Genomic DNA, 288,358 nt, shown 5'->3' on the forward strand with positions numbered 1-288,358 from the left:
CAGCTCTACATGGACTATCATTTGACTGACTTCAGCCTCCTGATCTTTCTTTAAACAAGTGCCACTGTTTTTCCTTTTCATGGAGAGCCCTGTTACTTTTAAAGCTATGATTAACCACCATTATAGCCAGGTTTTTGTCTTTCTAGTAATATTCTCTTTGTTACACATTTATACCTTATTCAGTTCACTCTTCATTTCTGGGGGCTACACAGAGTGGACTATGGGGGTGTGAATTGCAGAGTGCACCAAAGTGTTGCACTGTAACTGCCCTGTGTGGACACTGTTGCCATGAACAAAAAGGTACCTACTTTATGTTAAAATAGCTGTGTTTGAAAGAGGACTATGTTAACACGAATTAGGTATCTTTTAGTTCAAGCCAACAGTTACAGCACGACACTTTGAGGTGCTCTTCAGTTCAAACCTCCATAGTCCGTATTGAGGTTCAGAACAGACATAGCCTTGGTGATGTTGCTCCGTATCCAGTCATCTGCCAGATTACAAGAGTTCCATATGAATGACATCTGTCTTTAGATATTGCCTTCATAATTTCATGGATGTTCAGAAAGCTATTCCTCTTTCATTTCATCATCTAACTCATAACATTTCAAATTTTGACTGTGTACATACTCATTCACTGATGGCAATGTACATACTTATTCACTGATTAGCATTGTGTGGTTTTGTAGATCTAAAGATTTATCTGACTTGTGATAAAACTTCGGGCTTGTTAATCTATAGCTGATCATTTTGATTCTATGCTTAACAGTAATAAACTTAACACTTTATGATTTTTGGTGGTGTTAGTGACATCCAAGAATGGCTACTAGTGACATATTTCAATTTCATTTGGTGCATGATCTAAATGAATGTATATATGTCACTCATGTTTGTGGTCTAATTATGTTGTTCTCATGTGAATGGAAGAGCAATAAATATCTATGTTTATTAGAAGCATAATGGGTGTGTCTTGTCCCAATGTTTTTGTAACTAGGTAAATTCCCATGTAACTACTTGCAGCACTACCTTGTCATGTTCATTACAGACTGGTCCCTGGCAGTTTCTTTTTGGAAAGGAGTTATTAGACACAGTGGTTGCCTAGCAACTAACCTAGTGTCACCTGTGACTCTTTATAGCAGGGTCATTGACATAGGTTTATCTAAAACAATAGCAAATTGTTGTTGGGGAACTTGTTTTGTTTTTTGATCTGTCATGAGTGATTCAGTCATATATCATGTTTGTATGGATATACATTTAAAAAACACTGACAGAGACACGTCACTCATTGCCTTTATTGTGCCATTACCATTTGTTAATTTCTATACCTTGTTTGCATGATGTTAACCAGCAGCTCTATCATGAAGAAATTGTTGCTCTTTTTTTCTGACTCATTGAGTAGAACCCTTTGAATATGACTATGTGTGGAGTAAGATACTACTCATCAGGATTAAGAGTGGCAGAATTAGATTAGCTATCATTGGCCAAATTTACCAAACTGATATTCCAGGTCTCGAAACCAGGGCTGGGGAGTTCCCAGAGACTCATCACACCTTGGCCTCCACCCACTGTCTGCTGAAATACGGTAGGCCGAGAAGCTAATAGCACTACAGCCTCAGCCAAGGCATCACTCAAGGAAGCCCTGATTGGAAGATTGCCTGAGCTCCATCAATTGGTCCAACCTTGCTATTTAAGCCAGAAGGAGGCACAGAAAGTTGTCTGAGCAACAAGGTGATTGCCTGTTTTGGACCCTGCTTGTTCCTGCTCTGCTCCTGGAACTGGCCTTCACTCCTGATTCCACTGTACTCCTGCTCTGTGCTTGATCCTTGCCTCTCTTCCAGTTCTTGCCCCTATCTCACTTCCACCATCAGTTACCAGTCCTGGCTCTGACTCTGATTTGATCTCTGGCTGTGTTACTTGGCAGTTGACTCTGATACCAACCCTTGGGCTTTGTTCCTCAATCTGGATACCTGTTCTGCCCACTAGATCTGACTTCTGCTCTAACTACTAGACCAGTCCATAATGCAAACTTGGGTACCTAAATCCATATTTAGTCACTTAATTACTGTAAAAGTGCCCTAAATTTCACAGGCATGGCATATCCACAGCTAACATTCCTTCATTGTAAATTGCAGATTTCATCACCTCTCAAAATTGGGACCCCATAATATTAGGTGCCTAAATATGGATTTAGGTACTGAAATTTAGCCATTCATATTTGAAAATGCTGGCTCTTAGATATACTTGCACTTAACATTATTCTCACAGGAGCAGGTTTGGTCTTATTTCACCTGATGTCTTGGCCCCAAAATGGGCACTGTAGGTCACATGGCGATAGTGTAATTCCTTGTCTTTTCTATAAACATGATACTACCCTCAACCCATTAGCTCAGCACGTCTCCAGTAAAGTCTGTATGAGAGACATTCCTCTGTCAGGTGCTAGCTCAGGGGGTCGACGTGTTTCCCACTGCAGCATGGTTTGATGTGGACACAGCAGCAAAATGAGGACAGACACATGCATGGAATTAAGCAGCAGGCTGTAATTTTTATTGAACTTTAACACTGGGGAGGAGCACTACCTGCCCATCACCCACACTTTCCTATCCCAGGCATTCAATTGGTTCCAGTGAGCAGGTTAAAGAGCTTCTTTCCATATAATCCATAACATGGGGTAGGCTTTCCTCATCCTACTCCCCAGGACTCAGCTCTTTCTGAGTCCTAGCACCTTCCACCCCCCGTGATGGGGACAGATGGTGCAGCAAGGTGAGGACCTTGGTCCGTGAGGGCTACAAGGTCTGACCTGTGCCCATGAAGGCCACAAGGTCTCACCCTATCACATGTGCCCATGACCCATCACCAAAATCCCAGGTCTTTTACCTTTGGGAATCATTCATTCTGTTCTCTTAACTGCACTGGAAACCAGCCACAACTTGCAATGAATAAACAACTCCACCCCAGTACCTCAGTTACGTACTAATTGAATTCCTACTTAATCTACAGTGGCTTGAAGGTGCTGTGAGAAAGGCAAAAGCTTCCTGGTCCTCTACCAATTGGCCCATGGGAGGAAAAAAAAATTCCTTCCTAACCCCCTAAACAGGAAATCAGCTAGACCAGCACTATCTGTCAGGTCGGGTTCCCATTCCTTGTGTCGGTGGATACGGTGGGCTGCTGGAACAGAGGTGAAAGAGGCTGTACCTAGCCCCTGGCTTGGTTAATCCTGGGAGCTGGGGAATGCTGACCAATCACTACCCCTCTCCCCCAGTTGGCCAATGGGTACCAGAGTCTTCCAGGGGGAGGACCCTTGTCCTATTGCCCCTTGTCAAGTGTCTCTCTCCCTTGCTGTTGGGACTGTCCCCCTTTCACCACCAGCCCCACCCAGTTCCCCCACCCATTGATGCAGAGAGGTGGCATTTATCAAAGCTTTCACCTTCTCCTTTGAAATCTTTCCATTTGCATTTAACTTTTCAAAGTCACTTCTTCAACCCTTCACCACATTGACAGAATGCAGGAGTTTGTCTCACATTGCATCCTGTTTGTTAACAGGATTCTCTTCAAAGTCCTGGCATAAACAAGAAAAGATAGTGATTGATGATGCATTACACCAGCCCTTGAGTTTCTTGTTCACTAAAATTAATCTTCCTATTACTTGCATGTATGAACCCGGAGTGTGATACCTCAACTTTTGACCAGTGCAGACGAGCAGCATGATGAATCATAAAGTACCTGATAATGGACTGTCTCTAGGCAAGTTTCTTGTGTAATCCCCCTTTGACTTTTTTCTTAAGGAAATAAGGCAATAGTAATTACATGGGAAAGAATAAGATATAATTCAATCCACATAAAAATATTCAGAGAGTTCAACTAGCAAAGGAAGGCCCATTTTCTGTGTGAACATTTTCGTTCTTTCTTTCGATTGGAACACTCATTCAATAAATGATTACTGGATTCATCCTCAATGCTCCTTAACTTCTTTTAGAAGCTATTTAGTAACCAAGTAATTTGCCAGCTTTGTTTAGCAGACTTTTGTATGTCAGGTGTGCAGTGTAAACACTGGCTCTTTAGGGGAAGGAAAAAGAAAAATAGGAAAATCACTGCCACAGACTTCACTCCCAATCCCTAATCCCTTGTCTAGTCAGTGCTTTAACTGATGCCCAACATTACACCTCAGTGATGCAGCATTCCTCAGATTATCTTGAGAAAGGCGTGGGTGCTATCAATAAATTTCAAATACTATCCTATTTTTGCTGCCTAATGAGGACTTAGAGATCTGCCTGCCCACACTGAAGGTGCTTTGGTAACTTTCCTTCTAGACGCCTGTTTCATGTTTGTGTGAGATTTGAGTGGATCATAGAGTCTGATATCGTTCTCTGCCTCCTTTTGTCTCTTTTCCTTTCCCTCTTACTGTGGAGGTACAGTTGAGTCAGATGGCTGCTCTCTTCCAGACTTTCCTAATTAGTAGAATTTTCTGGTTGAAAACTGCAATTTCTGCTCTGCAGAAAATTTGAAATTTTATTTTGTTCCTAATTGGAACAAAAATCCAAAATTTCCTGCAGAATAAAAATTCCAAAAAATTTAAATTTGGAACCATCAAAATGTATTGTTTAAATTTTGACAAGGTAAAAACATTTTATTTTAATAATGTTGATTTGTTTAAACTTTTATATTATATTAAAATATAGTATATCTTTATATAATATTAAATATTATATAAATTCAATAGTATAATTATTTTACTATATTATAGAAGTCTAAACAAAATTAATCAAAGTTAAAATAAAACCTTTACCTTGCTGAAATGAAACATTTCATCCGTATTGAAATGAAACAAGAAAGGGGAAACAAAACATTTCAACTTTCTCCCATCAAAAATTTCACCAAATTTACATGTTCCCGTCATACATTTTGATTTTGACTTAACTGCATTTTTTGACAGAAAATTGTTCTGTAAAAAAATTTCAACCGGTTCTACTGATTAGTTAGTTTAGCATCTGCCCCATTTTCACCAAATATAATGGAAAAATTGTCATTTAATTGCAGTATTGGACTTTTCATTGCCCTAGGGGCTAAGTTTCCCCCAATGTTTGTAGACTGTAAATCTAACCTTTCATTTTAAATTTGGATTTTGAGATAATGGGAGGTCTTATGATCCCTTCACTTAAGTTTACATGGCTTATCCCAAATCTTACTCAACCCAGATCACTTAGGAAAAAAAACCAAGCTTCCAATTCCACATCTCTTAAATCATGCTGAGTAGTATCATAGAGGTCTCCTTAAGTACTCCCATTGTCATCAAGACAGGATATACCAGGCTAACAAAATTGCCATTAAAACAGCAGAAAAAAACAGCCAGAAAATTCAGAGCTTTCATAGTCACATTATTTATGCAACATCTAGGTATCTTAATAAATATAGTCTTAAATTTTCCTTCACTTTCAATTCCCATTGATAAAAACATTTCTTAATAAAGCTATTTACATTCTGTTGCTTTAATCTTTCTTGGATCCAAAGTACTATTTAAACAAAAACCTTCCTCCTCCAGTTTTGCTCAATCAGTTGTTACCTTTTTAATCTATGAAACTTTTCACATTGTGCAGTTCAGGTTTCAACCTAGCAAGGGTCTCTAATTTCTTAGTTTTCTTTACTTCTTTCTCAGCATCCTTTAGAGTGGTAAAAATGTCTTAATATAACTTTCTAGTTAAACTAGATAGCGTTTCCTCTCCACTTCTAGCTACAGGAAGAAAGATCTTCTCCTGGATATTCTGACTCTCTTAATTACCTTCCAACATTTGAGTCAGACTTTTGCTGCTGAAACTAATTTTGCTTTCTAACAATTAGAGATAGCATGTTATCCAAGCGTTTGAAACATCGGGGGAACCTTAAGAAAATTGTACTTGTGGCGTTTAGTCAGGAATGCGTAATTGCTGTTTAATGAAGAAAAATGACAAATGCTCAGAACAGAAGATGAAGGAAGCTCAGCAGAAGCAAGATAAAGAGAGGGAAACTGCTTTCTGACTCTAGGACTGACTGATCTGCTTCATTTGCAAATATCATGGAGCTGTCAGCCATGTCTACCTATGTACAGTAAGTGTAAATATACTATGTGGCATTTAGTGAAGATGAATGCGCCCAAGCAGAGGTTCTCAGTCAAAATGCAGGGGTTATTGTCAGATATTTTTTATTTCTAATCTGACATTTATGATGAATAAAAAAGATGTTGATAATGTGATTTATGTGGTGGTAAATCTTCAGAGCTCCCTCCTTCAAAGTCCACCCTCCTTTTCTCAGTTCGTTATCTATGTGAGAAGGCACATGAGTCTTTCAGTGGCCTCTGTGGTGCATCTTTTAGTTCTGCTGCAATCCACTCAAGTGATATCACCTGAAGGAGTCCCTCTGGAGCCAGTCAAAGGCTTGTGGTTTGACAGATTAAATTTCCAACCAGGGTTGAGAGCAGTTCAGGGAGCCCACCACTAGCTGAAACTCATTAAGTGGAGCCGAGCCTATTTAGGCTCAGCACCTGAAAGAAGGGAATGCTGTTCTGAAGGCATGTGCTGCCCAGGAAAGGGAAATGTGGGGAAACAAAGCAGCTTCCCAGGATAGCTTTTACTTTTTGAATGTATCGCTTGCAAAATTGCATGGAAACTGGAGATTTTGTCAAACTATAGTCAATTTCGGTTAACCCAGAACTCCTGCCACAAAACCCTACCCACAGAGTGAGTTTGTGTTCCAGGTGAGTCTTATAAATCAGAGATTACATGTATGAGGTGTGCCATACTCTGAAGGAGACCTGTCTGGATGGAAGCAAGGAATAGATCAACCCTGTTCTGCCCCTGATAGCACGTGCAGGCTGTGCTCTGGAGAGATTGCTTGTAGTAGCTGCTGCTGCTCGTGAGCACATTTGCCTACCACAACTTGCATCTGCCTGTTTCACCTCTTTATAGGCAGAATTTTTCCAGCAACAGCTGTCCGGACAGTATGTTTTGATGACCTCCTCCAAGCTCTTCCCCAGTACAACAGTGGTTTTAGCTATTAAAATTAAAGTGATCTATCAGGCCCCTCCCAACTCCATCCTCCTTAGGCACAATCCAGATACTCAGAAATGATTTAGAAAAAATCTTTCAGTGAACCACATTCTGCCCTCAATTACCCAATTAGTTCCATTAAATCTAATATTGATGTTACTTCTGTCAACAGTTCTGCCATATTCTCTGCCAGCAAGATAAACTGTAAAACTAAATTCCTAACACATAAAATGTGCATTGTCTGATCAGCACAGGTCAAAGGCTACAACAGAATTCAGCAGTCAGGAATGATGCACAGAGGGCATTAAGCATTAGGAAGTTACATTTACTCTAGTTAATAACGCAAGTAATAAAGTTATTATGCATTATATGTAATTTGAAACATTTTTATTCCAATGAACTGTTTTCTAATCTGAGTCTGAAGACTGAGACTGACACTGGGAAGTGCTAAACCAGAAGCCAGTAGAGAGGAACTTTATTTTAAAATATTTGGTAACTTAAAATAGAAATGTAAGGAGGGGAGCAGAGGGAGGTTGGATACTGAGTTAAAAAACATAGTAAGAGGACCAAAAAAGTGCCAAACAAAAGTGGCTAAACAACAAAGTGGCCAAACAACAAAGTAAAAGAAGCAGTTAGAGGCAAAAAGGCATCCTTTAAAAAGTGGAAGTTAAATCCTGTTGAGGAAAATAGAAAGGAGCATAAACTCAAGCAAGTGAAGTGTAAAAATATAATTAGGAAGGCCAAAAAAGAATTTGAAGAACAACTAGCCAAAGACTCAAAAAGTAACAGCAAAAACATGTTTGAGTACATTAGAATCAGGAAGCCTTCTAAACCACCAGTGAGGCCATTGGACGATCAGGATGCTAAAGGAGCACTCAAGGAAGTTAAAGCTATTACAGAGAAACTAAATGAATTCTCTTCATCAGTCTTCATGGATGAGGATGTGAGGGAGATTCCCAAACCGGAGCCATTATTTTTAGACAAATCTGAGGAACAGTCCCAGATTGGGGTGCCATTAGAGGAGGTATTGGAACAAATTGATAAATTCAGCAGTAATAAGTCACCAGGACCAGATGGAATCCACCCAAGAATTCTGAAGGAACTCAAATGTGAAATTGCAGAACTACTAACTGTGGTATGTAATGAATCATTTAAATCAGCTTCAATACCAGATGACTGGAGGATACCTAATGTGACACCAATTTTTTTTTAAAAGGCTCCAGAGGCAATCCTGGCAATTACTAGCTAGTAAGCCTAACTTCAGTACCAGGCAAATTGTCTGAAACTAGTAAAAAACAGAATTATCAGACACAAGAAGACTACAGTTTGTTGGGGAAGAGTCAACATGGTTTTCATAAAGGAAAATCATGCCTCACCAATCTACTAAATTATTTGAGGGGGGTCAACAATCATGTGGCAAAGGTGATCCAGTTGATATAGCATACTTAGATTTTTAGAAAACCTTTGACAAGGTCCCTCTCCAAAGGCTCTTAAGTAAAGTCAGCAGTCATGGAATAAGAAGGAAGATCCACTCCTGGATCAGTAACTGGTTAAAAGATAAGAAACAAAGGGAGGAATAAATGGTCAGTATTCAGAATGGAGAGAGGTAAATAGTGGTGTGTCCCAAAGGGTCTGTACTGGAACCAGTACTGTTCAACATATTCATAAATGATCTGGAAAAAGGGGTAAACAATGAGGTGGCAAAATTTGCAGATGATACAAAATTCTCAAGATAGTTAAGTCCAAAGCAGACTGTGAAGAGTTACAAAGGGATCTCACAAAACTGAGTGACTGGGCAACAAAATGGCAGGTGAAATTCAATGTTGATAAATGCAAAGTCATGCACATTGGAAAACATAATCCCAACTATACATATAAAATGATGAGATCTAAATTAGCTGCTACCATTCAAGAACGAGTTCTTGGAGTCATTGTGGATGTTCTCTGAAAACATCCACTCAGTGACCAGGGCAGTCAAAAAAGCTAATAGAATGTTGGGAATCATTAGCAAAGGGATAGCTAATAAGACAGGAAATATCGTATTACCTCTTTATAAATCCATGTTATGCCCACATCTTGAATATTGCATGCAGATATGGTCATCCCATCTCAAAAAAGATAGATTGGAATTGGAAAAAATACAGAAAATGACAACTAAAATTAGGGGAATGGAAAAGCTTCCATATTATGAGAGATTAATAAAACTGGGATTTTTCAGCTTTGAAAAGAGACGACTAAAGGGAGATATCATAGAGGTCTATAAAATCATTACTGGTATAGAGAAATAAATAAGGAAGTGTTATTTACTCTCTCATAACACAAGAACTATGGATCACCAAATGAAATTACTGAGTAGCAGGTTTAAAATGAACAAAAGGAAGTATTTCTTCACACGATGCACAGTCAACCTGTGGAACGCCTTGCCAGAGGATGTTGCGAAGACCAAAATTATAATGAGGTTCAAAAAAGAACTAGATAAATTCATGGAGGATTGGTCCATCAATAACTGTTAACCAGGATGAGCGGGGAGTTGGCTAAAGGCTGGGAATGGTCAGTGGGATGGATCTCTTGATGATTATCTGTTCTATTCATTCCCTCTGAAGTACCTCGCACTGACCACTCTCGGAAGACAGGATACTGGGCTAGATGAACCATTGGTATGACCCAGTAAGGCTGTTTTTATCTTTTTTTGTTCTTGTTCTTGTTATATATTCTTGAGTTGGGATAAGGTAAAAATATTAATTAAAAAAAGAATGAATTTGTTTCATTTGATGCTCTTAGAATTATAAACTGAATGAATAATGACGAATTTGAGTAGCACCTTTAATTTAGAAGGAACACGACTCTCTTTACAAATGTAGCTAAGTCTGTTTTCAGGGAATAAAACATTTACTACTGAAATGCCTTCTCCTCTGTAATATTATACAACCAGTTAGGCCAGGAGGTTGAAGGACTAAGGCCCTGAACCTGCATTACCATCCACAAATCTGGACCCCTATACTCATGTAGACTTCCATTGACTTTACTAGAATTCTGCAGGCTATACTGGTGGCTAAGAGGTCTGCACTAGAGGGTTGTGATGCAAGATCAAAACCTAACACTGTATCCACCTGAAGTGGGATAGGAAATTTAGGACCCAGTCCTACGATATCTGTCTGGTTGGGCTGCTGTACCTGCATGGAGCCCCATTGATTTCATGGAGTTCAATGAGAGTGCAGCAATCCACCTATGCACATCACAGTTCAAGAATGGGGCCTTAGATAAACAGAATATAATTTTCCAAATTCACCTTTGATCAGGAAATTGGGGTACACACCCCTGTTTTTGTAAAAAGGAAACTTTATTGACCGCAGATGTTCCTAAACTTGGTTTCTCATATCTTTAACAGATGATGAATCTAATAACACCGAATGGCATTGGTTCCACAGTACATCAGCGAGAAGACTGCTACCTTCTAAATCATCAACACAATTTTTGCTGCACTTAGCTTTTCCAGTGTGGGCTCCCATCCAACTCCTGACCAGGTCTGAATGGACTTAGTTTATTGGTTTTGACAAGATTGCAGCCTAAGACGACATAGCTACAATAAATAGTTTAAAAGTGTGTTTATATCAAAATTATGTCATTCCTGCAGTGCACATATGAATGTTATTTTTCTTCTTTGAAATCTTAGTTGCTTAGTACTTTAGACTACTGTACTTTTCCAAAGCCACAGTTTAAGATGATATCTTTTGCCTTTGAGTAGATAATGACTTGGCTGTTTCAACAGATGATTTTTTTCTTTATTTTTAGTCAACTCTCTTTGTAGTTCTCTTTATGGGGGGGAATAATTTGCACCTAGAAATATGTCATTTAAATTATTGCTCCTTTTATAAATGGTGAGAAGAAACTTGAAAGGATTTAGGAAGATCCACTGAAAACATTTTTTCCTTCTTCTGGTCTTCTTCAATGTCTAGACACCGAAATTATTTTTTTAAAGCATTTTTATCTCCTTGCTTCATACACCCTGTTGGAAAGGGGGGAAAACACATTAGCTACATAAAAGCAATTTCATTTTAGGAATAAATCTCTCTCCCATAACCAATCTTCATCTGAGAGAGAGAGACAGTTTTGGAGATTTCTCTAAGGTAGAGTCCCATTCTCTTCTTTCTTAGTAGAAGAGTTTGACCATGCTCCTAATCCTTCTCATTGCCCATGGCCCTTCTAATTCTACTATATTTTATTTGAGAGAGGATGAAGTGAATACAGCATTCTAGGCCAGAAGGACAGATTTTATATAATGGCATAATATTTTCCATATTATTCCCCATCCCATTGCTTGTGCATCCTAACACAGTGTTTATTTTTCACTGGTGCTGTACACTGGGCAGAAGTCTTCTTTGAACGGTCTACAATGGCGCCTAGATCTTTTTCTGAGTTGATACAGTTAATTTGAGATGTGACAGTTCAAATGATTCCCTCCAATATGAAATTCTTTTAATTTGGAAGCGCTGAATTTCATCTGCCATTGTGTTGCCCATTCAGCTAGTTTGGTTAGGTTCCTCTGTAGTTCCTCATAGGGTTCCTCACACTTTGAGCTGGAGGTGTAAATTCACTTCAAAGAGACATACCTGTGCTAATCCTGATTGAGCTAGTGCAGTAAATAGAGTATAGCTGCAGCAACAGAAGCAGTGGGAAGCTAGCTGCCCCAAGTATGTACGCATCCAAGGTGCTAGGCTACATGCTATTTTTACTATGCTAGCTTAATCAGATCTAATGTGGGTATGTTCCCTGTGACAAAGCTCTTCTTCTACCTCAGTCGGTCCACCACTTCCTTCTAACAGTAGGTCAGGGAATTGTGTTTCTTCCATCTTCTAGTGGTGGGGGCGGGTAATGCAGCTGCTCTAAGATGGCTGCTCCCTGCTGGCTCCCAGTCCTGCCTCTGGTTCTCTTTGGCCCGTGCCTCTTCAGTGGGGTTCTTGCCCCTCCAATAAATAGCCAGTGGAGGATTGGTGGGGGGCCTGGTCCCCCCTCAACTCCAGGTCCCAACCAAGTGACCCTACAAGAAGCAGCCTCATGCTGTGGCTTCAGGAAAGCTGATGGCTTCCCTGGGTTACTTCCCCATGCCCCTTGACTTAATGGCCATACCCTGCTCGGACTGAGGCCCTTCCTGGCCTCCTTGCCAGAGAAGGCTCTTGACCTCTGACAGCCCCACGGGCGTGGTAGTACCCAAACCAAATGTCCAGTTCAATCTTTCCCTTCTGGCAGGGTTTCTTCCCTTAGGCCTCCAGGCATGGGAAAGGTCCTTTGTCCTCTTTGGGCAGGGTTTTTCCCTGCCCCAGTCTTGTACTTGCAGAGTCCTCTCCTGTCAGCATTCTGCTTTTTCTCCTAAATCCTCCTGACTCTTGACAGCCTCTTGCCTGCTCAAACACTCTCTGGTAGCTCGCCTCAATTCCACAACTCCAGCCACCCTCTTTTTCTGGAGGGGAGGCTTTTAACAAGTCCTGAGTGGGGCCTTGATTGGCTTCAGGTGTGTTAATTAACCTGGAGTAACCCCTGCTCAGCTACCGGGGAAAAGAGACTTGCTGAGCCTGGGGCTGATATATTGGTCTTCTAGCACTCTCCAGTAGCCATCCGGCCTGACCCTATTACACCCCTCGTGCTGGAATTTATGCCTCCATCTTGAAGTGTAGACATACCCCTAGCCTTCTCTGGTCTTGGCTGACCTAAATAATTCTGGGTGATCTGTAAATTTTGGCATCTCTCTGCTTTTCCCAATAATTGATTAAACAAATACTCTTCCTTGTACGAATCTTCGCATCACTTCAATCACCATCTTTTGCCAGGATGTAAATTGACCATTTATTCCTACTCTTGGTTTTCTGTCTCTCAGCCAGTTTCTAATCCATCACAGTAAATTGCCTCTCACCTCATGACGACTTACTTTCTTTAGCAGTCTCTTTTGGGAGAGTTTGTCAAAGGCATTTTGAAAGTCTAAATAAATTATATCAACCAGTTCCCCTTTCCCTGTGATATGTTTTATTGAAACTTTTAAAGAATTCTAATAGATTAGTGATACACTACTGCCTTTGCAAAAGTCTTGTTCGTTAAATCCTATAATATCATGATCTTCTAGTACAGTATAATTTTGCTTTTAATTATCACTTTTACCAATTCACCAGGTCCGATTCTACAGATTAGAATTATTCTAAAGAAAAGAATGGTATTTAGAGGATATTAAAAATATATTTGGAAAGGAATAAAGAATTTTTTTAAACTTGTCAATTTTGGGGGCGGGGGGTAACAAATAATTTTCATTCATTATGGAAGTTTATTGCATTTACAGGGTGACCTTTTTCTCTGTGAATAACTCAAGCAACCAAAGTAACTGGTGGCCTCCCACTCAGAGAATTACAGGTAGTTATATGGATTTCAGTGTCACTAGCCATATCAACTACATGTGTGTAGTTCTCCTGACATCCCATTTGGCTGAAAGGTCCTTTGGTTAACAGTGAAGTGACCCCTCACACTGAGCTGTAAGTCTCTATTCTTATTGCACTCTCTGCTTATTATGTATTTCTTTTAAAGTTTGTTAAAGGATTCTACCAAACAGCAAACAGTTATAAAACCATTCATTATTGTGTTAGTGTAAAAGGCTTTCATATATTTATTTCTTCAGACAAACTATTTCATTAATCAGCATAGCCATTGGTTTACTGAGCCTGGAAGTCCAGTTTGGCTGAAATGTCAAATGACTAATGGAATGGTGTGTCTGATGAAATAAATATATGCAAACCTTTTAAAATAACAACCAAAAGAATTCACTAGATCCCATATTTCCTTCCATCTCCTATTCCATAATGTTTGCCATTGAAATCTTTACTGTTTTTTCTTTGTAAGTAAATAGTGGTATTCACAGAATTCGCTAAGTTAATTGGGCTAAGCCCTTAGTTCTGCTTTTCCAGAGGTTGTTTCCAGATGTACTTTTCCAGAGGTTCTCTGTTCCCCTTTTCTCCATCTAACACTCTTTTTCCTGTTTCCAAATATTGCAATGTCCATAATATCAACAACTCTGCCATTGACTCATTCTATGACTTTGTGCAAGTCATAGTTCTCCAGACGTCATTTTCTCTTTCTCTTAAATGGGACTGGTAATTCTTGCACAAGATCTGTAAAGCCCTTTGAGGTTGTTAAATGGATGATAAGAACAGCCCTACTTGGTCAGGGTCCACTTAGCCCAGTATCCTGTCTTCTGACAAGGACCAGTTCCAGATGCTTCAGAGGGAATGAACATAACAGGGCAATTTCCAGTGATCCCTCCCATGCCATCCAGTCCCAGCTTCTGGCATTTGGAGGTTCAGGGATACCTGGAGCATGCATTGTGTCCCTGACCATCTTGGCTAAATCCCATTGATGGACCTATCCTCCAAGAACATATCATATGTTTTTTTGAACCCAGTTATGTTTTTGGCCTTCACAACATCCTCTGACAATGAGTTCCACAGGTTGACTATGCGTTATGTGAAAAAGAACTTAATTTGGTTTGTTTTAAACCTGCTGCCTATTAATTTCACTGGGTGACCACTAATTCTTGTGTTATGAGAAAGGGAAAATAACATTTCCTATTCGGCAAAAATAACAGCAAAAATAAGTTTGCAGACACAATCAAACTGGGTTTAAACAGGGACTTGGAATGGCTATCTCATTACAAGAAGTAATTCTCTCTGTTCACACATTCTCACCTCCTAACCAATGGTTGTGAATAGGCCTCAACTACTTCCCCATTGTTGTTCCTTAAACTTGGATGTATATATATATACCTGCCACTTGATTTCTATTTCTTGCATCTGATGAAGTGAGTTACAGCCCACGAAAGCTTATGTCTGCAAAAATTAAATTTGTTAGTCTTTAAAGTACCACAGGACTCTCGTTATCTTTGCTGTATACAGACTAACACGGCTACCCCTCTGGAACATTTCCTATTCGCTTTCTCCATGCCATACAAGATTTTATAGACCTCTACATATTCCCCCTTTTCTAAGATGAACAGTTCCAATCTTTTCAATCTCTCCTCATTTGGAAGCTGTTCTAAACAATGAATTGTGAATAGTCATTGTCATCATCATTATGATCATCCTCGCATTGTGGGCGGAGAGAAGCAAAGATGCTTGTCTTACAGTTGCCTGATCCTAATCTTATCCTTCACCATTGAAGCTAGGTTTACATAACACTATTACCAGATTTTCTAAGGATCCACAGTGAGGCACTATACATTTATTACTTTTAATTTATGTATAGTTTCTCAGCTGTGTCTTGAAACAAAGTATATATTTATTTTATCCAATCTGAATTCAATCAAGCTGCCAAATATTGGAGAATACTGCCTGTTATCTTTACTGAACACCGCATTGTTTGTCTTTTATTTGTAGAGAACAATGGGAATTAATTGTTGAATGCTGGCCTGATAGACAGAATATACTAGTGTAACATTTCTGCCAGACCAAGTCGGCAGCAGCAAGGGCCGGGTTCTATATCTAGGGGTCCCTGTAAATGATACAACACCAAACTGGCTCAAGCCCCCACCCAGTCACCTGGGAAATACACACTATCCCCCTGGACGCCCTCCAAAGGGCAATTCTTCCCCTCTCGCAAGCACAGAGTCTGAGTGTAGAAAGAAACCTTTTAATAGCAAAACAGAGATAACACCCGCACTGGTTTGGGAAACAGTGCAAACAGAGTTCATGAACTCAATGAGCCCAAACCCATCCCAGAGTGTCCTTCGCCTCTCCCTTCCTTCTTGCCCCTGTACTGACCGTCGTAGTTGCAATATCCACCTCTCGGGTGTGGCTCTGCCCCGTATGCTGCACCAGTCCAACACAGGCTTGTCCAGGCCCCCTCTGCTTCTGTCTCCTATCACCTGTGGGCCTCACTGAGTCCCCCCACTGCTGGCAACGACCACGCTGATCTCCTACCGACTGCTGGCACCAACCGCGCCTGGCTCCCGCTGACCGCCCTGGGCTGGCACCGACTGTGCCGGCCCCTCCACCGACCGCTGGCCGCCCTGGGCTGCCACCGACTGTGCCGGCCCCCCATTGACTGGGCTGGCGCCAACTGTGCTAGCCTCCCATCAGAGTTGCCTGTTGCCCACTCAGCTCTGTTAGTGATCAGGCAAAGTTTTCCAGATCCTCTACTGGTTCAGCTCTTAGTGATTTCAGCTCCTAGTGATTGCAGCTCATAGGTAAACCCTCTGCTGTCATACAGGAAACGTCCCTGCTTTCAAGAAACAAAAGACTCTAAGGTGAGTCATTAAGTCTACCTTTTAACAATGGGCCACAAGAGTCAGGGGGGCTTTCACTTGGCCCCTACAATCCCCATAGGAGACTCCTCCACCTTTTCCAGGCTGGAAACATCGGCCTGCCACCCTTGGGGAGCTCTGTCTAGTTTAGGGTGAAGTGTTCTATCATAACAGACTAAGCACAGTTTTGCTGACATCTGTTCATACAATTGAAGGATAACATTTCATTACCCCAGCAGTTAACACAAAAGTGGTTTGTAACCCAAACCCAGCCCTGCTAACCATTTCCCATTATGCTCCGCACCTAGGTAAATTATGCTAAGTACTTAATTGTACTCATGCAGATACAAAGCCCATGCAAATAATGTGCTCCCCTTTACTCAGACACTCAGACCTTGCTTACACTAGTACAGAGAGAACAATCCCCACAGAAATTATTCTGGTGTTACCTATAATTAGGCTGGGTACTGAAAGGGGCAAAGATGAATAGGACAAGAATAGGTTAACATTTGACAGAAAACATACACAACTATACAGGGTTAAAAGCTATACTTACTTCTTTGAATGACAAAGGCCCTGATCCTTCATACACTTTAAGCATATGTTTAAATTTACTCAAGTGAGGAGTCCCATTGACTTCATTGCAACAACTCACATGAATAAAGTTAATGTGTTAAGTATATTGATATACATAACGATGCTTTATGATCCTTCTGACAATCAAAAGATACCAAAAATGTATGGCCTAGGCAGCACAAAGACTGGATTAAAAAATACAAAAGGGGTTAAAATCTTTAAAATCCACAGACAAAACTCACAAGAGTACAAATGTGAATCTATGTGTAAGATATAGCTACCAGTTCCATACCTAGAAGCTAATGAAATCCATATGCATTTTGCTTTTGTCATTATCCAGAAATATCCACCAACTAATCTTTGGGCTACATACTATACTGCAGCTTAACGCATCTGATGAGTATTTTAAAATTCAGCAGCATCTTGTTGCACTATGCATCACTTTTAAGATATTTTTCATAACAGCAGAAACAGTTCCAGTGTGAATTTATGAATGTAGAGTGATTACAGTATATTATATATACACTTAACTTTGAATTTTCATTAATCTGAAGATTTTTTTCAACCATTGTTCTTACTGATGGCCTCTTTGTTTAATACAATTTTAGTGTATGCCCCTTTCTTGCTCATAAAATTAATTTTATGGGCATATCAATTTTAACAGAAATATTATTTACATTTAATGTAATCAAAATCATTTTTCAAGATATTTTAATGTAATTACTGTATTTGTTTGATACAGAATATTTCAGAAGGTACAAGGACTTCATCTAAAATCAAACAAACTGATGGCTCAGAATAATTCTTCTCAATAAAAGCTTTCATTCATGCTTCACAGCATTATGGCAAACCATTCTGATTTAAACGATACAAACTGTGAGCTAAAGTTCTAACAGGTTGTGGAGAAAATAACATTAGACTAAGTCTCTCAAACATTTTAAGGATTTTAACTTTGTAACTGCTAATACAGTATGTTCTTTAATATCTGAGCCTTCATCTCCATAATATTTATGCATTCTGTCCACATTAATGAATTTAACATGCAGGTAGTGTTTGAAGAAAACACAGTTTGAATGGTCTGATTCTATATACCTTTTTTTAAGAACATGTTTTTATAGGTAAAGATTTAATGTCAGACTCCTGGAGGAAGCCAAATTGCCATGGCAGCAGACCACAGAAGGAAAATCAATTAAAAAGAATTACATTACTTTTAGCAACTTACTGCTACCATTCATGAGCAAAATGGTAAATTATATTTTCAACATGGTTCACACAAACCCAGTAACATCTGTAAATGCAGTAAGAGCTGCATCCACTCTAATCTGCTCCAAGCCAGCTACAGTTTTACCCAAAAGAAGTAAACACAACAGCGTGAGTTGCTTGCTTTATTTTCTTTGTTTTTTTAAAGTATGTCAAGCTGTATACTGAGCTGATACCAGAGCATGTCTTTTGACTTTTGATTCACTATTCATGTGAATATAAATAAATATGACTAATGTTTCTAAAAAGTTGAATAGATTGCAAGTTGTATTTTCAGTTTGCATTCTCCTACATTTCTTCTTTATGTCTGTTTTATTTGTCACGTGCAGTACTGCATCTATGTTTTTTAGAGATAAGATGGGTAAGGTAATATCTTTCATTGGACCAACTTCTGTTAGTTAGAAAGACAAGCTTTCAAGACGTTGGTCCAATGAAAGATATTACCTCACCTACTTTGTAACTCTAATATCCTGGGACCAACACAGCTACAACTTTACATTTTATATCCTTTTTAGGGTTTATTTTCCTAGCCACACAATCTTTCCTCTGTAGATCTTTCCAAAAAATGGTGAAATGACCATTTCTTTGGCTTCTGTTCTGTAAGCCTATTAATTAAAAAAGACCTCTAGTAATGATACCATAGCCAAAAATATGGTCTCTGTTGATATCCCAATATGTCTTCCCCTCCTCCCACGCTGGCAGAAGGTTTGTCTATTTATAGGACAAGATTTTAATGAAGTGAAAGCTGAGTGTATTATACCTCTACTTTTATGTATGCAAATATCTTAATCATATGTGCAAATCTGCATGCAAAAAGGAACCTAAAGGCAGAATTCCTTATGTAATTGTGAGCCTTTGTTCATTGACATACCATAATTTTCAATTCAAATGGAAATTTGTATGGACAAAAACTCCATTTTATCAAGTAATTACGATCACTATACAGCTAAATCTATGCCCAGTTTGGGCCTCTGTCCTGCTGTCACTTACATGCATTCAAAAATTTATACCTATATGTTATCCCACTGAAGTACGTGTGACTACTACTTTGTGTAAAGTTAAGCATGAGCATAAGTGTTGGCAAGATCAGGTACATTTTGCATATTCTGCTTTTAAAGAATTTATCCAAATAGCCTGACAATACACAGAACAATACATCCAGATCATTATTTGGCTTCTTGATTACTACACCAAATAATGTTTCCTAATAACTTTCTTCTTCACTGTTCCTCTGCAATGTGGATTGTTAGTTCATTCTACCCTTTTTGTTTTAGTTAATCTGGTTTTACATACTCTGACACTTTTAAATCTATTGCCATAGACAAGGCATATCTTGCCTAGTTTTTGGCATTGTCTGTTTTCTGATGTGCCACATCTCACATACTATCCTGTTCTGATTTGTTTCTGAGAGCCATCTGCAAATTTTGTTGCAGCACTGATTGCTTTCATGGCCTTTATATTTCTCCAGGAGAATATTTTAGTGTTTGTTTTCCTTTCGTTCTTCTTTCTAACAGTATTTACTTTTTTTGTCTGCTCTGTCTTAAACTTTCACGTCTTGTAGGGATATTTCTTTAATTTACAGCTATGAGAAAAATTCATCACATAAATTTAGCTTTTTTCTGCTCACAGATTATCTGCAAATAAATCAAAATGTCCATGAATTTGTTCTGTATTCATCTGACAACTTGTTTTGCAAAATGTTTTGCAAAATGAGTTTTTTAACTCAATGGATTAATTGCAATTAATTAACTGAGCTGTGTTGCTTACCTGAGAGATCAGTCTGTTAAGTCATAGGGTTTTATTTCTGTTCCCTAGTTAGATGAATGTGATAGCAATTCCAGCACCAATACCCATACATATGAATGTAAACCAATTCATGGTCTACTGTTGCCATTTTGTTTCTCTGAACATTTGTGCCACTATGGACTAATAAAAACATAAGAACAGCCATACTGGGTTAAACCAATGTTCCATCTAGCCCAGTATCCTGTCTTCCGACAGTTGCCAATGCTAGGTCCTTCAGAGGGAATGAACAGAACAAGTAATCATCAAGTGATCCATCCCCTGTTGCCCATTTCCAGCTTCTGGCAAACAAAGGTTAGAGACACTTCAGAACATGTTTTTGCATCTCTGCCCATCTTGGATAATAACCATTGATGGACGTATCATCCAGGAACTTATCTAGCTCTTTTTAAACCCCGTTATAGTCTTGGCCTTCACAACAGCCTCTGCACTAATATTTCATGAAAAAGAATGCAAATGTCATGAGCATGGGTGAAGCAAATTCAGTTAAAAATTAAATTGAATTTTCACATAATATTATTTGTTTTATCCACCAAGTTTTACATATTTCTTTGCTGCCTTTAAAGCTGAGTCCAGCACTGAAATACATTTGTGGGGATTTTCCTCATATTTAATTTTTGGCCAGACATTAGGATTCTCTCTTTCATCATATTCTAAGAACTGTCAAAAGAGTCAATTGACACTAGCAACCTTAACAGAATGACTCACTCATCTACAATTTATCTTCTCCTGGCCCCTTCATAGAAGCTTTTCCTGCACGTACCTGAAAGACAACATGACAAAACAAAAATTTTCAAAATGCTCCATTAATTTTTTGGGGTCTGGTTTGTCTGCTTCAAATATCTCCTCATCTGAGTACCCACATTTTGACTCATCCTTCAACCTTTGACCAGTATATCTCAAACAGTGCATTTTCTCTGAATCTTACCATTTGGAGGCTGCTGAGTGTGCTAATATTAGCTCTTTCCATCAAGCTTAGCTTTCTGCTACATCCCCTGATTCTAAATCCTCGTCACTTTGTCAGTCTTTTCTTTTTGGTTGTCTGCAGAGCAAGCATCCTGTGAGTAATCCTTTGTCACTGCCCTAGTGCTGCTTCCATCAATGTATTCCTTGTCACTACGGAAGACTTCCAATTGGATAGTATGTATTGCTCTTCTACACTGTGAATATGATGTTACCATGGTACCAACGATGTACAAAAGTTACCTTGTAGCTCCCCTGATTTTTAAATTCAGCTAACTTTGTTTTATCTATCTATAGCTTTTAAAGAGGGAAACGCTATCGCTTCATTTAGCCTCTGGAACCATTTTACTGAGGGCTTGATCCTGTAAGCCTTTATGCAGTACACAACAGGTTGCCTGCAGGCAAGTGGAGGTTAGGCATGGGCACAAAAAAGGTTAAGCACTTGGTGTAATCTTCTGTTTTTAAAAGGCCATAACCATGGAAGCCCTTTTGGTCCAGTCTAAGTAAGCATAGCCTACTCATGGCTGCAAATAAGAGTAAGCATTAGCTGCAGTATTTTGTCCTTAAAAAAGGTAATTCTACAGGGGAAAAAAAGGATGATAGGTGACAGATGTTGCAGGTAATAGCACTCACACAGAAAGCAAAAGTGTAAGTAGGATCCTCATGATCCCAATGAGGTTCTTAGCTATTGTTACATTAGGGACTGGGTGAAACCTTTTTGAAGATAGGGGCCATAACAGCCATCCTTCCTCTGGGATAAATGTAAAAAACAATTAGGCTTCTTTATGGAATAGAAAGCTGAAACAATAGGAGCTACTGGCCAAAACACAGGCCACATGCAAGACTAGAGTTAGAGCTGAGCCTTAGGGTTGGAATCCAAATTGAGTGGGGCTGAATATTGTTTAATGGAGCTGTATGTTTATGAGACGGGGAGAAGTGGCAGAAACACTTCAGAAGACGACCGGGAAGGCAGATAGGAAGCCCCAGAGAAGCATTTGTAGCATGACCCTGAGAAAAAGATAAGAGAGGGAAGTTTTTGGGAACAGTACTGGCTGAAAGGGGCTTGAAGATGTGAGCAAAGAAACCATCTCCAATTTCATTCTTCCTGTATTTAGGAAAACAGCACTTTGTACATCCTTTGTAAATAAACAGGATTGCATCAGAGATACCTGACTCCATCACCAATTTCTCCCTCTAAACAAAACAACCCACAGGGCCCTGAATTGTGGCTAATTGCTCAGGTCAAAAGTGGTAACATGATAATTACAGCACTAGAATATAGTAGTTATGTAACTCTTATTACTTTATACTGCTTTAGTTTGCTTATTAAACTCCAGTTTTTCACTCTCTTGTGTGATGTCCATTTACCTCTCCTGTTGAGCTTGCATTGGTTGTTATAGCTACTAGTTATTGCTCCTCCCCCATCACTTGTGTCAGATTAATTCTTATTTATACTATTTATAGCCCTATGTCAAGCTTGTTGTTTATGCTTCATGACATTTGCCTAAGATGGCCAGGTACCCAGAATGTTAAGTGATAGACTTCAGAGATCTGTGTTTTGGTTGCATGTCTCATGTTAACTTTAAAGGCAATTAAAAGACTGAACCACTGCTTTGATATTCAGGGTAGATGTTTAAAGTCTATATTAATAATAATCAGCTAGGCACTGCACTTACATAATGACATACAAAATATTTTAACATCAAACCACTAGACTGACTCTTTTACTAGGCAGACCAAGTCCTGCATATACCAATCAGAGGACAAGTACAGCAATTCAGGAGAAACTGCTCCATCTTGTTTTGTTAGAATTGGGAATTTGTTGACCTGCAGGGCATGCTGCATGTCTCATCTATTTTCCTGGTTGTTTAAGCTGGGTTGAGAAACAAGGTAGTGGGGTTCTTGGGAAGAGTTCTTCTTGTATTTGATTGCCTACTGGATTGACCATGTAGTTATGTGGATTGGGGTTCTGTTAATATTAATTTGTATGGTTTATTTGTAAAGTACGTTGAAGTATCTAGAGGTCTAGAATAGATACTTTTGGTATCAAAAGCAATAAAATAGTTAATATGAACATCATTTTGTCACTACATGGTCATACTGACATAATCTCCATTGATTTTCACTGATATTTCCTTTGATTTTTTCCCTTATAAAAATGGGCCAGTTCTGCCCTGATGTAAGTAGGCACAACACCACTGAAGTCAATGGAATTGTGTGCAGTTTGAATTTGGCCTAGAAAAGCCTGATCTCCTGAGTTTGTTGTATCAGAACTAAGTATTATGGTAAACCATTGTTATGAAAATGGTCGCATTTCCCTTTCAGTTACACCCAGGCAATCCCACTGAAGTCAGCTGAGAGGAAAATTTAGCCCCTTATTGCCAAGGCAGCAATTTTTTCACTAAGCAGTCTCCACAAGTGTCTTATGAACACCAACATGACTGAATCCTATTGGAGTACAATTTCATTAATAAGCTTTCTCTTTTTTTAAGAGCTGAGGGAAAGTTGACAGGTGCAGAGGAGCACTTGATTTGGACATAGACATCCCTTAGGGCACATTGACATCCTTAGAATGGAGAATCTCTATATCCTAGTAAGGAGAAGAGGATGGAATGATAAAATGATAAAATACAGGTAGGATCTGATGAGAAACAATCAAATCAAAAGAGTCCCATTCAATTACATCACATAATGGCAGACAGCTAAAAAGTGACCATTTTTAAGCTCCTATATACAAATGCTAGAAGTCTAAATTCTAAGAAGGGTCAACTTGAGTGATTCGTATTTAATAAGAATATTGATATAATAGGCATCACAGAAACTTGGTGGATTGAGGATAATCAATGGGACTCAGTAATACCAGAGTACAAAATATATCAGAAGGACAGAATAGGTCATTCTGGTGGGGGATTGGTACTATATGTGAAAGAAAGGATAGAGTCAAATGAAGTAAAAATCTTAAATGAACCAAACTGTACCATAGAATCTTTATGGATAGTAATTCCAGGCTTGAAAATAAGAATATAGCATTGGGGTATACTGCCGACAACCTGACCAGGATGGTGATAGTGACTGTGAAATACTCAGGGAGATTAGAGAGGCTATAAAAATAAAAAATAATAATAATAAGAGATTTCAACTATCCCCATGTTGACTGGGAACATATCACCTCAGGACGGGATGTAGAAATAAAGTTTCTTGACATCTTAAATGACTGCTTCTTCAAGCAGCTAGTCCTGGAACCCACAAGAGGAGAGCAACTCTAGATTTAGCCCTAAGTGGAGCACAGGATTTCGTCCAAGAGGCGAATATAGCTGAATCACTTGGTAATAGTGATCATAACATAAAATAATTCAAATTTAAATTCAAATTTAAAAAAGAACTTGTAGTGAGGGGGTGTGGCCTCCCTCCAAGACTGACAGGGAGCAACAGGCCGGGCCTATGGAGGCGGAGCCAGAGAATGCCTGTCTGCCAGCCCGAAGTGAGGGTGCGAGACAGGAAGTATAAAGGAGAGCTGCCTCCAGCCTGGTACCCAGTTGAGCCGACCGATACCGGGTACCTGGGAAAGCGGACCAGGGCCTGCATCCGGGTGCCGGCGAAGGAGCAGTGCAAAGCCTGAGGCCCAGCGGTACCCCCGGATCCAACCACCCCGTCGGACCCAGAGATCCCGAGGGGCGAGGACCTGGAGGAGTTGCCAGATGCAGATGCAGAGGAGGTGGCCCTACCGGGGCCAGACCTGGAGGAGCTGCCCCTGGAATTGCAAGAGGATTACGGCAAGGTGCGGGCCCTGACTGGGCCGGATCTGGAGGAACTGCCCCTGCCGATGGCCCCGATGAGCTGCCCGACCTGCCGCCCCCTGATGAGATCAAGGGGTTCTACAACCTGCCCCTGGGCACCTACCCCAATGAGGGTGACTGGACAACAGGACATCAGGTACCCGAGGGACAGGGGGAAGGAAGTAGCCCAGGGAAGGGGCCACACGGCCCAGGGACTGGGGAGCCGGTCAGTGACTCAGCGTGTTGCGGTTGGGACTCTGCTGACTTCGTGGCATCCCCGGCTAGGGACCTGGTCTGGGACGCAGTGGAGTCGGGTGGGCCTGCTTCCCGCTCCCCCTTCCCTGACCACCCTGGTGGCCCTTCAACTGTTTGCTGCCCCACCTGGGGCCTTTGAACTAATTAGAGCCCGGAGACTGTTCCCCCTGCCCTGAGCAGGGCAACCCCTGCCAAAGCAGGGTAGTGAGTGCGTGTGGCCTCCCTCCAAGACTGACAGGGAGGGATGGCCAACCATTATACAAACTAGATAAGTTCATGTCTATTAGCCAGGATGGGCTGGGATGCAAAATCATGCTCTGAAGTATCCCTAGCCTCTGTTTGCCAGAAGCTGTTTGCCAGAAGCTGGGAAGCTGGGATGGATCACTTGATGATTACCTGTTCTGTTCATTCCCTCTGAAGCACCTGGCATTGGCAACTGTCAGAAGACAGGATACTGGGTTAGATGGAGCATTGGTCTGACCCAGTATGGCCGTTCTTAGGTTCAAATGTAACATCTTTCATTAAAACAATTGATTTTGGCTAGACCTTTGTAAACCAAATGAAAAAAAAGTCTAATACTGGCTCTAACTTACATCTTTTCTTCTCCTAAAAGTGCAATTTCCTATCTTTGAAAAATAACACAATGGGACTGGCATATTTTATGTTGCAAAACCTTTCAGTTAGTGTGTAGTGCCCTCTCCCCATTCTGTGCTGGCTAAGGCAGTGGTTCTCAAACTTATTTGATTGTGTTCCCCTCCTTTGTGTCTGTAGTAGTTTACGATCACTCCCCACACTACACATACCACTATATACCATATTGTCACCCTTACTTTTCCATTGCCACTGGCAGCGGTGCTGCCTTCAGAGATGGGCACCTGGCAAGTGGCCACTCCTCTCCACTCTCCACTTTGCCGTCAGAGCTGTGTGACCGGACCCTAACTGATATACCCGGAGGAATCAGCTTTGCTAGTTATTCATTGATGTGGGTAAAAGGTGTGCAGTATGTTGTTTTTTCTAAAGCTTCTCACAGCCTCCCAGAATACATTCTGCCCTCCCACACCATTTGAGAATCTCTGGTTTAAGGTACTATGTTGTTGTTGTATCTTCCGAGCTTTAAGACCATCAGATTTTTGGGACAGATGTTTAGCAAACCTCATATATTGTATTACAGCATGATATACAGTGACAGCACTATTTAAATGATAATCAGTTTGGAAGCTACAGTTAGTTTCATCAAAATGAAATATCATATAAAAAAGAAATTAAGCCTTAAAAATGGGAGTTTAAAAGAAACCATAATATACTCTTAAAATAGCACTACTATTGTTGCTGCTCTGTTGTAGTTAATAGGGTATCAGCATTTTCAGTTTTTCAACTTAGATAGATTTTTATGAGTTATAGGAATATATATATGTCAAAAGCTATAGCAGCTTTAAAACATTTTATTGAAGATCATTTTAGGCAGGTAGTGTAATGAACTCACTAATGTGCATGACTGTCTTCCATTGGAAAAAGTCATAACTGCTCAATTGTGTAATACTGACTCTAGTAGAATTTCTTCTTTACCTCAAGTGATAAGGTTGTATGCTTTCGGAGGAAGAAAATCTGAGTTCAAAACCTATTGCCATGAAATTCTAAGTGTTCATGGTGCGCAGTTTAGTGATGACAATGAAATCTCAGAAAACAACAGATTTATTATAGTAGATTGCAGGACTTGGCATTTGAAGTTACAAGGGTATAAATGAGAGCAGAATTTGGTCTTTTGTTTAGGGAATTTTCACTAAAAGAAATATACTGTGAAGTTAATGCTCTTTTTTTTTTTGAGAAAATTCTTATTACAAAAACATGAAGCTGTTTGCAAGAGGTCAAAACTAGGACTGACTAGAAAAACTTCAACAGAACCTTTTCCATTGGAATATGCAGTTCTGTCAAAATTGAAGTGCTTTGCAAAATCATCAGTTTTACAGAAGATTAATTTTGGAGAAAATGAAAAAAATGTCTGACAATGACAAAACATCTGATTCTGATGGTTTCAGAAGTAAATACTTTGATTTTTCCTTTTGAAGTTAGTTCTTGCTTTGTTTGAATTTTGTATTATATATGATAAAATAAAGTCAAAATTAAAAGAGAATGTTTCAAATTTGTTGAAATAAAAAAATCAATCTGAAATGAATTTTTTTCAGAAAATTTCATTCACAGAGAATTTCAAAATCTGGGGATTCTGTTCTAAATCAAAACAAAACAAAATTTGAAATCTCAAATTCCTTCACAAAATGGAATTTCCATTTTCCATATAGCTTTCGTCACAATACACTACTCATATATACTTGGAACTTTTCATGTCTGCTTTCCTGATTAAAGTCACCAACTGAAGTCATGAATATTTCATCAACATCCATAGAATAGAAGCCAATCTAACATTATTGCTAGATGATATCAGGACTGGGTGAGAAAACTACTCTGTAAGGATCTGTGGAACTAGAACCCAGGTTTGTGGTCTGACATTCCCACGTTGTCACCAGAAGGACAGGCAGAGCACACCCAGGGAACACTGTGGAGATTGGGTACTACAGGAAGTAGCGCCCAAAGGTTCAGAGTCACAGTATCCTGTAGCCCTCTGATTGGTCAAGCACACTATCTTAGACTGGAGGGTACCCCAGAAAGTTGTCTGGGTAATTACCCAGACTTCTGGCTTGCTATGACTCCTCACAACATCTTGTCTTCTGATCTCCAATTTCCAACCCCAGCCTGACTCTGACCCTGACTTTTGCTCATTGAGCCTGGCTCTAACAATTCCTCTGACCCCTGCTCACAGACTACCATCATGTAGCTGTCCTTGATGTGTGGACACAAGCCCAGCTGTGAGCACAGGCCGAACCATCTACGCTCCGGTGCCTTACATATTAGTCCAATGTTTTGTTCTATTTCTCTATGTGCATTCTGCAACATGTAATATGTTTTTCATTATGTGGTTTATATGCATCTATTTTAAGAACAGTACATGTCATATGCTACTGTAATTATTTTTCACAAAATGTATAAAAAACGCATTTTTAAAAAAAGGAAAGTTTGGGAAGAATAGTCCCTAGATTAGATACAGGAAGAAATTTTAACGATCGTAGGAATTGTTAACATGATCCTGGTGACTTTTCTCCCTTATCTTACTGCATTAGAAAACAATATTTTCTCATTTTAAGATTGTTTATTTTTCTTTCAGTATACACAGTCCTACCTGTTAAAATACCTTGAAAGCTCAAAGCTGGAACAGACTTTGCCTTCATCTCGTTCGGTGAAAATGCTTTTGATGTGTATAGGTCTTTATTTGCCTTTAAAATGTCAAGCAAGCTGTCAACACCTTTTGCTGCTGTCACTATGCTTTTCCTGTGCCTCTTTGTTGACCAACCTGTTATGACATCCCTCCCTTGTACCTGCTGTACATTTTGACCTATATTATCAAAACATAGTATGTGAGCTACATACATAAAAATGTTTCAGATGCTTCATTGCTGCTCATTGGTCACATGCTTCCAATTTCAAAGTCTGAAAAGTGACTATAACAGACCTGTTAGTTATACTCCAACATGTAAAATAGGTGTTCTGAAGTTCATAAGGAGGAAATGGGATCCTGTGTTACACCTATTATATCTGTGACTAAAATGTGTAGGTATGGCTATTATTATTACCATGATTATTTGTATTATCATAGCACCTAGAAGGCCTAATCATGGACCAGGACCCAGTTGTGCTAGGTGATGTACAAACACAGGACAAAAAACAGTCCCTGTCTGAAGTGCTTACAAAGTAAGTATAAGTCAAGAGATAGCAGATGGAAAAAGACAGATGGGGGAGTGCAGGAAAACAATGAGACTACATTGGTCAGCAGTAATCTCAGCACCCAAGCAGCCTAACCATTGTCCAGTTTTTTGTAAGCATGGCAAAGAGAGTTTTGAGGAGGATTTTGAAGGAAGATATTGAGGTAGGTTATATTTATGGGGAGCTTCTCCCAAGCATGAGGGGCAGCATGAGAGAAAGCATAAAGATGCGTGTTTGAAAATTTAATAAGTGGGCGATGGAGGCTGGTATTATGGGCCAATCATAGGTGAGGGTCAACATCTCAATGGTAAGTAGGGTGGGAATAAACTGAAAAGGGCCTTGAAAGTGAAGACAAGCAGCAATAGAGAAGGAACAACCAGAAAGGAGTGAAAAAGATAGACAGGGAAGGCAGATAGCTCATAGCAATCTTCCAAAGTCCATAGTAACAGCATAAGTACATAGCCACGAGCAAATACACCAGTACTCCCTTGATATCTGAACACTTAGTTACTAAAATACTATGGTGGTGTGCGGAATAAATGTATGGAAAAAGAGAATTCCATTGTAGATTTTGAACAGTGAAATATAGTCAGCAATGCCTTCCGTAATTGTTTATTCATCCCAGGAGTTATAGAAATCCTGTTTGGTGACATAGCACAATTTGTGTTTAATTAATCTAGGACATAGAGAGGCAAAGAGAACTACATTTGTGATTATATGAGATAAATACAATTAAAGAACTGTAGTAGAAAGTGAGAGCCTGAGACGAGGCCTAGTATAACAGGCCAGGTCTGAGGACTGAGCTGAGTCAAGCCCTGCTGTTATAAAGCAAAGTTAGCAAAAGTCATGCAAGTTCACAGAAACTGGCAAGAACAAAGCTGATGTTACAAAAACACACATTTCTAAAGAAGTGCTAGGCACAGAATACTCAGCAAGCACATTCCAGAAAGCTGGTACCAGAGCAGTCCGATATCGGGAATGATACAAACACCCTTATCAAAGATAATGCGGACACATTGACCCGTCTCTAAGGCCAGGATGACACCATGATGAATAAGAGATGTCTTGATAACATGATGGATAAAGATGTTTTGATCAAACCATCCGATAAAAGGTAAAGGATGATATCTTATCATGTCAGAGGGTGGTAACTACACAAATCAGAGGTGCACTATGCTACTTGTTTGTATCGGAATATAAAAGAGGTCTCAGAGGAAGCATCTCTATCCAGCTGAGGGGGAAATGGAAAGCCCCGCCGTTTATTGAGCTGATCCTTAGTAACACACATACATGTGTTCGTGGTCCTGTAGAGTCTGCGGGATATTAGGACCATGCTTTGTCTATAATAAACCTGGCCAGGCGCCTTTGTTACTGAAACAGATCTCTAGTCTTATTAGGTAATCCAATTGTGGTTTGGTGGCTTGGTTAGCTGCCCAGAGCTGGGACAGCATACACACTGGGAGAATGCACACGCAGCCAACAACTGACAACAAGAATTTATAGCACTTTTCATAGGAGTAGGGGGTGTTAACACCTTTTTTCTGGCCACAAATATAGGTAATTACATTTTTTCCTCTTTAAATTCCCATACAGTTCCAGTTAGAGATAACATTGTTCTGTTCCTTTCCTAAACTGCTCTTTTATCTTGCCATGAGTGATCGAACAGCTGCCTTAGGTATGGTGGATGAAGTGAACCTTACAAAACCCTTACCTACATCACAAGATATATTGTGACTGGCTTAATTAGATAATGCTAATAAAGTGTTGTGAGATACTTGGATTAAAAGCATTATATAAGTTCAAATTAATTATTAACAAATTATTATTAACATAACCTTGAGCTAAAGGAAAATTTGAATAAAGACTGAAACAATGAGATCTCCGTGTGAGTCATATCCAAATAGTTGTAAGCTTCCCCATAACATACATCTCCCACACTAGTTCAAATACTTCTGTGGAGCTGAAGTAATAAGGCAGAACAACTTAAAAGTGACAGTAATGTGTGCTGCCAAATGTGAGTCCTAACTGAAACTCCAACATTCAATTCTTTGTTCACCTTTTGAGGATAAGACATCTCATCCACTATCAGAGAATTGCCTGTAATTATCTTTAAATAAATATACCACAAATTTAAAGCATCAATACAATTCTGTCGTGATATAGCACATCTATTCTTGCCACTGAGTGAAATTTAGTGGAACCAGAATTTCATCCGTCCTGTGTTTTGTGACATGTTCCTCAGATGAGAAAGTGTATAAGGCCTAGACCTCATAAACCATGTAGGCCTATTCCCACAACAGCAGAATACAGACTCTGGACTTCAGAAAAGCAGACTTTGACTCTTTCAGGGAGCTGATGTGCAGGATCCCCTGGGAGGCTAATTTGAGGGGGAAAGGAGTCCAAGAGAGCTGGCTGTATTTTAAAAAAACATATTGCGGGTGCAGGAATAAACCATCCTGATGTGCAGAAAGAATAGCAAATATGGCAGGCAACCAGCTTGGCTTAACAAAGAAGTCTCCAGTGAGCTTAAACACAAAAAGGAAGCTTACAAGAAAATGAAAGCTTGGACAGATGACTAGCGAGGAGTATAAAAATGCTGCTCAAGTATGCAGGACTGAAATCAGGAAGGGCAAAACACAACTGGACTTGCCGCTAGCAAGGGATGTGAAGGATAACAAAAAGGGTTCCTAAAGGTATGTTAGCAACAAGAAGAAGGTTAGGAAAAGTGTGGGCTCCTTACTGAATGGGGGAGGCAACCTAGTGACAGATGATGTGGAATAAGCTGAAGTACTCAATGCTTTTTTTGCCTCTGTCTTCACAGACAAAGTCAGCTCCCAAACTACAGCACTGGACAGCACAGTATGCGGAGGAGGTTAGCAGCCCTCAGTGGTGAAAGAACAGGTTAAGGGCAATTTAGAAAAGCTGGACATACACAAGTCCATGCAATGCATCCAAGAGTGCTGAGGGAGTTGGCTGATGTGATTGCAGAGCCATTGGCCATTATCTTTGAAAACTTGTGGTGATTGGGGGAGGTCCCGGATGATTGGAAAAAGGCAAATATAGTGCCCATCTTCAAAAAAGAGAAGGAGGATTCAGGGAACTACAGACCAGTCAGCCTCACCTCAGTCCCGAGGAAAACCATGAAGCAGGTCCTCAAGGAATCCATTTTGAGGCACTTGGAAGAGAGGAAGGTGATCAGGAACAGTCAGCATGGATTCATCAAGGACAAGTCATGCCTGACTAATCTGATTGCTTTCTATGATGAAATGAGTGGATCTGTGGATGTGAGGCAAGCGGTGGATGTGATATATCTTCACATTAGCAAAGCTTTTAATACGGTCTTTCACAATATTCTTGCCAGCAAGTTAAAGAAGTATGGGTTGGATGAATGGACTATAAGATGGATAGAAAGCTGGCTAGATCACCAGGCTCAAGGGGTAGTGATTAATGGCTCGATGTCTAGTTGGCAGCTGGTAACAAGCAGAGTACCCCAGGGGTCGGTCCAGTTTTGTTCAACATATTTATTAATGATCTGGAGGATGGAGTGGAATGCACCCTCAGCAAGTTTCCATCACACTACATTGGGGGGGGAGTGGTAGATATGCTGGTGGGTAGGAATAGAATACTGAGTGACCTAGACAAATTGGAGGACTGGGCCAACAGAAATCTGATGAGAGTGTTGTACTTAGGATGGAAGAATCCCATGCACTAGTACAGACTGGGGACCGACTGGGTAGGCAGCAGTTCTGCAGAAAAGGACCTGGGGATTACAGTGGACTAGAAGCTGGATCTGAATCAACAATGTTGCCAAGAAGGCTAACGGTATATCGGACTGCATTAGTAGGAGCATTACCAGCAAATCGAGGGAAGTGAATATTCCCCTCTATTTGGCATTGGTGAAGCCACATTTGGTGTATTGTGTCCAGTTTTGGGTCCCCCACTGCAGGAAGGATGTGCATAAACTGAAGACAGTCCAGCGGAGGGCAACGACTTATGGGGCACATGACTTATAAGGAGAGGCTGAGGGAAGTGGGCTCATTTAGTCCACAGAAGAGAAGAAAAAGGGGCAGCCTTCAACTACCTGAAAGGGGCATTCCAAAGAGGATGGAGCTAGGCTGTTCTCAGTGGTGGCAGATAACAGAACAAGGAGCAGTGGTCTGAAGTTGCAGTGGGAGAGGTCTAGATTGGATATTAGGAAAAATGTTTTTATTAGGAGAGTGGGGAAGCACTGAATGGGTTAGAGGTTTTTAAGGTCCAGCCTGATGAAGCCCTGGCTGGGATGATTTAGTGGGGATTGGTCCTGCTATTAGCAGGGAGCTGGACTAGATGATCTTCTCAGATCCCTTCCACCCCTAATCTTCTAAGATTCTATTATTTTGGTTCTCCTTTGGATTATATTTTATACTAGTATGTATATTTGCAACTTCATTGGAACCATTCATATGAGTAAGAAGAACAGGATTTGACTACTTGCCTGTAAATGCCTTAGAGCCAGGGATCCTTTATTTAATTTGTCCCTAAAGTGCTATACATGCATATGGTGCAGTATAAGAAAGATGTATTTCACTGTTACTTTTGTCCATATGTCTAACCTCACAAGAAACTGTTGTATTAATTCTCAGTCTTCAGTGACGTTCTCATCATCTTCCAATTCCGTATTCTTGCCAACTGTGTTTATTGGGCTAGATCCACAAGGAGATTTAAGTGCCTACCTGCCACTTTGGGCGCCTCAATACAAAATTAGGTCCTCAAATTCCCATTGTAGAGGCCTAAATTTTTGCCACTGGGCACATTCACTGCTAGCTAAATTCTGCTGCCCAGGGACCTAGCTCATGCCTAAGCTCCAGTGCGATATTCAAACGAGGTGTTTTCCTACCTTATTTTGCCTGCGGGGGCCTAATCTAGTGGGCATTTTCAGAGGCTGGAAGAAGTGGTGGGTAATGGTTTTATCATTTTTAGCTCAGTGGTTAGGGCAGTCACCAAGGCTGTAGGAGACCTGGCTTCAAATCCGCCCTCTGCCTGATATGGAGCAGGGATTTGAACATGGGTCTTTACCATTGCAGGTGACTGCCCTAGCTGCAGAGCTACAAATAGCTGTTTCTCAGTTTCTTTTGTTGAAGTTGTTCCACATTGTATAAAAATATTTAAATAAAGCCATTGGGAGAGGAACTTTGGTCTATCACATCCCACATAAGTAACTAACTACTGGGCTATACAGTCATTCTTACTCTTTCTCTGCTCTGGACTTAGATGCCAAACTTCCTTTGAGGGACAGGGCTTAGAACTGCCACCTCCATTCTCAGCATTTCTTATTGACTAGCTTGGGTGGCTCCCCTTTCAGTTTGCTGGCTTTTGTGGATCCCATTCTTAGGTGCCTAATTTTCCCCATGCATTGTATAGGCAGCCTGGGCACCTAACCCCGGGTCTGTGGATTCCACTAGGCAGCAGGGCACATAAACATTAGGTTCTGCAATGCTGATTCTAAGTCCCCTTTGTGGACCTAACCTATTGTGCATTTTGACCCTTCACTCCCTTCTTAAAGACTCTGAGAGAGTTATTTTGCAGAAAATTAATCTGAAACTTAGTAAAAAACCCTATCATGTCAACAAACATAAGTTAAAGACGTTGTGAGGCAACCAATTTAAAACAGTTTAATATGCCATAGCTATAATTCAAAACAAAAATGCTTTTAGCATACTTCAGTACAATTACCATTATCTACATTGTTGGTATATTAGAGGTAAGCAGAAGCAATGATCTCTTGACTTCTGAAATGTACCCATTCTCCAATAATACCCATCTCTGAATCAATAACTTTCATAAAGCTGAAGGCAAGAGCTTCCTGAAATCTTCAATAGTGTCTCTTCTGGGAGGTTGTATGTCTAATAAACTTAAAGAATATTGCATTTCTATGTAATTTACACACTCTTATTTCACCAGATGCAAACAATAATGTATTCAGTCTGTATCCTCCTATATTTTAAATTCTACCCTTTTAATTAGCTCATTGACATAGCCACCACTACAGAATCTAATTGCCTTTGCACTTTATGCAAAGTTATCAATGGTGCTGCATTCTAAAATCAGTACAATGGGTGAAATAACTCTCTTCTACTGAGAAATCCGTGAGAGAAGGAACAGGGACAAGGAAAACTTGGTAGAATTCCTTCACAGAGTTTTCCCAGGATTGTTCCATTGATGAAGATTAAGTGCATCCCCCTGAGGGTGGTTCAGAGATGCACACAGAAATGTAATTTAATCTAGCCCCAAATCCTGCATCTTGGCAGGGGGGTAGACTAGATGACCCTTGAGGTCCCTTAAAAAACATATGATTCTATGATTCTACTACAAAGCAGAAACAGAATGATATCTCTACGAGTATGTTTCCATTGCAGCCAGAGGTGTGATTTCAGCACTTGTAGACGTTCCCAAGCTAGCTTTACATTTGCTATGGAGCTGGTGTGGCCACCCAGGTCATGGCCCGATCACTATTTGGCTCTCTTTGTATAAAGGGGTTTTAAAAATCAATCAAACATGAAAAAGAAAAAAAAAAGAGAAACTATGGATAAATATAAAGGAAAATAAGGATGGATTATGTGGGAAAGAAAATAAGTGAAGAGAATGGAGGGGAAAGTCTAAAAAATGAAAAGAAGGAAGGAGTGGAAAAGCAAAGTAAGAGTTGAAGACTGGAGGAAGAGGGAAGTGGAAAACATATGGAGGGGTCTGAAGAGATATTTGCTGTAGCTCTAATATGCGAGCTGTTCAGATCAGGAACAGCGCAAGATGTGGTGAGTGGGGATGTGGTGCTGGGCTCACTTTCCTGTCCTGAAGTTATAAGGCAGGATTGTGTGCAACATTCATTTTGCTGCTTTTTATAAAAGGAGTGGCATACACCCTTCATTAGCACTCGCTACTGATCACTGTGTACAGGATAACTAGCTAATAAAAATAATAATACCTAACTCTCATACAGTGCTTTTCATCAGTAGCTCTCGGAGCAGGTAAGGAATATCATTATCTCCTTTCTACAGGTTGGGAAACTGAGACACATGACTAAGGGGTTGGACATAACCTAGTGACCAAAGTGCACCTATTTTGAGGCCATCGTGCCTGGGCCCATTCAGGAATTGGTTTCCTTTTCTCTTGCCTGGAGCCATCCAGGCGCCTTTTTCTCTGGAGCCCTACACTGATGGGTGCATTGATGCATGCCCTTCATCATACACATAAGCCAGCACACCTATACAGCACAGGGCCAAATGTGTCCAATAAGAGAACACATCGGTTTGATCTGCTTTTGTACACTATGACATTTTTATTTTGACAAGCTCCATTTCTTAAGAATCAACTTTTATTTTTGTACTATTGGGCTCTCATTGTTGAAGGTGAAACAGTAAATAATATGTATATACATTGAAATGGGAGTTGTGATTATATATCCACAAGTAAGCAATTACATTAGATCTGATCAGATTTATTGGTGCTTTTCTTTTTTCAGTCTGGTACCATGATGTAACTGAAAAGTCTTTCTAATAACGTATTCAAGGGTTTTAACCCTTTTTCAAGGAACAAGTTACATAGGTATGTTTATTTTAAAGCACACTAGTGTTTATCTCTTCCAAGTTACTCTTTCTGTATATGCACATTTCTTTAATAGTTTTCTTTTTTTAATGGAATGTTGGGCCTGACCCTGCATTCATTGAAGTCAATGGCAAAACTCCCTTTGATTTCAGTGGGTGCAGCATCAGCCCCATAATCACAGGTTTCCTTTTCTTCTTTTCAAAATGAAAATACATTTAGAAAAGTCTGTATTGCTACATTGTGATCTACTCTACACAATGTAGATAGTAAAGAGGCATTACTGGCACGCCCACAGCATCAGGAGTCCAAAGGCAGGGCTGGAGGGATGGTATGTCTGGGCCAGCAGAGGAAAAAATCCTGTGGCTTTGTTTAAGGAGTACCTCCTTGTGGTCATCCAATTCCTCCTGGTCTTGAGGAGGTGGGTCCTGGGCTGATTGGTGGGACACAAGGGGTAGCAAAGCCCATTCACTTAAAGGGAAGGTTTATAAGCCTTCCCCCTGGCCCTCGGGTCCATTCTGTATGGGAAGAAAAGCTGCAAGAAGCCAGCAGAGGAGCCTGCCATGATTACACACAGCCATACCCCCCAGTGTGGAGCTGGGGGTCTCTAGGCTGCTATGGACACATGTGGCTCCTGGTCCTGCTCCCATGTCGTGTTGGTGGGTCCCCAAGGGCAGCCAGCAGGGTTGCAGTGAGGACTAGCTGGAAATCACCACATAGTAATAACAGAGGAAGCCAGAACAGCAGTGAAGAGTGCATACAGCAGCAAGTAGCCCAGGACAGCAGTGTCAGTGAGTCTGGGTATTTTCCTCACTTGAGGTTTCTCTTTGGCTGGGGTGGGTGAGTAGGCCTCTAGGGGTCCAGAGCTGCTGATACTGTGGCCAAACTTTTCCCCACTGCCCCTCAGAGCAAAAGCAATGCAGCCAGGTGGCAGCAGCAAGAGTCAGAGGAGGAAGGTGTTTGGAATCACTGCTCTGTGACTTCCCCCTTTCTTCCCCAAAGAGCTAGGCTCAGGCCCAGGGAGTCAAACTGGAACCATAGAACCAGTTTGAACCAGTATTTTTACCCAACCCTGATCCATAATTTTGTCCTACCTACCGAACCTGAACAGGAACTGAACTGGAAAAAAAATTGGGTTATTTGTTAATGGTTCAGCACTTTTAAGCTCAATATTTAAAAAAACCCAAACATGAACTTATTTTTCATTATAAAACAAGACAACAAAATAACAAATAGGCATGTGATTGCTACCAAAAAGACCTGCTTCAGTATGATGAGAAGAGACTGAGGATAGAAGAAGGCCAGCCCACAAAAGTAGGAAGGGAGAGGGGAAGCTTAGGAGTTGCCTGCACACCATAGGAGGCAACTGGGTACCCCAGAGATAGATGAACCATCTCTGCGACATCCTGCTGGTCCCAGAAGTTAGGAATAACTCTTCAAGCCCAAGGAAAATGGTAATGGCTCCCCAACCCTTCTCCCCATTAGACAGGCCTCCTCCATCCTCAACCCCAAGGGCAGTTCCTCCCTCTAGTGGTCCCACTTGAGGAAGGGCTCAAAGCCCAAACTCAAATTTATCCTCTATAGCCACCAAGGTCCCAGATGACAGAGCAAATATTAGACTGTTATTTTAGTTTACTCAAACAAATTGTTCATAAAAAATAAGTTGTTTATTTGAAAACACAGTAACACTAGGAAAATTCATGGACAGTTAATAAATATATGGTCAAAATCCAAATAGTTTCAATTTTGTTTCAACTCTCTTTTTTTAATTTACTTCCACTGAGACTGAAATTGGATTTGAACTGGTTCAAACTGGTAACTGAACTGTAATTTTTTTTTTTTAGTTTTTTTGGTGGCTTGAACCAGAACTGAACCTGAACACACGTTAAATGTAACTGAACCAAAATAAATACCAGTTTGACTCCCTGCTCAGGATAGGAAGCAGGTGGAGTAGGGAGGGACAGAACATTGCTCTGCAGGAACTTGTGGAGGGGTGACCCCAAAGCAATAGAGCCCAGAAATATGTAGGCGCAATCAGCGACTGGTAGTGAAAGAAGTGATTTTGGATGCTGGATGTTAAGGGGTAAGCAAGTAACCCCATTACCCACCACGTGCACACGCATGCATGCACACATTGCAGGCCATGCATGGGTGCAGGATAGCAGTAGTGGCAGCAGCTAGCAGAGCATGGTTCTACCCAGAAGTCAGATCAGATGTCTTTAATACAACTCAGAGAGAGAATGTAGGGATAGGAGCCAGCCCATTAAGAGAGCTCCCCCTGGGTGGAGAGGGTGCCCCCACAGGTAACAGTCCCAATATCCTCATATACACACAGCTCAGGGGTAGAATCAGCCCCTCCCCCCCAAAAAAAGGACATGCCAAAGTTCACAGGAGTTACTGCTTGGTTAAGATGAGCTTTGCGGGGGGCCAGGCCTATCCTGATCACCTGAACTAGCAGAGAAGTTTTTCCTATATCACGCCAGGAGGAAGACCACCTTCATGTGAGGAAGTGAGTGAATGATGGAGAAGACCTAGACTAATGATGTAGACTAATGATATATCTCTTCTTCCTTTGCTTTGCTACAAACATGGCAGGGCTTGCTGATTATGAGCAAGGTTCACATAAAGCAGCTCTCTGGCTACTTCCAGTACCCTTCAGCCTTTAGTTTTCTGGTTTTTATTATGAGGGCCACGTTATTTGCACAAGCTATGCCCATGGATGCTCATAATTGTGCTGGCTTCTAAAGGTTCAGTACAGTGTCAATGGATGGCAGAAGTCAGATCTACTCTGTGGCTTACAGGGAGTGAGCCATCTGGCTAAACTTTTATTTGCAGTAGTAGCAGAATTAAGAGAGGATAAAAGTCTGCTGACTGCATTGCAGATTCCAGGGTACTGCCTGCAAAAGAAATACAGAGAGCCCTTCCCCACGTCTCACTAAGCTGACTTGTCTGGAGGCTGAGGCAGGTAGCTCTATTCACTGTTAGTGAACTGTCAGGTTTGGGATAATTGGCTAGGAGGTCTGGGGCATCCAAGAAGATTATGTTGCCTGAACTATAAGCTTAGCCAATTTTGATTTCACACTCTGGGTGATGCCCTTGAGATGGGTATTCTGCTGTTGGCAGCCTCCTCTGTCATGGTCAGATCCAATTTATTATTAAGGGCAAGTCAAGAAATGAACGGTCCATTGAGTGTTGGAGAACCCCTGAATCAGTACAATAGAGATTCCTTGAAGGGAGGACTGAATTACAGAGTCAGACCTTAAAGTTGGTTCTGGTACATTGGGGGCATCAGGTTTCCACCAGGGCAAAGTGGGAGGAGCAAGAGGGGTGATTCTGAAATAAACGGCAGGCAGTGATCCATCTTGGTAACTGCCAGTTCAACAAGTCACTCAATGTATGAGATGGGCAGAATTTGATTTGGTGCTGGGAGTCAGCGAGGAGCCAATTTGGGTGCAGCTAGATCTCAGGAACCTTCGTTCTTGAAAAGATTTTGTCTTAGTGCAAAGCAACTAGCATCATCTACATTCAGGTGTATGTTGGAGGTGTGGAGGAGTTTACTCTATTCCACTTTGAGTTCTCTCAGAATCTGACATTACAATCCATGATGACGTGGTTATTGGAGGAGCTGTCTCTATTAAGGCTAATATGGGATTCATCAGAGATGGAGTCAGACAGGGCTTTGGAATTTAGGGATTTGCAGTTGGGAGGATGGGGGGAGATCGGACACTCTGACTCTCAGTGTCAAAAAAATAACCTCATTAAGGGATGGTCTGGTGAGTGAGAGTACTAGCAGAGTGTGGGAATCAGAGATTTGACCAGTCAACACAGTGCAGACTGGCCTTGTATTGAGGCTGCTGGTGCCAGGCCTCTCTTTCTTCATGGGAAAGGCATTACCTCAGAAAAGGAAATTTCAGTTCATGGTGATGTTAAAGAGCGCATATTGCTGTGTTGCCCCTGCTGAACAAGGATCCTATTTGTTCAGAATTGCAATGATTACATCCACAGCACAGCTTGGAATAGGAGTCCAGTGGATTATGCCTACCAGTGGTGGCATCTAAATGTACACAAAAGTTTAGAGACCCCTGTCAGGGATAGAAATGTGCTAAACTGTTTCTGTTGATCTTTTCCTGCAGGTTTAAGTGCACAGGTCACAGAAATTGGTGACTGGATATGTGGTCACAGTATTGTGCATTTGTCCCACAGGCAGATGGCAAGTTTATTGCTGGGCCTCAGCAGTTAGGCAACTCTGAGTTGACATAGGTGGAGGAGCATGCAATGAGGTCAGAGGATGCCATCTAACATTCACTGGCCAGGGAGAGTCCACATGAATGGATCAGTGGATACCTGAGCGAAAAATAATTTGGGGATTTAGTAAGGTATAAGACATGCTAAGGGGTGGAGCTGGGCCTTTATTCTGCAGGTAATTGGAACCCAGCCTGAGATGCTGCATTAGAGGATCTGGCAGGGCATTTGTGGATGGACAAGGCCAGAACAGAGGAAATCAAGTGGTGGCTACATTATGGGAGCAGAGAAAGTGAGTGGTTGCACATCATAGTGATTTCATATCCAATACCTGAGCTATTCTATTCATGGAAGGGGTGGTACACCTCTCCAGCTGGGGAGTAGATATGATTCTTGCTGCTATTAGGGAAGGGTTAGTGTTAAAAATCTGGGAATCTAGTGTGGGTGGGGCTGAGAAGCAGCCACACACATTACTGGTGCCTCCTGGTAGCAGGTGCCCAGTGCAGGTAATCATTTAGTAGGATGTCAGGTTACCTGATAAATTGGAATTGGAAGCAGAGTGGGAGAAATCATCTCCCAAAGAAGGTGGGGAACAGCATTGGGGCTCTTAATATCTGGTAGGAGATGGATTGCTCTTGCCCACCCCCTTAACCTCAGATGAAGGGAGGGCACTGGGTTCTCAGCAATGGTGCTGCAACCAAGTTAATAGGTTGGGGAGGGAAAGGGGTGGTAGTGATGGCAGCCCTCCACCAGGTGGAACAGATTACAATAGAAAGGATGGCCTGCACTGGATGAGTTATTGTCAGAGATGTGTTAATAAAGCTGCAGCTTAGCTAAACTACATTCTTGACATCTTTTCTTGTCTTCCTGTGGTGCCTGGGACACCTAGGAAATGCTTCCTAGGGTCTCAGTTAATGTTATTCTAACTTTGAAAATATTATTCTGGAATGCACACATCTCAGTTTCCACGAGTGAGTTTCATTAGCTCTCAAGATGCGTATGTCCCTCTATGTATGCTATCCAGACCTTGTTGAGAGTTTCAGTAGTCACTATTTTATTTTCTTCTTCCCAGTATTATGATGAGGTTTGAATAAATAGAGGTCCATGTCAAACATTTCCATATTCTGTGCCTTTGCCTTTTCATGTGGTTAGTCATTATGGTCTCCAAGATAATAGTAAAATCAATACGTACATCTATGGATTCAGAGAGATCATCACTGTAGAAAAAAATGATCATCTGGCAAAAAATTCATTATATACATTATCATTTAGGATAACAGCCAAATCTTTGTTGGCAAGAATATACTCATTAAGAGTTTTATTCTGCAAAGTGCTGAATGCTCTGACCTTGATCCAGACAAGCTGTTATGCACATGCTTGATTTTAAGCCGATGAATAGGCACATGGAAATTGAATCTGCTTAAACACTTTGCGGGTGTTAGACTGAGTTTGTTCAGATCATTTATCAACAAGAAATAAAGTGGTCAAGCTTAATTGGTTTATTAATTAAAGATTAGACATCTAAAATTAATCAATACAATACAGAAAGACAAACTCACCAATCAGGGGTCCAGCACCTATAACCCACACTAATCTGAATTGCCTCACAGTTTTATGGGTTTTATAGACTGCTTATTTACTTCTTTCTACACTTTGTGGTTAATTATGTAACTAACATTGACCTATCAACAGCAAAATGTTGGTTGTTGGGTTTAGTGTGCAGGTGCTGGGTGGTGTTACTGGCCTATGTTATACAGCAGGTCAGACTAGATAGTCAGAAAGTACCTTCTGGCCTTAAATTCTATGACATTATGACTTTTTCCCCCATTGAATTGATCTGGATGTGCCATACACTAATCAGAAGTTTATGATTGGTAGAAGTCAAAAGTGGCTTTGTTTTATTAAGTCAGTTAGCTGGTAACTAAACTAGCATAACCAATGGAAGTCACAGTGTTTTCTCATTTCATACAAGTCATACAAGACTATTCATTTCATACAAGTTTCCTTAGCAAAACCATAAATAGCTGCCATGTGACCTTTTGTATGTGAAATCTTATGTTCTCATTTTATTTCCTTCTGATCATTAAAATAAATGGAATTTTATTTTCTCAAGTACAGTGAGCTAAGAAAACACAAACACAAACACAAACACTCTAGAACAGTCTAGATATTGGCATAAAACAGGATATGACATAGAGAATAACCACAAATGACATGAATTATTAATCAAATAATTTAAAATAATACTTTAACTAGTTTGTTATAATACCTTGGGGAAAATCCAAGAAAATGTTTTATGATTCATACTACATTAGTAGTTGTCGGGTAAGTTCAGTGGTTTATAGCTTTGCTTTTTTTTCCTGTCTGTTTTGTGGTAATTGGCTTATTGTTACTGCCATCAGTTATAGTTTTAATGATTTCCATTTTTCTACCTTCCTTAACAAGACTTGTGTTCACTGAAGACAACACAGATATGAACAAATTAATCTTATCCTATTTAAAAATTAGTGGCAATACAAATAAAACTTTAAATACATGAGAAGTACTCTGATACTACAGTGAGAGGGGGCAGATAAGTACCTTGATTAGAGACGGAGAGAGGGAGATAATTAATTTATAATTTAAATTACAATCCCAGTATTTTCTAAATTTTCCATATTTTTCTACTTAGAATATGCATCTACTCAATTGAATGATTGCATAAGTAACCCTTGAACATATCCTGATTTGACAGTTCTGCTGATTTTGTAAACACTGTAACCTCTGCATCAACCCATCACATCACATCAGAGAAACAGAAAGGGAAGAAAAGGTGATTAGACTTGTCCACTTAGCAACACTCCAAAGTATCTATACTGAGCTTATCCTGAAGATGAATTGAAATTTGTTAGCTTACAAATGTTATTAAAACATACACATATTCCAGAATAGCATCCAGCTAGCTAGATTAAAATACCTTAACAGAAGTCAAACACTGAAAAAAATCACAACTGATTTAATAATCCTTTAGCACCAACAGCTTCTAGGTGCTTTCAATGAAAATGTATGACCAGCCAAATGCTATTACTGTACTCTCCTGTTTTAAGTAAGTGAATCTACAGGACTTTCAAAACTTTTCATATATATTTCTTTGACATTTTATTTTTTAATAAAAATACTTTGCAGGCATTGAGAGAATTTTTCTAGAGTGAATTAGAAAAATTATTAGAACATGGGACACAAAAATGGATACGCTAACAAAAAATAATGCAATAAACATTTTCATCCCACTAGCTGTAGATGATTTGCTGCTCTTGTGTGACAAGGTGTACAGACAAGGGGCTCAATTCACTTCTATATTACAATGTTTTATTCTGGTGAAACATTACCGAGGGTGTTGGATTCCTGTGGCAGAAAATTTACCAGGAGGTGGGTTGCAGCTGTTCAATCCACTTATAAATCCTGCTCTGCTAGGTGCCCAGAGCTTATCATTGTTACCTCAAAAAAAGCACAGCAAGGATGTGACCAGCACAGTGCATTTCTGAGCAGCTTCTAATAGCTGGGTTTTTCTGCAACTCTGGTTCAAGTTTAAAGATGCTTTTCAGTGGCAGAATCCCTTAGACAATGGAAGTGCCAATGAAGTCTGCTCTCTCTGGGGTACCCACTGATTACAAAGGGTGCAATTCAAATCACCATGTGCTAGCAGTGAAGATTGTATCTATGGAGTGTTTAAATCCCAGTTGTTGAGCAGAGGGGTTAATAGGAGTCTGTCAGGAGTTCTTCAGACATTGAAGAACCTTATCATTAAAGAATGGGGCTTGGCATAGCTAGTGATCTAAGGAATTGTATACAAAGAGAGAAGTCTCTTTTGTATTTAAAGATCTTGATTGCAAGAAGTCTTATTTCTTGGTTTAGCTGGAATTCCTGCTGCAGAGAGCCATATGCTTTGCATTATTCTGTTGACATGTGAATCATTTTCAGCGCTGGTCAGTGATCACTTTAACTGTAGCCAATGGAGTCAATTGATAAAGATGCCTGTAGTATAAATGTGGTATTAACCTTCTGAACCCTGACACAGCTTATGTGACTGGTGACAGGAAAGAGATTTCCAGTTTCCTGCCAGCAATCATAGTCTAGCCATTCTCACCTCTGCTTGCCTATGAGTAGGCCACAGTGAAGTCAGTAGAAGTTGCTGGGTGCTCAGCACTTTTGAAAATCAGGCCACTCCTTCGGAACCTAAATATGGATTTGGGAAACTAATTTTAGGCAACCATTTCTGACAATCTTGGCCAAAGTATGTTGACACCAACACTGCAAAAACAACCTTTTCTTATGGCTAACAGCAGTGGCATTTGTGGAGTAAATAATAACTGAGCAGGGCATGTAGCTGTGTAAGTTGGTGGAACAGAAAATTATTGCAAAATGTAATATGTCTGCTCTGAAGAAATATGAACACATAGGCACAAAGGGAATGCAAGACAAGGAGAGAGGTATGTAGTATTTTTAGGGTTTTTCTACACATGAAAGTTAATCAGGAATAATGTAGGGTGTGAATTTAACAGATTTTCTATTCCCAATTCACTCCATACGTGGATGCTTTTATTCTGGAATAAGAGTGTCTTAATTACAGAAGAGTTTAATCCAAGTGAAAGGAAGATTTTGTATAGAGAGACTTTGATACCCCAGAAGGGTAGGACTATAGTAACCTGGCTGGAGGGCTGAATCGTGAAGGAGCACCTTGAGTCCCAAAGGAAAAGAGAGATCACAGGGAGATGAATCGAAGGGGGCATGGGACCTGTGAAGAGCTAATCCCCAGAGAAACCAGGAGTAGGTGCCCTAGTAGTGAGTGGACCCCGTGACACAACCTAAAATCAAGACAGCAAAAGTTCAAAGAAACAAAGAGGAAAAATCCAGAAAAGATCTGTCTTGACAGAAGGCCCCCTTGGAATTGTAGACATTTAGCTAATTACAGAACCACTTACCTGATTATCTTAAACTATTTACATTTAACTCATCTGTTTTCTAATTCAAAGACTTCAGTAAAAAGAAGTTAATGATACATGAAGTTATGAGAACAATGCATCAAAACAAGCCTGCTTTATCTGATTAAGTACACTGAAAGGGGAGTACCACAGTCTTCCAAAAATCAAAAGAGATTGAGTTTTTTTTCATTTTCTCGCCTCTGGCAACATGCAACACGGGGAAAAGAAAAACGTTGTCAGTTAACAAAACTTCTAACTGTGATAAGACTAGGAAAGAGACAGAATATAGAAACATTTTGAAAATTAACACGTTAAGAATACGGTAATAAAGGCAGCCTTAGATTTCATGTTACTATTTCTTCATTTTGGTTATTGGTCTGTAATATTAACAAATATTGGAATCTTGAACTACAAAGTAAACCTCAGCCTAATCAGTCTTACTTAAGATATCAACATTTAGGAAAAGGGGACAAGTATAGGTGTTTGAACATTTCAAAGTCAATGGAACTGTGTGTGGGGAAAAGGAGGCGGGGACGGTTTTTAGATTTACTGTGAAACAATCATGCTCCTGCAAATTCTAAATTCCCTTTTTACTGAGGATTAAAGGCATAAGTAACTTCTATCTGTATGCACAGCAGTTGACAGTTCAAATTCTTGGATGCTAATCTCTCTGTGTGTTTACTTTACATTCATTGTGGGGAAAGCCAGCCATATGTGGAACCTATCTGGAGAGCAAAAAGGGCTCTATTTAGCAATCTAGAGACCATTCCCAAAATAAAACCACTTTGCATGTCCTCTCCTTCCCTTCCAGCCAGGAGGGGACTGGGAGGCATCCAACCAAAGAGATCAAGTGGAGTCCACACAGGCATAGTTTACTAGCTATTCCAGTCTACCTGTGCAGTCTTCAAACTCTGGAGGAATTCCTAACACTGAACAATCCTAAATCTTTTTCTGAGAGGCAATCCCTAGACAAACAACAGTCATTAAACGGGAGTTAAGGTTGTAAACAATTATCAGTTATTTTGGTTGGGCAGGGGACCTTCAGCAGATCTTGATGTATCAAATCCTAAAATCTTTGTTCTTTTCTTATTTGGGCAAAATTCTAACAAAAGCCAATAGTCCTGTATTTTTGAGTGCACTCTGTTTTTTCAAAATCCCCCCACCCCATTTTCAAAAAATATTATAAATATCTACCTTAACTCCAGTTTAATGAGTATTTACTTGGAAATTCAGGATATACTTTCCACTGAGACATTATATATTATTATTGAATGAATTGTATTATGGTAGCACCAAGAGCGTCAGTCATGGTCCAGGACCTCATTGTGCTGGGCGCTGTACAAACAGAACAAAAGGCAGCTCAGCCCCAAAGAGCGTACAGTCTAAGATGCACTGCTGTGCTCAGTGGTAAGATTGAGGGAGTGCAGCTCTGAGATGCAAGTCAGAGCCCAAAGGAAAATATTTGTGTCATGATAGTTGTTTCTACATTTCCTAGAAAAAGAAAATGGTAATGTCTTGCACTATTAGCCTGCCACCATTGACCTCTAGCTTAGTTCTCATTCCAGACACTGCCCCCAAATCTGAAAATATAAAATTGATCTTAAAAAAATTCAGTGAGGAACTAAGATATGTGTGTAATAATCGTTTTCAAAATCCCATTGGGTACCTACATACCTCTTTAGGCACCGAAATACCTTTAGAAATTTGGTCTGAAGGGCCTGGTATCCTTACATACTAATCTTTCTGCACTGTGGAAAAATAATTTTCAGTGAACCACTGAAAATGGAAGGCTTTTATTAAAAGAAAGCTGGCATGACCTGAACCTATACCTACATATTTTTTCTGAACTTCACTGAAATACTTAACTGAGAAATAAAAACAGCTTGTTTGGCCCCCAGGCCCTAAAAATATTTAGTTTGCAAAAGTTACAATATTGTTTTCTTGTCCTTCATATTTAAGGCATCTAGAGAGAGAAATACACACACAATTACTGACAGAATCTAGGTAACAATAGCAGCCTAGAGGGGGTGATAGCTGCATTTTGTAAACATTTAAAAATAAACAGAGCTGTATTAATATACAGGGGAAAAATAATGAGTGGAAAAATTGTTCCTATCTTGAGCCATATTTTTAAACAAACTCTAGTTAATTATTGGAAATTGTATATAGAAAGATTTACAAACTGTCCCCACCTTCTGAGGAGTGGGTTTTTTGTTTTGTTTTTTGCAATCACCCAATAGCCCTACCCAGTACAGACGTACATTTTCTTGCAGTGAGCTCCATACAAACAAAACTCTGCACCTGTGCAGAGCCCTAATGTAGTGAGTTGAACTCCCAAGTAGGGGGAGAGACCAGATGTCCCAATTTTATAGGGACAGTCCCGATATTCGGAGCTAATAATAAGCGCCTATTACCTCTCCCCTCACCACCTCCTGTCCCGATCTGGTCAGCTCCTGTCCCCATCTGGTCAGCCTACTGCCAAGTAGTAGAAGGGCCTGTTTGCTCAGGGCCCAATGTGCAATTAGGGCCTAATCTTCATTTTATGTTCCCTTTCTTTTCCAATTCATGCTGTTCTGCAAGGAATTTTGTGTTCTGTCAGGCAAATGCCAATGTAAAAATCATTCCCTTCCTGCAGTGCAGAAGGAGTCTTAAAGGGCCAGGACCTGAAGGATGGGATTTTTAGAAGTGCAGTATTAGCCTAATTCTGCTCCTGTGAGAATAAATGAGAGTTTTATCACTGCCCTTAGTATGAATGTTGCTAGGCCAACATTTAGCACTTCTTAAAATCCCACCTAAAGTGATTTTTTTTCAGTTTGTGATTTTGCTTCCTATTTTTATTACTCACATCACTCTTTTGCTAATTAAAATGATCAGTGGTTAAAAATAAAGTGAAAATAATTATTTTTAAAGCCATATTTGCCTCTAATTCCATTTTACTACTTGTTGCAGCCACATTTGCTCTTCTCATCTTTCCAGTAGGAAACTATTTTGCCCTGGCATCTTTCAGAATCCTTCCATTCCCAGCTAAATGTCCTCGCTTCTATCTGTCTTTTCTTAAGGTCTCTCATTACTGTGATAACTGACTGCTTACTACTTAATCTACAAGTCAAAAACTCAAGCAGGACAAATAGAGGCTCTAGAAAAAAAACCTAGGTTCTAATAAAATTAAAATATTAATTTTGGTGAGGTAACTATTCTAAGAAACAATATGGCAGCAAAGGTATTAATATTCTAATAGTTGAATATAAGCTGTAAGTCCAACATACAGAAAAAAATGGATTTGTGATTTTTTTAGAGAATCCAGTGAATGTAAAGAAATGTACAATAGATATTCCTGCCTCTAAAGCTTGTCAGTTTATAAGTAAAGTTACTTTTAGTAAATGGAAATGTTACTTTTAATAAACATTATTATAGTATCACTATCAGAAAGCCATGAGTGACAAATCTGGATGTGCTAAATGTGGCTCTGATCTTGCACTGGATCTCTTTAGACTAGCCCTTTGTTTTAGTGGGTGTCTGTGGAAGTACAAAGGTCTGCCCACATGATTCCAGTTGCCAGATTAGAGGCTTCTCTTTGGAGGTGTTAGCTGGACTTCGTTTAAACACACATTCACCTGAAATTCTATTTTAACAGAAGCTGTTGTTTGCAAATATTATACATCTTAAATTTTCCTGGTAACCCACTGATTAATGTAAACTTCATTTTTACATTTTGCATTAATGCACTTCTCAACAAGAACAACAAAACAATATGAAGTTTAGAAGCCAAACCATTTGACAAGCCATTAGCAATAGTTTCAAAAAGTCAATAGCAAGTACATGTTTTAAAAACACTGTCATTCAAAGTTGTGTTCTGATTTTTCCCCCAAAGTTCACAGAAAATTTCAACCTTGGATATGGTGTATCATGTGGAATTTCAGGAGGATTAGTTTGATTTAGAAGAATTATGGGGATCAATTTAGTAAATGTGGCTTGTAATGGGTAGTTATCTTTGCCTTTAGCTATGGAGTGGTTACTGTAACTCCATAATATTACTTTAATGCTTTCCAATTGTGACGGGGTGCCTGTCCCTCACTGGCCAGGAAAGGGTTAAAAGGGCCATTGGTGAGGCTGTGCGAAAGGCAGCCAATAGGAAGGAGCTACTTGGCAGCCAGTCAGGGCCCAGGAGGCCAGTATATAAGGGAGCTGCAGAGCAGAGCAAAGGGAGTGCCTCCCAGGACTCAAAAAGGAAGGACTGTCAGCACCCTGGGCAGAGCAGTGGGTGGCTGCTGGGACTCAGCAGAGTGAAAGGTCCTGAAGCAAGGGCAGAGAAGGTACTGGGGCTACGGGGAAGTGTCCAGGGAAATCAATGGAGGAGTTGTGCAGGAGACGCAGCGGAAGGCTGCCACTGAAGGTCGTCAAACACATAGGGTCCCTGGGCCAGGACCTAGAGTAGTGGGCAGGTCTGTCTCCCCTCTGCACCCCTGATTGCCATAGGACTGGTGGCAGGATGGCAGTGGCCACAGCGGGAAGTGGCTAGAACAGACTGCAGAATCCCCTGGAAGGGAGGGAGAACATGGATTGGGACTCGACTGGAAGGCCGAGTCATGAGAAGGAGGGTCCAGTGGAGACAGGACTGAGTGTGAGACACCACAGAGAGGAGTCATCTGCTTGGCCGAGAGCTGATTCCCCAAATAACCAGCAGGAGGCGGTGAGGCGGACCCTGTTACACCAATGTACAGAGACTTGAGGAATGACCCAGTGCCCATTTGAGCCAATGGGAGTCTTTCCATTTATTTCAATAGGAAGTTGACAAGGCTTCTAATCTCTGCTCCAAAGAACTTTTTTCTAAAAGAAGAAATATGTGAAAGGCGGGTAACTGGATATAACATAGAAGCAATCTTTTTTATACAACTTGTGAAAAAGATACTATGGAAAATAAAGTTGTATATGCCTAATAGTTTATACTAACACACCAAATACTACCTGCAGTAATTCTAATTCTTAGATCTCCATATCATTTACTATAGGCTCCTACTAGACAATATTTACATACCTTAGTTATCTGGCATGATGGTGTGGCCAAATGACAGAAATAATGAGTTCACTAGTATTCTATACCACTTGTGCCACTTCAGGACACTATCCTGCCCTCAGTAAAGCTGAAGGCAGATTTGTGCCCTGTAAGACAATATCACCTAGATGATATTCCATGGTGAAGCTGATTTACTTCATTTTTATTTAGTGCCTCAGCTGACTGTGGGTCATCTATGTAGAAGATGAAACTAAAATAACTAATAACATTGTGATTCAGGCCTTTAGCTTGTTTGGTGCAAATATCTGTGTAGACATTCTTTTTTTTGGAATAATAGTGCTCTGTTCTGATAAAATTTAAGTCAGTAAACAGCTGATTTAAGCTATACTGAAACAGGGCACTCTTATTCTGAAACATATCCACATAGAGACTTGAACCAGAATAACAAAAATATGAATCAGAGCTGATTTAGTTTTCTCAGTTACATTTCCCATGAAGAAAAGCCCTGAGTTTCAGAAAATGTCATTATGACCTTTCAGTATTTTTTTTAGGTTAGATACTAGGAAGCAGGTAACTTGAGTGAAAAGCTAAAACACTGGACACTGTAAAAGGAAAGCGTTATTGAATATCTTTAACATTTTTTGATCTTTTGAATCAAAAGATTTCCTTGTCTATTGTTTTTGTAACATTAACAGTTTTATAGTATTTATAGTTTATTTAACATAGCTAAATATTAAAAAACCCAAGCAGCGTACCACTTTCCTTTCCCCCCCTCTTTTTGAAATTAAGGGGTCTTTTTAGAGTGCATTTCACTAAAAAAAGCACTTTCAGATCACCATCAAAGCAAACTGAATTTCTAAGAAATGATCATAGAAATTAGAAATGGGCCAAACCTATGAGCTATTACCAATCTACATGGAAAAAAATAATTCAGTGAACAGCTTGTGCCTTTATGTATTTTGATTTTATAGAGCACTGGATTTCAAAACTATTTAGAGGCCTGTTTATTTTAATGCTTTATCTGTCTTTCATCACTTTGCTTTTTAAGCTTCAACTGTTTAGAGTCACTTTCAGGAAAAAATGCTTTTCTAATACTAATACCTCAAATCCCTTTCAAGGATCTACTTTCAACACTCATTGTCTAAGCCCTTATAAAAGTATTATTTGAATTACAGAATGCCTCTACAGTTTTGGTATTTCCATTATAAAGTTCTATTTTCAAGGACTTTTACAGCATTGTTGGATCTATGCAGAGCTGTTTGAATAATCCTTTTGGGATTTCCTATATTTGACAGGATTTTGAATGGTTTCTATGGAGCTATGAAGATATTGTGCAAGGGACTTATTTAACAAGTGTATTGTGGTGATTGTATATAATTAGTGTAACTTAAGGATATCTCTTTTAGTTACAGATGGTGTAAAACTTTTATTCTCTTTAAAAATTTGTAAATACTATAGCTTGGAAATGTGCAGATGACATTTAGGGTTGAATATGGATTAATGATTCTGATGTGTAAGAATACACATTTAATTTATAAACAATTTAATTTGCTTATGCACCCAGCTTTTAGTGAAAAAAATCACAAGCACCTTTACCACATGGACATCTTTGGAGGATATAAATGGTGATGTCACATGTGGCTACAACCTGAACTAAAGAAGTCACCCTCTCCAAGTGTGGAGGAAAAGTTGCTAGTGTTTGTTGTCAGACTCTAGTTTAAAAATCAGCATTGCCTCAGCCCTCATTCATATCCTCAAAAGCTTCCCGGTCCTCAAGCAGAGAGAGTGAAGTGAGGATCTGAAATATAGTGAAACACTGACATGTCAGAGTACTTAGTGCAGGGGATGAGGTGTTTGTAGGACATCTAATTATTAGAAAGAGAGACAAGAAAATGGAAACCAACTCCCTCCTCTGGCTTACCATCTCCAAATTCTCCACAGCTCTCTACTCTCTCACCTCACAACCTTCTGTATCTCATAATGTTCTGATGTTATAGCTCCCAACCTGGGCTGCTCACAAACAACCTATCCAGCATGAAGGTCACACCCTAAGTATCTGTGTATAGCTGCAGCCCGGGTCCAGTGGCTCTGACCTTATCAACCTATCAGCAACACTCCAGTCACACTCTGGCTTTCCCCAGCCTTGATTATTACTTACAGAGTGATCCCACACACTCAGTCTCGAATTTTCCCAAAAATGGGTGTTCTGCACTGTCCAGCTTTCTCCTGGACAGTTCAGATATTAAAGGTCTATTGTCCCTGTAAAGGGTCAATATTTAACAGTCTGCTACTTTAACTTTTACTTTGGAATTACTAAACAGTTCAGTTTAAACCCAACACTGCATTAGTTTAAGGGCTGATATATACATAAAATACTGCAGCAGCACCACTGCAGTGATGCAGTGGTGCTGCACTAGCGCTTCAAAAAGATGCTACCTATGCTGATAGGAGGGCTTCTCTCATCCATCTACATACTCCACCTCCCCAAGAGGTGGTAGCTTTGCTGACTGGAGAAGCTCTCCCGTCAACATAGCACTGTCTACACCAGAAGTTAGGCCAGTATAATTGTGTCACTCAGAGGTGTGTATTTTCCACTTAGCTACTTGACAGATTATTACCAATCAACTTTGACACCTGGCAAAACCAGTTTACCTACTTCCCAGACTTGTCTGGTAAACACAGCTTATGTTCATAACTCTTAATGTACATTATGTACCTACATTACACAAGAATATTAATGATCAGTGTGTTTTTAAATGATAGCTCAAAAGGCATGTTTTGCACAAAGATTATGATGATGTGTAGTGTGTGAATACAGGGGTGCTTTTAGTCACACAGGGCAAAATACTGTTTTCTTTAAAACTGACAGAAACAAGCTCTGAAAACAGGGGCAGGAGTGAGTACTTTTGGGTGGGAAAGAAACACATGTTCAGCAAAATATTTCTCAGATCTGGCAAAAATACTAGATCCAGCCCAGATTCCCCTCAACATTGGCTATGTCTTTAAATGCTTCGGACAACAGAGGGCTTTTAAGTATTGCCCATGGAAGGTATTTAATAGCAAGAGATACTGTTCTGAGGGCTGTCTAAGTAAATCTATTTGAAATCTATTGAAATTAAGAGAATGTGAAGCAAAGTAGATTTTGTAGCTCATAGCATCTCTTTTGCAGTGGCTACAATTATGACTGAGGAGGCAGTTCTATTATAAAATCCTATTTCATGGTACTTAGAACTTTTAAAAATACGACACTTTGCGCTAACGTTTTTCATGTTTGTTCACCATACAAATGTGAATTATTTTGGAAAATGTGGTGAAGTTCAACCTGGCTGGTTGTGAGTTACGGGAATATAAAAAAATAGTGTTTTTCATTTTTCATCAGCTGAAAAATGTCTCAAGTGCCTTTTTACTCTCTAATTCCAGTAACTTCAAATTATTATGGGGCTCACTATGGGCTAATGTGGGGCTTGCTAGTCCACTGCCTTTAGTATGTTTAGAGAAATCTGGTTTGGAAATAGTCACACATTTTAAAATTGCAAAACCCAATCATAACTCTGCCACATCACACATATATATTTTCCCCTGATGTATGTGTTTGTCTTCTAATGAAGTGACAGGGAATTGACCATGCACATCTATATGCAGAATTTGGCCATAAAACATTAACATTATATACAAAATACTGGAGCTGAACAAGAAATGAAAGTTATATCTTTAGGAAAAATAACTGCTTTCCAAATCTAACCTTACTCGACATACAAAAAGATTATCTCCACAAATATTTTACATGTACAATTTCACCCTAGGTAACCAAAGATCAGTGCAGAGATAAACTGATTAAATTTGTTTAACTCCTTACAAACCTTAAGTTAGTTCTATGTAGTTCATATATCAAGATACTTCATAGAACTCCGCTTCCTTCATATACTCATGCTAATTACCCAAATCAACCAAGTTAGCAGTTGCCCCTTCTAAACTGCAGTTTTCTCCTTCTTTTTCCCCACAAAACCCAAAGAATTAAATACATGTTCAACAAAATGTGTTACTTACCTGTTAAGTGTATAATAAAATCTAGTAGTCGTACAGTTTAAACGAAATGTTACAGTTGAAATCAATAACCAAACAGTTATTTTACAAATCATAATATGAAAATGAAATAATGGTCTTAAACTAAACTGTAACATAAAAGAAGCACTACAATTAATATAACACTTTTTGTTATGAACTATGCATGTAAAATAAGTTTCATGGATTTACAATGAAATGTCCCACAGAGGGATTTTAGTGATGACATAAATCAAGGCAGCTCAATTTAACTGTAAAAGTATGCATACTGTAAAATCTAGTATCACTTTAATTGCATTCTCTTTCCATCTGAAAAGTTGTTTGTAAAATAAACTGCTATGCTACCTCAATATTTCTTTTTGGAAGCAGAGTTGACAACCTTGTTAAACTTTTATATTTTCTTGTGAAGTTATAGTCAAGTAGTTTTTCTTCTTTGAGCACAAATTAAAGGCAGTATAGGTGACTGTCCATTCCATGGGAGAATTTAAGATGCAGGCAGGGAGCCTGACTGGTATATTTCCACAGTGTTGAAGGGATCAGTTCTCCCTGCTGATACAGCTTTCAGTAAAGCAGTGGAGTCCAACCTGAGGTCCCACTTGCGGACCTTGACGCTCTAAACAGTGTTCTTCATGGACAACTGTATTAGGAAGAAAACTTGTATTTAGTTATGATTGGGAAATATTTCCTAAACCATACCCAGCGATTTTTAAATTGATATGTTTGTATCAGCCCCATCACTAAGGCTATGTCTACACTGATGGCGGCAAAGTCGCTACTGTCAGATCAATTTATCTTGATCGACTGAGATCAGTGACCCGCTCAGTCAATCCAAAAGTCGACGTACTAAAACCATCTCCTCAAGTGGCATAGCGCTGCGTCAACGGGAACGTGGTTCCTGTTGGCGCAGTACAGTGAAGATGGCGCGCAGAAGAGAAGCACAGAAGTTGATGGGAGTTATGCAAGTTCTTTGTGTAACTCCGGTCGACTGCCACTGAATCACCGAGGTAAGTGTAGACCAAGCCTAAGTGTAGGAGGTGGTATTATTTTATTCATTATTATTTGTATTGTAGTAGTGCCACCACTTCTCCTGCAATCTCAAGAACCACACTGGTGTGATCTGGGGATGCTATGAGCAGCTGTTCTCCCTTCTCTGCTGCTTCTGCTCAGCTGGTCAACTTCTGGGAGACAGGAGAAAGAAGTTCTGGCTGCTGTGCTGCCTGTTTCTCTAGTGGGCTGCGGGAGCCCCAGGGAGTGCAGGATAAGAGCTTGACTGGCTCTGCCTGAGCCTAGGGAAAGAGAGAAATTATAGATTGTGACTCCTTGACCTGTGTGAAATAATATGATCAGTCCTCAGCCTGAAAAGGTTGGACACCACTGAATTAGACAACAAAAATGACTTCTAATTCCATTGCTTTTTTATGGCCAGCTGCTCCACTTTCTATTTTAGAAATGTTACCTAATCTGTTTAGATTAAATATTACACTGAGAACACTAGCAGTATCTTATTAGTCTTGCTAGTACTCAGTGAGCATTTTGGAATTGTTACTTCCTTCTCTATGTGTGCTGGACACAGAGAAAACCTTTCCTTCTCTGGGCTTTCAGATGCTAAATTTTTGGACATCTAATTCAAGAACCATGTTTGATACCAGGAAAAATGAACTGATTATCTTAAGCTTGATAAATGTACTGAGTTCAATAGAGATGACAATTTACACAAGCTGAAAGTCTGCCCCACTATTTATAGGGCAAAGTAACAAAGTTTATGCAAGCCAGTTCAATTTTTCATAGTATCAACCTTGACAATTAAACTGGATCAAATGCTCATTCCACAGAAGCAGGACTATGTAGCATCCAACTACATATGTGGCGTAAAGAATGTGAAAAAAGCCCCAAAGTGAGATCAATTTATCTAGATTTACTATAAACTAGGTGTAAAATCTTTCACCAGATATGATTGTATAACATGGACCTTTTATATCCTGGGTTAATTATTTCATAGCTCCTGTTTCTGCCTTTCTGATTCTGAAATTTTTGTATAACTTTTGTAGATTATAAAAAGAAACAAAGAATAATGGCAGATATTTTTATAAGCCTATCTATTTTAATTTTATTTTTTTGCCAGAAGTCAGTTGTTTTGTATGGAGAGAATAAAATAATCCCCACAAGTGTTGATATCCTAAGATTAGTGGTGAAATGTAAATGCAAAGAATTGTGCCATATTGTCCCATCCATTTTTAAGTCGTCACAGAAGTCTGCCTGTTATCCTGACCACTTACTGATATGTTTTATCCTCTTCTTTCACCTTTATTAGTGTCTTCCAGATTGTAAACGTTTAGGGCAGGTACCCTCTTTCTAGTATTAGTACAATACCTAATATAATGGGACCTTTTGGAATTACCAAATATAAACAATAACCATTTTATTGGCATAACAAGGGATACAGAAGGTGCTAAAATAAAGTACAATTAAGTATCTGCCCAGAACACAGCTTCACAATGACTAGTTTCAAGATGTCACATATTATGAGTCACATTTGTTTCTTTCACTTCTCCCAAAATTATGCTTACTTTTCCTGCCTTGCTTCTGGATGGGTGATTTTTTTTATTGTATCAGAAGTTGTAGTGCTATATTTCTTTCCCATTCGGTTTTAAAATTGCAGATTAAGATGGTCTAGATAATACTTAGTCCTGCCATGAGTTCAGGGGACTGGACTAGAAGACATGTTGAGGTCCCTTCCAGTGCTACACTTCTATGACTGTGATATAATCCCTATAATATCTACTGGTGAATAACAATATCTTCCATGTAAAAGATAATTTATGTAAAGAATATTATTTCTGATAAAAGTAATCTTACCTTGAGTAAGAAGCTACCATAGGTGACAGTTGGGGGGGGGGGTCACATGCCTCCCCCCAAATTCCTGCCAGGGTGGGAGTGGGGCTGAGGGAGTGTGGCTGGGAAAGCGACCAGCAGCTAGTGCTCCCGTTGAGCCTCACTAGATGGCGCCCAGAGCAGGGAAGTGAGACTGACAACTCTCTGCCAGAGGGGGTGGGGGGAAGCCTGCTGAGTCCCTTTCCTTCCTAGTCGCAGTAGCAGGGAGTAGCTTGCCTGGGTGCACAGAAAGGAACTAGGGGAGTGTGGGCAATGGGGGAAAGCAGGGGGCCTGGGAGCACTGGAGGTGAGATGGGGAGCCCAGCAAGGGCCAGGGGGGCAAGGAGGTGTCGCTGGAGGGTGCCTTGGCAGTCACCAGGAAGTTGACCATGACTGTGGTGGCCTGCCGTTGTACTCCCCCCCATCACTCCACTATCGGCAGTTATCAGTTACCTGTGCCAGTTAGGGACATACTGGCTGAATGTCTTTAAGATGGTAACCTGTGATAATGGTTCTTAAAACAAAACATATATTTCTTATGCAGAAGTACATAAATGTTTTGAAGTTTAAAAACAAAGCTGTTCTTGTGTTATCCAAACAGAAGTGACTGAAAAATTATTTAAGTGAAAAATGCTTTTAAAAAGCCCTGTGTCTGTAATTAATAAATGGCTTATGAATTTTTATGCAACTTGTAAAGAAAATAAGTTGGAATGAGGCCAAGTGTGAAACAGCTTACAAGATAAGATTTGGGGTAAACTTTAGGTTGCTAAAAACAGAGGTGTGGAATGAGGGTATCACCTTAATCATAATGTGAAAAGCCACAACTACACAGCTGCCACTAGTTTATAATTGTGCCCGGATGTGGAACCACTAGTTCATCTCCCTCGTTCCAGTCACATCCTGCTCCTTAGCATTATCTTTACCCTTTCACCTGTGTATCATGTCTTGCCATCTACATTTCCCTGACTGTCCAATTGGTTCAAACAGCTGGACACTTAAGTTAGGAGAGCTCTGTAGAGGTTGAAGGGTCTATAACACTGAGCTACATATAGGAGCGGTGCCATGTCTAGAATCTTCCCCTGCCTTTCTGGAGAATTTGGGCCTGATTTTTGCCCCCTGATATCGCAAAATCAGTTGAAGGGAAAAAAGCCATTTGGGGAAGAGAATGGATACCACTACCATGGCCAGCTCTGGAACGCTAGAGGTATTAGTCATGCTGTAGACTCTGGCTTCAGTAGCAAAGAAACAAAGTTGAATAATATGAAAAATATATTTCTTTTTCAACAGAGGGTGGCCCAAACCTAAAATCTGAGAGGTTCTTTCTCCTCGAAGCAAGTGACTCCTGGGTCTGTGTCCTTCAAACCCTAGCAATAGTGAGTTCACTACACACTATAGTATTTGTACTACATACCATCTAAAGTCCCTAGTCATGGACCAGGACCCCAGTGTGCTAGGCACTGTTCAGACAACAAAATGACAATCCCTGCTACAAAGAGCTTTCAATCTAAATATAAGAGAAGGGACAAGACTGATAGGGGGAATAGGTACAGCTCAAGTTTAAATACCTCATTGCTTGCAGAAGTGGGGTACTCTGGTGTTAGATGCCCATTATAACACCTGTGTCAGCACCTAAATATTATAAGTAGGGACATTTAGGTGAAAAATAGGTATCTTGACTCCAGTGACATAAACCTGATGAGTGGAAATCTGGTATCTTTTCCCCTTCAGAAATAGGTCTAGCTTAGGCCCACCCACTACGTTGAGTTGGCCTATGTGAAACTGTAAGAGGCTGTTGGGAGGTGAACGAGGAGGGTCTGGATAAGAGACAAACCACAGCACTGGCCATCTGGTATAAGTGACTGGTGGGGCAGGCCCCTACCAGAGCTGACCCATGGCCAGGGGTGTAGCACAGCAGCTGCAGGGGGTGCTGCAGGTTTGTTGGATGAGGTTTTGAGGGGGAGGGGAACAGGGGGAGACGCTGATGTACTGGGACCAGTTGCCAATTCCCAAGGAATTAAGGGAGGCTTCACTGTTAAACGCAGAGCACAGTGAGCAGAGCTGCACGGTGCCTACCTATTCAGGGGGGTAACAGCGGGTCTGCAGGGAGAGGGAACCCCCACTAAGTCTCCAGTCTGAGTGTCCCCTGCAGGGAACCTACACCGCGGGCAGCGCTCGGGCGCCCTTCGCCTCCTGCCCCGCTCCCGCGTGGGGGCTGCTGGCCCGGCCCGGCCCGGCGGTGCCCTGTAGGGGGCGGGGTGCTCTGCGCGTCGGGGCCGAGTCAGTGCGAGGCCGGGGAGCGTGAGGGAGGCTCCTGTCCCAGCCCGGATGGAGCGGACCGGCTGCGCGGGCGGCTCGGGCTCCTCTGCAGGTGGGTGTCCGCTGTGAGGGGTGCGGCCCGGCGGGCGGAAGGCTCAGACTCGACAGCCGGGCCCCGAGCGGAGCTGGGCGGGCCGCGGGCGGGCCTTGCAGACCGGCTGCCTGCTCTACTGCAGCCGCAGGCCCCGTGCGCCCCCGCCGGGGGCAGCCCGCGGCGCCGCTTCTGGGCTGGCTTGCATCGGCGGCGCCCAGGCTCTGCCCCGGGCGGGCTCCCGCCTGCGGTCCTCCGGCGTGGCTCTGACAGGGGTGGCGAGCTGCGCACATGGTCGGGCTGGGCCCTTCCTCGGAGGGAGGCCGAGCCAGCGACTGCAGGTGGCCCCGGCTGGGGATTCATTGGGCTGTTGGAGGCTCTTGCAGAGGGGACCCAGCTATGGTCTGTAAAGAAGCCCATGACATTTGTTCCTAAGATTAGGGCCGGTATCCTGGGCTGTGCAAATCCCAGGCCTTCCACTTGCAGAAATTCCCCCTCCCCTTTCAGTTTTTACAGAGTTCGTGGCTATGTGCACTAACTTCTTGCTATGGGCTGTTAGCTGCCTCTTTTTGATCCCAGCAATTGCATAGAAGTTGCTTAAATACCACACAAGGATGTTGGGAGTCGTAATTAATCTCTGGCTTGGTCTACACTTACTTCTGCCGAATGCGGCAGTCAATGGGAGTTATGCAAAGTACGCAAAGAACTTGTGTAACTCCTGTCCACTGCTGTGCTTCTCTTCTGCGCGCCGTCTTCACTGCACCAACGGAAACCCGTCGACGCAGCGCTACACCAGTTGCGGGGGTGGATTAATAACGTTGACTTCTGGATCAACTGCGCGGGTCTTCACTGACTGCTCAGTCGAGTCAGATACGTCGATCTGATGGCAGCGGCTTTGCCGCCGTCAGTGTAGACATAGCCTCTGTAAATGAAATTCTTGAATGAAAGGTCTTACGGCAGTGCACAGATAATAGAGATTCAGACAATTTTAGTTCCAGTTTCTAAAAATTTTGTGTGTTCTTGGCCTATCTGCATACTTTAAGTAAAGCTGCCGCCAAGGTCTCATTCTCCATCCCCTTGCACCAGTTTTAAACCTGAGCAATCTGCATCTGCTCCCATGACATCTATATCCCATCTGCTGCAACATGAACATTCCAAAAAAATCTCCAGTACACCCTCCAGTTGCCTGTTTTGCCATTGCCATGTGACATTTTTAGGACTGATTTTAGCTGCTGTACATTAGTCACTATAACATCATGTTTAAAGTTTGAAATGGGAGTTAAAACAATAAAGTTCTGTTCTCTAACTTCATTAAAACAACATTTCTCGACTGAAAATTACTATGTGTGCTTTATACATGGGAGTTAATATCTTCCTTTTCCTGTGTAAAAAGGTAAGTCAACCTGTTTGTTAAAAATCAGACAACTATAAAAAAAAGTTGGGATGGCATTTTTATTCAGCTTTTTAGTTTTAAACTACAAACAGTTTTTCTAGAAATGAGACAATCTTTGAAAATAATCGGAGTAACATAGATTAAATGTACTAAATAATTATATTTTAATATGGTCAAACAATCTGTCACACATCACAGTCCAGTAACATTTATGTTAAAGATAAATCAGTATATTGACGCTGAGTGGGTTTCACTGTTCTGTTCAAGGCTGGCACAGGGAGGAACACTAACCATTTCTTAAGATGAAGAGCAAGGCACATGATAAATTATCTCTTGGGAGGGAAAATGGAAAGTGAAGAGACATCTTCTAAAATATTCAAACAGGGATTTATTGTATTTCAGGAAATAAATCTAGGCATCGATTTGACACCTTTGCTGTTAGGATAAAAGGACAAAGTAGTATTTGGAATATTTACTGTTTTATGTATTTGTATTTCTGTTGTGTCTACAATACATTAGGTGCTCTCCAAACATATAGTGAGGCACATCACTGCCCCAAAGACCTCACATCGTAAGAAAACGGGTAGGGAAGAGAAGAGCGCACATACCATCAATGTTTTTTATTATTAAAAAGAGTCAATTATCCCCAATTGCTGCTCTAGCTTGTTTCTTGTAGGTGTCATGGTGGAAGTGTAGTAGGGAGGGATTGAAGGAGATGAGGTTAGGGGCTTGCCTTGCAGACCAGTTCAGGGAGGGCATTCGGTGTGGAACTGTGGCTTGGAAGTAACGGATGAAGGACCAAGGCTGTCATAATTGGTGGGGCAGAAAGTTGGAGACAATGAGAAAAGACACAAAATCAGGTAGGAAAGAAAGTGCATACTGTCAGTCGTTTGAAGGTGACGATGAGAAATTTGAACATGATTTGCTACAAAATGGGTATTCGATGGAAAGATTCAAATAGGGAGGTGCCATAGTGAAAATGATAGGTAAGGAAGAGGATAATGGGGTTTTGGTCAGTGTATTGATTTTATATTGGAGAAAGTCACTCTGCATTTCTCTATCAGTTACAAGTAAAGTGTATAATCCTGTGTGTGTCATCCTGAAGGCTGATCAAAGCATAAGAAAGAGGTTAAGGAGGAATAATGAAGATCTGCTATAAGTGAAGTATTTTCTTAAGCATGTGGAGCTTAGTATGTACCACAATGTTCTCTTTTTAATGTGGCTGTATTCAAACTGCAAATAGGACATAATTTCCCACCGTCCCAAATAAGTTTACAAAAACAAGTCTTTCTCTTTTTTTTAAGTTCCATAGTGGCAGTTTTTGGTTGTACTTTATTCTCTTCTCTATTTTACCTTCTCCAGTGTTGACTTTCTCTGTTTCTGTGTATTTTCCCCCTTTCCCTAGATCTTGACTTTTAGTCATAGTGACTTCTGCTCATTTCTTATTTATCTATCAACAGAAACCTTCTTTTACTAATATTTGTAAGTCTGAATAAACTTGCAGAGCCCTGGACAAGAGCCGCTTCCGGCCCCAAGCAACGTCACGTGGTGACCGCTCCCCCCTCCCAGCACTGCCCCTTTCCCCCCCTCCCCCCCACACACACGTGATGAGAGCCCAGCGTGAGTGTGAGTGCCACTCAAAATCACCTCTCGTGCCACAATTGGCACACATGCCGTAGATTGCCGACCCCTGTCTTAGGGTCAATAATGTCTGCTACAGTCTTATATTTTCGTAGGGTGTAGTTATAGTTTTCAAAAGGAAAATTACTAGCAGGCATGAAACTAGGTAAATGACCCGGGGTCTGTGTTATATGAACTGACTGGCAAACGCTATGGTAAGAAATGTAATACCATGTTTCCAAACAGAAGGAATTTTAGACTCTTTCAGTAAAAATTGCCATTTTGCTTTTAGAGAGAGAAATTCTAGTGGGATGTAGACAGGATAGATTAGAAACCTGCACCACTGAGTCATTCTTTAGTTTCTGAATAGTCAACTTTATGGGACAACATTCCTGTGTGAGTGCACATGGCTGGGCGAAATCTGTGGAAATGGTGCTGCATGCCAGATTCAGTAGATATCATTCCAGAGGACACAGCAAAGAGAGCTTGTCGGGGAAGATAAAAGGATAACAAAAGGAAGAACAGCTTGTAGGGAGAATATAAACATAATTTAAAATTGATCAGAAAATTCAAGCTTACACTGGAATTTTGATATTTGGCCTATTCTAATGGGAATAAAATAGGGAAAAAAATCCTTTAATCTCTATAAGGCTCCAGTTGTGCACATGCTCTCCCTTACCTCAACATTTTAAAGTCTTTTCAATTATTGAGGGACTTCAACTCTTGAGTGATTCCATATTCTTATATGTAAAATTTGGTACGACGTTTCTCTAGTGGGCATGTCACTAAACACAATACACCAGAGATACGATAGCTAGAAAATCTGTCAGCTGAATCTCATCAAAAAGCACTGGGCCAAACTTGGCCAAACATATGGAGTTTATTCAGGAGTTGCAGTAGCAGCTAGAGCTATCACATGATTAAAAAAAATAATTGCTATTAATTGCAAGGTTTAAAAAAAAGTCACGATTAATCACAGATTTAATCACTGTTAAACAATAATAGAATACCAGTTTAAATTTAATATAAATATTTTTGGATTTTTTGTACATTTTCAAATATATTGATTTCAATTACAACATAAAATACAAAGTGTATAGTGATCATTATATATTATTTTTATTATAAATATTTGCACTGTAAAAAAGATAAACAAAAATCATATTTTTCAGTTCACCTCGTACAAGTACTGTAGTGCAATCTCTACTGTAAAAGTGTAACTTACAAATGTAGAATTATTGTTTTACATAACTGCACTCAAAAACAACAATGTAAAACTTTAGGGCCTATGAGTTGAAGCATGAAGGGGCATACATATGTTTAGTATATGTGGCTTGTAAATATTTTGCAATGCTGGCTACAACAGTGCCAGGCGAATGCCTGTTCTCACTTTCAAGTGACATTGTAAATAAGAAGCGGGCAGCATTATTACCCATAAATGTTAACAAACTTGTTTGTTTTAGCAATTGCCTGAACAAGAAGTAGGACTAAGTGGACTTGTATGAGGTGAATTGAAAAATACTATTTCTTTTGTTTTTTACAGTGTAAATATTTGTAATAAAAATAATAGCTGGTTTTTTCACACCCTGAAAGACGTAGGTATATTGAAGTAAAATCCTGTTGTAGACCACAGCTGAGTTGATGTTATGGGGCTTAAAATAGCTGTGTGGATGTTTTGGTTCAGACTGGAGCCTGGGCTCTGAGATTTGTCAAGGAGTGAGGGTCTCAGGCCTTTTGAAAATTTTAGCTTTGGTGAAAGTAGGAAAACTGTTATTCTTGAATAACTGAAATGGCTTATTTTTAAAACCTGAAATTACTTTAGAGTTGAGCTGTGTGAAGATATAAATCCAGTTCACCTTTTGATCAAGATTTGACCTAATACTTTAATCTATATAATTTGCAAAATAATTTAATACATTCATCATATGAAAAGATTAATATGTCAGAGCTTTCATTTTGGGCTTAAGGTAGTAAAATTGATTTAGTTTCTCTTAGCAACTATATCCACAATGTATGTCTTTAAGTGTTATTTGTAAAGGACACTATCAAGTAGCTCTAGTTTCAATTCACATTTATACACTAGAAGTTGCTTAATTGGAACATAAGGTGGATTTGAGTTTGTCCTGATTTATGCAGCTGTCTCATTATTATTATTTATTTTTGTATATAAAAAAACCACCAGCATCATGCTAGGTGCACCAATTTTATTTAAACATTATTTAATTATTTAATATAATCAAACAGACAGCCTCAAAAACAGAAAACCTGGTAATAATGGGGGATTTCAGCTATCCCCATATTGAGTGGGTACATGCCCCCTTAGGATGGGGTGCAGAGATAAAATTGTAGATACCATTAATGACTGCTCCTTGAAGCAGCTAGTCCTTGAACCATAAAAAGGGAGGCAATTCTACTAACTGTGGAATATATCTATCTCTTAAATAGGCCTTTGCACTACATAACTGGACGGTAGCTAATGTAACACCAATTTTTAAAAAAGGCTCCAGACATGATTCTGGCAGTTACAGGCTGGTAAACCTAGCTTCAGTACCAGGCAAATTAGTTGAAACTATGCCGAGGAACAGAATTATCAGACATATAGATTAACATGATATATTGGGGAAGAATCAACACAACTTTTGTAAAAGGAAATCTCGCTTCATCAGTCTATTAGATTTCTTTGAGGGTGTCAACAAATGTGTGGATGAGGGTGATTCAGTGGATATAATGTACTTGATCTTTCAGAAATCCTTAGATGGAGTCCTTCACCAAAGGCTTTTAAATAAAGTAAACGATCCTGGTATAAGAGCAAAGATGTTCTGATGGAGCAGTAAATGGTTAAATGATAAGAAACAAAGGGTAGGAATAAATGGTTTGTTTTCAGAATGGAAATGGTAAATAGTGGGGTCTCCCAATGATCTGTACTGGGACCAGAGCTGTCTAACATATTCATAAATGATCTGGAAAAGAGGGTAAACAAGAGGGTGGAAAAGTCTGCAGATGATACAAAATTGTTCAAGATAGTTAAGTCCAAAGCAAAATATATTCACACACATGCACACTCCAAGATCTTTCTTGAGTGGTGTTGTGGCTAATTCTCTGAAAACATCTGCTCAGTGTGCAGCGGCAGCCAAAAAAGATTAACAAAATGTTAGGAACCATTAGGAAAGAGAGAGCTAATAAGTCAGAAAATATCATAATGCCACTACAGAAATCTGTTGTACACCCAGATCTTGAATACTGTGTCCAATTCTGGTTGCACCATCTCCAAAAAAGATATATTAGAATTGGAAAAGTTACAGGGAAGTGCAACAAATATGAGTAGGTTATGTAACAGCTTCCATCCAAGGAGTGATTGAAAAGACTAAGGCTTCAGCTTAAAAAAGAGACAACTATGGGGGAGGGTTATGATAGAGGTCTATAAAAACATAAAAGGTATGGTGAAAGTAAATAGGGAAGTGTTATTTATTCCTTCACATAATGCAAAAATCAGGAATCACACCATGTGATTAATATGTGGCAGGTTTAGAACAAAAAAGAAGTACTTTACACAACACACAGTTAACCTGTGGAATTTGTTGCCAGTGAATGTTGTGAAGGCCAAAACTATAATGGGGTCCAAAAAAGAATTAGATAAGTTCGTGGAGGATTGATCCACCAATGTTTATTAGCCAAGATAGTCAAGGATGCAATCCCATGCTCTGGAAGTCCCTAAATATCTGATTGCCAGGTGCTGGGACTGGATAACGGGATGGATCACATAATAATTGCCCTGTTCTGATCATTCCCTCTGAAGTATTTGGCACTGGCCACTGTTGGAAGACAGGACACTTTGCTAGAGGGACCATTTGTCCGACTCAGTATGGTGGTTCTTATGTGCCAACCACATGTGGAAAGTTTTCCCCTCATTTCTAGTCAAAAGGGACTTAGGGCAGGCCAAGGGAGGGGAGGATGTCATGGTTAAAGACTTTGCTCCTTGTTACCAGTAGCTTGGTTGGGAGGGGCAAGGAAGAGAATTTCTTCTCATTCCTTGCAAGCAGGGCATGATTTGGGGGGTGTCATCAGGTTTCAGGCTTCTATCACCCAAGGCCAGTATGAATGTTGGGGGCTATTAGCAAGGTCCAAATGTTTGCATTATTCCAGATGCTTAGTGCCTGTCTACCAAGCACCTGGTTAATGGAGATAGGGATACTGGACTTTCAGTGAACCTGGAGGTATTTTTCCTGAATTTCCTTGCTTACCAAAATATCCCAATCTTACCAAACCATGCATTTTATATTAAGGACTTTATATTTTGCCAAGTTTTATGTTTTAAAAGTTAAACTGCTTTAAACTATTCATGTGCAGAGAAAATCTGACCAATTTTTTGTAATCAAATACTTTTTTTCTTGCTCTTAACCTTGATTAAAGGCTTGAATGGTGATTGATCACACCTTCCAAAATCATTCGATTTTGGGCTTATGACAAACAAATGATGTTTCAAAGTGAACGGAAAAAGAACTGAAAGGTTGTGATCACCTGAAAACAGTTTATGCTATACTGATAAAGAGGTTGATGTTCTCTAACGCTAAAAAATGTCATAGGCAAACTTAAACTTTGTTGGGCCTGACATGGATGTGAGTTTACTCTCTCAGCCTCATTGACATGTAACTATTCCTAATTTAGTGGACTACAGCAGTATTTATGATTCAGAGATTTCAAAAAACATTAAGCATACCACCCTTATTGTCCCACACATGCGGGAAGAAAAATGTATTAACTTAATTCATCTGGGAACTATCCAACAGAAACTCAAACAGTGCAGGTCATGATTTCTTCCTTAATAATTTCCACCAGGCTGCCATTAGCCTCCCACTTCTGTGCAGCTGGTGCACAGTCTGCTGCTGTTACTCCTCTGCCCATGCTTTGAAGGGGCTGAAAAAAGGGGTTTGACTTCTTGCTGTGCCAGACATGGACTTCTAACTCCATTCCCCAGCTTCTTAAGGAGATGCCTTCCCCTAAATTCACTTCCGATTCTAGTTCACTAGGTATCTAGACCCTCTGTAGAATGAGTACCTACATTGAAAATGCCATCAGTCAGAGCAGCTGGGCTCCCTCCTTCCCCAGTGGAATTCCCAGATAGTGAACAAAATATATCCTCTCCTTAGTTGGAAAGGTGTACCCGTATTCTCCGAATAATCCAGGTATCAACACTTTTGGTTGGTAATTACTGATCCTCCCTATTCCTTACTCATGTAACTTCTGGCTGTGTTAACCTGTGAAGGCTTGATGGCTCCCTGTCAGTCCCTCGGCTGCTGCATTTCAGACCAGGAAAAAGGTCCCTGATCTGCCCTAAATTTCTGTTTGATCTGGTGACTAAGGCACTTTTATAGTAGAAAGTTTTATTGGTAGCATTTGTGTAGGCAAATAGTGGTTGCCATAGCTATTTTGCCAAAGTGTATTCCAATTTTGCTGGTGCTGTACATCCTCTGAGTGACAGGTTGTATCAGCAAAAGATGGGCGGCACTGTGGGTAAGCATATCACTGCCCTGCATCACCAACTGGTTGACTTCAGGGGAATTTTTGTAGTGAAACAATTCTTCTCTCATGGAGTCACGGGAATTTGGGGACAAGTTCCTACAGTTCCCTCAGTCCCATCCCACAGTGTTTTTCTCATGCTTAAAACAAAAATTCCCATATTCTCTCTGTTACATCACATATGATCTTCCTCATACTAATTTTCCATCTAGCTGCCATTTCACTATCAGAAGCACAGATGCTGAACAGGTCAGTGGAGTTCTGTCCATGTTAGATAGACGGTGTCTGATTCTTCTTCTTTGTGGAACTTGAACTACCAACACAGTGGCTGGTCATGCAGCAGTGAAAATGAGAAAACCAAGGAAGAGTGGATGCTGAAGACAGTGAGTGAATGTCAGGTAGTACAAGCATTCACTCATCAGCTGCACACGGTGGAGCAGTGCTTTGGTCCTTTGAAACAACGAACCAAGTGGTGAGATCAGATCACAGTGCAAATCTATGATGACCAGCAGCGGGTACAGAACTTTTGGATGCAGAAGGCCACAATCTTGGAGTTGTGTGCTGAGCTTGCCCCAGCCCACCAGTATAGAGAAACAAATATGAGAGGTGCTTTGACATTGGAGAAGTGAATGGTGATCATGCTGTTGAAGATTTCAACACCAGATTGCTATTGGTGGTAGGCAGTCCATTTGATGTTGGATAGTCTGAGCAGTTGTCATCTAGATATGCAAGGTCATTAAGACTGTCCTGCTGCACAGGATTATGACTTTGGGCAATGTGCAGGAAATACTAGATGGATTCGATGCAGTGGACTTCTCTAACTGTGTTGGTGGGGGCATTGCTTCTGAGTACATAAACTGAAAGGGGTACTTTTCCATGGTTATGCAAGCTTTGGTGTATCACTGAGGGCATCTCACGGGCATTAACATTGGTTAGTCAGGGAAGATGTACGATATGTGCATCTTTTGGAGTACAGGACTTTTTGAAAAGCTGCAGGGACATTGCCATTCACATTGATGGAGTTGCAATGCCAGTTGTGATTCTTGGGGACCCAGCCTACCCTTTGCTTCTTTGAATCATGAGGGCATACACCTGGACAAGAGCAAGGGAAGATTTAACGTGAGCAGGTGCAGTATGACCATGGAGATTAAAGGCAGATTAAAGGGCCATTGGAGATGTTTTAGCACTAGGCTGGATCTCTGTGAACCAAATGTTCCTGTTATTGCTGCATGTTGTATTTTATATAATGTTTGCGAGGCCAAAGGGGAAATGTGACCAGAAGGGTAGAGGGAGGAATTGGAAAGACTGATTTTGAGAAGCCTGGCATAAGGGCAGTTACCAGAGCATGTTGAAGCACATTACAGCTAAGCCAGGCCTTAAGAGCTCATTTTTGACAGTGTGCCATAGCAAGCCAGCATGCTGCTTTTTGTGTTTTGTATTACTTTGAATAAGCAAATACATTGACAGATTATGAATGATTATAAACTTTTATCAATCTGAGGGACTATTGCTTTGGAGGGTTACAGCTCTATTGTAAGAGGTGTAGCTGCTCTGTAGAACCCCCTCTTATTAGAGTGTGCTGTTGGAGGCGCTCCCTGCCTCAATTTCCCCTCACCGGGCTTTTCAGTCTCAGGAATTCATATAGCTCAGCCCTCTGGCTGGGCCCCTCTCACAGTTCAGACCCCTTCCATGGTAAGAGAAGTCCAAACTACCAAAAGTTCTCTTTCTCACTTGTGCTCCTCTTTAGCTTGCTCTCTGTGCTCAGTTCCCAGTTTATTAGGCTATCACCTGACCCCAATTAGTTCTTCTCTGCTTAGCCTGGGAGACAGCAAATTGGGGTAATTGAACAGGGCTGACGGGCTTTTAAGGGCCAGGCCACCCTGTTACAAAGACAAAATAAATCCTACTTTTCACCAGACAGAGTTATTGTAAAGTAATAAACAGACTATTAGAGATTAAAAAACAAAATGCAAGGTGAATGTTGCTTTGAGATGCATCTCAGGTCAGTGTAAGTGTAAGTCATAGTGGTTCTCCTTTTTTTCCCACAGGGGTTGAGTGGAGTCAGTAATAATTTAGAGCATCTGACTTTGTTGTTTGAGGAGCTCGATGATGTATTGGTGCATTTCCTGATACACCCTTGGTCCTTCAGCCTTTCCTTCAGCATGTGCCCCCTCCATTCCCTGGCCCTGTGGGCTCAGAACGCTTGAGTAGGTCTCAAAACATGTCCTCCCTTATCCATTTCTTTTCCTCCTTATCAAGGTCATTCTTACAGCTGATGGGGTGAGGATACCCTTCAAGGATGCCTCGTCTGAGGCCACTGATAATCAACCAGACGGTCCTCATTAGACTTAAGGTGCTCGCAGACATCTAATGATAGTGTCACACATATCTACTCTTTTTGACATGTATGAACAGGGTCACATTCACTGCTCGCTTTCAGGGCTGTTCAACAGCGTGGTGAGTCTAACCATGAGGGATGGGGGGCCTGAGTGTAGAGAGTCTCAGGTATGTGTAGGGATAGTGCAGTATACACCGCTAGGTTTATTACAGATAATGGTGATACTTGTGGATGTATTGCTTATGAGGGTGCTAAAGGCCCAGAGAAGGCATTTCCTTGAGATGACTTGAAATAAATGTAAATGTAAATGTTAAAAAGACAAAGGGCTTTCATATTTTCCCAAGTATGGGAACATATGTTATCAACCCAAAAGATAAATGGGGATTAGGTGATGAATTAATTGATTATATTCAACCTGGTGAGTCTGAAAGATATCTAGGTGCAAGAATAGATCCATGGGTGGGAGTGGCTAATAATTCCCCTAAGGAAAAATTAGATGATTGGTGTGAAAGTTTATGTAAGGCTCCATTAAAACCTGCGCAGAAATTGAAATTGATAATTTTGAAAGTTTATATTTTAATGAGAGTTTTTTATGAATTACTTTTAATCGAGCTGCCACTTTATATGTTAAATGAATTAGATGTTTTAGTTAGGAACACTCTTACAAAGATTTTACATCTCCCCCAGTGTACAACTGATGGGCTATTCTATGCTAGAACTAGAGATGGGGGTCTAGCAGTTACAAAATTCAGTACCCAAATTCCAAACATGTTAATTCGTAAATGGAGGAGACATATTGTCTCCAAAGATGACTGGATAGATTTCTCGTTTTTATATGCTGGGGAAAATTTAGTGGAGAAAATTTTAATATATAGCGCTAAAACGGTTAATCCTAAAACGTAGAGAGATGAAGAGTTTTTAAAATGGAGTAATTTAAAATGTCAGGGAATTGGTATTAAATATTTTAAAAATGATTGTATTAGTAATTCGTTTTTAATACATCCTTGGTTGGCCAGGTCCTCCTCTCTGATTGCGGCATTGCAAACGAGAGCGAATGTTTTTCCCACCAGGGAAAGTCTAGCAAGAGGACGGAAGATGGAGGAAGGGTTATGTAGATGGTGTGGTAAGGTCAAAGAGACAATTCCTCACATCTCTAGTCAGTGCATAAAAACGAAAGAAGCAAGAATTAAAAGACATAATAGAATAGTTAAAGCACTAATTGATAAAGTAGGAAATAAAGGATGTAAAATTTGGATTGAACCTTACCTTTGTAATAAAGAAGGGAAGCTGAGAAAACCCGATCTCATTATTGAAGAGGAAGGAGTGGTAGCCGTTGTGGATGTCACAGTTAGATGGGAAGACAACGCTGACAGTGTGGAGGCAGCCCACATTGAGAAGGAGGCATACTACTCTGAGTTGGAGGAGGAGGTGCTGCAGCTCACTGGTGGGAAGATCATCCACTTCCTTGGATTTGTGGTTGGGGCGACAGATAAATGGAGCGAAAGAAATGATGAAATTTTAAAAATTTTAGGTATTGATAAATTTAGAAGTTTTAAAGAGAGTGTGTGCAGACTTGCTATGTATGCTACGACGGACATGTTGGCTCTTTTTAGTGATAAACAGTGAACCCGAACATTCATTTCGTGTATCCTGTGGATTTTAGATATATTTTAGGTATAGATATATTTATTCTCCATATTCTAAATTTTATCAATGGGCTTTAGTTTTCATACTATTGACCTGTTGGCTATGTTTAACTGTCCTTCCATGTAATTTAATTTAATTTTAAAATTAATTGAATAATAAATATTACTTATAGGTTAGATCTTGATTTTAGATTATTTTAGCTACTGAATACTAGATTGGACGGCGGACTGGCCGCACAGTAACCAGGAAAGGGCAGGTATTTATGCCTGTACAAATAAAATATCATTGGGGCCATGTGCTGCTGGCCTCTTCACAGCAATGGTGCTGCTAGAGATAGTGGTAGAATAGTGTGGAGAAACAAGACCCTTAATCTATTCAGTGTGGTTGTAGTTGCTGGCACCTAGGACTACAGTAAAATTAATCAACAAAGTAAACCCTCTAATTTCCTTAACTGGTCTCCTCAGTTTAACATTCATGTATTTTGCGTACACAGTAACGATGAGATTATCTATTGTTGTGTGTCTGTGTTAATGATTCAAGAGTGTTGAAATAACAGGCTCTATTGGAATTATTTAGTTTAAGATTATCAATCGGAGATTAGTACAGCATTATACAGAAATAAATAGATACTTTACCATCCTTGATTATCAGACTAAGAGCTGGATATGTCTTTCCTGCATCTGGAAGGGATGCTCAGTTTACATTCGCCTGCTGAGTTTTCATATCAGTATCATTATATAGGGTTTCCAACAAAAGAAACCTTGTTGCCAAGAATATTCTCCCACAACATATGTTGTAATGTCAATTCTATACATTCTCAGTTTACCTGATTTATGTGTGAAGGCATGATTATTTATAACTTGGAGGGCTAACTGTTCTTCAAGTTAACGTCTCTCAGTGGGTCTTTCTCATCCCACAATCATTCTTCCATGTTGACTTCCCCCAACAGAAAACATCTGCTATAACAATCCTCAAATCTATATATTCTTATGTCAACATTTTGTGTGTGTGTATATTAAAATATGCATGTTAAGGGGATGATTTTTATAAAACATCTTGAGTTGTATAGACATGAAGGTACTCAAGAGTTATTAAATTCAGCATAATGAATAAATTCCTGAATAGGGTTACTTATTGATCAAGGACCAATGTTCTGGGCCTTAGAATTCAGACATGCTCTTTGTTGAAGATAAAGATTCTAAAGAATAATTAATATATAAATTAATCAAATATACAGAGAGAAAACTAAAAGGATTAATATTTACTAACAGGGACTAACACTATAAAGATGTTGACTCTTTTTTTACCATATCCATGTCTAAATATCACCAAAGTATGCTTTGAGATCATCAAGTTAATGAAAAGGTACACCCATTTTTACTAGCTCCAGAAAAAGAGAGAGAAATTACAGGCACCAAGGCAACCATACTTTTATCTCTGCAAATTTGGAACTAAAGGGCTCGTTAACATGAGACGAACAGGACACACAGGACATCAATCAAAGAGCAAGATGTATTTAAACTTTAATTAGAAGAAAACAAGAAACTTCAGATGCATCAGAATTAAATGTATTCCAAGCTCAGTCAAAGAAGCAAAATGCTCTATCAGTACAACAAAACGGGCACTAACAACCTCCTCCAAAAGGCAACTCTCTGCCTTCAGGTATATTCTGCTCTGCAAAGTAACTTTGTAAAAATAGATTTTGTGGGATTCCATGCTTCTTATTTCAGAAAAAACCCTAAAATATGTCTTCTAGAATGAATACATTTTATATGAAAATTCCTATCTGCCAGCCTTGCAAATTGAGCTTTGGATCTGAAGGTCAAGAGTTGTCCCTTCTTTGTGTGTCACTCTAATGATACAGATCCTTACCCTGCAAGGTGCTCTGCACAGACAGGCCCCTGTGTTGGTTCCCAGTGACTTCTAGAGTCCTATGGAAATCCACACAGAGCGGCTTTCAAGATCACTTTAAAAGATAATGCAAGTGTAATTGTTGCCATCTGTTACACCTGTACAGTCCTATTGTTTCGGTGGGGATACAGTGTAATTTAGGTCATAATTTTGAAGGCACTGGCGTTGCACACATGGCCTTGCAGTTGGAAAATAAAAACTTCTGTTGATGTATGAATCAGAAAAGAATCCAGTTTGCTATCCCAGAGCTGTGTTTCATTTTGCAGAACTGACAATAGTAAAATGTAGTAAAATTTTTTCCACCTGAAGTTGTCAGATATAACTGAAAAATTGCAGGGAGCAGACTGGTAAATAAGTGATGCAAAAATGGCACCTTCTTCTTCGAGTAGTGCCCCTATGGGTGCTTCACTGTAGGAGTGTTTGTTTCCTTACGCTGCTGATCGGAGAATTTTGGTGGCAGTATCTGTCTAGCCTACACATGCACTGTCCCCCTGCCATGCTCTGCCATGAAGCTAACCAGCGTTGTGCAGGTGAACTCTCCTCAGTTCCTTCTCAACTGCCCCTGGCTAAAGACACAGCTTTAGCTATCCATTAGCAGATCATTGCATTCTATAGACTTGCTAATTTTATCTCCCTTTTAGAGCTCCAATTTCTTTTCACTCCTTTATCTTTTATTGATATAAGCAAGGTCAAGGTCTGAGGCCCTCCTCTTCCTCAGTGAGCTGAAAGGAGGGGCACTTTATTTGCATGGGCCCTGTAGCTGCATAAGCCACCTAGGTGCTGAGCAGCCTGATGGAAAATGGTCGGTTTTGGCTGGTATTGGGTTACATGTTAACCGCAGAGTAATAAAATGTTGTCTCCCTATTGTATAAACAAATAGTGACAGAACTGTGCTTAGTCTGTTTTGGTGAAAAATTCACTCTCATCTGAACAGAACTCAGCAAAGGAGGCGTTTGGATGCCAGAAAATGAAGCAGGGAGGGGTTGAGGGGTCTCCTGCTAGGGCTGCATTAGCCCTAACAAAGGGCTGTCCTCAGGCATGGATTGACTATCTCCTCCCACTGTTAAAAGGTAGAACTAATGATTCTTTTTGGAATCTCTTGTTTTGTTAAAAAGCAGGGACATTGCTCCTGTGTCAGTCCAAGGTTTTCCCATGAATGAGAGCTGACATGCTGAATGCTGACATGAAGCTGACATGCTGAATGCACTGAACTTTGGGACCAGAGAAGCAGGGAAGCACTGCATGATGGGGGATCTCTGCTCCCAATGTTAATGAACCTGCACACCCCAACTCAACAGTTATCATGGTATACTCCCTTGAGTCATCATTTACCCATAAACAAATCTAGTGTTCTCCCTTGAATCATTGTTTCCCTGCAAAAACCCCTACCCAAGCTCAAGTTACTGTTCTGATGCCTGGATCCAAAAAACAGCATCATTTCCACCAGGACTTCACCTTTCCCTGACTGATTGTGTTGGGGGCTCTGCCTGTTTCCAGCACTCCGGACCCTCAGGTACAACAACCACCTGGAAACCTCAACTAGTTCAAGCTTCACGGAGTGGCAAGACCCCCAGCTCTTGTTTGTTTTTTTTTTCTCCAGGCATAGCTTTCTAAACCTGACTTTTGTAATAAAATTTGAGCTACGTTTCCCCAGTGCCCCAATTGAAACTTAGATCTAGATGTTTGTTTTTCTCTGTTTTGGGTAAGTTAATCTTTTGTTGGATTGCTAGTGCAGAATGCATTTTATACAAGTCACTTGTCTGTTGCACCTTCCTGGTTTATTGCTCAGTCCTGTGAAGTGCTGAGCATTGACCCCAATCCAGTACTATAAGAATATGAATAAATTGCACCAACTTCAGCGAGACTACTCAGATGTTTAAAGCTAAGCATGTTCTTAAGTGCTTTTGCTATATGGAGGTCTGAACACTCGATACCTCTCAGGATCAAGCTCTTATATCGTTGCTTGGTGCTAAATGTGACTGGAATATCTGAATTGAGGTTGTAAATGAAGGAAATTGCCTGTCTAAGCCCTTACTTTTTCTAAATTCCTCTTCAAGATCTTCACTTGGTGAAGTGTTCCCCCAAAGTACATTTTGGGTGCTATTACCCCTTGTTAGCATTTAATTATTTAAGTCTTAGATTTTAATCATGATTTAAATCAGCAATCAGGAAACCTTGATTTAAATCATCAATATTATCATGTTTTTGCATTTGTACATTTTAGTTACTTTCCTAAGGAGTGGTTGATTCTCATTGGTAGGTAACCATTAAAACACGTTGATTTGGAACTAAATATAGCCTTTATACTAAATTTGAAGCTTCTGCTAATCAGGATGATATACTATTATCTATACACATATATTTAAATAAATATATAGCTTAATTTACATTGTCATTGTCTTGATTTCTACATTTTGTGTTATGTTAGAAATGGTGAATTATGAATTTCTCATTTACTGGATGATTCATTTTTTACATGTGATCTGTATCAAGCTTTATATGGATGAAAATTCAAATTTAATTAAAAATGCACAAAACCAACATTTTAAGTTTTATTTAATTTTAAAAATTAAAAAAATGTTAAATGTGCTGGATATATAAGAAAAAACATTTGCCAAAAACTTATCAAAACAAGTTTTCCATTTGAAATGAACATTTGTTAAACAAAGGAATTGTCTCTAGTTGGTGAATTGAACTAATTGTTTTGGTAACAATGTCTTTCAAGATTTTAGAACTAGCAGATCTCATCCTCTCACACCTAGCTTTTATTCATAGATTGGAAGAGGAGAACAAGCTTTCCTAATTTTTTCAACTCCCAAATGGTTTCTTAACTTTGAATGAACTAGTTATTGAATTGAACCAGTTGAATAAATTGAAATGAAGAAACTATTCTCTCTGCCCCTGCAGAAGAGGCTGCTGCTGTCAAAAGCTGGTTTAGCATTTCAGCAAACTCTGCTTCCAGGTGTTTAGCCAGTGACTTCTACCAGTTGAGTGGTTTGACTTTTAAACTCTGCAGCAAACATGTACTGCTTAATGTTATTTTCTGTATTTAATTTAAATGATTTTAACAAACTATAAGTAGTTAGGCCTTAACATAGATTATCAATTTCAAAATGAATTTTAATAGGTATAATTTTAAAAAATAAACCTGTATTTAATATACATTTTAAAGTAAATTTATTTAAATAATTTATTTAAATAAGAAAAATCTATTTTTATCCACTGCAAAGTTTAGATTTAATGTTCCCTCTTTTGACATTCACATCTTCTCATCAGTTGTTGTGAATGGCCTCATCCACCCTGATTGTATTAACCTCGTTAACACTTGCCTTCCTCACTGTGATGTAACTCACCCATCCTTGCGTCTGTATGTATACCTACCAAACTGAAGTTTCTACTTCATGTATCCGACGAAGTGGGTCTCTGCCCATAAAAGCTTATGCTCAAATAGATTTGTTAGTCTTTAAGGTGCCACAGAACTCTCGCTGTGTTAATAATTATTGTGACAGTACACCAATTTTCAGTTTTCTCAGTTAACCAAAAAAAGGAGGGGGGAATTAGTTTTGTTGAGACTAGTGCCAAATCTTAGCGAGCACTTGTTCAATATTCTGGAAGTAATAAGTAAAAACTACAGTGAAGTACTGAATGAAAATTGCTTTGAAAGAATTTTTAATTTAACTTATTGGAACAGATCTGCCTGTCTTTCTTGTTAATTTTTTCCCAACCTTCTTTCTTAACTCTCTATTCCCTCCCCCAGAAACTTTGTCCATGCCGTAGTCATTTTGACTCCTCACTAGAGCCATCTTCTCTCTGACCCACTGCCTCCATCCTGGCTACTGAAAGTACTGCTGCCAAAACTATCTTTCTCTCTTGCCACAAAGATTCCATGTTCCTCAACTTGAAACTCTCCGCTTGCTCTTTGTCTCCTCTTGTATCGCATCCCCATTCTTTGTCATTACCTTGAAGGCTGTTCCCAAGCGTGTCATCAACAGTATCTCTATTCTCATCGTTTACAAAGGGAGAAAAGCTTTTGGGGAAAGCTTTTCCCTTGTTGGCAACATTAATTGTTTTGTTACCTGTATAGATTATATTGTAAGCTCCGTAATAGCAGTGGCTTATTTGATGTCTTTATAGAGCAATAAGCACGTATGGGGCAATATAAGAAATTAGATCAATTTGAGACATTTCAGATTCAAAGGATGTGTTTTGAGGATGTTGGAGGCAGATATGTAAAAATTAGGTTGTAACTAACTTTTTGGGTTCAGTCTAAAACCCATATCCTGCAAGATTCTTTTACAGGGTCTGGGCCTAAATTATGGAGTCAGAATGGTTAGAATTTGTTTTAATGGGATGAAACGTGCATTTAAAAATTCACTAGAGTATTTTTTCTTCCTAAAATGAGCCTGTTTGAGATACATACTATTCACACTATTACTTTCAAACTACCAAACTGAATTTGATTGACATTGCTTGCATGCTACTTTTGCATGTTTCATGCTTATACTGTATGTGATTATTTAGATTTTTGTTTCTGTTGATTGATCTAAGTCCACATGAAAAATAAAATAATTAGCCTCACTGTGGAATATAGCCCATCAGTAAATGAGATATATAACGCACTAAACAAACAAACAAAACTTACTGTGACTTTTTCATTATCTGGTAGGAATAAAAGACAGAAAAGAAGATCAAATATGGTACTTGAAAATATCAAAGCTGGCACTGGCTTTAGCAATTATCCACTCAAAGCCTCCAGAAAAAAGCTGCAAAGAACACACACAGCATCTTGCCAAAATTATTTCTGGACAGGACTTTAAATGGAGATCAAAGGTTGAAGCTTTAGAAGCTGAAGTCCTTAGATTACGTCAGGAACTTCTTTTGAACAAGATCTGTCCAAGATTCTGCTTGGAAAATAGTAAGTCTCTGAAGTAATTTTTAAATAACATCCATACGCACTGCACTAACATTTGAAAGAAAAAATATCAGAACCTTTTTGCTTAGCAATAACATTTTTTATGCATGGGTAAAGGTGTCTTAAATGCTGGAATCTTTGTTTTTTTCCAAAAAATTTACAGTGGTGATACATTAATTTCAGTTATAACAGGAAGTAATGTGAAAACTTTGAGATTTACTCAGAGTTAATAAAAAAAAGTAGAACTTTATTCATAGTAGGAAAAAATATCACAGGATTTGGCTGTCAGTCTTCACAGTCTGTGTTATTGCTGTCTACAGCACATTGGATAATTCAGAAGATCTTATGACAAGACCTTTTACATTTTCACAGCGTAGCCTACTTATGTTAGTTTAAAGAACATCAGTGTACCATATTTAAATTTGGAACTCTATCTTATGAACTTAGTTTTCTATCTCTAACCGCATTAAATAGCTTTAAAAATCTGGTTTTGGACCTAATGTTTAATATATTGATCTATTTGAAAAAATTGTAGAGGATAATAATCTAATCATTTTCTAATTTGTGTCTTAAGTCTAAGAAGTTTTCAGACCATAAGTTGTGACCTGTTGGTGGGGAGGAAGACTGAGTTGCAAGATGCTGCAGTCTTTCGTGAAATATGTTGATAGTTCCCTGTGCATCTGTGATTTAGCTTACAGGGTCTGTGATTTAGCTTACAGGGTAGTCTTTTTTTAAAAAAACGAAATGTAGTCAAGTTTTATTTAGTGGCATGTTTTTTTCACACCAGTGTTTTAGCTTAATTTTTGTCTATGGGAGGGGCTTCCTGCCCATAATTTTTTAAATGGAGAGGAGGGGATGAATTTCATTTTCTTTCAACTACCAGTCTTAATGGTGAATAGTTATTTGGACTGATAGTTGTACAGATATAACCTCCACCATAAAAGTAGGCAGTTTTATCTCTGATTGCTTTAGTGTTCATCCCTCTTCTCTCTCTTCTCCATTCAGTGTTAATTTTGGGTCTCCATTCTGGCAGTTTTTGGACTTCGTCTCCTTTTTTGTATATCAGTGCTTCCCTTCCTGGTGTATTCCTTGCCTCCTTTCCCCTTTCTCCATATGCCCATCCCATACAAACTACACTACTTTAAGCAGTATTTGAGTAAGAGGAACTTTTAAGCTCTCCTTGTCACAGGTGGCCAGCGATTGACATAGTATTCTGAAGCACTGAAAGATATGAATGTGGGAAGCTTATGATCAGGATAGACTGCTCCACTGTATTGGCTACAAAGGACACTGTAATTGAGGACGTGGGGTCTGCAGAATGTATCGGCCAACTGGAAATGAAACCAGTTCACTTGGAACATCTGCATTTCAAGTTTTGTATTGTACAGTCTCATCCTTGACTCTTAGGTCAGCACTGGGGAGGTGTCTTACCTCCTCAGTCAACCAGTGGTTAAGTGTGAAGCTTTGCTCAGAGAGGCTTTATTAATACTGTGGTTGGCAGAGAAGAGTAGGTATGTCCTGGGGAATGCAGTCTCTATCAACAGATCTCACCACCCTAGTTTAGTCAAAGCCAAGGTGGTTCACATATCGGACCCTGATGACTGTAGTCAAGCTAGCCTTGTTTTTTCCCTAACATGGATAACCTTGTGTCTAAGGGATTACTCTTCTATAACAATTTCAGCACACCAGACATACAACTGCAGACATCCAGCTCGGATATCAACACACTTGATCAAATTGGACTGACTAGTACAGCAGAGTCTGGAGCAGTGGTTCTCAACTTGTGCCCCAATCAGCACACAGCTGCAGCCCATGTGACATCTTCAGGGCCATACAGGTAGTGTTGGATGCAGCACACATAACACATTGTTGTGCATATGCGGCCCATATGGTAAATGGTTGAGAACCACTGGTTTGAAGTATCCCATCATTGTGCTGTGCAAATGGGGAGGTGTTTCCCTTTTTCATATGCTAGCTATGAATTGCCTAATTTTCTCCAGTTTCGCCAGAGAAGAAAATTTAAGTCACAATTCCAAAAGAATCAATTTCTAGCACTTACTACTACCAGAGGATCTATGCATGGCTTCTCTGTGGGGTTTCATGCCTCATTAAAGTGTTTCTAAAAGCCATCAAGCCCTGTATACATTCCTTGAAATTGTTTCACCTTAGAAATTCAGTCTAATATTCAAAACATTGTACCACTGTTCAATGAGCACTATTTCTTTAGAATTGCTTTAATTCAAAGTGGCACTCTTAGTTGTGATTGCCTCAGCCAGGCAAGAAATAAACTAGCTGCCTCTTGTAATTTTCATATCGTTACCTTTTATCCTAACAGTGTTGTCCTGAGAACTGTGCCAAGCTTCATTTCATGGAAGAATTCAGCTTTCTTTTTTAATCAAGAGGTTTTTTGCCTTTCTTCTGTTCAAACCTGAAATATGACAAAGAGAGGATTTCTGGCAATTTTCCAGGAAAAAGGACACAAAACATTCAGGTCAACTGATGGTCTCTCTTTGGTTTGAAGGAGCACGAAAAGACAAAGTAGATTACAAAACTGTTATATCTATGGATTAATTTAGCTATCCTCTGAGTCAGGGTTCCTTATCCATCATTAATAAAAGCTCATCAGATCAAGAATCCTGTTGCTTCCTGGCAAGAAAGTGAGTCAGTTTCTATAGAAGAGATTTGAAAAGCTTGCACCTGATATTCCAGCTCAGGAAGGCATTGCTAGTATTGAAATGGACAGAAAATTACAGATTGGCTCCAGTCGTTCCAGCATACATCTGGTAAATGGAGCATGAAAGGGCAGATATTGTTGCCTTGGCTGATTCCGCTTTAGGCTGATGCATTTGAAGGGTTATAATTCAATTAACCAACATATATTTTAGAAAAAGCTATCAAGGGGTACATTCCCCCTTCTTCTCTTCTCCCCTGCCTCTTCTAATTTGAATCATCTTACTATTCAGAGTCAATTGATATGAATTACTGGAGATACTTGCTGTAGCACAAGGAATTTTTCCATACTTGTAAAACTAGTTTTGTTCTTGCTAAGGCCCACACGTTCATTACAATAGGTACTCCAATCTGTTTGCAGCTTGGGGGCAGAACCAGACCTGTCAGTCACTAGCAACAGAGCAATACCCTGCCTCTTGAAGTTTTCTCTGCCTCCCCATTGATGGGCGGCTCAGCCAGACCTCTGTGCTGCAGCACTTTTCTGAGGAAAATTCCCAACTTTATTTCAAAATTTTAAACCAACACTTTGGCTCAATTATGAATGTATCTGATTCCCAGTCGCGTCCCAGGGCTGCATTTGATTTGAGTGGAGATTGTTGCTTCAGCTCCACTTCCCGTTCTGAGGTGTTTGCACCAACTGGTACGTCTGCAGGCTTTTGGCAGAAGATTGGGTAAGAAAAGCTAGAGGCAAAAGGACAGGTCCATGTCTCCTGCTTTTCCATCTTACCAAGCGTCTCATTTGGGAACTCGGCCAGTTCTGTGGACAGAGGGCATTTTCCCCTCAGCCCAGGCTGTATGGGATTGCCTTGGCCCTGCTTCTCTGGGCAAGAAAAGAGCCAGTCAGGATAAAGGAAAAAACTGGCTTCAGGGCAACCAGCCTCTGTTCCCCCACTTTGATGGGGTGAGTGAAGCCAGAAGGGACAGTGCATCAGATGGAAAGCTCTTTGCTAACTCTCATGTTTTCTTTCTTGCTTTTTTTTTTTTGTGAGTGATGGGATTTGAGAGGGGACTGGCACTCATTTTGTGGTGATGGAGTTTTGGAAGCTCCAGCCCCCTCTTGAAGTTCAGCCCTGCAGGAAGAGTCTGTCCCTTCACTTGCAGCTCTCTCAGGAGGCGAGAGCAGGCGGAGCTGCTCCCCCTCCCCTCTCCTTCCCTTTTGTGGGCAAACAGGATGGTTCCTCTGCTCTTCCCATCCCCTCGCTGCAACACCCACCTTGGGAAGGGGGGGTTGGGACAAGCCCCACTGCAGCTTCCCCAGGCTGATGGTGGTGTGTGAAGAAACCCAGGAGCTGCAGAAGAAGTAGAAGTGATTGGGGTGCAAAACTGATGGTGGGTTGGGGGGCCTGGCTAAGTGTGGCATTGATATGGGCAGTGGGCAGATGTGGGGGCCAGGGGACAGACAATTGGTGTGGTAGGCAAATGTGGGGATGGAATTGATGTGGGAACTAGGAGGACAGAATTGATTTGGGTGTTTGGGGGCAGAATTAATTGCTGGGCAAGAGCTGGGTAGATGTGGAAGTGAGAGGTTCTGCGTGGGGGGAACAACATTCAATAAATCTGGGAGAGTGGGCAACACTGTCACACACACACACACACACAGTAGGGATGGGCATGGGGAATTCAAAAATCAAAAGACAGAGCAAAAGCCACAATATAATATACTTTTTTTAAAAAACCAAGATTTTGGGGCCAAATCTCATGATTTTTGGAGTCTGATTCTTGATCTCTTGAGGTTGGCAATACTGTGAATATTATTAGAACTCCTTTTATCTCAGAAGAATGTTAACAGAAGGCGAAGGTGGCCATAATGGAAAACAAGTGGTGTCACAGAAACACAAACCCAGTTCTTATTGGATCCCCTGGGAGGCTAATATGAGGGGAAAAGGAGTCCAAGAGAGCGGGCTGTATTTTAAAGAAACCTTATTGAGGGCCCAGGAACAAACCATCCCAATGTGCAGAAAGAATAGCAAATATGGCAGGCAACCAGCTTAGCTTAAGAAAGAAATCTTTGGTGAGTTTAAACACAGAAAGAAAGCTTACAAGAAGTGAAAGCTTAGTCAGCTATCTTGGGAGGAGTATAAAAATACTGCTTGAGCATGCAGGAGTGAAATCAGGAAGGTCAAAACACAATTGGAGTTGCAATTAGCAAGGGATATAAAGGGTAACGAAGGGTTTCTATAGGTATGTTCACAACAAGAAGAAGGTCAAGGAAAGTGTAGGCCCCTTACTGAAAGGGGGAGGCAACCTAATGACAGATGATATGGAAAAAACTGAAGTACTCAATGCTTTTTTGCCTGCATCTTCACAGACAAGTTCAGCTCCCAGACTACTGAACTGGGTAGCATGGTATGGGGAGGAGGTGATCAGCCTTCAGTGGTGAAAGAATAGGTTCAGGAATGTTTAGAAAGGCTGGACATACACAAGTCCATGGGGCTGGATACAATGCATCCGTTGATGCTGAGGGAGTTGGCTGATGTGATTGCAGAGCCATTGGCCATTATCTTTGAAAACTCGTGGTGATTGGGGGAGGTCCTGGACAATTGGAAAAAGGCAAATATAGTGCCCATCTTCCAAAAAGGGAAGAAGGAGTATGCAGGAACTATAGACCAGTCAACCTCACCTCAGTCCCTGGAAAAATTATGGAGTAGGTCCTCAAGGAATCCATTTGAGGCACTTGGAAGAGAGGAAGCTTATCGGGAACAGTCAGCATGGATTCACTAAGGGCAAATCATGCCTGACCAACCTGATTGCCTTCTCTGATGAGATGATTGGCTCTGTGGATATGGGGAAAGTGGTGAACATGATATATATTGACTTTAGCAAAGCTTTTGATATGGTCTCCCACGGTATTCTTACCAGCAATTTAAAGAAGTATGGGTTGGATGAATGGACTATAAAATGGAGAGAGAGCTGGCTAGATCATCGAGCTCAATGGGTAGTGATCAATGACTCGATGTCTAGTTGACAGCTGGAAACAAGTGGAGTGCCCCAGGGATTGGTCCTGGGCCTGGTTTTGTTCAACATCTTCATTAATGATGTGGAGGATGGAGTGGATCGCACCCTCAGCAAGTTTGCAGATGACACTAAGCTGTGGGGAGTGGTAGATATGCATGCTGGTGGGTAGGGACAGGATACAGAATGATCTAAACAAATTGGAGGATTGGGACAAAAGAAATCTGGTGAGGTTCCAGAAGGACAAGTTCAGAGTCCTGCACTTAGGATGGAAGATCCCAAGCACTGCTACAGATTGGGGACTGACTGGCTAGGCAGCAGTTCTGCAGAAAAAGACCTGGGGGTTACAGTGAACAAGAAGCTGGATATGAGTCAGCAGTGTGCCCTTATTGCTAAGAAGGCTAACAGCATATTTGGCTGTATCAGTAGGAGCATTGCCAGCAGATCGAGGAAGTGATTATTCCTCTCTATTCGGCACTGGTGAGGCCACATTTGCAGTACTGTGTACAGTTTTGGGCCCCCTACTACATGTTTGGTTGCATGCCTCACCCACAGTTCAAGTTATCTATTTCTTCCCAAATGGCAGCGTCCACGTCGTACGAGTGCATTCCATTGTCCCTAGAAAACTGGATATCCTATGTATGAACACTGAGTGCCTGCATTTCAAAATACTCTGGCAAATTCTTGGTTCACATTCTTCTGGACGTTGTCCATGCAGGTTGGCTTGATGGCTCCCTACCACACTCACCTTGTGAGTATTTCGGACCAAACTAATGTTGTGCTAGAAAGGCCAGAGGCTTGAGCAGTATAGGGAAAGATTTACATTGTTTTTGTGATGGAGTTCATGAGAGTCAGATAACCACCTTCCTTCTCTGGTCGATCAACAGGATTCAGCAAACCTGTGGAGAGGTGGCTTACGGTATGAATCCTTCTTATTCCCCCTTTCTCCTGGGACCAGTGCATCCCTTTTCTGTTCCCAACCAACCTTCAACATTTCCTGGACCCTATGAGGAAGTGGGGAGGCTTTTTCTGGGCAGTCTGCTACCCGCCCCCAATTCCAGGGACAATACATTTTGCCTTCAGTCTGACCAAATGTCCATGCCACTGAGACAGGAGCAGGGGTATTTCCCACAAATGAGCTCCATTATTCTCCTTTCTGGAAAATTTGCTTGTCTCTCTAAGGATAAAGTGTTTTGAATATACTGAATATAATTTTATATATGGAATTCTTAATAATTGGTCATTGGTGATTCTTTAAAAGTACAGTGTTATGATTGTTTAGTTTTTTATCTAGGTCAGGAATCTCGCAAATAACTTAATTCTTAAAATTATTTATATAAGGTAAATTGTCTCCAAAATGACAAAAGAGGCTTCTTAAAACTGGTCTTTTTACCAGTACAATAATCTAGTTCTTCATGTTGAAATAATGTGGGCTTCTGCACCTTCAAATCAGTTTTAGCTTTGCTGCTGTTAATTAGATATTCAGTTGAATGGTTTGTGGGTAGTGTGCATATATAAGCTCTGCACAAGGCAGTGGGTATTGTTTTCATTTTCTGTTCTATATAGGTTTATATACTGTGATCATCACTATAATGTCTGAGTGACTTACAGTAGTGCATTAAGCAGTGTGACTACACATCTGACTCATATTGTTTGTTCTCTCATCCTCTCCCTGGAGGGAAAAGTGTGTGCAGAGGAATGTCTCATGTCTTGTTTGGGTTGTGTTTGTGTTTAATAAATATACCTATTGCTATTGCTATGTGTTTGTTAGAGAAGGCATGGTCAAAAAATGTTCCTGGCACCTGCTGTGGAAAATAGCGAGATTTATGATGATCCTTAGTTCCTGGGAAAGTTCATTCCACAGACTTGAACTGCCCCTCAAGAAAGTTATAATGCCCACATAGACGAGTTTTGCTCTTATGTTGAGAATTCCATCGTGCCAGAGGAGCAGAGTTGTCAAACATAGTCTTCATCCTGGATCTTTAAACAAATTTTTAGATGTCCTGGGCTCAGGTCATGGAGTATTTTGAAGATAGAGACTTAAACCTTGAACTTGATTCAAAGTTTTTTGGGAAGCCAGTATAGAGAGCAGAGTACAGGTTGATGTGTTCGCTTTAGGCTGTTGCTGAGGAGATATACTGCAGACTGCATGGTGGCTGCAAACCCCCTCAGCATATTTTCCTTTGCCCACTGGCATCACCTCTGTCTTGCTCGGATTCAGCTTCAGCCAACTGAGCTCATCCAAGCATTGGGGCCATCTTGGTGGTGATGGTGTGGTCGTAGGTGGTGAAGGATAGCTAGAGCTGTGTATCGATTGCATATTACTGGTGCATGAGTCCATGTCATCTGACCAGTTCCCGTATTGGTTCCATGTAGATATTGAAAAGGACCAGAAAAAGAACTGATCTTTGTGGAACTTCACAAGTGAGGTCTAGTGGCGGAGGTGCGCTTTCCCGTCACTGCTTTTTTGGTGCATCCCTCCAGAAAGGACTTAACCAATTTTAGCGCATTACCCTGGACCCCTTATCCTCTCTCTCAGGTGAGACAGCATAATATCATGGTCAGCAAGTCAGCAGGTCCAGTATTTCAGAGTGGTCCAGGGGGATGAGAATGGATGACTGTCTTGTGTTCATTGACAGGAGATCATCCATCAATGCCACTAAGGTGGTTTTGGTTCAGTGTCCTGGCCTGAAAACAGATTAAGATGAATGTAAAATGTTCTATTCAATTAGATGAGCTTGAGTTGGTGGTTTGCTAGCTTCTCTACAATGTTGCTCAGGAATGGGAGGTTTGAGATTGGGCAATAGTTGGCTAGAACTGAAGTATCCAGGGCATTTTTCTTCAGTGTTTATCGGTCTATTGCGTATTTGAAGGAAGAAAGGAAGACTCCTTTTCTGAATGTGGTCGTTGGCTATTTGAGGCCTGGTCTGCACCTTAAGAGTTAGATAGACATAGCTTTGTTTGTTGGGGTATGAAAAATTCATACCCATGACTGATGTAGCTCTGCGGACCGAACCCCCAGGGTAGATACAGCTATGTTGATGGAAGAATGTTTCCTTCAGCAAAGTTACTGTTGCTTGAGAAGTGGTGTTCCTACACTGGTGGGAAAAATTATTATGTCAGTGTAGGCTGTATCTGCTTTGAGATTATGCCAGCATAGCTATGGCAATTTAGCTATGCCGATATAGTCTCTGTAGTGAAGACATACCCTCAGTCAGGAGTGGAACCAGTTGTTCATGACTGTAGTGCTTGTGCAAGAGATAGGAAGATCAGTGACACAAGTACTGTAGGGCATTTTTTAAATGCATACAGTAAACAGAAAAAAACCTGAGGAAACGTTCTTTAATCTTTTTTCCTTTATAGTATTTAGGTGTTACTTATAACAACTGTAGATAACATATTTCAGTCCAAAAATGTTCTTTGATTTTTTTTCCAAGTTGGATGTTTCTCTTTAAGGGTTAGCCCTGATCTGTTAGAACCTAATGTAGACACAACTGGTTAAAAATGTGTTAAGTTGTTTAAGAACATATTATTTAAAACATGTTAACATATTCAAGAATGGTACAGTGATGCAGTTAAAAAGTAATAATATTCCATTTCCAGGCATAGATAAAACCCAAGAATTTGTTTGTTTCTGACAGCACCTGTAATGTGGTACTTGCATAGACTCATACCCATGAGCAGTCCTCCAGAAGGAAGTAGATAAACATGCATGTATTTTCCCATGCAGGGCATAATTTGATTTGCTTGAATAAGAAAGTAAAGAGGTCACTTTCAGGGATATTTTACAATGAAAAAAATTAGAAAGATTACTTAGTAGATACAATTATGTTAATTAACTTTAAAATTTAGAAAAATACTATCCTTTAAGGGGAAAAAGAGTAGTGAAAAAGGCAGAGGAAGATGGGGAATGGCATACAGTTCTTTCCTTTGAAACTGATAGAAGTGCAAGTCCTATTGTGCAACCGATTAAAGTTACCATATGAAGACTTTAAACCATCAAAATATTTAAAATCAAATTAAAACTGCTACTCCTAAAGTGCTTAGAGGGTTTTATCAGCAATACTTACAGGACTCCCTATTTAAGGGAAAACCTCAATAAGCATTGTTCTCATAGTTTAACTTTATTAAAATAGGTTTTAAATTCATATTAAAATTGATTACTGGAAAACAACCTAAAGTGTATTATTAATTTTTTGCACAGAAGACTTGCATTAAAAACATTGAGACTTTGTGAAAGTGTCTCAGAAATATAACTATTACTTTCATGTTTGTATTTCAGGGAACCCAGATGCCTTTACTGAAATTCTGCTGGATCAGGAACATATAAGCTCTGTAAATTACTCAAGCCAGCTAGAAGATTCTGGGTGTGATGTATCTAGTGACTGTGCATTTGATACTGTAAACACATCGCATAACTTTGGGCCCTCTGAGCATAGTTGTAACACTTCATCTTCTACATTTAATTCTGAAATACTTCCCATATTGAATACCCATTGTACCAGCAAGGAAAAAGCTCTGGCTGCTCACATGCAGTTCTTGCAACATCTGCTTGAACTAAAAAATCTGACAGAAGTTGGAGATCTGAAAACAGCCTTTACAAAACTTGAAAGTGACTGCTCCACAATAGCAGATTCTGTCTCTCAATTGCTTGATGGCTTGCTTATTTTTTACAAGAATCCTAAATTTCCGTTTTCAAATTTTCTGACAGAAGCAGTTTCTGTTTTGATCAATTTAATAACTGATACTAATTTATCTAATCACGTTCTGAAAAAGTGTTTCAAGAAGCTAGAAGAATTTAAGAAAAACCTAGTTCAGATCATTTTAAGCAACAGCAACATCAATAGGGTAAGTGAAATTACTTCTAAGCTCACTATCCACTTCAGTACAAAATCCAAATATTCAGTTTACAATAAGAGCATTGTTAGTTAGAAATAAAATGTTATGGCTACATGTAACTTTCAATGGAGAATAAGAAAAAGTAAACATGTAAAAAGGAGATCATGTTGCAGCACTCATCTCTTGTAGTTGTTGCTTAAGAACAGGATTTCAGTGAATAATCAACAGCATTTGAAAACCTTCTTTTTTTTCCCCATGTATGCAAAATTCTCCTACTCCAGTCCCAAATTTGGAGCTTCTTCTCCAACTAGCAGGTTGTATGCATATCAAAGCAAATTTGTGGAAGCCAAAATAAATACTGTTTGTTTTTGTTGTATGGGGTGCTTGTGTAGGTTGGCATAAGCTACTAAGTATATCCAATAATTTTTGTCTTTTGCCTATATTAAAAATGTGGCATCAAATCCTCAGCTGGTGTAAATCTGCATACCTGCATTGAAGTTTGTGGAACTGTACTGACTCACACCATCTGAGGAGCCGGGCTCCTGAAGCTTGAAAATAATATTTAAAAATAAAACATAGAAATTAAGAAAGGAACATAGGAATTGAATGTCCCCTATTGCGAGAGTAAATAGGAGGTCAAACTTTACCTTATTTATACCATACATCATTTTATATTCTTCTATCATACTGTTTCTAATTAGTATCTCCTCCAAATTAAATAGTCCCTGTCTTTCTCCATGTAGAAGTTTTTCCTTTGCCTGCCCTTGAACTTTCCATTTCTGCTCTGTTCTCTTGAGTAACAAGAACTGAACAAAGTATGTAGAATTTATTAAGTATTTTAAGTACATACGAAAACCAACTCAAATGTTAAAGAAATGGGAAGGGTCTAACTATTATAAAGTATGCTTTACTGGGGGAGAGGGGAGGGAAGAATTCAGCAGGACTACTCATGTACAAGAAGCCTTTTCATGATGAGAGCCTTAAATGTCTAATTTCAAGATGTTTTCATAATTGGATTTTCTGATGTGTTTGTGACGATCTGTGCACAATCTGAACTAGTGCAATCTGAACAGGTGAATCGCTGTGTCACTCCAATCCCTCACGCCTGGAGCCTGTCTTACTCTGCTTTGCTGTGTGAACTCCCACTCTGGGCAGTTCATGCACAGCCACCAGCAAGCAAGTTGCCCCCCAACTCAGTGAGTGAGTGCCTCTAGCCAGCCACTCATGGAATTATGCAATGATATGATCCCAGTCATACCTCCAGTCCCAGATGCAACCCTGGGAATCTCCATCTTACAATGTTCAGTGCTGCCCACTGGACATTGCAAGTTCGTGTGTTCGTCGGTTTAACAAAGAAATTGATGTGCACCAGCCTTGTCACTTTAAATGGAGTCTCTAACACACCTTAAACCAAGTGCACTGCTTCAGGTAAAATAAACAAACAAATGTATTAAACTACAGAAGGATCTTAAGTGATTATAAGTCAGAGGAAAGCTAGTCAGCTTTAGTAAAAATAAACAAAAGCCAAACATATTCTAAACTAAGCTTGACACTTTCATCAGTCTTACAAACTCAGATGATTCTCACCACAGGCCTGCTGGATTCCTTTCCAGCCAGGCTCTCCCCCTGAGTCAGCACTTCAGTTGCTTGGTGGTCTTTGTAGATGGAGGCGCAGGAGAGAGAGAGCAGCCATATGTGTTCCCTTTTTAAAACGTTCCTTCTGCCCTCTGAGGCTTCACCCCCTCTTCAGGATCAGGTGACAAACAATGTTTGTGTATGGCTCCCTCCCTGCCCTGAGTCCAGGAGCATCACCTTTGTTGATTCCTTTGTTGGCGTCTAAGCCAGTCCTTTGTTACTGGAATGCAGAGCTGGGTTTGTTCTATACAAGCCTCAATGAGATGTGAACTTACCCCTCTGCTCAGAGAGTCTTGCTTGGATATGTTTTAAACCATGAGACACATCTTTGGGCATATCACATAGCAAAGCCTCATAACCATACACATGACATTGCAACAAACATATTACTATAAGAACAATGTTCAGTATGTCCTGAATATTCCAAAAACATCTTTCATGACATACTTTGCATTAAACAATACACAATTACATTATAAGGGTGATCATGGGGGGTGCAGTGTTATCACAGTATTCTCTTTAGCAAGTAAATAGATGGGATGCTGGTCAGTCGTTTGGAAGGGCTTGAGCATTCCAACTATTCTATAGTTGCGGCAGAAGGAATAGAGCAGCATTGACCTGACCACACTGAAACTCTCTTAAAGCAGCTGATTCCTCTTTTCTCTGCTCCCGGTCCCTATACTTTTGGCTCTTGGTGTAGAGTAAAGTACTCAGAACACTGAACACTATACCTCTGAGCCAACAGCAAAGATAATGAGGGTAGTTTACAGAGATGGGAGATGAACAGACCCACGAGCCATTTTCAAGAGCTTCTTGAGGATTGATTGCATCCAGAGTTTTCCTACTTGGAGGTGGGTGGGTGATGAGAACAAGTGGGCTTTTACTAAAAAAAACCCCAAAAATCTGTGGAAAATAGGTGGAGTTTACGAATAGAATCAGGAAGATATGGGAGGGAATCCAGGAAGAGGGATTCATTGTTGGTGGGATGGGAAGGAAGATGAGAGAAGGAACCATGGCTTGGGTGAGAGGTAGGGACAGAATATCTTACATAAGAAGAAAGCTGGGGATGGGATTGGAAGCTGTGTTTCCAGTTGGGAAAACCAGACAGGAGTCTCATGATTTGCAAGTCGACTTCATCTCTACTATTAACTACTGTGACCCTTCCGTGCCTAGGGCAGCCACTGAGAATGCCAAGGTCAGGGCAGGCTGTAAAAAGGGAGCAGATTCTCCCAGCACTGGTGGGTGGCACTGAAGCCAGACTTCCCAACCAGCCACAAACTGTGCTTTTGATTCCCCACACAGGTTATCAAGAAGCCAGTACACGAATATACACAGCCCCCTTTACTACATTCCAGTCTTTGGCTCCCAATCAGCCACTAGGTCCAGTAAAGAAACCAGTTATTTAAACTCTATGCTCTTTACTTAAAAGGTTCTCCTGACCCCCAAAGGGTCAGCCACAGTACCAGATCAATATAAGTTTGGATCTTACCCAAAATACCACGTTGCCAGCCAATCCTTTAGTAACTAAACTAAAGGTTTATTATAAAAAGAAAGAAACAAACTATAAGAGAAATGTTTAAAGCAATCAGATACATACAAATGATTTGAAAGTCCATATACATCAGGTTTCTAGAAGAATTGTGGAGTTTGGAGGCTTGTATAGTTCCTCTGGTTTATATCTAGTACTGGGATGGGTTTCAGTCCTTTGTTTCACAGCTTCAGTTGCCGATGACTTGATCCAGAGGTAGGTTGGTAGCTGAAGCTGAATCCCGACTGAAAGACAAAATGGATTCCCAAGGCTTCTGCCTTATATACCCTCTGTCCTTGCCGTGCTGCTTGTGGAATTTTACAGGAACAAAATGGAGTTCAGGGTTACATGAACAAGTCCTGATGACTCATCAGGTATGTCTCTGGTTTTCCCCCCTGGATCCCTTGCATCTGTGGATGTCTCAATGGGCCATTAAGCAGGCTATTCTTCTGCTGCCACCCTGTCTAGGGTGTGTCTCATACAGCACAATTTGAAATACAACTATATCAAATATATCCATAACTTCCATTACACATATAACATATGAACATAAGTATTATTATCTTACTTAGCATATTATAACCTTTCTAACAGTATGTGACATGGCATATCTTACATGAATTATTATGATTTTGCCATACTAATGTCACGTAATATACTAAATGCCGCCTCCTCCTCCCGCCCAATCCAGTCAGCGTGACATCCCCAACGCGAGACTGGTGTAGAAGGGAGTAATCAGAATTCCTGAATACATCTCAAGGGCCCCCCTGATCCAGCCAGTGCGACAACTACGATTCACCTCAATGCCTTGCACCTCTCAGGGGTCAGGAACATGTTGGCAGATCACCTCAGCAGGTCCTTCTCTTCTTGCTAAAAGTCGTCCCTGTACCCAGAGGTAGTCAAGGTTATCTTGCAGAGGTGGGGAACTCCCCTCGTGGACCTATTCACAATCAACTAGAACAGGAAATGTCACCGTTTCTATTCCCTGCAAGGACCCAACAGTGGCTCGCTTCCACATTCCTCCAGCAGTAGTCAGGAGGCCTGATATAGACTTTTCCACCCATCCCTCTCATCCACAAAGTCCTCATAAGGATCAAGATGGACAAAGCACAGGTCATAATGATCATTCCGGCATGGCCCTATCAAAACTGATTCGGCATATTTGGACAGTCCTGGACCATCTGGACTTGATTTCACAGGGTCACGATCGGCTGTTAACATCTGGACCTTGCCTCCTTACATCTGACGTGCATGTTACGTGGTTAAGCCCTGAGGAGCAGAGGCTTTGGTCCACTCAGGTTCAGAAAGTCTTGATGGAAAATAGAAAACCTTCTACCAGAGCGATTTACCTGGTGAACTCTTCTCCTACTGGGTGGCAAAAAGAAACCTCTCCCTGACCCAGGTACCATTACACTCCATTCAGTATTACTTACTTCATTTGAAACATCAAGGTCTGGCGTTATCGTCAGCGTACACCTGGCGGCCATCTGGGGCTTATGGCCGCATATTCAGGGCACATCAGTCTTCTCCCATGAGATGATGGCCAGATTCCTAAAAGGTTTGGAAAGGATGTTTCTGCAGGTCAGAGATCAGATCCTCCCCATGGGACCTCAACCTAGTTTTGTCCAGATTCATTGGGCCTACCTTTGAGCCCATGACGTCCTGTTTGCTTCTTCTCTTGTTGTGGAAAGTTGCCTTTCTGGTGGCAATTGCATCAGTGAGGAGAGTCTCTGAAACCCAGGCTCTAAAATTGGAATCTGTCTATACTGTGTTGTACAAAGATAAAGTTCAGCTGCACCCTCATCCTGCATTTCTACTAAAGGTGGTATCACAGTTTCATGTCAACCAGGACATCTTCCTGCCAGTCCAAGGCCAAGGTCTAACTTCCTGCCACTCTCACAGCCCATTAGACAAAAGCACAGGCTTCATTGGTGGCTTTCTTAGCCCAGTTTCCAATTTTAGGAACAGGACATTTTAGGGCTGCAATTTAATCTTCTGTTCACATCTTTACGTCCCACTATGCCATCATGCAACAGGCCCGGGACAAGATGTAGGCTTTGGTAGAGCAGTATCACAGTCAGCATGTCTGTGAGCTCCCGGCCTACCTCCAGAGGTACTGCTTGTGAGTTACCTGATATGAAATGGACATGCGCAAGAACTCGAAGAAGAAAAAACTATTAACCTTCTGTAACTGTTGTTCTTTGAGATGTGTTGCTCATGTCTACTCCATGATTCACCCTCCTTCCCCTCTGGTGGAATTCCAGCAAGAAGGAACTGAGGGAGGGGGACTGGCAGCGCCTTTATACTAGTGCATACTCATGCCACGACAGAGTGCGCTAAAGCTGGCCTACGGTTACCATTGAGGGAAAAATCTCCAGCACCAGTGCATGTGGCACGCACACACACACCTGACATGGAATGGACATGAGCAACACATCTCGAAGAACAACAGTTACAGAAGATTAGTAACCTGTTTTTACTATAAAATTGGTAATCTGCAGGGTTACTTTGTCTGTTTTTCCACCTAAGGTATTTACAAGTTCCTTTAAATCTGTTTTAGATTGGCATTAATCTCCTCTAGGAAAACTTCTTAAATCTTTGTATTCTCCCTGACCTCCTCAGTGATTACAGCCTATGGTGAGTTGTGCTTCAAGGGCTTTCCTGGCCTTCTGGTTTGAAGGCTGTCATATTGTTTTGTTTTTTGTTTGTTGCTGTTTTAAGACAAGAGACAGTATCCCACATAACTGTAGGAAGCTTTCAAAACTGAAAACAAATTGCATGGAACAGAATTATTCAGGATTATATACAGTAGTTCTGTAGTGAAATATATATATATTTTTTTAGGCTGTGCCTTTTATCTGGCTGTTGCCAAAACCTATCCCTAAGGACATTTTTTACTTGAACATAACATAGTTACTGTATGTAACTTGCAATTATCTGTTTTTAATAAGGTTTATGAAGTTGGACTTATATATAAGTATAGTTAATTCACATACAATGAAACTAGTTAGTAAATCTCAGATTGTCTGTCTATATAAACTTATATTTTAATGAAGTTTCTCTTTGGAGGTAGAGAACTACTTCACAGCAGAACCATTTTACAGTATTTATTTTCAAGATTTTGATATCTGGAAAGCAAGGATAGCACAAATTTGTGACAATTTCAGTATACTCAAGTACGGTAGGTTAGCAGTATTTCACTGTCATAACATGGTAAAAGGGGTGGCCAAACTTACTTGATCCCCTGAGACTCTTCCCCCCTCCCCCCCGGGCAGAATCATTTAACCCCACCATGCTGCTGCAGGGCAGAAGCTCCAAGCTCCCCACCCAAGTCTGGTAAGTGGAGAATGGGGAGAGTGGGGGGCCAAAGGGGGTATAGAGGGCTCTGCAAGCTTCACTTTAAATGTAAAAGAGCTATATGTGGCTCACAAGCCATAGTTTGACCACTCTTAGTATATATAGTCAGATCCATCTCGTAGAAGTCAGTGGGCAGTGTAGGCTGTTACCAGTTACATCCACTACTACGTTTGGGTAGAAATCGATTATAGAATAATACATAATTACAAAAGGGGCTCTGTATCTACTTTCCTTTTATTTCTCCTCATAATTAAAATGGAAAATAGCAGATGTCATTCAAAAACAAAAAGGGAAGTCCAACACAGCAAAATATACAGGAGAAATAAACGGAGGATTTTACCATTTAACTGTAGGGTGCAATTATAGGCTAAAATACACTTGCTGTAAATGTCTCCATGCTGCCTTCGACAGTTCTGTACCTTGAAAATCATTGACCAATCAGTTAGCTTACAATGAAACTTGCTGTTTCCAAATTAGTGCTGGAGCAAGAAACTCATTAACATGCCACAAGTCTGTCACACATCAGTTACTTCAGTGATGGCATAAATCACTAAGAATTATGTTAATTCACTTATGCTTGGAATCTGACTTTCTCACCTGTGTAAGTCTGTTGTCCATAATAGATGTTTTATGTATTGGCAACATCATCTTTTTAAATAACCATAATTGATAGGACACTTAAAGTAGTATTAAATAAATCTAACTGAAAAATCCATTGAGGAGTAACAGAAGACATTTGGCGAGGTGTGTCACCAGGCTGTGCTGGATGAATGAGTTTTTTATTTTGGAGGCTGGTGGTAGGTGCAAGATTGTGGGTGCGGGAGACAGTCCAAAGAAGTACCAGAAGGCCACTCATTTCCTTCATTGTCTCTGTGAATAGGACTTGCAATATTTATTTTTTCCTCCTTGGAGTCCATGAGTAAGATCCAAATAGCCTGGGTGTGTTGATCTGCAGGACCTGCTGTAAAGTGTATTTATTTATTATGTACATTGGCAAGGGAAAATATTTGACTATGCCTGAGGTTTTTATGAAAGCAGAGTTTTGTGGAAGTCTTGGGGTGGAGCTATATAAATTGTATAGTTACATATTTATTTATCTTGTTTCTATAATTTGTCAGGTGCTTTCTTAAACCTGCTATAAATTCTCTGCAAATGGCAAAATAATTGGCCTTTTCTCTACACTTCTAGAGGATTTATTTTTTCATCTGGATGTTCAGAAATTTTGGAAAGATGAATTGTCATAGAGCCCTGCTGTCCTTAGGATTTTAGATTAGGCCATCTTCTATATTAATGCGTGGCTTGGTTTGTAGGTCTAGAGTCTGGAAAGAATGTCTATAAAATCCAGCATACAGTTTTTCATTTTCTGGGATGCTTTAAATCCTATTTTGGTTTCTACATGACTTATCTTTTAGCTTGCTACATTTTTGTTAGAGTTCTTCCTCCTTTCACAGAAGAAATATAAGAAAAGTTTTTCTTTATAAACCTGTTGTTGTCCTTAACAGTGCTTTGTTCCACATCTCTTTGTTTGGTTTGAAGAGCGATGACAATCTCTTTAAGATCACACAGTGATATTCATCTCTTAACCCCCTGTTATTTGAAGAGGAGAATTTTTGGTCTCAAGAGCTTTACCTCTTTGTGAGGGGCTCATAAACACACACACAGTTGCAAGGGAAGAGTGAACCAACATGCTGTTTATTGGTTTGAGTAATAGGGTTTTGGGAAAAATTGAGAACTTTTCAAATTGGGGAGAAATTTGATCCCCAGCTGCAGAACGGGTTACCTAGTTACCTTATCCAACTGTCTAGCAAAAATTTAAAGTATTGTTTCTAAATATGTAGTATTTCATGAGATAATAGTAGTTCCGAAGAGATGCCTTTTATATAAGAATTTGGAATGTAGGTTGTGTTGCAGGTGTGCAAGTCATATTCAGAAAGCCCAACACTTACATTTTACCAATAGATTATGGGGAAATATCTCATACATAGACTATATGTCACAGCAGCAGAATAATTTCAGGATAAGGTCAAGACCGTTACAGATTTTACAGTGAGCCAATTGGTAGAATCTCTTCCCTAAAATTGCAAAATGCTTGCTAGAGTGCTATAAAAGAAGGTTAAAAACTATGTGTGGTTTTGTCAGAAAGCTCCAAAAAAGATTTGTTATACTCTATAAAAGCATGAATCAATATTTCAAAATAAGAATAGGGGTAAATATTATCAAGAAAACACCTGATACTGAAATGTGAACAAGGAACACAAGTGGAACTCGAAAGTCAATTCTGTATTAATCATCACATATTAATTCTAGATGATGTACATTAACAGCATAGGGGAATTTAATGAAATTATTGTCTTAACTATCTTTTCTGTTCTGCTTTAGGCTGTATGCAAGATTTTAATACAAGCTAGAGTGTGATTGATGATCAAAAATGGAGAATTGCAAGCATGGAATTAATGTCTATATCACTAAGGGACTTGACAACAGGGTAGCCTTAATACTTGGGAAACATCATTAGGTTGAAATATAGCATAATGAAAAACACAAAACAGAATTTTGGGTAACTCAAGAACAAGCAACTAAATTATGAATTGTATGTATATTTTTATATATAAATATACACATTAAAGAAGTCAAAACACAGTGCCTGAAAGATCATGAATCTGTGTCATATTCAGGTATAATTATATGCTTCACCAAGGATTAAGCTTTTCAAGTAAAGAGAAACCATAATCTTACATTGATAGCTTTATTATGTACCACAGTAACTAACCTAGCTATAGGTGACACTAAATTATTCTATACAATTTTAACCTGCTGTCTGTGTTGTCAGCAGTCACATTGACATTACCTGACTCATCCATGTACAAAAGCCTCTCTATTCAGGGACAGATAATGTTTAAAAATAGGTTAAGGTTAACATGTCTCTCCAGTTTCTTTTAAGTATACAGCTAGTGGGCTTCAGTTCTTCTTCAGATGATGGTCTCTATTGTATTCCACTGTGGGGTTATACTTGCATCTGGAGCTGGAGAATTTGAGTGTAGTGTCTGTTGGTCTGTGCATATGCCCTGGCTCACCTCTTGCCTCTGACCGAGTGGATAAAGGGCGGGGCAGACCGACCACTTCTCCAGTTTCTTTTCACTGCCACGTGGTCTGGGTCGGAACCTCTCTGTGTCAGTAGCTTCAGCTTCAGGCCCTTAAGATAAAATTCAGCTTTGTAAATAGTTTTAGCATTTTGTACAGTTTATAGTTTTAATATTTTCATAGTTTTAGTGTTAGATTAATCTTTGGGGGACTACGCCTCAATGCCCCATGCAGGTATTGGACTATGCCCTGGACTTTGGGCTTCAAACTGCATTTCATGCCTGCAATCCTTCTCAGTCACTGATGACCACCAATGCTGTCTGTACTGCCTCGAGGAAGCTCACATCGCAACGAAAAACAGTATCTACTGCTCATTCTGCAGCTGTACTCGAAAAGGGCAAACCTCCATCTCCAAAAACACCTCATGGACAAAGCCACGAGACTTCAATCAGACCCAGGCCGAAGAACACCCGCATACATCGGCCTGACTTAGCAAGCAATGAGCCTCCTGCTGCTAAGTCTGATACCAGTGCCAGAGAATCGACCCCAATAGGCCCCCCTTAGTGGGATCTTCTCAGGAACCCAGGAAGCACTCATACACATGGGACTCAGTCTTCCTTGAAATACACTTTAAAGAAGTTGGATTCAGCTCTGAGCAGACCCAGCACATCAGCCCAAGAGGACTTAGGATGTACTAAGTCCCAGAGGCATGATAAGAAAGCTCATCAGGCTCCATTGGTACCAGAACACAATCCATCGGTACTGTCATACTAGGCACCTCCTAAGCCTTGGGATCCTTTCGTGTTGACAAAGACTGCCCCTCACCTATCTGCGGCACTATCTTCGACAACACCTTCTCTGGCTCTGCTGGTCCAGGCACAATCCCTCTCACTAAATAGAAGGATAAACAAAAATAGATCTGTGACTAGGGTCTTTGACTTCAAAAGGGCTAGCTTAAAAAAATAAGGGAATTAGTTGGGGAATTGGACTGGACTGAAAAACTCATGGATCTAAAGATGGAGGAGGCTTGGAATTATTTCTAGTCAAAGTTGAAGGAACTATCTGAAACCTGCATCCCAAGGAAGGGGAAAAAATACATAGGCAAGAGTTGTAGACCAAGCTGAATGAGTAAGCATCTCAGACAGGTGATGAAGAGAAACCAGAAAGCCTACAAGGAGTGGAAGATAGGAGGGATCAGCAAGGAAAGCTACCTCTTGGAGGTCAGAACATGTAGAGATAAAGTGAGAAAGGCCAAAAGCCAAGTAGAGTTGGATCTTGCAAAGGGAATTAAAACCAATAGTAAAAGGTTTTATAGCCATATAAATAGGAAGAAAGCCAAGAAAGAAGTGGGACTGCTAAGCATTCAGGGTGGGTGAAGGTTAAGGATAATCTAGGCATGGCCGAATATCTAAACAAATACTTTGCCTCCATTTTTAATGAGGCTAATGATGATCTTGGGGATTGTGGTAGGGTGGCTAATGGGAATGAGAATATGGAGGTAGAAATTAGCACATCCGAGGTAGAAGCCAAACTCGAACAGTTTAATGAGACTAAATTGGGAGGGGGTTGGGTAATCTCCATCCAAGAATATTAAAGGAACTAGGACATGAAATTGCAAGCCTATTAGCAAGGATTTATAATCTGTAAACTCGGTATGTACTGTATGACTGGAGAATTGCTAACATAGTTCCTATTTTTAAGAAAGGGAAAAAATTGATCCGGGTAACTACAGGCTTGTTAGTTTGACCTCAGTAGTATGCAAGGTCTTGGAAAAATTTTTGAAAGAGAAAGTAGTTAAGAACATTGAGGTTAATGGTAATTAGGATAAAATACAACATGGCTTTACAAAAGGTAGATTGTGCCAGACCAACCTGATTTCCTTTTTTGAGAAGATAACAGAATTTTTAGACAAAGGGAATGCAGTGGATCTTATTTACCTAGATTTCAGTAAGGCATTTGATACAGTTCCACATGGGGAATTATTCGTTAAATTGGAAAAGATGGGGATTAATATGAAAATTGAAAGGTGGATAAAGAACTGGTTAAAGGGGAGACAACAACAGGTCATACTGAAAGGTGAGCTGTCAGGCTGGAGAGAGGTTACTAGTGGAGTTCCTCAGGGATCGGTCTTGGACCAATCTTATTTAACCTTTTTATTACTGACCTTGGCAGAAAAAGTGGGAATGTGCTTATAAAGTTTGCGGATGACACAAAGTTGGGAGTTATTGCCAATACAGAGAAGGATCAGGATATCCTACAGGAAGATCTGGATGACCTTGTAAACTGGAGTAATAGAAATAGGATGAAATTTAATAATGCATTTAGGGACAAATAACAAGAATTTCTGTTATAAGCTGGGGATGCATCAGTTGGAAGTGACAGAGGAGGAGAAGAACCTGGGCATATTGGTTGGTCATAGGATGACTATGCGCTCCAATGTGATGTGGCCATGAAAAAAGCTAATGTGGTCCTTGGATGCATCAGACTAGGAATTTCTAGTAGAAATAGGGAGGTGTTAGTACTGTTATACAAGGCGCTGGTGATACCTCATATGGAATACTGTGTGCAGTTCTGGTCTCCCATGTTTAAGAAAGATGAAACTGGAACAGGTGCAGAGAAGGGCTACTAGGGTGATCCGCCAAATGGAAAACCTGCCTTATGAGAGGAGACTCAAAGAGCTTGGCTTGTTTAGCCTGACCAAAAGAAGGTTGAGGGGAGATATGATTGCTCTCTATAAATACATCAGAGGGATAAATACCAAGGAGGGAAAGAAAATACTTAAGTTGAGTGCCAATGAGGACGCAAAAACTAAAGGATATAAACTGGCCATCAGGAAATTTAGACTTGAAATTAGATGCAGGTTTCTAACCATCAGAGGAGTGAAATTCTAGAATAGCCTTCCAAGAGGAGCAGCGGGGGGCAAAAAACCTAGCTGGCTTCAATACTGAGCTTGATAAATTTATGGAGGGGATGGTATGATGGGACAGCCTAATTTGACAATTGACTGATCTTTGATCTTCGATTACTAGTGGTAAATATGCCCAATGGCCTGTGAATGGATGTTAGATAGGATGGGTTCTGAGTTATTTCAGATAATTCTTTCTTGGGTGTCTGAGTCTTGCCCACATGCTCAGGGTTTAACTGATCACCATATTTGGGGTTGGGAAGGAATTTTCCCCTACTGTAGATTTGCAAAGACTCAGAGTTTTTTTTGCCTTCTGTAGAATGGGGCATGGCTCACTTGCTGGTGGCTTCTTTGTACCTTAAAGTCTTTAAACCCTGATTTGTGGACTTTAATAACTCAGTCATAGGTTAGAGGTTTATTACAGGGTTGGGTGGGTGAGGTTCTGTGGCCTGCATTGTTCAGGAAGTCAGACGAGATGATCATATTTGTCCCTTCTGACCTTAGAATCTATAAGTCTATGAGAACTGGGTCCATGCCCCTCCACAGATTATCTCCTTGCTCTTGGATCCAGAATCCGCCTCATGAAGTCTGTTCCTTTCCAGAGATGTCTTAAAACAGCCTCTGGAATCGACCTCTTGTAGAAGTTTATCATGTGTTCCTTCCACGAAATGCAACTTCCATCCAATGGCACTGGTGATACTGCCTCTAGAACAGGAGTCAGCTTTGTCCTCATTGAGAGACTCCAATCCAGAAGAGCCTTGGTTTCTTTACCCTAGGTTTATTCTTTGCCACCCAAAAGACTTACACCAGTTTGGAACCAATCTCCACATTTAGCTCAAAGTTGCTGGCATCTTATGCTATGTGGGCCTCTGCATGCTCCTTTTGACCATTCCTATGAGCCATATTTGGGGCCCTGGAACCAGTACCCCCCCTGCAGAGTTGGTCAGATCTGCTGGAGAGTCACACCTCGCCTCCCATTTAGGGAGGTACTCAGATTCCTCACCCTCTGGATCTTTCCAGAGAGGAAGAGCAAGATGCATCAGATCCAGCGGTTCTGCCAGAACCAGCAAAACTTCCATCTTCATCTCCAGATGAAGTGGTAACCCCTCTGTCTCCCTTCCCTATCCCATCAGCTCAGGCAGTTCCAGGATCATCTTTGTAGGGTTACTGGTGAACTTCAGATTCCTCTTGAAGAGGCTCAGGAATTCCAGAACAAACTCTTAGACATCGTCCACTCTTTGGTTGCCCAAGCAGCTCCCGAAAGAGCTAGACAGCAACACCCCTGGTCTTCCTCTGCGCATAAAGATGTAAGTGTCTAGATCTATTGTGGAGAAAGGTATTGTTCGGTAGCCTCCAGCTCAGGGTAACCAAGTATCAGTTGGTGGAGTTCACTGACAGCCTTCCACTACAGAACAGAACTCGTTTCCAGCTGTTAATAGATGAAGGTAAACTGGTAGCAAATACTGCTCTCCAGTCTGCAGTTGATGCCATGAACACCACCTCTGGAGCCATGGCTACAGTCGTTGTTATGTGCAGAGAGTCATGGCTCCATGCATCAGGGTTCCCTAGAGAGGTCCAGAAAGCTGTGGAGAACTTCCCCTTCAATGAATCACAGTTATTCAATTAGGAAGATGGATGAATCTCCCCATACCTTAAAGGACTGTAGGGCTACCATCTGTTCTCTGGGGTTATATACACCTGCCCCCAAGAGGAAGTTCCAATGTCAATCATCTAGACCTAGTCCCATGGCTCAACAGTTTTTTTCATCAGAGGCCCTATGAACCACCACACAAAAAAGGCAAGGGGTTCAAAGGACCTGCTTCCCTGCACCTTCAGCAACATTGCAAATGATGATGGCAAATCCTCCTTATGCTGTATTCTCCTTGTACTGTATACTCCTTACACTGTATTCCGTAAAGGTAAGGTTTCATTATGTTTACACCCCAAATTCAGCCCTAAGGTTGTTTCAGAATTTCACTTGAGCTAATTGATCCACTTACTTGTGTTCTTCCCTGAACTGCACGCTTCTTTAGAGGAACAGAGACCCCACGCCCTCAATGTCCAGCGAGCCTTCGCCTTTTATCTAAACAGAACAATACCAATCAGCAAGTCCCCAAGACTGTTTGTCGCTATAACAGAAAGAATCAGGACAAGCGCTCTCCACCCAAAGATCTCCAAATGGATCTCTGGCTGCTTTCTACTCTTATCAACTATCAAACCTCCCACCCGGTACCACCATGGGGTAAGAGCTCATTCTGTAAGAGCACAAGCAGGGACTATGGCATTGCTTCAGGAGGTATCCCTCTTCGATATCTGTAAATCAGCCACGTTTGGCTCCATTCACATGTTTAAGATGCTATGCCCTAGTCCAGGTCTCCTCTGCTGATACCTCCTTTTGAATAACTGTCCTGCATTCAGTCATACCGTCTACTTCCTTGCACCCTTCTTCTGCTTAGGTAGTGCTTGTCAATCACCCACACTGGAATATAATAGGAACCATTACTCGCATAATAAGAGGTAACTTACCTATACCTGGAGGTTCTTTGAAATGCATGATCCCTGTCTGTACTCCACTGCCCAACATCCTTCCCCTCTCCTTCAGATTGTCTCTAATTCACAATGGAAAAGGAAATGGAGAGGCAGTTGGTCCGCCCTTCCTTTTATCCCCTCTGTCAGAGGCACAAGGTGAGCCAGGGCGCATGTATAGACCAGCAGACACAACTTTCAAATTCTCTGGCTCTGGATGCATATTGCTCATGAATAACCCCACAGGGGAATACAGAAAGGAGCCACATACCTGAAACTGGAGGTTCGTTGAGATAAGTAACCTTCTCTTTCATTGATTTAATTGAGACCCAAAGGGATTTATGACTGAGAAGCAGCACATTTTGTCTGGTTCTAGAACATCACTTACATGACAAAACAAGAGTTCATTCATAGGAATATTAAGAGGTCTTGCTAGACTTGTGGTCTAGTAAGAGAAAGGTAATGTCTGAGTCTGCTAATTGTTAAATTCAGTTACATTTTCTAAGTGATCTGCTTTCCTTTCAACCCATTCCAGCATAGTCTCCCAGTTTGAACTCCTCTTTTTTAGGGCAAGCAAGCTGCTTGAAGGAGTAACCACAAAGTTCTCCCCACTCCAGGGGACTCTTAGTCAGAGATTTCTTTCTCCATCAGACGAAGAGGAGGAGGATCAAGAGAGGCAAAAGAGGTGTCTCATACATTCAGACCGCTCTAGAGCCACAAAATAGCACTATGAGAGGACAAAGAGACCTCCAATCCATTCATCTTCTGAAGAGTCTGATTCAGGGGATTTTTCTAGGAAATGCTCTAAGATGAAATCCATTTCCCTTAAGCTGCAAAAATCTGCAGAGTATAGCAGATGCTCCTAAGTATATGCTTCCCTAGCTCATTTTCACAGAGGGCAGCCTAGCAGATTAGTGCAAAGAAGACTAGCCTGCAGACGTTGTTTCCTCTAGGCATGCATGCACTCATGCCCACAAAAGGAAATCTCTCTGCTTTCTGGCTAGAGGTCAGCATGCTCCAAATCAGAGAGCGAGAGACTCAAATAGTGAAATTAAAAAACAAACAGAAAGCCCATAAATACAACACCACACAGAAGAAGACTTTTGGGCAAGAGTGTATTGTGTTTTATGATATTATAAACTACGATGAGATCTGCAGATGCCCTGGACAAGCTATAACTATATATCCTTTTTCATGCACCTTAGGAGGGTATAATAGTGGGATAGGGATTTCCTGCTACACCTAAAATGCTTTGAAAGCATTGGACTGTCATCCTTAGCTGTCGCTGTGGGTCACCAAATCCTAAATATTGGGATGTCATCCCCAGCGGATGCTGGGCATCACCATGCCCTAGTCGCCTGGTTATTGTTCTCAGCTTCTTTTTCAGGATGCCTTTCCGTGCCTCATCTCTACCTCCACATCTCCCCTTTCTCCTCCCCTCCCCCCAGGAGATGGCTGTGGAGTGATGAGAGGGACAACTGCTCAGATGTGGCAGTGCTGGCAGACAGTAAGGGGCATCTTAGCTCACAGCTTATTTCTTTCTCTCCACCCTCCCTCTGAGCTCCGTTCTAAAAGTCCAGAACGATCCTCAGTGTGCACCAGTCAAAATCTATCCTCGTATCACTACCAAAGATAAATGTGGTTGTTTCCCTGGTGGTCAGGGACTTGCTATTTCTAAATGGAAGAAATGTTTACCTGGAAGAGCAGCCTTCTTACTATATATATATGGGCCTTTCAAAGGCAGCCCAAGCGCAGGCATCATCTCAGCTCCCTCCTTTGAGCATGCAAACTATTACGGGGAATCAAGCCAACAAGAATAAGTAAACAAAGAAAGAAGAACTGTGATCTGACAACCAAGTGCCCCAGTATGCTTTCACAAGCGGTGCTAACATTGGTGGACAGTATTGTGAGTATGGTCCCTCTCGACCTACTGGAAAAAAAATTGAATGGCTTGAGGGCTTCTCTCCAGGGAAGAAGAGGAGTCAGGGGATGCATCCATCTTAGACCTCCTACAAATACAAGCAATAGAACTGATTTCTCCTCTACAGAGAAATCTACACTGCAAGTGCTTATGGAAGTTCTGGTAGTATTAATCGCAGCTCTCAAAGAGGAAAAGGTCTATTTCTGCCTCTTCACGGGTGACCACCTTATCCAAGCCTCATCCAAAATCACTAGTTCCAGACTGTGCCACCTGCTAGGCAGCAGAATCATGGTTTTGTGAAAGAGTCAATTAACACCATCTCATTGGATTCCCAATGTTGTAGTGGAAATACAGCATTCTCTACAAAGTTTCTTATTTCAGGAAAGACATGAGAAGGTGAAAAACAATCATCCTCTCAAAGTTCCCATTCATGCCCTTCTGTTTCTTCTGGAGCTGATTTTCTCCTATGTGGACATTCTTAGTGGGCTAGTACTTATATGAGGCTGCTACAGAGCTTCCTCTTATCGCTCCTTCAAAAATCTCTTATCCATTCCCTTAGTGAACATATCTCTCCCCAGAAGGATTATCAGGTCATTCAGCTGGTGGATGATCTGAGCAGATTCAAGTCAGGCTTTCCAACAGACAAACCAGTCAGGACAGTTATCTCCACAGATACAAGCCTGGAGAGAAGGGATGCTCACCTAGGACTATCCAATGAATATTACTCAAAAAAGGGAACAAGCACAGTATAAACTGTCAAGATCTCAGGGCAATACAATATGATCAGAAGGCTCTGCTCCTATATCTGGTCTCCCTTTATGTGATGAACGTGACAGACAACACCTCAACCATGCCGTATGTCAACAAAGGAGAATAAGGGCTATGGTCCTGCAAAGAGAAACTCATTTCCTGATGACTTTGGCATAGGAGAACCACCAAGCAGTTCACTCTCTTCACATCCAAGGAAAAGTGAACGTTATGGCCAACTGGTTCAGTAGGCAAAAGTTAGATCATCCAGAATGGGAACTGTACCCAAAGGTACTACTGGTAAAGAAATTTTGCCTCCCACTTGAATTACAATATTTCAATATACTTCTATTGCCCACGGCATCAGAAATTTCTCATCACAAAGATGGCCAAAACTGACTCTTATGTGTTTCCTCCCTTTCTTCTTCTTACCAGAATACTACAATAATTCTGATAGCCCATTATGACCAAGGAGGCTTTGATTCTCTGGTCTCCTTGAATAATACAAAGACTTCCATCTACTTTCTATCCAGATGGGATCTGATATTACAAGGGCCAATCATGCATCAGAATATAGATAGCCTGAGCTTAGGTGCCTGGCTCTTGAACGGAGCCTCTTAAACCAAAGAGATTATTCAGAAGAGGTAACATCCACACTTTAGCTTTTATAAATAAATCCATTAACTTACTGAATTCAAAAGCTTGGTTGAGGCTTACATATTGGTACAAGGGCAGCAAGGGTCTCATGCCTACATTTGTATCAATACAACTGATTCTCAAACTTTTTCAGGATGAACTCAGGCTAGGCCTAGCCGTTCAGACACTCAGGAAATGTCTGCACTGCACACTAAGCCCAGTCTCTGACTCAGGTTTGAGCCCAAGCCCCCTTCCATCCACACACAAATCAATCGGACTTGGGTTAGCAAGCACTCAGAAATTGTTCCTAGGACCCTACTAGGAGAGTGGGCCAGAGCCCAAATCCCACTGAGACTCTGGTCCAAGCCCTGTCATTTGCAGTGTGGACACACCTCAAGCTGCAGACCCAAAGAAGAAGGTCTGCATAGTGTGGTATTGATACATTAGTACAACTGTGAGATGTGGATCCAGCAGTTTTAAGTCCAGGTTTACAATGCAGCATGGCTGTTGAAGGTCAAGCTTGGAAACGCCAACTCCACAAGTCTGGCTCCCACAGATTCGGGTTTACAATGCAGTGTAGATATCCCCTTAAAGGTCTAGTGGCTGCTTTGTTTAGCATTCATAGTGCAGCAAACAAGTAGAAGATCTCCTTTTACCCAGATGTCCACTGTGTTGTGCATGAGTGGTTATCTGAGAGCAGCACCTCTTCTATATCCTCAGGCAGTGCACAGAGTTCTTTTATGGGATCTTGCCTGCTTATTAATGTCATTATAGTCCTCCATTTGAACAACTCATAAAGGTGTCTCTTTACTTTCTATCCACTAAAGTGGGTTTTTTTTCATAGCAATTATGGTAGTTTGCATTGTGTCTGAGTTGGCAGCTCTTTTCCTGGAACCTCTGTGCTGCACCTTCCATAAAGATAAAGTGGTACTCAAAATCGACCCCGTCTTCATATCAAAGATTAACTCCTGGCTATATAAAGCATAGGAAATTGTCCTTCTATTCTTCTGTCAGCTCTGTTGCACCACAAAGAGAAATTGTGGCATGTTTGAGTTGTCTGCAGAGTGTGTGTATATATTCACCACACATCGCAATTTAGAAAGACACATGCTTTGCTTGTGCTTTATTATCTGGTGTCAAAGGGAAAGAAGGCTTCAAAATCTTACATTTCCAGGTGGCTAAGATATTGTATCTCAAAAGCAAACAAGTAAAAAATCATAATTTCATCTTCTGTTATCAGAACTCACTCCCTACAAGCTGTGGCAGCTTCATAGGTAGAAGGACCAAGTGTCTCATTACGAGGAAAGCCATCTGGTCATCTATTCACACGTTATCCAAATTCTACAAGCTGGACATCCAATCATTGTCTGATGCTGCCTCTGATAGATGGGTACTCCTCACTATAATATTTCAGTAACTATTAGGAAAATGTTACCCTTTTCATATTTTTACATAACAGTATATGTCCCTGTGACAGAGTGAGAGTAGCCTAAGGCTGTCTCACTGCTCTGTGCACATAGGAAGCATCCTCCCATGGGATAAATTGATGGGTAATAGTGTAAGTACTAAGTGATTAACTAATTAGTTGTGTGATTCAGCTTGTTGGTTGGGAATGGTTAAAAGAGAGCCAGGAAGAATCATAGGAGGGGGACAGCTGGAAGGAAGGACCAGAGAAGCCCAAGAGAGGTGAGATCTCCTGCCCTGTGCCTTGATAATAGGTAAAGACTTGGTGAAAAGCCTTATGTTGTGGGGAGCAAACATTTGTGAAGCAAATTGTAAATAAAGCAGTTGGTGTTGAAATTGCAACTGGTGTGTGTGTGTGACAGAGTGCAGGGCACAAACAGGTGAGCCTGCACTCTGATCACTCTAATAATAATTAGTTTCCCAGTAGGAAATTGACAGGGATAATTACTCAATTAGGCTGCCTGGCTAAGCCAATTACCCCATCAGCCTTGGGCTAATGGCACAGGATGGAAGTGTAGGAGGGGGGAAGAGAGAGAGAGGGAGGAACAGGGCTAGCTGAGCCTAGCTGGACAGAGTTTTAGAATCAAGAGTCTTCTGTTATCCTCAGGCCTTGGTGAGAGGGAGAAAAGCTAGTTGAATATCGTAAATAGGCTGTTGCACAGGGACTGTTGTGACATTAGTGGTGGGAACATGAAATAATAAGACACAGTGAAGGTGCAACTACGGGAGTCTGTGCATTTTAGGGAGAAGGCAGGAGAGGGACCACGGCCCGTGACATGTGAAGGACTTGTGCGGGATCTTGACACTCTCAGTTGTGGCAATTGAGAGACAGAAGAGGGGGAGGCTTCTGCGAGTAGTTGGCACCTGGACAGCGGAGCAGATTCTGTTGGTGGAGCAGCAGAAAGAGCTGCAAGCAGATCATGCACTCTTTTCAACAGCCCCACTAGCTGGAGAGATAATCCCTGCTGACCTGGCAAGCAGAGCAACAGAGGAGCTTGCAGGAGTTCATCGGAGAGTGAGCCCAAGTGCAGTTTTTGCAGGGAGAAGACTGGAGTGGAGCCACACCCCATGACAGTGTGTGAGGCCTGTTTGGAGTAAGAATCTAGGATGGGGGAACCCTGCCCTGTGAGTGAGCGTTTCCTTCCCTGATTGGACATTGATATAAAAATCCCAATGGTATGTATCTGTGGATTCACTACAAATAAAAATAGGAAAGTTTATTCATGCCTTACCTGAAATCTTTCTTTCTTAGAGTAATGAGGTCCCCAGATTCAACATACCCTGAATGGGCTGTTAATTGAGGAAAGATATGGATTTATTAATTGACATTCAAAGTTTGTTCATTGAATTTCTTGCTGTGCAGGAAGATTGTTATGCTTGGGCTATGTCTACACTTGTGATATACTCCATGGTTGTGCAGATTTGTGAGGCAATTAACATTGTGATCTACCTAGGGATGGTTGCTATAAGAAAAGTTCCAGAAATATTAGCTGGATTTCAGAGATGGTGTTTCTGAAGTATGCAGGGGCCGTAGATGGCACCCATATCCCAATATTTTGTCCACCAAAAGCGGTAAGTGAGTATGTGAACTGAAAAGATTACTATTCATTCCATCTACAAGGCTTAGTGGTCCACAGAAGCAGATTCATGAATAAATATGTGGGAAACACTGCAAAGATTCATGATGCCAGGGTGTTGAGGAGGTCAGGATTGTACTTCAAGGAGTAAGGAGGGACTTTGTCCCCTAAAAATGATATCGTTTTGTATGTTGCATCTGTGCCAACTGTTATTTTGGGGAACTCTGCATACCTGCTCCTAGCTCGGCACATTAAACTGTTCCCCAATATCAGTGGTAAAAGGAAATTCAATTAAAAGCTCAATAGCTGCAGAATGGTTGTGGAGTGCATATTTGATAGACTGAAATCTGGTTGGGGGCTACCTATGCACCCATCTGGATGCCAGTATGGCAAACACCATTCATATAATTGTTGCCTGCTGTGGACCCCATAACCGGTGTGATAGTAAAGGAGAGTGCTTCTGTCCTGAATGAGGTCAGGACAAATCTGGTTTACAAATTGTGTATAGGCAGCTGGATCCCACACATGTACACACTGATCTTGGTTCCCAGCAGTCAAAGGAAATCAGGGGTGCCAATATGTGCACATATCTTGGCACAAAGGGAGACAGAGGATATATCTGCCTGTGCCAAGGGACTCCTTCAGACCCTTTACAGCTGCTGGAAATGCACGAAGGAAAACTGGCACAAATGTGTGGGGCTTACATAGCTTTGTAAGGGGTTTATTCCCCTATAACTGTTGGCCATTAGCCATTTGTTCCTGTGACTATTCACCTATTACAGGCAATTTTATAACAGGGCACAGCTGCTGAGTTATCACCTTTGGGGTTTTGGTTTGTGCTGTGGAAGGTGGAGGCTAAGTTGTAATGCAGTCATTGTACAATGCTTTTGTTTTCACTACGTACACTAGTTTACAATGCTTTCTTATATGGAGCACTCAGTCTTTCTTAACCTTATCAACATTTTCTTTGGGCTGTTCATTTTCAGCAGCGCTAGCTGTGCTTAGCAGCTGTTATGGAGCACTAATCCCTACTATGGTTGAAATTGATCAAGGTTTTGTGGAAGAAGAAGTGCCGTTTAATAACTGGGTAGTGGCAGATGCTGTCTTTGCTTGTATGGCTACTGGAATTGTTTCAATTTTCTGCATGTGAACTCAGCCATCAAGACATTTATCTACTCATTTTCTGTGTTGTAGAGTTCTACTGCATCGTGAACTAGTAGTGCTTTCTGCAAGCATATAACACAAACTGCACTTTCCTCATCCCTTCCCGGTCTCCTTGTGACTTTGGATATTTCTGACACTGCAGAGTGGTGCGGGACAGACAGCAGTTTGCAGTATGATGACGCCAGACAGTTATACCATTCCAGTTCATGTGCTGTGAATTATGGGGCCCAATCCTGAACCTGAAAACCTCTTCCTTTCATTAGGAAGGAGGTTTCACACACAAGTCAAGGGAAATATAACATTTATTAAAAGTACTATATGGAACATTTGATTAAAATATTTTAAAAGCAATGTAAACCAACCATATTTAAAATATAACTGGGCTGAATCTGTGTACAATGGACAGATGTTAGTATCCCTGCATCTGTCTCCTTGCCTTCCACCAACAAAGGGGGGGGGGGACAAATGGGGATGTTCTTTGCACTGGGTTTGTGGGGCAGAAAGTTAGTGGGGTTCTAGGACTTTTCCTCATGGTCACTTGGGGGGTGTTTGTGTCCTCCATTTAGGCAGCAACCTGGGCAGCAGCCAGAGGAAGAAGAGGAGGAGGTGGTCATTCACGGATGGGTGCAGTGGCCAAAGCAACAAACAGACCCCAAACTTGTTCGGCCACCAGTTCTGTGAGCCTCTCCATTAGAGAATTGGTCCCGTTCCCTATAGGATGCCTCCTGTTCCATGAACTAGTTCATCAGTGTCTTTTCCTGCGAGAAAGTCCAATTCTCTTGAAATTCAAACTTTCCTGGTTCCTCTTGTCCATCCCTATAAGCAACTCTTCTAGGGTCCTTCTCCATCTGCCTCTGCTGTCCCTGTGGAGCTGCTCTTGCCTTTCTGGTGGAATAGTTTCCCTCTTCAAAACTGAAGATCCTGCTAATTCAAAGACAACGGTATCATTTTATTTATATTTGTGTGTGTGTGTGTGTGTGTGTGTGTGTGTGTGTGTGTATATATATATATATATATATTTTTATTTGGAGGAAGTCTAGAAATCCTCCTATATAACATAGCTTGTTGTAGAAGGCCACAATTTTGATAGTTTTCAGCATTCCAGTAATGCGACTGTTAGACTGTTCTTGCTTCTCAGACGACTTTTGCAGCCTACTAATGGTAAGAGTAAATATACAAATTTTTTCAAACATTTAAAATTTTCATAGTGTCTCAAGGGCATGCAAGAACCTTCCATGTGCTATGTTACCAGTTTGCAATTTCTTCTTTAAAGGCTGGCCAACTTTTGGAAAACATAGCAGTTTTCAAAGTACCGGAATGGAAAAGAGAAGTGGCTTTCCAGTCCTGTGCAGATCTAGCAATCCGTGCCAGAGAGATGTTTCTGCTAATGGTCACCCCCTACGTATAGCTAATTGGAATGATTTAGTCAGCTACACCCTCCCCACTCCCCCACACGCACACACATCAGTCATCAGAAATTTCTGTGCCTGCCTAACAATGGTGAAATGGACAGGGAAAGAAAGACACAGCACAACTTTATTTTGTTCCTTGAAGTTTCATATCAGCACCACAAACCCCACGCCTCATCTCTTCATTGCAAAAGGACACTGCACTGTGTTAGATAAACCACCAGATCTGAATCTTCTTCCATCCCTATTTACCCCAGGTTGTGCAGCATGGCACGGGGAGGGGAGTGGGGGGAGAGGCCGGTCAGCAGGGAGAGAGATGATAAAAATGTTGTAATCTTCCAAGGAAGAAAGGACTGCTGTGACTAACTTTCCTTAGACAACCAAAGTAGTTTACAACTGTGTTCCATTCTCTTCCCCACCACCTCCATTCCATACAATTACCATTTCTAAAGGGATGGTAAGGTTGGAGAGAGTAGAAAAAGCATTGAAACTGTGAAATTTTCACAGAGACAAAAGATAACTGTTATTAACTTTAGACAGACTACTGTATGTTCTCTGCAAGTCTCCCATCCCCAACTGGGACCTTTGTTACCCGCCCCCTGCCTTCCCCCGGTCTCTGAGGTCCCCAGACCATCACTGCTTGACTGCTGGCTGGGAAATGCACAGATACAGGAACACAATGATTCGTCTTTAATAATCTAGTTTATGCTTTTGGCTAAAGCTGTCTTAAATAGCGATTCATCAAGTATCAATGAAATCATTGATTTATAACTGTGTTTTGCTTGGTGACCATTTTTGGGTGGAGTTGGGGGCTGGGCTTAAAATCAGGAATGTAGCACCAGAGCAAGAGGGGATATTGACAGCGAAGGTGAGGGTCCATTTTAACTTGCCGTCCTGGTTCCTGCTGTGGTTCGGGGTCCTCCTTGGGTTCATGAAGGGGGATGTCCTCAACCAGCTCCTCTGGGGAGAGATGCAAAATCACATGCTCTTCCTCCTCTGGCTCTTCTGGGCATTCTCCATAGTTCTTTCTGCTTCCTTTCTCTGGCCTTCATCCGCATCCCATTGGACAATGAGATTTGGGAATGGGAGTGGAAGATTATTGAAACTTGAGACCTGGTATGCTCCTTTTGCATCCATTCACACTGCAAACTTTCAGATGTGTTAGGGCCATGTCACCTGTACTCCTCAGGCATTCTAGCATGCTTGCTTCAGACACATGGTTCCGGGATTTAGATGTGGATACGTCTACAGTCGGTATTGTAAACATATCCCTAGACTTGATACTTAATTTTCCTTGCCAATATAAAGAGGCTAGTTTCCTTAGTTTATGGAAGTGTCTCAACTTGGCGGTTCCTCAGAGGTGGAGCCACGCTTCCCCTGTCACTGATTGACAGGAATAGTCTCCCTCCAAAGCTGCATAGAGACTCATTGTCATGGGTATGTGGACCTTATTACTACAATGAAGGAAACAGATAAGGAAATGATACATTTTTCTAATCTAGAAAAATCAGACCAATCGAGCAGTGATTCTTTGTTTTGTATATAAAACGGAGGAGAAAACTGTGGTATTGAAGAGAACTAGTTTACTGGCTTTCCCTCACAATATAAAGCACAATGATAACTGAAGGCAAAAATCACTTCAAAAGTACATCCTGCAGCTACACACCCAAATCTCAATGGAAATATTATATTAATGAATTAGTTGCTGATATTGCCAGATATAATGCCAGCAAGTGTTTCATCTTTCTTTTAGATAAATGTTATACCTAACAGTGAATAATTAGTTGTTTTAAACTTTAACATTGGTCTGTAGAATGAACAATTATCTAAGTCAAATTTGGGGCTAATATTAACGTGTTCAAATCACAGTTACACTTAATTAAAATCAGCAAACATAAAATGTTCATATAGTTCTTTTTCAGTTATTTAACTGCTTCATTGCCAAGTGTAGCTGCAGTTTCCTGTATTTAAAGGTAATTTGACTGTCCTTTCTAAAATTCTATTAATATTTCTTGTAAATGAGTCTCTTTGAAGTACCTTTGGCAATATTCAATATTCCCCACGCACAGTGCCTTGCTAACCTGTATACATTTTAATGGTACTAAAGTTCTTTGAGTAGATTCTGCTGTGTATTTCATGTGGGCAGGGGCATGGGGGGCGGTGGTTGGGGGGAGAAGCCAACATTTATGTGTGTCCCTGCAGCAAAGGGAGGAGGAAGTGGCAGGGCAACTGGCTTCCGACTGAGCTCTGCCTCCTCCCACCCCAACATCTGCAGCCTGTTGCTGGAGTCCCATGTGTTGGCTCTGCCTCCACCCCCTGACTCATTTCAGCGGGCGGTCTGAAAAGCAGGCAACAGTCCTGGGATTCCAGCAGCAGGGAAGTAGAAGAAGCAGCTAAGGGGGGAAGGGGGTTGGAGGAGATCAGCTGGGCTGCAGGGACATAGAGAATGCTGCTGCCAGGGGGAGCCGCTGGCTCCTCACTGCTGGATGTCCCTGCCAGAGGCGTCCTGAGAAATCTAGGGGATGGATGGGTGAACCTTTCTTTTGTGTGTGTTTAACATGCCCCTCCGAAAATGTTCAAATATAAATTCCTGGGCACACACCAACATGTGGGTGAGCACTCCCATACAGCGGGGCTGGAGAACTTTGCCTAGCAGTACTTCTAAGGGTGGTGCTCATGCCCTCTAACCATGACCCCCTGCCAGCCACATAGGAGTAGCACCGTCCTGACCCTCCAAATTCATTCTCTCCAGTAGAATGGAAGCTGTGTGTGGTGTCTTCATCTCCCACTTCTGCTCTTAGTTTTCTGAGAACTATTCTTGTATATAGTAGTAGTAGTACCTTAGATTTAGACTTTGTTAATTGGGCGGCCATGTCTAAGTTCACAGACAAGTTGCCAGAAGCCTACAGGGAAGAGTTTAAGATATTCAGTGGCCAAAACTTCATTGTAGGCAACTCTGGACATGGCATGTCTCATCCAGGATTATGGCATGAACTGTAACCATGAAGGGGCTCTCATGGCTACTGAATTTGGGCATTGTGCCTGACGTGCAGCAGACCATTCCAGACTTTACCATTTGATGGTTGAGATTTGTTTTCAGTAAAAGACCAATGAAAACTTGCCCTCTTTTAAAGAATCCTGAGCTATTTTCCATGATTTTGGAGTATATACTGCTAACGTGAAGAGTCATCACTGTTGCAGTTGGCACAATTTTTCTGAACAATCTTTCTGTGCAGCAGCGGGACTACTCCAGAAAGAGTCACAGATCCCAAAGAAGGTCCTCTAGTTCTGCGTTTAACCAGCCACTCCCACACCCCAATGTACAGCAGGAGCCCATTTTGACTCATGTTCTGGACAGAGATCCAGTGACAACTTTTCTTTCTCTGTCCCCCCCTGCTTGGGGACAGGCTGGCCTGCCATTACAGTACTTGGGACTTGATTACAACAGACAGCTAAGCTAAGCTCTGTCAAATCAGGTTATGTCATATAGTTCCTTTGCACCCCACCTCCCTATACTGTCCCTTTTCAGAGACATGAACCATTGCTGCCCGAGCAGGTTCAGTCTTTACTGGCTTTGGGGGCCACAGAGGAGGTCCCCCTGCCACATCGGGGGCAGAGGTTCTGCTCGCAGTATTTTTTGTTTCCTAAGCCCAAGGGACAGATGAGACCTATCCTTGAGCTCTGCAATCTCAACAAATAGATCCAATACATGAGATTCCATATGGTCACTCTAGCAACTGCCATGAATCACAATTACTGATTTGCTGCCCTGAACCTGCTGGATCCTTATTTCCACATAGCAGTCCTCCCGAGACACACAGGTTCCACAGATTTGTCATGACTGGCCAGCACTACAGTATACTGTGCTGCCTTTTGGCCTGTCTTCTGCTCCATGGGTTTTTACCAAATGTATGATTGTGGCAATAGCATACCTCAGGAAGATGAGAATTCATATCTTCTCGTACCTGGATGATTGGTTACTGAGGGGCAAGTCCAGGGAGGAAGTCCTCTCTCATGTTCACTTCACACTATGTCTACTCGATTGTCTAGGTGTTATTCTGAACAATGAGAATTCAGCAATTGTTCCAGTTCAAACAATCAAGTTAATTGGGGCCTTGATAGAGTTTCTGAATTTGAGAGCATTTCTGCTGACAGATCGATTCCATGCTATCCACTACCTATGTCTGGAGCTGCAGTCTCAACCACAGTCTGAGTATGTGTTTTTTCAGGAGGCAGTCAGGCTTTCCCAATTCTGTATTGGGAAAAGCTTTATCCCCACGACCAGTCATTTATCTGGGATCCACAATCATCTAGCGGATCACCTCAGTGGGAATTTCTCTCTGAATCATGAGAGATCTCTGAAGCCCAGCTTGCTGCAGTCTGTCTTTGCAGTTTGGAGTATCTCAACTATCGGCCTGTTCACCATGAGAGAAAACAAGAAATGCCAACTGTTTTGCTCCCTTAAATGGCTCAGTCTGAACTTCTTGACCAATGCTTTTCACCTGAGCTGGGAATCAGTGCTCCTGTATGCCTTTCCTCTGGATGCGATCATCCCACACCTCATTCTCAAGATGCAGTTGGACTATGCCACGCTCATTCTTGTTGCTTCAGCATGGCCAAGACAATGTTGGTTCTCCAACCTTCTCACATTATTAGTTTGGCTTCCCATATTCTTTCCTTTTCATCATGACCTCCTGACTCAGCATCATAGTCAGGTTTTGCATCCAGCATTTAGCTCCCTACATCTCACAGCATGCATGCTGCATGGTTAGATAAGGAAGAGGAATGATGTTCAGAGGTGGCCCAGCAGGTCTTGTTTAAAAATAGGAAGCCCTCCACCACAGTGGCCTAATCAGCCACATGGAAGCAGTTCTTGGTATGGTCATTAGCCCGGGAATTCAACTATTCTAGCTTGTATCCAGGACATCTTGAAGTACCTGTTACAACTTCATTATTCAGGTCTTGCATTTAGTTCATTGAGAGTCCACCTGGCAGTGATTTCAACATTTCATTCACCTATCTATGGGAGATTGGTGTTTTTAAACTCCATGTCACAAAAGTTCCTACTGGTCTGAACCAACTGGTTGAAGACCTGGTTCCTTTGTGGGACCTTTTTACTGTTTTAGCAGTTCTTATTGGACCTCCATTCTAGCCTCTGGTAACTTCTTTCTCCCTTTGTCAGAAAATGCCTTCTTTGTGGCAGAGTCTCCTTACACACAATTTTCCAAAGACTCTGTGGCCACACCCTAAATTCTTATCAAAGGTGGTTTCCCAGTTTCACTTGAACCTAGTTAGATATCTACCAATGTTCTTCTGTAAGCTGCACTGAACCCCAGATGAGCAGAGTCTTCACATGTTGGATGTCAGGGCATGTCTAACTTTTTATCTGGATAGAACTAAACCTTTCCATTTCTCACTTTGTCAGTTTGTTTCATATGAGGACCAAATGAAGGATCAAGTTATCTCTTCACAGACCTTCTCAAAGTGGAACTTCCTGTATCGTGACAGCATATAAAATAGCCCAGGCTACGTCTCCTCAAGGGGTATGAGCTCAATCCATGATCTCTCAGGGAATGTTAACGGCATTTCTAAATAACATTCCTGTATTGGACACTTGTAGAGCAGCCACTTTGTCTTCTGTGTATACTTTTGCATACCACTATGCCATTTAAGCTGCATCCAGATCAGATGCAAACTTCATGACGGTAATCCTGAAGTCCTGTAAATACACTCTGAGCCCCACCACCTGTGATTACTGCTTGTGAGTCACCCCTGTGGAATACATGGCTGCATCCACTCAAAGATCCATCTGTGACTATTGTTCTTCGAGATGTGATGCGGACATTTATTCCACGACCCACTTCCTGTCCCCTGTGCATTGAAATCCGTACTTCTGCTGTTTGATGTGAAGGAACTAAAGGGGTTGGGGTGGTGCCACCCTTACACAGTTAGGCGATGGTCTTCCCCTACAGGTACTGCTAAGCAAAGTTTTCTGGTTCCTCTGCACTGGGTATGCACACACCCACATGGAATATATGTCTGCATGATATCTTGAAGAACAGCAGTTACAAGTAAGTAACTGGTTTTTTTTTTTTTTTTTTTTTTGTTAATATCTGACTACATGATTGGAAAGTTTATTCAGAAGTTTCTCAAATGCAATATTTTAATATTTGCTTACTCTGTTGCTTCAACCTAAAAAAAACTAGGTAGGGAAAATAGTTATGCATTGCTGAAATCTTATTTAAGAACCAGCCATTCCCCAATCCCATCATCTCTGGACCTATCAGAGTTGCACCCTGGATAATGAGGTGAGCATTTCTGTCACTCCCGCAAATGGTACCATCTGTCAATCCTTCCCTTCCTAAACCCCTGCAGGATGAGAGCTCCAGCTGAGGAAACATCTGATGGAGAAAGCCATGAGATCCCAGTCAGATCCAGACTGGGAGGACACCCCTGTACATTGGCCTCAGGCTGCAAGCTCTGCCCCTCCAAACACGAGCTGCAGAGCAGACCAGAGTTGTTAAGCCCAACATATATGTGTCAGGCCTGTCCTGAGAATAAGGACAATGTTCATAGCCATGAAGACAGATCCCTTTCCAGATCTATCCCTAAAAGAAAGGTTCCCTCCACAACTCTCTCTAAGTCGGATGAGTTCTCTCATGTGGGTCCTAAAGACTTAGGTCCACATAAACCATCCTACCAAGAAGGTAAGGCGTGAAGGAGAGAGGATCCATCATTACTGGCACTGGCTCCAACTTACAGATTGAAGGATTGGCACCTGTAAGCAACAACTGGGAGCTCCATGTTGGACTTCTCTTCGATGGTACCAGCATGCTCCAAGAAGGTCTGCTGACAACCATACCCTTGGATACACAAATCTGTTGATACCCACCTCTGGAACCCCTTTCAGTTGGGGATGGGCTGAAGTCTTTACCTCTCCAGAGGTTACTTTTGCCATTCCCTATCCTCCATCTCCTTTTCTTTCAGGTCAGTTCTCCTTAGGGATAACTCGACACTAGAAGAAGAAACAAAATCAAGGAGAAGGAAATTCTCCCTTATTCACAGGATGAAGCAGTCATCCACCAGTGTTGCTGGTAGAACCTGAACCTACCTTTTCATTGGATTAGTTCAATGGTCTAGGCGAACCATCACTTCATAGGGAGGCCAACCTTGACAGAGACTCTAGGAGGTCTTGGAGCCATCCTCATCACAGATATAACTACCCAAGCGACTAATAGCACCCAGTGTCATGGAGCACTCCCTATCCAGTCAACTGTTCATACCAGCCATACTCAGATCCATGGGATCCCGATACTAGGCACTCTAGATATATGCACAATTTATATGGACCCTCATCCTAGTCAACATTAACTGGCTCTATGCAGAGGCAGAAATTGAGCCAGATACACCGGTACTGACGGTTCTAATGGGCATGTCATTTGATGAAGCAATTCCATCATCGCCATCCCCACCTGATGACCACAAGGAGCTGTTGCAAAGGGTGGTGAATGGGCTACAGGTTCCACAAGAAGATGTCCATGACATGCAGTGTTGGCTTCTGGACATCTTTCAACCCTCTGGCCCTAGTCAGGTGGCCTTCCCAGTCAAGGATATCATTTTGGAACCAGTCAGGGCAGTATGGCGTACCTATTCCTTCTGTCCCCACTCTGAAAAGGGCTGAGACACAATATTTTATACCAGCTAAAGGGGGCAGAGTTTCTATTTATTCACTTAGCACCCAAGCTGTTTAGTGGTGCAGGCAACCGTAGAGAGATACAGGCAGCAACACTGAAGTCCATCTCTGCAGACAAAGATGCCAAACGCTTTGACCTTTTTGAGATGAAGGTATTTTCATCAACCAGCCTCTAATTCAGAATTATTAACTGTGAGGCCCTGTTAGTAAAATATTATTTCACTAATTATGCAAAACTTTGTGAAGTTCAAGGACAAACTTCTCCAAGAGGACAGGACCTAAGTCCAAGCCCTTATCGATGAGTCAAGCTGGTAGCTAACACCTTGCTTCAAGCAACAGTGGATGCAGCCAGTACTCCATCTAGAGCTATAGCTACAGTCATAATCATTAGGCATGAATCATAGCTCTGTTCTTCAGAGTTCCCCAGGAAAGTCCAGAATACCATTGAGGACTTGCCCTTTGAGTCTAATCATTTCAGTGAAAAGTCTGATGAGTTGCTACACTCAAGGAAGGGCTCCAGGACAGCCCTATGCTCCTGGGGCGTTTATACCGCAGCCCCAAAGAAAAAACACTACAAGCAGGTGTATGAGCCGAGCATTTTTACCACCAATGCTCATACATACCATTTTGCAAATGCCAGAGGATACAAAGTCCTAGGTATCTGGCTGCCTCCACTTCAGCTGCCGCTGCTCAACTCTGCCTGTCAGTCAAAGGTTTCTTTTGATGGGACTCTTGAGAACCATATACCCTTATTGATGCCATTTCTTACAGTCCCCCCCAAACCATTTTTAGCTGCCTAACTCTTTTTGCCAACAACTGGAGGACAATAACATTGGACAAGTGGATACTACAGATCATCCATTTCAGTTACGTGATTGCGTTTCTCTCCTCTTCCTGCCCCTCTTCACGGATCACTCTCATGAGGAAATCCTCCATCAGAACGTAGAGTCTCTCCTCCAAGGGGCTATAGAATAAGTGCCACTTCAGCATCAAGGCAAATGGTTCTTATCCCCATATGTCACAGTTTCAAGAAAAACAGAGGTCTATTCTCTGTCTACCCCAGCTAAAAGGTTTTTATTTGAAAATCAGAATGTTGCATGGTTACATTGGCTTTCCTAATTCTTTCTCTTGAGGAGGACATATGGTTTGCACCTCTCAGTGTGAAAGATGTTTACTTTCATGTGGAATTTATCCATCCCATAGAAGGTTTTTCAGATTCCTGGTAAGAAAAGAGCACTACCAGGTGAGAGTAATTCCATTTGGGCTAGCTGTAGCACCCAGAATCTTCACAAAAGTCTTTTTTCAGTGGTGGTAGACCAGATGAGACAAAATGGCTACATTGTCTTCCCATTTCTGGATGATTGGCTACTAGCTGGCAAATCCAGCCAGTAGGTCCAATTGGTGACCATATTCTTACTCCATTTTCTGACATCCTTGGGAATCTGTGTAAACAAAGAAAAGTCCAATCTGACTCCCATGAAAACCATGGCCTTTATAGGACCAACTCTAGATTCGACCTCAGCGAAGGTCTACCTCCAGGACGTGAACAGCCTGTTAAGACAAATCACCCACAGACTTCAAACCACAGTCATGGCCATGTGTATCTACATAACACTGTTTGCCAGACTTCACCTCCGTTGTGAACAGGCATGGCTGTGATCAGTTTACTCACAAGACAGAGACAACATGAATACTAAGGTAATCCCTACAAAGGTTACGGCTTCTTTCATATGGATGGTAGATGAACTTGGAACAATTGCTTGTGGGAGTCCCTTTCCTCCCACCCACACTCTGTGACCATAATCACAGATGTATCCTTTATAGAATGGGAAACCTATGTGGACAGTAACACTATGCAAGGCACCTGGTTTCCTTGGGAGACTAGGATGCATATAAATCTCCTGGAGCTGAGAGCAGTTCTAGCCTGCTTAAGCCTTCTACTTATGTGGTACCATCATATCTAGATAATGTCAGACAACATGATTACTGTTGTGACATTCCCAAGGATGCAACCTGAACGGCTGTGTCCCCTTAGCTCTCCAGTCTGGGATGCCTTTTAAACTGCTTTGCTAGGGAACAGCAAACCTCTCCAGGCTCTGATCACTCACAGCCACCAGCATGCAAAGTCACTCCCAGCTGAGTACATGAATGCTATGTCCAGCCATTCATGAATAGGTATAGGGCTACACTCGCATATCCCTCAGTCCCAGCCTTGCCCCACAGAAATCTCTCTTGTACTGTTCAGTAGCCCATGGGACTGTACAAGCTCATAATTAATTCATCATTCCAACAAAGGGTAACGAATATTCACCAGCCCTGTTGACCTGAGTAGAGATTTCCCAAACACCTCAATCAAACACACTGGTTTAGATAAAACAGTAAAACAAGTTTATTAACTAGAGAATGATAGATTTAAGTGATTTACTAGTGATAATGCATAAAAGTTAGTTAGTTACAAAAGAAATAAAAAGATAAACAAGCAAGCTCATTCCTAAACTTTACCAAGGCGAATAAGTTTAAAAGCAAAAAATTTTCTCTCACCATAAGTTTTGAGTTTTATTGGCTGGAAAAACCTCCAGGCTAGGACTGCTACCCGTAATTCAATGATGCACCTTTGTCATTCAAGCAATCTTGCTGCCATGAGTAGAGAGAGGCGTCTAGAGGCATTATTTCACCCTCCTTATACTCTGACCCTTGTTACTGGAAAAGTCTTTGCTGGGTCATGGAGTCAGGTAGTTCCATAGCGTACATGAGCTGGCAGCTGTCCTTCAGGTGAATTATAAACTTCTTGTTTACAACTCCCCTGCTGATTTAGCACCTAGCTGGCACCTAGCTGGCATGCCAGTGTGCCCTTGTCTATGAGAAAATGGTCTAAGGGTGTTACCCTGAACAACAACATATTTCAGTAACAATCATATAGTAAACTCTAATAGCTCCTTATACACATTTTAATGGGTGTTCAGTAGATTATGCATTTTCAAATGACACCTGACATGGCACACTTTATACAAAATGTATCATAACCATATAAAAGTGGTGAATATGGGGTACAGGGTGTCAGAACCGTACTCTACATAAACATAGAAGGTGGACAAGAATCTTTTCCTCTCTAAATGAAAGCAGTCAGTCTATGGAAGTGGTGCATCAGGAACCACATCGCACTTTTGGCAAGTTTTACACAGAACTTTGACAATCTCAGCAGGCATTTCTCTACAGACCACGAGTGAGGGATATGCAGTTCTGTCCTGGGTGACATCTTTGCTTGATGGGTAATGCCATCTTGGGACCTGTTCACCTCCCAGACAAACAAGAAGTTTCATCTATATTGTTCCAAAGTATCTCTAGGCTGGAACTTGGGAAGTGGGGTTGCCCTTCTGTTATCCTGAACAGGTCAACTAAGGTATGCCTTTCCTCCAATTTTATTGCTGCCACAGGTTCTGCCAAGATTAATCTCAACAAAACTGGAGTCGTTATCATACCCAACTGGCCCAGACATTTCTGGTTTCTAGACTTCTTATCAGTGTCAACCCATCCTCCCATCATCGATATCCATCTCTTCCCAGACTTGTTAACTCAGGAGAACAGCAAGATCAAACATCCTAATCTGAACTCTCTTCACCTCAAGGCCTGGTATTTTGATGGGCATAGAGTGATTATGTTGGGAGGCCATTCAATCTCTTCTCAGTCCAAGCAGAAAACTCTCCACCAGAAAATATATCTAGCTAAATGGATGTGTTTCTTTTCCTAGATGCAACAGGACCAGTTGTCCCAGAATCAGCAGACGTCCCTGCTAGTTTAAGCTATCTCCTATCCCTAAAGATGTCAGAATTTTCCATTAGTTCGTTGTGGGTCCTCCTAGGAGCAGTCAGTGCCTTCCACCTTCTGATAGAAATTCACTCTATTTTTATTCACCCAACAACAGTTAGATTCCTGAAAGGTGAAACCAGCACCGTAATGGGATCTCAAACTTAAACTCTCAGAACTTACCAGACCACCCTTGGAATCGTTGAACACATGTTCAATGTCCCATCTCTCCGTGAAAGTCGCTTTCCTAGTTTCCATGACATCAACCAGAAGGGTGAGTCAAGTAGGAGCACTCCTGGCTAACCTGCCGTACATCATATTTCATAAGGCAAATCTTTCCCTTCACTTCCACCCAAAATTCATTGAGTTTCACATGAACCATCCTAGTCACTTGCTGGTAATCTTTCCAGAGCCTCTAGTTTTCAGTGAGCAGAGGAGACTTCACTCTCTCAACATCAGACAGGCTTTGGCATTCTATGTCCAAAGAAAGAAACTGACTAGAAAATACCGAGGTTATTTGTTGCTATAGCAGAGCGATGATGAGGACAAGCATTATATGCTTAGACTCTCTAAGTGGATGTCTGGTGGCATCATTCTTTCTTTCTTAGCATTTCGTGCATATTTCTTCCCAGAACAGGGTAAGGACCCATTCTACTAAAGCACTCAACAGCATCTCTTTGAGAAGTACCTTTACTGGACATTTGTAAGGTGGCTATTTGGAGCTCCAGCTATATCTTCATGAAGCATTATGCCCTAGTCCATGCCTCTTCTGCAGATGCAGCTGTTGGGCCAGCAATATTACAGACATCAATAGCAGCTGCATCCTTGCACCGCCTTTCAGTTTAAATACTGCTTACCAATCACCCATGTGTGTAATAAACCAGCACTTGAAGAAATGAATGTTACCTGTAACTGGAGATTCTTTGAAATGTGTTGTCCCTCTCCGCATTCCACTACCCACCCTCCTCCTCCTCTCTTTTGGATCTTATCTGATTTTTAGTAGGAAAAAGAACTGGAGAAGCATCAGTCTGCACCGCTCCGTATACACTCAGTTCATAGCATGAGGGAAGCAAATGTGCAGGTGTGGCTCAACAGATACCACTGGATAGAAAGCTTCTGTCTTTGGCACATGGAGCAAACAGGACCTATGTGTGGAATATTATAGGGACCACACATCTCAAAGAACCTCCAGTTACAAGTAAGTAACCTTCATTTTTCAGAATACTTATTGACTGACTGAAGCCTACTTATATTCACTTACTGCTTTACATACTCACTCTGGTCTAGGCATGAGTGTTTCTCTATTTTTCACCCTGAAACTATACGATCATTTTTTCACTTTTACACGGTTGATTTTCCTCTCCTCTTTCTAAGTGTTTCCCTTTAATAATAATAATAAAAACTTGCCTTTAAAGCCTTCCTGGTCCATTTTAATTTGATTTTGTAAATGTTTGGGATGCACAGAATGAAGGATATTATAAATAGATTGTATTGAATTCTATTTATGCTGCATTTTAGCATGTTTTATTCAAAGCACTGCAAAATGGTAGCAAAAGACTACACCAATAAAGCAAAAAGTGATAACAAAACCCCTCAATAACTGGTAGTCCTGAGGAAGAATAAAATATCGTGTTTAGGAAAAGAGGAAGAGAAGAGACCTCAAACATTACAAGAAGCAGCTTTATAAAGAAGGAGGGGGAAGAGAGACCTTGAGATGAGGGTTACAGTGATGAAGAATATGAGCAAAATGGAAGAGTAAACAATGCCAAGAAGTTGAAGCTTAGAAGATAAATAGTGCAATATTAAAAATGACAATAGAAGAATGAGTTACAGTAAGAAGATAATGGGAACATTAATAAAGGAAGCAGGCAGGAAGGAGGAGGGTAATAAGAGAATAAAGATAGGAAAGTACAATTACCGTGAATAAAATCCATGTAAGAGTAAGAATTTTAAAATGACAACACAAATGGATCAGAAGTGAGTGAAGTGGTGAAAACAAAAAAGAGAACTCAATAGGAAAGCAAGTGTTAAAATTAGCATTTAGGAATATCAACATAGCTAGTCATCTAGGTGCTGCATCTCTAGGGATACTGGTCCCTTTTGAAATAAGTGTATCATCAAGGCATTAAAGGTATATATCAGTCAAACAGAAACTAAGGGACTGTGTGCATACTTGTATGATGAAGTTTTTGGATAACTGTAGAACTGAAACATGAATTGTGCTGGCATTCAGAGTATTTGCCTTCATGAGACTTGCTACTCGTTAATATTTCTGAGTTTCAGATAACCCCTTTTAAGTAAAAAGTGTCTTAATACAGCCTGATAAAACTAATACTAAAATGAATAATTCATATCTTCAGATTTTTCCAGTGGTAAAGATATGTCAAGAAGCCCAAAGTCCAATAACATTTTTGCTAGTACATTTTTTAAAAAAACTGATAGATTCTTGGTTTTATTGGATCCAAACCATTAATCCAGCCCAAGAATGTAATCAATTCTTGTTTCTTTTTTTAATTTTACTACGTTTTTGTAAACTCAATATATTTTATATTTTTATTCCTAATAAAAGACATGTAATATTTTGAACTTTTACAATATATCAATTTGAATATTTAAGGATGAATTCATTTTGCAATTATTTCCCTACAGAACTAAAAGATGATCCATGAATAGGCCACCGAGAAATAAAATTGTATTTATGTTCACTGTAGATAAATGTATTACTTAGAGAATGGTGTTTGCAGTGTCTCAGGGTATTAGAGAGACAAAATGGGTGAAATAGTATCTTTTTCTGGACCAACTTCTGTTGGTGAAAACTCGAAAGCATGTCTCTTTCAGCAACAGAACTTGAGCCAAAAAATGATAATACTTCACTCTCCTGTCTTTCTTACATAGACCATTTAAATCTAGCCTGTATGCAATTAAAGATGAAGTTGGCTATGCAGAATATTACATATATACTCAAACATCCTCCTGTACAATTCAGGCAAGTGGGTTTACTGCATCTCCATCAGCTGGTGGAGACATTAGTAACTATGTAAAAGGCTTTTTATTTACAATTTGCATTTTATTAGTAAAACAATTTGCATCATGCACTTATTATGATTCTTTTAATTGGAACCCTGGGATACAAATTATTATTCTTTTGAGTCTCTTTCAAAGAGGGAAGGATTCATTGGCACATTGGTATTATCCAGTATAGAAATATCCATTGAGTTCAAAAGTGTGTCCAACAGTGAATGATACTCCGGAGGATCATGCAATAAAAACCTCCTCCATAACAAACAGGCAGAATGATCTACCTAAAAGGCAAGTTTTCTCCCAACCTCAAGCAGTTAATGGGTGCATTGTTCCTTAAAGTGATTTCCATAGGTTAATTGTGGTGGTAAAAATAAAATTTTAAAAATTTCCTTTTCAGTTTTAAATTTGTTTCTTTTTACGTTTGTTGGATGTCTCCTAATTATAGTATTGTAAGGGGTGAAAAGAAGTATCTGATTGACTTTTTCTGGTCCTATACCTCTATCATGTCATCTTTCTTGTCTTTCTAATTTCTGTTGTTCAAACCTTTATATATTTTTCACATATGAAAATTTTTCCAAACATATATTTTTGTTGTCCTTCTCTAAACCTTCCTATTTGTACTGTATGTTTTTTGAGATGTGGTGACCAAAATTGAATATAGTGTTACTACAGTGTACATATAATTACAGTACCATGAATTTATATAATATTTCCAGTCTTTTTCTATCCCTTTTTTAATACAGTTTGTTTGCTCTCTGATTATTCTGCTGTGTACTGAGCAGATGTTTTCAATGAGCTGTCAACAAGAGCTCAGATCTTTTTCCTCAGTGGTTCCACTTAATTTAAAACCCATTTATAGGTTTTACTTACTGTGTCTTATGAGGGACCTGAACTGGTAAAGCCTTAGTTAATCTTAGGCTTTTTGCTGGCAGAAGCTCAAAGAACTGAACTCTAGTTTGAAATATTCTCAATATTCTCAGAGAAGTTTAGTTTCTTGTTTTGTTGCTCTGTAATAGGAGCCATGTTCTTTCCCACTCTTCCGCTGATAAAGCAGAGCCTGAGGTGTTCCAAAGAGACTTTATGGGGAGATCAGAGAATGTGTGGTTCAAAAGCTTCCTGTACAGTAACAATTGAGAAGTGGATGATGGAGAGGACTTCATATGGTAATCTCTCTCTTTTGCCCTCTGTTGGAAAGTCCAGGCTAATTAGGTCAGCCAGCTCCATAAGTTCATTGTGAACTATACTAAGATCCAGAGCAGCTCTTGTGGACATTAAAAAGTCTGCAGTCAGGAAAATCTAGGACTGGGTGCAGGAATCAAGATATGGAACTGGGAGAGTGGGGAAGAATGAAATCACTATTTCAAGGAAGCCAGCTGAGAGTCATGGACCTAAGAGGGTTACAGGATTTGATAGCTCTGTAGTGTTCACCTGGCCCTTAGGAGCAGGCATGCTGAGCTGTGGGTAGAAGGGAATCTCTGAGATGCTTGGATAGCCGATTACAGGAGTCCCTGGGATCAGGGGAGATCAGTCAGTCTGCCTCTTAGGCTCAGCTAATGTGCTGCTTCTAGTGGCTGCCTTCTCACAATCAATCTGTGTGAATAGTTCTACAGTGTAATAGTACTTGTACAATTCACAATGGTTCATGGTTCTGTCTTTTTCTTTAGCTCCACTGTTTTCCCTTTCACCACTTTTGGAGCACAAGTTTTTACTATGTGAGGAAAATGCCACCATATTTTCCTAGTGTGGGTGCGGTAATTCTGCAACCCCATCATGGTTGGGTGTGTGCATGGAGATGGAGCTGCCTACAACAATGCGCTGCCTGTCTCCCTCCACCATCTAAATATTATACCAGCCATACCCTATTTGATGAGGCGTTGCAGACTGCCACTAGAGAAGGACAGCAGTATTTGCATTCTGTTGTTTTTTAGGGGACTCTGTATTGAAAAAGAATGGAGGTGGGATGAGGCTTGGTGCTTCAGAGCCAGAGACATAGAGTCAACTGGTACTTTTTCTGATTTTCTCTCATTTAAAATTTTCTTCACTTCATCCAATGTGATATCCTGTTCTGAATTTTCATTCTTCTTCCAATAATTTTGTCATTGTAAAGACATTTATCATTACATTTCCACATTGAAAAATTATATTTGTCAATGTGGAAGGTAGTCTCAAACTTTTATTTTTTAGGAGCAACATATTTATACGGGCATTTAGTCTTAGAATGCTGGTTTTGTTGATGTAAGATGTGAAGTAAATACTCCAGGGCTTATTTCTAAGTCAGAAATTCCAGTTGAATTTTCATGTAATTATCCCACTGTTAACTTGATAGCTGCTTTGTCAAATTCATAATGTTGCAGTTTTGCTTTGTTTTCTGCATCCTGGGCTATATGGTCTGTTTACATTTTTTAAAGTTTTCAGTTTCAGTACTTTCAATTTCTTTCTCACACATCTGCTTCCTTGATTATATCCTCTCTAATGTAATTTATGTTAGCTTCCCAGCATTTTGTAGGATCTAACTATACCAGTATTTAAATCTGAAAAGGGCTCCAGTTTACTTCCTATCACGTGTTGAAAATGTTTGTTCTTTAATAGAGGAATTTATTCTCTACTCATATGATTCTATTTGACCGATAACTACATTTATTATTAATTCCCCAGATCTATAGTCCCTAAACACTATAATGTCTTTTTATCATAAAACAGTTCCTTGCTGTAATAAATGGGACATTATGAAAAATTGTTCCTGAGAAAATATTGTGTAGAGCTGAGTGGAAAATAAATCCTTTATTTGTTTATAGATCTTCTAAACAAATGAATAGATACAAAGATACCAGTGAAGATGGTAATGTGAGTTTTATTGTCTTAAGCCAGGTAATATTTTTATAGATCTACCTAAAAGTGGACCTATAACTATATTTGAATATGCATCTTTGATAGTGGCAACTCATGTCATACAGTTAGGAATTGATGGAGTTAATAAAGCACAGTCATCTAGATGATTCCTTCAGATGATTATTAACCATTATCATCAGGGACTCTTGAAGAACCCAGAGGTCTGGAAAAGGGTAAACGTAGTACCTATCTTTAAAAAGGGAACAATGAGACCCCGGGGTACTGTAGACCAGTTAGCCTAACTTTGTGACCTGGAAAGATACAGAAACAGATTATAAAACAATCCATTTGTAAGCCACTGGAGGATAACAGGGTGATAATCAATAGTCCATATGAATATGTTAAGTTGGACTAGCATGATTTGTTCTTAAGTTCCTTCTTTCACAGGGTTACCGGCCTAGTGGATGCAGGAAGCAGAAGACCTATCTTTTTTTATTAAGGCTTTTGACACAGTCTCACATGATGTTTTCATGAACAAACTAGGGAAATGTGGTCTACGTAAAATTACACTAAGATGGGTACACAACTTGTTGAAAAATCATACCCACAGAGAGTCCTGTAGCACTTTAAAGACTAACAAATTTAATTTCTGCAGGCATAAGCTTTTGTGGACTTTCGTGGGCTGTAACCCATTTCATCAGAAGTGGGTTGCAGCCCACCAAAGCTTATGCCTGCAGAAATTAAATTTGTTAGTCTTTAAAGTGCTACAAGACTCTCGTTGTTTTTGCTGTATACAGACTAATATGGCTACTCCTCTGGAGCATACTCGCAGAGTGATTATCAATGGCTCGCTTTCAAAATGGGAGGACGTAGTTAGTCTGGTGCTTCAGGGGTCTATCCTGGGTCTGTTACCATTCAGTATTTTCATTAATGATTTGGATAATGGCGTGGAGAGTGTGCTTATAAAATTTGTGAATGACACCTCACTGGGAGGGGTTGCAAGCATTTCAGGGGACAGTATTAGAATTCAAAATGACCTTGACAAATTGGAGAATTGGTCTGATATCAGCAAGATGATGTTCAATAAAGGTAACTGTAAAGTACTGCACTCAGTGAGGAAAAAATCAAATGGACAAATACAAAATGGAGAATAACTGGCTAGGATGTAGTACTGCAGAAAATAATCTGAGGGTTATGGTTAACAAATTGAACATGTCAATATTGATGCAGTTGTGAAAAAGGTTAATATCATTCTGGGGTATGTTAACAGGAGTGTTGTGTGTAAGACCCAGAAAGTAATTGTCTTGCTCTGCTTGGCATTGGTGATGCCTCAGCAGGAGTACTGTGTCCTTTTCTGGATGCCACACTCTAGGAAAGCTGTAGAAAAATTGGAGAGAGACCAAAGGAAAACTACTATAAAAGACTGAGAAAACCTGAGCTATGAGGAAATGTTCAAAGGTATATTTTTATCTTGAGAAAAGAAGACTGAGGGTGTACCTGATAAGTCTTCACATTTTCTTAAGGGATGTTACAAAGAGGATGGTGATCAATTCTTCATAGCCACTAATGGTAGAACAGGCAGTAATTGGTTTAATCTGCAGCAAGGGAGATTTAGGTTAGATATGAGGAAAAATTTTCGAACTATAAGGATAGTTAATTCCGGCAACAAGGTACCAAGGGAAGTTGTGGAATTCCTGTCATTGGTGGTTCTTAAGAACCATGGGTTAGATAAACGTGCTTGGAGTGGTCTAGCACTTGCCTTAGTTCTAGCCGATGGGCTAGATGATCTCTCAAAGTCCCTTCTGGCCCTACATTTCTATGATTCTTTGATTTGAAGACTAATCCTGTAGCAATTGAAGTAAATGGGAATTAAGCAACAGTGGTAGCAGGATTCATTGAAGTCTGTGGGAGCTGTGGGTGTCTAGTGCCTCTGGAAATCAAGCCAAGAATTATTCAAAACATTTGTATAGATTTAATATTTTAATGCATTAGCTTTTATATACTATGGAAAATCATCTGTAAGGTAAAAATTAGAAGGGAAAAAAAGTGAGGAAGCAGAAGGAAAAAAGATACCATTAAACTGTTAATTGTAAAAAATGTTCTCAGTATGCCTATATATTCTTTGGAGAAAGACAACGTCAAAGGTCTAGTCCTATGCACCCTAATGTAAATCAAACTGCCATTGAAATCCTGTTCCTCAACTTTCCTTGATTCAGTGAGCATTTGCTATAGTATGTGTTAAGTCTAAGATAGAATTTCATTGATGTATAGAATTATTTTGAAGAGTGTGGAATCTGTTCTGTTAGACCACTTTTAATTAGTGTTGTAAACTTTGCTTGTGCTGTTCAGATAGTAGAGCTCAATATATAAGAGAGTTGGCTGTATTTTAAAGAAACCTTATTGAGGGCACAGTAACAAACCATCCTGATGTGCAGAAAGAATAGCCAATATGGTAGGCGTCCAGCTAAGCTTGACAAAGAAGTCTTTGGTGACCTTAAAAACAAAAAAGAAGCTTACAAGAAGTGGAAGCTTGGTCAGATGACTAGGGAGGATTATAAAAATACTGCTCAAACATGCAGGAATGAAATCAGGAAGGCCAAAGCACAACTGGAGTTGCAGCTAGCAAGGGACGTGAAGGGGAACAAGAAGGGTTTCTATAGGTATGTTACCAACAAGAGGATGATAAGGGAAAGTGTGGGCCCCTTACAGAATGGGGGAGGCAACCTAGTGACAGAGGATGTGGAGAAAGCTGAGGTACTCAATGCCTTTTTTGCCTCTGTCTTCACAGTCAAGGTCAGCTCCTAGACTGCTGCACTGGGTGGCACAGAATGGGAAGGAGGTGAACATCCCGCAGTGCTGAAGGAACAGGTCCAAGACTATTTAGAAAGATTGAACATACACAAGTCCATGGGGCCAGATGCAATGCACCCGAGGGTGCTGAGGGAGTTGACTGATGTGATTTCAGAGCCATTGGCTATTATCTTTGAAAGCTCGTGGCAGTTGGAGGTGGTCCCTGATGACTGGCAAAAACAAATATAGTGCCCATCTTCAAGAAAGGGAAGAAAGAGGATCCAAGGAACTACAGACCGGTCAGCCTCACCTCAATCCCTGGAAAAATCATGGAGCAGGTCCTCAAGGAATCCATTTTAAGGCACTTGGAAGAGAGGAAGGTGATCAGGAACAGTCAACATGGATTCACCAAGGGAAAGTCATGCCTGACCAACCTGATTTCTTTCTATGAAGAGGTGACGGGCTCTGTGGATATGGGGAAAGCGGTGGACATGATATACCTTGACTTTGGCAAAGCTTTTGATACGGTCTCACAGTATTCTTATCAGCAAGTTAAAGAAGTGTGGGTTGGATAAATGGACTATAAAATTGATCGAGAACTGGCTAGAGCATAGGGCTCAACGAGTAGTGATCAATGGCTCCATGTCTAGCTGGCAGCCAGCTGGTCACAAGCGGAGTGCTCCAGGGGTCGGTCCTGGGGCCGGTTTTGTTCAACATCTTCATTAATAATCTGGAGGATGGGGTAGATTGCATCCTCAGCAAGTTTGCAGATGACACTAAACTAGGGGGAGTGGTAGAAACCCTGGAAGGTAGGGATAGGATACAGAAGGATCTAAAAAAACTGGAGGATTGGGCCAAAAGAAGTCTGATGAGGTTCAACAAGGACAAGTGCAGAGTCCTGCATTTAGGACGGAAGAATCCCATGCACAGCTACAGACTGGGGACCGACAAGCTAGGCAGCAGTTCTGCAGAAAAGGAACCGGAGGTAACAGTGGATAAGAGGCTGGATATGAGCCAGCAGTGTGCCCTCGTTGTCAAGAAGGCTAATAGCATATTGGGCTGCATTAGTAGGAGCATTGCCAGCAGATCGCAGGAAGTGATTATTCCCCTCTATTTGGCATTGGTGAGGCCGCATTTGGAGTATTGTGTCCAGTTTTGGGCCTCCCCTTACAAAAAGGATGTGGAGAAGTTGGAGAGAGTCCAGCGGAGGGCAACAAAAATGATTAGGGGGCTGGAGCACAAGACGTATGAGGAAAGGATGAGGAAACTAGGCTTGTTTAGTCTGCAGAAGAGAAGAATGAGGGGGGATTTGATAGCAGCCTTTAACTACCTGAAAAGGTGTTCGAGGGAGGATGGAGCTAGGCTGTTCTCAGTGGTGGCAGATTGCAGAACAAGGAGCAATGGTCTCAAGTTGCAGTGGGGGAGGTCTAAGTTGGACATTAGGAAAAAGTTTTTCACTAGGAGGATGGTGAAGCACTGGAATGGGTTACCTAGGGAGGTGATGGAATCTCCATCTTTAGAGGTTTTTAAGCTGTGGCTTAAACTGGGATTATTTAACTGAGGTAGTCCTGCTTTGAGCAGTGGGTTGGACTAGATGATCTCCTGAGGTCCCTTCCAACTCTATGATTCTATGATATTGTAGAATTATTTGGGACAAAGGGTAGCAAAATCTGCTTTATTCTACGCATAGTCCCTTTTTAACTTTCCAAGGATTTTAAATGAGAACAAGGAGGAGTGAATTAAGCTTTATTTAACATAATCAGAGCAGAGGTTTTGTGTAGAATTATCAATGACCATTGGCAGTGCCAGGAAAAAACTAAGCAAGTAGGTGATGGTTTTCACTGGTTAATTTAGAAAGAGAGTGATTCAGAAACTAGCAGCAGTCATCAACTTATTGAGAGGAAAGCTAGATCTCTTAAAACTTTATTTCATTTCATGACAGTCAGTTTGCTTATTTTTTCTTTCTATACCAGTGTCAGGGATCTTTTAATTTTTAGTTTTTAGCAGTAATTATAAATTTTTCTCATAGAACATTTGCCACTACTTACTGAATGCAACAGTTGTGTGAACTGCAACAATATAAAAAGCTATTAGTTGTGAATTAACGAAATAGCTACATAGTTGTATGCAATTAGACCTGAATTCTGTATAATGTTTACATTACCTGTGCTTTGACTAATCATATCGAGTAGTATATAAGGAAATTATTATACAGCATCATATATAATTTTTCATTCTAACTACGGGTCATGCATTAGTGTGCTGCTCTAAACTCCACAAGCTGCCAATGGTCCCAGAGATCACAGGGGCTCACCAACTATGCACTCCTTTCCCCAGCTGTGAGAACCACACTCGGGACTGGGAGAGGAGTGGCACAGGCGTCACTATTGTGACTCCTCCTTTGGCCGCTCACTCTGGTTTAAGTCTGTTTTGTACTGGAACACTAGCACAAAGCCAATTTAATAAATCAGAGGATCTTGGCCAAATTTTAGTTGAAGCTTCACTTTGAAGGTGACCATGTCAGTGAGACATCTGAATACAGAAATGGGAAATGACTTATTATTTTAAACAAAGTGGCTAGGAATCCTGTATTCAGGCTATAAATAAAATACGGGTTAGTATCTGAGGTGGCTATAGTTGTAGGTAGTATAATTTTTTTTTAAATCTTTTATATTTTTTTCATACCAGGAAATATTTGTTAGGCTGATAGAACATGTTGTGTAAATAATATAGAAAGTGACTTTTATAGCCAGAAATAAATGACATTGGAAATCATGGTGGTTTGGTATTTCTGACTGCCAACAGCAAGTTAGCTCATTAACATGCTCAAGGTTATACTCAAAAGATGTAGAATTTGTAAAATATGTATCTAGCCTTAATACATAAAATGAGGAATGAAGTCAATACAAATGACTTGCACACTAAAAATATGAAGTATGTTTGTTTGTGTCATTCTCTAAACCTCTATATAAAAATTTGTAACTTACTTAACCTCATCTAGAGCTACAGGGACTATGCAGGCTATCTAGAAGGCAGAATGATCCACTTATTGTAAGTGCTACTCCAGTTATATATTTTTAGTGGATACCAGAAAATCTTTCAAAATTGTAATTGTCTAAATTACTCCTGCAAAGTGCAACCATAGCATTGTGAATGAAGTCTTGTACAAATGCCCATATGATTGTGTCGTTTAAGGCCGTATAAGGCATATGACCTCAAATTACAATTATATAGACTTTATTGTTAATGGAAATTGAATCATTTGTCTTGCATGAAGTAGACACATATTAGATTTCTGGTTTACTCACACCCTGTCTCAGTATAGAGGCACTCTGTGCTGTTCAACTAGTGATAGCATTGTTTATAGTTAGTGTCCTACCAAATTCACAGTCCAATTTCGTAAATTTCATGGTCATAGCATTTTAAAAATTTTGAATTTCATGGTGTTGTACCAAAATATGAGTATGTATTTTTAAAAATGGAAAATATAAACATATAAAACTCTTAAGACTGAGCATTTCTCAAACTAGGGGTCCCGACTCAAAAGGGGATAACAAGGCTATTGTATGGGGGGTTGCGGTATTGCCACCCTTACTTCTGTGCTGTTTTCAGAGCTGGGTGGCCAGAGAGCAGCTGCTGCTGGTCGGGTGCCCAGCTCTGAAGGCAGCGCAAAAGTACAGGTGGCAACACATGCAGTGGCAAAATATGAGTTATATAAAAGCTAGAATTGTGCAGGAGAGCCCTCACTCCCATTTTCTGGAATAGCCATGTAGCCCTTTGCCTCTCTCTGTAGCCATGAGGATTCAGGGAAGAGCAACTCCTGGGTGAAGCCAGGCAGAAAGTCAGTAGTCATGAGCAATAGTAGCAGCAGTTTCACCAGGCTTTGAAGCACTGCTGTCATCGTCATGCTATACTTTCTACTGTTTTTACTCTGGACACACTTTCTCCTCTGCTGACTGGCTGGAGCTGCTATCTCTCTCTGCCCCTCTTTGTTTCTTCTCTCACCTGTGGCTTTCCATTTTTCCTTCTTTCCTCCCCACCACTCTTGCCTCCCCCTCTTCACTGTCCTCTCTCCATTCCTGTGTTGTTCCTTTTTGTTAATCCCCCTCCGCAACCACCTTTGGCTACAATAGGTTGAACATCATAAAATGAAAAATAAACAACCACCCAAAATGATATATAAACCAACTAAACAATTATGTCACTAATATGGTTGTGAACCATCACTCTGTTTGTATGTGTATGTTCCTTTCCCCTGGCTTTGTCTGTCATGTCTATTTAGACTGAGAGTTTTTTCTCTTTAAGATAAGGATTGTCATGTACTGCTTTGCACAGTGCCTAGCACAATGGAACCCCAATCTTGGTTAGCTGCTCTAGATGCTATTGTTCCTTCTCTGATTTCTGTTAATCTTTTTTCCAAAATATGCTGAGGTGAACACAATATATGTTCTTGAATGTATATTCTATTCTCTTCTACTTACATAAATTTTCTCTTCTGTTAAGTAGTGATTCATTGTTTCCTTCATGATCATCCATTTCTGAAGGATTTAGTAGACAAAATGTTCCTATCTTATGCAGTCTGGCATAAAGCAGTAAGATTAATGTGATTTATGTATGGTTTTGATACGTGCAGAGGACATATTGCCATTTTGGGTTTGGTGAGGATATGTCGTACTTGGCTTTGTGTTTAAGGTACAAGGGGCAATTGGGAGGGCTGCGTTTTCTTCTTTGCTCTGCCACACTTGCTGGTAGGATCTTAATCTCTGTTTCTTGTTTCCTCTTCTGTAACATGTTAACTAGCTAACTCATGGGGAAGTAAAGTCTAATTTCATTAATGTTTGTAATGCTGTTTGAGAGCCTCAGATGGAAACTACGATTAGAAATGCAAGTTACTATTTTGTACCCAGAGTGAAATAATTTGTACAACCTCTTCCTGCCACCACCCAATGTTTTTTATACTGAATTGTCAGCAACCTGTTCTGAACATTCTGCAATTGTTTAGCATTTGTGACAGTGTGCTTAGCATTATACAAGATACTGAAGACATGACTCTGCTCCAAGGAGCTTATAGTTTCTTAGCAGACAGCACACAAACCTGCTGAGACAATCAGTGTAAGGTACTACATGTGAGGAACTTGGGTGTATTTTTGTAATGGTTCGGTGCTTGTTTGTGTGTTTGGGCATGTGCACACTAGTGCCCATTTGTTTCCAAAAAACCCGAGGTCCTCAGACATTTAAAACCTTAATCTGTGTGTGTGTGTGTGTGTGTGTGTGTGTGTGTGTTTTAATTGATGTAGTATTTCGCTGTCAGAAATAAGTTTTGAATTTGTATTAATTTTTCCATGACTTCCTTACATATTTACAGATACTTATATTTAGTTTCAGGTGCAGTATTCCGTGTCCCACACACTTGTTTCGCTGGGAAGGTGCAACATGTTAAGAAAGTCTCTAATATCTCTGCTGTTTTCTGAAGTAAATCAATTTGCTGAAGAGTTGCAGAAAGTCCACCAGGTACTGTTTTGTTGAAAATGTTATATTGTCATGAAGCAAAGTAAACCATTATGCTTATTTAAATGGTACAACTTTTTTTAATACTGGAGCTCTCTTTCAATCTCTTACTTTAAAATAACAAAAAGACCTACACTATTCGTTGTCTTTCAGATTTAAATGTATGTCTTCTGCCAAGTTTCCAGATATTTTTGAAAATACAGATTTTCATTCCACAAAAATAGTATGTGATTTTTTTTTAAGTGAATGATCAACGAATTGAAATAATTTCCAAACTAGGATCAGGTCTCAAAATATCTTAAGAAATGCAAATACACACACAACGGACCTCTTCTGATCTGTTTGACCCCTTTTTTGGTCTGGTTATGCTGTAGTCCTAGCAGTGTAGTTTCTGTGGTTGTTCCTTTCTTAGTGATTCAAGAAGTTCAGACATTTGTTTTTAGATCTATCAGATATCTTTGATACTATTGAGCACAAGATATTACGTGTTTACTGACCCTCACTGGAGCTGACTGGGTTGTTCTTGGGTGGCTTTCTTTCTGGGAGATCCCAAAGGGCAATTTGTTTATCTATGGCTGTGGTTCTTGTATATTGTCCCACAGATTCCATCTTTTTACCCTTTCTGTGAAATTTATGCATGGGGCTCATAGGGGGTTACTGAGGAAGAATGACTTGAGGAGCCTTCAGAATGTTATCACTGAATTTTCTCTCTCTTTTCTGTCCCTGCTGGTGCAGTGGAGCAGTTCTATCATAGGCTAACAGAAATGATAGCCATGGACTGTGAGGAAATTTGCCTAGCTGTAGAGCAAGCAGTTAATACGAGACTGAGGTGATGCTGAGATTATGTTTACTGGATTTGGGAAGCAACTGAAAGAGATGGTAAAAATTTTATCTGCATCCCTGAATGTTGGGGTATTGAGATTTGCAACCTGGGAAGCTTGTTGGATACCCAGGTAGCTATGGTTATCAGATGTGCTTACCATGATCTGGTACTGACAGGAAGGCTATATTATTTCCTTTAAAAGATGGCTTTTGCCTTAGTTATTTATCTATATAAACATTTATACCTGGCAAATTGCCCTTATTTCTCTCCTTGTTACAAGATTAGATTATTGTAATGAATGAGGTATGGAGAGCAGAATGGAATGGAGGTTGTGGCTTGGGCAGTGCTCATTATTTAGGAGATTATTTTAAGATTTCTTGTGTTGTTTATATTTTGAAATAGAATGATTGTATATTTGGGATAAGCATAATTTTTCAAATCCAAACCAAGTGTTTAAGAAATTACCTCCAGGGGAAAATATATATTCCACTAGTATCTGATGAACAAATTTTATGAGATTAGCAGGGAAATCCAGTAGATCCCAAGGCATTCTTTTAATTGCATGCAGAAAAACAGACCCTCCACTGTACTCCTAGCAATTCCTAAAATCTTCTTAGAGTATGGCTCCCTCATACACTGCTCTGGAATGTTCTACAGACAAAACACACATAACAAGAACAACATAGTTGAAGAAAAAGGAAAATCCCAGATATTGACAAGAATGGAAATGATTTATTAAAGTCACGAAGATAAATATTCTAATTGAGTTCCACATAATTTATTTCTATTATAAAAGTATAATCACCTCCCCCTCCAATATTAAATATTCCAAAAAGCAACCTTAATTGTGGATTTTTCTCTTATGCTCAGTTTGAGTGATGCTTTTGTTGAACTACTTGTGTAGTAATTATGATATGATATGAAACGTAAGTTATGGCTACTCAAAAGAAGGTATGTAATTACTAGCATGAGTTTACAAAGAAATAGTGTTTCCAGACTAAACTCCTGAAATTCTTCATAAGAATCAGCAAAAATTGAATGAAAGTAAAAAGGGATGGGATTTACTTGCATTATAGTAAGGCACTGGTGACATACTGCCCTTCTTGATAGTATCTAAGAAACTAAAAAAAAATCTGCCCATTTCATTTAAAAGAGAGGAATATTTTAATTTAAAAAATTCTAAAATTTAAAAATTAAATAACATTCAGATATCCTGGCATGATTAAATCACACCTGTGTAAATTTCACAAGATTCGGCACCCATAATTTCAGCACATTGCTGTTGCCAGTGGAGACAAAGCACATACCAAGTGTGTTGCCTCGTCCATTATGCTCTATATTGATGTAAGGACTGTTGGGTTATTGGGAAGACTGTGCTGAGCTGAAGAGTTATGATAGTTCCTTTTCATTTTGCCATACAGAAATTGTTTATAATGTGTTGCTATTTTGTGTTGTATGTAAGACTTATTTGGAAAAAATCTTATATTTGATTCGACATGAGAGTTTATAAATTGTGAATCTTGCAGATGAGAAACCTAGGGCTATCTTAATATGCCATGGTTTTTAACCTTAAATTATACCCTTTAATTGTGTAACATGGGGATGCATTTTCCAATGGCAAGTACAGTTAATGGTGGTCCGTAAAGCCATGATGTGGTTTGAGAATATTGCACTACTGACTTAATTTGTAAATATAGAAGAGTTGATACTTCAATCCATAAACAATTTTCTGTTTGGCCAGTATACTAAATTAGATGAGATAATTCCTCTGCTTGTCTTGTTAAACAGGAATTCTAAATGAAAAATGACATCAGCCTTTTTCTTTGATCTTGTCACATTGAACTAACATTTCATTTATTTGCTTAGATATGAAATTTGTTTTCAAAAACGAATTTATTAATTTGTGTAGTTTAATTTTTCTGTATAATTGCTGATTCTGAAAATTGATTACAAAAATAGCTTCAAATGCTCACAATTAGCAATGTTTCAATAAAATGTCACTATGTTCACCTACAAATACAACTATGCATTTTTTCCTACATGCAATAAAATAATTGGGAAAATACAAACATAAGTAACATAACAACAAAAGTATCATAGTTCAGAAAAGGATTAAAATAGTTAATATAAATCCTGCATGCTATTCCGCACAAAGTAAAAATATAAAATAATTTCAAAATGTACAGCATTCATGATAAAAAGCTTCCTCTATCAACATTTAAATTAAAGTTTGCAGAAGGATGATACTCTGTACCAAATGTCACTAACTGACAAATGACTGGATCCTGCTTCATTTGTCAAAACTGTCGACTTCAGAGGACATTTTGCTTACTTGCAGGATCAGGCTCCATTAGGCATTTCAGATATCCTGTGTAAACGGAACAAAACAGGAAGTGTGAATCTTAGTTATGATCCATCTAGTTTTATAAAGTGTGACAGGTTTTGAATTGAGAATTCCAAAAGATCTAAAAAGTATGGAGCTGTGTCATTAGGTCTAGACCTATGTCTCTACAGCTCAGATCTTTTCAAGGCTGTATGTAAAACTTGAATTTTACAGACTAAAAAAATAGATTCTGTATAGGAGAATGGATCAAATCAAATGAAACAAGAAAGTAGAAGTATTGTTATACTGATCTTTTAGAAACCCCCTGAATAGTTAAATCCTATGTCTTAGAGAGTCAAACATGATGTAAGCTACTGAAAAAGCTGTTTTGGCTCTTGTTGTTTAATTATTGCTAATATGTAGTTAGCTTAGTAACAGTTTTGCACAGTATATAAATTGCATAATTTGTTTTTCCAAATAGACGTAGTTGCTGTCCATTTCTTCTCATGTAAAATATTTATTTTAGGCATTTTTAGTGACATTTTGAAATAGTCATTTTCATGTTAAATTCTTTTGTACACACACAATTCTGAAAATGATCAGTTCAGCGTTACTTTGGAAGACTGCCAAAAATATACAATGAATAACATTACATGTAAGCACATAGTTCTTTGTCAGTAAGGGCCTGATTCTGCAAATCTTCTGTAGGGAAAGCTATCATAGACTTAAGTCAAGGTTAAGTGTATAAAAGCATTGTACAATGTCTTAACCTATGGAAAGCTACATATTAAATTCCTATTACATATCTCATTGATTTCTGTGGGAAAGACAGAATTATAATATACCTTTAAGTTCCACTCAGAGTGACTCATTTGTTAACTTACACCCCTGCAATTATTTAAGCACCTGTTAAGTCTATCTTTAGAAAGCTCGGAAGCACATCTCTCTCATTAACAGAAGTTGGTCCAATAACAGATATTACCTCCCCCACCTTATCTCGCTCATATTCAGCAAAGCACATAAGCACGTACTTTGTTGAGTACAGATGGACTGCTGAATCAGGACCAGGGCAAACAGAAAGGATAAAAGTGTTGCAGAGATTCATGTTTCAGATCAGTGGCTCTGAACCTTTCCAGACTACTGTACCCTTTTCAGGAATCTGATTTATCTTGCGTACTCCCAAGTTTACACCCGTTTAAAAAGTACTTGCTTACAAAATCCGACATAAAAATACAAAAGTGTCACAAGAGTCTACTTTCTCATTTTACCATATAAGTATAAAATAAATCAATTGGAATATAAATATTATATTTACATTTCAGTCTATAGTATATAAAGCAGTATAAGCAAGTCATTGTCTGTAAGAAATTTTAGTTTGTACTGACTTCACCAGTGCTTTTTATGTAGCCTGTTGTAAAACTAGGTAAATATCTAGGTGAGTTGTTGTACCCCCAGGGGAAGACCTCTGCATACCCCTAGTTGAGAACCACTGTTCTAAATCACATGCAGAAGTTGTTGCATCAAATACATTCTATCAGACTGAGAGCTCGTTTGGAACAACAATCTGTGCAGGAACAAGGAAAATTTGGAAAAAGAATAAGCAGCATGTGTTCAGTGGAACATAGAGCATTTCATATTCTTCTGCTTGCTCTTCAACACAATCTAATAGGCCGTCTTGTCAGAGTAATATCACACAGACGACAATAATTTCTGACTGAAATAAAACAAGGAGATGAATTATTTCAATGGGCAGGGAATCACACTTTGAGATCTGTGCATATCTGACAGATACTAAATGTGAGGGTAGACTGGTGGTGGTGTAGCTGGTCCCAGGATATTAGAGAGAGAAGGTGGATGAGGTAATATTTTTTATTGGACCAACTTCTGTTGGTGAGAGAGATGTGCTTTTGAGCTTACATGGAGTTTGTAAACTGGAAAGTGCGTCTCTCTCATCAACTGAAGTTGGTCCAGTAAAAGATATTACTTCACCATCTTGTCTCTCTAAAGTGGGCAGGCTCAGCTGGCAATCAAACATGGAGTTTGCCTAAGGTGTGTGTATGTGGATAACAGGAATGTTTAGAGCTCTGAAAATTGTATTTAACTTCAGAATTTGTGGGGGGACATTCTGTAGTATTCAATGAATATTCCTGTTCAAGTGCGAAACCCAACACCTGCTTTACTCCAATATGTCTGATGTGAAAAGATTTTAAAAGGTGAAAAGGTAAAATACAAAACATTGTAATACTTTATCTGTCCAAGAAGTCTTTATTTGTAGATATATCAGTTTTTCCACCATTTTGCCTTGCAAATATGTCCAATTTCCTTAGTCAGGGGATTATGTATGTTGTAACAACATTCTTGCATGTGGTATGAAAGTGATAGAGGGATTCATGTTCTTTTTATTCATCACCAATGAAGGCAGAACAAAAGTTAAAGGATTAGGTTGCAGCAGTGATTGACAAGATCAATTGGGTCAGCAGATATTGCAGAAAAAATATATATAAAAATAGGCATTTTTTAAAAATCCTGATAAATTTTGCAGAATACAATTGTTGGAGATAGCGTTTGACTAGATGTCCATTTAATAAGATTTTCAAATAAGTAATCCTGTTGTAGTGCAGAGGAGATGGCTGGGATTTCCTTGTTAGCAGTGGTTTTCAACCTTTTTCTTTGTCACAGACATAAATGTGAAGTAGTGTTTTTTGAAATACAGTATTTTTGTTAAAATGTTAATAGAACACATGAAGGCAATTCTTCCTTCAAATCCTGACTCAAAATCCATTTCTTTATAACCTTTACATTTTTCCTGTTAGCCTTTCTACAATCTCAAACAATCACCAACACTTCCATCTCAGCCTATAAAACCCAACCAATCAAAAACAAAAGGAATTAATATAATGTATGATGAATTGTGAAAACAAACTAACATACATCTATTTTGTGCAGATTTCTCTTCTTTCCCCTTTTCTGATGTCATGTTTTCCTTTATGTTTGTAAACATTGATTTTAGCACATTTCACATTGTGTAAATGCCTCAGGCAGTGAGAGTGTCTTTATTTTCTCTGTATAGCACCATATACACCAGTGGTGCTGGATATGAACATTAAACAATAACATGTCTGTAAAAATGGTATTGTAGCTAAATTTGGAATGAGTTTTACTGTATGTGACCCTTGGTGCAATTTATAGTGAGGGAACTAGAAGCAAAGTAGGATAATCTGTGGACCTTTGTTTAAGTTGACTGTTTTGGCTCTGAAGGGGTTCATGCAATCAAAGTTTCATGTTGAGTTTGAGTTTCAACCAAAACATAAATTCTTCTGTTCAGGATCCAAGAAGCAGGAGGCCAAAATCAAACTAACAACAAAAAAGTGTCCCTCTAACAGGGTAGCTGGCCCCTTAAATGAAATTGGGCCCAGCTCTCCTGTTCCAGTCCAGATGAGGCCTAGTTTGATATAATGAGGAGGGTTGGGCTGCCTGGGGAGTTACAAAATGGAAGAGAGTCCAAAGATCAGAGAGAGTTCAGAACCCAGAGTGCAGAGATATCAGAAGAAGAGCAGAATGGGGTTAAGAGGTTCAGAGAGGAGATGCCCCTGCAGGAGGAGTTCCCTAGTGAGCAGTGGCGGTGGATCAAGCTGCTGAAAGCAGAACGTGGGAAGGCAGTCGGGGGGGGGGGGGGGGTCACCTATACATTTCTCCAGGCCAGAAAGCCATGCCGGAGGAGGCTGAAGGCTGGGAAATGATTGGAGCAGGGAGCCCACTGATGTCTCTGGGCAAGAACTGCAGATATACCTCAGAAGGAAATGGAGGAGGAGCACCCTAGCTGGAGGGGCTGCGGTGAGGCATGGTGAGAGATGCTGGAGCTGTACCTGGAGTATTGATGGACTGTTGGGCCTTGAAAGACTGAATATACTGTTTGGGCTGTGCTGAGGAATTCTGGATTGTGGTTGAGGAGCTTTTATAATAAATTAATGTGGGCCATTCATATGTAGAGAGCTTGCATTGAGTTACTGGGGATTCTGGAAGATGAGGGAAATTGAGGCAGGAGCACCTGTTGTGCCACAGCCTGTTACAGGAGAGCACCTCAGGCAGGGCTGCCTTTTCAAATATATCCTAGTAAGGAGGACAGGATGAAAGATGATAAAATATAGGTAGGATCTGATGAAAAACAGTCAAATGAAAACGAGTCGCATTCAGTTACATCACATAATGGCAGACAGCTAAAAAGTGACAATTTTCTTAAGTGCTTATATAAAAATGCTAGAAGTCTACTATGATAGGTGAACTGGAGTGTCTCGTATTAAATGAGGATATTGATGTAATAGGCATCATAGAAATATGGTGGAATGAGGATAAGCAATGGGACACAGTAATACCAGGGTACAAAATATATCAGGAGGACAGAATAGATCGTACTGGTGCGGGAGTGAAACTATAATGTGAAAGACAGCATAGAGTCAAATGAAGTAAAAATCTTAAACCAAGCTGAACCATAGAATCTTTATGGATAGTAATTCCATGCTTGAATAATAAGAATATAGCAGTAGGGATATACTACCAACCACCTGACCAGGATGGTGATATTAACTGTGAGATTAAATTTTCTCAGGCCAGAAAACCTGAAATAGTAACTCAGGTAGATGAGAGAGGCTATAAAATTTTTAAAAACTCAGTTGAAATCCCCTTTTATTATTATCCCCATATTGACTGGATATATGTCACCTCAGGACGGGATGCAGAAATAAAGTTCCTTGACACCTTAAATGACTGCTTCTTGGAGCAGCTAGTCCTGGAACCCAGAAGAGGAGAGGCCATTCTTGATTTAGTCCTCCGTGGAGCACAGGATCTGGTCCAAGAGGTGAATACAGCTGAACTGCTTGGTAATAGTGACCATAACATAATACAATTTAACATCCCTGTGGGGGGGAACACCAAAGCAGCCCACTACAGTAGCATTTGATTTCTGAAAGGGGAACAACACAAAAATGAGAGAGTTAGTTAAACAGAAATTAAAAGGTACAGTGCCAAAAGTGAAATCCCTGCAAGCTTCATGGAAACTTTTTAAAGACACCATAAGAGCAGGGCCGTTTTAAGACCTTCGTAAGCTCTAGGCACACTTGCCTTCGTAGGCCCCCGGACTGAAATAACTAATTTGATTTTAAGCTATTAATAAATAGTTTTTTAAAATAAAAATAAAAAATTATATATAGAAAACTTTTTCGTAGGCCCTGAAAGTTTCGTAGAACCTAGGCACTGTGTCTATTGTGCATAATAGATAATACAGCCCTGCATAAGAGAGGCTCAATTTAAATGTATTCCCCAAATTAAAAAACATAGTAAGAGGACCAAAAAAGTGCCACTGTGGCTAAACAACAAAGTAAAAGAAGTAATTAGAGGCAAAAAGTCATCCTTTAAAAAGTGGAAGTTAAATCCTTTTGAGGAAAATAGAAAGGAGCATAAACTCTGGCAAGTGACGTGTAAAAATATAATTAGGAAGGCCAAAAAAGAATTTGGAGAACAGTTAGCCAAAGACTCTAAAATCTTTTTTGCTATTACTACTTTAGCACCTCAGAAGCAGGAAGCTGGCTAAACAGCCAGTGGGGCCACTGGATGATCAAGGTATTAAAGGAGCACTCCAGGAGGATAAGGCCATTGCGGAGAAACTAAATGCATTGTTTGCGTTGGTCTTCATGCTGAGGATCTGAGGGAGATTCCCAAACGTAAGCCTTTCTTTTGAGGTGACAGATCTGTGGAACTGTCCCAGATTGAGGTGTCATTAGAGGAGGTTTTGGAACAGATTGATAAATTAAACAAAAATAAATCACCAGGACCAGATGGTATCCACCCAAGAGTTCTAAAGGAACTCAAATGTGAAATTGCAGAACTACTAACTGTGATATGTAACCTATCATTTAAATCAGCTTCTGTATCAGATATCTATAGGATATCTAATGTGACAACAATTTTTTAAAAAGGCTCCAGAGGCGATCCTGGCAATTACAGGCCGGTAAGCCTAAATGCAAGGCAAATTGGTTGAAACTATTGTAAAGAACAGAATTATCAGACACATAGATGAACACAGTTTGTTGAAGGAAGAGTTTTTTGTACAGGGAAATAATGCCTCATTGGAAGTATATGGACAAAAGTGATGCAGTGAATGTAGTGTACTTAGATTTTCAGAAAGCCTTTGATAAGGTCCCTCACCAAAGGCTTTTAAGTGAAGTAAGCTGTCATGGGATACGAGGGAAGGTCCTCTCCTGGATCAGTAACTGGTTAAAAGATAGGAAACAAAGGGTAGGAATAAATAGTCAGTTTTCTGAATGGAGAAAGGTAAATAGTGTTGTCCCCCAGGGGTCTGTACTGGGACCAGTACTGTTCAACAAACTAATAAAAGATCTGGAAAAGGGGATAAACAGTGAGATGGCAAAATTTTCAGATGTTACAAAACTACTCAAGATAAGTCCAAAGCAGACTGCGAAGGATTACAAAGGGATCATGCACATTGGAAAACATAATGCCAACTATACATATAAAATGATGGGGTCTAAATTAGCTGTTATCACTCAAGAAAGAGATCTTGGTGTCATTGTGAATAGTTCTCTGAAAACATCCACTCAATTTGCAGCGGCAGTCAAAAAAAGCTAACAATGTTGGGAATCATTACAAAAGGGATAGCTAATAAGATAGAAAATATCATATTGCCTCTTTATAAATCCATGGTATGCCCATATCTTGAATACTGCATGCAGATCTGGTCACTCCATCTCAAAAAGATACAGTGGAATTGGAAAAGGTACAGAAAAGGGCAAGAAAAATTATTAGGGTTATGGAACAGCTTCCATATGAGGAGAGATTAATAAGACTGGAATTTTTCAGATTGGAAAAGGGTGGATATGACAGAGGTTTATAAAATCATGACTGATGTAGAGAAAGTAAATAAGGGAGTGTTATTTATTCCTCAGAACACAAGAACTAGGGTCATCAAATGAAATTAATAGGCAGCAGGTTTAAAATAAACAAACACAACACATACAACACAGTCAACCTGTGGAAATCTGCCAGAGGATGTTGTGAAGGCCAAGACTTATAACGGTTCAGAAAAGAACTAGATAAGTTTATGGAGGATAGGTCAATCAATGGCTATTAACCAGGATGGGCAGGGATGCAAAATGGTGGTCTGAAGTGTCCCTTACCTCTCTTTGCCAGAAGCTGGAAAAGGGTGACAGGATGGTTGATGATTACCTGTTCTGTTCATTCCCTCTGAAGCACCTGGCATTGGCCACTGTTAGAAGACAGGATACTGGGCTAGATGGAGCATGGTCTGACCTGGTATGGCCGTTCTTATGTTCTTAGTGGAGAATGCAGGCACTTCGATTAGACCTTGGCCGCAGAGGCACAGTGCAACTGAAATTTCAAGGGATGTAAGGCAGGGTATACCAGCATACAAGGGAAATCGAGGCAAGGCCTGCTTGCATGGCCACTCTGAGGCCACAAGAGAGCATGCTGGATATGAGCATCCTATCACAATCCCCTTTAGGAAAACCTCCAAACAGACCTCAACCATCAGAGATCCTAATTCTCATTTTTCTGGGTGTCAGGAAGGTTCTCTTTCTTTTAGATGTCTGATTGGAGAAGGAGCATCTTAACCAAATTCATAAGGCCTTTATGACATACCCTTCAGTCACAGCAACCAAACTTACAGTCAGAAAACCGATTCAAAGGTGCAGGGTAGGCTAGTGTCCTGTGTCCTGGAACCCCTTAGCAACCAGCATGGCTTTTGTTCCCTTCTCTTTCTTGCTCAGCTTCCTTTTCCTGGTTAGATATAACCCCCAGCCTCAGGTTTATCTCCTTGATTGTGCTCAGGCTGTTTTGTTTGGAGGCTTCAGACTGTACTTAAAGGGATAGTATACCCCACTATGCCTTCCCATCACCCACAGGAAGGGTAGGGTTCTTATCTGAAACTCTGCCCCTCTTTAATCAAAACTTGATACAGGTCACAAGTGCCATAAACCTTCCAGACAGGGGATTTAGTTTTGCTGCTGATGTCTTCTGCAATTACAGATTAGATTTCATGGTATATACAAAACAATGTGGCATGCCAGACAAATAGGGAGGTGATAAATGGAGCATACAACCACTCAGTTCACCCTGACACTATCATAGAATCTAGTAAGGAAAGAGAAATATAAGTATTCTTAAGTAGCTGAGACGTAACATTGCTTTAGCTATACTTAAGTTTAGGGCAAAATTGAAGATGACACATAATCAGAGAACTCAGGTGCTTTTGAGAAAAGGAGAAGCAGAGGCATCAATTTCATGAAGAGAGAAGGGATCTCTTTATTACTGTTGACTGGAGAATTATTAGCTGGAAGAGTTTAATGTTGGTGAGTCATCTCATTCACTAGAAAATAAGTGATGGAGGGGGAGGAAAGCCATCTCTGTAAAAATCAATGTACTGTATGTTAACAGATAAATGTGTTTGTGTTATTGAAAACCTTTGTGCCTATATTTTATATATGATTTGAAAAACCTGGAAAAATTCTGGCTAGAAGACAAGCCATACCATGATTATAAATTACTATAAATAATTTTAATTCTCACAACAGGGAAAAGGAATGAGATTAACATCTAGGTGGATGCTGCTTTCTGGCTTTATTTTCATACTATTCATGTTAATTATTTCCTTTTTTTCTGACTACTGCTTGCTCAGTAATTCTTCTATGTGAGGGATAGCTGAATGAAAATAGGACAGAATTCTATCTCCTATACATTGATCTTTGCATAGTATATATTGTACATCCACCAGACTAGGTGATCATTCACGTGTTGCTTACTATGTCTTATGGATAGCTATACTATCCCTTTTAACTTGCTTTGTTCACTGGATATTCCTGCTTATTTACAAAAAGAAATGTAATAGAGAAAAATAAGCACTGCTTCCTTCATGATGGATATCACTGTAATTTAAGGAATATCCTGTGTAAGTTATGAAAATATTCATTTATTGGAAAGATAATTTTTTCCTATTAGCATAGTATTTAAGCAGCGAAACAACATGGAAACCATACCGTTACTGGTAGGGTTAGTTTTTGAAACCCTTACTTGTATTGAGTAGCGTTCAAGGAGTCAGTGCAAGTAAGGGAATCACAAAGGGAAATATTGAACATTTGTGGTAGTTAAAATATTTAAAAACCAACAGATAGAGGGTTTTTTAAAATATAGGTATCTCTAGATTTGTTTAATGTTACGTGTGGAATAAAAAATTGGGAAAAATTTGATATTTGGTTATTTTAACTTTATTTTTGAAAGCTTGCTAAAAATCTTTGTTGTTGTTTATTTTAAGACAGCCCTCACTGAAGTATTTTACAGAAATCAATAGCAGTGCACAGTCCCTACCTCAAAGACGTTGTAATTGAAATGTACATATGAGACATGAGAGCAAATAGTATGCAGGGGCTGAGGTGAGGAAAGACAATGAGTGCATCACATAGTTTTATTAGAAGGGTTTATCTTAGTTTTTATAGCCAAACGAATCTGTGGTTACAAATGCTTACACAACATATTTACAATATGAGGTTGTACGATTTTAAACAGGGTATTTGTTACTCTTTTGATTTTTTAAAAATGTATTTCATTAATATAGTGAACAAACTATTTAAATGTTTCCACTTCTATGAGAAAAGGTTGCAGATTTTAATACATGTAATAAAATATGTATCTCTAACATTAATTATGATTGTTTTGCATGTCTAATTATTAAATTGCCTATAAATAACAATTTTGTTAAGTATGCTACAATACAAAATATAAAACTGGAAAGATGGTGGATTGCCAGTCAGATCATAATTTCATTTTTCATTTTAAAAGCTTTTTGTTGCTTTTACGGTATATGATTTCTTATTCTCTCTCTCTCTCACACACTCACGCTTCTCTAAACATGTGGAAAAATACTGCATATAATAAATAGTGCTTGTACCTGCTAAATGTCCCACAGTGCGGACATGATTCCTGCTAAAATTCTGCTGAAGAGAGAACTTCTAAACACACTGCATTATGTTTATACACTTATAGAATTTATGTATAACCATCACTACTTAGAACCTCACCAGGGTGTTATGAGGAGTAAATGATGATTGTGCAGTGTTTGGAACAATGTGAATCGTATTAACTAAAGCTTGATATTAAACATAAACTAGTGCAAAATGTGATAACTAAGCACCGTAAAGGTATTACCACCATCACAGGGCAGAGTGAGCTGTATACACAATATGACACAATACACAGTATGACACACACACTTATTTATTTACAACCACACTGTGTGCTTACATTACTCTTCTGAAAATGCTGCTATTTATGTGCTTTAAATGTGCACTCAGAAGTGCACTGTTGACTTGAAATACAGTTAGTACAAAAATAAAGAAATAAAATAGAGTTAAACTAGTTTCAGGGAGTACCTTTACATCTGAATTCCTACCAGATGTTCCAGTCACATATTCCTGTCATTTATAATGGGGTTTCTCTCCCTGATGCAGTATAGAAAATCTAGACAAATAGAAGAAATTGACCACATATAGAGCACTGTCAAAGGCACAAAGTAAACAAACTGGAGAAAAATAAAGAATAATATTTGTCTCTAATTTCTTTCATGTATAGTAACCTTAGATGCTACTGTATAAAATGGTATATAAATTATACTCAGCCAGTTTTTCTTTTAAAGATAATTATGTCCCTGGTTCTTGGTTAAAGTGAAGTCTTTGAAAATTTAACTTCTATATTTTGTAATTGCTGGCATCGGCTATCCCTTGAACTAAGCTGGTCAAAAATCCTATTATATCTCTAAAAATCTTGGTTTGAAACAAGATTCATTTGGCTCAGAACCTTCTTCAAAATTAATTCCCTTAATGAAGTTACTTTTAGTTTATCTGGGTTTTCAGAGTAGGGTTTTTAGCTCAACTTCCAATTGTAAAGAATTCTTTCTGATTATCAGTTCCTTTATTTATTTACAATTTTGAATTGTATATGTCTCCAGTAATTTATCTCAAAGTAACACAAGGAGATTAATTGCAGAACATTAGATAAAGCTATTTTAGATTTCCTAAAGCGACTTCCAAAATTAACGGGAAATAAACCCATAGCAAATCTATATAGATCATTAAAATCTGAGCCGAGGGAGAGTTTAAGCTCATACTGTTTTATAATATTCTAAGAAGTCTTTTGTCTTTAGTTCATCCTTCACAATTAACCTTCAAAGTCGTGTCAGGCCAAAAAATCTATTTTTATTCAATTTGGGAGAATGAAATCCAAGATGTATATTTGCAATATAATTTGCTTTATGTACAAATAAAACGTGTAACAAAAATAAATTCTCCCTGTGTTTATGAAGTACCTCTGTGTATGTGCTTGCATTAGCAGCTTTCCTTTATATTATAGTACATTCAAGTGTGCAGAGAAGACAAGGGAGAACAATACACTGAAGAGAGTATAATGGATGATGTTTGGTTATGTTTTGGCTTTAGCATCCTATACTAATTCAGGGATTATTCCTCCAAGCAAAAGAAAAATGGGTATCATTTAAGACAAGCGGATTCTTTAGTGCCAGAATCCTCAGTTCTATTTCCTCCTTTAGCTGGGGACCAGATTGATCAATTTGCCTGGTGCAAGGATAGTACTTAATTCAGTTTACAATTACTATTTCATCTGTAAGTCTTACTTTCTTCTGCAGCCAGTACTTGCTGCTATCAGTTAAATGATTTTGAAGAAGTCATGTGGGTAAAATGCACACAGAATAGGGAAGTAGAATTCACACACCCCATTCATAAGCAGCTCCTGTAGTCACTAACCCATCCAGGTCAACTGCAACATTTTGGAGCCAACAAAAAATTCTCCACTGCAACATATGGTGAGGCCCCAACTTGTGTGGACATGTCATCCAAGTCCACATTACACAGCTCAATCATAGGGGGGCTTTAAGTGATATCGAGTGGCTTGAACAGATTTGAGTGAATTTCACCCGTACTGAAAAGACATCAGTCTTTTAATTTGTTTTGAGATTTACTTTTCTGATCGCTGTGTGTGTGTGACATTAAGCACTGAAACAGTGCTATTAATTTCACACTTTTCATTGATCTAGCAATGCAGCAAAACGCTCAGTGGGAAGTATTATATATACCAGCAGTGGGGCAATCATGTACTGGATTTACAGACGTAAATGCAACTACTGCCAGGCTTAATTTTCAAGACCAATATTGCTTGTAATTTGCAGCTTTCTCTACTTTTACTCCAACTTTTCAGATTTATGTACATTTTTTAACAAATTGGCCTCAGAATTCTCATTTTAGGGTAAATTCACACGAGTATCACCAGCAGACACGATTCCTTTCTGTTCTTCACTGATTTGCCCTTATGTTCTTCCAAGTACCAGGAAGCACTTTGGGAGCAGGTCAGACTCCTTCCACAGGACAAGATTCTCCTTGTCAGCAAGATTGAAGTCGCCCTTTAGAACATGTTTAACTCAGCATTTGGATTTTCTTAGGAACAGTTACATACTTGATTTCAGTTCTGAGTAACAGCTTTCAGCTAAAGAGAGGTCCAAAAGTAACTGTGTATGGTAGAGACTTTTTCATATTGTAGGTAAAGAGTGGTTCCAAATGTGTAAATCAAAAGGAAATGATTAAAGACTCTCACTCCCTGGGGATACTGTACAGTTGGGAAGTGATGACACGCAAGATTTTTTTTTCTAACCTTGCAATACAACAGTTATGGCAAAAACCACATGTGTATGTTACACTGGTACTGGGAGAACTGTCAGTTATTCTTATAGAAGGAGACCTCAGATCTAAAGTGACTTTGAGCTTCTGGAATGGAATTTACCATAAGGAAATCTCCCAAAAATCATCCATGCATATTGTTCTTTATTCTTTCTGGAGAAAGTTATAGTTAAAGTGCAGTATGGGATGAGCCACAGGAGATCCTCTATACATCTCAAACATTAAGAAGTTGAAATGAACTTAGATGTCCCTGGAACTTCTAATATTTTTTTTCTTTCAGGTGCTCTATCTGGGGGGGTCAAGAAATGTAAATGTCTCATAAATAGTATGAGTTATCTGAGTCACTTGATATGAGACAACACTTTCATCATATACCTATGCATTTAACTTGCAAAGTTGATTGGAGAAAGTTCTGGCCTCAGAAATGTTTTGAAAAAGCAGTAAATCCAAACCTCTCTCACTTTGCAACAGTGCAGAATGGAGGTGCCTGGTCTGAAGCCAACTTGAGCAGCAGCAGTCCACTTCCAGATTGTGAATGCTCCTGCTAGAAAATTGTTCTTTCAGCAGTGACTGTCTCTGAAATTATTCCTGTAGGACATGCAAAAGAATATCCCACTGCAAAGTTAAACCTTTGAAATACATAAAGAAAGCACAAGTAGTAGAAATATGCAGTTAGGTATTGCACAGTGGTGATGTTTTTCAGTTGCTACACAAGAGCTATGGGAAAGCTTGAAAGCTAGAGAAACTCTTGCTTTCTTGCTCCTTCCAAAGAACTAGCGCCATTCACCAAGTTTTCTATCAGAATTCCTTGACACATGATTCTGTGTGGTATTTCCATAAGCACTTTTAACAAAGTCTGGATAGTGTATTGAATTTGTTTCAGATAAATGCTTTATGGTCGAGAGGCTAATTGTGTGCTGACTGCTAAAAATAGAACAAGGTCACAGGTATACTGTGTATGAAGGATGCTTCTCCCACTTCATTCACCTAGCTGCTAAGGAAAGAGAAATGGCTCTGGGGTTGTGAAATTCAGCTAGACTGTCACCTAACTATCTTGTTAAGGTTGTCCAACTTTTCTCATTATAAGACCCTATTTTCAGGTGTTTATAACATTGCTAAATTTTAACCATTTTGACTGAAGTTTTCCATGCCAGGTGACTTTCTCGGACTTCTTTTTTTAGGGGGAGAGGGGATAATAAAGGTGATTTTCAAATGTTGAGCATTCACAGCTGCAGCTGAAGTCCATGGGAGCTGCACTTTGAACATATAAAGTTCTATATAATGTTAAGTACTCTGAAAATCAGATCTTAGGCATCTCAAATTGGGCACTCAAAATTAGTGAACATTTTTGTCCTTAATCTCTCTGTAGTTCAGGTCCCCATCTGTAAAATGGGTGTAACACCCACTCACTTTACAGGGATGTTGTGAGGATAAATTAATTAATGTTTGTGAAGCTCTTAGATACTGTAGTAATGAGTGTCATAGAAAAGGCAATGTGGAAATTAAGAATTCTTTATTCAGATCATAGTTTGACTGGCATGCAGTACATAAGACATTATTTAACAACATAGATAAATGAGAATATTGAATAGCTGTTCATCAGTTGAGCGCCATTTATCTTGTGTACTGAATGAGGCAGGGGTTCTATGGAAAAAAATCATATGTGATCATTTAATTAAGACTGTATTATACTACACACACACACACACAAAGTAGGCTGAATTAAGGCAAAAGACTCATTTGCCTTTAGATCTTGCTATTCACGATTAAAACCAGGTAGTTACCAGTATATAGAGAACCTGTATTAAAGCGAGAGAATTAATTTGAAATATTGGAGATAATGGTCTGACTAGTGCGTCTACAAGAAATAGAGAGTTATGTAGTTAACTTGACAGCATTCCACTAAGAAAATGATCATTCTTTGACCACTTTTCAGGATAAATCCTGTTAGGCTACATCTACAGTAGGAAAGTGGCGTATTTTAACAGTGGGATAACTATCACGTGATAGATAACTCACTGTAAAAGCATGCCTGTTTTTTTTTTCCTAGTATAGATACCATTGTGAAGAAAGTTAAATGCAACTTTCAATGGAAGTAAAATGCCTCAGAAACTTCTTCAAGAATACTTGATTTAAAGTTAAAGAAAAGGAACAGGATCTTAGTTGCTGTAATGGTTTTGGAAGACCGAATATGGAAATTAAACAACATAATTATTTTCTAGAACATTTTGTCACTTGCCATTAGGTCATCACTTAGTGTCTGTGTAGTGTGCTTACTACATAAGTAATATGCCTCATTATTATTATTTTTCTAAGCTCATCTATTTTCCATAAAGAAAATGTTAGTGAATATGCAAAACCGTGTGAGGTGGTTTAATGATGTGGAGTGTTGTCTATCAGTCATTACAACACATTTTAGTTTAGCTCAAACCTAGTCCAGTTATATAGACTCCACCGATCTAAATTTCAAAACCAATTTACCAAAAATAGTGAAATGTAATTTACATGCTTTTATTTCTTCACTTTTATGGTCACTCTTTATCCATTTGTTATGGGGGAAAAAACTGTACATACAGGAAATAGTGCACTCTCCATCATTGAGAGGACATGATTTTCCATATATTCAACTTCTGTCAATATGCTGTATTTCTAAGGGGGAACAAAGGAACAAATCCTAGATGTTTAGACCGTGTTATAATGTTGACTCGCCAAACTACAGTTTTTTTTATTGTTTTGTAGTATTGTTCTGGGTATACCTAGGAGCTGCACTTGGATGATGGTTGCTGTTTTGTGTATTTCACTCATTATTAGAGATATTGGGCAAGCTTCTGGTCCAAGGATCTGATCCAAAGCCTATTGAATTCAAGGGAAAGGCTGCTTTGGTATAAACTACGGCCCTTAGTGGAGTTATACCACTGTAACTGATTTCAATAGAGTTTCAGGGATGTAACTAGGAGTGGAATTGGTTTGGTTTATCTCTGAAGTTAACAGAGTACAACAATCCACAGTTGGAAATCTTTAATATTTTAAAATTAAGGATTTTATCACTATTGTTAGTCACAGTAATGATTTGAACCAAGTTATAAAAATTAAAAACTTATTCATTTGCAAATCTATACTGCTTTAAACTTTATGTGGAGCCTAGAGTATTAGCTTGGTAAAACCCAATTTCAGGGATTTTTTTTGTGGTGGCTTGCTTTATTTTTTGCATGGTGCTGAGCTCTCTGACATAAGGTAAGAACATTATTTTAATATTGCCATGATAATGGAGAAGGGCATAGCAAAAATGGAGGAATTCTCACATGTGAGTTAGAAAAGGATTGGCAGGCCTAGAAATCAGGATTTGTGTAACACAGGAGACTCAGACTCTCCCCTCTCATTTAATCAGTTGCACAGTTCAGCTCTGGAATAAATTGGTTGGAAGGGAACATCATAGCTGGGTAATCTTGCTTCTGAATGTCAGTTCTGTTGCAGAGCAAGCATCTCTCAGCTTTCAGGATTTCTGTGATTTGGAGTCCTGTGAATACTGTGTTCAGAAGCAGCTTCTTGCAGCTGATTCAGTCTATATTCAGAGTTCTCTATAAGTAGGGTTGACAGGTTTCCGGTTTTCAATGGGAAAGTCCAGACAAAAAGGGGACCTGGCGTTGTTCCATCAGCAGTGCTGATCGGACACTAAATGTCTGGTTACAGCAGTAACTGGTCTCAGCTACTGAGGTGCGGGAAGAGTAGCAGCTGCTGCTGGAGCCTGGAGGAGCTGCTCTCTGCTCAGCTGCTGATGGAGAGAACTGGCTGGCTCTCCACCCAGCTCCAGCCTCTCTGGGAGAGAGAGGTAGATACTGGTGCCAGCCACCAGAGGGGCGGGGAATCCTGTCTGCCTCTCCCCCTCTCCCCCCATCTGCCCTGCTGTGCCGGGATTTCCTCAGGCCCCTTGCTCTGGGGACGAACCCCGCCCTCCATCCCACCGTACCCTGATTGGGCAGGCAGGCTGGCTCCACGACAGCTCCTCCAAACTTGGCTCTGCAGCTAGCAGGTGAGTCCCAGGACGGGGGGAAGGAGGATGAGCGGATGGGGAGGAGGAGCAATCAGGGGCTGAGGTCAGGGGGAAGAGGCAAGGGCGGGGCCAGAGTGAGGGTAAGGGGCAGGAAGTGTCTGGTTTTCAGATTAGAAAGTTGGCATCCCTATCTGTAAGACTTGCCTGTCATATAATTACTGATTTCTGTAACTTTGTAGATGAAAATATAATAAATAAATATATACCTACAATGGTGTTATATTTTAAAGTATCCCCTTGAAAGATTGGTAGAAGCATTAGCTGAAAACTAGTGGAGTTTTAATTGTAACGTGAAGCTTAGATACAATGGTGATGGCTGTCAATATAAGAAACTTTATAAATATCAATTAATAATTAGCAACTAAGTGTAATTGAGTGGTATTTTAAATTATATGTGCTGTACTGTGATTTTTTGCTAATCACAAAATTAATCGTTCTTCTTTTTTGCTCTTTATAGTATACTGTTCATCTTAACGTCAAATATTTTGCTATATCATAACAATGTATTCTAAATATACATTAATGACACCATTATTTTCAATGTTTTCTTTGCTTGAAATGTATGTTAGTGTACAGCAAAATGTCAGAACATATGTCTTAATGTGTTTGCATACAGTTTTAAACATATTTGAAAGACACAATAAATTAGGCATCTAATTTATTGATTCTCTCCATTGTTTGTAATGATTATTTTCCTTTCAGCTTAGGAGCAGCTCACGTCTGACTTCCTAATCCTGAAATGTATTTGTTTTATTTTTTTTAATTTAGGTAATAGTGAAAAAGACGCTTATACAAAAGCTCTAGGGTGCCCTAGGAGTGACTTAAATATTACAGTAGCATAAGACACCAAGCAACGTTGTGTTTTTTAAACGTAAACAGGTGCCTATTAATTCTACCAGCCAGGGAATTGGCTGCAAAAAAGCTGCTTTTTACTCCCGCATCATCTCCAGGAATATACCATTACCCTTCTCTAAAAACCCTATCAAATTACACACCATTTGCTCTTTTGTGGCAAGAATGTGATTTAGCATTCTGCCTATGCATCATTTACAGATTAAAGTCTTAAATTTAACCCATGGATTTATTGCCTTGGCAATCATTGTTTAGTTGAAATGTTAGAAAATGCTCTGATTCTGAGGTTAAAAAGGGAGAAAAAAATCAATTAAAATGAATAAAGGTTATGAAGCAGCTTACCTAGCAGCTAAAACTTTTATAGAGGAACTTGAGTCAATAACATTAACCCAAGCATAGGGGTTTTTTGTTCAAAGAGAGCCTTTAGTTTAGAAAAGTTAACTAGTGGTAACAGAAATTTTAGTATAACCGGTTCATGAGATGTGTGTTCTCACATATTTTATGATATTTGCAAAGACACACAATCTAGCCAAAATATGTTAATTTGCATTTCTGCCAAGTTTTATACACATTTGATATGCTGCTAAATTTGTGCAAACTCAGAGGTTAAATTTTTGGGGACCTGAATCAAAACCAGCTGTTAATGGAAGGTTTCCTTCTGATTTTAGTGGGAATTGGATAGAGACTTTGATCTGATAGTTTGGTATTCTTAACATGTTTGTGTGTGGGAGCTACATGTAAAATAATAGGGTTGGTAAGTATTTAAAATGATAGACTTAGGGTTTGGTTACAGAAGGATGAATCAGTTTCCTTTTATTAATTTGAGTGTTCATCATATTCACTTTTGAGTTCCCATTTTCTTCCCCATTATTACTCATGATTCTTAGCAGCAGTGTGTGCTGTGACTCTTGTGGAGACTAGGAAACTTCGTATTTATTTTTATGAAAAAATGTGTGACTCAGTTTTCCCTCTCACATTGAATTACCACCAGCTAGGTGTGAAGAAGTTAATTTCTTTCTTGAAACAGGACACGCAATGCAGTGACTGGGGGGGAAGTCATGTAAGCATGAATGAGCTATCGGGAACTATGAACGTGGGAAGTGAGCTATAGACTCATAGTATATTCAAAGGCCATTGTATCAACGTTAGACATATCATATCATAGAATCATAGAACTGGAAGGGACCTCAAGAAGTCTTCTGTTCCAGTCCTCTGCACTCAAGACAACACTAAGTGTTATCTAGACCATCGCTGACAGGTGTTTGTCTAACATGGTCTTAAAAATCTCCAGTGATGGAGATTCCACACACTCCCTAGACAATTTATTCCCGTGCTTAACCACCTTGACAGTTAGGAAAGTTTTCTTAATGTCCAGCTAAACTGCCCTTGCTGCAGTTTAAGCCCATTGCTTCTTGTCCTATCCTCAGAGGTTGAAGAGAGCAAGTTTTTTGTCTAATATACAATATAGCCCATACATATACATGTAGGAGCTAGGGGGAATTGCCAGAGTTTCCTGCAGATGCTAAAGTAAGTGTGTGTGGTGTGTGTGTGGGGGGGAAATTAATACAAATGTCTGGGCCGATAATCAATTCTGGAGGCACCTCACCCCTCTGAGGGAAATTGCATAGACCTGTTATATTTGGTTGGAGAAGCCTAGCAAACAAAGGACTGAAAAATTGTTAGTGACCAGCAAGGTATAGGAGGAAGGGTCACTCTCACTCAATCAAAGAACTGATATGCAAAAGATGGTAAGCTAAGATCCTTATGTAAGTCGTTTATTGTTTCAAGATATCTTTTCTCTGCAATACGTTTGTTCTTAAAAAAAACTTTTGCTTTATGAAGACAGGTTGGTCACCGTTTAACTCTGTTATTGTCCCTGAGAGAACAGGACTACAGATACTGAACTAAACTCAGACTTGGTAAGGTGATCAGAGTGAACTGCAGGAGGTTGCAGCCTAAATCCCCAGCCTAGAGGGAAAGAGTCATGGGACTCTGCCCTGAGAAAGGTGATGGCTAGAGACCTGAAACCTAAGGGGGTGACCTCAAGGAGGCCTGCAAAGAGGTCAGAGGTGCAATTACCTTGGGAATTGTGACATCCCTATCAAGTGCTTACTGTCTGCTCAGTTTTATAGCATTTATTTTAGTTCAGAAAATCAAATCTTCAAAAACACCTTCCTAAGAACTCTTAGCAATGGAATACTTGTATTCAGCAGGAATTGTCAAGCATTAGGTAACAATTGCTCTTGAGAATAACATACATTTTTCCAACCTGTAGTGAAATTTCTGCTCTGCATCTCAATGAAAGACTGTGACATTTATTAAAGGTGACAGTTATTCTAATATTTATTTTCAGAGTGCATCTAAGAACATCATTTATTGTGTGCCCAGAACTGTCTCTTCAGTAAACTTGTCTAGAGAATCTCTCTTCTCTCTTCCATGTACATATATAAATATTATTGACTACACTCCAAAAATCATTCAAGGATATGACTTGAATTATTGTGGGTTTAAAATAAAAGTTTAGCAAACATTTTTCAAAAGTCTCAAGTATTCTTGACTCGTACAGTATCGCCTCTGCTCCATCAATGATGCCAGCCTTGGATGTCCATCTATCTGCTTCGCTGGTTAACATCTCCATGCTTTCTTCCATGTGTCCTCTCATTCATGGAATGTCCTCCTTGAACTAATGTGCAAGGCCTTCTTTACCTTCAAGCCATGCCTTAACATCCAATGCTGTTGCAATTCCTGTAAGAAATTGACTAGCTAATAATGTCTATGCTGAATGAAAGGTGGGCATAGTTGATATTTTTTTTCTTTTGGGTATAAAAATGGAATGATTTGTGTATGCATAGATAACCTATATAACCTTGTGATCATGTTACCATTATCCTTGTACTCTCTCCTTCCTTCTCTATTGTTTGTTACACCTACTGGGTTTTGTTTAGAATGTAAGCCCTGCAGAGTGGGGACAGTCTCTGATTAAAACTTTTTTCTTTTATACAGTGGGTACCTAATCCTAATTGGAATCCTTGGGTACTCCTACAATACAAATAGTAAAGGTAGCTCAGGTTGCTGTGTCAGTTTAGTCTTTGCCCTTCTTTTTAAAGGGTCCTGGGGTGGGGCAGATTTGTTTACAGTTTTTTAGCTCAAGCCCTAAATGATATGACCCTCTGTTTGGTTTAATAGAAGCAGGGAACCAATCAGGACCCCAGGGTTCCTACAATCAGATTCCAGGGCAGGAATATTCTCTCGGTGTTGAGCTTGCAGTTCTGGAGACTGTTAACAAGTCACTGGGGCTATGTCTACACTGCACTAAAAGACTTGTGGCACAGTCGCGGTTGGCCTGGGTTAGCTAGAGTGAGCTTGCTGGTCTTGTGCTGCAGGGCTAAAAATTGCAGTGTAGACGTTCAGGCTCGGATTGGAGTCCAGGCTCTGAACCTGCTCACGGGGGTTGGGTCTCAGAGCTGGGCGCAGCCCAAGCCTGAACATCTACACTGCAAGTTTTAGCCTCACAGCCTAAGCCATGCAAGCCCGTCAATTGACTCAGGCTCTGAGATTTGGTGCTTCAGGTGTTATATTGCAGTGTAGACATACCGTAGGTGGCAGGTTGGAATTTACTGGCTCCTAGGAGCCCGAAGGAGCCAAAGTTCACTGACATCAGCACAATCAGTGGATGTTTTCTTGCTCCCATCAGGATATTTTTCAGCCTCACATCCACATCTTATCCTTGTCCCTGGCAGACCTTTATTCTCTGGATCTGGTGTGATGAGAGGCCTGTCGATTTTTCTGAGTACAGAGTCTGTGATTACATAGACTTTTCTCTTCCTGGTGTTGGTATGAATCTGTTTATTTTATTTTCTGCCTTATAGTCTCTTGTATATCATCCTCATTTTTCCATGTGCCCCAGGTCCTGGCTATTTCCATCGTCTCTTCCTCTCTTCTTCAGGGACTGTCTTCTCTTCTTTTCTTCCTTGCTACCAAATCTTCTGCCTGTTTTTTCTCCTCATTCTCCAGTGCAGCAAATCTGTTACTCAAATCGATTTCACCACTCCTATCTGATATCTTCCTCTGCCTGGTCCTCATGGTCACATTCTTCCGTGGCTCATCGTTCTTCTCTGGCAGTCTGCCCTCCCAGTCCTTTTGTTCAACAGGTGCCGGCAAATCTGGAGTTGTCTGTACCATCTCCTTTCCTGAATTATACCTTCAGATCCCTGTATGAATTCCATCATTGTCTCCAGGTGCCTCTCTTGAATTTTCTCTGCCATGGGCTCTATTGGGAGACATTTTATACATAAGTAGCTTCCATTATATACCCACTTGAGGATGATGTACATTATGCAGCTTGTGCATCTGACCATCTTCCTTGTCTCCTTTCTTCCTTTGGTTACTTTTAGTGCTGCCTCAGTTTTCATCATTGTCTTCTTTTCCTAGACCCTATTTGTAGGAAAAAAGGAAAGGGAAGGAAAAACAAAACAAAAAACCCAACCACTTCCAAGCTCCCACAGAAACTCTATTGTTTCTTGCAGCTCACTGTTTATTGCTCCAGTGTTCATTAGTCACTGGCTTTTCAACATAGTCAAACCAGGTCAACGCCACCCCCTTGCTAAGGGATATCGGCAAGCACTGAATCAAGCCACACACCTGGAACAAATCACTCAAATATGAAGACTGCATCTTCAGAACAGAACACCAAATCAATACTCTCCTCTCAGGCCAAACTCCCACAGAAATGCCGCTGCTAGCTGACAGGGGTTAGCTGTACTCTAGGGGGGTGTAAGAAAGCAAGTCCCTTTATAACTTTGCTTTTCTTATTACATCCTCTTTTGCCCCCTGAATGTGCACCATAAGTTACCTTAGTTGACTAGCTGAGTGAGAGAGAAAATAAATCTCAGCTGGCTCTGTAGGAGGGAGCAACAGAGCTCCTCTGGGGAGTGGATGTAAATGAAATTCTTATCCCTCCATCCCTCTCTCAGCAATTCTATCCTGGGCAACAATCTGGGGATTTTCCCCTCTTGTTCACCAGGCTAAGCAGAATAAGTGTTGTTTTGAGGTTTATCCAGAAAGCTGTGGAAATTTTTTTTTGTGGAGGAATATAGATCAGTTGTAGCAGATCCAGGTGGACAACCCAATTGAAAGAACATTAAAAGTAGGCCATGTATGAAACAGTTATCTGTTGCTGAATTTTTAGATGGGTGATGCTTATCTAGAACATAACCAAGAACATCATAAATATTTACACTTAAATATTACTACTGCATTGCTTGCATGAGTGCTGCTTTCATCTACAAACTTCATTCAAAATGTTTGTTCTGAAAAATACATAGGGGTTTGATGTACTTCTGTTTAGATTATTTTTCCACACTTATTTACAGCTGTATCTCCCTTCAAGGATGATTAAGGTAGCTACCATTAAACAAATAGCAATTTGTGATCCTCTACAAATGGAAATAATGTACAAATTAGAAAAGGTAAAGTAACTATTTATCTCACAAGAAGTACAAGAATTTTCCAAATGGATTTAGGACTAAGCAGAAAAGCTGCAAGTGAAGATGTTGTTTTTCTGTTATATATTACATGGAATTATATCCTTAGTTATAATACATTGCATGATGAAAATATATTGCATTCTAATGTGAATGCACAATGGAATGGATAGCATCTATTCCATCACCAACTTAAAAAGATACCATTTATAAGCACTGTGCAGTAGACATTCTTCAGTATATTTTTACTAGATTTCTAAATTCAAAAATAACTGTGTTTATAGAGCCATATCATGCCTGTGATTGCCTCTCATCCTATGCTCCTGTCTGATAGCTACCATCTAAGGCTGAGACATAGATAGGATTTTCTAAGTAGGATGAAATCTTGCATGGATGGGGTTAATCTGAGTCCCTTATCACTGCCTCTATACCATGTGCAAGAATCTTTAATATTTGGCTTTTTTTGCTCTCTTCTCTACTAATTTTTTGTATCCCTCTCTTCTGGGAGTTATTAACTGTGTCAATTGAGAGTGGGGCTTGCCTAAAGACTGTTAAGTTGCCTCATATTAGATCCTTTTGTTTAGTTTGGTTGTATATTTGGGCTGATTTGTTCTTCATCTTGATTTTAAATATTTTGTAATGTTCTTTATGGTTCTTAGATGCCCCATAATTATATATAACATAATAAACAACAAGAATTTTTTATAGAAGAAGACTACAAACCGCTTCTGGTAGTTAGTTCTGAAAGTGGGGGTGGAGTTGAAAGTAAAAGGAGGAATTTCAGTTCAGTGAATGTAGTCATCTTGGTGTTTGTGTAAATTCCAGCTTTTTCAAGGGTTTGGGAGAGAACTATCACTACTTTTACCTAATTATATTGTACTTGTACAATTTAATTTTTTGCAAAAAATATGTCACTTACATTTGTGTGGGGTTAAAATAAACATAAACCAAGAAAAGCTTTTTTGCTGCAGAATGATCCCTGTTATTCAGTGACTGTTTTTCAAAGGAGTGTAATAGAGAGATTCAGGGTGAGCATTCAGAAAGACTAGATAATTGACTAATATTTAAAACTGCTTACAAACAAAAATATACAGCCAACATAACAGCAATTACACTATGTGTAGAATCTTAATATGCTACTTTACATGAAATATGTCTTTGTTATAAGCTCATTTTTGGATAAACCATTGTAATTTGTTTTCAGTATGAATCATGACATAAATTTGCATTAATAAAACTTTTCACATATTGTCTTCTCTTGATATGCTGTTAAGTACATTTCTGAAATAGCTAAAATAAATTGTACTGCAGTGCAATTGTTAAATTAAAACCCACTGTAAGCATAGTACAATTTTGTGTCATTAAAATTGCTGCACTAATTGATGAAAGACTGTGTAAATTCTTGTAAATTTAAATCTGAAGAGGTTATCAATTATTGTAATTTTATCTGTAATTGTGGTATATGATTATTTTGTTTCATATCAGAGAGCACATTGAACTTGTTCCTGAAGATAAACTTAATTTGATGTAATTTAACAAGTACAGAAAACAGATCTTGAGCTACTTTATTTAAATGCAAAGCAACTGTATTAAAATAGCATTAAGGTTATAAGATATACCCATAGAATAAGAAATTCTGAGATAGGGAGATTTGTTCTATTGTGATTATCTCAGAAAAAAAATGTTGTAGAAATAGAAGGGGGTTCAGATATGGGCAACAAAAATAATTCGAGGTATTAAAAGGCTTCCTTGTTAGCTATGTTTGAAAAGACTGGGACTGTTCATTTAAAGAGGAGACAGATAAGAAGGAGATTGATGGAAATATACAAACAGTGAATGGTATAGAGAAAATAAATTGGGCACTCCTATAAACTCTTTTCCATGATAGAAGAGCAAGGTAATATTAATTGAAATGCAGAGGCAGCAGATTTAATCTGATAAAAGGATATTTTTCTCTGAAGATAACCACCTGGCAAATTCTCAGTTTCAGTTTGTTCACATGAGACTAGTAGAATTTCCCAAGCTCCTTAATCACTAAGGGCAATGCTAGCAGGGTGGAGCATTTGCCAGTTCCCCTACTGATGATAGTGCACCAGCTGCTGGATTTAAAAATTGCCTCTGAAACTTCCCAATTAATCTCTCCTTAATGGCTCTCAGTGAAGATGTTCTGTAAAGGAGCTAATCCTCTTCAGTTGCTGCTCCTCTTTTCTGCTTCATCTTTACTCCCTGGATTGTTCAAATCATATCAGATATCTTTTCCTTTAAAAATCTCTTCCCTCCAGTTGGCTCTAGGTATGTTTTACATTATTTTGGTGAGATCTTTTGCCATGGGCACATTGGCTGGTTCTCAGATGCAGCACTTACATGCCTATTTTTCTCCGTGGTCCCCTTGTTCAGGTTTTTGTTAACACTTCAGTGCCTTACCTCAGTGATTCAGGTCCCACTTCATTGCTGTTTGTTAGTTGAAGAGCCTGTTTTGGAACTTCATTGCATCTGTTTGCAATACTTCTGTCACTGCCTCAGTGCCTGTATTTCTTGGTGCTTTGATGCCTGCATTAGTGCCAGGTGTTTTTGGAGCATGTCTCAACATTCCAGCACCAGTGCTGGCAGCACTGTTGCTTTGTGTTCTGTGACAGTCCGGCAGCTTTGGAGCCTTGTCTTCATTGAAGCTTGAGCATTTGCCCTAAAACTTCATCACCAGTGTCTGAGGCACTCACGCACTTTGCCTCCGTTCTTCAGTGCACCATCATTGACTCAAAGCTATGCTTTTTTTTCCCCATTTAGTTTTCTGTTACTGGATGACAACCTCATCAACATCTAAGCAGGAGGGAAGGCTACTTAGCAGCTTCATATAATGTCATTGCAGTAGGACTGTCTGTGATGGACAACCACCCATCCTTAACTTTGGAGACAGCCACGAAGTCAAGAAATGCTGAATTGGCTTGCACATTTTGCCCTTCTAAGAAAAATGAGGACTATCTCCAAGTCCTCCTCAAGACCCCCCAAGAACACTTCTATAAATGTATCATGAGGCTGCCTGAACAAGCTTCAAAGGGTAGACTGCAGCAGTGGAATCCATTGCTTACTTGTGTGCTGTCTGCATCCTGCTATGCCATGCCAGAGTTTTTCCATCTGACATGGTGCACACTTGAACTGCGCTGGTTCTGCTGTCAGGGGGACCTTAAAAAGCCACAGATGCAGGGGCACGATTTTCCCCTAGTAAAATAGCTTATAGACCAAGGAACAAATGATCTCTCTAGACTTTTTATGTTGCTTCTGATGCCACCCACTTCATTTTATTTGTATTTGTTCTGATTATTATTCCTCGTAGGTGTTTAACCTCCTTACAACCAGTAATTTATTAGGTGTCATCTGGAGTAAAGCAAGGCAGCTTTGTGTTTCTTAATTTTGATGGGGTTTGACTTTGTTTAATTCCTATCTGTTTAATGATTCATTTATGGTGACTTCCTGTCACATTTTTCTTAACATTCAGCTCAAATCATTCTGAAGACATAGATGGTTTGTATTTTTAGCTTGATTTGTTAATATGAACTTTTCATTATTGCAGTTTTAGAATACTAATGTATTGAGAACAGAGTGGTTTTAGTCGTGCTTAACAAAGTAAGAAATGGTAAATGACATTAAATGTATTGCATTTCATAATTCTACAATATGTGTCTAAAGTAAAAAAGCATAATGCATGAACAGCGAAGACTGTTCATGTGCAGTTAAAAGCATTGTAAAGGAAGCCTAGTTATTTACAAGCTTTATGTATTTGCTATCTGTAACTTCACTGTTAATTATTGGATAGAATTACCTACTCACAAGCAATGAGTGTGGTCAGAATTGAGTAGCAGATTTTTCTAATTTAGCACATCTTTAATATCTTGTCTCTTTTGTTTCTGTATGGAAAGATGCAAAGATTTCTTTTAGTTAAGAATGCACTTTAGCAAAAATAAACTACCTCTCCTTTCCTGAAGTTCATATATGATTTTGGAAGATTAGTCATTCTCTGCAGTTCTTAAAGTGTTTTTCTAACCTTAACAGTGCAAAATAATCACAATTTCTGTATGCTAAACATAACTAACTCTTCCCCTTTTGTCATCACACAGTCAATCCATTACAAGCTATTATGTTTTAGCCTGTGTGCCCATCTAATATAGTTTGGAAGGGAGTTGCACTATGGCTTATGCAAAAAGAAACAAGTCTTTTGAAATAAACCATTCTACATACCAAACACCTGTAACTCCTCTACTCTCATGTTATGACATTTTATTTATTTTACATAAAATGTTATATGATGTTTTAATATTTAACATTTTTGGTAGGGATGAACAAAGGAGCTCTAAAGCCAAATATCAGTAGTTTTTCTAATCTAATTTCCATGAAGCTCTCTTTAGGACTGAAACTGTTTAGATAAGCATTTTCAAAATCTATTTTTCACTGCAGCAGCAAGTATCTGTTTAGATTCTTAATTGGCACTAATTGTGGTATCTCAGCTCCTCCCAGAGTTATAAAGTATACACATAACGATAATTCTCTCTTTCTCTTCAGTCAGCAGACTTGTTGATCTTTATAGTTTGAGGCATATTATTATGGTATTATAAAAAGACTAGATTTTAAAAAAAGAACTTTTGCATTTTGTTGAGGTTCAGGATTCATACATCTTAAGGTCAGTAATGGACCATGATGATCATCTAAGTCCGATCTCCTGCACAACCCAGATCTTACAGCTTTACCCAGTAATTCCCTCATTGAGCCCAGTAATTTGCAGTTGAACAGAAATATATCTTTTAGTAACACCTTATATCTCGATATCAAGATGTTAGATGATAGATGTTTTTACCACACTCTTGGGAAGTTTTTCCAATGGTATTATCCTCATTGATTATGTGTTTTAAATCACTTTATTTCCAGTTTGGTTAATAGATTCCAAGGCCAGAAGGGACCTTTGTGATTGTCTAGTATGATCACCTGTATGAAACAGACCATAAAACTTCCCCAAAATAATTCCTAGAGCATATCTTTTAAAAAAAATCCAATCTTGGTTTTAAAATTGTCAGTGATGGAGAATCCACCACAACCCTTGGTAAATGGTTATAATTGGTTAATTAACCTCACTGTTAAAGCTTACACCTTATTTTCAGTCTGAATTTATCTAGCTTCAATTCCCACGTGTTGGATCATGTTATACCTTTCTCTGCTAGATTAAAGAATCCATTATCAAATATTTGTTACCCATGTAGGTACAGCACTGTAATCAAGTAATCCCTTCATCTTCTCTTTGTTAAGCTAAATAGCCTCAAAGATCTCAATCTGTCACTGTAAGGCATGTTTTCTAAACTTTCAATTATTCTCATGGCTCTTCTGTGCACCCTCTGCAATTTATCAGCATCCTTCTTGAATTTGTGGACATCAGGACTGGACACAGTACTCTAGCAGTATTTGCCCCAGTGCCAAATACAGAGGTAAAATAAGCTCTCTGCTCCTCCTTGTTTATGCATCCAAGGATTGTATTAAGCCCTTTTGGCCACAGTGTCACACTGAGAGTTCATATTCAGCTGATTATCCATGACAATTCCCAATTTTTTTTCAGATTTGGGCGGCCATGGTGGATTTGAATTTTTCTGTCTTCAGTTTCCAGCCATTGGATCTTGTATGTGTGTGTCTGCTAGATTATAGGCATCTTGTATCAGACATCTTCTTCCTGTGTATAAGTTCTTATAGACTCTAGTCAAGTTGTTTCTTAACCATGTCTTAGTTCTATTTACTTTATCAATTTCTCTAAGTCTCTCATTTTAAGGGATGTTTTCAGACCTTGAATCATTCTTGTAGTTCTTTTCTGAATCCTTTCCATTTTTCCTATCATTTTGTTATAGTTGTACCTAGAGGTCCTCGTATACTAGGCACTGTACAAACATATAGAAAAAGAGACAGTCCATGCACCAAAGATAACAGACCAAAGAGTTCGAGGAGAAACAGAGGTACAGAGAGGTGAATTGATGTACCCTAAGTCGCAGAGTCAGGAAGTAGTACCCAGATCTCCTGAGTCCCTCTTGAATATCCTGTCTACTGGACCACATTGTCTCTAGAATGTGTGCTTCAGAACTACACAGAGTATTCCAGTAGTGGTCATACTAATGCAGCATTCACTCCCTGCTCATACTTGGTATGCCACTACTTACACATCCAGTTTACCATCCTGATCTCTTATGGGAGTAACTTCCAGATTTGTGGGTCAGCTGCCAAGAAAACTATATCTCTTGCAGATATGAGTTTCACTTTTGAAGTTGACAAATGGCACATACCTGTCATGTGAATTAGTTTATGATAATGTAGGATGAGACAATCCTTCATGTAACATGGGTTTAGCCCATGGAAGGCTTTGAAGATAAGTACCAAAACCTTAAGCTTGATCTTCATATTCAGAAGAGAAAGGAGCCTGGGGGTGTTAGCTCTCTATAGTCTATGTTGTTGAGTAGAGGGACTGCTGTGTTCTGAACCAGTTGTACCTGTCTTGTATAACTGGCAATTGATATAGAACTGGGTGTTGGTTTGAATGAGGACTTTCTTTTAAAATACCAGGTCTCTGAAGTTCATTACTGCATTCAGTATCTCCCGTCTCACCAAAATAATTGTGCAGTTATTACTGGACAGACAACATTCCCTGGTTTTGGTGCTCTTCTGTATGGGCTTACTGTCCAAGGTTGGATGCAACAGTCCATTGCTACTTCCTAAGTTCCAGGGAGGCAGTGGGAAGGGGTGGGTAAAGAATGGCAGCCAACAGATATAAAACAGTCAACACACATCTTATCTTCATCTGTTGTTAGAAAGAGATCACTAACTAATGCTAGCATGTGCTATACACGAACCTATCTGAGCAATGCCAAAGAAATCAGAGGACCTCAAATTCTACTGGAGTTGCTTCATCACAACCGTCTCAATTAATTTGCCCCAGAGCTGGAGATTTGTCAGAAGTTGATGGCCATTTGCCTAAGCTAAGACTGTGGAAGGCTTGCAAAACATGGCTCTTCATTTTTTTTAAGCTATTAATTAATAATTTTAATTCTTTACTCTGTTACACACAATATTTAACTTACTAAAAGTGGAGGAATTCTAAATATCTAATTTCTTGCTACATAATGCTGTTTAGTTTTTGCATTTCTCTCAGCTTGGATAATGAAGAAAGATACTAGTTTTAATCCCCATTCAAGTTAATTTTGCTTTCTTTGTCACTAGCATGATGCTGCAGTGTTTCACACATCACTGCAGAAAGATGGTTTTAATAGTAACCAGCCCTGGCAGAGGTTTGCACATTGCTCACCCCTAAGGAGTGGCAAGGGAGTTGTGCTCCCCAGGAGCTGTGAAATGCCTCATGGAATTGCAAGAGAGGGGCAGCGTGTGGTTGTGCACCACTGCCTCTCTGTCTCAATGCCATAATGTCACATTGTTGTTCAAAAATACCATGAAGCTCAGTTTACCCTATTTTTCTACACCAGTATGTTGATATGAAAAACTGAAAACACCTAAAAGTTTCTCTTTGATATGTAGAAGATCTACAATGAAACAATTAATGTCAAAGTAAAGTTGCAGAAGAAACCCTACTCTGTCACAGTCAGACCAATTTAGTTTATAGAAGCCCAGAAAAGACATTAGAAACAAATCTATTTACTTTTCCATCAATGTCATGTTGTAGTAAAAGGAATAATTGCGTGCAAAATTAAGCTTTACAGCATGTTTTAATCTTTCAGATGCATTTTGTGTACTATTTTATGGTATTCCATGCCTCATATGATTTGCAATCAAATATTCTGTTCTTATAACTTTTCATTTTTCACAGACTTGAGCTAAACTGCTAAGTCATTTTAACTCTGTTGAATCCTAATACCCTATTCAAAATCTGATTTTTCACACATTCAGGCTTTTATTCTTCAGAGACATAACACCCTGCATAACTTATGCATAAACTAAACAAGAAAAGCAGTACAGCTTGATTTTCTTCTTTAATTTACATCGCATTATATCCACTGAAATTAAGTATTTGGTTTTAGTGTCAGAAAATTGTTAGAAACTAATGGCTATTTGGTAGACTATTTGAAATAAGTTTTATGGACTTAGTCCGGTGGACAGATTTCCACATCAGAAAAACCGCCACATTTTACACTCTTAATTGCATTCTTAGTGGAGAGACCAAGAACTGAACTGACTTGGAAAATGAACTTCTTTTTCTATCCTGAATGTGTTTCCTCCAGGTCAGGTCTGAAGCATATTGGCTGGGTAGTTGGGGAAGCTTGTATTTACACTTCCCATAGTTTATCTCTTCTGTGGATAAATAGAGGACTGCACTCTCCAGAGAGTCAATCCTGCACCTTACTGGAATGTTAAATTCATATTAAAAATATAGTCATATTTTTTCTTAAGGATTTTTTGCTGTGTAATGGGATGTTTGGCCAAAATAGGAAAGAATACATGCAAGTGGATAAGGTATGAATAATATATCCTTCCTAAACTAAGGGGAAAAAATGAAAGCAGAGGTAGTGGCTTGGTTGAGTATGTTGCCCCTTGGTCTGAGCACTTAGTCAATATTTGGGGCCTTGCTGGGTTGTTTCCTTTAGGAGGAGAAATTGATTGAGAGTCAGGTATTTCTTTTGTGCAGTTCTGTTTGTTTACAAAGAAGATACACAGAGGTCTGTTTCCCTGAACACAGCAGGAACAAACAGCAGGCAGTTTCATTGCTCAGAAATACAAGCTTGTCTTTTCAGACAGTCCTGTGCCAAGGAGCTTTGTCTCTGTTGCATCTCAGAAGTCATGACTGCTTCTCTTGCTAATTGTTGGCTGAGTCTCTTGGCTTTCTGGTTGCTTTTTGCTTGTCACTTGCACACTGCCACAGACACAGCTCCAATCAATCAATGCCCCAGCCCCTCCATTTGCAATCAGTCCCTCAGAAACCTGGCTTATTCTCTGTGTTAATTCTTGCTCAGGTCTTCCCCTGTGGCCCAGTGCCTTGCCTTGGGCAATGACTTGCTTGTATTATTTCAGCCTGAATAAAAGGTGGCTAGCACTCCTATCAGCTTTAAGGAGGTCTATGATTTATTCTAGGTGAAAGACAGTTATTAATATCTTCCAGCATAACAAGCAATCTAGGAGTTTATTAAGTGGAAAATATTCAAAAGAAAGTGGGGACACAAATACATTACAATTAAAGAGCATTATCTTATATGAAATACGCTACCAGTGCTTGGCCTATAAATGGTTCTATCCATTTGTAAAAAGATACTGGAAAAAATAAAGTCCTATGTTCCAAATTATGCTATAAATCGTACTGGTGCAACTGTTTCATTTTGGTGAAGTTTCATTAGTTTGATTGAAAGGAGAATTTGATTCAGATTAACCTCTGGAGGGAGTGGAAGACTATTTCAAGAAAGATCCCTGAAGAAAAACTGGAGGAATCTCAGCATATGAATGGGAAGATAGAAGTCTGGTGGGAAACACTAAGGCAGAAGACTGGGGTGCTTGCAGGTTCCTTGGAAAAAGAACAAGGAACCTTTTGTTTTGCCTCCATAAAAGTGGGAAAAACACAACATCTAGGCCTAGACATCCATTCAGGGCAGATTACATTACATTCCCAGACATCCACCAGTCCAAAGAACAATAAGGAGTGTGGCCCATCTTTGTTGCGTATTCAATAGTCTTTTATTGCTGATACTTCTCCAGGCAGAAAATGGGTTAAATCCCTACCATAGTTTATTTCCTCCATTTTATGCCTGCTGTTGGCTTTTCTTAATGTCTCTTACAGGGAGTCTTTGAATGTAACTCTGTTACAATAGCTTTGTCTACACTACAGAGTTAAGTCAACAAAAGTTACACCAGCGATCATTAACTATAATAATTACATCGCTTGTGCATATTCACACAATGTTCCTACTGTCAGTGGAGCACGTCCACAGTTGGTGCTTTAGTATTGACAAAGAGCAGTGCAATGTGCAACTCACCACCTTGGCAGCTAGGAGTTGTGGGAAGCTGGAGGAGATGACACTGTATCATGGGTGCAAACTCAGTGTCCCATGATGTTGTTTTTTCTGTCCCATCATTCCATGGGCTTCCTACTGTTTTGTGCCACTTTTCAATAGCCCTTGTTTACTGTACACCCACCATCTCTGCCCAAAAGGATGGATCCTGCACTGCTTCAGTGTTGTGAACACTACACGACTGATCATGCAGTATATCATGGACTCTGAATCAGAACAAGAACCTGCAATACCGGCCCTGGTGTGTGCCTTGGAAACAAACAACACCAGATTACTTTTGACATTCACAGAGAAGTTGCATATGGTGGACTGTCGCTATTGGGCTTAGGAAACAAGCACAAAGTGGTGGGATCACATCGTTCTGCTGGTCTGAGATGACAAGCAGTGGCTTCAGAACTTCTGGATGCACATAACCACCTTCTTGGAATTGTGTGCTGATTTAGCCCATGCCTTGCAATGCAAGGACACCAGAATGAGAACTGCCTTCTCGGTGGAGAAGAGCGTGACGATTGCTTTGTGGAAGCTGGCAACTCCAGACTGCTTCCAGTCTGTCGTTAATCAGTTTGGAGTCAGGAAGTCCACCGTTGGGGTTGCAGTCACGCAAGTGTGCAGGGCCGTTAATCTCATTCTGCTATGAAGGACTGTGACTCTTGGAAATATGTGTGAAATAGTGGATGGCTTTGCAGCAATGGGATTCCCTAACTGCTGGGAGGGTGAGAGATGGCACGCATAGATGGCAGTTTTGGCCCCAGAACAAATTACAACTGAGTACATCAATAGAAAGGGGTACTTTTCTATGATATTGCAGGCTCTTGTGGCTCACCGGGGTCGTTTCACTGATAGCAATGTGGGGTGGTCAGGGAACGTTCATGATGCACACATTTTCAGGAACACTAGCCTGTACAGAAAGCTGCAAGCAGGGACCTTTCTTTCCAGACCGGAAGATTCCAATGGGGGATGTTGAAATGCCCATAGTGATCCGGGGAGATCCAGTGTACTCCTTACTCCCATGGTTCATGAAGTCTTACATGGGAAACCTTGACAGCAGCAAGGAGCGCTTTAACAATAGGCTGAGCTGGTGAAGAATGATTGTTGAATGTGTGTTTGGCAGATTAAAAGCTCACTGGCACTGCCTTTATGGCAGGTTAGATCTAGATGAGGAAAATATTCCCATGGCCATACAGCCTGCTGTGTGCTGAATAACATTTGTGAGGCTAAGGGCAAAATGTTTCCCTGGGGTAGAATGTTGAGGCGGATTGCCTGGCAGCTGATTTTGAGCAGTCAGATACCAGGGCTATTAGTGGGGGCTATTCAAATCAGGGAGGCTTTGTGGTGCCATTTTTAGAATGAGCACCAAATGTGTCTTTCTACAAAGCATTCTGCCATATTTTATTAACTTGCTGCGCTGTGTGAAATTTTTCCTGACCATGAAGCGTAGTGTGCAAATGCACCATTTGCATCTGTATGAACTGAAGCAGCAACCACCGTGCATATGAGACAAATAAAGACTGACTATGTTTCAGAACTTTTTTTTTATTAAATAGCAATAAACAACGCACAGAAAACGCTTGGTTGAAAGGAAGATGGCTCTCATAACTGTTTGTGGCTCCAGCTATCCTTTTGGAAACTGTCCAAGGGGGTGGAGTGAATGGAGTACTGAGATAGGCTGGGAAGATGCCAGTAGTGTGTGGGAAGAGTTTGCATGGCAAAAAGTCTGTATGGGGGGGGGGGGGGGGGCTGGGGAGCACATATGTTCTGCCTGCAGTGCAATTAGGGATTTCAGCATCTCTGTTTGCTTCTCCATCACTTTTATTATCTGCTCCTGACCCTTAAAATTCACTCTTGCCTCTGCTTCCTCTCCTGCCTATCCATTTGAAAATCTTCAGTAACTCTCTCTTTCTCCATACCTTGCGTTCTTGTTGTGCTTCATAAGAGGATTGGAACACCTCCCGAAACATGTCCTCTTTGCTCCTCCTTGGTTGCTTCCTTATCTGGTGGAGATGCCCTGCCAGTGTGTAGGGGGGTTCCCTTGAAGGCCACATTTGCAGAAGCACAAGAAACAATAAACAGAGGCATGATTGTTAGTGCATTCACAGTATCAAATCATAATAGTGAAATGCACCTCTTTCTCACTGTCCCTTGACAGGCACACAGCTCAGCAAATGCCCTAAGCATGGTGAATTCAGCCTGGGAGTGGTGGGCATTCAAGATGGGGCAGAGGATTTTGGTGGTTTTTTACGGGGATCACTGATAGCGACTAAGGGCAGAATTGTAAAATCTACCAAAGTTTTCCATAGACATGGGTCATGGAAGCTTATATCTCACTTCTGAGGGTAAGTAAGGGTGCATCTCTGGCATGTGTGTGACTTCAGACTGGGACCCTAGGCTGCTTGTCTGTGTGCTGCTTTGGTTCCTGCATAAGTGATTGCCGATTAGCGCAGGAAAGTTTTTCCTACAATGCGGGAAAACAAAGCAGCTCTCCAAGGAAACCTTCATCAGAGGATTGGCAAGTACCTACAGAAAGGTTTCCTAGAGATATCTCTGGAGGATTCCCATGAAATCTTGGTGTACATTAATCCACTGTTCCACCCCATTGCATAGCTGCAAAGGGGAATGTGAAGCTGACTCAAACACAGTTAGTCGTGTACATGTCTGTCTCTTAACTCACTTCTAGCATATAGCAAAGCAAAGTAACCGAGCAGTATCAACTCAAAACAATCACTTATCAGGGCTCTCCTCTCCTGCATCATGTGCACCAGAGATGGAGTGCTGGGATTAGCTCGACCGCTGTGGGGTCAAGAAGAGGTCCTTGCTCCCCAAGGTACCGGACAACCCTGTCGCCTTTCCCATCTCATCCTCCAACTCCACTTCCTCATCCATCACTTCATCCTCAGGGTTGAATATCCTGGGGCTCTTGGCGGTGGGGTTGCTGCCGAGGGTGGCATCCAGGTCCTTATAGAAGCAACAGGTTTTTGGGGCAGCACCAGAGCAATGGTTTGACTCCCTTGCCTTCTGGTACGCCTGCCTAAGTCCTTTATCTTCCCATAGCACTGATGCATGTCCCATTTGTAGCCCTTATCCAGTTTGCCACAAGAAATATGATCATAGATATCAAAGTTCCTATGGCTGGAGTGGAGCTGGGACTGCACAGCCTCCTTTCCCCACAGAGCTAGCAGATCCAACAGCTCTGTCGTGCTCCAAGCAGGAGAGTGTTTGCTGCGTGAAACCGCCATGGTCAGCTGGGAAGATGTGATGTGAGCTCTCCACGCCAAGCAAACAGGAAGTGGAATTTCCGGTCCTTTAAGGGGGGAGGAGCAGATGCGTGTGTATCTGGGTGCAAGACAGCAGAGTTTGACCTGCTGACCAGAGTAGTCAGGATGGGCATTGTGGGACACCTCCTGGAGGCCATTTCTGGTGATAGCACAGTGTCTACACTGACACTTTGTCAATCTAAATTTGCCGCAAAAGGCTCTATGCCTCTTATCGAGGTTGTTTTATTTTGTCTGCAAAGCAGAAAAATTTTGTCAGTGGGAGAAGCATTGAGTGTGTACACTTCCTCTGTTTTGTCGATGAAAGCTGACTTTTGTTGATAAAATTCTGTAGTGTAGGCAAGGCCTTTCTTTACCTTTCCTAAAAGAGAGAGAAAAGTATCTGAACTAAAATAACTTATATTGATAGTGGCTGGGGTATAGAGGCAGTTATTATTTCTATGAGACCATAAATGGTATTTTTGAGACTGAATCCCTGCTGTTGGGATTAGAGTTAAAAATATTACAATATATTTAACATCTAAACATTAAGTATGTATTTACTAGGAATCAGCTATCCTAGATAAGCAAGCACAACACTCAGAATGGTACATTTGTTAGATGACATTCCATTAGTGGCAGCTTCACACAAGCCAAAAGTTGGGCCTCAAAAGGGTTAATTCCCTAGGGAAATACTGTTCCCCTACAGTCTGCTAGTGAGGATGGAGCAGAACCTGTTCATGATCTTAAAAGCCTCTTTATGTCAACTGGCAAAGGGTAAACATGGCATATTGTTGTCAGAATATTTAGTCAAACAGTGTCTTGTAAGGTATCGTACAACAACCAGTGACACACTAGTCTAATATCCTCATGTGATGTATATGCAGTTGTCTATAAAGAGTTATGTATGTGTGCTGGAAATATATTCTTAAATACGTTTTGGAGTGAATAAGTTAAGCTTGCCTTAGATAAAGAAATGTGGATTTACATGTCTGCCTGGCTCAATTACAAGCAGAGGACAATGAAAGTATGCTTACATACAAGATAAACAAAACCATCAAGCTAACAAGTGATGGAAGAAATAGCCTGTTGAGCACACTGGGAGGCACACTGGAGTCTGAACCCTCAGGAGGAATTTTTGGCTCTTGAGGCAAAGATGGAAATGTAAGGGGACCAAAAAGGCATTCTCCTTATACATCACTAAGGGGACAGCACCCTCTGATTCTGCGAATGATGCCCCTCTTGTCTGGAGGGCTGGAGACGCTGGTAGCTTGATGTAAGTGAAAAACTGTTTTAGGCAAAGACACAGCTTGCTAGAATTAAGTTTTAGGCTCTAGAAATGTGTTTTTTGTTTTTGTTTTGTTTGTAACCATTTTCTGTTTCTGTTCTCTTCTTAGGATCACTTAAATCTTTATAAACTTATTCTTGGTTTTATTACAAAACCATTTCAATACTGTATATTAAAGTATGGGACCTCAGCTAACCTAACAGACTCTTTGAGACAGCGAATTTAATAATTTCTTTGAATGCCCAGTGAGGACTGGACAATATGGAGAGATGTACCTGAAGAACTTGGGAACTGGGGTTCACTGATTTTTACTTGCATGGCAAGGTTAACGGTGGCAGAGTCTTGAGGAGTTTGCTGGTGATGTGGACACACTGGTGTGACAGGGAGCTGACACGCTGTCTAAGCTACAGCAAAGCTCCCTCTTGCTAAGACAGAGAGGTAACACACTGGTTTATGGTTCTGGGTGCCCTGAAGAGAGTGTCACCCTGTTAAGTTACAGGTCAAGGATTTGCAGATGGAATCAGTGATGATCTACAACTCCTGATAATTGGAAGCTTATTATCTTCACCTAGCAATTGGTCACCAGATATGCTGAACCAACTAATAAGATAGAAGGGAAAAACAATGGTGGGGTGGGAGGTTCTATTCAGAAGGTGTTAGAAGTGTGGCTTAATTATGATGTACTATTAATGAGAACCTTCGTTGCTTAAGGTTGGGGTTTTTTTGTTTTTGTTTTTTTACTTAATCAAGGAACTTTATTTGTGAGAATCACAGAAGCAAATTGGTTGTGGTTTATTTTTAATACTTCATGCATTTTCTAAAGGTGAATAACTTGCCTGACAAGACCTTTTGAAAATATTGCTGTGGTCTTTATCTCAGCCATCTGATGTTGTTTAAGATGACCTATTTTAATAAGCGGAGGATTTTCACTGATGATTTTAGTTAAGGCTTAATTTATATTTTGTTCCAGCACTCACTGCTTACCTAGAAAAGTAAAGCATATATAATGTCGTTTTCAAGTTGTGCTGCTTTCATTGTGTGTAAATTATAACTAAAATATGTAAGGGTATTTCTACACTTAAAATGCCGCAGTGGCACAGCTGCTCTGCTGTAGGTGCTTCAGTGTAGACACTACCTTTGCAGATGGGAGGGATTCTCACGTCAGGGTAAGTATTCCACCTTCCTCGAGTGTCAGGTACTGCCTCCTGGTAGTCAGTCCTAGTGGTTGGAGCGGAGGCTGACGGCAGACCTAGGGTCGGGACTGGACAGATGGCAGTGCTGGAGCCAGGGTGCAGGGACAGGACAGGGTCAGAACTGAGACCAGGGTGTGTAGATAAGCCAAAATCAATACCGTAGCCAGAGTCCAGATATAGGCCAAAGACCAAAGCTGGATGGTCAGAGTCCAAGGGGTCAGGAGATGGAGGTAAGGCTGGAGCAGGTCAGTTACAGGGCTGGAGCAATGTCCGAGTAGGGTAAAGACAAGGCTAGAGCAGACTGGAAACAGTCTGAGGCAAGGTGGGGACAGGAACAGGAACTGGATGAAGAGCAGGCTGGGAGTCTAGAGAGTCTGTTGCACTGCAAGGCAGCAGGAGCATTCCTGGCAGGGTTTTATGCTGTTGCACAGACTGATTTGCAGTTCTGATGGAGTTGGGGAAACACCTGATCCTGGGGATCATCTGATGTGGGCTCTGTTCAAGGATAGGCCGCTGCTGCCTGAACAATAAGTCACTGCAGGAAGGGTAGGTTAGTGCAGCTGAGTTGTTGCTGCATGCCTGAGTGCTGACTCACTGAGTCTCTGTTGGAGGTACATATGAGGAGCATCCGTGGTTTAGCTGAGGATTTGCCTCGTTTTGAGAGGCAGTAGCTAGGTCAATGGAAGAATTCTTCCATCAACCTAGCAATGTCTACACTGGGACTTAGGTCGGCTTAAGTACTCCTTTCAGCAGAGTGGATTTTTCACATCCTTGAGTGATGTATTTATGCCAGCCTAATTTTCTGGTGTAGAACAGGCCTAAGAAAGAAGATACCAAATATTTAACAATTGTTTACAAACAATAGAGATCACTGTTATAATCTTTACAGTTGCCATTTGTAAGTAACTAACAGCACAGTTTTTGAGGTATTCCCTATAATATGGAAATACCATGAAGAAAACAAATAAGCAAAAAACATAGATGTGAAATTGTAAAGTTGACCACTGTTCCACTTGAAGTACTGCTGCTTGTGTGATAGGTAAATAGATTAAACACACTTCAGACTGCAAAGTGATGCTCTGAATGCACGGTTACTCACATTTTCCCAGTGAAAATTCAGTTTGTTCCACTTACAGCTCATCCCAAGAGGTTTGTGCTCCTTGGAGCCCAGCTAAAACTCTGTCAGCCTACCAATGTCCACACCTGAAGAGCACTAAATACAATTCTCGGTGGGGAAGTTCATCCCAGGTATGTATCTATAGATTCCAACGCCAGAAGGGACCACTGTGATCAACTAGTCTAACCTCCTGATATAATGCACACCAAGGTATTTCCCCGAAATAATTCCTAGGGCATATCTATTAGAAAAACATCCAGTCTTGGGTTAAAAATGGTCAGTGATGAAGAGTTCACCACAACCTTTAATAAATTGTTTCAAGGGTTAATTATCCTCAGTGTCAAAGTTTATGCCTTATTTCCAGTCTGAATTTGTCTAGCTTCAACTTCTAGCCATTGGATTATGTTATACCTTTCTCTGCTAGATTGAAGAGCCCATTATTAAATATTTGTTCCCCATGTAGATATTTGTAGACTGTAATCAAGTTATCCCATAACCTTCTATTTAAGATAAATAGATTAAGCTCTTTGAGTCTCTCACTATAAGGCATGTTTTCTATTCCTTTAATCATTCTTGTGGCTCTTCTCTGACTCTTTCCAATTTATCAACATCCTTCTTGAATTGTAGACACCAGCACTGGATACAGTATTTCAGCAGCGGTCACCCCAGTGCCAAATAGAGAGATAAAATTACGTGTTTACTGCTACTCAAGATTCCCAGGATCACATTAGCTTTTTTGGCCACAGAGTCACACTGGGAACTCATGTTCAGCTATTTATCCATCAAAAACCCCAAATCTTTTTCAGAATCACTGCTTCCCAGGATATAATCTCCTCATCTTGTAAGTATGGTCTAAATTTTTGGTTCCTAGATGTATACATTTACATTCAACCTTACTAAAATGCATATTAATTTGCTAGCATCCAGTTTACCCAGCAGTCTGGGTCACTCTGAATCAGTGACTTGCCCTCTTCATTATTTATCACTCTCAGTTTTTGTTTCACTTGCAGACTTTATTAGTTGTGACTCTGTTTTCTTCCAGATCATTCCTAAAAATGATAACTAGCATAGGCCGAAAAGCTGCTCCATGCAAAACACCACTGTAAAAGCACCCACTTGATGACAATTCCCTGTTTACAGTTACTTTTGGAGATTAGTTAGCCAGTTTTTAATCCATTTAATGTGTTCCATGTTAATTTTATATCATTCTAGTTTTTTAATCAAAATGTCATACAGTACGAAGTCCAACACCTTAGAAAAGTCTAAGTATATTACTTCAATACTTTTACCTGTGTAGCCTGATTTTATGGTTATTAATTTATTGAATAGGGTAATAGGTTTGCCAATTAATCTAATTAAAGGATTATGAGGTTCGTATCCTTAATCAGGCTTCAGGTGAATTTTATAAGGACCCCGGGTGCAACACAGGAAAAATTCCAGTGATAACCAATATTTGTATAATTTATAAATTTATTCAGATAACATAAAATAATAAACAAATGACTGATATAGAGAAAATAAAATGAATAATCAAATGGATAATGGATTAATACAATCTCAAAATTTAAAGATTTATTTGATATATATATCTATAATATGCTTTAAACTAATATACTCACACCCTTCCTGGACTTGATTGAAAGAGATGTCTAATTTCTCAAGTTGGAGTTGAGTGGAATAAGCTTGTTGCCCCAGATTCTTGTGTATCCAGTGGTGCTTTTGAAATAGCATTAATACACTGCAGAGGGAACTGTGCTGCTGGAGGAACCAACAGAACTGTCTTGAAGGTCCAGCCTTGTGTAAACTCCCTTTCTATCTCTCTCTGCAGCATTACAGTTTCAGTTCTCTGTGGGCTTCCACGAATGGGGAGTTGTACTCCCCTCCACCCCACCTCAAAAGCCTGCTCTCCAATCTGATGGCATCATAACTGAGAACTTCCATTAAATCAATCTTAGAGTCCCTTTGCTTCTTCCATTGGATGGAAAAAACCAGCCCTAAATAAATTAAACACTTTTCAACTAGGAATATTCCTCAGTGGTTCCCTCTTCTTTGGAGGTAAAGTATTTTAGCAGCCAGTTTTACACTATTTCAACTTTTCTGTTATAAAATGTATTTCAGGCATTAGCTGTGAAAAATTATATTGATTTTCTAGGCGTACATCATACAAATAACATAATGGAATGTCAGATCTGACACTTGAGGTTTCTGCATCGTAAAGTGGAGGGAGATTCATTTATGAATTCTTACTCTTGTTACTCCAAGAACATAAAAGTGGGCTCATACATTCACTTTCAGTATGCTTTCTAAATGAGATTTCTTCGTGACTCATATTTTAGCTAACTTTTAAAAGGATAATGCGGATTTAAATTTGTATTGTTAATCTTTTAGTTTCCTGATCATGTTGCTTCCAAGGTGATTACTATTCCAAAGTGAAAGTCTTAATGTATTATTGTTGGGATATTTAATGTCCCACAATATATCCTGGAAATTATATTAGAAATAAGAGTAATACTGCTTAAGAAGGTTTAAGAATTTCTTGTAATTCACCACATTGTTTTATATACTGGATATTAGTAATAGATGTCCCTGCTTAATGACACATGGGGAATACATCTATGGATATATCCTTCTTCTGTGTCTCTATACACAGTGTCTTTGGTTTTGGGGGGATAGGATTTTAAAAGTGCCTGTTCCTTTGCTATCACAAATAGTTGTGAGACTATCACAAATATTAATTTAGAGCATGATTCCACCACCCTTTGCTAGATGAGTTTTACTTTACCCTCCAAATCGTCCCTGTGAGAAGAAGGTGCTACTCATTGTGGGTAAGGATAGCAGAATCAGGCCCTTAGTTCCCTTTGAGTCAGATGAAAGTGTTTCACAGGATTTCTGTACATTTTAAAAAATGAATGCTTGGGGATGTGACATTTGTCTAGATTCTGAATGTAGAGTTGATCACTTCAAATTTTCCTGGCAGGTAAAGATTAGTATTGTTAATTAGGATTAGTACCAAAGATATCAGACCAGACCAGATAGAGAAATCTGAATTGAAAAAAAAACCATAAAACAATAAATGCTTTCAATGAGTTTTGCTCTTAAGAGAAATTCTAATTAGTAAAGTAATGAATCCTGAGGCATGATAATTTGTAGGGTAATTACCTTTTCACTGAAGACAATGGCTTTACAGTCAGAACAAATAGACATCCAGTATATTCTTTCATGACTGCCTGTCTTTGCTATTTCTGAGGTGCTTATCACCATGGTATCTAAGCCCCAGACAACAATTAAAGATAGCTGTGAGCATGCCTAAAAGGTTACATTATATTCTCAGTCTCTCCACTGTCCCCCAATTTCAAGTATTTGTTTGTTTTTGTAAGTTTTAATTATAATATTCACATACCCTTGAAACATCCAATTAGAAAACATTCCCTGTTGCTTTAAAAACAGATATAACTTACCTGAACTTCTCTACAGCGCTGTGAAAAGTCAATTTGTAATGTCTTTATAAACACATATCAATGAGGAGGTTTGAAATAATTTCTGAAAGAAAAAAACAAAGATATTGGGGTTAAAATCTCTCTGGGAAGACAAAATATACTTTGGCCATATTAATGGTAGAGAAAATATCACTATCTGAAGAAACTAATTGATCATTCTCAGATCATTTCCAGTATCCTCTGAGTTAGGTTTGGAGGAAGAGTGGAGAATCTAATATGTCTATCTAGACGTGCATTACTGTAGAAAGGAGGAGAAGAATAACTTTCTGACCACTATGGCAATCAATTTACACCCTGAAAGATGAGATTTGCTTACCCTTAGTATGTATGACTTCGTAACTGCTGTTCATTATGCCTGGTAGTTTCCAAACAGTCACTTCTGTAGGTAACAGTGGAAAATGACACTTCTTCTTCAAGTGCTTGCTTATGTCCATTCCAATGTAGGTGTGTGCTTGCCCTGAGTACCATCAGCAGAACGTTTTTCCCTCTGTGGAATCGTCAGGTCAGCTTCAGTGCCTCCTGGAGTTGTGCACTCCTAGAGCCAGTAGAAAGGGTGCTGCTGCCCCATCAGTTCCTTCTTATCGCCCAGGATGGCCTCTGGAACTTCTGCTTGTCCTTTCGTTTCCCACAAGTATCTCTCTCAGTGGATTCTGTTTCTATTGTACATAGTAATTTGTAGGGGTAAGTTTCAGTTTTACAGCAAGTCTTTACGGGAAGCCCACGTGTGGGAGCACTGTTGACTCTGTAACGGTTTCAGGCCCTGTACTAAGAAAGACAGGGACACCAGGCTTAAGTTTCTCCTCGTGGAGACAGCACTTCATTCCACCCAAGGGGTTTGAATTCTTCTACACCTATCTGCAATGATCCCCTCTGCAATCTGAATTGATCTATTGCTGTGTCACCTCAATCCCTCATTCTTGGGACCGGTCTCATTCTGCTCTGCTGTGTGAACTCCCACTCCCAGGTAGTTCACACACAGCCTCCTGCAAGCAAGCTGCTCTCCACTTAGTGAGTGAGTGCTTCTGGCCAGCCACTCATGGGATTCTGCAATAATTACCATGACAAGAAACCGCATAAAGCTCCTGGGGCACATGGCATCATAAAATCATAGAGTTGGAAGGGACCTCAGGAGGTCATCTAGTCCAACCCCCTGCTCAGAGCAGGACTAACCTCAGCTAAATAATCCCAGTCAGGGCTTTATCAAGCCGCAGCTTAAAAACCTCTAAAGATGGAGATTCCACAACCTCCCTAGGTAACCCATTCCAGTGCTTCACCACCCTCCTAGTGAAAAACTTTTTCCTAATGTCCAACTTAGACCTCCCTCCCCCTGCAACTTGAGACCATTGCTTCTTGTTCTATCATCTGCCACCACTGAGAACAGCCTAGCTCCATCCTCCCTGGAACCCCCTTTCAGGTAGTTAAAGGCTGCTTTCAAATCCCTCCTCATTCTTCTCTTCTGTAGACTAAAGAAGCCTAGTTCCTTCAGCCTCTCCTCATAAGTCTTGTGTTCCAGCCCCCTAATCATTTTTGTTGCCCTCCGCTGGACTCTCTCTAACTTCTCCACATCCTTGTTGTAGTGGGGGGCCCAAAACTGGACACAGTACTCCAAATGTGGCCTCACCAATGCCGAATAGAAGGGAATGATCACTTCCCGGGATCTGCTGGCAATGCTCCTACTAATGCAGCCCAATATGCTATTAGCCTTCTTGGCAACCAGGGCACATTGCTGACTCATATCCAGCTTTTTATCCACTGTTCCCCCAGGTTCTTTTCTGCAGAACTGCTGCCTAACTCCGTCGGTCCCCAGTCTGTAGCTCTGCATGGGATTCTTCTGTCCTAGGTGCAGGACTCTGCACTTGTCCTTGTTGAACCTCATCAGATTTCTTTTGGGCCAATCCTCCAGTTTGTTTAGGTCCTTCTGTATCCTATCCCTACCTTCCATGGTGCAACATGCGAGACTGTGATTCTTCAGTCCTCTTCAGACTTGTCTGGGATTGGTATACGTGCCAGGCTGACACTACTTGGAGATGGTTGTCACACTTCCCCCTCAGTGACCACCACCCTCCTTTGGTGGTGGACCTGCAGACAATATGCGCAGGAGTCCTTTTCCTGAGGCCCCAACTATCAATGTGTCTCATTACAGATGCCTCAGCGATGGGATGGGGGGCTCACTTGGGGACCCTCAGAACTCCAGGTGTCTGATCTCCAGAAGAGCTCTCACTACACATCAACGTCAGGGAACTCAGAGCAGTGCACCTAGCCTACCAAGCATTCCAACCCCACTTGGAGGGCAAGTGCATGTCGATTCTTGCATACAACATGACAGCAATATTTTATATAAAGAGGCATGGTGGAATGCACTCCTCTCACCTGTGCCAGAAAGCTCTTCACCTGTGGGAATTCTTCATAGCCTACTCGATCTTCCTTGAAGCCTCCTATCTCCCGGGTTCTCAGAAAGAGCTAGCGGATCATCTCAGCCTATCCATCTCCAACCACCACTAGTGGTCCATCCATCCAGATGTCATGAAACAAATTTTCCAGAAATGTGGGACTCCCCAGATAGATGGGTTCACGACGAAGCAAAACAGAAAGTATCTTCAATTCTGCTCTTTCTGAGTCACAGCCTAGGGGTTGCTCACAGATTTTCTCTGCCCTTGGATGAACCATCTCTTCTACGTGTTCCTTCCCATCCGTCTTATACACAAGGTCCTGCTGATGGTCGGAAGGGATGGAACATGACTTATCCTGATAGCCCCAGCCTGGCCTCATCAGCACTGGTTCACCATTCTCCTGGACCTCTCAGTGGCAATACCAATCTGCCTGCCTCCATGTCCAGATCTGATCTCCCAGGACCATGACCGTCTACCTTATCTGAACCTTGAGTCCCTTCATCTCATGGCCTGGAAGCTCCAGAGCTGAACCCCACAGAACTAGTATGCTCCAGACCTGTTTGTGAGGTGCTTTTAGAAAGCAGAAAACAGTCCACTAGAGTCACTTACTTGGCAAAGTGGAAAAGATTCTCAATCTGATCCACGCAGAAGGGGATTTCATCTACATAGTCAATACTACCTTTCATTCTAGATTACTTACTTCACCTGAAACAGCAAGGCCTATCAATATCATGTATTAAGGTCCATCTAGCTGCAGTCTCATCTTTTCACCCATGGGTGAGCCGCCAATCTGTGTTCTCAAACTCTATTTGTAGCCATTTTATCAAGGGCCTGGAGCAGATAAGGCTGCCTCTCCCTCCCTGGCACCTCAGCTTAGTGCTAGCAAAGCTAACCGGACCTCCATTTGAACCACTGACAGCATGTTCTTTGCTCCACCTATCATAGAAGGTGACCTTCCTGGAGGCCATTAGTTCTGCTAGATGCATCTCAGAGATCCAAGCCCTTACTTCAGAACCACCTTATACGATATTCTTCAAGGACAAGGTTCAATTACAGACTCACCTGGCCTTCCTTCCAAAGGTGGTCTCTCAATTTCATAGTAAACAGGATATCTTCCTACCAGTCTTCTATCCAAAGCCATATGCTAACAGAGATTTAACTCGCTGGAAGCGTGCACTAGCCTTTCACATAGAAAGGACTAAATCTTTTAGAAAATCTACACAGCTTTTTGTAGCCATTGCATACAGAATGAAAGGCCTTCCAGTCTCGGCCCAGAGAATTTTATCGAAGATAACTTCCTGTATTCACGCATACTACAAGCTGGCAAAGATTCCCACTCCTCCTGTCCTGACAGCACATTCTACAAGGATTTAAGCATCTTTGGTGGTATTTGTAGCTCAAGTTCCTATCCGGGATATCTGTAGAGTGGCAACAGGGTTGTCTGTCCACACCTTTGCATCACATTCATAGAATCATAGAAGATTAGGATTGGAAGGACCTCAGGAGGTCATCTAGTCCAGCCCCCTGTTCAAAGCAGGACCAACCTCAACTAAATCATCCTAGCCAGGGCTTTGTCAAGCTGGGCCTTAAAAACTATTACGTCATCACCCACCAGGCTAGAGGCAACACGGGTTTCAGCTAAGCGGTATTACAGTCAGCATGCCAATGAACTCTGAATTCTGCACCTGCGCAACTGCTTGGGAGTCTCCTACACGGGAATAGATATTAGTAAGCACTTGAAGAAGAAAAAATGGTTACTAACATCTTCGAGATGTGTTGCTCATCTCCATTCCAACCCCTCGACCCCCTGCCTGCTCTTCTGTTGGAGTTAGCTAGCAAGAAGGAACTGAAGGTGTGGTAGGACAGCAGAGCCCTTTATATCTGTGCTATGAGTGTGTGACTCTAGGGGGCATCGGAGCCAACCCGATGGATACCACTGAGGGAAAAATTTATCAAGCACACGCCTACATTGGAATGGACATGAGCGATATATCTTGAAGAACAGTTACGGAAAGTTAGTAACTGGTTTTTTTTGTTCACTGGGGTTAAAGCTCATTCCATAAAATGATGCATAGTAGTTTCGGTTTTATCAAATTGATTTTTATATAGTGCTAGAAGTGTAGTGCCAGCTATTTGAATAATTTTAGCAAGGTAACAATGGAAACCCAATTAAAAGGAGTGTGCTGATATTCAGGTAATCTGAGTACAAAATTCCTCAAATATAGTTTTGTTACCGTGGAAGTTGATGGATGCATTACTATTTTGGGCCCCTATAGCTTTATTCCCAGAATTGCACTTTCATTAGTTCCAGGTGGAGCATTTGAAATCATAGATACTAAATTGTGGGGCACAATGCATTTGCAGTAGATAAAGGGTTCAAGGAAAACAAAGCAGTGACTCAAGTAGTGTGGAAGACATTTAGAAAGTCTTGTGGTTTTTATAATACGGAATTGTTAGAATGAAAATGTCATCACCTACTTCAGTTTTTAACTTAATGTTAGCTATTACATAGTCTTTGTCATTTTATCACTCAGTCCCCTCTCTTCACAAAACAACTGCTTATAGTAAAGTTTTCTGTGAACCATAATAAGTTTAGTTAAGTCAAATTTTGTATCTCATAAATCTTTCTTGGTTACTTTCAATTCAGTAGTTTCCTTCAAGGTATTCCCAGATTTAAAAAATCTCACAAAATTCTTTTCAATATTTTCCTCAAAACCAAAGAATGCAAATCTATTCCTACTTGCCTGCTGCTGTTATGTTTTTTTTGAATAATGGCATTATTTCTACTTTCCTGTGTTCATTCACAAATATAAACTATCACCACTGCAATTTAAGGAAGATTTTTGGTAACAAACTACTAAAGCTCCAGTGCTTTGTCACGAGAGCCACAGGGAGAATTTGTTTGAGTTATTTATGTATATTTGTTTATTACGTGCTTTTGAGGTTAGAATAGTTTTATTTGAAATATTTTGTTTCACATTTCAAAAAAGGCATACCTGTGCTATATGATATAATATATAATATTACTATAATGTGATGGAATTATTATATAATATTTTCTGCTTATGAACATTTTCAAAAATCATCTATATAAGTAAATTAAAAAATATATTAAAATATATTTAAAAAACATTATGGCTGCAAAGTCAAGCATTCAAAAGTTGAGAAGTACCAGAATTAAGATTGCCTGAGAAACCTTAGTTCAGCGCACTTGTATACCCTATACCAGTGTTTCTCAATTATTTTTCGCCGTAGCACCTTTGCGCAGCCATGCCATACCCTCCGCCGACAAGTCCAGGAAATCTTCCCCTTTTCAGTGGCGTGGTGTAGGCTGGTTTCTGCGGCGCGGTCTCTAAGCTATTTTCGGCGGCGCGCTCGCGGCTGTTCGGTGGCGCGCGATTTCTGTTAATTTCGGCGGCGCGGTTCCGCTTTTTCATGGAACCCTTCAACTCAGCCCACGGAACCCCAGGGTTCCGCGGAACACTATTTGAGAAACACTGCCCAATACAGTCTTTAATTACCTCCTCACGTGTTTTTTTTTCCAGAGGGCCCCTGCCTCATTCAGTGCACAGGATGGACAGTGCTCACTGAATGGATGGTATTGGATTTCTTTTATCCTTATGCAATATGTGCCCCTTTGCCTTATTTTACTGTACACTATTCATATCCTGTATTAAATACAGAATTATTTATTTCTTCATGGGCCTTTTTTATAGCACTTATCATTATAATATTGGAGTGCTTCACAACATTAAAGAATTACCTTTACAACATCTCTGTGATGGGAGATGGTGGGTTTATCCTCATTTTACAGATGGAAAGCTGACACATATAGGATATGTCTACACTGCAATATATCTGCACTGCAGTTAGACATCCGTGACTGGCCTGTACCAGCTGACTCAGGCTCTTGGGGTTCAGGCTGCAGGTTGTTTAATTGCTAGAGCTCCCACCTCACAGGGTCCTACAGCTCAGGGTCCTAGAGCCCAGGCTGCAGCCCAAGCCCAGGTAGCTACAGTGCAGGGTTGATAATCAATTAATTATCCGAAGAAATAACATTCACTTAATTCTCTTGCTTAAAATCCAATTTATTTCTTAAGTCGGTAACAAAAAGAAATTGGCACTGATAAGAGGTTTTGAATCAAAGTTCTAAATAAAGAAAAACAGATAAGAACTTTCAGTTCTAGCAGAGGTCCTTTGGCCTTTTATACAGCGTACATTATACTTCAAACGTGATCAAGTTTAAGTATATAACCAACAGCTAATGCTTGAATGTCTTACCCAACACTCTCTAGTAGCAGATTTGATACCAGGTTTCTCTTCATTCACAAGTTGGAGCCCAGCTTGTGTAGAGAATCCTGGTCAAAGAGTGGACATTCCATTTGCTCCATTATTATACTTTGTCTGATGGCAGCTGTTGCAGATGCATGTATGATCCCTTCCTTATGCTCTGTCTGGACTTTCCAGATGGCCTGAACTGTAGGAGTAAGACGTGTTTGTTTCTTGACAGAAGATCATTTCTTCAACGTCTTTGGCAGTAAAATTCAGAATTTCAAACTGTAGTTCTAAATTGCCATATTATGAAATTGAATGGGTAGGAGCCATTTGTCAGAAACTGTAGTCTAAAGAGAAGAAGTTACCCGGCAGTGAAACTTGCAGATCACAAATAAAATAAAGATGAAAAAGGGACTGAGGATGAATATGGAAATGGGTGGAAAATGTAATTTATTAAAACATTCCTTTTTTTTAATAGTATGTCATTTCTGACCATTATATATCCCTAGCACCAGCCACTGCAGTCGTGATGATTTTGACCTTGGACTATCATGTAATCATCAACACTTTCTTCAAAGTGTGACATTTCTTTACCCTCGTAAAATTTATTTTGAGTTTCTTCCCTTTGTAGCACCAACACCGCACAACAATTTCTCAGAAGTCTTCAGCACTTACGTTCGTTTTGGCTTGTCTCAAATGAGTTTAGCTTAAAGTGTTGTAATATGTCAGAGCTTCTTAAGCACATTTTTTAACAAAATGAATTAATTTATCCCAATGATAGTTTCCAAAGAAAATAAACTCATCATTGCAATTTTTTATCAGAAAAGAAAAAAGCCAAAGTTGGACAGACTAATTTATTTAGGATGTAAAATTGCTTATTAAGTCACCAGTGAAGGACAGGCATATTGATTATTATTAAAGTGGATTTATGATCCTGAATTTAGTCAACTATCTAAACACATGGAAATGTCATGCTGCTTTCATTGACTCCTGGTGGTCTTTGAATCTGCTGTTTGTACAGACTGCATTTCATGTTGCTTTTGGCAAATGTATTTAAGCCTTCACTGAGTACCCTTTAATATTGCTGTGGGCAATTTTTATTTAGCCTCTGGCTTTTTGTGTGTCTAGGCAGTCACTGAGGTTGCTCCAGGAAATTTTTATCTAGTCTTTGGCTTCTGCCTGGTTGGGAACATTTTGATGCTGTCTTGGGTAATCTTTGAACAGAAGTCTTATGAGAGCAGCTCTTGCTGATTTCACTTCACTGAATACTTGGAAATATATTTCCTATCATTAACAATCCTCTTGTAGATTTTTGTATTTTGAATCTAACATTTTCAATGATTTTTCAACTTGCTTTTATTTCTTTCTCCAATTAGTGATTCAGGCTTGAAAAATTTGTCATTAAACCGTTTAATTATTTACACTTCTGAAATAAGATTGAACCACCTTTACTTGGGAAAAAATAATCTAGTGATCATTAGCTACTCCTAATTTGCATTTTCTATTAGCAGGTCCAAATTTTTGATTGTGCATCAAAGTTTTAGTCTTAAATAAGAAAATTATGATTATTTATTATTTTATTTGTACTACGATAGCATCTAGGGCCTCCTGTCATAGACTAGGACTTCATTGTATTATTCACTGTGCAAACAAAAAGATGGTCCCTGCCCCAAAAGGCTTACAGTCCAATTATAAGACAAGAGACAACAGATAGATATAGACAGAGACGTATAAATAAACAATATTCATCAGCATCAGTCCTTTCTTCTCCCATATTACAAAGGATGCATCTAGAACAGTAAGCTGTGTTGTTCAATTATTTGAAAGCAAAATAGAAATTAATTAGCTGTATTAGTTTGTATATAAATCCTTCCTGCTTCCCTCTTAGCTAAGTCTGCTATTTTACCTGCATCTTCTGAAAAAAAATACAATTTGCAGTCATATCTTTCCTCTTCCCATTATTGTTTTTAGAGGAAAATAATGTTATGCCAAAAGAAACAGTTAAAGATTCCAGACAGAAACTGCACTCAGAGTCAATAATTGTGTGGGTTAAAGCAGCCTATTTTTCCAAGCCCTTGGATATTTCTGAGGTTCTTTTGTATGCAAAGCAATGCACAGAAAGTGGGTAGATGCTCAGGTACAACTTTCCAGGATAAGCGGTCTTAGTGAGGAGCCTTGCCTTTGGTGTTTCCCAGGTGAAAAGTGCAATGGCTGAAGGAGGAAAAGAGGCATGAGGTAAGCAGAGAGTAACCGAGTTTCCAGACAGCTGCTTCTGGGACAGGACAGAGATGCCTTATCTGAAGTTTCCACAAGAGAGAGTCTCCTGTGTGCCATTTGTTATCACACTTTTTTCAAGGAAACAGGACATGTGAACGTTTTGTAAATAAACAAATGACACTATTCATACCTGACTCAGTGTCACCGATTTCTACTCCACATGAGAATCTTACGTACAAGGTCCCGAATTCTGCTGCCTATCATTAAAGGGGCAACAATAGGAAAATGAGGCACAAGGACGAGAGACAGACAAAAGGGGACCTACTTACAGAAAGACAGTTCTGCAATAATATAAGGAACATTTGGTATGCTGTTGCTAGATGTTCCCTGAAAGTAACTGGCACTATTGGCAAGCTTTGTCTCACACAGTTCTTCTTTCAGACTATCAGAATTCCTTTCTATGATGGTCTGGTTCTGCACTGATTTCTGCTCTCTTGCAGCTGAAATAATTTCCACTTCAGGAGTCTGTGAATATGATGTGAGAGGCCATAAAAACCTTAAAGTAACCTTAAATAGCATTCTATATATAAAAATGTCAAGACTATCTCAGATCCTTACAGAGCTAGAAGTCAGTACCATAAGTTACTGGGAATATCCCTTTTCCTATTAAAAAGGTCATGTTTCTAGCCCTTTAAGAGCCCAAGATAACACTTTTTGTAGTCATGATATTTTAATGTATGGAAAAAGCTAGCCCAGAACTCAGGCTTGAACATTCTGGTTTCTACTGCAGTAAATTTTTCGGGGGGTGAGGAGGGAATTCCACATTTGGAAGAAAAATGAAGAAATATTTATCTGACAGATAAACATAAACATTTCAAAACATTTCTTTGTTCGAAGTTGTTCAGTGAGTCAAAGTATTGAAATGAGTCCCAGGGAAATGGTTCAATGACTGAGATGGTCAAAAGTGCATCAGTTTATTGCATTAATCTGCACTGTTTCACATGAATAACACTTCTACCTCTGTGTGTGTGTATGTATGTGTATATTACATATGTATTCTGCATTTATGTGTATAATGTTACCCCTTTTAACCCAAGCGGCTAGTTATGCAAAGCCCTGTGAGATGTTTCCATTAGGAGGATAAATTGATAATAGAGCCAGGTATTTTGCTGCAGTCTCGTTTATTGACAAAGATTATACATCAAGTCCTCTTTCCCTGAACACAATAAGAATCAAACAGCAGTTCCTTTGCTTGCTCTAACAAATGCGCCTTTGCAGCCAACTCTCTCTGCCTCAAAAGCTTTCTCTTGGGGCCACATTACAAGCACTTCTGTTACTCTCTGCTCAGCTTTCTGACCACTTCTCTCTCTGTTCCATCGCATCAAAACAGTTCCAGCAATCAAAACACCTATCCAGCAATCAAAGACCTATCCCTCTGAAACCCTTTGGGCTGTATGGTTAAGCTTCTACTCAATCTTTTCCATGTGCCTGTGTTTTGAGAGCTACTGCATTAGTTTCAGCCACCATCACACCCAACCCATAACAACAAGGTTGGACTCAATCCACAACAACATATATATAAACAAAAAATATTACAGGGATGTTGTAATTACCCCCATACGAAGAATTACATGTGGTAATAACATGAATTATGACACAGGCATTTTAGTGTTTGTGGTCTCAGGTTAGATGAAACTGAGGGTATGTTTATACTGACGGCGGCAAAGTCGCTGCCACCAGATCGATCTTTCTGGATCGAGTGAGCAGTCGGTGTAGACCCACTCAATCGATCAGGAAGTTGACTGAGTAAAACCACTGTACTCCGCCGAGATGGAGGGTTTGTGTTTCAAGATCTCAGTGGCAAGAAAGGAGTGGTTGGACGAGCCAGTGTCTACAAAATCTTATTAAATTATTTAAGCTGCTAGCAATGCAATTCAGCCGCTTACCAGGATGAGGGAGGGAAGCCCCATTCTCCCCCTAAAATGGACCTGCCATGGGGCACCCTCGCAAACAGAGGGTCCATGGAGAGCTTCACGCAGTGTGTCATTCCTTACCCTGATATAACCTTTTCCCTCATCCTGACAATCTGCCTATTGGTTACTTCCTAATTCGGTGAGGGATTGGTTGCTGGCACTTCTTCTTCTTCTTACTATTGGTGTCCTTCCAGTGCCCAGTCTGCTATAAGCTGTGTGTAATTGTTTACTTCTTTAGCTGCTTCAAACCAGTTTTGCGGTTAGCATACTTCTGCTTTATCTCAAGTTCACACCTAGGTCATCGGGCCTAGTCTTGCCACTATGCTATATTCACATTACAATCTCTTCTGCACGGTACAACCACCCCCTCAAGTAGTATAATGCTGCGTTGACAGGAATACAGTTCCCGTCAGTGCAGTGCAGTGAAGTCGGCACGCAGAAGGGAAGCACAGCAGTCGATGGGAGTTACGCTAGCTACTCTGCGTAGTTTGCGTTAACTCCTGTCGACTGCCACCGAATCTCCAGGTAAATGTAGACCAGGGCTGAGATTAGTTTTTTTCCATTTTTCCCCCTTATAGGATCACTACAGGACAGAGTTAAGGTTGTTTGAGTGTCTTAACTGTGTATTTCCTTAGCTTAATATGTGTGAACTTTGTTTAAGTAGAAGTATATTAGTTTCAGTTTAGAAAAAGCTAAGCAATCAAAGACACAAGGATTCAGAGACACAAAGTATGGTCAGGAATGAAAAAGTGGTTGGAAGACAGGAAACAGAGGTCAATTTTCATCATGATTAAAGGTTAACAGCAAGATGGTATCTACTATTTAACGTGTTTATTAAAGACCAAGAAAAGGAGGTGAGCAGTGAGGTAGCAAAATTTGCAGATGATACAAAGTTATTTAGGATAGTCAAGTCCAGAAAGGACTGTGAGTTCAGTTTTGATAAATGCAAAGAAATACATAGTGTAGAGAAAAAAAATCATCTCTTTATGCACCTTTCAATTTTCTAAATTAGCCATGTGAATTCACTAAAGGGATCTGAGCAACACTGTGTAAAGCTCAGTGAAGACCTCTGCTCAATATGCAGCTGCAGTAAATGAGATGTTAGGCTGCATAAGGAATGGAATGGAGAATAATACCAAAAAATACCATTATACAAATCATGGTGCAGGTTCATGTGGTGTGAAAAACAGAGGTAAAACAGTTTGCAACAGGAACAAATGAACCAAAAAAAGGCCAGATTCTCCCAAAGGAGGCAAACATTGCTTTCTGTGGATATGCCTCCTTATTCTTCCCCTTCCCCTTGCTCTAAGAAGGGAGGTACACCCACAGAATATTGTACAGGGTGATAAATGGGGGCATCTTCTTCACGTTCCCACTGCCTATGCCATCACTTCATTTGCAGGAATGTCTCTTTCTGTCTAAGACCCAGATTCTCCATTGCCCTAAGGAAGTCCAACTTGCCTCCTGTCTGTGCCAACAAGCAGTCCTCCAGAGACCTCCTCCATCTGCCTCTGCTATCTCTTTAGTGCTGCTCCTGCCCTCCCAGTGGAATGGGTTCACTCTCAGCATTGGAATGGTCCTGCCAAGTCAAACACAAGGCTAGCCTTATATTTAATTTTTCCTTGGAAGGTACCTAAGCCCCCCCTCCCCACCACCATAAGGCAACTCTGCTGCTGAAGGCCACAATATTGATATCTAAGGAATTGCAGCTGTTATGGCATCTGTAGCCTGTTTTTGGGTGTCTTAGTAATTTGAATGGGTTATAGGCTTGCCAATTGCTCTGGTTAGAAGATAGAGGTTCTTGTCCCGGAACCAGGCTCCAGAAGAGTTTTATAGGGACCCTGGGGTGCACAACAGGAAGATTCACAGTGATAACCAAATTTGTATAATTTTTATAAGCTTTTATTAAGGTAACATAAAATGATAGTCAAATGATTGATATAAAGAAAACGAATAATCAAATGGATAATGGATAATACAATCTTAATTTAGAGACTCATATGATATATATATTTCTACTATATGCTTTGGATTAATATATTCACACGCTTCCTTGACCTAGTTGAGAGAGATGTGATTCCTTAACTCTTGAGTAGAGGGGCGGAGTAGGCAATGCTCGAGGGCTAAGAACTATAAGACTAAGACTAACACTACAAATAATACTAAGTATAAATAAAGACCAAAATCTTAACACTAACTAAAAGAAGCTTCAAGCAGGAGTAGCTGACGATCGATCACCCCAATTAACACGATTTACCCCTTCTTATACCCTGAGCACTATGTGTCCTCCCTCTAAGTCCAAACTTGGATTCTTCACCCCCCAAATTATTAGGGTACACTTATTCTATAGACTGGCAGGTTTGTGCATATTAATGACATATCCACATCCTTTCCAGATGGTTCCAGACAGTTCGTTTATCTCACTTTTGTTATTTCTGGCCCTTTTTGTGGGTTCTGTGGTGTATCTGTGAAGTTTACTCAGGGCATAAACTGAAACAGCTCCCCCCTCCCCCCCCTGTTTTGATGCCTCCTGACTTATCTAAGGTAAAGGTTATAACCATATATGTCTTATCCTTTAACTCATCATTACTTATCTGGGCTAAAGGTCCCAAACTTATGTATACTAACTGCTTAGCTTTCATACAGATATGGCCTGTAGGGTACCTTGCATTACAGCTAAAATACTTTAATATTAATCTCTGACTCTATTATAATAAAACAACCATACTTAAATCTATAAGAACAGATATACATATATGTGCAAGGAAGCAGGCTAGATATACAGATATCCAGAGCCACTGAGGTTCAGAGCCAGAGATCAAAACCATTTTTCAGCCCTTACAAGTGTGACACTGGCTGGATTAGGGGGACCCTTGAGGTGTATTCAGGAGCTCTGATTACTCCTGTGACCCATCCTTGCCCAGGGCAGCCACCTGAAAATGCCAAGGTCAGGACAGGCTGCAAACGGAGAGCAGATTCTCCCAGCACTGGTGGATGGCAGTGAAGCCAGACTTCCCAACCAGCCACAAACTGCACTTCTGAATCCCCACAGAAGCCAGTATACAAATGCACACAGCCCCCTTTACTGCATTTCAGTTCCAGGCTCCCAAATCAGCACTAGGTCCAGTAAAGAGACCAGTTATTTAAACTCTATGCTCTTTACTAAAAAGGTCCCCTCTGACCCCAAGGGGTCAACCACAGTACCAATTCGATATAAGTTTGGATCTTACCTAAAATACCATGCTGCCAGCCAATCCTTTAGTAACTAAAACTAAAGGTTTATTGTAAAAGGAAAAAAATAAACCATAAGAGAAATGTTAAAGGGTCAAAGCAAAGCAAATACATACAAATGAATGAAAGTCCATATACATCAGGTTTCTAGAAGAAATGTGGAGTTGCAAGCTTGTACAGTTCCTCAGGTATACATCCAACACCTGGATGGGTCTTAGTCCTTCAGTTCTGTTGCAACTGAATTGATCCAAAGGCAGATATATGTCAGTGACTGAACAGGAACAAAGGCAAAATGGTTTCTCTGCTTTGATCTTACATACCCTCTGTCCCTGGCCATGCGGCCTTATGGAATGTTACAAGAACTAAAATGGAGTCCAGAGTCACATAAGCAGGTTCTGGTGACTCATTGGTGATGCTGTCTTCTCCCCCTGGGCCCCTTGCACCTGGGAATGTCTTAATGGGCCATTAAGCAGGCTATTGTTCTGCAGCCCTTCTGTCTGAGTCCTTACTCAGACAGCACCATTTGAAATACGGATAGATCAAATATATCTATAACTTCCATTTCACATATCACACATGAACATAAACATTATCATCTTACTTAGCATACTATAACCTTCCTAACAGTACCTGACATGGCATATCTCACATGAATTAATATGATTTTGACATACTGATGTCAAACAATATAACAAATGCTCTCTCCCAATCTACCCAGCATGACACCCCCAATGTGAGACTGGTGTAGAAAGGAGTAATCGGAGCTCCTGAATACACCTCAAGGCCCCCCCTTATTCAGACAGCGTGACAACTACTCTCTACACCAATCTTGCATTGTGATCACAGTAGTTCCTTCTGGACTTAAACTCTACAAATCTATAAAGAATTCTCATTTTGTAGTTGTTAGATGTTTTAATTGGGTAGGTTTGGGCAGATTTCTGATTATGTGCCATTAATCGTAATCGTTTACTAAACAAATTTGTAGTGTTTCTCTTGAGAGTCCGTAGAGTGCTAGAGGAGGAGACTACCCAACTGCCTCTCTGGTTGGGTGGGCCAAATCTGGTATGATCTCCAGGTTGGTGGCTAACTCTTTTATGCAAAACCACAAATTACAAGTAAGAAAAGTTTTCTCTGTCACTCTTTTAGGGTATAATTTTTCAATGACTAGTCAATGGCAGTCTTGCAACTGACTACAATAGGAGCAGGATCGGAGTCATAATCCTTACAGAACCAAAATTCAAGTATATGATGAAAAAAATTCAAGAAACTGAGGGAATTTGAACTTAAAGTTCCAACACAAACTTTGACTGTAACTCAATATACCCTCTTACCCTTCGTGCCTCAGGTTTGTCTCGTATAGTTTCAAATTCTGTGATGCTTCAATCCTTTTATTTTCCCCTTTTTTCCTTGGGTTTTTAAAAATCCTGCTGGGTCTGAGGAAACAGGCGTTGAGCTTCATAGATTCCAAGGCCAGAAAGTATTATAGAGATGTCTAGTATGACCTCCTGCATAACGCCAGCCATAGAATTGTCCCAAAATAATTTCTAGAGCATATCTCTTAGAAAAACATCAAATCTTAATTTAAAAATCATCAGAGATGGCGAATTCACCACAAACCTCGGTAAGTTGTTCCAATGGTTAATTACGCTTCCTGTTAAAAATGTATGCCTTATTTCCAATTTGAATGGGTCTATTTTCAACTTCCAGCCAATGGATCATGTTTTACTTTTCTCTGCTAGGTTGAAGAATCCATTATTAAATATTTTTCCCCATATAGGTACTTACAGATTGTAACCAAGTCACCTTTTAGCCTTTCCTTTGTTAAGTTTTTTAAGTAAAGATGACATTACTACTGCATACTCCATGCAAAGTGTGTATGTAGATGTTGAATAATATGTGGGAGAAAGTCACAGGCTTTTGGAGGTGGATGGACAGTTGTCTATAACAAATTTCAAGGTTTGGTCTGAGAGGAACCATTCCATTTCATGCTATTTCTCTCCCCCTCATCCCCTCTGGCACTCCCCACAACTTGATTTTGAATAGTTTGGTGGTCAGCGGTATGAGATGCCACCTAGCAGTCCAGTGGAATAAGTGTTAATGTCTCAATGGACAGCAAGAAATCATCCATCATAACAACTGATGATGTCTTTCCATGGCAAAGCTTGAAGCCTAACAGAGAGAGAATAGCCTTCAAGACTGGTTGGTTCATGGAAAATGTAATTGTGCATTATTATGGCACTTACAGATCTGTCTAATTTCTTGGTGCTAAGTTACCTCATTTTTCCTGTAAAAGTGAGTGCTTAACACTATGCTATTTGATATCTGAGGACTTAAGCAAAGATTTATTCAGTTTATAATATCATTGTAATTAAAAGCTGATCTAAAGATACCGCTGCATTAATTTAGATTGGTCCATCCATGTATCATTATAGTATGTCATAGTCGTTCTATGGCCAAGTTATAAAAATAAGCTTTCTTAAACTGTTTACAGTGGAAGCTAGTAAGCTTTGGATTTTAAAATGTATTTAATTGATGCATAACTGCTTGGAGGGTGTCTTGTATAATTAAAAGATTATTTTTGTGGAGAAATGTAACTAATTGTACAGTCATCCTCAGTGATATCAAAATAAACATTGCTAAAAATTTTAACAATATTCTCTGGAGTGTCTTCTGAGTTGATGGACTGTAAAAAAGCATTTTCAGTTTAGGCTTATTCACTGCTTTTTTATTTCCAGATCGAGCCCAAGTATAATGTTACCCAATATGAGAATATTTTCTTTCTCTGTATGATTTTGGAACTGCTTCTTCAGAATGAAACAGGAGAAGGTAACATTTCAAGCTCTGACTATGAGGGAGAAGAAAAAAACAAATTTCTGCAGAACCTTGATCAAATTATTCTCCATCTTGGAGATGAATTTCCATTGTTTTCTGTATATATGTGGAGACTGGGTGCCCTTTTGAACTCATCTCAAATGCAAATTGTTTAGAACATCCAGGTTGCTTTTTAGCAATATATTCATTATAGCTCTGGAAAACCAGACCATAAAAATGGTCACTATTGAGTACTGAAAGACATTTACTTTCAATGATTATACTACACAACGGTGTCTGAGATAGTGTTTATTTTTCCATTCTATATGTAGAAAAGAATGATATCTTGAATGCCACTGTGTGTTGTAACTGTGGGTAAATGTTGGCTTTTATTATGGAAACTGCTGTGTATTACGTTGTCAACATGAATGGAATTTGAACAGCAAAGCCATTTTACATGATATTTAGAATAAGTAAGTAAAAGGAATTTTTAGATTAAGTCCAAGTTTTCAAACAAAACAAAAAAATTAGTGCCTCCAGTTAAGCTTATGAGTCCATGTTTAGTCCACTTAAATAAGTGGCATGACTTTCAAAAGTGCTGCTCATCCAGCAGCTCCGATATGCTTCAGTGGGAGCTGCTGAATACTCAGCACTTTGGACAATCTGACCCCTTATTTAGGTGCCTAAATATGGATGCAGTAGCCTACTGTAGGCATCCATGTTTACTATTTTTAAATCTTGGCCAATATGTGAAGGTTAAATTGTGTATAGCGAACATTTCTGTGCTGTGGTGGAAATTCAAATATATATTCATACTCAGAAACTTTGTTACTTTCAGAAAAAACTATTTTAACTAAGAACAGCTATATTGTACATGATGCCTACTATCATTCTTGTCACCTCGGCCAGTTATATTCTCCGACTTAACCACAATATTTATTTTATGTCTGATTTAACCAATGTTTGATTTATGTCTATTTTTGTCCTTTTCTCATTTTCCCCAAACATTGCATACACACTAATTGTACATGCTTAAACACTGAACCAAATTCACTCTGAAGTAACTCAACTAGGTTAATGGACTTACACCTGTATTAATTTAGCTCATTTTATAATTGATTGAACCTACAAATCCTAAGATAGGCAGATAAATGTCCATACATATGTCTAATTTTTGGATTTTCATTTCTTTATAGAGAGTTTATAAAAATATTTACATATTTTCATAGGAATCTTCTTAAATATGAAGGGACTTTAAATATGAGCTCAACAGTTGTTTCAGTGATCCAGAGTTTTTTATATAGTTGAAGGGTAATTACTACAATGTATTACAGTTTTCTCAAGTAGGTCAAATAATACCATTATGCATTCTATTAGTGCAGCTTCACCTATACATTAAATATTTTAATATTTTTACAGTTTCTTTCCATCACAAAGTTTGCTTCATATCAATTTTAATCTGTTTTTATCTGTTACTAAAATTCAGTGAAACACATCTTCTGTAACACTAGAAAGATACTTGTATTAAATGTGAATACATATTCTAATGGTCAAACTGTATTTTTCATATTGCTAAAATACATCAGTATTATGTTGCAACGGAACAAATCTGCTGCTATACAGGCATAACTGGGTCACTAAGGAAATTGTCTTGTAATTTCTGTTTTTCCATTGTTTAGCATTATCTTCTAGTTATTAAACTTGGGTTTTGGTTATACCATGGGGTATAATTTTTCTCATGTTTTGTATTAACAAATTTCAGCAAAAATCCATTTGATGTATACCATAGATGGACTGCTATTCCTGAATATCCATATCAGAAAATGAGATAATTCTATCCAAAGTGACAAATTACAGATATAAAATTTAGCAGATACCTGCTTAAGCTTGTCAACCACCCATTCACTAGCAGGTTACTTTTTTGTTGCATTTGCTTTTAGGGTTGGTTTTTTTTTTTTCTGTTTTTTGGTCAACTGTTCTACTCCCTGTGTGGAAAGTGAAAGGTAAAAGTGATATTAACACACAGGGTTGTGGAAAAAGAGGAGAGATACTGAAAGTGAATAAAAATCACAAAGCAAAAGGGAGCTGATATAAACATATTTAAAATCTCCTCCCAGGGGCAGAAAAAGAAAATAAATTGGGTGTAATTTTTTTAGCAATAGTTGATAAGTTTTCTAAAGAAATCCTGTTTTCCCCAAAGTACTTTTGAGTCAGTGAAAAAGGGGAGAAATGGAAGAAAATTAGAGTTTGAAAAATGGCAAAATACAAATCATTTCAATACTTCAAGCAGTTATTGAGAGAGAAAGCAGGTTCAGTAATTGGTCAACTATCAGTTCAAGATGGTAGTTCAATTTTCGCTCCACTTACTGAGTGTTTTTAAAAAATGCTAGTAGTTGCATCTTGTCTCACAAAGGACAGAATTTATATTTTCTCCTATACAGATCAAAGCTTTGTCTTGCCAGTAAGAGATATATTGGAATTCTGTATGCGGCTTTGATAAACTTAGAAAAAAGCTCACACCAACGTGACGCATGAGTCATCTCAGAGTTTTCATAGAAGGATCTGGGGGAGAGCCGTTCTGGCCAGGGAGAGGATTAATTCTGTTACCCAGGTTCCATGAGAAGAGAATATCCATCAAGTCATTGTTATGTAGCTTTGAGAGTTTTGGGTATGGTTTCCTGGTAAAGCTCCTTGTTGTGGGTTTATCTTCATGTGGGAACCTTTCAGAAAATAATTGTTGACTACTAATGCAATGACTTCCCATTGTAAAAGAGACTTATAGTCCCCCTGCAGTCACAGATTCTGTGGTGGGGAAAGCAAATTAAGACAGATGTGTTTTTACAGCATCCAGAGGGCGGGGTTAGAGATCCTCACAATGGATGTGAGCCTGCTATGTTAGGTTACAAACAAGAATTCTCTTGTCACAGTTTCTGGTCGATAGAGTTCAGTTATCAGATCCATCTGGAAAGGAGTCAAGTTTCCTTAAAAGGACTGAGAGAGCTCACTTCAGGAGAGAGGAGAATGAGAGTTTGTAACTGCTAAGAACAGCCTGATGGAAAAGGGTAGTTAGCTTCTGTGGTAGGTCGCAAAAGAAGAATAAGATTCCAGGGAGGCAGTCCTGAGATGTTGGTATTCAGCTGAGGAGCAGAGTATTAGGGAAGACTTGTGGAGTACTAAGTTCAAGTTTGGGATAGATCGATGTGGTTATGTTTGTACTTTTGATTTGGGATTTCTTTGAGAACTCCAGTGGGGAATTCTGTGAGCCACTGCCCTGAAGGAAGCGTAAAGCCTGAGGAATTCCAGTATGCAGTGAGCCCAGGAAGAGGCTGGTGGGAAAGGCTTGAGGACAAGCTGAGGTAGGAAAAAGCCCTGAAAGAAAGCAGGGGACCTGAATATACAGACATTGCCTGTTTTTTACAAGGTCCCTGGCCACTGGACCCAAAGAAGGGGGAGAATCTGGGTTCTTTTACTGGCCATTGGAAAAGGTAGTCATGGAAGGGCTACTGAGTTGGGCCAAAGACTCTGACTGAGACCACAGAACTATTGATTGTTGGACTTTGTTGCCTCAGAAAGGTGAGAATTTAAAGTGAGCTGTTGGGAGGGCTGACATGAGAAGAAGCAGACCACAGCAGGGCTGGAGCAGCTGACGACAGAAGTGGTAGATGAGGAGAGCCTTCCATGCCACATCCATACATGGAAGGGTGTGCGAGGGGTGAGTGTACTCTTCTACAATGCCAGACTGCCTTTCCTTAGTTATGGCAAGATTTTATTATAAATAATTTTCAGCTTGTTTATTTTTCTAACAATTCAATAAATTCAAGGTTTTTTAATATCATGGAAGTTAGCAGTGGCAGCATAAAATAGTGTAATATATAGCTGTTTACAGGTTTGGAAATTGTGGTTCTACAGAATTTATGGACACTGTGATCCATCCAATAGCCACCTAGTTACCAGACAGTTTTGTGTATCTCTCCATCTGTCAGGGAACCAGAGACTCCAATATTGGAATTAATGGCTGTATCCTTTTTTAAAGGAGATAAATTATTTGTTAGGAAAAATTTCCCTCTTCACTTTTGCTGAAATGGAATCTGCTACTTCTCCAAAAACTATTTCATTCACCAGAAAGTTTTACATACAATGCCAATTATGGTGATGGGTATTATTTGTCATTAACAATCTTGTCATTGTAGATTGCTATATTTTCATGTTTTTCACATGATCTACAAGACTTGTTTTTCTTAATCTGCAGTTATGGCTAACACTGCAATCTAATGTATGCCCTGACAACAATTATGGGAAATTCTACCTTACCAATTAATTGCTTAGTGAACTTTCTCTCTTTCAGTAGCCAAGTTACTACTTGTTATCAAAATGAAAATAATGCCTTATTATTATTATAGTACAGTACCAGAAGCTAGAAGTGGAAGAGAGGGATGGCTCACTTCATAATTGTCCTGTTCAGTACACTCCCCCTAAACCTCTGATACAGGCCACTGTCTGAGACAGAATACTGGGCAAGACTGACCATGGTCTGACCCAGTATGGCAGCTATTGTCATGTTCTTATGATGAGACTAGATCCTTAAAATACCACTGCTTAAAAGACATCAGTGAAAGATCATGATCTAGGCTATTTAGAAGTTACCAGTAATAAACTGGTTCAGGTTTTTTTTTACTGTTCCAGAGTAACTAGTTTTGCAAATTCAATATTAATATCAGATATCTGTAAAAACATTATTTAATCCAAAATCCAATTTACTTTTTCTAGTTTTAAAAAGCCACAGTATCTGAAGTGGCTAATTCATTTTTTGTATCTTATTGATTTAGACAGGAAGGAATGAAATAAGGCTTTTAAATTATTTTATCTGGTATAGGAACAGTGGAGTCATGAATGATTTTACTTCTGCTTAATAAGGAAACAATATTAATTGCTGGGATTCTCATTTACTTATCTTATTTATCTTATCAGTTCACAGAATCATAGAATATTGGAGTTGGAAGGGACCTCAGGAGGATATGTAGTCCAACCCCCTGCTCAAAGCAAGACTAACTTCAGCTAAATCATCCCAGCCAGGGCTTTGTCAAGCTGCAGCTTAAAAACCTCTAAAGATGGAGATTCCACAACCTCCCTAGGTAACCCATTCCAGTGTTTTACCACCCTCCTGGTTAAAAACGTTTTCCTAATATCCAACCTAGACCTCCCCCACTGCAACTTGAGATCATTTCTCGTTGTTCTGTCATCTACTACCCTTAAGAACAGCCTAGCTCCATCCTCCCTGGAACCCCCTTTCAGGTAGTTAAAGGCTGCTATCAAATCCCCCTTATTCTTCTTTTTTGTAGACTACACAAGCCTAGTTCCCACAACCTCTCCTCATAAGTCTTGTGCTCCAACCCCCTAATCATTTTTGGCGCCTTCCACTGGACTCTCTCCAACTTGTCCACATCCTTTTTGTAATGGGGGGCCCAAAACTGGACACAATACTCCAAATGCGGCCTCACCAATGCCGAATAGAGGGGAGTGATCACTTTCCGTGATCTGCTGGCAATGCTCCTACTAATGCAGCCCAATATGCTATTAGCCTTCTTGACAACCAGGGCACACTGCTGACTCATATCCAGCTTCTTATCCACTGTAACCCCCATGACCTTTTTTGCAGAACTGCTGCCTAGCCCCGTCGGTCCCCAGTCTGTAGCTGGGCATGGGATTCTTCCATCCTAAGTGCAGGACTCTGCACTTGTCCTTGTTGAACCTCATCAGATTTCTTTTGGCCCAATCCCCCAATATGTCTAGGTCACTCTGTATCCTATCTCTACCTTCCAGGGTATCTACCACTCCCCCTAGCTTAGTGTCATCTGCAAACTTGCTGAGGGTGCAATCCACTCCATCCTCCAGATCATTAATGAAGATGTTGAACAAAGCCGGCCCCAGGACCGACCACTGGGGCACTCCACTTGTGACCGACTGCCAGCTAGACATGGAGCCATTGATCACTACTCGTTGAGCCCTATGCTCTAGCCAGTTCTCTATCCATTTTATAGTCCATTCATCCAACCCATACTTCTTTAACTTGCTGATAAGAATACTGTGAGAGACCGTATCAAAAGCTTTGCTAAAGTCAAGGCATATCACATCCACTGCTTTCCCCACATCCACAGATCCAGTCACCTCTTCATAGAAGACAATCAGGTTGGTCAGGCATGACTTTCCCTTGGTGAATCCATGTTGACTGTTCCTGATCACCTTCCTCTCTTCCAAGTGCCTTAAAATGGATTCCTTGAGGACCTGCTCCATGATTGGCAAGAGCCAATGGGAAGATGGTATTTTCCCGCCTCTGGAGGCTTTGCACACCACCCTCTCAGACGATGCACACAGCACCTAGCCTTTGCACTCAGCACTCCACTAGGATGCACACGGCACGCTAGTGTCATTCTAGGGTCCTGATTGGTTAGCAGCTGTTACCAGGCAGATCTGACTTCAACTGACCGCTCCTGCCTTAGCTGACCTTTTGACCCTGTCAGTACTGCTGAGGCAGACTCCATCTTAAACTAATATGGACTCCATAAACTATATACAAATAGGCCTACAAAAGGGGGGAGAGCCACAGGTCTACAGTTCCCCTCCTTGATGGGGTTCAAGCCATAAAGATTGATCCCCATCACGCCTATATACAACACTTGTGGCTCGAGTCCATGTGAGTCCTCTTAACTTTCTTACACTTACATACAATTTAAACAGAAAGATCATCACTATAATTTGAACCAATGACAAAATTACAACTGGATTAAAAATCATTTGCCATATCGACATACTTGAAGGATCAGGAGCAATAAATTTAGTCCACCAACCAGAGGTCTTGATGTTTTTACCTGAACTAATACTCGTTCTCTCTGTTTGGTGGAATGGTGAACAGCTATGTCCACATCCCTGCCTTCTTCTTTTAACTTATTTACATGTCTCTCTAGATCCGGATGAGTAACTAGTTGCTTTAGTAGGGATATGTTAACTCCCAACTGAACTGGCTCTACCTTTTTATACAAATTATAATGTGCATACACATCAGAAATGGATACTTGTTGTTGCACATAATCGATATCACATCCGGTCACACTATATATATTACACATGCAGATGTTATGGCCTCCTTTAAAAGTGATGTTATACATAATATTTGCAATGAGTGATTTACAGGCAGTTCTAATACATATACAAGAGGTGTTTACAGATAAAAGCAATGATTTTTCAGGAGCTTTCATAATTTTGTGATGACATTTTCCAATTGTTTGAAAACACAGGTAGTCTGGATCACGATACTCTCCCTCGCATGTGTATCCCAGACCGTTTTCTCCTGTACACGCCTGTAGGTTTATAGCCTGCCACTGATTCTGATATTGCACTACCCATTTGGGCAAGTCCTCTGGCCACAGGATGGTATCATTGACCAAGATTCCCATTGGTATGACTGGGTATATCCAATTCCCTATGGCCTTTTTGACTGTCAGTACATAAGCTTCCAACTGTTCCCCATTCATTGCAAAGTGAACTAACTTCCACCATGCTTGATCGTCCGTTTCGAACTCTCCCATTCCATATTCTACCAAGATCTTTCTAATTTCGGGGGAGATGATGCCCTCTAGTCCATCCCTAATGATATTCTGGGTGGTAGTCTGTGCCCACACCTGCGCCTGGGAGCATGCAATTGCTAGGGACAAGTTCCCTTGCATGGTGCCTAATGCTTTTATTAAGGCCAATACATCTCTATGATTACTATGAAACCATTCAGGTAACAGGTCCATCACTTTATGTTGTATAGTGGACAATTCATTGAGAGATGTACCCAGGGGATGCTTTAATTGACTAAGCTCTGATCCTACTGTGCCTAGTTTTGAAGCCAAAATTTCTAGGTCAATGGTGTTCATGGTACCTAGGCCAGCGCCTACACCTCCCATAACAGTACCTAACACATCCCTTTTTCCCCTCCTGGGTGCCTCATCAATGCTGTTCAGCCATGCTTTCCACCCATTTCTCAATGTCTGCGTGTATGGGTGGTATTTACATCTTTGGCTGTTACATTAACCTTTGGGGTTTCTCCTGCCTTTTGACTCCAGTAGATATAACATTTATTATCTTCCTTATATACCCATATATCAATCACCCTTTGTGGTGTCAGTAACAGTTTCTTATTTGCAGCTACTAGGGCTTCTTCCCTAGCATTGGTTTTGTTACACATACATCTATAGGCCTTATTCACAGTAATTTCTAGACCATATACCTTCCTAATCCATATATACATTAACATCAGCATTACTATTTCTTTCAGAATCTTGATCGCCATACTACGATTAACAGTAATATAATACATACTGTAATACAGAACACTACTTGTCCCTGAATCATTTCTAAATTATAGTAATTGTCAATGAGTTTCCAACCCCTGGGCCCTTGATTGGAGGTGCTGTTAGTCATGTATATTCCCCTCCTAGAAACAGAGATATACATGTTATATTGATGTTTCTTGATCATTTTTGCCTACACCTTTCCACTTCTTTAACTGGGACGAATGAAACCACTTTGGCCACACAGTACCTTTATGGTCTCTAATTGCTACCTGGTACACGGTATGACTTTCTTTGTTGATAATGGGAAACAGTCCCACCCATCTGGGGTTCAAAACGTGTCCTGTCTCCAAAAACCATTTATATAGAACTCTGTCTCCTACGTTCCACTCTACTGTTTTAAGTTTTGTGTCCAACCTTTTATTCATGTTCTGAATGTTTGAACCTAATTGGTGGGCCACCTTATTTTGCACCTCTGTGATATGACATAACATTTTATTGACCCAATAGGACATTTTCATTGAATACTGAAAATTATCTGGGGGCACACCCCCTTCGACCCACCATATTTCCAGGGTTTTCATTTTCTTCCCTGTCGTTACTTCATGTGGGGTAAACCCATGAGAACCTATAGTCGATCTAATAGCCATAAGTATCAAAAGTAACTGGACGTCCCAGTTTTTACCTGAGCTGCATACCATTTTGTGCATCATGGCCTTAAGAGTCCTATTAGCACGTTCTACCAACCCCGATGACTGAGGGTGGCCTGCAATATGCAGCCTCCAATCTATTCCCAAGGCTACACTGAGGTGCTTGATGGTCTCGCCAATGAAATGGGGACCTTGATAGGAGTCAATACAGTCTGGCATTCCAAACCTCGCGATGGCTTCGTTAAGGAGTTTTCGTGCTGTGGTCAGCGCAGTGTTATTTCTTGTAGGGTAAGCTTCAATCCACTTACTGAAGCTGTCTATGATGACAAGAACATACTTCATTCCACGTCCAGTGGTAGGGAGCGGTCCGATGTAATCCATTTGGATTCGGCTCCATGGCCATACTATTCTTTGGTGCCTCAATTGTCCTTTTATTATCTTCGGGTCTGGATTATTTGCTGCGCATTGTAAACAACAATGGACCACTTCTTCCACCTGTTTTCGTATACCTGGCCACCATGCTATTTCTTGTATTTGTGCTTGCACTTTCTCCGAACCAAAATGCCCTTGATTGTGAGCTAGGTGGATTAGCTCTTTCCTTAGACATGTAGGCATAATTATAACCGGCAAGTTGCTATCTTTATTAGTAGCCATGATTATATTGTTTTCTGCTTTAAATATTTTCCACCTTTTATGACTTCCTTTTTCTACTAGGGCTTTGATTTCTGAATCTTGCTGCTGTAACTGGATGATATCAGGTATGCATGATTGTTCTTCTTCCTTTTTAGTTTTGCTCCTCATTTTTACTGGCTTCATTGAAATATACCTTTTTTTCCAGAGGTGCTCTTCTCCCATTGTGGCGGCTTGTTTGGCTAACGAATCAGCTCGTTGATTAAGTTGGTGCAACTTAGTTTTCTGTTTACTCTGAGCCTTAATTTTTCATAATTTAATTCCTACCTTTCTTTTTAGGGCCATGTCCCAGATATATTTTAGATGCTGGTGGTGAGCTACTGGTTTGTTATCCCCAGTCTTCATGTCACGTTGTATCCAAACAGGCATCCAGTCTAATAAGGCTCTTAATACCCACTCTGAGTCTGTTAGAATGACTGCCTTAGTGTCATCTTCAATATGTTCCATGGCTGCTGCTATACCTATAATTTCTGCTACCTGTGCCAATGCAGGTTTGACTGTTCCCTGTAGTATTTTTTCTGGTTTGAAGAGAAATGCAGCATATCCGGCTAAGGGTTTACTCTCTTGGTAGAAGCTGCTTCTATCAGTTGCCCAGATGGCCATGTTTTCCATATCCACATCTTTTTCCTTGATGAATTTGAACGGTGATTTTACATTACAGATCTTTTCCTCAGGGATGGGACACTCATGATCAGTTCCTGTTGCAATAAGGGCATACGGTGCTAGCCCATCTTGGTTTGGCACTGCGGTATCTATTTCCCTGTTTACCAGTGCCAGTGTCCATCCGGCAAGTCTGGGATTTGACACCCGACCTTGATTCATTTTTCCACTGAGTACATATTTTGTCAGTGTGTGTTTTGTTTTTAACAATATAGGGGATAATCCCACTAAATATTCCCAATATTCGGTCTCATTTTGTATCTGAGATAAAATAGCAGTGATTTCTACTTCTGTTGATCCTAATTGCAAATTGAATGGCTTATCTGTTTGTGGATATGCCAAGGCCAGTGCCTTCATTAATGCTTCCTTAAGTCCTTCAAAAGCCTTCTGCTGTTCTGGCCTCCATACCCATTCTTCTTTCTTTCGTAATAACAAATATAGGGGTTTTGCAAGTGCCGCATAATGTTCAATAAAATCCCACGAGAACCCTGTTAACCCGAGGAAAGATCTTAGACTGTTTAAGTCTTTTGGGATAGGTAATTTGGAGATTAATTCTATCCGCTGTCTATCTGGACTTCTGCCTTGGATTCCTACGGTTACACTTAGGTAAGTTATCTTTTGGGTGCACAACTGTGCTTTAGCTGGGTTTACAATGAAACCAGTGTCCTTCATGATTTGCAGCACCTTATCCAATAACTTCAAGTTTTGTTCTTTTGTCTGCGTCGCAGTAAGGATGTCGTCCACATAGGAAATTACATGGGCACGATCTTTAAATTCCTTCCACATTCGAGATACGTACTGATGACAGATAGTCGGGCTGTTGTGAAATCCTTGTAGAAGACGAGTAAATGTGTACTGTTGGCTGTCAAATGTGAAGGCTAGCTTGTGCCAACAGCTCTTCTTCAGAGGGATGCTGAAGAATGCATTGCTTAGGTCGAGTACAGAGTACCACTGTGCTCCTCCTGTTAAAATTGACATCACATCGGGGTACTTTGCTACTACTGATGCCATGCGTGGTGTTATCTTATTTAGGGCTCTATAATCAATTGTTAATCTCCATGACGTTCCATCTATCTTCTTTACCGGCCAAATCGGTGCATTGCATGGGCTTTTCGTTTCGATGATCACTTGCTGTTGCATCAGCGCTGCTATGGTGTTGTGCAGGCTGTGCTCTGCCTGTATAGGATATTTATACTGCTTCTGTGGTGCAGGGTCTGGTTTTTCAATGTCAACTCAGCTTCAATTTTTCCACATTGTGACTTATTTCTTGCAAAGGCATCCTTGTGTTTTTCTACAATTAAGTTGACCTCTGGTTCTCAGTTTGGCATTGGGATATCGTCAGGTGATTTGATTGCGGCCACTCTGTGTGATGCTGGCACCACAAACGGTGTGAGCTCCCCTCCTTGACTCCACAATTGCCCGTTGGGTAAATCAATAATTGCCCCGAGCTTCGTGAGCACATCTGTACCCAAGATGCCAATGCCTTCCAGCATTTGTAGGCCAAACGAGGCACGGCAGTGCATAGTTTCTGTAGTACAATTCAGTAACTGAGTAAATGGTGTGAGAGATGTTTTTCCATTAAATCCTTCTAAATTTCTCCAGCATTTAATGTCCCATGATTGCTTCTTTGATTGATCATCATCGCAAATAATAGAGGCAGCCGCCCCTGTGTCGACCAGCATTGGACAACTAATTTTACCAAATTTCCCCTGTATAATAGTCTTTACTATTGGATGCCCCCACTGGTCGTCTTCTATTTCGGCAATTTCTTTGATGGGCACCAGGGGAACTCGGCCCCGTCATTGATAGTTGGGTTGGTTGTAGAAGTCTCTTCCCATACAACTCCATCCTTCATGTTTAGTCAAAAGTCTTACCAGCTCTTCCACTGGAAGGCCATCAATATCCTCTCTCTTCTCGAATTTACACAGCCGGTTCCATACGGCATTCCGAAATATCTTGGCTTCTTCATTTGTATCGTCGCCTGGTTTAGGGGGTTGCCTTCTTCCCCACGAATAATCTCTCCTTCTGTTCCAGGACGGTGGTCTGTCTCTGCTGCCTGATGACTCTCTCTGTCTGTTGGGTGCAGCTTGTCTGCTGTCTCTATCTTTTCCAATTACTGCTATTCTTACAGTCTTTTTTGCTCGGTAAGGGTCACCAAAGCGATCGTTACAGTACTGTCCTGTATCTTGCGCCCTCCAATTTTCCTTAACCCTGGGTTTCTCGTTAGGGTGATTACGGTCTGCTGGTCCTTTACTGTAAGCTTCTGAGTGGAGCTCGAATGCGTGTCGCACCTTCTCCTCTATCTCTTGAAGCATGTAATCTAGAAGATCAATGGAGCTTAGTGCCAACTTAATTGCTGGAGACAATCCCCTCACAAGTTCCTCCCGATATCCCGGGGTGTCTATAATATTGGCTCCTGATAGCCTGTATAATATCTTTTTACGCAGCATATACTGCTCTGGTCTTTCACTCTGATCTTGCCTTTTGCTGTAGTAGAGCCCCATTATACTCTGTCCCGGCTTGAAGAATTGTAAAAGTCTTTTTAACAATTCTTCCATGATTCTACCCCATCTGCAAATCGCTAGGTAAGCTGCTGAACTCCTCTGATGTCATGCACTCATGCATCAAGGCCACCATGTCATCCAGCTGCAGGTACAGCGTTTCGCCCACCCTGGCAATCCAATTAATAACTGTACCCCGACTCAATGGGCCAATGGTCTTTCCCATGGCTCAGGCCTGCTCAGATGTGTAACTCTTTATCTCCTGTCTAGTGATATTATCTGCACCAGGACGTCTGACTATTGTTGTTGTTACCGGGTTTATCGGTAATACCTCAGGCTCATTATTTACAATATTTACAGCACCCGAGAACTCTGGTTCCATCGGGGCTGACGGATTCTTAACCGTTCTCTGCCAAAGGTCTGGCATATCATATTCAGATTCCTCTGAACTCGTTTCGGCTTTACTAAATGACACTCGCCTCGGTTTGCGGGTGGTCTTTCTACCCTGCAGAAGCCCCTTTTCTTCTCTCAGTTCCCTCATTACCTTTTCCAACTCCCTTTTACAGTTGGAATGGTCAACCTGCCTTGCCCATTCCTTCATTTCCTGAAGGAGCTTTCTAACCGCTGCAGTAGAGTTCTGCAGTTCTATGGTTAGCCTTTGGACCTCTCTGTCCTTTTCCCTCATTTCTTTTCTGTTTTCGGCTGCTTTGGCCTCTAACCTCTCAATATGTTTCATTTGCGTAAGATCTTTAACCGCAGCACACTCCTCTGTGCACCTTCACTCCACACTATCATATTCCTTTCCCAGCTCCATTTCCCGCAATCGGGCCTCGCATGCTTTTAGGGCATCAGCTCCCGTGCTCAAGCGGTTCTTTAGCTGCTCATTGGCAACTTCCAACTCTTTTGCCACCATTAGTAGGCCGTAGAATAAGGCTCTTTTCCTTGACTTTTTATTTGGCCTGGGCTTTGAGGTAACATATTCCTCCCACTTTTTCATTAAACTCTCGAGGGGTTTGTCTCCCCCAAGCTGCATATTTTCCCACACATTTTCGATTTTCGCGAACTCAATAAAATCTACTTCAAAAGTATTTTTATTTTTCTGCTGCCTCCTGCACTGCGATGTAAATTGCTGCTGCTGCTGGTTGGATCCAGCCATTATGGAAGCGGTAGGTGGGTCCACACACCCCGCTCCAAACTCAGAAATCCGGTAGGCTAGATGAGCCGTACCTCCCACTCACAGTGGCCCGTATAGGTGGTCACTGTGTGCGCTTCGGTGGCCGCTCCTGGGCTACACTGGTATAGTGACCGTTAACGGCTGCACTGTCTGCCTAACGGCAACCTCCTCTGGGCTGCGCCGCGGCCTACCCACTCGTGGCCCGTATAGGCGCTCACGGTAAGTCTTCGGCGACCTTCAAGGCTGCGCTGGTATCGTATTGTTGTGACCTTTACTAGGCTGCACAGAGCAATACTATGGTGACCTCGCTAAGGGCTGCACCTCTCAACAGTGGCCATGCTACAAGGTCGCGCTGCTATAATCTGGACAGTGGCCCTAAATAGGCGCTCACTTCCCTTCACGGTTCAAACCGAACCCTTCGCGGGTGCACTCCGCGGAAACTCTGGCCCTAGTTGGCTTTCTTCCCACCAACTAGGCCTGACTCTACCTAGCTCCTTGCTCAGGTAGGTCCAAAGCGCAATGCCTTCTCTCATGGTGAGAGGTTGGGAGCCTCGTCCACCAACTTGACCCTGCCTCCCGGGCGTCGGATCCCGTATGGACCTTACGGGAGTCACCCAAACGTGAGTCCCGGTGCTGAGTGCCTTGCTGGGCACGCCAACTGAGGTAACCTAAGTTACGCCAACCCCAGTCACTTAGGGGAGCGGACTGTCCTTCCACGGACGGTGGTTCGGAGTAGTGAAACCTGGGCGTCCCCCGGTTCACTGTCCAAGGTGGTGCGGGTACTAGCGAGGGTAGCAGCGTAAGGTGTTATGCCGCGGCAAGGGATTGTATAGTTTCCCGTTGGGGCGATCAATCCCTTCGGTAAACCAGGGACCCTCCCGCGCAGCGATGGCTGCTTCTGACCAGACTGTGTAACACAATAAAATCCCAACGGAAGGAACCACTGGTTGCCCAAATGTACAACCAGGGTCCCTTCATGGTCGCCAAATCTGTAAGGAACGTAACACAGCTTACAGGTAGGGAAGGGGTCTTGGCCCTGCGCATCTATCAATGGCACATAAGAGCAAGACAGGGTTCCTTCCAAAACACTTGTGACAATTTATTGGGTGACAAATCAAACATAAACACAGGGGTCAGAACATACACAGGGAATGAACCCCAGGACCCCAAACTAATAAACGTAACCCTTGGTCAACCCCCACAGTTTCTGAGCTTAAGTGACTCGCTCACTGTTAGACTTCGCTTCCAGGCGTTGATCTCCGATAGTCAGGTGTTACACGACTGCTTCTCATCCACGTCCGCTGTCGTCTGCTTCTCATCCTCAACAGCGTCTGCTTCTCATCCTCGTCTCAGTCGAGCCTACCCACACTACAACCAGATTGAACTAGATTGAATGAACCACCCACCACTCTGTCTCTGAAATGGACAGCCTCGGCTGTCGGGTACGTGGAACCTGTATAGGCTCGGCTGGTGTGGCAAGAGCCAATGGGAAGATGGTATTTTCCCGCCTCTGGAGGCTTTGCACACCACCCTCTCAGATGATGCACACAGCACCTAGCCTTTGCACTCAACACTCCACTAGGATGCACACGGCACTCTAGTGTCATTCTAGGGTCCTGATTGGTTAGCAGCTGTTACCAGGCAGATCTGACTTCAACTGACCGCTCCTGCCTTAGCTGACCTTTTGACCCTGTCAGTACTGCTGAGGCAGACTCCATCTTAAACTAATATTGACTCCATAAACTATATACAAATAGGCCTACAAAAGGGGGGAGAGCCACAGGTCTACATCTACTCCCCCTACCAAATCTTCCTTGTTTGTGAGCAGCAGGTCAAGAGGAGCACGGCCCCTAGTTGATTGCTCCAGCACTTGCACCAATAATTGTCAGCAACACTGTCCAAGAACTTCCTGGATTGTCTGTGCTCTGCTGTATTGCTCTTCCAGCAGATAGGGTGATTGATGTCCCCCATGAGAACCAGTTCATTCAAGACCTTATTCAATGATTCTGAAGTGAATAAGTGTCCAGCTTGGGACATAAATATCTAAAAAAAGAAGTACAGTAGAGTAAATAATTAAAGGACTGATTTAATATCAGAAATCTTGTCTTGGTTGAAACTATTTTAATAATGAAAAAACTTTAAGAGTTTGACAATATTTTCAATTCATATTTTTTAAAAAAAGAGGCTTGTGATAAGTTATTTTTTTTAAAAAGAAAAGATTCTACAATATTTGTATCTGTTATTTAAAATTACTCTGATCTTAGTTTGAATTCTAAGAGGTTTGTTCTCCTCCCATACATGCACAGGGGACTTGCTGAACATAACCTTGGTTAGCACTAATGGTTAATTCTACTGTAAATCCTTTATTAAAATAATGAGAAAAAATCACCCTTAATAAGGTATAGAGTAAATACCTATAAAAGTTTATAGTCTAGGGTAAAGCTGAGCAAGCTGTTATGAAAAATGTAGTTGAACTTGTTAACTTTAAAGAACATCATCTGAAAATGCTGCTCTTGAGATTAAAATCTACTGCAATTACCTATTTAAAAAACGGATTATACAGCTACATTACCTAGCCATACTGGAGACAGTGCAAAGCTTTCCATATCTCAGGATCTCTCTTAACATTTCAAGGGTTACCTTCACAACTTAAGAACTCAGAAAAAATTAAAGAATGCTTTCATCCTGCAGAATCTGCATCTCTGGCCCCTAGCATAGTGACTGAGCACTTTAACAATAAAAATAACCTGAATCTGAATGTTGGGTGCCAAGGAAAAACATCAAGTGGTCAGACCCAGTGTGCACACTGAAAGTTTGACACCCTCATCTAAAGATTTCTAGTGTGACTATCAATGCAGTATCTATCTGCCTTGTGCACAAATTTAGGAACATTAATTCTGTCACAATTCTACTCCCTTTACTCAGAGTAGCAGATGTCTGAATAAATCCCCGAAGATGGTCATACAAGCAGTCAAGTTATACAAGTTACAGTGCTAATTTTTGTCTTAAATACCTATCTCTATATGCTGATGCTATACTCACAGAGCTTCATATGCCTTGTAGTCCTGGAGTAATGTTTTTACCATGAAGGACGTACATTTTCCAAAGCTATGGCACCAACAATTTTTACTTCAGCTCTGCAAAACTATTTGCTCACGCACCCCAGCAAAGTAATTATATTTATTGTTAATGAGTTAAATAACTTAGCTTTTTATCATCAGTCATAACAAAGAAGAGTTGCATAGATTTTGTGCACAGTCTGGTAAATGTTCATGGCAGTATTGCAAAGTTTCCTTATTTTTTCAATTATTAGTATTTTAGAGCATCGCAAAAGGTGGGGGCTCTGTATAGAACAAATGGAAAATCATGGACCCTGCCTCAAAGAGCTAATGATCTAATTTTAAATTTGACTCTGCAAGTGAAATTAACACTGAGTGTGCAGTTACAGGTGTGATTGCAGCTGAGTAGGCATACACCCACAGTAGTTTTAATCTAGCTAGCATAATTAAACCCTGCTGCGAGCTGCAACTGGGCAAGCGGGGGGCGGGGGGAGGGGGGGGGAAGTTGCAGCCGGCTCCCACTTGGGAGCTGGGAAGTCCCTGCACCATGGCTGGGATCGATAGTGCTGGGGGGGGGGGGGCAGCAGAGCTGAGCTGAGACTCCCCCCACATTGCCCCTTAGGTCGATGGAAGTGGTCCTGATGAGGACACACTCCATCGACCTAAGGAGAGGAGTGTGGACATCAGCCACTAATAGCGGTGGCTGAAAGTCGACATAACATGTCGACAAATTTCTGTAGTAGTCTAAACAAATACGTCAAACGACTCAAGTTTCACATGGTTTCCCTACCCTCCATAATCCCTTCCCTGGATCCAGGAGACTGGTATGCCGCCTTCAATCTCAAGGACGCATACCTTCATGTGTCCATCCTCCCCAGCCACAGGCGCTTCCTCCATTTCACGGTGGCTGGCTCCCACTACAAATGTACAACCCTACCCTTTAGCCTATCTTCGGCTCCAAGGGTGTTCACCAAATGCATAGCGGTAGTGGCGACCCACCTGAGGCGAAAGGGTGTGGAAATCTTCCTTATCTGGATGATTGGCTGATCAGGGGCAGGTCCAGGTCCCAAGTACAGGAGAGCGTGACCCTCACTTCCTCCACATGGGACTGCTCATAAACGCGCAGAAGTCCACAGTAACCCCAGTGCAACGTATAGAATTCATTGGGGCCATCCTGGACGCCTCCCAGACAAGAGTCTTCCTGCCTCAGCCACAGTTCGAGTCAGTGGTCTCTATCATCTCCCAGCTTCACCGATGCCCCACGACAACAGCCAGGCACTGCCTACAGCTGTTAGGCCACATGGAGGCCTGCACGTACGTAGTGAGACTAGCTCGCCTCCGACTCAGACCGCTTCAGGCGTGGTTAGCCTCTGTATATGTGCCGAACAGACACCCACTGAATTGGGTGGTCACAGTTCCCCCACCCATCCTAGCCTTCCTAGGCTGGTGGAGGTCTCCCAGGGCAGTGTTGAAGGGTGTTCCATTCAGGGAACTGGTCCCATCGGTAACCCTAATCTCCGATGCCTCGGATGTCGGATGGGGAGAGCCAACCTTAGTACTCAGGGGCTCTGGTCAGGGGAGGAGAGGCACCTGCACATCAACCTGAAGGGGTAGAGGGCTGTTTGCCTAGCATGCAGCGTGTTCCTCCAATTCCTGACAGAAAGAGTGGTGCAGGTGCTGACGGACAACACCGCAACTATGTTTTATATAAACAGGCAGGGGAGAGCGCGCTCCTTGACTCTCTGCGAGGAAGCTACCCATCTGTGGGACTTCACCGTGAGGTACGACTTCCACTTGACTGCCTCTCACCTCCCTGGAGTGAGGAACAACGAGGCGGAGCGCCTCAGCTGTTCGTTTCTACCCCACCACGACTGGTCGTTGCATCCAGAGGTTGTGACTATGATCTTCCAGAAGTGGGGTGTTCCCTCACTGGACCTATTCACATCGGCCTGGAACACCAAGTGTCCAAGGTTGTTCTCGCTCCTGGGTCGTGAGACTGGGTCGATTTCTGACGTGTTCCTCATCGACTGGACGAGGACCCTCATGTATGCGTTTCTGCCCATTCTGCTCCTGCCCAAGGTCCTGCTGAAAATAAAGAGGGACAGGGCGGATATTATACTCATTGCTCTGGCCTAGCCGAGACAGCATTGGTTCAGCATGCTGCTGGACCTTTTGATCGCCCCACCCCTGGAGCTCCCGAGGCGGCACAACCTTTTCTCCCAGGACCATGGTCGCCTGTTGCACCCGGTCCTGGACTTCCTGCACCTCACGGGCTGGAGGCTCTGAGAGAGAGAGAGCCTGCTTGGTGCAGATCCAACAAGTCCTGCTGGGCAGCAGGAAACCTTCTACACAGGTCGTGTGTTGGGCTAAATGGAGACGGTTTACCTGTTGGGCAGAGTCCCGGGGTATTCCGCCCAGCCTCTTGCCTATACAGGCGATCCTGGAGTACCTGCTCCAGCTAAAGCTCCAGGGTCTGGAGCTGGCCCCAATGAGGGTTCTCCTGGTGGCCATTTTGGCCTTCCATCAGCCGCTAGAGGGGAGATCCCTGTTCTCCCATCCCATGTCGGTCAGGTTCCTCAAGAGGGTGGAGAGGCTTTATCCGCAGATCCGTGACCCGGTGCCTCCCTGGGATCTCAACTGGTCCTCTCGAGATTCACGGGGCCCCCCTTTGAACCTATGGCTTCATGCCCCCTGCTCATGCTTTCATGGAAGGTAGCCTTCCTGGTGGCCATTACCTCAGCTAGGAGAGTCTCCAAAATTTCGGCCATGACCTCGGAACCCCTTTATACAGTATTTTATAAGAATAAGGTGCAGTTAAGGTGCATCCACCCTTCCTGCCCAAGGTGATTTCCCCATTTCATTGTAACCAAGATATTTTTCTCCCCGTGTTTTTTCCCAAACCGCATGGTTCGGAAGAGGAGAGGAGATGGCATTTGCTGAACGTGAGACGAGCCCTGGCCTTCTACATTGAGTGTACAAAGCCGTTCCGGAAATCGACACAGCTCTTCCTCCCAGTGGCAGACCAGATGAAAAGCTCACCTGTCTCCACCCAGCGCATCTCCTCGTGGATTACATCGTGCATCAAGTTCTGCTACAAGCAGTCGAGGGTGTGCCTCTTCCAGGAACCATCACAGCACACTCAACCAGAGTTCAGGCCTCATCTTCAGCCTTCCTAGAGAGAGTGCCCCTGAAGGACATCTGCAAAGCCGCCACCTGGTCATTGGTGCATACCTTCATGCCCCACTACGCCATCGTCCAGCAGGCGAGAGAGGATGCGGGATTCAGCAGAGGGCTGAGGGCAGCTCACTGGTAACTCCTACCACCTCCAAGGTATTGCTTGTTAGTCACCTATAGTGGAATGGACATGAGCAATTAATTGAAGAAGAAAACAAGGTTACTTACCAGTAATTGTTATTCTTTGAGATGTGTTGCTCATGTCCATTCCACAATCCACCCCCCATCCCTGCCGCTGGAGTTGGCAGAAAGAAGGGACTGAGGGGGCATAGGGCCGGCAGTGCCTCATATACCATGGCATGTGCGCGGGACTCCAGGGGGCACCAGAGCTGGCCCTACGGGATCTGCTAAGGGGAAAATAGTTCCAGGAACCATGCATGGTGGCGTGCACTCACCTATAGTGGAATGGACATAAGCAGCACATCTCAAAGAACATCAGTTACTGGTAAGTAACCTTGTTTTATTAGTAGCTAAATGCATGACCTTGTACATTCCACTGTTAAATTTCATCCTATTTCTATTACTCCAGTTTACAAGGTCATCCAGATCTTCCTGTAGGATATCCCGATCATTCTCTGTATTGACAATACCTCCCAACTTGGTGTCATCCGCAAACTTTATTAGCACATTCACACTTTTTGTGCCAAGGTCAGTAATAAAAAGTTTAATAAGATCGGTCCCAAGACCAGTCCCTGAGGAACTCCACTAGTAACCTCCCTCCAGCCTGACAGTTCACCTTTCAGTATGACCCATTGTAATCTCCCCTTTAACCAGTTCTTTATCCACCTTTCAGTTTTCATATTAATCCCCATCTTTTCCAATTTAACTAATAATTCCCCATGTGGAACCGTATCAAATGCCTTACAGAAATCTAGGTAAAGTAGATCCACTGCATTCCCTTTGTCTACAAAATCTGTTATCTTCTTGTCATGCTGGTTAGATTTGGGGGGGAGGGTTAACATCAATATGTCAAAATCATAATAATTCATGTGAGATATGCCATGTCAGGTTCTGTTAGAAAGGTTATAATATGCTAAGTCAGATGATAATACTTATATTTATGTGTAATATGTGAAATGGAAGTTATAGATATATTTGAGATATCTGTATTTCAAATTGTGCTGCCTGGGCAACACCCCAGATAGGATGACAGCAGGACAATCGCCTGCTTAATGGCCCATTAAGACACAGATGCAAGGGGCCCAGGAAGAAACTAAAGGCATACCTGAAGAGTTACAGAATTGGCCCATGTGACTGTGGACTCTGGACTTACGAACTTTAGTTCTTGTAATATTCCACAAGACCACATGGCCAGGGCCAGAGGGTGTATAAGGCCAAGCCACAGAATCCATTTTGTCGTTGTTCCTGTTCAGCTACAAACACATACCTGCCTCTAGATCCAATTCATTTTGCAACTGAACCAAAGAACTTAGACCCATCCAGGTACTGTATGTGTACCAGAGGAACTGTACAAACCTGCAACTCCACAATTCTCCCAGAGACTTGATGTATATGGACTTACAATCATCTGTATGTATTTGATTTGCTTTGACCCTTTAACATTTCTCTTATGGTTTATTTCTTTCTGTTTACAATAAATCTTTAGTTTTAGTTTCTAAAGGATTGGCTGGCAGCGTGATATTTTGGGTAAGATCCAAACTTATATTGATCTGGTGCTGCAGCTGACCCTTTGGGGTCAGAGAGAATCTTTTTAGTAAAGAGTATAGAGTTTAAAGAACTGATATCTTTACTGGACCTAGTGGCTGATATGGGAGCCAGGAACTGGAATGAAGTAAAGGGGGCTGTGTGTTTTTGTGAACTGGCTTCTTGATAACCAGTGTGGGGAAATCAGAAGTGGTTTGTGGCTGTTTGGGAAGCCTGACTTTAGTGTCACCCATCAGCGCTGGGAGAGTCTGCTCTTCATTTACAGCCTGCCCTGATCTTGGCATTTTCAGGTGGCTGCCCTGGGCACGGATGAGTCACACTTCTCAAAAAAGGAGATCAGGGTGGTAAAACCATGTTGTATTTTATCCGAATTTTATCCAAAATAACCTCAATGTCCTTAACGACTTTCTCTTTCAAAAAATGTTCCAAGACCATGCATACTACTAAGGTCAAACTAACAGGCCTGTAGTTACCTGGATCACTTTTTTTCCCTTTCTTAAAAATAGGAGCTATGTTAGCAATTCTCCAGTCATACGGGACAGCCCCTGAGTTTACAGATTCATTTAAAATCCTTGCTAATGGGTTTGCAATTTCATGTGCTAGTTCCTTTAATATTCTTGGATGGAGATTATGTGGCCCACCCAGTTTAGTCCCATTAAGCTATTCGAGATTGGTTTCTACCTCGGATGTGGTAATTTCTACCTCCATATCCTCATTTCCATTAGCCATCCTACCACTATCCCCAACATCATCATTAGCCTCATTGAAAATGAAGTCAAAGTATTTGTTTAGATATTCAGCCATGCTTAAATTATCCTTAACCTCAACCCCATCCTCGGTGCTTAGTGGTCCCACTTCTTCTTTCTTGGTTTTCTTCCTATTTATATGGCTATAGAACCTTTTACTATTGGTTTTAATTCACTTTGCAAGGTCCAACTCTACTTGGCTTTTGGCCTTTGTCACTTTATCTCTACATGTTCTGACCTCCAGAAGGTAGCTTTCCTTGCTGATCCCTCCCATCTTCCACTCCTTGTAGGCTTTCTGGTTTCTCTTAATCATCTGTCTGAGATGCTTACTCATCCATCTTGGTCTACAACTCTTGCATATGAATTTTTTCCCCTTCCTTGGGATGCAGGTTTCAGATAGTTCCTTCAACTTTGACTTGAAGTAATTCCGAGCCTCCTCCACCTTTAGATCCATGAGTTCTTCAGTCCAGTCCACTTCCCCAATTAATTCCCTTAATTGTTTAAAGTTAGCTCTTTTGAAGTCCGAGACCCTAATCACAGATCTATTTTTGTTTAACCTTCCATTTAGTTTGAACTGAATTAGTTCATGATCATGTGAACCAAGGTTGTCCCCTTCAACCAGTTCTTCTATGAGGTCCTCACTACTCACCAATACCAAATCTAAAATGGCATTCCCTCTTGTCGGTTCAGTAACTATTTGGTGAAGGAATTTGTCAGCTATCACATCCAGGAAAGTCTGGGCCCTGTTATTACTACAAGCACTTGTCCTCCAGTCTATATCTGGAAAGTTAAAGTCTCCCATAATAACACAGTTCCCAGTAGTATTTACTTCATTAAAAGCCTTAAAGAGGTCTCTATCCATGTCAAAATCAGATCCCAATGGTCTGTGGCAAACTCCAAGACATTAGCTTACATTTTTCATGCAGTTTATGTGAAGTTAAGGGCTATAACATAAAAGACAGAAATTTGGCCAGGTGATTACATTTTGTTTTGCAAGAGGGATTGCAATGAGTGATACTCATGCCTTAAAAAGTATACCCAGGTATTAGCTAATAGAAGCGGGAAAAAATGTCTGCACCATATGAATACTATCTGATTCCAAATTCTTATGTAGTTTAAACTAAGGTACAGTTATAAGCATTTTCACATATATTGTTGTATATTTTTGTGTATTTTATATTTTCTCCTAAGTAACTGTATAAAATAAAATTGACATCTTAAGCTGCAAGAAGTAAACTGACTCCAGTATAAACCTGAGGATTGTGTTTGACATTTCCAATTCTTACCTCAAAATGAGAAGGAAAATCTGTTTAAGCAAACTTATACCAGAGTATGAGAATCACTTAAGACAATAATTCAAGCAAGCAGTGTAAAGAAATACACATCAGTCATGTATATCACTGGAGATGTTTTTGACATTTCTTTTTACTCATTTATTAGTTTCCAATAATGCTGGAAAGGATAGCAAGGGTCACTAAAACTCGAACATTTTACTACTAAGCTAATGATCCTGTTTCACTCAAAGTGTCCTGATGGTCATATTGGAATAAATGAAGAATTGCTGTTTTTAACAGGAAAGAAAGTTAGCACTTTTGGGGTTTTGGTGAGCTCTACGACTAGACCAAATACAAATGCCGCATCCAACATTTACCCTCACCATTAACTTCTTCTGCTACTTGTGCAGCTTTATTCATATAGGTGATTAAATGAATTTGATTGTACCTATTTAACATGTAAGCACTCACCTTTACATTGGCTGGCAATCGCAGAACTAGGGAGAAAGGCTGAAAATGCATGATCATCTTAAAGTGAACCATTCAAGAGTCCAATCTTATCTGCTTCAGTTTTCAGGAGCGTTCACCTTTATACTGGCTGCCATTTTGTGTGCCCCCCCCCCCTCCTTGATTAAGAGAGAAATCCTGCACTCCTTTTGCAGGCTAACTTAATGAGAGTTTTGTCTCAGTAGGCAACGCGAGATCCAAGGGGAGGATGGATATTGAGGGCCCCACAGGAGTAAATATGACAAAAGCCAAGAGAAGAGCATCTGCAAGAACTCCACTGAGGAGTTGAACTCTGGTGAACAAGCCCATATAAGCGCTTTCACCTCTTTATTTTGCTTCTGAGTTTACTTACCTTCAGTTGACCTGGTTGTGTTGATTATTGACAGTTGGAAGGAACATAGAGGCAGCAAGGAGAACTACTACCTTTCTCAACTATGTGTCTGAAATGTAACCTTTAGTCTCAGCTACTCATGAAATTGTTGCCAAAACTTACTGTCTTTTGAAGGACAATTTTTCAAAAAACAACATTTGGAAGCACATCTGTGGCTAAAGCTACCATTAGGCTCAATGACAAAAAATCAGGAGACAATTGGAAGCACTTTAATGAAGATTAGAACTTAGAAATGCTATGTTAATCATTTTGCAATTAACTAATAGCACATCATTATTACATACTTTCAAGATGTACAGGTGATATACTAATCTGTTCCAAAGCCCTGATAAATAGGTGTACGTGCCCATTATTTTATGTTCCTACTCACATCTTAATTTTTTTACTTTATTTTATTAGCTGTTTGAATTTTTCTGTGAAAGTCAGCCACCCATTTATTTTTGCTGCTTTGCTACGCCCTAATTTGTTAATATACTTCTGGTAAAGTGGTGCTTCAGAATTGAATACAACATTTCAACTCTGGGAACACCTTAATTGCACTGTATTTAATGACTGTTGCCTTCCACATCATGATGATTTGCACATGCAGTCCAAAATTGTGCTAAAAACAGCCCTATTACATTGTAAACTGAAGTCTGATTTGCTGTCCACTCTCATCAGTAGGTCTCTTTCTGCATTACAGCTTCCAAGGGTTCTCTCTCCCATTGATTATGTTTGAGATTGTCCCTCCTCCCTGATGTATTTATGAAGAACGTGGGAGATGTCTGGTTTTTTAATGAATATTTTGTCTCTATTTGGTTACTATCCAGATGTCTGCTACATGGGCTCAAGGAGTTAACTTGGTCCTGCAGGGTTTACACATTTGCAGGAAGGCAGACAATGGTTGTAGGTAGCCCAATCACTATATTTAACCAAAGGGTACAAGTGTCAAAAGCTGTTGTTGTTTTGTCCAAGTCCAAGAAGGGCACAACCACATTCAGCTTAGGATGGATCCAGGGCCCTAGTTGGTATTGGAGACTACTGCCCCAAAACTATTGACTTGCTAATTACTCTTGCCACTGTAAAAAAATAGAGGATTGGAGAAGGGTAAAACCCATGGGGAAGGACAGGAAGAGACAAAGATGTTAGAATCTTTTGTTAAAAGGCAAGGTCCCTCTAGCAAGAAGAAAATGGACTAGAACAAGAAGACAAGACTGGGCAGGAGGACAGGGTAGTGCAGAAAGATCCTGGAGGACACTGACTAAGACCCAAAGAGCTCTTCCGAGGGGTGAGGAAACTGAAGCAGTGTCTTGTGTGCAGATGTTTGTTGTTTTTCTATAAATCTGTATATCTCTTGTGCTTTGTCTGAGGAAAGTGTGTCTGGTTTAGAAATTTCTTTGCAAAGTCTGTGTGTCCCTTGCTTTAACTGTCACATAGTTCTCTAATAATTAAATGGTAAATGAGGGCTCCTCTGAGGGTGGAGCTCTGAAGGGGGCATGCATGACTGACTGGGAAGTCTTGGGGGGTCATCACTAATCTTGGGGTGTAGGCCAGCTGGACTCCATGTGCCAAGAAGAGGTACCAGCACAGGTGTGTAGCATTCCTGAAAGACCAAATATAGAGTCAGTATCTGAAATTGCTCAGACCCAGTAAGCTTAAAAAGCACTTCGGATCCAAAGGCTGGGTTCCATCTGGCATCCTGGTGACCATCCACATGGGAAGCTCAGCCAGAGCTGTAACAGTGACTATGTTTGAGATTATATTCCTCCCAGATGATTACATTTAATTTGTTCAGTGATTGAATATCTTTATGTTCTGCTTATGGCTCTAATCACTCAGTCCCCCTTGGTATAGCTGTGCACTTACTTGTGTTTGTCACTTCTCCCAAGTTACTATCATATGTGTCACTAATATGCTCTTTATTCCCTCTAAATAAGGCCAGCCCTAACAGCTTGTTGCAGACCTCAAGATAGCTGCCCATTGCCATTTGTCACTACCCTTTGTTTATGCTCCTTTAAATGATTTTCAATCCACATGGAGTATTGCATGTATTAGGCAGTGGAAGCCTTCAGAGCCCATGCAGTTTGAATGGAGAAGTCAGCCTGAGGCCTGGAGGAGAATGCGCCAGACCCCTGCAATGGGATCATCAAAGGTAGAGTGCCTGTTACGTGTGTATATATACATGAATATATATATTCATTCAAGTTCCATCTTTAAATCTTTGATAAGCACCACTGATCTGATCTTTATATCAACCCATGATGCTTATCATCTGTCCTAAAGGAAATAGTAATTGTAAGTGGGAACAACTGAAAGTAAAATAGTTAAATCCTTGGGAAAGTGTAATAGCTCTGAAAAATAAGACTCCTGTAACTTTGCCCTTTTTAAAGGACACTTTTTAGTTGAAACTAGACCTCAAAGCAGATTTTGTAAAAGCAGGCTATTATAAAACCTGAGGTGGTTTTAAGTTGTGGTGGAAACAGCTGTTTTTAAATAGTCATTCTCCTGAAGTGTCTCCAACTGCAATATTGCAGCATAAAGAGCCATGAAGCAAAGTGGAGTTCATTGATTTGCTTAGATCAGTCTGAGAGGGAAACAAACATAATAAATAGTGACAAGTAAAATCAATTTTTATTTTTCCTAGCCTTAAAATATGGGAAGGTGTTATTAGTGGTATTGGTAAAGAATGTGTTTGTTTGCAACCAGTGACTATGTTGACATTGCAACTAATGTTATTACTATAAGTTATTACATTTCACGGTTTACAATACTTTAAGGCTATGTAATTTTTTATAGGAAATGGTTCCTCATTAACAGAGTTTGAACAGGGAATAGAGTATTTTTATTTCTGATGCTTAAATAGTGGTTAATAACACAAGTATTGTGCTGCTGTGTAATTTTTTTTAAATGACACCTTTTCTTTTTCTGTCAAATTCCATCATCTCTCAGTAAGAAAGCTGCATCATAATGACCTGTGTTGGGGTATTCACCCCACACCAACCCTGAAAGAGGTAAAGAAGCTCAGAAAGGGCCAATTAGTGTGCTAGGCCCCACATGAGGGGTCTAGACTGGAGGCACATCCCCTGAGGGGAAGATGAAGTTCACCTGAGTAGGTGTGGGCTGGGCTAGTGTAAAGACAAGAAGCTGGCAACAGAAAGAGAGTCAGTGAGGGAATCTGCAGCCACCTTCTGTGCATTAAAGAGGAAAAGAAGGAACCCAGGAAAAGAGTAGGACCCTGGGAGCCTGGCCCGGAGAGAAGGGCATACTCCAGAAGGGGAAACCACACAATGACCTGGCCAGAGGGCCAAGAGGATAACAGGGGAAGACCATAAGGGGAGGCATTGGTCCTGGAAGAGAGCTAATCCCCAGGAGTAGGCCGACCTGTGGTGAGTGACCCACCTGTGACATGACCATTTAAATTTTCCATTCTATGAACTATTTTTAAAAGGAATCATTTGCCTTGGTATACAGAAGACCTATAATATTATCCAAGAGACAAGAGTCTTCATAACTTCAAACTTCATAACTAGGTTTTTAGCACCTAGAAATTCAGTTGTGTTCAAGTTTGGGTGTGGGGCAGCCCATTGTAAAAATGAGACATATTTGTATGCAGGGTCAGCTTTCCTATAGCCAAGGTTTGGGGTTGTTCAGATCCAAGATTTCGGGTCAGGCCCATTTCTTGCATATACAATATATGTATGTTGAATTACAAATTGTAATTATGTAAAAAATTACAAAATGTATTGAAATATCTGAGAGTCGTTCCAAGTAGGATAGCTGCACAACAAAACCAATTTCTTTTAGTTATGAGAGAATTTCTAAAGACTAAAAGATTCTTTGTGGTTCAGAAAATAACGGGAATAGCATTTTACTCAAATGGCTGTAATCTGAAAAGTAGTAACATAAAAATGGCAATTTTTAAAAACACAGACCTGGGCTATTCATTGTGTGGATGAGAATCATTTATATAGTAAGAAAAAGGGTGTGGGGTGTTTTTTTTAATCGCCTTCTCTGCCTGGGATCACTGCAGAGTCACCACAGACATGGGACAATATACTGAATTCTGTCCTTTCGGCACAGTGCACACTGTAGTAGCTTATACATCTCTGGCACTCTGTTGAGGAGAAGGTGGGCATCGCTCTTGTCTCAGAGTCTGGAGGACTGTGCTGTTCTGGTTGTCTGCTCCCCTTATGGGGCGGGGGGGCGGGGGGAGAGCTACAACAGTCCAAATGAAAGAATCATAGAATCATAGAATATTAGAGTTGGAAGGGACCTCAGGAGGTCATCTAGTCCAACCCCCTGCTCAAAGCAGGACTAACCTCAGCTATATCATCCCAACCAGGGCTTTGTCAAGCCTCAGCTTAAAAACCTCTAAGGATGGAGATTCCACCACCTCCCTAGGTAACCCATCCCAGTGCTTCACCACCCTCCTAGTAAAAAACTTTTTCCTAATGTCCAACCTAGAGCTCCCGCCCTGCAACTTGAGACCGTTGCTCCTTGTTCTGTCATCTGCCATCACCGAGAACAGCCTAGCCCCATCCTCCCTGGAACCCCCTTTCAGGTAGTTAAAGGCCGCTATCAAATCCCCCTCAATCTTCTCTTTTGCAGACTAAACAAGCCCAGTTCCCTCAGCCTCTCCTCATAAGTCCTGTGCTCCAGCCCCCTAATCATTTTGGTTGCCCTCCGCTGCACTCTCTCTAACTTGTCCACATCCTTTTTGTAGTGGGGGGCCCAAAACTGGACACAGTATTCTAAATGCGGCCTCACCAATGCCGAATAGAGGGGAATAATCACTTCCCGTGACCTGCTGGCAATGCCCCTCCTAATGCAGCCCAATATGCCATTAGCCTTCTTGACAACCAGGGCACACTGCTGACTCATATCCAGCTTTTTATCCACTGTTACCCCCAGGTCCTTTTCTGCAGAGCTGCTGCCCAGCTCGTCGGTCCCCAGTCTATAGCTGTGCATGGGATTCTTCCTTCCTAAGTGGAGGACTCTGCACTTGTCCTTGTTGAACCTCATTAGATTTCTTTTGGCCCAATCCTCCAGTTTGTTTAGGTCACTCTGTATCCTATCCCTACCCTCCAGGGTATCTACCACTCCCCCCAGCTTAGTGTCGTCGGCAAACTTGCTGAGGGTACAATCTACCCCATCCTCCAGATCATTAATAAAGATGTTGAACAAAACCGGCCCCAGGACCGACCCCTGGGGAACTCCGCTTGTGACCGGTTGCCAGCTAGACATGGAGCCATTGATCACTACTCGTTGAGCCCTATGCCCTAGCCAGTTCTCTATCCATTTTATAGTCCATTCATCCAACCCATACTTCTTTAACTTGCTGATAAGAATACTGTGTGAGACAGTATCAAAAGCTTTGCTAAAGTCAAGGTATATCACATCCACCGCCTTCCCTACATCCACAGAGCCAGTCACCTCATCATAGAAAGCAATCAGGTTGGTCAGGCATGACTTTCCATTAGTGAATCCGTGTTGACTGTTCCTGATCACCTTCCTCTCCTCCAAGTGCCTTAAAATGGATTCCTTAAGGACCTGCTCCATGATTTTTCCAGCGATTGAGGTGAGGCTGACCGGTCTGTAGTTCCCTGGATCCTCTTTCCTCCCTTTTTTGAAGATGGGCACTATATTTGCTTTTTTCCAGTCCTCAGGGACCTCCCCCTGTTCCCACGAGCTTTCAAAGATAATAGCCAATGGCTCTGAAATCACCTCAGCCAACTCCCTCAGCACCCTCGGGTGCATTGCATCCGGCCCCATGGACTTGTGAATGTCCAATCCTTCTAAATAGTCTTGGACCCGTTCCTTCAGCACTGCGGGATGTTCGCCTCCTTCCCATTCTGTGCCACCCAGTGCAGCAGTCTGAGAGATGATCTTGTCTGTGAAGACAGAGGCAAAAAAGGCATTGAGTACCTCAGCTTTCTCCACATCCTCCGTCACTAGGTCGCCTCCCTCATTTTCTAAGGGGCCCACACTTTCTCTAATCTTCCTCTTGTTGGCAACATGCCTGTAGAAACCCTTCTTGTTCCCCTTCACGTCCCTTGCTAGCTGCAACTCCAATTGTGCTTTGGCCTTCCTGATTTCATTCCTGCACGTTCGAGCAGTGTTTATATAATCCTCCCTAGTCATCTGACCAAGCTTCCACTTCTTGTAAGCTTTTTTTTGCGTTTAAGTTCGCCAAGGACATCTTTGTTAAGCCAAGCTGGACGCCTACCATATTTGCTATTCTTTCTGCACATCGGGATGGTTTGCTCTTGTGCCCTCAATAAGGTCTCTTTAAAATACAGCCAGCTCTCTTGGGTTCCTTTCCCCCTCATATTAGCCTCCCAGGGAATCCTGCCCATCAGTTCCCTGAGGGAGTCAAAGTCTGCTTTTCTGAAGTCCATGGTCCGTATCCTGCTGCTCTCCTTTCTTCCTTTCGTCAGGATCCTGAACTCGACCATCTCATGGTCACTGCTGCCTAGGTTGCCACCCACTTGTACTTCCCCTACCAAATCTTCCCTGTTTGTGAGCAGCAGGTCAAGAAAAGCACGGCCCCTAGTTGGTTGCTCCAGCACTTGCACCAGGAAATTGTCTGCAACACTCTCCAAAAACTTCCTGGATTGTTTGTGCTCTGCTGTATTGCTCTTCCAGCAGATGTCAGGGTGATTGAAGTCTCCCATGAGAATCAGGCCCTGTGAACTGGAAACTTTCCCTAGTTGAGTAAAGAAAGCCTCATCCACCTCGTCCTCCTGGTCTGGTGGTCTGTAACAGACACCCACCAGGACATCACTCTTATTGTTCTTGCTTCTAAGCTTAACCCAGAGACTCTCAACTGGCTTATCTCCAGTTTCATACTGGAGCTCAGAGCAGTCATAGTGCTCTCTTACATACAGTGCAACTCCTCCCCCTTTCGCCCCTGCCTGTCCTTCCTGAACAGTTTATACCCATCCATGACAGCGCTCCAATCATGAGAGTTATTCCACCAAGTCTCAGTTATTCCAATCATGTCGTAGTTTCTTGACTGTGCCAGGACTTCCAGTTCTTCCTGCTTGTTTCCCAGGCTTCTTGCATTTGTGTACAGGCACTTGAGATAAGTCGCCGAGTGGCCTACTTTCACAGTATGAATCGGGAGGCCTCCCCTGCTGCACCCTCCTACTTCTGCTTCCTTGTGGTATCCCTCTTCCCCACTTACTTTTGGGCTTAGGTCCCCGTCCCCCGTCGAAACTAGTTTAAAGCCCTCCTCACTAGGTTAGCCAGCCTATCTGCGAAGATACTCTTCCCTGTCTTCGTTAGATGAATCCCGTCCCTTCCTAGTAATCCTTCTTCCTGGAACAGCATTCCATGATCAAAGAATCCAAAGCCCTCCCTTCGACACCACCTGCGTAACCACGCATTTACTTCCCCAATGCGACTGTCCCTACCTGGGCCTTTTCCCTGAACAGGGAGGATGGACAAGAACACCACTTGCGCTTCAAACTCCTTAATCTCTTTTCCCAGAGCCACATAGTCCGCAGTGATCTGCTCAAGATCATTCTTGGCAGTGTCATTGGTGCCCACATGGAGGAGCAGGAAGGGGTAGCGGTCTGAGGACTTGATAAGTTTTGGCAGTCTCTCCGTCACATCCCTAATCCTAGCTCCAGGCAAGCAGCACACTTCTCTAGTTTCCTGGTCCGGACGGCAGATGGATGACTCCGTCCCCCTTAGGAGGGAGTCCCCGACCACCATCACCCTTCTCTTCCTCTTTGGAATGGTGGTCGTGGAACCCCCATCCCTAGGAGAATGCATCTCTTGCCTTCTGATCAAACGGGTCTCCTTCTGATCCATTCCCTCTGAAGGGTCCTCCAAATCATTCTCTGCCGTAGTACTTGTGCAGAGAGGATGAAAACGATTCCTTACTTCTATCTGCATGGTGGGCACATGGGTTCTCTTTCTTCGGGAGGTCACATGCTGCCAATTTTCTTCCCCGTTCTTCATTTTCGCCTGCCCGGCCTTCTCTGAATCTTCCTTACGCTCTGCCTGTGCCTGATGGAGAAAGACATTGTTTTCTGTAATGCACCGCAGGGTTGACATTTGGGTCTCTAGTCCTTTAACCTTCTCTTCCAATAAGGCAACCAGCCTGCACTTGGTACAGATGAAGTCATCTCTATCCTGTGGGAGGAAGACAAACATAGCGCACCCAGTGCAGGTGACAACAACGGATCGCTCCATCTCCATCTCTCTGCTCTGAGAGCCTCCTCAGATGCTCAATTTCCTGCTCAGCAACGTCTGTAAGGCAAAAACCTGCAGTGGGCTCTCTCCGCGGCGAACTCCCAGGCAAACTCCCTCCTTCTCCTTCTGTTAGCCGCCCCTCTGTTCGCTGCTCAGCTGGTTCGCAGCTGGCTGCCTTTTAGAAGGCTGGGGCAGTTGCCCCGCCCCTGCACTTACCCCTCAAATGCTTCTGTGACGCCCGAAAGGTCTTTGGAAAGCCAAGGAGAAAATAAAAAAAAAAAGAAAAGAAATAGATCCTCTCCTTTTGTGAGGCACCTGGGTGGCCAAAGCTCTCAAGAGTTTCACCAGTTAGAAATCCCAGCTTTCTGGAGCTGGGGAACTCTGAGTTCCAGCTTTTCTCCTTCCAAGTGCCATCCCACACTCAGCAAGGATCCGCTCTCTAAGGACCTGTCCATCTCCAGGTTTGACAAGTCTCACCGGATGCTGGTTAGGGGCTGATTGTCCCCAAAGGAGATCTTTGATCTGTTCCTGGCTGGTGTGGGATTCACCACAAGCACCTACAAAATTGTGAACTTCAGTTCCAGTTCTGCAATTTACAGGATGCGTATGGACCCTTGCACAGAGCACCAGTGGTGTCACTGGGGCTCTGTGTGGTCCAGAGGACCATCTGAACATAGCAGATTGCAAGATTTCAGAGCCTAAATTATTTTAAAGTCAATCAATTAAAACTTTGCCATTTTTTTTTAAAACAAAGAGGTGTCCTAGGTGCAATCAAAGGCAGAATCTTCTCCTACAGAATGTTTATTACTGGTAGTGATGTGAAGAAAAGATATCAACTTGATTTTCAGATCCCAAGGGGAGTTTGCAAGACTGGCAGTCTTTTTTAAAAAAAAATCTGTTACTCAAACTGAGCAAGAGTGGGGGGAACTACTCTTTAAGGGCTGGTTTACACAAAAGCTTGCACCAAAGTAACTAACTCAGATTTAATTCAGACTCTTGGTTATTCAGGTGAAAGTTTGCATGTGGACACGTACTTTGTAACAAGTCTTCTACTTCAGTTTTGCTTATGTAGCCTCCTACTGGGTCACTCCCTCCCCAAGAAGGGAGGAATAAGGAGTTGTACCATCCTGGAAGATCAAATGTGCACCAGGAGGGGGAGCTTTTGGTTGGCCTGTTTGTCAGTTGGACTCTTGGTTTTTGCTCCCACAGAGGGACTAGACAGGCAGACTCTGATTCAATTCCCCCAGTCTCAGTGTCATCGTCTCTGGGAACTGCTAAGAACAGCTCTTCTCACACCCTCAAACAAACAAACAAGCGGGGGGAGGGCTACACTAAATGGATAAAAATTTCTTTATGGCCGTAAATATTTGAGATAACATTTTTTCTTCGGATATCTGATACCAATTTCTAGTTTGGGAATACACAGGAAAAGTTACTCTTGCGGTTATTTTGATAGTATTTCTGGTCGTTGCTGAAAGCAGAGAAGCTTTCAAAATGAGATGAGGAATTACTAACAGACATTTTTCTCTTATTTTTCAAGTTTGGTTTCAGTTTGGACTGAAGGGTCTTGTTTATATGAACCAGTTCTCATCCATAGTACTCCTCCAGTTGTTTCAAAAAGCCATAGGGAGCAAATTCAAAAGATACAAATGGCAGTGAGGCACCTAACTTCTTGACTCAGTGGATGTTAGATACCTGTCATGCGTACTTTGAAAAACTCCTTATTTTCCTCATAGGATTTGTCATGTTAGATCAGGTTGTCTGTTCTTGATACAGACCCTGATTCAGCAAGTCCTTTCAATGGAACTAGTCATTTCCTTAAATTTCGGCCTGTGCTTACTATCTTGCAGAATTAGGGCCATCCTATCTCCAGAAGGGGACAATATCTCTTCAGAGAGATAATAACCCTTCAGAGAGTTAAAAATTAAAAAAGGAAGAAAAAATGAAAACAATTTGCATCTAATAATACCCAGCTCTTCATCAGTAGGTCTCAAATTGCTTTACAAAGGAGGAGAGCTTCATTATCCCCGTTTTACAAATAGAGAAACTGAGTCACAGAAAGGCAGTGACTTGTCAGAAATCAACTAGCAGGCCAGTGGTAGAGCTGGGAATTGAATGCAGGTCGCTCAAGACCCAGTCCAGTATTCTGTCCACTAAGCCCCACTGGGTCCTTTATCAACTATCTTTTATTATTTCCACACAAAAAACGTTGCCAAGTAAGAATGAAGGTAGTTGTAGGAAGAGCTGAATAATCATGAGGCAAGAACCCAAGAAGCAACTGTTCACAGGCACACTCTGATTTCTTTGTACCAGAATTTCCCCTCTTATGTTCCAGAGGAAAGCCTGATACAAAACCATCATTTCATTTCTCTGTTGTTTCATCATTCTTTCCTGTTGCCATCTTCCCCATGGTGGGAAGAAGCCATGCATGCAGCATTCTTGTTTTGATAGGTTTAAAGATATTATTATTTACCTTGATTGCCAAGGATACCTATATTTATTGTCTCTCACATACTTCTATTTCCATTTTGAATCTTAGTTGTGTGATATAACAAGAGGTGGAACAGGGGCTGTAGCCTGGCGCACTCCAGGTAAACGTGCGCCAGCGTCTCCCTCAAGCTACAGAAGGGGCAGGTATCGGGGAGAGGGGTGAACCACGCCAAGTACACGCCCATGCTCACAGCTCCATGAAGGAGCCGCCAACTGATGTTCCCAGTGGGCCGTTGGGTCAAGGTGGAATAGAGACTGGCCCACCGGGGGTCCTTGCCCTCCACAGGTGGTAGCAGGTCCTGCCATTTGGTGTTAGGGCGGAACATGAGGGCGAGGAAATGGAAGGTGTGCAGCATGAGCATGTACAGATGGTCCATTGCTGCGGTTCGGAAAAGGACCAGCTGCAAGTTGTGCAGCTGACTCAGTGCATGAGGAGAGGGCAACCAGGGGGGTTTGTGGGGCTGTGGCCTGATGGAAAGCGCCAGAGGGCTGGGACTGAGGGGTGGGTGGGGAGCGCCTCCTCGCAGGACCTGCTCAAGGTAGACCTGAGCAGTGGGGGGCAAGGCTGGAGTACACGCCAGGGGGTTCGAAGGGTGGAGAGCCCCATGTGTCGAGCTAGCGCCTGGAGATCCACCAAGTCCCCCCAGTCGTAGTCCAGGAGATCTCCGATCCTGGTGACTCCTGCCAGGACAAACCTCCATTGCACTGAGCGGGTCGCTGCCACCTGCACACAAAGTTGGGGGTTATGTAGCAGAGGCTCCACGAGGAGATCCTCCCCCTTCGTGGCTGCAAGGGGCCTGGAGGCCGAGACCAACCTCCCAGGCCGGGAGGAGGTCCTGATAGAAGACAGGCAGCTTGGAGAGGTCGCGCGGAAGACTTCTCGGATGGAGATAAAAGAGAAGCCAGTCGTATTGGAGCCCTCGGAGGCGGTGGAGGATGGTGTGCGCCAGGTAGCTTCACTCCGGACTACCTGCACTGTAAAGGAGTCTCTGCAGGGTCTGGAGGTGGAAGGTGTGGACCTAGCTGTGGAGGCAGCACAGGCCCTGCCCTCCTTCCTCCAGGGGGAGACTCAGGATCTCTGCAGAGACCCAGTGCAGTCCTGTCCAAAAGAACTCCAGAATTGTCCACTGAAGGTGGACCAGGAGTCTCGGGGGGTGGGATCAGGGTTTTGAGCCAGTGCCAGAGCATGGACAGGACTAGCTGGCTGAGCACCAGTGCCCTCCCCCAAAGGGAAAGGCACCTGTCCATCTCTGTAGCCGCTTAGACACCCTGCCCTCGAAACCTTGCCAGTTCTCCGGTGGAGAAGGATGGGTGGTGGAAAGTTAGACGCCCAGATAGAGCAGCGGACCTGCACTCCACCAGATGGCATGAAGTGCAGATGGGAGGGAGCTCACCCGCCACCCGGCCCCTACTATCAGGTCAGAGCTCTTGACCCAGTTGACCTGGGAGGAGGAGGCTGCTGAGTAGACAGCCAGGCAAGCCTCCAACCACACCAGGTCACTCGGGTCCTGGATCACGAGGAGTATGTCATCGGAAGATGCTGACAGAAACATCCTCAGCTCTGGCTCATGGAGCACCCCCCCCCCGTCAGCTTCTGGCAGAGGAGACAGAGGAAGGGCTCGATGGCCAGAGCATAAAGCTGGCCCAACAGCAGGCAGACTTGAGGCATTCCTTACCCGAAGTTAACCGGTTTGGTTAGGGCCCAGTTGAGCTTGATCAGGCACTCTGTGGAGGCATACAACACCTGGAGAAAGCCCATGAAATGGAACCCGAAGCCGAGCGCCCACAGGGTGCCCAGGAGATACCTGTGGTCCATCCTGTGCAACGCCTTCTCCTGGTCCAGGAACAGGAGGGCGAACGACAGACCATCCCTACACCCAAGCTCCAGGAGGTCCCGGATCAGATAAAGATTATCGAAGATGGTGCAGCCCGGGACGGTATAGGTCTTGTCAGGATGGACCATGTCCTGCAGCATGGACCCCAGCCTTAGCAAGATGGCCTTTGCCACGATTTATAGTCCGTGCCGAGGAGCGAGACGGGACGCCAGTTCCAAAGGTCGTGGAGATCCCCCTTCTTGGGCAGCAGGGCAAGCACAGCCCACCTATACGAGAGGGGGAGCACTCCACTGCCCTCAGACTTGGCCCAGACAGCGGCCAGGTCTGGGCCGAGGACATCCCAGAACGCACAGTAGAACACCATGCCTGGGGATTTGTTCATGGGCATGAGGCGGAGGGCTTCTAAGAACACAGCCAAAGTGAGAGGTAGCTCCAGCTGGTCCCGGTCATCCCCGCTGACCGTGGGAAATTCATTCCAGATCACCCTGCAGGTGGCAGCTTCAGTTGAATCTGGGGAGAAGTGGCTAGTGTAGAAGAACCTGGCCCTTCCACGCATCTCCGCCAGATCCGTGAGAGGGGTGTCGTCCTCTGCCAGAAGGCAGGTGATGTGCTTCTGGGCTTCCCTCCTTTTCTCCATGGCATAGAAGAAGCGGGAGCCATGAGCCATCTCCTGAAGAAGACGGATGTGGGATCAGATGAAGGCGCACGAGCCCGAAGGTCTTTGAGGGCCCAGAGCTCCTCCCGCTTCTCCCAGCACGCTCTGCAGAGGTATGGATCCTCAGGGATAGTGGCCAGTTGCCTCTCCATCTCTAAAACTTCCCGCTCCAGCTGCCCTATTCCTGCATCCCTTCGTTGGCTGGCCCCCTGAGCGTAGTCGCGGCAGAAGAGCTGGACGTGCACCTTCCCCACATCCCACCAGCGCCGCACCGAGGGAAAGGCATGCCTCTGCCCCCACCAGGTGAGCCAGAACTCCCACAAGGATGCCACAAAGCCCACATCCTCCAGCAAGCTGTTGTTAAAGTGGTAGTAGGCCGGCCCTGGCCTCTCCGCAGTGAGAGAGGCTGTCGTGGTCACCAAGTGGTGATCTAAGAAAGGGGCCAGCCATATATTGGAGGAGTAGGCGCACGAAAGATGGTGACAGGAAAAATAGATGCTGTCCAACCAGGAGTGGCACAACCAGTCTTCCCCCCACCTGGACAAAGGTGAAGGTGACGACATCGTCCGGGTGGTGGTCGTGTCAGACGTCCACCCGGAAGTGATGGTCTATAATCTCCTGGAGGAAGTCCATTGTGGCCCGGCACTGCTCGGTCCCCATGCAGTCCCATTCCTCGAGGGTGGTGTTGAAATCCCCGCCCAGGACCAGACACTTGTGAGGATCCAGGGTGCCAAGGAAGGCGTACACCTACTTGAAGAAACACTCCTGCTTCAGGCCCAATGTTGGGGTGTAGACGTTGACAAGGTTCAGCGCTAGCTCCTCCGTGTGGACCCGGAGGTACAGCAGGTAATCCGGCATGACCTCGGTGACCCCCAGCACCTCGGGCTGTAGGTCGGGGGAGAACAGGGTGGGCACTCTGCATGCGTGGGCCGAGAGGTGACTACAAACCCTGTCCTCCCACTCCAGCCACCAGTTGGCCTCGGTGGCTGGATCAGTTTGGGTATCCTGCAGGAACACCGCACAATACCCTCCTTCCTAAAGGAAGGAGATCACTTGGCTCCTGGGGAGACCAATTCTACAGCCCCGGGCATTCAAGGTTGCAAAGGTGACAGGCATTATGAGGAGAGCTGAGGGGGATCCTCAACAGGCAGGAGTGCTAGTGACTCCCGTCGGGCTCCACAGCAACCCATGGCCAGTCCCAAAGGCCACCAGGGTGTTACGGAAGCTGGGGACCCACTGATAGGCTACAGCATCCTGCCTCCTGGTCCCTTTTTCCCTCCTTCATTGTGGCCCTCATGTCCCAGAGGATGCGGTGGAAGTCTCCCCCAGCACTACAGGGCGAGCTGCACCTGGTTTCAGGCACCATGTGGGGCTGGGCTTGGGCACCACGGTGGCCTGCACCAGAAGCCACTGGGAGGGCAGGACCCCCAAGCAGTAGCAGCAGCAGGAGCTCCTCCATTGCAACAGCAATTCCTATGGCAGCAGTAGGAGAATGGGCAAAGGGAGGCCCAGAATGCTCTGGGCTCTGTTCCCTGCGGACTAGCCAGAGTCATTAGAGGGCAATTAGGAGCATCTGAGGCCAATTAAGGCCCAGCTAGGTGCCTGATAAAAACCCTCTGCTCCAGACAGACAGGGCACAAGCTGGAGGTGGAGGAGTGCACTGTTGTGCGGAGGAGCAAGAGGAGTGCAGTGTTGTGCGGTGGAACAGAGGGGACTTTGGAGAAAGGTACCGAGCTCAGGAGGGGGAACCTTGCTCAAGCAGAACTAAGTTACTCCCCAGGCACAGGGACCTGAATAAGGAAGCCAAGCCCAGCCCAGGCAGCGAGGAGGCAGGGCACGAGGAGCCGAAAGGACAGAGGGGGGAAATTAGCCCAGGAGAAAATATTGCAGCCATGAATACGGCACCAGAAGCACATAGCTGTTATTCATAAGGCCTCTGAGCTGGGACCTGGAGGAGCGGGCGGGCCTGGGTCCCTACTTCCCACCCTTTCCCACGGAGCCATACCGGAGGAACTGTTCCCCCCGCCCCGGGGAGATGGGGTAACTGGTGACGCCCTAGCCCACTGCGAGGCAAAAGTGCAAGATCCCCTAGGGTGAAACTGACCATTTGCCACAGTTGGAATTGTTTGCATTCCAGTCTGCTAATGTCATTCAGAACCTAGCTACACATACTGCATATCTCACAAACATCCAATCTAGTATAAAGCAAGACTGTTTCAATATTTTGTATTCAAGAAAGGGCTAGCCTGAGAATGACTCAGTGGAATAATAGCATTAAATATTTCATTCAGCATATCAGATTCCATTAACTGCAGCTCATAGTTGTTTAGACAAATGTCAACAATGAGCTCTGTTGAAACAAATGCTGTTCAGTAATGAACTGGAACCCATTAATATACAAATCTTTGTAGAAATAAACAGTCATCATAATGGAAGCATAATCCTAATGCCTCACTGGTTTCCATTTTCCACTCAGTAAATTATGATCCAGTGCATTTCACAATGACCCAAGTGCTTGATTAAGCAGGAGTAGTTACCACACTTTTAAAAAATGTTAATATACTTTTTTGTTGCACATTTCTATTTGCCTTTAAGAGAGTCTATAATGCCATTGTAAATAGAAGTTGCCACTCCATTTAGTGTTGTGCAATGCAGAAGTGATGAGGGGCAAGGAAATTGCTATAATTATGTATCTACATAAGCATTTACTGATTGCCTCTTGCAGCTGCCCAAAGATTGTTTAAGGATAGGGCTGGACGGAAAACAAGTATTCCATGTCATGAAAAATTTTGAGGTTTTGAAATTTGTTACCATTCTGATGTGGAACAAGAGTGAGAATGAGCATGTCCCAGAACAGCCAATAGTCCAGTGGCTAAAGCACATACCTATGTGGTGAGAGACCCAGATTCAAATTCCTTTTCTGCCAGAGTCCAAGCAGGTAGCCGAATCTTGGTCTCCCACCTCCTAGCTGCCTGGTCTGACCATCACGCTACTAGCTATTCAGAGGGGAAGGTTCTCTCTGGTATGACTAGAAATTGCACCGGGCTCTGAGAAATGTTCCCGACAAAAGTTTTCTCACAGTCTAGGTGGGAGCCCTTACCAATGGGTTCTATAGTCAGTCTCTGAGGTCTAATTAATATTTAATTATTTATCCAAAGGTGAAAAGATCCAATAGGTGGGGGAAAGTGAAAGAGAAAGAAAGACTATAATCACATGGTTAGGGCACTTATCTGGGATGTCAGTCTTATCAGGATTGAGTCCCTGCTCGAATAAGGCAGAGTATGCCCTGTTTTTTTTTTACAATACTTTTGTCTGGATGGGTTCTCTGGTGCAGGATTGGAATTTCTGGTCAAAACCAGAGAAAGACCTACTTCAGAATAGCCAATAGCCTGTTTGTTGGGGGACTCACCTGGGATACAGGAGATCCTCGTTCAAGTACCAGGTCTGAATCAAGCAGAATAAAGATTGAATCTTATCTCCAGCAACCCAGATGTGTGCTCTAATTACAGGGTAATTACAGGGCAAATTACAGGTTTTCTGGGGGGGGATCTCACTCTGCACCAGAAATTCCATCCTGGAGCTGAGAAAAGTTTCTTGACATATTTCATCTAAGTCAACCCTTTCCTGCAAAAACTTCACCATTTTCCAACAGGAGGAACTTCCATCAAAAAGTTCCTAACCAGATTTATGTTATGACCTTACAGACACTAGAGGTGCAAAGTCGGAAGGTCACTTCCAAAGGGGACAGACAAATCCGTTTGCTACCACATGTTGTGTTGCATTCAAAGATCGGCACAATTAAAATTGTTGTGTATTTTGTGTCTTGCCTAATTGCCTAGGTTGCCATAGCAACAGAGCTTAATGTGTTGCCATAGCCATAGTTAGACTATTAGGGGATAGCTCAGCCAGTCCTCACTGTTTTTAGTGTTAGTTCAATAAAGACGCTCCCTGTGTTGCATCTCTCTGTGATCCTGTGCTGATTTCACTCTCTGAATACAAGCAATTAAATGGAATTCAACATAACAAAAAGGAAAAGCATAAAAAAATGGTGATGGAGGATGGGATCAACCTGTGCTGCAATGGCAAAAAAGTAAAAGTCAGTCAGTGTAAGAAAAAAATGTTTTGCTGTTTTGGGGGCTGGGCTGTTTACGCTGATGGTTCAAACTGAAACTAAAATAGGTTCTGCTTTGTTCTGACTGAAGTGAAGCAGACAGAAACAAAGCAGCGCTAGTGAATGGAAATCACCAGCAATTGTGTGTGAACGACACCAACACACATCAATAAAAAACACTAAAAGATGATAAAGAAAGGGGGGAGAAAAAAAGGGGCAGCGATGGCTACATTTATGGAGCCCCGGGACCTTTTGATGAGACTCTAGAGAACTGGAACTCATATACTGAGCGTTTTCAGCTTTTTGTTATTGCAAATGAAATTACAGATGCAAAGAAGGTGCCCATTTTCTTAAGTATTGTAGGAGCAAAAACCTATACTTTATTGTGCAGCTTAATGCACCCTGATAAACCGGAGAGAAAATCTTACAGTGACTGTGAAAATCTTGGAGGCACATTTTTCTCCAAAACTGCTGGTAATTGCAGAGAAACTTAGGTTCCACAAAAGGAATCAAGAGGAAGGTGAAACAGTTGTGCAATTTGTAGCAGCTCTGAAGAAGCTTGCTGAGCACTGTGAATTTAATGATGTGTTAAATGACGCCCTACGTGATACGTTTGTGTGTGGTCTGCACAATGAAGCAATACAGGAGCGCCTATTGACAGAGGCCCAGCTCATCTGGCAGAAGGCCATTGAAGTTGCAATTTCTATGGAGCAGGCTGCAAAGGAAGCCCAAGAGTTCAGTGCATCAACCAGATGTGTCACGAGAACCTATCCACAAGTGTGGAGCCGGGAATATTACCACTGTGGGAAGCCAGGTCATCATGCATCGGAATGCTGCTGTAAAGACCTAGTGTGTCAACAATGTGGCAAAAAGGGACACGTTGAGCATGCCTGCAAACAAAAGAAAAAAGAGTCAGACAGAACAGGCAAACCAGAGAAAAAGAAGCCTTTTGTCTGGTAGACCAAAAAGGAAAATTTGCACTCAGTAGAGCAGATTCAGGATGATCAAAGTGACACCCAGTCAGAAGAAGAAGTGCCACTCCATGTCTTGTCCATGGCAGTTCGCTCACATGAATGCTGGGTAAGCCCGCTGTTGGAAGATAAACCTGTACGCATGGAACTGGACACCAGTGCAACAGTTTCACTGGTCTTAGACACTGTGTATAAGGAGAAGCTAAAGCATCTCCCCTTTAAAACGACAAAAATTGTTCTGAAGAGGTACACTGGAGAAGCTGTAGCCATGTTGGGCACTACTGATATTAAGGTGGAGCTCAATGGACAGACTGCTAAATTGCCACTGTTTGTGGTGGAAGGCAATTACCCAACCTTAATGGGAAGGTCATGGGTTAGGAAACTCCATCTGAACTGGGCAGGATGGCTAAAGAGGAAACAGGTCTGACAGCTGTATTAAAGAAACATGCTGCTGTTTTTGGAGAGTACCTAGGAAGCATGAAGGGAATCATTGTGAAATTGAATGTTAAGCCTGACAGCCAACCAAAATGTCTGAAAGACAGAACTGTGCCATATGCCATCAGGCCAAAGGTTGAAGCAGATCTGGAGCGCCTGGTCAAAAATGGAGTCTTAGTACCAGTTATCCACATCCAATGGGCAACCCCAGTGGTTCCAATATTGAAGAAAGATGAATTCGGATTTATGGAGTTTTTAAGGTCACTTTTAACCCAGTGTTGTGTGCAGAGCAATACCCTCTTCCCCACATCGATGACCTATTCGCTGGCTTGGCTGGACAAACGTTCATCAAGATTTATCTGAGACAGGCATATTTACAGATGCATGTTGATGAGAAGTCCCAAGAGCTGTTGACTATCATGACACATAAAAGGTTGTATCAATGCTGTCACTTGCCCTTCGGAATAACGTCTGGGCTCCAGCTTTGTTTCAGAGAGCTATGGACCAGATTTTGAGTTGCTTCCCAGGAGTCAAGTGCTATCTTGACGACATACTGGTCACGGGCAAGAATGAGGAGGATCACCTTAAGAACTTGGAGTCTGCCCTACAAAGACTGGAAGAATATGGCCTACGAGTCCGCAAAGACAAATGTGAATTCTTCCAGCCCTCTGCTGAATATTTGGGACATATCATAGATGCTACTGGCCTTCGTAAAGCTCTTGCAAAAGTCAAGGCTATTGTGGAAGTTCCACCTCCTCAAAACATAAGCCAACTTTGCTCTTTTCTAGGACTATTGAACTATTATGGAAAGTTTATTCTACAGTTAGCAACGCTGCTAAAACCACTACATGAAGTCCTTGGCCAGAAAAAAGTCTGGAAGTCGACTGAAGCCTGTGATGTTGCTTTTAACAAGGCTAAACACGCATTGCTAATTTCAGAAGTTCTGACGCATTTTGATCTGTCCTTACCTCTACAGTTGGCCTGTGATGCCTCCCCTTATGGAGTGGGAGCGGTCGTGTCGCACATTATCCCTTCAGGAGAGGAGAGACCCATTCCTTTTGCCTCATGCACCTTAAGCAAAGCAGAAACTAACTATGCCCAAATCGAATGTGAAGCACTGGGAATCGTTTTCAGAATTCGGAAATTTCACCGGTACCTTTTTGGATGGAAGTTCACACTTCTAACCGACATCAACCTTTAACATCAATTTTTGAACCACGCACAGGCATTCCACCATTGGCTGCTAATCATATGCAACAATGGGCATTGTTGCTTTCTGCACACACATATGAGATCAAATATTGGAAATCCATTCTACGCTGCAACGCAGATGGTCTCTCAAGGCTGCCTTTACCAGTTAAACATGAAGATACTGGCCAGAAAGAAATCTTCTACTTTGAACAGGTAGAGAACACACCCATCACTGCTATGCAAGTAAGGAAGGCAACTCACGTTGACCCAGTACTATCCCAAGTTATGGACCTAGTGATGCATGGAACACCTCTATGGGACTCTCATGTCTCACTCAACCTTCTTCACTACATGTCCAGGAGGATGGAGTTATCAGTCCATTCTGGTTGCTTGTTGTGTGGGGATGCGCATCATTATTCCACCACTACTGTCACAGATGTTAGAACAGCTACATTCAGCATACATTCTTAGTATTTTTGTTATGTTGAATTCCTTTTAATTGCTTGTATTCAGAGAGAGAAATCAGCACAGGATCACAAAGAGATGCAACACAGGGAGTGTCTTAGCCGGGAAATGAGGCTGTCTACCCTCATTCCCTAGTTTAGAGATTGTTCTGTTAAAAGGGCGTTTTCATTAAGGGGGGGAGGAATATGTTGTGTATTTCGTGTCTTGCCTAATTGCCTAGGTTGCCATAGCAACACAGCTTAGCTTGTTGCCATAGCACTAGAGTTAGACTATTAGGGGATAGCTCAGCCAGTCCTGGCTAGTTTTGGTGTTAGTTCAATAAAGACACTCCCTGTGTTGCATCTCTCTGTGATCCTGTGCTGATTTCTCTCTCTGAATACAAGCAATTAAAAGGAATTCAACATAACAAAAATACTAAGAGTTTATGTTTTGTAATTACATTTCTTCTTTCAGAACATCATTAGAAGGAAACACATTGAACATAAAGCTTGATTATATTTGAAGGGGTCAGTAAAATGTAGCATGCAAGAGTTAAGGAAAAGATGAAACGCACAAACAATTCTTTATTAATGCCCTCTTTGTGCTCATCTTGAGTTTCTCTAGCCTTCTACAGAATCAGAATACAAAGTCCCACAGACCTAATGAAAATTATATTTCTGCCTATTACAAATCTAATTCTTTAATTAGTAATTACAGAAGTAGCACTCTTCATTTAAATTATAAAGGAAACATTATGGTTTAAGTATTTTATTGTATTTAATGTGTGACGTTCACTTGTTTCTTTACATTTTCAACCAAAATGTGTCCATATGCCCCACTTGTATATGCAACTAATTTATAGTAGATTCCTGTCCATTTTCTGTGTGTGAACATTCAAGTCTTTGCAAATGTTTCTGGGCTCTGATTCAGCAACATACTAAGCACATAGCTAACTTTAAGCATATGAGTAGTTACATTGACTTCCAAGGGACTCCTGATGTACTTAAAGTCAGACTCATGCTTCAGTGCTTTGCTGAATCAGGATTATTAGGAGAATGGCGGAACATTTTGGAACTAGTTCTGCTACCCTTACTAATATGAATAATCTTCTGAAGTCAGTGGGGCTGTTCACTTCAATAAGGCCTACTTGCATGAGTCAGCATTACAGAAATGTGCTGTTGAACTCATCATCTTCAAGCTGAGCCACCCCTCAAACATCCTTTTCCTCCTCATCTCCAGACAAGGCATTTATGCTTCCACCACCTTTCCTGGCTTACAATTTCCAGCAACTTCAAGAGCTTATAAAGGGGGTAGGTGACACTCTTCAGCTTCCACTTTAAAGAGCTCAGTGATTCACAACACAAGCTGTTGGATATTCTATAGTCAGCAACGCCCTCCAGGGTGGCATTACCCATCAACAAGGCACCCCTGGATCCAGCTAAGACTGTGTGAAAAACACCTGCTACTATTCCACCAACGTGTAAAAGGGCAGATAAAAAGTATTACATTCCCCCTAAGGACTCTGATTTCTTGTTCTCCCACCGTCCACCTAACTCCCTAGTAGTGGATGAGGTAAGTGAGTCAGACAGACAATGCTTCTCCATGTCTGCTCCATATGACAAGGACCAAAAGAGACTGGATCTGTTTGGACTGAAGTCCTGTGTGCCAGCAGCACTGCAGTTCAAGATCACGAACTATTAGGTGGTCATGGCCAAATACAATTTCACAAACTATAATAGGTTGACAGCCTTTACTAGACACCTGCCACAGGAAAATAGGGAGAAATTCCAGTCCATCATTTCAGAGGGCCAATTATTAGCCAGGGCTGCTCTTCAAGCATCCTTGGATGTTGCAGACACTGCTGCCAGGTCCATCTCCACAGTGGTAGTCATGCACAGGTCATCATGCCTCCAGCTCTTCGTCTGTGAAGATGGCCTTTTTAGTAACCCTCACATCAGCCCATAAAGTTGTGGAGACTGGTGCCTTGATGGTGGATCACCCTTTACAGTATTATTCAAGAATAAGGTTTTTTTATGCCTACATCCCAAATTTTTACCTAAGATTCTCTTGGAGTTCCACCTTAACCAATCTATTCACCTACCAGTGTTTTTCCTGAAGCCACATAACTCTCTGCAGGAGTTCATACCCTGGATGATAGAAGGGCTCTGGCCTTCTACTTAGATAGGAACAAGCAATTTCAAAAGTGACTGAAGTTGTTCATCTCCTTTGTGGACTGATCCAAGGGACCATGATCTCTGCTCAGAGACTGTCAAGATGGATATCTAGAAGTATTGCCACTTCCTATGACACTGCTGGCATTCATCTTCCTCAAAGAGTGCAGGCACATTCTACCACGTCACAAGTAACATGCACAACATTACTTAGGAATATATCGGTGTCTGATACATGTAGGGCCACTACATGGGCTTTGACACATACATTTTCGAAGCACCACGCTTTAGTCCATGCCATCAGATCTAATGCAGCTCTGGGTACTTCAGTACGATCTTCAGTTCTGAACTCAATTCTGAAGCACCCTCTTCCCTCTAGAGAAACTGCGTGGAAGTCACCTGAAGTAAAGCGCTCCTAGGGACACTACTCAAAGAAGAGGTTACTCACCATGAGCAGTAGTTGCAGTTCTTGGAGATGTGTGTCCCTTTGAGTGCTCTCCTATCTGCACTTCCTTCTCCTCTGCTTCAGTGTGTTCTCTGTGGAGATGTTCGGGTGGTGAAGGAACTGATGATGGTTCACCCATTCATTCCTATATAGCCTCAATGTCCAGAATGAGAAGGCATAGGGCACATGCCTAGGCCGAACGGGCACAGCTAGTGGAAAAATCACCAATCAAGGGCTCGAGAGGTGCATCATCTGAAATGCAGCACCATATGGACACACATCTTGAACTGCAGTTACTGTACAGAGTGAGTAAACTGTTCTTTTTTTAAAAGGAAATAAACCACATTTATTTTGAGTTACTGCAGGAACAAACTTGAGGCTAAATCTGGGTAATTGACTGGACATGGTATCAAGCATTGAAACAAAATAATTTTGTGGTGTTCTTTAGCCATACTATTCTTAACATCACATACAATATAGCTGAAGGTCCAAAAATGCAGTGAAATTAAATTGGATTTTCATTAAATTATCCATGCAAGGAAATCTTGGTATGAATGAGAGCACAATTTGAATTTTATCTTTAACACATACTTTGATCCTTGACTGTACACTGAATAAAAAATAATTTTCAATAGTTTCATGTTCGGTATTTTAGTCATGCTCAGTTGTTTTGATACAAATATATAGGAGCCTTATGGTGTCTAAAATATAGCAATTTTTTTTAGCTATTTGGCTCAGCTAGGGCCCAATGTTGTAGTAAATGGGACATTCTGGTTTCAGTAGGAGCAAGGGGGAAAGTATTTGTTTCAAGCTTATCACAGAAATGAGACATAGAGAAGACCTTTTCTTATTTTGTGTATTCAGGATTTGAACAGGGACTGTTTTCTGCTGCTGCTGCTGCTGCTGCTAAGATATAGTCACGCAGAATGATATAAGGAAGAGGGTACATGACTGTGCCTTCTCTCCCCATCAGTCAGTGGAGCTCTACCCACAAGAAGGGAATACATATTGCGATTCTGGGGGAGTTATGAAACAGCTGGGCTCCCAGAAGATCCATGAGGCATTGTGCACCAGTTACAATGGGAATCTGTGCCATAGAGGCACTGTCTAGCCCCAAGCTTTCATATTTAAAACAATTTATATGTCATTTTCTATTGAAAAGATAAATAGTAATAATAAAAATTGCGGCTATATGTGCCTACATTGTGTATGTTGCTTTATACAACAAAGGCCAGCGCAGTCCCAGGTCCAAGTAACTTACAGATTAAACACTAAGATATCAGAAAACATGCACTGGAAAACAGAGGACAGTGCTAATATAGGCCCATCTCTGTCATAATTTCAGCCATTTTGAGCAAACCAGCTGCATACATGAAAAGTTCCAGAGGGGTAGCCGTGTTAGTCTGTATACAGCAAAAACAACAAGAGTCCTGTAGCACTTTAAAGACTAACAAATTTAATTTCTGCAGGCATAAGCTTTCGTGGGCTGTAACCCACTTCGTCAGACATCTCATTGTTTTTGCTGTACACAGTTCTTTGCTGTAACGGAGATATGACTAAAACTAAATTATGTCTGTGAAGGGACATTCCGGCACTGTGGTATGAAGGAGACTAATGAGCTCCCCTGGGCCTGTTCCATGCTAACAAGGCACACCTGCAAGGCTTGCTCAGCCTGGAGATGAAGAATTCAAAGCCCTTTTTCTGACACCACATGTGTAACCAGGTATTCACTTCCACATTTGATGGTCCCTACCTGGACCTTTTCCTTCAACAGGGAGGATGGATGAGAACACCACTTGTGCTTCACATTCCTTTATCCTTCTTCCCAGAGCCACATAGTCTGCAGTGATCCGCTCAAGGTCATTCTTGGCAGTATCATTGGTGCCCACGTGGAGAAGGAGGAAGGGGTAGTGGTCCATGGGCTTGATGAGTCTTGGCAGACTCTCCGTCATATTCTGAATTCTAACTCCAGGATGTCATCCCCTTGTTAATGAACAAACCAATGTGTTGCTATGTCTACCAAAAGCTATGGGGTTTTTTTTTCAATTAAATGATGTGGTGTACTAAGCAAAACAAAGTCATCCAATTGTGTGCTTTATCATTTGTCCATAAAATTCCTCAGTTGCCTTCTGTGGTTACTTTGCTCGTGACATAGTCAATGACCAGTGCAAATAATAATGGAAACATAAGACACCCTCGCCCTACTGGTTCTTCAAAGTATTGGCTGATGTTGTCAACCAGTTCTGACTACACATTTGGCATTTTCATATTGATGTTTCTAATTATTTTTGTTGGTATTCCATAGTATGCCATAATTTTCTAATGACTATCTCTGTGTACACTGTCAAAAACCTTCTGAAAATCTATAAAATTAATCATGAGGTGTGTAGTACGGGCTCCGGCTCGGCCTGGTCATTGTGGCCCTTCCTCGGGCCCAGGCTCTGAGGAAGGCCACTGCACCGTCCAAAAAGGGGAAGGTTAGCGTCTGTATAAGTCGCAGTCCAGGCCCTCAGGCAGGGCATACTGCCAGGTAGTCTTTCGCCCCGGCCCTTGGCAGGGTGGGCGAGCAAGCGGTGTCCTCCTGTCAGGAGAGTATGGTACCATAATTCACTCCTTGGATGGTGAGGACAAGGGGGAGGGAAGGGGGATGCAGGCCCACCCAACTCCACTGCGTCCCAGCCCAGGGTCCTAGCAGTGGCAAAAAGCGTTGCCACTGAGTCGGCAGGGCTCCCGCCACAACACGCCTACGGGGCTTGCCCCTGTCTCAGCCACGGCTATGGCTGTCCCTGGGCCACTTCCTCCCTGTATCCCCAGGTACCTGTGTCTGCCGGGTCCTCAGGGTTGCTGGGGTACATGCCCCAGGGTAGACCCGCCATTTCCTCCTTGTCCACAGGCGGCAAGGCCGGGAGCTCCTCGGCGAGGGGCAGCTCCTCCAGGTCACAGGGCTCGGCTTCAGGCAGCTCCTCCAGGTCCTGTCCCGTCTCTGGGGTCTTGGCATCAGGCAGCTCTTCCAGGTCGTGTCCGGCTTCAGGGGGGATCTCCCAGTCCCCAGGCTCAGGGGACTCGCTCCAGTCACTGGGGCTCAGGGGCCTGGCCCAGTCCTGGGGGTACATAGGCCCAGGCCAGTCTAAGGGGCCAGGAGGCCCTATCCAACCCTTAGGGTTGGGTCATTTTGGCTGTCCCTGGGTCCTAGGCTTCGGGAGGTGCTCACTTGGGGCAGCGGCCCAGCTGGGTTCAGGCCTTGGCTGCAGCTGGCGAAACAGCACGTCTGCCTCCGGCAGCAGCCTGTCCCTAACGGAGCTGTGGGGCCCACTCTTTATACTCCTAGCCCCAGCTGAGGTTCCGCTCCTCTGTCGCCAGATTGATCGGCCGGCAGGGCCTATCACTAGTCGGCTGCCCGGTTGCCAGGCAGACTGGGCTGCTGGCCCTTTCAGTGTCTGCTCTTGTCATTGTGGCCCTTCCTCGGGCCCAGGCTCTGAGGAAGGCCACTGCACCTTCCTGTAAGGTGCTTGCTGCTCCACTGTTTGTTCTTTAATATGTCTGAGAACCACAATATAGTCTGTACATGATCTCAGTGGTCTAAAACCTGCTTGTTTCTTTCTATATTGGAAATCTATGTGTTTCTTAATACGTTCCAAGATGATATTATACAAGATTTTCCCAGGCACTGAGAGTAATGTGGATTCCTCTCCAGTTTACTGTAGGTGGTAAGAGGTTTTGTTTTGTTTTTCATATTTACTATAAGGCCTCTGTTCCACTGGGTTGTATTCTTTTCTATCCAAATTCAATCAGATTGTATCCAAAACCGCCAGGAAAGTCAGGAGGGTTATTTCATCACTTGCCTTAAGCATCTGTCCAGTAATATTGTTCTCTCTGGCTGCTTTCCAAATTTTAAGTTTACTGATGGCTTTATAACTTCTTCCATTATAATATATCCTAAATCAGTATCAAACTCTGTTGGTAGATTTTCATCACATATTTCTAGAAGTTCACTTGGCTTTGTCTATTTGAAGAAGCCTGAAAATGTTCTGCCCATCCTTTTCTTTGTTCTTCCTCTGTACTAAGATTCTTTCCATTTGCTTCTTTAATAGTTTCCAGTACTGCTATTAACTGTTTGATTGTCTTATACAAAGTTGTAAGGTCACCTCTTTGGCTAGCATCTTCAGTCTGTCGACATTTTTTGTCAATATATGTCTTTACATCTCTTCTAGCACTCCTTTTTATCTCTGTCTAGTGCTCTGTATTCTTTTTTGCCACTTGTTTGTCCCTTCATGTCTTAGCATTCATAAGATTTTGCTTTACACTTCACTTTTCCACTTCTACACAAATAGCATCACTAATCATTCTTCTCTTTTAAGTTTTGTTGCTATTAGGACTAACTTTCTAGATAGCAGTCTCTGATATTTTACCAGAGTATCATTATCTTGGTTTTCTTCAGCTGACTTTATTAAAACGCTGAACTTGTTCTTCAGTTTCAAGCTGAAAAGCACTTTTTGTGTCTGGGCCTTTTAATTATGCACTGTTGATTCATGGTCTTTTAACCTTCTTCATCTTCTTTAACATGATCTTCAGTTTGGTGATACAAAGGTCATTGCCCATGTCTGCTTCTATGTACACTCGCACACCTGTCAACTGCAAAACTTTCAAGATGTGCAGATGTGATCAATCTGGTTCTTTGTAGTAGCATTTAGGGAGTTCCATGCCACTTTATGGATTTCTTTAAAAGGGAATATTGTTTCACCTATCACTAAGCTGTTCACATTAGAAATTTCTACTAATCATTCACCATTTTGATTCATGGCCAAACCCCTGTCACACTTGCCCATAACTTTATCCAACCCATCATTGCTACTTCCAACCTTTGCATTAAAATCACCCAGTCTCCATGATATAATGTTTTGGGAGCTCAGTTAACACATTCTGTAACAAATCAAAAAAAGCACTTTGTTCCTCAGCTGACTTTTTGTTGGTTGGTGGAGAGGTGTATGGCTGTTAGTATGAAGAATCTAATTTGAAAGTAAATTATAATAATTCTTCCATTAACTGATTCACATTCAATCTGGGTTTGCCCTGCTTCATTCAACATTAGAACTGCTACACCAGTTTAATGTCTTTCATTCACATTCCTGGAGTAGATGATGGTCTCATTTATTTCCCTAAAGTATAGTTTGTTTGAACCTGTTCATCTACGCTCACTGATTCCAATGACATCTAGATGGTATCTGTACATTTCTTTAATTATTTGAGCAGTTTTTGTAGTTTTGTGCATTGTTCTCCTATTCCCAAATCTGATTTTCATTACTGATCTGGACTTAAGCAAGGGACTTTTCAGAACCTGGGCTTCCTTATGGGTTTGACCAATGTCTGTCATGTTCTTCACATGACGCTGATCTCTTGTTTAAGACTGCTCTTGTTCGGTTCTGTAGTAAGTTTGTTTTACATGATGGGGTTAACAGTCCCATGCACATCCTTAGAGACATGGCTCCATATTGATTACTTGGAGCTATCCACAGGTGTATACTTCCCCATCTGCCACACAAAGGATACTTCTTCTTCAAGTGCTTGCTCATGTCCATTCCACTATAGGTGTGTGCACACCCCAGTGCACAGTTACCCAGAACTTTTTTCCCCATAGGGCCAGCTTCAGCGCCCCCGGGAGCCCCGCGCACATGCCGTGGTATATGAGGCGCCGCCCCCTCAGTTCCTTCTTTCCGCCCGTGACGGTTGCTGGAACTAGCCTTGCTTGTTTGGACTTGAATTCTGTTTGCTGGTTTATAGTTAGTTAAGTAGTGTTAATAGATTAGTTAGAGATAAAATAATCCCAGCTGGGATTTCACGCGACCGGGGCTTTAAGCCATGTTCCTCCTGCAGGAAGGCCTTCCCGCTCAGTGACCCCCCACAACGCTGCCTTAAGTGTTTGGGGGAAGCCCACAGCAAGGACAAATGTAAGATCTGGAAGGCTTTAAAACCAAGGACTCAAAAAGACAAGGAAATCCAGTTGAAAGCATTGCTTATGGAGGCAGCGCTCTGCCCGGCCTCCAAGCCAACCCGCTCCGTCTCGGTACCGAGTGTGGCATCAGTACAGAGTGCGCTGTCGGCACTGTCCGCGACCTGGCATCGCAACACTTCCCCCGGTACCGAAGAAGAGGAAGAAGCAGCACGCAGGATGCAAACACTCCCCCACACCATCGGTACGGGTGGGGTCGAGTACCGAGATGCACTGAGCTTGGCCTATGGAGATCCTTTTTCTGGTGCCTGCATCTCCAGGTAGGGAACCTCCCCCGACTCCTGGGAATGGGAGAGCCCCTCTGTCTCTACTGATGCCGTCGTCACTGGAGGCTTTTCAGGCGGCAAGAGCCTTGTTGGCCTTGCCTATGCTACCTATGCCCCACCCTTCGCTGAGGGAGAAGGAGTTGGTGCCACAGGGGACACCCGCGTTGTGTCCCCCTGAATGGCAGAGGAGATCCCCAGTACGGGAAGTAGGATGTCCCGCAGCACAGTCACCTAGGGTAGAGCTCAGCCGCTCCCCTAGCAGTTGCTCCAGGTCAACATCGTCCAGCCGACCTGCTCCAAATGGAACATGGAGTGTCCCTCCCGACACCGATGTCGATCCCCGGCACTGGGAGCAGCTCAAGTTAGGAGACAGTACCAGTTGAGGTCCCCTGCCAGGTGACACTCAGACAGCTCCCGTTCCCACTCACCGGCACCAAGGAGTTCGCACCAAGGCAATGCCAAACCCTGTCACCAAAAGCCACTATGGAGCCACGGGGCAAGTGGCGCTGGAAGTTGTCGATGCCAACGTGACGCTCTGGTACTTCTAGCTCTTCAGAGCGTGACCTGGCTCATCAGCACCATTCGCGGTGCCAAAGACATTCCTCGTCGTCCTCGAGGTCGGCAGCATCGAGAGGGCGTTCTCCAGCAAGACGGAGCAGCCGGGATCTGGGACATCACACCTTCCCCCACCCCGCGGCGCAGTACCTCAGGACCAGGGCCTCAGATTCTGCTGCTGCTTCGGGGTCTTCCAGTGGGGAGTAGTCGTCGGGTGAGCCAATGTAGTCACAAGGTGCCAGAGACCCCAGTGCACTTAGCCCCTGGATGGTCCCAAGGACAGTGGCCAACCCAATGGCCTTATTGGTCCCCCTGGGCTCTCCAGGTGGGGCCTGAATTCCAATCACTCAAGTCTTCAGGGATGCAATCTGTGCCTCTGGTATCGGAGAAGGCCATCATCACTCCTCGGATGAGGAGTCATACCCGCATGAGCGAACCTCAGCAGGTACCGCACGTTGCCAGGACAGGGCACAACCTCAGGCTGCACCCCTGCAATCATCGTCCTCCTCGCTGGACGAGGCAGTCTACCAGGACCACTCTGCGCCACTGGATGACTTCAGCGTGCACCAGGAGCTGCTCAAGAGGGTTGCCTCCAACTTGGAGCTGGAGGTGGAGGAACTAAAAGAGGCCGCAGACAGTCTCTTTAATGTGCTGGCGGCAGCTGCCCCAGCTTGGGTAGCCCTCCCAGTCCACAAAGGGGTCCTTAAAATAGTGAAGGCCCTGTGGCAAACCCCTTCCTCGGTCACCCGGATGTCAAAGGCAGCCGAGAAGAAATATTACGTATCGGCCAAGGGGTTTGAGTATTTGTTTACCTGCCCATGGGACCCTGATGGTTGACACTGCCAACCAGAGGGATAGTCAGGGACAGCCCGGGTTGACTCTCAAGAACAAGGATAACAAGAAGCTGGACTTGTTTGGGAGAAAAATTTGTTCAATGGCAAGCCTCCAGTTTAGGATTGCCAATCAGCAGGCTCTCCTAGGCAGATATAATTTTAAACTGTGGGACTCACTGAGACACTTTGCTGAGGCCCTGTCTCAGGACCAGGCCATAGATTTTACTGCAGTAGCTAGAGCAGTGCTCCAGGCATCCTCAGATGCAGCTGATTTGGCAGGCAGGGCTATAGCCTCCACCATTTGCATGCAAAGGTGCTTGTGGCTCCAATCCTCTGGGCTGTCCCAGGAGGTTCAGTAGTCCATCCAGGACCTTCCCTTTGACGAGTCAGCCTTGTTTTCGGATCAGACTGATGTGAAATTGCATGGTCTGAAGGACTCAAGGGCCGCACTTCGCTCCCTGGGCCTTTACATGCCTCAGTCTTCTAGGTGTCAGTCACACCCCCAGGCGCAGGAGCAGCCAAGGTTTCAGCCTAGGCCATTCCAGTCCTATAGGCAATGGGACGGAAATAGGGGGTCTAGAAGATGGAATCAGCCCCCCAGATGATCCTCAGCCCCCCAACAAGAGGCAACCAGGAGGTCGGGCAACCAAATGAGGCATTTTTGGTGGTGCGCCCCAAGGTGGCGCCCCAACCTTTCTGCTGGATCCATTCTGCCCCTTTTTAAAACGGCTAATGCCCTTCCAGTCCGAGTGGGCCACAATGACTTCGGCCCGCTGGGTCCTTGGGGTAGTCTCGGTGGGCTATGCTCTACAGTTTATTTCTACTCCCAACAATCCTCCCCCTCCGTCCATCTTCAGGGACCCCTCTCACAAACAACTCCTCATACAGGAGGTGGACACCCTCGTCAGCATGGGAGCAATGGAAACAGTCCCTCAGGGCAGAAAGGGGAAAGGGTTCTATTCAAGGTACTTCCTCATCCCCAAGGTGAAAGAGGGTCTAGGGCCCATATTAGACCTGCATCACCTAAACAAATATATCAAGAGACTCAAATTTCACATTGTCTCCCTAGCTTCCATAATCCCTTTCCTGGATCCAGGAGACTGGTATGCCGTCCTCGATCTCAAAGATGCATATTTTCATATCTATCCTTCCCAGCCACAGGCGCTTCCTTCGCTTCATGTTGGCTGGCTCCCACTACCAATTCACAGTCTTGCCCTTTGGCCTATCTTCGGCCCCGAGGGTGTTTACCAAGTGTATGGCAGTAGTGGCTGCCCACCTGAGACGAAAAGGTGTGCAGATTTTTCCCTACCTGGACAATTGGTTAATCAGAGGCAGGTCCAGGTCCCAAGTGCAGAACAGCGTTACCCTCACTTTCTCCATGTGCCATAGGCTGGGTCTAGTCATAAGCGAACAGAAGTCCACATTAACCCCAGTGCAACGTATAAAGTTCATTAGGGCTACCCTGGACACTTCCCAGGCCAGAGCCTTCCTGCCCCAGCCACGCTTTGAGGTGATGGTCTCCATCATCTCCCAGCTGCACGGATGCCCTATGACAACAGCCAGGCATTGCCTGCAGCTGTTGGGTCACATGGTAGCCTGTACTTATGTGATAAGACTCACTTGTCAGATTCAGACCGCTTCAGGCATGGCTGGCCTCGGTATATGTCCCAAGCAGACACCCACTGGACTGGGTGGTCACAGTTCCCCACTTGTCCTAGCCTCCCTAGACTGGTGGCAGACTCCCCAGGAGTGCTGAAGGGCATTCCGTTCGAGGAACTAGTCCCCTAGATTGCCCTAATTTCCAAAGCTTCAGACATAAGATGCGGGGGCCAACATCAGCGCAAACCTAGACACTCAGAGGATCTGATTGAGGGAGGAGAGGCACCTGCACATCAATGTGAAAGAGCTGAGGGCTATTCGCTTACCATGCAGGGTGTTCCTGCAATTCCTGACAGTCAGGGTGGTGCAAGTGCTGACATACAACACCACAGCTATGTTCTACATAAACAGGCAGGGGGGGGAGGGGCGTGTTTCTCAGCCCTCTTCAAGGCACCTATCCACCTGTAGGACTTTGCTCTGAGACACGAGCTCCACTTGACAGTCTCTCACCTTCCAGGAGTGAGGAACGATGAGGCCGATCACCTCAGAAGATTGTTTCTACCCCGCCACGATGGGTCACTACAACCAGAGGCGGCATCTATGATCTTCCAGAAGTGGAGTGCTCCCAAGGTGGGCCTGTTCACATCGGCCTGAAACAAGAAGTGTCCATGGTTCTGCTCTCTCCGGGGTCAAGAGACGGGGTCGATTTTCGATGCTTTCCTCATGGACTGGTTGGGGAACCTCATGTACGCGTTCCCACCCATTCCGCTCCTGCTCAGGGTCGTGCTGAAAATCAAGAGGGACAGAGTGGACATTATACTAATCGCTCCAGCCTGGCCGAGACAGCACTGGTTCAGCATGCTATGGGACCTCTCAATCGCCCCACCCCTGGAGCTCCTGAGACAGCACGACCTTCTGTCCCAGGACCATGGACACCACTTGCACCTGGACCTGGACTCCCTGCACCTCATGACATGGAGGCTCTGTGGCTGATGGAAAGTGAGAGAGCCTGCTCGGTGCAGATCCAACAAGTCCTGCTTGGCAGCAGGAAGCCTTCTACGCAGGTCGTGTATCGGGCTAAGTGGAGACGGTTTACCTGTTGGGCAGAGTCCCGGGGTATCCCGCCCAGCCTCTCACCTATACAGGCGATCCTGGAGTATGCTCCAGCTAAAGCTCCACGGGCTGGCTCTGGCCTCGTTGAAGGTTCACCTGGCGGCTCTTTCGGCCTTCCATTAGCCACTAGAGGTGAGATCACTGTTCTACAGCCTTCTTGAAGAGAGTGCCTGTGCAGGACGTCTGCAAAGCCACCACCTGGTCATTGGTGCATACCTTCACATCCCACTATGCCACTGTCTAGCAGGCGAGAGAGGACGCGGGATTTGGCAGAGCAGTGCTGAGGGCAGCTCATTGGTAACTTCGACCCACCGCAAAGGTACTGCTTTTAAGTCACCTATAATGGAATGGACATGAGCAAGCAAATGAGGAAGAAAACAAGGTTACTTACCAGTAACTGCTGTTCTTCGAGATGTGTTGCTCATGTCCATTCCACAAGCCACCCTGCCGTTCCCACTGCCGGAGTTGGCAGAAAGAAGGGACTGAGGGGGGGCGTAGGGCCGGCAGCACCTCATATATGGCGGCATGTGTGCGGGGCTCTAGGGGTGCTGAAGCCGGCCCTACAGGGTCTGCTAAGGGGAAAAAAGTTGCGGGTAACCGTACATGGAGGCATGCACACTCCTATAGTGGAATGGACATGAGCAACACATCTCAAACAGCAGTTATTTGATAACCTTGTTATTTGATAGCTTTGGATACCCCCAGGTGGATATCTGATTACTTACCCATAATTTTGCTAGTTTGAAGATATCATTAGACTGGACTTGTGCTTACTCGTTCACCCTCTCTCAGATTTGGAAAGGGGGAAGAAACACTCGCAATTATCCATGTTGTTTGTTTGTTTTGTACCTCTGATTATCTCAAACTATAAATCAATATTCTGTGGATATCTATTTATCCTTAGACCTTGATGGACTCTCGACTTCCTGTTTATCAAGAAACCAAAGCAGAATGTTCCAGAAAGAGGATCTAAGGCCTGCAGTGAGGAGTCATTTGCTATGGAGCAAAGGGGGCAGTTGCTGCCCCCCAGACCCTGGTTCATGCCTCCAGGCTTTTGATAGGTCCATGTGCTCCTTTATATCTTCCACGCCCTCTCACCCCTGATTTTGCAGGACATAATAATGTTCTACAAGTTGACACAACTTAACCCCAACCCTGAATTTTCCTGAAATAATCCCCCTGATGCTGGTTGGTGATAGAAGGGAGCTGAATTACCACTGCCTCAGTGAGCCCAATATTTTTAAGAGCCAGTGGTGGTCTGTTTCTCCTGTGTCATATTAGGGAGCTGAGACCCAAAAGTAGGAATCCAATCAAAGAATATCTTCAGAGAACAAGAACTACTGGTGAGCAATTACCCCTTATCATACCTTTTAATGGGAAAATAATGAAAAACCTTGCTGCACTTTCATCTATAAAAGAGAGTCCTACCAAACAAATAAAACTGTAGCTATAATATGAATATCCATTAAGAATACATGTGTTCACATTTAAAAAATAGGATAGGTTTCCTGCCAGATTTAGAATTATTCTAAAACTTAATTTCCTAGGGAAAACATTTTATCTGAATTTATTCCAGTGGCATCAGCATAAGAGTAAATAATTGTATAAATGATGCATATTTAATATTCTGATTCATAATAAGCCATCATTTCATAAGAGAAATTTTATTCCAGTGTGGGAATGAATACTCTGAGATTTGATCATTAACATGCGTGCAAATTGGGAGATAATATGATGGAAAGTACACACAAGATCTCACAAGACCTCGGCATCAGTTTTTGAGGTATGGAACTATCTCTGCCATAAAAGACCTGACCTTCCATTTATTGTATACCCAAAGTTCCCACTGAAGCCAGAGGGAATGGATTAAGGAATACAGGATTAGGCCTAGAGGAACTTAATGGTTGTGAGATAAATTGAAATTCATTTTACACTACGGTTATGCATTCCATATAATATACCCTAGAAACTTAATTAACAATACAATAAAGGAGGAGGGACTTGAAGGGGTTTTCCACTCTTAAAGAATCACCTGTAAAAGTTTGCAAAGCCCGGGAATCACTGTACTCCATGCACATCTGAGAAGGCCTTCAGACTCTGTGATCGCTGCTACCTTGTGGGGGTAACTCTTTATGTTCCTTTAGTGATTTTAACTAAATCATCCATATTCAAATTATTTCAGTCAGTTTGTCTTTCTGCCTGCAGCAGTTATTTACAATTGATTATTTACAGACCATTCCTTTGGGAAAAGGACCCATTTTCCTTCAGAATAGCTACAAAGAAACCACGAATTCTCTTCCTATAACGCTTTTCACAACTTTCAACTGTTTATTTCCCTCCATCCTCTGTAGTGTTAACTTCTTACTCTCTTTCCTTAAATTACCTCCCAAAATTCCTTATTCCGTATTCCTTCCATACCTCCCAAAATGACACCTTCATCAGCTGAAATATCACCATTCCAAGTATTGTTCTAGCAAGCTGAATCCCCAGTGCCTGCACTTACTCCTCACCTTGCTCCTACCACAAAGCCCCTCTGGGCTCCCAGCATGTTTTTTCAGTCTCATCTGTTGCCTGCAGTCTTCTTGTCTGGGCCTGATCCTACTGCTTTACTTGCAGAACTGTTCCTTTCCATGGACACAGGCTTTGTCCCACTACCTGAGCCCCCATCCCTCCCGGTCCCTTTTTTCATTCCCTTTCTCTCTGGTTGCTCCAAAGTGGTCATTCTGCCAAGAAGGTGGTGATTCTTTTTGACAGAAGGTACAGGTATTCTGCTATTATTTACTGTATCAGGTTCCATCAATTCGGTCCAAATTACTTTAGGTTGCCCACATTCTCAATTAACAACTTAGGGCTCTCAACCCCCTACCCCCTCTTCTCTTTTGATACTCAGGAAGTAAGAGACCCAACTTTACCCCTCCATGGGCTCCAGGCTAACACCCATTCCCAGTGGACTCAGGGCACTATGAGTCTGTGGCAACTTTTCCTAGTGAAAGAGCCTTATGATCCCAAGAACGTTTCTTTGTTACTTTACTTTTCTCAAAACTGCTTTCCAGGCAATTGCAAGGTATCAGTAGCAAGTGTGGTAAAGTCAGGCCAGATGGCTACAAAAAGATATACTAAGGCAGGTATGTGAGCCCTAGATTGCTAAAGGCCCTTTTCCCTGCAGGCAGAGATGAGGTTACTGCAGATCAATTAGAGAGACCTGGACCCAATTATGAGCTACGCCAGGCCTACTTAAACCCTGCCTCCCCTAGAGGGAGGAGGGAACAAAGGAGAAGGAGAAAAAGGAGCTGCCAGAACATTTTGGCAGCTAGAGGAGAGACTCCCCTGGACTAGGAGATAGTGGTTCTCTGCAGCCGGGGAAGCAGAGAAGGAAAGACCCTGGCCCCAGCCTGTGGGAAGGACTGGTGTTTCTCCGATCCTCCAGGGCTTTACCACCACCTCTACAACACTGAGAAGGAGCCGTAGCAAGGTACCTCCCTGGGCCCTGGGTCATATACACAGACTGGGACTACCCGCCCCTCCCCTGTGGGGTTGAAGGACACTCCACAGGCCTGAAACAAGGCCTGCACTGAACACTCTGCTAAAGAGGTGCCAAGGGGAAAAGGACAAAAGACTTATCCAAGTTGGGGCAGAGTTACCACAAGCCCCGCTGCCAAAGGAGACTGTGGCTATACCACACAAGGTACAAAATCAGTCAAGTTGTTTCCCAGTGTCATTTTCAATTGTTCTCCCTTTCCAGATGTTACCTTTCCTTTGGATACAGTTCCCCACTCAAGCAGGCATTCAGCCTGAGTTCTAAGTCCCAGTAATGAAATTTATCCGTAAATTAACTCGTGAACTGCAACAAGGGCACTTGTAGGGAGCAACCCCACGCATCAGTTTTTTACTTTCTGTGGCAATAGAAAAACTACAAGCTGTTTTTACCATCTATCTCCTTCCTCTCCACAGTCCTCTCTCGGGCCTCCAATTCTGTTGCTCAGGGTTCCATCAATCCAAAGCTCTTGGTAACCTTACTCTGTGCAAGATGGTGTCAGGAAATAAATCAAATGAAGACAAGGCTGTCCAACTGATAGATGGACTAGTGGAAACAGTATAATACAAGAGTGCCCTCACTTAAAAGCTGTGCTTTACTTAGTCTCAAGCACTTACACACATCTGGTATAGGTTAGTAAAATACCCCAACACTCAATAATTACCAAAGTTGGGTGTGGCTCTCGAGCAGTATAGCGGCGGCTTTCTGATTGGATGGTCTTCCAGATGCCATTGGGGGACCTCAAAACTGTGTCCAAGAAAAGATCTCTCAAGACTCTAAATCACTCCCCCCATTTATGCTTAGTTATGTATGCTTATGTTAGTAAACAACAACATGCCAAGTAAAAAATGTATTGAGCAGTTTCAATCAAGAGATTCAATCAGGAGATTTTATCAGATCACTTATTAATCAGGTGTGTTTGTGCAGAATCTGCATGTCTTGAGGCCCTGACAAACATCTCCCAGAGGGCATGAATAAATAAGCTTCTTGCGTTTCTCCTAAAACAAAGATCCCAGCAAGTGCACCAGACACTTCATGGGGGGGACAAGGTGCAGAGTCAGATAAGGTTGAGAAAAAGGCTCCCTCCCCTCCTGGCTTAGTCATGCTAAGGCTGCACAGGCCTGCAGGAAGGCCTACGGATTTTGGCTGCTGTTAGCAACAAGTATGATAATCAATATTACAGTATCAAGTGTTCTCTGGCCCATTTACTGATCTATCAAAATCTCCCCGTACAAGCTGTGCTCCTGACAGGTGGTTTAGCACAGATTTTGTAAAACCATGCTTTCTTTCACAGTTTATTGGATCACTTATTAGACATGACCAGAGTTTATTCTGGGCCTAGGAAATAAGACGACTAGTGTCATAAACCAGGACTATATCTACAGAACATCTTGGACCACGTGGAAGCCAATGGCTGTTTTGCCATGGAGTCAACAAGCCAAAATTTCACACCTATTATCTGAGATCTGTAATAGGAATAGATTAACTAAGTAATCATTTGGCCAGAACCTTTAGTCTTTAAATGTTCTGGTCTAGAGAAATAAATACAAATGCTTTTGTTATTCAGGACATCTGTCTTTAGGGAAATGTCTAATTCATTAAGGAATTTTAAGTAGGCTCCTACAAACATAGGAAGTCTGCAGATAATATTACAAATATTGAAGCTACTGTAATTAAAATTATCTAGTTCTATATGAAAGCAATAAGTGGAGAACTTTCAGGAAGACAAACACTTTATTGTGGAGAAGAATTAAATGATCTGTAAATATGAAATGATGCAAGTTAGAAGGATAAATAGGAGCAAATATATACACATTTATTGTTTAACTATAGAAAATCCCTTAAGCTAACAAAAGTTTATTCAGAAAGACTTAAATGATGATAAGGAAAATTAGTACACTAAAAAAGATAATGGGGAACTGGAGTCATAGGACAAGGGTATAGCAGATTTAGGGTATGGCTTCACTGCCAGGGGCTGCACTGATTGATGCAGCAGGATCAACTGAGTGGGCTGTGGAGACCTGCTCAATCAATCCCGGAAGTGCTCTCCAGTTGACACATTAAATCCACCCTCCCAAAAGGAGTAAGGCTGCATTGACTGGAGGGCATCTCAACACAGTGGAGATGCCACGGTACGGCAACATAAGTAAGTCAACGGGTAGTACACAAGCTACATTATGTAGCTTGCGTATCTCCCATCAACAGCCGGTGGCAGTGTAAACCAGGCCTTAGTAAACTGATTTTGCTTCTCTCATCACTGTAAGGCATGAGAATATGGTTAGTTTTGGGGAACAATTTTGGTAGGATTGAACACTTCAAAGGGTATAACTCATTAGGCAATGAAGATTTTAAAGGAAGCCTCACATAACCCTTACAGTGTTAATCCCAAATGCTCTACAGTGAGTGGTTGATGGGGACTATTCCAATTTCTGTAATATCTTTCAGATCTCCTCCTCCCTCCCTCCCCCCTCCCCCCCGTTGGAGCTTCTCTGTCTCTTCCTTCATGCTTGTTCCTTCCTTGAGTAAAATAATCCCTCTCCCTTAGCCTGCTGTCTGTGACAGCTTATGCTGACTCCAACCCCTTCTTTCTGTGGCTCATGTTTGCTCTACTCCCTCAAATCCTTTTTTCTGCCAACCCCAACTAATTCTTCTCTCTTTACATTGATTCTTTCCTGACCTGCTGATGTGATGCTTTCTCATTCCTGACCTGAGGGGAGAGAACAGAAATGAGCAGCATGCTAGGAGACAGAAGGCATGTGATACTCCTTCTCCCAAGAATCTTGACCTGCCTGCCTCCCAAGAGCCAGAAATCATTCTAGCATATGCCCCTTACACTACAAAAGTGGTCCCTTGATGATCAATATGTGAGGATCAGCCAGTTTCCTGTAGATTAATTAATTAGTGGTAGTTCTTTAGAGACATTTATTGAATGATCTGGGTGTGCATGTCAAATACAAGATATGCTGTTAGAGTCAACTGAGATATAATACACAGTGATGCTACCAGATCCAGAGAAACTTGAATCTTTTAGGAGATGGGAACTAATAAATTTAAATTTTACTATGGACACATGTAAATAAGCACCTGCATGCCACTGAAAGAATCTGGTGTGTGGGAGGTTGGGAAAAACCCTTGTATCAGTTTTAAATGTATTACCTTTCATTTTTGTTAGCAATCATTTTGCTGTTGTATTATGAGTGGGCATAGGTCACTGTGCTGAACTGACCTTCTCTAAGTGGTTTATATAGCTCTATCATGTCACCTCTTATTTGTTTCCTTTATAAACTAAACCATGCTATTTTAGCAGTATCTTCTTACATTGAAGTCTTTCCATCCTCTAATCATTTTTATTGCATGCTTCTAGGAAGAATGAAATACATTTACTTGGGAAAAAGTTTCCTGTCCTTTACCATAAGGAGCTATTCTTTCCAGAAAATTACCATCTGCTGAAATAGCAAAAGCAAAATTGGGCTTTTCCCTAATACACTTTTAGAAGGCACTTCAAGTTTAAAACCATATATTTAAGTCTATTCATTTCAGCATCACTTGGTAGCAACCTTATTCTATTACCTTCGTTCACTATAAGAAAGTGATTACCTTTGCATAATAAAACAATAAATCATGCAGATGAAATTCCTTAGTAATAAGGGGAATCTATAATAGGTTTTAGGAAGTAATTTTGTCTCTTTGATCATTAATAAATTGCTTAGATGGCAGGAGCTACTTTGATGTACTGTCTTCTATTTTAAGAATGGAAAAATGTGTAGAACATAAGAATGTCCATACTGAGTCAGACCAATGGTCCATCTAGCCCAGTATCTTGTCTTCCAAAAGTGGCCAGTGCCAGGTGCTTCAGAGGGAATGAAGAGAACAAGGCAGTTTCCAGTGATCTATCTCATGTCATCCAATCTCAGAATGTGGCAGTCAGAAGTTAAGGGTTTGTGTAGAAACCATTCTTTCTTTACCCAGCTGAAATAATATGTCATGATTACAGAGCTCTAAATATACCCATATTGTCTAGTAAATCATATTGCATATCACTGTAAAGTTTAAACAGCCAAACTTTCCTCTGAAGTCAATAAGGTTGCGCCTGTGTAATTCAGGTGAGAATTTGAATAAGGGAAAGTATGCATTAGGTTTAACTATGCCTTCTGACACATCTGTGCATTAAAGTCAATGGGTTTGCATGAGTTTAACCAAGAGCAGAGTTTTGAGGTGTTTGGCTCGGTGGTTTTTTTGTTTTCTCTCTCCTACACTCAGAACCCACAAAAAACACCATGCAATGATTCCCTTACACTGGAAACTCTCCTGAAATTGCATGGGATTGTGTCCTTGATTTTCTAATTTAGCTACCAGTTTTGAAACAATGATGTGCTAGAGGGTTGACATAATTTGTACAATGTAACAGTCCAATATTTCTATTGCCCAAAATGACTTTCAGTTTTATGCCTCAAAACACTGAACTTAAATTGGCTTTAGGAAACAGTGAGTCAATGGAGTTCTTACTTTGTTTCTCTTGTGTTGGCATCAGTGGCTATCACACATGCCAGTTAAAGAACTGGCAGCTCTAGGCCTGGTTCCACAAAGATACTTATGTGTCTAAGTCCTGTTTTGGTGCCTCTGTGATCCACAGAACTTCTGCTCGGCTGCCATCTAACCCCATAGGCACCTAAACTTATTTGTCAACTAAGTTTTCGCACTAAAAGTTCCCTATGTGGCTATGTTCCTACCTCTGAACATGTGCATTGCTGCCTCACTCTAGGTGCCAAAGTTTCTGTTTTCCACCTAAGCACCAAAGTGATTCACATACCAGAGAAAGATAGGCACTCGTATAGGCCTAACTCATTTTCAGGGCCTGATCCAGTAGGCTCAGTGGCCCCTAAACTCCACACAAAACTTACGGGAGGTGGGGGAGAAGACCTTCCTCCTTGTTACCTTTGCCCATTGGTTAGGGTTCTCTACTAGGACATGGGAGACCCCTTGGTTCAAGTCCCCACCATTGCCTGGTGAGGAGAAGGGATTTCTACAGAAATCTGCCAGCTCGCAGGTCTAACCATTGGGCTGTAGAAAGAATTTAAATCTCTTGGGCCCAATTAATATTAATTATTTATTTCAAGTGGAACAATTTCAATAGTACAGAATGAGGGAGACCCATATCAGAACATCTCACAGTTCAGTGGCTAGAGCACTCACCTTAGAGGTGGCAGATTGCTGTTCAAATCCCTTCTTAGGCAGAGGGGGAATTGAATAGGTGAGTACCCTCACCATTGGGCTAACGATAATAAGAGGAAGACCTACTCCCTCCTCCTGTTTGTTTTGTTGGAGTTAGGCAGCCTATGACCACTTCCATCAGATCAGACCCTGCACATATGTTTGGTGGATGTGTGTCTATGTTTCCCTGGATCATGAATCACTAGAGGACATAGGACCTGCCTGCCGCCTGGACTTAGACACCTATCTCCGGGAGAGAGACAGGGATTATGATACACCTTTCTCCTCAGCAGCTCCTATTGGCTAGCTTAGGCGACTCCCTGCCTAGCATGCTGGATTTTGTGGATTGCATTCTAAGGTGCCTATCTCTCCCCATTCCTTGTACAGGGAGCCTGGGCGCCTAAGTCTGGCTTTGTGGATCACAATGTTGTTCCTGTGATTTTCTAGGCACATAAAAGTTAGGTGTTGTGTTGCTTGGCTCTCTGGGGCAAATATGGCTCAATTGCCCTGGAGTAAGTCTAGAGTTGCTCTCTTCAAATTTCCACTGGTGCAGAATATGGCCCATCTGTTGGCCCCCGAATTATAAACATTTAATTATTTTGCCATAGTTAAAAATGATAGAAAACATAGTATGCTGGGGGGGTTTTTTACAAATAAAATTTTTGTAAAATTTGTAATTTGATTTCTGCTTGTTGGCATTGAAAATGCCAACATTGCAGGCAGACTCTCAACACTTTTTATTTCTCTCTAAGGCTTATTATTTTTGCATTTACAAAGTTATCATATTCTGGTTTTCTTGTTACCAGAATTCTAAATAAAAGATGGTTTCACAGGTGAGTGAAATAATTCTTATAGGCATAACATGCAGAGTTCAATCTCACCAGCCTGCTGCATACAGAACTTGTATTTAAATTATGTCCAAAGGCAATGAAGCCATTGCCTGTAGTGCAATTTTGGAGCTAGATGAGTGCAACTCAGAAATACTAAGATTTCAAATTCTCTGGCCAACCTCCTTTCTGAATATCTGATGTTTGAAAACCCCCTTAGTAATTTACAATAAGTATTAAGGGGCTTGATAAGACTCCATTGAAGTCAACTGTAGTTTTGCCATTACCTTCAATAGGATCAGGGCCAAGTCTTAGTACTTTACTTTTATGTTTTCATGATCACATAAAATGTTCAGTCAAAATAAACATTGCTCACATCAGCCAGTGATCTAATCTAACTGGAAAAAATGATACATGTGCCATAATCTAAAATCTCCAGCAATTTACTTAGAATGATCTTTTCACACATAAATATGCACATGTCCATTTAAGGATTTAGTAAAATTGCTTTTATAAAATGCAGTTCTTCTCTTTCCTCTTCTGACAATATGTTTGCATTTCAGATGTCAGAAGAACTATATAAATAACCTGGAGATGCCTGCATAGATGTGTGTGCTGTTATCTTCTTTTTCCTGTACTAATTTATTTCTATTGTACATCACTTCTTCAATGTGAAGGACCAGCTTTAGAAAAGCAATTTTGTAATAAATTAATATGTTCATTTAACAGCATATCTGTGTGAAACGAATCTATTAATATTGTGCAGCGATCATTTTTATTTTATCCTACAGAATATATCATTCACTTTGTTTTAAATTATATTCCACTGTCAAGTGAAATGATCCTTTGTCTACAGTTGTTATGCCCTAATCAGATAGTACTAATCTTGTTACTACTGTGTCAGCCCTTCTACTGAGGGAGATAATGGCCAAGTCAAGCTGGCAAGCAAGAAGAAGCACAAGGGTGTCTGAAGGAAACAGCAGGTCCCATGAAATTTAAACTGAAATGAATGACTGGTAAAGCTACATGTAGGCTAGAAGAGTGCTGTGTGTAATTTCAAAATATGTTCCCAGCCAGTTCAGGTAGAGCATAGTTGTCTTTTATATTTTGCCTCTAGGGTTGACATTCTGGTGTGCAGTTGAGCTGCTGCTGAGTTCTAGACAGACATGAAGTGTTAAAAATACTTGGTGCTCAATGATGTTCAAATTAGAGCTGAAAAGGCCAGGCTGCAGCAACAATAAATAGTTTTTATTCACTTTGGAGAATATTTTGACCCTGTAAAGCTCTGGTGTGTATGAAAGTGTTTGTTTATAAAAGGCAGTTCGGATTGATCAGAGACAGTGCTGTGAGGAGAGAGGTCCAAATCCTTCACTTGTGTAAATCAGCTATAACTCTAGTGGAGTAATGGAGCTACTGCTGATTTACCCCAGTTGAAGAGATAACGATCCATAATTAAACATTTTCCTCTTTTTCTAATTCACCTCAAGAACTTTATACTTTTTACATACTTTTTTTTAACCTAAGCCCATAACGCTCATAATTTAATATCTTTGCTTGGGGAGTTTTGGAGGATAAGAACTTGGAATGCACTAGTTTGAAGTGGGTCTCCTGTTGAGAGCATATTTTATCTCCTCATGCATTTGAATTAAGATCCATAATAAAACATTTTCCTCTTTTTCTAATTCACCTCAAGACTTTTAACCTAAGCATGAAACTGTATTATCCAGCCTGTAATTCCTTCTGGGACTGTGACGCCTGCAGCCCTCCTAAGGCTTCATAGCGACAGTGGCAGCTTCATCCTCTGAGGAGAATTACCCTTTTGGTTGCAGCTATGTAAATGCTATTTTCTGGACTTGTGCACAAGTCAGCTACCTTCTTTGATGCCCTCCTGTCTGATTAGCATATCAAGAAACCAGACTATAGATAGAGGAGTGTTTGTGCATGTACATGTGTAAATGCCGGGTACAGCAATAGAGATTGGATCTTGCCAATGGGCCAGGGAAAAATGACACCACACAATTAAATGTAGCTAACTCAAAATGGAGCACAGCTAAAGTGACAAGACACCTTAAGGCCCATCCTCTAAAATAATCGTTGTCTATGTCTTGCCCTTATGCTGCCGCCCCAGCCCTAAATGTTGAGGCCATTGAAGCTTCCTTTCCTTGACCAGCCCAGCATCCAAAATGTTAAACACAGGGAACAGTCCTGACATATTCAGCAAGTACATAGGCAATCTCTACATTTAGGGCATATTTTAAAATCGTTCCTTTCTCTTTTTGATGTCTGCAGTGCTTCAGATAGCATGAATAGGTTTATGCACACATGGAGGGGAGACCAATAATCCCATTGTGTATTGCTGAATATTTGGTATATGTCAATGAACTGGTGATGAATAAACATTTATCTCTCTCTTTCAAAATCTGTCATAGTAAGATGTGCTGTTAATATCTAAGCAGCTTGAAATCTTGCTGTGAAAACTGTCTATGATCGGTTCCTTGTCACTGTAATAACATGTAGGTTTTGGTTAATAATTTGCAAAGAAAAAATTGAAAATTGTTTTTAGGCTATAGGAAATCCTAGCAGTTAAAAGGAAGAGGTTATTCATGATTCAGAATGGAACATGGTGCCAGGGATCTGGAATGGGAGCTGTCCGAGTGCTGCCTGGCAGACCTCAACCGGTGTCGCCTCCTGGCATGCGCTGCTTCTGGTGCCAGGGATCGATGTTGGCACCGAGAGGGAGACTCCACTGACCTGGAGCGATTGCTGGGGACCATCTCTTCTCAACCCCCAGAGGCCATCTGACGGGAGATTTTCCTCCCTGAACCAGGGATCTCCACCGTCCTTCAGGGGGACCCAAGGTGGGTGTCCCCCATGACACCGGCTCCTTCTCTCTTGGCAGAGATGGCGTAGGAAAGGCCAACAAGGCTCTTGCTACCTGAAAAGCCTCCAGTGTCGACGGCATTGGCAGGGGCACTCTCCCACTCCCAGGAGTTAGGGGAGGCTCCCTGACCGGAGATGCAGGCACCGGAGGAGACTCAACGGGCCAGGTCCAGTGCATCTCTGTGCTTGACCCTGCCTGTACCAATGGCTCAGGGAAGTGTCCGCGTTCCGCGTGCTGCTTGTTCCTCTTCAGTGCCAGCAATGTTGTGCGGTGCCAAGTCGAGTCCAGTGCCGGTGGTACGCTCTGCACCAAGGTCATGCTCGGTGCCAAGGTGGAGCAGCCTGGCTCGGACACCTGGCGGAGAGCTGCCTCCATCAAGAGTGCTTTCAACTGGATTTCTCGGTCCTTTTGGGTCCTCGGTTTGAAAGCCCTGCAGATCTTACATTTTTCTTTTCAGTGCGCTTCCCCCAAGTACTTAAGGCAGTGGTCGTGGGGGTCGCTGAGCGGGAAAGCTTTCCCGCAGGAGGCACATGGCTTGAATCCCAGCGACCGGGGCATAGCGCAGCCGCTCTAAGTCCCTGCAGGAACTTGCCTTATCTCTAACTACTCTAAAAAAAAACGAGAGTTCTGTGTTAGTCTTTAAAATGCCACAGAACTCTCGTTGTTTTTCCTGTATACAGACTAACACGGCTACCCCTCTGGAACTATGCTAACTACTCTAACACTCTACTCTACCCTAACACACTTAACAACTATTTAACTAACTAAAACTAACTTAGAATAACAAACAAGTTCAAACAGGGGAATAGTACTTGCTGAGAGCAAGGCTTGTTCCAGCAACCGTCACAGGCGGAAAGAAGGAACTGAGGGGACGTAGGGCCAGCAGCGCCTCATATATCACGGCATGTGCCTGGGCTCCAGGGGGAGCCAGAGACAGCCCTACAGGTTCTGCTAAGCGGAAAAAAGTTCCAGGAACCATGCACAGAAATGTGCACACACCTATAGTGGAATGAACATGAGCAACACATCTCGAAGAACATCAGTTACTGGTAAGTAACCTTGTTTTTCTAACAGTCAGAGAAGTGAGATTGTGGAATAGCATTATGATACAAGTAGTGGGGGCAAAAAAGCTAGCTATTTCTACAGTGGATCATGATAGGTTTATGAATGGGATTATATGATAGGATTGCTAGTGATAGCAGGGGACTGGACTCAAGGACTCAGGAGGTCTCATCCAGTCCTATGTTTCTATGACAAATGTTGTTTTTAATAGCAGCTACTGTCCTAACAAAAAAATTTCAATTGACTGGCACCAGGTGGAATTAAAAGTCTACTGAATATTTCATAACATACAATGATGCTTTTATCTGCCTAGTCTAGCTGGCATGTAAATATTATGCTACTACATACTAAAAGAATCCGCCATAACAAGCAGGGGAAAAAATTACATAAACAAAAAGCATGATGCACCAAGTTCTGCAGTGAGGCTTGTGTCCTTCACCAGACACTGGATGTGTCACTCCTATTTGTTCATTGATCCTGACCTCTCTGGCTGTCAGATGTTATCTCTAACTAAACGTTGCTTTATATGCGTTTTGAGTGTAATGGCATCTTCATTTCTATAATTCTTTTAATCAGTGAAGAGATGCTACCTGATATCTTAAAGAATGATGTTTTTTATAATAGATAAGAGGTGTTATATATGTATAAGGCTGGATATGTTTAATGATGAAGCACTTTTTAAAAGAAAAATGCAAATGGTTCTATAGTCTCCACTAAACCCTTTACTGCCCACTGAAGCAGTGGATGAAGTGACAAATATAACAGATGTGTTCTCCACTACCTGCAAGAATACAGGCTACTTCCAAATCTGTGGATTGTTTAAGTATAGAGTAACCCTTAGCTGTTTTTTAAAAAGGTGTGAATGTTCTTAATTCAATTTTCTTACCCATTTTCAGCCAGCTGATTGATACCATTGAGATATTCTGCTTAATTTGTAGGTTTCATTTAAATTATTTTCACCAGCCTCTGTTTCAGCTGGCTCATTCTTAAGGGAAAATGTGCCTTTTTCTATGGCGGGGGAATGCAGAATTAAGGCATTCTACAATACCCCTTTTCCAAAGTCAGAATCTGTGACTACAGACCTATACTTGTATATGGGAATTCAGCTTGAAGAGAAATACGTCTGAGTGAAAGAGAAGAGAGGCTCCCAGTAAGAGAAACCCTTCATCCATTATTTCATTATATTTTAAAAAGCCGAAGAACGGATCCAAAGTGCTTGTCCTCACAAGAGAATTACAGACTACAATCTGATTGTGTGCCATTAGTTTCATGGGGGAAGTTTGAGTGACCAGAAGTCTGGAGAATTGTGACTGGAGTATAACTGGTTATTTGCTTATGCTATTTTGACTGGATTGCGGCATGTGGCCACAGCCTTGCTATTTTTACAGAGGAGGAAGTGGGTGTGTAGGTGCACTAGCCTTGCAGGCTCCTTTTATTCCCTGAGCTCACGGATTCTCATTCTGCTCACTCTCTGTGTGGGGTCGAGGTAGGGAAACAGAAGAGGAAGGGATACAATTGGGAAAGGTCCTTGCATTCCTGAGCAGAGTTCCTTTTCTTCTTGAATGGATCCATAGATCTTAGCTATGACTCAGTTGGTTTGTTGCTTTTTGGGACTTCCGTGGTTGGGCTGATCTTTCCACTAAATCTAGTTCTTCTTTAATGGTTTCCATATAATACTATCATTTTCTTTAGCACAGTCACTGGATGACTTGCTTGTGCATTGTCTATTTTCTTTGCCCTTGTCTGGGTGCCACCTGAGTGGTGCCATGCATCACTGTTTGCGCATCATCAAGGACACTCAGATAATACATGTTTACTTCTGATTTTAAAAAACCACACTTCTTGCCTACTTTGAAAGCCTTTTGTTTCCCCCAGTTAAATCAGCAAAAACTATTTTCTGTAAGCCCCACACATACTGGACAGTGGAATGCTATATCACTTTCTCATCTTTTTAAAGGTTATTTAAGAAGTAATCTCTATTGATTTGTAGCATACAAAGTCATAAGAAACACTGAAACTGATTAATAGATTATATGAAACTGAAACATTTAATCAATCTCAAAAGCCATTTTATGGAAGTATATTACAAAGTTACAGTTGCTAGTATAAACTCAGCCATAACAGGAAGAAAGAAGAACATATATAATTTTCTTCTCTTAAATGTGCTGTGGAAGTGCTGAATGCTCATTCCTAGGTTATCAAGGTACTCCTAATGGTGTCTTTTGCAACTTAACCATTTTAAGTATCTGATATACTTCTAACATAGCTGCTTATATAAACCTCCTGAACCAGTCAGTCCTTGCAAAGGTGTACACAACTCCCACTAAAGTCCAGGGGATTTGTGCTTGCTTACACCAGGGCTAAATTTAGCCCAACACCTATATGAGGATGATCTGTTTTTTCCCCAGTTTGTCTTCTTAGCATATAAGATGTTTTGAGTACAAAAGAGCTGGTTTCCACTTTTGCTTTCAAAAATTGTTAAAGAACTTCCTTTTAGCTTGTGCTGACATTGTACTGTTTTAGTTGGCATGGAGAGTGGAATCCAAGTGAACACAAGATCACTTGTGCTACTAAATGGCATTGTGTTCCAGTAAAACTGACTCCCAACGACCTGGTCCAGCGGACACGGTGTCAAGTGGAGTGACTTCACAGCTCCCTGTATGTAGCTGCTTCTTTGGCCCCTGTATTGCAGTAGGAGTTGTGCCCTAATGCACTCCTGGGCTTTTAGTAACCACTGCCTCTGCACATTGGCCAGTTCCCACTCCTGCCCACCCCAGACTACGCTCTGTGCTGGCCTGTGCAGAGCTGATGTAGAGCCAGCCATGTTGAGCACAGGTAGAATGAAATCCTTTTTGTTACCGCTAGCCAGTTACTCACCCACTCTGCCTTAGAACCAGGGAAGCCTCACTGTGTTTGGATGCTTCTTCACTAGCGGATGAATTTGCCCTCTGAACTCATCAGAGGGAAAGACATTTCTTATAAAAATATAATTTTCCCAGAATTTGGTTTCCCTGTCTGCGCAAAACAAAACAGATGCCTTACTTCCTAGATCTGTGATTTTCACCTATGGGAATACAGAGATTTTAAATTAGCCCCAAAAGACGTCCTTGCTTTCTTAATGGAAAAAAAAAATACTAAAAATGATGAGAAAAACGTCTGTAAAGTCAAGAGTTCAAACAAATTCCCTACCATAGTACATGCCAAGAACACTACACAGCAAGCTGGTTGCTAATCAAACATAACTGTGTTTTCTATATTTTTTATAAAGCAAGACCAATTTTTGTATTTTTGGCTCCCAGTTTCTTCATGAGTAGTGTGCATCTATTGAAATACTTCTGTGAATGCAATGTTAGTGATTAAACATATGCAAAAAGTACAAAGTTTCAAAGTTACATGTTGTCAGGGCACTATCCCGGCTTTCCCAAGAGTTCAGTCCTGTATAGATAGAAATAGTTGATCTACTTGAAATTTGGCAAGTCATTACTAGCACTCAGTGTGTTATATTTCTGTTGTTTTGTTTTCTTTTTCAGCTATACAAGTTTCTGTTCAGGCTTGGCAAAGGGTCTCAGGAGAATACTACATTGTTTTCTTGCAATCCCTGCTTTGAATCATAGAAGATTAGGATGGAAAGGGACCTCAGGAGGCCATCTAGTCCAACCTCCTGCTCAAAGCAGGACCAACCCCAACTAAATCATCCTAGCCATGGATTTGTCAAGCTGGGCGTTAAAAACCTCTAAGGATGGCGATTCCTTCACCTTCCTAGGTAACTCATTCCAGTGCTTCACCTACGGTTTTACAAATATCCAGCCCAGACCTCTCCCACTGCAACTTGAGACCATTGCTCCTTGTTCTGTCATCTGCCACCACTGAGAACAGCCTAGCTCCATCCTCTTTGGAACCCCTCTTCAGGTAATTGAAGGCTGCTATCAAATCTTCCCTCACTCTTCTCTTGTGCAGACTAAATTATCCCAGTTCCCTCATCCTCTCCTCATAAGTAATGTGCCCCAGCCCCCATTTTCGTTGCCCTTCACTGGATTCCCTCCAATTTGTCTACATCCTTTCTGTAGACAGGGGGCCCAAAACTGGATACAGTACTCCAGATATGGCCTCACCAGTGCCGAATAGAGGGAAATAATCACTTTCCTCCATATGCTGGTAATGCTCCTATTAATGCAACCCAATATGCCATTAGCCTTTTTGGCAACAAAGGCATACTGTTGACTCATATCCAACTTCTTGTCCATTGTAATCCCCAGGCCCTTTTCTGCAGAACTGCTGCCTAGCCAGTCAGTCCCCCGTCTGTAACAGTGCATGGGATTCTTCTGTCCTAAGTGCAGGACTCTCATCAGATTTCTTTTGGCCCAATCCTCCAATTTTTCTAGGTCACTCTGTATCCTATCCCTACCCTCCAGCATATCTACAACTTCCCCCAGCTTAGTGTCATCTGTGAATTGCTGAGGGTGCAACCCACCCCAACATCCAGATCATTAATGAATATGTTGAACAAAACCAGCCCCAGGACAAACCCCTGGGGCACTTCTCATGATACCGGCTGCCAACTAGATATCGAGCTGTTGATCACTACCCATTGAGCCAATGATCTATCCACCTTATAGTCAGCTTTCTATATAATACTTGTGTTTTCAACTGTGCTACTGTTCAACATGGCTTATTAGCATTTTTTTCCTGCTTCTAAAACTAAGGTCCTTAACCTTGATATTTTTGACATGTGAAATGAAAACTAAGCCAAAGGTCGAGATTCAGATACAGTCAGAGATAATCAAGAGTCTAGCCTGGTCTGGGTGCATAAAATAAGTGTCAAATCCACTCCAAATGAGGCATCGAGTTTTCATATGTCATTTCATACTGGCAGCCAGTGTTCTCTTTTCCTGCACGAAGAACAAGATTCTGCAAGCTGCCGCGGGCCCCCTGAGGGATCATGAGGACACTCAATGCCAGCTGAAGTCAGTGAGAGTTGGGGGTGCTCAACAGAAATCTCAAGATCCTGTAACCTCTCTTCCCCAAAGCAGAGGGTCATGGCAAACAGTTCTTTTCTGATTCTTTCACCACTAACTGCATCCAAAGCACAACTAATCACTGTGGGATGCAACTTTCTTTGAACATGGAAGCAAATATCTCCTATTTCACTGGTGTTGGAGAAGAGGTGATTTTGCACATCTTTTTTTGGCATGGGTTAAAATGCACAATTCCAAACTATAAGGTCTCTTTTTCAGAAACCATGTCAGACCAAGGTAAGTAAAGTCTGAGGGTCCTTTTCGCCTACCAAAGAAAATAAGTAACTTCTGTGAAGCAAATGGGAGTTACTCACATTCTGCAGCAGAAGAATAGGGCCTTTGGAAAACAAAACTGACTTCTAGGTTGTAATAAAGCTCAGCAGTGTGAAAGGAAGGATGTTTCTGAAATCTGTGCAGCTGCTTTACCTTCTCATGAGTGAATCTGTCTTTCAAACACCAAAAATCCTTCCCTAACAACTCCCACACTGTGTTCCTGACTTCCTAAGCTATCCCCCTTTCAGACAGAGTTGTCTATAAGAGATGTTTGGAATGACAGCCTCAAGTTTACTGCTCAAGGTATTTTTTTCTAGTGTTTCAAAACTTTCCTGTTAGTGCTGAAATTGATAAGAATTCTCTGTAGATGAACTGCAGAAGAATACATGTGCATTCTTGATTGATGCTCTTAAAATTTCAGTCTTGCAGTACTAGGAACAATCTACAGATTGACAGAATCTTTAATTTAGGACTAGATTGTGTGCCTTCTGGGCACAGCTGCTTCTACCCCGTATTGTGGGACGCCGGTTACTCAGCTGTAACCCGTTTACCTGTTCTCAGCTGCCTTTCGTTTTTCATTTTGAAATTCCTCACAGGCTTCTCTAATCTTGATTAATTTAGTTATTTGGTGATATCTGCAAATTTGATCACCTCATTGATGATACCCTTTCTTTCCAGATCACTAATTAAAAAATTTAACAGCACTAGTTCTAGGCTGGAACCTCGGGGCATCCCAATGGGAACCTTTGCCATGTTGAAAATTGACTCTTTAGTCCTTCTTTGTTTCCTGGCTCTTAACTAGTTCCTGATCCAAGGCATTACTTTGCTTCTTATCCCATTACTATTAAGTGTATGTCTTCACTGCAGAGTTAGCTTCAGTTATTTGCACTTGAGATGACTCCTACCAAGTTATCCTAGCCTGAGTGCAGCCACACTGCAGAACAACATTTAAGGAGCACATGTTTGGATTATCACCACGGAGTAGCAGTATCCCCATCACAATACCAGCTTGAGTATCAGCAGCACTCAGTTTTCAACCCACACCCCGATGGTCCAGTTAGCTCATGTTTTAAACCATCACTTAACTCACACTACAGATTTTTGTGTGTGGACAGGAGTCAGGTTAGGAGCAAACCTCGAATTATACCTCAAACTAAGACTGCAGTGAAGACAAGCCATTAGATTCCTCACTAGTCTCTTGTGAGGACAGCGACCACTTACAAATACCCCCACACACACCCACTGTGACACACTCCATCTCACTGGGGTGCTTCTAAGCCCAGTGTAGGAGCATACCACAGGAGTGGCTGAGTATGTGTGTGCTGTGTGCACCATCTGTTCTGGTTTATGAAGCAGCCTATTGGCAGCTGTGAGAAGCCACCCTTACGACAGAGCAGGTGCAGGAACTACTCTGTTTTATACTAGAAGCCATGCCAATCCCTCGCCCATCTCAGAATGGTGAAGTGCAAAGACGGTATAAAGCCCCCATTGTACCACATAGCACCAGACTGCTTCCAGTGCTGTATCACAGAATCTGGGCATAGTCCATGAGCATACTGACGCACAGAAATCACTTAGAGTTTCTTCAGTGTCCTTGTCCTCACTAATTGCTCCCTTTGCATAGGGCGAAAGACTAAAATCTAGACTGGAATGTCTTCTGCCAGTGTAGCTGATATTGTGACTATAATATCTTAAAGATGTGGTAAGTATTTTAGATGTGAGCTGAAGTATGTAAATATTGTAGAGACAGTATTTAGTGTAATCCAGTGTAGATGCACTTCTCAGAGAAAGTTCCTTCACTCTGCCTTCCCGGTTCAATTTTTAGCAGGAAAAAAAAACATGCTCCAGTCTTTGAAGTTACTAATTATCTATGAGCATCTTATCAAAAACTATTACTGTTCTGAAAAGAATCTTGTAGCTTATTAGCTGAAGTCTGCTGATATTTCATTGTCACAAAGCAAGAACGCCAGTGATTGCAGTCAGAGGGACATATTTCAGCACTTTTCAGAGTGCTTTTGCTGAATTACACTAAATTAACTTACAACACTTGGATACAACAGTAAATAGTTTTCATTGTGAGCCGGGTGAGCCTCAAGTCCCTGTGGGAAGTACTGCAGCCAGATTTATTCTAGAGAAGAGAACTCCTTGATCTACCTATGGAAATATAGATCTCTGGTGAAACCTAAATATGAGTTCATGCACATTGTAATTACCAAGTATGGTCACATGGTGAGTTGTTAATGAGAAAAAAGGGTGCGATGCATATATAAAGACTGGAGGAAACTTGGGTGTGATTCTCTGCTGACACAACTTTCCTATCTATATGGGACAAGTTTCACTCCATGGGCATTGCTTGAGAGATATTCTAAATCACTGGGCCGGCCTTTCCCTACCTGGTCCCAGTGCTGGAACTAATAGAGAGATGTGGAGGTGACTGTCTCCCTGGCAGCCTTTCAGTGTGTGTGTATGGCACCTTTTCAAGCCAATAGGTATAATTAAAGGTGACGCTGCCAATGACCCATCATCCACCCTTGCTCTGCCACTGCTCAAAACTTGGCTCCGATACTGCCTGATACCATCCACTTTGTGGATTTTGCCAGCAGCTCCTGGACCTTCAGTGGAGCAAGGGTTGGGGGGGGACGGGTATACACCACTGTGTCCCTTTCCAAGCAGATTTACTATCACTTCAGAGCCTTCAGCCCGGGTTTCATTAGTGATAACCTGACCAACCCAGATGGTAAATCTGTTCCATTATGTGCAAGGTGGAAAGGAGTTCAAGGTACTAATTTATATTAATGTTTGCAGGGTTGCTTTAGCTATGTTGGTTCCAGAATATAACAATCTGTTCCAACTCGTATTTTGCTGTGACACTCTTGTTTCCTTCCCCAGACCTCAAGAAGAGCTCTGTGCAGCTTAAAAGTTTGTCCCTTCTACTAACAGAAGTTGGCCTAATAAAAGATATTACTTCACCTACCTTATCTCAGTTTATATTAATATAAATCCAGTCTCTAACTCTCTTACACCCCTTTGACTTTACTGGTCTGCCATGTCTTCTGTCTGAGAAATCATTCTTCCTTCTACCCATAGTACTGCTTTCTTATGAGCCCTTGTTTTTTTTTTAGTTACCACCGTTCAGCTTCACCCCCAAACAGAGACCAAAAAAATTAAATACAGTTCCTTCTCCATCTTCAGTATTTACCATCTTCCTGTTGGAGGGAACAATCTAATTCAGTTCAGTAAATAACAGGGTTTGATGCCAAAACATGTGAAATGACAGTAGTACTCCAGATGCACATCAAGATATTGAGGATCTTGAGCACCTGTTTTAGAGCTGACAGGAGGATGTCAATTCTGCTTTGTGGCAGAAAATTAAGGCCGAAATAGGCTGCAACACAAAGGATTTATCCAAGCCTGTGCCAAGGATGTATTACAGGGCCACAGAGCTTACTCCTTTGGCCTCTATAACAATCACCAAATCACCCCAGAGCAGTAAATCACTTCATCAACCCTGATGGTCTACAGGCCACAGCAAAACCGGTCACAGAGTCAAACCGATAATCCAAAAATTACCTCCTTCACTGAAAAGATCTCCTGCATTCAGAAAGACTTCTTAGGCCACATGGATCTGATTTCCCTAGGTTAACATACTTAATTTTTTGTATTTTCAAATAGAAGGTAATATTTTTTTAAAAACCACAGAAAATTTTCCCCCTGGGTGAGAGGAGAGAAGGAAAAAATCACATGTGACTGATGCTAGTCACATCATTTAGTACACTTATGGAAGGATCTCGGGTATCACAGTGATGGGCACATTATATGAACCTTAAGAGAGAAGAATGAATTCTGGACTAGTAATGTTATATGAAGCCTGTACCTATAAATCATTAGACTTACTATGTCTCAGGTACTGACCAAAAGTCCTTGCCATGTGATGTCTATTTTACATGAATTTCTACTCTCCGTCCATGACATTCTAGAACCCATTTCCAAAACCAACCCCAGATGATTGTCATTTGGATGACTGGGAGGGAGGTTGCCTCACTGCTTTGATGAGTTAGAAGTGAATGGGCAGGAATATTTCTGAAATTCAGAAATCCTTCTTATCTGTGATCTGTTGGGGGTGAAACAGGTACAGAAACTGGATGCTTTTCTGAGGAGGCACAGTCTGAAGTGGAAGCAGGTGTCTGAGGGAGGGAGAATAGGTGAAGTGTGATAAGGAGAGAGGAGGGACTGGGGGGGGAAGGTTTCAAGAAAAAAGGGAAGTGAAAAAAGAGGAAAAATGTAAGAAAGAAGGAGCAAGGAAAAAAGTGAATGAGAGAAGCAAAGAAATGAGAGGAGAGAAGAAAAAGTTTATAAGGGAATAAGTTAGAAATATAGAGCAACTAGTGTGGCTTTTTAATGGCTAACAGAAATGTGGAGGTGCTAAGCATATCGCTAAAAACAGAGAAAAAATAATTGTTACCCTTATATTTTTGGATGTTGCCACACTTTTTTGAGATCGCCTAATACATCTGACATTTAGGAGGCTGACAGGTTTGAGTCCTGCTAAGAAGACCACATGCACTATTTGTCGGATTTACTTTATTAGAATGACGTGCCTTTAGACCGTAAGCTCTTCAGAGTAGGCTTTCTGTTATTTGTTTGGCATGTGTGCTCATTGTAGAGTACTGTGTACATCTACTGCTCTATAAAAATAATAAAGCTGGGCCAAATCAAACGGGAGATCATATTAAGTTAAATGAAGGTGACCTGGAATGTTCATTGTGTGGCCATCATCACACTGTCAAAGGTTGAAACAGTACCATCCAGCTAGTATTCCAGAGAAAAAAAAGGTGTTTTAAAATTCACGTGGCCTTAATTCCAACCAAATAATATATTAACTAGCAAATCTATCTCTGCTTTCTCGTCTAGACTCAGAGGTAAAGAAGTCAGCCAGTTGGGAAAAGTTACCTTTCTAACTATTAGTAAATATTTTTTAAATTGGAGAAAGAGCCCATTGGTTAGCCATGTCTCACCTTTCTGAAAAAGAAAGGGAAACGGCAATATTGTCACCAGGACATGCATAGTTCTTGGTTGCAGTATAAACAATGTATTTTTCTAAGTGTAGAATTATAGGTATTATAAAAATACAAACGATTACATAGCACCAAGGGGCATGTTTCTAGCTGGTTTCTTTGATCCAAAATAAATTATTGGGTACAAAACAAGAGTAATTCAAAACACATGTAATACCCTTAAGGTGTATGAGGCATCATGTGATAGGCTTTACAAACTTTCAAGTTAACAGTTACCATCAGTTTCCTTGGAAATTTGTTTTGCTTTTAGTTTTTGCTTCTTGTAATTAGCAGGAAAAGACACACTACATTAACAGCTAGATACCCAAAAATATTTTTGTTAATCTTGTGTTTATACTACAGTAGACCTCAGTCTTTGTACATTAAGGTGGTAAAACACTACCATTCTAAGTTGGTAGCATTCTGTGGCCACCTTGAACTGCTGTAAAATGGTTGCACAAGGTGCAAGACAAAGAAGATTAGGTTCAGTATGTATTAGATGCCTGTGATTAGATTAAGGCATACCTCTCCCCCAAACTTTGTTCTGTATTGCCCCTCGGGATTTGATCTCTGTGAACTAATCCACAGGACTTCTTCTGTCTCCTCTGTCAAACAATAATAACCACTTGGCATCTAAAAGACATCAGCCAAAAGATGTTGGCTAGATAGAGTGGCTGTTGGGAATTGCAGATTTCAGTGTGTGTACCCTTTTTTTCTTCACTATGATAGCATAACCAGAGGCTTGCAAACAATTTCTTATAAATATTGTTTTCTATTTCTGACTATTTGAATCAATAAAACATACCTTAATTACATTGACCAGTCACGTAATAACACCCATGTTTCCTTACAGATTTGCAATGTCCAATGAAACTCAAAGATTTCTTAAACAAAATCCCATTTTGTGCCATTTATAAAAGAAACTAGAAAGAATAACTTTCCTTTGCCACGGAATCCTCTATACCAGATCAAAGAACTTCTATAATTTATATAGCCAGTCAACAATTAACATTCTCAACTTGTCACATGATGCTACTATTCCCTTTAATGTTTCTCTAAACCATAGTTGGGTGAGTATTTAAAAAAATCCATTATATATTATTTAAATGTTTAAATATAATTGTTTCTGCCATGTTCACACCCCTGTTTGCATTCACTTGCTGTAAATCTTTGTGAAGTTGGGTTCTGCAAGCTCCCACAAAGCAAATGTTAAGATCATGTTAGACTCTGTAAGGAAAAATAATTTAAAATTCTGATTCTGCTTACTTGTTGTTGGGGGTCAGGTGTGTGGCTGAGTGCTTTCCAGAATCAGGGGCTGAGGCCCTAATTCTGCACCCACTTACGACAGTTGAAGCTTTGTCAACAACTCCAAGGAGAGCAGCAGCAGTCCCCTTAAGTTTAATTAATAAACAAACTATTCTGAAATTAAACTCTTTATATTACTTTGCTACCTTCTGGTTGTCAATAACTTGTTCTACTCTTACCCTTCATTAAAATGTTTCACTTTGTAATTCTTCACTGTTTTTGTATTTTCATATGTTAAGTACAGAATTGGAGCAACATTGCATAGAGGCCTTTTATTTGTTCGTTAGGAAAAGAGGTTAGGCTCTGATTCTGGAATCCTACGCTTGCAGGTGGATTCTTAGTTTTGCAGGGGCCCCACTGAAGTCAATAGTGCTCCATGTAGTCAGAGGTCTTCCTGAATGCCTCAGCACTTTAGTAATTTGTCCATCACCATTATATACCATGTCTTGTGGACCCACTCAGACTCTGAGGACTGAGAGACTCTTTCCCATAACTGCTGTATACCATTTTCCCCAGCTGATAACACTGGATACACAAGTCTTTTAAGTGTTTCTTTAAACTAACAATACAACAAGGAAATGTTTTTCTTCTGTTTGTAAATTCAGTATCCTGTTTCTCTCCATCTCAATAAGAATTGGAATAATGATGTTAAATGTTTTTTTAACCCTTATTAAGGCCTGAAGCCCTGAGTGAGGAAAGTTCTTAAGCATATGTTTATCTTTAATCATGTGCTTAAATCCCATTGACTTCAGTGCTTCCCTGAAGGGGATGCTTTCTTTAATCAGGGTTGAAAGGGTTCCATGGTTATTTGGTTAAGCTTTTCCTTCACATTGGCAACTGAAGAATTGGGTCTAAAATGGTTTCATGTGCCATATCCCAGAGTAGTAAAAGTTTAAACATTATCATCTTTAACTTCTGTATTTCCATGAGTAGATTTTTCACTTACTGCTCAGAGAATTTAGTGCTTCAAAAGAAATTATTTTAAAAAGTAATTACTCTTTGAGTTAATTTGCTGTGTTTGTTTAATATGTAAATCAGATCACAGTGCATATTGCTTTTTAGAAGTGCCAGATCAAAAAGATGGCTTAATCTAGGACTAACCTTGTCTCTTTTTTCAATAACTTTCCAGTTAACTAAAAATATCTAAGATCTCCTTTTTAATGCCAATATTGTGCCAAGAAAAGCCATAGTTTTGTACTAACTTTATATATTATTGTTCATCATTATAGTAGCTACATAGCAGCATTTACACTGTTGGCATATTTCATAGTGCTTTTAGAATATTTAATAACAAATATACTTGTTTTAAGAAGATCCAAGGCCATTTCAGTTGTTGAATTAACTCCTCACATCACAGTTAGATTGATGATTTTAACATATAAATTCCTTCAACAATATCTATTTCAATTAATTTTCATAGTCTATTGTTGTTTTCATCCTAAGTGTATCTTTTTTTCAAATTTAGAAATAGAATGAGGTTAGGCTGGATTTAATAGAAGTACAGTGGACAGTTATACATTCAGTCACATGATTGCACCATTTGAATTTATGAGAAGTATTGACATTTTAAAAATACTTTGTTTCCTGATGTTGAAATTAACAAAATTGTAGTTACTACACTTTTTAAATATAAATAGAATTATTGACAGGACAAAATATTCTCTTAAATTATTATTAATACAGAGTGACAAAATATAACTTTTAGTAGGGGGTTGGACTATCTTCCAACACTAATCTTCTATGATTCTATTAAATATATGGCAATTGAGGTAGTATAGGTTATGAGTCACAACAGGGTTAAATTGTTTTTATAAATATTATATCAATAGTACTCTCATCATTCCATTTGGCCCATGTAGCAAGGCGCTGTGGCCTTCCTCAGAGCCTGGGCCCAAGGAAGGGTCGCGACACCCCTGCTGGGCAGAACAAGGCCCTACAGGCCAAACATCCCAGAAGCAGAGGGATGGAGCCAGGGCAGGAAAGGGAAATATAAAAGGCCGGCCTAGCAATTTGGTGGGGGGGAAGCTGCTGCCGGAGGCAGATGTGTCTTCCCAGAGGCTGCAGTCTGGACCTGACCCAGGTCCTGTGGCTGTTCAGAGAAAACGCGCCACCGACCGGAGCCTCCAAGGCCTGCCCAAGCCGCTGGGCCATAGTGACTGGAGAGGGCTGCTGAGGCCTAGTGA

General features: G+C 41.3%; 1 protein-coding gene across 1 annotated transcript; it reads left to right on the top strand.

Annotated features, from left to right (window-relative positions):
- Positions 1 to 59,746: 59,746 nt before the first annotated feature.
- On the top strand, positions 59,747 to 203,002 carry MEI4 (meiotic double-stranded break formation protein 4). Its single transcript, XM_067532636.1, has 5 exons — positions 59,747 to 59,826; positions 78,898 to 79,146; positions 89,108 to 89,673; positions 139,131 to 139,262; positions 202,751 to 203,002. Exons 1-5 carry the CDS (start codon positions 59,784 to 59,786, stop codon positions 203,000 to 203,002), a joined length of 1,242 nt encoding a protein of 413 aa, XP_067388737.1. The 5' UTR covers positions 59,747 to 59,783.
- Positions 203,003 to 288,358: the final 85,356 nt, after the last annotated feature.

Source organism: Emydura macquarii, unplaced genomic scaffold, assembly GCF_026122565.2.
Source record: "Emydura macquarii macquarii isolate MOO-44397 ecotype Brisbane River unplaced genomic scaffold, CSIRO-AGI_Emac_v2 contig_3295, whole genome shotgun sequence".
Lineage (NCBI taxonomy): Eukaryota > Metazoa > Chordata > Testudines > Chelidae > Emydura > Emydura macquarii.

Coding starts and splice junctions, on each gene's coding strand:
- MEI4 (XM_067532636.1), top strand. CDS start 59,784: ATGGAGCGGACCGGCTGCGCGGGCGGCTCGGGCTCCTCTGCAG. Junction 59,827..78,897: donor CGGCTCGGGCTCCTCTGCAG/GTGGGTGTCCGC, acceptor ATTATCTGGTAG/GAATAAAAGACAGAAAAGAA. Junction 79,147..89,107: donor AAGATTCTGCTTGGAAAATA/GTAAGTCTCTGA, acceptor TTTGTATTTCAG/GGAACCCAGATGCCTTTACT.